General features: G+C 52.5%; 1 protein-coding gene and 5 long non-coding RNA genes across 8 annotated transcripts; 3 read left to right on the top strand and 3 right to left on the bottom strand.

The window, feature by feature from the left end:
- Positions 1-2,359: 2,359 nt before the first annotated feature.
- On the bottom strand, positions 2,360-4,461 carry DIO3 (iodothyronine deiodinase 3). The gene has a single exon (XM_058740285.1). It carries the CDS (start codon positions 4,341-4,343, stop codon positions 3,417-3,419), a length of 927 nt encoding a protein of 308 aa, XP_058596268.1. The 5' UTR covers positions 4,344-4,461; the 3' UTR covers positions 2,360-3,416.
- A 26,458-nt stretch (positions 4,462-30,919) lies between these two features.
- Positions 30,920-32,521, bottom strand: LOC131518279 (uncharacterized). The gene is made up of 2 exons (XR_009264992.1): positions 32,360-32,521; positions 30,920-32,033 (listed from the first exon to the last, which is right to left on the bottom strand). It is a non-coding gene; the product is annotated as an uncharacterized LOC131518279 (long non-coding RNA).
- Positions 32,522-63,897: 31,376 nt separating this feature from the next.
- Positions 63,898-95,281, bottom strand: LOC131517745 (uncharacterized). Of its 3 annotated transcripts, none has more exons than XR_009264788.1 (4): positions 95,091-95,281; positions 82,990-83,100; positions 81,793-82,009; positions 63,898-64,144 (listed from the first exon to the last, which is right to left on the bottom strand). It is a non-coding gene; the product is annotated as an uncharacterized LOC131517745 (long non-coding RNA). The 3 variants fall into 3 exon arrangements; XR_009264790.1 differs by lacking the exon at positions 95,091-95,281 and adding an exon at positions 91,274-91,372; XR_009264789.1 differs by lacking the exon at positions 95,091-95,281 and having other exon boundaries at positions 81,793-82,006; positions 82,990-83,141.
- Positions 83,251-88,919, top strand: LOC131517746 (uncharacterized). Its single transcript, XR_009264791.1, has 2 exons — positions 83,251-83,355; positions 88,702-88,919. It is a non-coding gene; the product is annotated as an uncharacterized LOC131517746 (long non-coding RNA).
- A 12,321-nt stretch (positions 95,282-107,602) lies between the features above and the next one.
- Positions 107,603-176,320, top strand: LOC131517744 (uncharacterized). The gene is made up of 2 exons (XR_009264787.1): positions 107,603-108,468; positions 175,651-176,320. It is a non-coding gene; the product is annotated as an uncharacterized LOC131517744 (long non-coding RNA).
- Positions 176,321-177,860: 1,540 nt separating this feature from the next.
- Positions 177,861-179,314, top strand: LOC131517743 (uncharacterized). Its single transcript, XR_009264786.1, has 2 exons — positions 177,861-178,685; positions 178,877-179,314. It is a non-coding gene; the product is annotated as an uncharacterized LOC131517743 (long non-coding RNA).
- The last annotated feature ends 105,168 nt before the right edge of the window (positions 179,315-284,482 follow it).

The raw sequence follows: 284,482 nt of genomic DNA, 5'->3' as shown, positions 1-284,482 counted from the left end.
CATTTTTGCTTATGATAATGAAACCTCCCTCACACATGAAGGGCCCTGGAGCCATCCCTGGCTGTCCATCTGATGATGTGGCAGTGGGCGCCGTTCAAGGCTTATTTATTGGCATGGAAAGAGGGGTGCCTGGAAAGAGGGGTACCGGGAGTCCAAAGTTAACGTCAGGCTACAAAAGGATAATCAGGCTCTTGTGATTAACATACATATTTACAAATGCGGAGGCGGGGGGGGGGGGGGGGGGGGGGGGGGGAGAGGGGGGTGGTGAGCGGTGGGGGTAGCCGGAGGCATGTTTCAAAGTGCTCACGCCCTGAGGTTACCTTGGGTTGGTGTTATTTTCTCCGAAATGTTCTGTGTTTTCCTCGATGAGCACGCACTCACATTTTATAAGAAGGAGAGATTTTTAAGGGCAGAGAGAGAAGAAAAGAAGAAAGGAAAGGAAGAAACGACGGAAAAGGAAAAGAGAAGGGGAAAGATGCAGGGGAGGGAGAGTGGGAGGGAGAAGAGAACGCAGAAAAGTGGGGGGAGGGGTGCCGGAATCCCCCCTGAAGCCGGGAGCCAGCCGGCCGCGCGTGGGCAGGTCCGAGCGCCCAGGGCTGGGGATTTCGGTCCGGGAAGCCGGAGGAGGCCCGGGGGGCGCAGGCACCACGGGGAAGGGGGGTCGCACAGCGCCCCCAGCTAGACAGACCCCCAAGCGGCGGGCCGGGACCAGGAGCGGCCCCGCGGTCCCTGGCCGCCCTCCGCTGCCTCCAGGCCACTAGACCCGGGCCGGCGCGGGCCGGAGCTCTGGGCCGGCCCCCCCCCCCCCCCCCCCCCCCCCCCCGGTCCCTGCGGCTTGCTCCGGATTCTTGCTGGGGGTTTTGGGGTGAGAAGAAGCGCGCGGGAGGAGGGGGAGGGGAGGAGATACAGAAATTCCATCTGTGCCAATTTTTCCCTTAAAAGTTATTTTTTTCAATTTAAATACTTTTAAAGCAAAAAAAAAAAAAAAATCCCAGCTCAGGGTGTCAGTTCCAAAAACTTTTCACAGAGGAGCAGCGTGGGGGCTGGGCGCGGAATCCGAGGCGGCGTTGGTGGAGCAGGGGCCTCCCTCTTCCATCCCGCCTGCTGCAACCCCCCCCTCCCGCCGGTGTAGACCTCCCCCCCCCCCCCCCCCCCCCCCCAACGGGCGCGCCTCTCGCGCCCAGGCACTCACTAACACTCCCTCCTTCCCATCCCGCGACCCGGACGGTCCTGGCCTCCCGGGCCCGGGGAAGTTCGGCTGCCCCGCTGCCCCCACTCCCGGTCTGCACTCTCGCCTCAGCGCCCTTTCTTCCGCACCCGCCCCCCCGCCCCCCGTTCCGCTCCAGGTGTCGCTAGCAGAGGGAGGTGGGAGCCGCGCTAATCCCGTGCTCCCAGCGTCGCCCTCCCCCCAGGGAGCCGCAGGGGACACCGCGAGCGCCGAGACTGGGCGGGAGCGCCTGGCCGCGACTGTGCACGGAGATCGGTGCCGAGCGCCCCGGCCCCCTCCCCACCAACCCCCGTCCGGGCAACTGCCACCCTCCTCTTTCCGGAGCCTCTCGGCTCCTGCGTCTCGCTCCGCGTCTCCACTTCCCAGCCCCGAGCGCGTCGCGGGCGGTGGCGGTGAGGTCTGGCTCGAACTTGGCGAAGCGGAGGAGGAGGGGATGTCCTGGCAGGGGGCGCACCCCGCTCGGCTCCCGCCCCGCAGTAGGTGCTGCTGCTGGTGTGATGGCGTTGCTCGCCCGCCGTCCCTCCCGTCCTCCCTCCCTCCGCCAACCTACGCTTCGCTAGTAGCACCTCCCGCGGACCCCAGCAGCCGGGCGGGGATTGGAGGGTAGGGGGAGACGATGCTGCAGGTGCAGGAGGGGGGCTAGGGTGGAGCCAGGTGTGCAGAGGCGCCCAAGGTGGCCAGGAGCCAAGTCCTACCTGCTCCATAGCCCCCTTTGTCCCCCGCACCGCCCCCTCCCCCACACCGTCGGACGCTCGGAGAAGTTAGACGGGCGGCTGCAGGGGCAGCAGCAACTGCGCTTGTGCGGGCGCGCGCGCGGTGGCAAATAAGGACCCCTTTGCCTCTCCCGCCTCCCTCCAGGACCCCGCCCCGCTCCGCTTCTCGGTTTTTCTTCCGACCCCACCTCCCCCACCGTGGGCGTGTGCGTGCGTGCGTGCGTACACCCCTGGGCACCGCCGCAGACCCTCTTTCTCATTCCTTGCCCTCCCGCGCCCCTGCCAGCGTCGGCTCCTTCCAGCCACCCTTCCCCCCAGGGTCACTATGGGGACGCGAGGGAGATATTTGTGTTTAATTCCTGTCGCTATTCAGAGGAAAGAAAAAAAAAAATAATAAAGGGACCAGAGGCAACCCGAAAGCAGTTTACTTCAAGCTTTTATTACTGTAGCGTAAAAGAAGTTTATATACAGGGAGTATTTCCAGCAAAACACTCACAAACGGCCTTGGAACCAGGGGCCTCCCACCTCCTGGCCCCACAGTCAGCAGCTCTGCCTACGGACGAGGCCCTCACTCGGGGTCCCTAGGCTCTCCCCTCATCTCTCTCGCCCTGGACTCCTCCACCCACACCCCGTTTCCCAGGCGCCCCAGCTTCTTGCTTCTTCCTGGGGCGCTGCGAACCTCGCCGGTGCCTGTCAAGCTGGCTTCCTCTGGCCCCGAAACCGTCCCCCACACGCCCTCTGTCTCCCCTTTATGGTGGCTTCCTCCCGGAAACCCGGAGTACTTTCCCTCTCTCGTATTCGGCGCTGCTGCAAGCCCCCTGCGGTTCAGAACCAGCTCGTGGTCAAGACCAGTTAGAGATAGCTCGTCATCAGCAGTGGGGCTCGTGAGCACCCCAAATGAGGGGGGGGGACGACCCTGCCCACCCTTCCCCATCCCAAGCCCCTACCCCCAGCCCAGGGACAAGAAATAGTCACAAAAGCAGCAGGGCACCCCCTCCCTGGGAGCGACAGGTGTGGGTGCCAGGCAACTAGGGTAAGCCGCGGGCGCTGCTGGAACCCAGCTGTGCGCGAGGGTGCGCGGGCGCGGCCGAAGTCTCTGTGTAGGGGCTGTGCTCCCGGCTGAAGGCACGCTGGCTCTTATCTCTGGGGCGGGGGCGTGAGAGACGCAGGGGCCTCCGGGGGCGGGGGGACGACAAGTGGGGTGGGGGTGGGGACACAGGCAAGGGTGGCGTCACGTTAGAGGCGGCCAGGCAGGTACAGGGCAGGGGCGGTCACAGCCGCAGAGTCCAGGGAGGCGGGAGAGGCTTTTCGGGCAGCTTGGCTGAGGACCCGGGCTCAGCCGGCCCTCCGAGGCTCGGCACGGCTGTGTCGTGTTGCGCCCTCGGCAAAGCTGACTCGGTTTGGGGCGTCTGCACGCGGGCCTCGAAGGCTCGAAGGCACCGCCCGCCAAGTTCAGCCAACGGCCCGCTGATGGTTTATACTCGACGCGGCTGGCCGCCTCGCAGCTGCGCATCGTAGCGCTCCAGCCAGGTGCGCAGCTCGGACACCTGGTAGCCGTCGGGGCCGCGGCCGCCCTGGTACACGACGGTGCCATTCTGGACTACGTAGAGGCGCTCGAAGTAGGCCCCGTAGGCCGAGCTGCTGGAGTTGGCCATGGTGTCGAGGACGAGAGAGCAGCCGGGCGTACCTTGCTGCAGGACCTGCGCCGCGCTGACCCGGTCCTCCAGGCTTCGGTGCTGCGGGATGCTGTAGGGCGAGTCTGTGGTGACCCAGCCGTCCGACGGGTGAGCCTCCTCGATGTAGACGATGAGGAAGTCGACGTCGCGCTGGTACTTGGTGACCAGGCGCTGGAAGGCGCTCATGCGCGCCATGAACGGTGGTCAGGTGCAGCTGCCGAAATTGAGAACCAGCGGGCGGTTTCCCCTCGCGTAGTCAAGGATGTGCTGGTTCTGGAAGCCGTTGGGCCGCACCACCTCCGAGTTGGGCGCCGGGCCGCCCTCGTGAGCCTGCTTGAAGAAGTCCAACTTCTGGCCGTGCCACACGGCCTTCAGCGACGCCAGGGTGCACAGGCGGTTGTCATCGGACACGCAGACCGGCGGGTCGTCGGGGGGCACCTCCTCGCCGTCGCTGTCAAGCTCAGCGGCGGGCTCGGGCTGACCCCGGCGGCGGCGGCGGCGGCGGCGGCCCAGGAAATGCTTGCGGATGCACAGGAAGTCGAGGAGCCAGAGCATGAAGGCCGTGCCTAGGAAGCGCGGGAAGAGCACGAGGCACGAGGCCGTCTGGGCGCACAGCCGCAGGGAGTGAAGCAGCAGGGAGCGGAGCATGGTGGCTGCCGCCCCCGAAGCCCCCTGGGACCCGCGGCCCTCCCCCGCCAGCGACCGCGGGGCGGCCCGGCGAGGCATCTGGGCCTCGGCCGTGCGGGGAGCTCGATTTATAGCCGAGGCTTCAATTGGCGGGAGACTCCACCTCCGGCCGGGGCCCGCCCCCTTGCAACTTGAGCCCGGAGGGATCACCCCGCGGCGCGGCCTCGGGCTCGGAAATCGAGGGCCGAGGGCGGGGCCGCCGGGCGGGGGGCCGGCGGGGGGCGGGGCCGGGCCCCGAGGCCAGCTCTCCGGGGGCGTGGGGGGAGGGTGGTGGTGGTGGTGGCGGTGGCGGTGGCGGCGGGGGACCCCGGTCGCGGCTGCCACCCGGGACGGGGAGCTGGACCGGGGACCCAGGCGTCCGCCGGGGAGATCCTCCGGCCAGCGCGCTAGCGCTGCGTGCGGCCTCGGTCCTGGCGGCCCGGCCCCGGCCCCGCGCCCCCGTCGCCGCGCACCTGAGCCGAGCTCCCCGGCGGCCGCCGCGCCGCGCCGGAGCTCCGGTTCGCTTCCCGCGCGCCGCCGCCAACGCCGCCCCCGCCGCTGCTGCTCGTGCGGGGCCGCTGCCCAGGTGCCGCGGGAGCCCGGGGCCGCGGCCGCCGCGCTGCCGGCCCCGGCTCCCGCCCCGCCGGGGGACGCGGGCCCGCGAGGAGGCAACTTCGGGCCCCCGCCGCCTTCCCCGTTCGCCCGCGGGCGCCGCTCGCCTCCCGGAGCCCGCTCGCCCGCCCGCTCGCCTCCCGCGCGCGCTCACACTCGCGCCTCGCACACGGCCGCCCCCCGCACCGCCCCGCCACGCACACCGCGCTCGGCGCCCCCCGCCGCTGCCCGAGGCCGCCGCGCGCCGTCCCGGCCGCGCCCGCCCCGTCCCATCTCGTCCCCGTTCGGCGCCGCCGTTCTAGGGTCAGCGGCCTCCGGGGCGCAGCGGGGAGGTGCGGAGGCCAGGGCCCGCGGGCCGGTTAGCGCCTGGCGCCGGAGACGGGAAGGGCTGGGGACAGCGGCGCCCGTGCCTGCGCCCCAGCCGACCCGGGAGCGCTTCGGGCGCGGGGCGCCGCGGGCGCGGGGCGCGGGGCAGCGGGCGCGGGGCGGCGGCGGCCCCGGCGGCTCTCCCACTAGGGGTAGCTGTTGCCTGAACGCCGAAGCGCTCCCCTCTCGCCGCTCTCCTCGCCCGGCGCGGCCCCGGCCGCCGGGCGCACCCGTCCCGTGCGTCCCCGGACGTTGCTCTCTGCCCCGGGAACGTCGAGACTGGAGCGCCCGAGCTGAGCCACCTTCGCCGACCCCGAGCGCCGCAGCTCCACTCACCGCGGAGGCGCCTGGACGCGTAAAGTGCGTACTTTCAACCGCGAATGAATGTTGAGGCTTTTGGGGGTGCGGGGCGACTCCCCAACTCCACGGGGGCCCTGGTCGGCCCCGCCGCCGAGTCGGAGACCATCCGGTTCCTCGCTTGCGCTCGGCGCGGGGCCGGAGACTTGGGCTCAGGGGCGGCGGGGCGGGGAAGTGCCTTGACCTGGGGTCCCCGAAGCCCGGAGCGAGCCCCGCTTCGCCTTGGCTCGCCTCGCCCTCCGGGGTGAGGTCTGGGCCCGGTCGCAAGCGATTTGTACCCGGTCCCGGGGAGTCGAGCCTCCAGATACGCCCTCGCGGCAGCGGGGACTTTTCTGGGGCGGCGGTGGCGGAGTCCGGGGCCACTGCTGCCACAGTCCCGTGCGCTGCGCGTCCCGGGGACCAGCCGCCTAACTTCTATCCGGGACGGAGACGGCGCTCGCGCCCCGGGCGGAGGTGGGAGCTCGCTGGGCTGGGTAGGGAAGAGGGCGAATCGTTCCCAGCGGCGGCGGCGGCGGTGGCGGCGGCGGCGGCGGCGGCGGCGGCGACGACGACGAGGGAACAAGTCTGGAGAAGTCAACTGCAGGGCAAGGAGCCCCCACCCAGGACCCAGCGGGACCCCGCGGGCGCGAGGGCACACACCCCGCTTTGGGCGGAGGTCCTTCGCTCCGGTTTTCGCGGCCCTGGCGGGATCCTCGGCCGCGTAAGCTCCCCGATGGACCCCGTGGCTCCAGCAGTCAAGACCCAGAGTGGAAGGCGGGGTGCGCTCGAATGTAGCCCCCTTTCTGTATCTCCCGCCGGGGGTGATTTCTCTGCTGTCTGGAGCAGGGGTTTGAGGCTGCACAGCCCCGGGAGCTCTCTGCCTAGAGGAAAGCCAGCCTGGTCCTCACTGTCCCTCACCGCCCTGGGTAGGGGGCGTTCAGGTGGGTTAGGGAATTCTCCCTGAGCCAAACCTGGCTGGGGCGGTGGGGGGGGGTCCCACTGGGCTGCACCCCTCTTCCCGCAGGGCACCCCCTGAGCTAGCAAATTGTTTTCTTCCTGTTTCTTGCTCCCCCTTTTGGGTGGTGTGTGTGGTGAGTGAAGCCTCCTGCTTGGCAAGTCTCCGAGGAGATGGTTGGGGGTCTGGGTTGCCGCTCCCCCGCAGGGGCAAGGGGAGCCCCAACTTTTGTTGGAGAAACCTTCAAGCCCTGATTCCTTGATTTTGGGGGGCAGGGGAGGATGCCAGTCTAGGACCTGTGCCCTGCCCCCACCCACACAGAAGCTGGGACAGGGCCATGGGGCAGCCCTCCCCACCTTACCATGTTTAGTCTCAGAAAATGAAAAAGCCACTTGGGGCCGGGGAGAGCCTTCGTGCCCCGGGATCTGGTGGTGGTGCTGGTGGGCGTGTGGAAGCAGTAGTCTGGGGCACAAGTGAGACTGGTCCAAGCTGGCCTGCCCAGCCGGCAGCCCCCAGGCCCCATGCCCTCCATTCCCAGGGAGGCTCGGGGGGAGCAGTGCTTGGCCTTCGGGCTGTCGCTGCTCTGGGGGTTCTGCTTGTTTCTTGGGCTGACAGGCTACACTCTATACCTCAGGATTCCAGAACATTGGGCGCGGTGCTCAGGCCCTTCTGGCTCCCACGGCCGCTTGTGCAGGGGAGGACAGACCTAAGATCCAGGTGCTCCCTGGCCTTTGGAAGCCAGGCCCAGGCTTGGCGACTCCCTCTCCATCCCTGGCTTCTCCCTCTCCGAAACCCTGTCTGGTCCCCAAGCGTCCCTGTTGCACCCTCCTCCCCTCTTCCCAGGGCAGAATACCAGCTCCACCTGGATCTGGCCCTTCCTGCCAGCTGCCCATCCTGTCCTGACCTGTCCTGGGGGTCAGCAGTGAGAGTCTTGGTCCAAGGCCCAGAGGCCTGGCCCCAGTGGGCCTGGCAGGCTCTGAACTGCAGAGTTGAAGCTGGGGCTGTTCCCCATGCTTCTGGGTCTGGCTCGGCCCGCCCCACCCCCCCTGCCCGCCTGCCCTCTCGCGGCTCCAGCAGGGGGCGGGCAGGGGAAAGAAAAGGAAGGACAAGTTGAACTGGGTCCATCTGGTGTCCAGGAGCAACTTGAAAGGGGCTGGGGGGGGGGAGGGGACAGGCGTTGGGGGCCTGGCTCAGCCAACGGGAGGTTGGGTGGCCTCCTGGCTTCCCAGGCCATTCTCATGGGGCTGTCTCCCTGTGCAAGGGAGGCCTTGGGGGGTTTGCCCAGGCTTTGACCCTTCCCCCGCAGCGTCCTGTGCAGGGCTTGGTGGGTGGGCGTATGGTGGGCCCGGTGAGCAACTCCCGCTGACCAGGGATGTTGCTGTGGAGACTTCCCATGGGGACGGGTTGGGCCACCCTTCAGGCCTCCTAGAGCTTCTGGGGGAGACGAACCAGCCTGCACACCTGGCCAAAAGTGGGGGAGAACTTTGCGTGTCCTGGCTGAGCCCTGGGTCACAGCCGTCCTTGGCCACTGACCCTTGGTCTCCCCTTCCATTGGCCTCTTGGTACTCTGGAAATTCCTGGGTGCTGTCCCGCCTCTGAGCCTCCACTCATGTCCTCTCCTGGCAGCTCTCTTCCTCCTCCCCCGCTGCCTTCCCCTCGGCCTGCACCCAGCCTGCCCTGCCACCCGGAGGGAGCTGAGACTTCCCTTGCCCTCGTCCTTCCTCCTTTGCGCCGCCTCGGCAGGCGTGTGTCTCACCAGGGTTTTCCGTAGCTGCTGCTGCTCAGGCCTTGCTTCTCCCCGGTTGGCCCAGTCGGGATCCTTGGCAGTGACCCGATCCCGGCACCCAGGACAAGCCCAATAAACCTTTGTGAAGCGAGTGAGTGAGCGTGGCGTGGAGTTCCTGGAAACTCGTTGCAGGAGAATTCCAAGGTATTTCATTCGGCTCTCTTGCCTGCTGGTAGCCGCGATCGAGGTGGAGGGTGGAGGCAGCTGGGCCCAGTGAGGTCCCCCAGGGCCCGTGCCAAGAGCAGGCAGCCCCTGGGAAGTCCCCCTTGGGTTTGGTGTCAGGTGAGTCCTGCCATCCCCTGGCCAATCTGTTTCCCTTCCTGGGAGAAGCAGGTCCTCCCACGGGCACCCGGGCCCTCCCGTCAGTGTGCTCATTTGCTTCGAGAATGACTTCTTTCCAAACTTCCTTCTGCCTCCCTGGACTCCAGCTTCGCTGGGCTGGACTGGACACCCTGCAGGGGGGGCGGTGGCTGAGGTCTCACTGGTCTGGTCTTAGAGGGTCCTCAAGACATCAGGTCTCCCTACCGCCTCCCACGACGGGCCCCAGCTGGCACTTTCCACGCAGTTCCAGGCAGGAGCAGGGCAGATGGTGGTGGGGCAGGTTGCGAGCCGGGCCACGAGAGCTTGTGAGGGTCCCAGGGCCTGGATGCCGCAGGGGTTTGGGCGGCATTCCAGGGTTAGAGGCCTGGGGCTCCTGGCCACCTGCCGTGTGACCTGGGCCTGCCCCTTCTCTCCTTCGGGCCTCGGCCTCATCGACACTGCAAGGAGATTGGGTGGCTACTCTCCAGTGCTTTCCCTATGTTGTCCCTCCACCACTCCAGAAGGTTCTAGGATGTTTTATAAGACTTACGTGCTGCTTTGGGGCTGGTGGCACCCCCACTGGAGGACGGAAGGCACTGTGGCCTCGTGGCCCTGTGACTCACTCCCGCCCGGCCTTTCCTTCGCCTGCCCTGCCCCGCCACGGCTCTGGCCCCCCACATTCTGGCCCGCCCCTGCCCTCAGAGCCTGGGCGCTGGCGTTCCTGCCCCGAGTGCAGACACAGCTCTTGGTGCCCAGCCAGGCCCCTCTGGACGGTGAGCCGGCACCTGCCAGAGGCCCTGTATGGTGGCCTGGGGCCTTCCTGGGGCTGGAGGGGTTCTGGGGTGCTGGGCCACTTGTGTGTGAGGGGCAGACCCTCTCTGAAGCCTGAGGCCGGCTGCAGGGCCGCCTTTGAGTCGATCTGCTACATCTGTTTCTCACCCTCCCTTGAAAAACGTGGGGTGCAGACAGCCAGCAGAGAGATGCCCCAAGTCGCTTTGCTTCCTTGGGCCTCAGTTTTCTGAGCTGAGAGGTGAGCCTGAGGTCGTGGATGTGTTGTGTGTGCAGGGCGACGCCAGGTGGATGCGCGCGCGCGCGCGCGTGCGTGTGTGTGTGTGCGCGCGTGTGCTGGCAGGGAGAGCTCAGAGAGGAGAGTGACCCTGGTGAGGCCATGGAGGGTGTGCCTGCTGGTGATGCTTCACCTCAGCCCCGGGCTGTTTTGAGCTGAGGGGGTCCTCCTGAGCCCTTTGCTCCTTTGGGACCCCCACCCTGAAGCCCTGCTCCACGCCGGGCTCCCACGGCAGTCCTGGGCACACAGAGTGGGCCAGGCACGCTGTCTGTCCTCCAGGAGCCCCCCAACCTGGCTGGGGCCCCGGGAGGGGTAGGCTTGCTCAGGGAGGGAGCGCTCTGGGCCTCCCTCCACGCGTGTGCATGGAAGGTTCCTCGTCTTCCGTAGGACCTTCTGGAGCAGGTGGCGGACGCAGAAAGGCAGGAAAGGCTCTGTCGCGGTGGCTCTGTCTGCGCACTCCCTCTGCCACGGCCAAGGTGTGTGATCTCGGGCAAGTTGCCCGAAGTCTCTGTGCCTCCACCTGGGTTATCTGTAAAATGGGCAGAACTTTCAGCCCTAACTCGAGGAGTTATTGTGAGAAGAGTTTTGGTCGTGTGTACACAGCCCCTGGGATAGAGCCTAGTGCTTGGGAATGCTGTGGAGAGGACAGCGACCGCCGGCCCTGAGCCCCAGCTCACGCGAGGCGCCGCGCACTCGTGTTCCAACTGCGCTTGGGCGCTTCGGGAGCCTGCGTCCTGGTGCCTGCCAGCGTGTTTCACTCCTCCCCCCAGCTCCTTCCCCCCACTCCTGGGGGAAGCCCCCAGGAAAGGTCCTGCTGGAACGCCGCCCGGACACCGCCAGGTCAGGAAGTTGGGGCTTCCTCCTCCTAGAGGCCCATCTCTGTGAAGTCTTTTGGCCCCCGGACACCTCCCTGTCCCCAGTAATTGTGTTTTGACAGGGCCCTTTAGGATCGCACATGGCAGAAGCTCCATCCAAACGAACTTGAGCTAAGGAGGAATTTACCGGCTCTGAAGGGTGAAAACAAGTCCAGGAGAAGCCCCGCCTCCAGGCCCAGCTGTGTCTCAGCGAGGCCGCCAGGGCCCCGCCTCCCCCGGGCCGGACAGCCCGTGTCCCCGGTGCACCAGCCGCACCCTCAGGTGGGTTCGCTTTGCTCTCAGGTGGCCCGGAGGGGCTGGGGAGGCAGCAGCTGTGTGTGACTGCTTTTCCTCTGCGGGCGTCTGATCCGGGCGGAAGGCGGTGGCAGGTGGTCCCATTCTAGCAAGGCCGGGGTCAGGCTGTCCCGGGCCGCGAGTGGGGGCTGGTGGCGGTGACCGCGTGGCCACCACCGAGAAGGCCCTCATGCGTCCTCATTCTCCACTGCAGAGCTTGGCCTCATCCCTCAGGGCTCGGGGCACCTGTCCTCTCGTCCTTACTTTCCAAAATGCCTGAATCGGTCCGCGTTCTCTGGTCACCCGTATCTCCCTTACTGACCGTGGGCTCCTGGAGGGCAGGCTGGGATGGGCTCGCCTGTCTGCCAGGCCAGCACACTGAGGGGGCGGGCCCCAGGAGAGCTTCGGGATCCGAAGCCGCCCCCAGTGTGACCTCGAACGAGCCCTCGGCCTCTCCGAACCTCCGTTCCTCGAGGGGGCCTGCCGGCCGTCTCCGAGCAGGTGATCTTACCCCGTGCGTTAGGGACTGCGGTCCGTCTGGTGCCACGGTAACGCTGGGTAACAACCACACGGCGGTGATACCTGCTCGTGTGTCACGTGCTGCGGGACTCAGCCGGACCGGGTTTGGCACCCTGCTGACCTTGCCAGGCTGCCTGGTGTCGGCCACCTGAGCGTGGCCCCAGCTGGGACAGCGGTGGCTCTGCTCGTCCTCTGGCAGGCTTGCCCAGGCCTGGTCTCGTGGGGAAGGCAGGGGCACGGAGAGAGAGAAGCCCCCGTGCACGGACCTGTGTGAAGTCACTGACCGCTGCGTGTCTGCTCACGTCCCACTGGCTCGGGGAGGCCGTGGGTGAGCACCTCGTGGGGCTGAGGGCCCCGCAGAGCTACCCGGCGGCAGATGGGGCGCAGGGCGGAGGGCCCTGTGCCCCGGGGATGGAGCAGGACGGGAACCCGGGCTTCTGGCGGTGGTTGCATCCCTGCCCCCACCCTCCTGGTGGCCGTGCCCTTGCTGGACCGGAGCCAGGCCTGTCGGACTCAGAAGCCCGATCTTGAGGGGTGACGCGTTCGGGTAGGTAGTGTCTCGTGTTCCCCTTCGCCCCTCCCCTCCCACAGCCCAAAGCTGGAGGACAGTCAGCTCCAGGGACAGGGAGGGAGGTCCATCTCCTGTGGTCCAGAGGGCATTGGGGCTAACTGATGCACTTGACAAGTCCTTAGGGGAGCATTCCTGCCCTTCCGGGCCTCTGTCCTCACCTGTGTGATGGGGATGCACTTGGTGAGTTGTAAAGGGACTTCCGGTTCAGGACTTGGTGTCAGACAGAGAGAGACGGAAGAGTCTGGGAGGCAGGCTTAGTCCCTGCCACTAACTATTTGCCTCTTTCCGGAAGCTTCTACAGGCTCCCTTTAGTGGGGGTGGTGGGTGCAGGGGTGCAGGAGTTGGGTGTGTGATCTCCTTCTGTGACTCTGATGACCTTGCCGTTCACCTGTCAGCTGGCCTGCTGGGCAAGTCCTTGGGAAGAGGGGGCAGGCAGGGGTGGGGGTCCTTCTGGGCCAGGGCCCATCATCTTGCCCCCCTTCCCTGCCCAGGGGGTTATTTCCTGGGGGGCGGGGGTGGTTTATCTGGAACCGGAGCCTGTTATGGTTAATCCTCTGGGCTGAGGGGTGGAGGGGGACGGATAGAATCACGACCTGTCTGCCCTGCGGGAGGCTCCCATGGGGCCAGTCCGTGAGCGTCCTCAGCTGATGTCCTGGGGTATCCCTAGTGGAGCCTGCTTCCTGTCCTCAAGGTGTATGACTGAGACCCAGAACAGCTCCTGGGGTGCTATGGGGGCCTGGGGGTGGGCCATGGGTAGCTTGACCTTGCTGGACCCTTCCAGGCTTAAGCCCGGGAGTCGACGAGTCCCTGATTCTGGGACGTAGGCTCTAGGAACTGTTCCCCAAGCCCCCAGGCCTGCCATGGGTCCCCACAGGGCGTGGCCAGTCAGCAGGTGGGGCCTCCTAGCAGATCCCGGTAGCGTGGGGGGACTGGAAGCCTAGGTGAGTCCAGTCCGGCCCTAGGAAGCTGTGGTCAGTGGCAGCTGGGGAGTGGGCAGTGACCAGGATGGAGAGCGAGAGGCCAGACCTGGGGCCAGGCCAGATTTTGGAAGGGGCAGGCTGGGGGGTATTGGGGCAGGTGCCATGGGAGTGTGCTGGGACAAAAGCCCGAAGGAGAAAGGTGTGCACGTGTGAGGAAGCCAGGTCCACCCCACCTGTCTTCTTCCCTTCCCCACCCCCACCCTCCCCCTCTCTCTCCCCTCCTCCCCCTCACCCCCTTCACACCTGCCCTCTCCTTCCGTTCTCCACTCTGCAAGTGACCCCCTGTGCCCACAACTATGCTCCCCCGGGGCTGGCTCTGTGGGTCATCAGATGCTCACAGCAATGCCTGTGCCCTTTCCAGCGTGAGAATTCTGTGACCATCCTGGGCCCAGTTGTCACTGAGAGAGGGACAGTCCGGTGGAGGCAGCATGGAATTGCCCCGGGCACCTCTGCCGGGCGGGTGGGGACACCGACTGCCTTGCTCTGGGGAGGCACGAGTGCCCCTGTAAGCAGGCGGGCTAGAGGGCAGAGGAGTGTCTTCTGAGGTTGGGGCTGGAGGTCACAGGCATGTCCTGAGCTCCTGGAGCAGCCCAGCTGCCCACTGTGCCAGGATGGATGAGGTCACCTCCCGGAGACCCTGTTTGGCGCCCACTGTGGGGGCTGTGCCCTCCTCCATGGGCAGCCCCAGGCTCTAGCCTGGCTGGTGGTGGCCTCAGAGGGATTCTCGGGGCACCTCTGTCCTCAAGAAGGGCTCTTTGGAGAGGAAAAAAGAACACATTTCAACACCTCCAGATTCTGAAAATGGATTTCTCCCAGGGAAACAGAGACTCAGAGCATATTCTCTTCCGTGAGAGAGAGCCAGGAAAGCAGCGGGGGAGGGGGCGGGGGAGGGGAGAGAGGTCTGGGGGGGGGAGGAGGAGGAGGAGGATCGTGGGAAACAGGGCCAGTCACAGACCTGGATGCAAATCCTGCCGATCACCCCTGGCAGTGTGACCTGGGGACACGACTTCACCTCTCTGGCCTCAGTTTGTCTCTCTGTTCAATGGGGTAACTCTTCCTGCTTCATAACGGGGGCCTCGAGGATAGAAAATGGGTAAAGCAGTTCTTGGTCTTATCCTTTTTCAGGATGAACAGGCTTCCCGAGTCCAGGATGATGATATATTTCTGAAGGACATCTCAAAGCCCTAGAAGGACCCACAGTGCTGGGTACTTTGGGTCTGACTGTGGAGCCCAAGTCCTTGCCATGTGGCCTTAGGGATCGGCCTTCCCTGGGCTCCAGCTTCCTCTCTGTAAATTGGGATCTCCACCTTGGAGTGTGCTGGGGGGTCGGCAGGGATGTGGTGGTGCACTCCGGGGGCGCCCTGGGTGCTTGGGGTGGGGGCATCTCCAGGCGGAGGGAGGCTCTGTCTGCCCTGGGCATCACCTGGTTTCAGCTCATCCCTCCTTCCCTTGCTGGTCCTCTGGGGCAAGCCCTGCTTGCTGCCGTGTTTGGCTGGCATAACCTTGGGGCTGCCTCCTCCGGGCGGTCTTCCCAGATGCCTGCTCAGATCTCGCGGCTTGCGGGCTTCGGCTGCTCCTCGCCACGGAGTCCCTCTGGGGACCTTGGGGCCGCCTCCTCCTGGGCCCCTGCGCCTCTGACCTTACTTCCTCGTCTCCATCTTCCAGAGTCATGTTTGCAGAGCTGCTCTCTGTTCAGGATACCGCCCTGCCGTGTAACTGCCCACAGCTTCTGAACAACGTCAAACCACCTGGCCTGGCCTCCGGGGCGGGGTGGGGGGGGGGGTGGTCCCCTGCTTCCCTTTGCAGCTCTATCGCCTGCCCCTGCCCACACCGACCTGACACCCCACCACGGAAGCATCCTGACTGCACCGAGCACCAGGCACTTCCCAGCACCTGCCTCCGCACGGGCCCGTGAGAAGGTGTGAAGGAGGCCATCAGCCTTTCAATGGGGAGCCAACCGAGGCTCAGGGAGACTGGGCACCTCGCTACGCTGACTCCGCATCTGGACTCGAACCCAGGACTTCCGCCTCCAAGTTCACGGTGGTCACACTGAACCACTGTTTCTCCACCCGTGCTCTGTCCGCTGGTTCCACCGCCTTCTCCCGGAACTCCTCTCCCTCCCAAACCTGAATTGTTTTCCAAGGCTTGGCCTAGATGTTGCCTCCCCCAGGCAGCCTCCTCAGATTCCTCCTCAGATCTCCTGTCCCCTCCCCCTGCAGTCTCCTGTTGCCTTTTACTCATGACCTTGGTTCACCATGGTCCCGGGAGGGAGGAGAGATTGTGTTCTAGTGGCCGAGATTGCGAGTTGCCCCCCAACATCCATTCTCCTTCCTTCTGGAAGTAAAAGAAACCCTGAATCCGAGCTGGGCATACAGCTGCCCATTCAAGTTCTCAGCCCCCCTGCAGCTGCATGTAGCTATTGGCCAGATCCTTGCCAATGACATGTGAGACGTGACCTGTGGAGCTGCTGGGTCCTGTCTCAAGAGAAAAGAGAGGTGGCTTCTCCTTCCTCCTTCTCCCTGTACCTACTGCTGGATGTCAGCCACGATGGCAGGAGCCGCAGCAGCCACACTGACTATGGGATAGAAGTGGGACCACAGAGCGACAAGGTAGAAAGCACCTGGGTCACCAGCACATCGGCCGGCACTGCTGATGCTCAGACTGTGTCATGAGTGAGGGAAAAACCCTGCTATCTTGTTTAACCCAGTGTTTGGGGGCGGGGGTGGCATTTGTTAAAGCAGCCAAAATGTATCCTAATTAGTACCGATCCAGAGAGAGAGCGGTCGGTTAACAGTTTGCAGAATGACTAAGTGATTACTAGCCAGAGGTCAGCGAGCCATAGCCTGGGGACTGTGTTTCTCGGAGCATGAGGTGCTCTGAGGTCACAGAAGGGCGTGTCCGTGGACTTGAGCTGCCACGCTGGAGTTGTGGCTCCCTGGGCAAGCTCTGTAAGGGGTCGGTGGCTCAGATGCCTCTTCTGTGACATGTGGGTGACAGTCCACCTCCACAAGGCTCAGATGAGATGATGCACTTCAAGGGCCTTATTTTGAGGGTGCTCATAGAGCTGAAGCGTCTTCTTGTCTGCCCCCCCTCCCCCTTCCTATTCTAGGGGCCTTCCCTTCCTCCTCTCTCCTCCCCCTGCATGGCCCTGCCTTTCCCTGGGGCAGGGGGACCTGATGGGTTTAATGAGCCCCTGCCCCCTCCCCAAATACGCTCAGCTTCCAACAGTGACCACCATTTCCCCCAGGACTTTTCCTGCACTTGAATTAACAATCTCGGAATCTTTGGAAACGTCTGCAGAACTGTAGCCCATGTGCCCCTCCTAGCCCCATCTGCCCCGTAGGAAGCAGTCCTGACTTGACCTTCGGAGGAGGCCCGCCCTCCCGGGAGCCCTCTGCCCACGCCGGGCTACCCTGCACCCCACAGGCCATACCTCGTCCCTCAGGGACCTCCAGGTGGAAACAAGGGGTCCCGGCAGCTCTGGCGGGCCCTGCCCCCACCTGTGGAGCCCTGGACTCCAAGCCCCGCCCTCCCCCAGCCTGGGAGGGGAGTGCTGAGCTCTGGGGGTCCCCCCAGGGGTGGTGCTGAGGGAGGGGGTGCTGCGAAAGTGGCTGTGGGGTCTCACTCCCCACCTCAAGCTGGGCAGCCCTGCTCTCCCAGCTTTAGGAACAAGGTGTCCTTTGGACATGACACAGAGGGTTTCGTGGCTGCACAAAACCGGCTGGGGTAGATGGTGCAGTTCGCAGTCCCCTCCTTTTAAACGTTTTTAATTCTGGTAAGATATATATAACACGAAAGTTACCCCCTTCACCATTAAATTTTTTTTTAATGTTTATTTATTTTGAGAGAGAGAGAGGAAGCAGGGGAGGGGAAGAGAGAGGAGAGAGAGAATCCCAAGCAGGCTCCGCACTGTCAGTGCGGAGCCTGACGTGGGGCTCGAACTCACAAACCACAAGATCACCACCTGAGCCGAAGCCGAGAGTCGGGCGCTTAACCAGCTGAGCCCCCCAGGCACCCCTAACTTCACCATTTTTCAGTAAATTCACACCGTCCTGCACCCATCACCACCATCCATCTCCAGAACGGTTTTCATCTCCCCCACCTGAAACTCTGTGCCCACGAAACACTAAGCCTCACCCCCTCCCCCAGCCCCTGCCCCCCACTCACCTTCCACTCTCTGCGTCTATGAATCTGAAGACCCTACGTACCTGGGGCAAGTGGGATCATACAGTGTTTGTCCTCCCGTGACTGGCTTATGTCACTCACGGACCTCAGGGTGCATGCACGTCACAGCGGGGGTCAGCCCCCTTCACGCTCGCGGGTGAGCGATGCTCCGTGCGCGGACAGACTGCGTTTTCTCTCCTCTCTAGGCTCCTCTGATTGCCCTGCAGGGCTGTGTCCTCCTGTGGGGAGGCCGATGCCCGTCCCCATCCCTAGGGCCCTCAGCCTCTGGGCTCCCCGCGGCTGCAGGCAGGATTCCTGGCACGCCTTCTCTCCAGTGCCCGCATCCGCTTGCTTCCGCAGCCACCTGCTCAGGAAGGCAGGGCAGACCACCCAAGGAGGGGTCGCAAGCGGGGGTCAGCACTCAGCTATCTGTCCTTAGGGGACGCATGGCGGGATTAGGGACGATGGGGCTGCCAGGGTGAAATGTACCCTGGTGGGGGTGACAGCCCTGGGGGGTGGCCCAGGAGGGGCAGGGGACACCTGTTGATTGTATGTTTCTGAAATCCCATCCTTTTCTGGGGCCTCAGATCAGGGCAGAACCGCCAGTTAAGGTGTCTCCCCTCATCTTGACCCTGGCCGGGTGTGTAGCCAGAACTTGGGTCTTGAGTGGTAGAACCAAAGCGCAGGGGACGGTCACTACCAAGCCCACCGGGAGTGGCCCTCCGGGGGCTGTGCTTTCATTCTTGAGGCTCAGCGCTTTTGGAAACGCCAGGCCTGTCCTTTTCAAGGTCTGGAGGCCACGGACTACTCCTTTACCTTCCAACAAATTCCTCATTTGCTTAGAGAATCCTGGAGATCTAGAAGGCTCCATCGAGGGACACTGGGAGGAGATCTAGGTGGGGGAAGAGTCGCTGGCCACATCCTGGAAGAAGCAGGTCAGGCAGAAGGGATAGCAGGAGTGAAGGCCACAGGAGCAGGGGGCTCAGGGCATTGGGGGAGGGGAGAGGCTCCTTCAAGCCTGGAAGGAAGGCAGGCCTTGGGGGACTCGGGGAAGGGGCCGGGGTAGTATTGATTTCCTATTGCTGCCATAACAGCAAATTACCACAAGTGTAGTGGCTTGAAACAACACAAATTTATCAGCTCTGGAGGTCCGAAGTCCACACAGATGGCAGCTTCAGGGGAGAATCTGTTTCCTTGCCTTTTCTAGCTTCTAGAGGCTTCACGACCCCTTCTACATTTAAAGGCCCCTCATGATGACCCTGGACCCATGCAGATAATCCACGAACGTCTCCCTAACTTAATCACCTCTGCAAAATCCCTTCTGCCGGGGAGAGAACGTGTCCACGGGTTCCAGAAGACAGACCAACTTTGGGGGCCGGTATTCTCCCAACCACAGGGTCTAGCCTTGTCCGGAGGGCGATGGGGAGCCGCTGAAGGTGTTAAAACAGAGGAAGGGGCCCTGGTCAGATGTGGGTTTGAGCAGCATCCCTCGTGGCAGCTCGTGGGATCCGACGGCTTTTGCAGATGTCCCTCCGTGGTGGGTAGGGGTCCACCCCCTTCACAGCTGAAACCCCAGCCCCCTTGCAGCGCCTGGCGCATGCCAGGGGCTCGATAAATGCACACAGAACGAAGCCACCGCATGGATTCGGGGACAGGGGACTGGAGTGGGGAGGGGTGGGGAGTGGCGAGGGGCAGGAGGGGGAAGGGCTGCCAGGGAGGAGGCAGGGGCGGGGCATGAGGTTGTGCTGAGACTCAGGAATGCTCTGCAACGGAGCAGAGGAATGGAAAGGTGTCCCACACGCTTCCCCGATTTCTGCCCACCCCCCACCCCCCACCCCCGACCCCCCAACCCCTGCCAGATGCATCACACTGAAAAAAAAAATCACGATTAGCGCGCCAGCCCAGCTCAGCACGCCCCCCGCGTCCTTACCTGCCCCAGCGCTGGTCTCCAGCTAAGCCCTAAGCCACGGGAGGCCTCTGATTGGATGAGGGTGGGCACCTGACCCGAGGGCTGGGCAGCCATAGGTTGGATCTGTGCCCGGGGGGCTGGCCCTCAGCGCTCTGTCCAATAGGGCATCGGACGAAGCTAAGCCAATCAGACAGCTCTAGAAGATCGGGAGCAGGGACAGGTGTGTCCGCAGTGGGAAGGTTGCCTGTGGAGCGGAGCCCAGAGGCGGTGAGCGCTGGAGCCCAGGGCAGCACAGTGCCCTCACAGGACTGCTGGTTTCTGCCCTCTGTACGTGGGGCGCCTGCGGCCCAGCCTCCCCGGGGCCAGGAGTTTCCCAACACAAAGCGTCTCCTGAGATTCCTTTCCCCCCCTCTTCCCCATTTCTCCTCCAGGAAAACCGAGGCTCCTCCTTGCCTGCGCTGTAGCGTGGTCTAAAGCACGAGGCTCTGGTCCCAGTGCTGTGAGCCCCTGGGAGCGGGGCCTGGCCCCACACTGCCCTGACAACTGTCGGCGATCCAGGGTCCTCGGAGAGGATTGGGGGGCAGGGATGGGCGGGAGGCCCCCCCAGAGGCCCCACCAGGGGTCTGCTTGAATCCGTTGGCCGTGGGAGGTCCAGCTGGCATCCGGAAGCCTTGCCCGGCAATTTTCCTAGAGTCAGTAGTAGAGAGCGTGGACAGGACAGGCCTGGGTGGGGCGGTGGGGTGCCACGAGGAGAGCTGGGGCCCAGGCTTGGCAAGGAAGTGTCCTCCCTTCATACCCAGCTGTGGAGTTTGCCCCCGGACGGACCAGCGTGTGGCCCCACAGGCCCTGGCGGCTGAGGAGGCAGAGACAGTGAGATCTTCTCTTCCCACTCAGGCGATAATGTAGCACCTTTGTCCCGGCCTCACCCTGGGGCCCCTCCCCCCTCACTCCGTCCTTCCTCGGTCTCCCAGTGCTGGCACTCACTGCCCCGAGCCTCCCAGTCCTGCCCCTGCCCTACCCCCTCTAGGAACGGAGAGCCCAGTGCCACCCTGGCCTCCTTCTCCTGACCCTGTCCTCTGGTGGCTGCTTCTCTGCCCGCCCGGTGTCTGCATGCAGAGGTCACAGGTCAACAGAGCCCCTCCTTTGTTTATTAGCGACATCCAGGGAGACTTCTCTTCTGCCAGGTGGGGGCTGGGTCCTGGGACACACAGATAACACAGGCTTTACCCTCGGGGGACCCCTGCCTCTGCAGCACAGTTCCCCACCATGAGGAACTGCTTCGGTGGGGCCACAGGGAGAGGGTGGGCCAGGCTGCTGGGCTCCGGAGCCTCTGCCCCAGTCTTGCTCATCCAGACCGCTGTGCTCTGAGGTGTTTTACTCATTGTACCTCAAGGGAGCAGTGTGGGCGAGCGCAAGGCCCCTGGAGCCTTGAGGTAGGAACCAATTTAGTCCCCGCCCCAGGGCCTTGGCACCTGCTATTCTCTCTACCTTGGACAACTTTCCTTAGCTGCGTGGCTCCTCGCGTGAGTGAGGGTGCAGGGTTGGCTGCCATGAAAAGATACAAGATAACAGTAGCCGAGACATAGGAGGAGTTACTCCTTCGTCAAGAAATAGGAGTCCGCAGAATCTCGCAACGTGATTTAGGTCATATCCTTGTACCATCGGTTTTGTCATTTGCTTAATGTTTTTATTGAAATCAACTTTTAAAGCTTTAATGCTTATGGTCTAAGCAATAGGCTCTGGAACTCGGGGTTTGATATGCTAGTTGTGTACTTATTTTCCCAATACATTTGGACCCAAATAACTGTGGAAATAGAAGCATTTTGGGGGATACTCGTTAAAATCACTTGCTAGCTCCCTTTGAGAAACTCTGAACTACCTGTTTGGAGAAACTGAGGCTCTGTGAGGGGAAGTGATGTGCTGAGCTTCTGAGAGTCAGCTGGCGGGGTCCAGGCCACCTGCCCTCCAGGTAGCTGTGTCACTGCCTCTGGGGGTGAGCATTTCAGGGGCAGAGTGAATTGCTGGGAAATGCACCCGATACCCCTGTTCTCCTGCCTCGAGCCTGCACCGGCCAGTCCGTCCCGCACCCTGAGGCTCTGTGGAGCCCGTTTGTGGCGACTGTGGCCTTGGGGTGCTGCTGGGTCTGGTGTTTGCAGCCGGCCGGGTCTGGACCCCCAACCGCCCTACTTCTGCTTTTGTCCCCAGCCTTGGGGCCCGGCACCCCACAAGGCCAGGCCTGGAGGAGGCGCTCAGGGGTGGAGGGTTGGAAGGCCAGTGGAAGAAAAAGCATTTGGTGTGGAGACGCAGGCGAGTCGACGAGGGTGTGTGAGGAAGGGAAGGCGAGATCCCACCGGGGGGTTGGGGAGGGCTTCCTGGAGGAGTCGGCCTTGCAGCACAATCTCCGTGTTATTTGCTGTGCTGGGCGCTTGAGCCGCATCACGTTATTTGTCCTTCATGGGGCCCTGTGGGGAGGGATGTTGGCATGTCTGGGTAACCGGGGAGGGCACTGCTCAGTGACGCTAAGGTCACAGGACAGCGTGAAGGTCACAAAGCCAGCACGCGACCCTGCCTTGTCCCACACCACCTGTATCGGTTACCTGTGTCACAAAGTGCCCCCAGACTTAGTGGCTTAAAACAGTAGCCTTCATGATCTCAGTTTCTGTGGGTCAGGACTTGGGATGTCACTTAACTGGGTCTCCTGCTCAGGGTCTGTCCCGGGCTGCAGCTGAGGTATCGTTCAGGGTGGTGTCGGTCTCGAGATCCAGCTGGGGAAGGATCAACTTTCAAGTTCCGTCAGGTGGCAGTTGGCAGGGTTCATTGCCGGCAGAGGGCAGGGCCTGCCCTGGGTTCCTGGGCACACGGGCTCCTCCAACATGGCGGCTTCCTTGGAGCGAACCAGTCTACAGCGTCCATCGAGACCGGAGTCCCAGCCTTCCGTAGTCTGTTCGTGGGAACGCCAGCTCGTCACTTGTTGGAAGTGAGTCCCAGGGTCCAGCTAGAATCAAGGGGAGGGGATTCCACAGAGGGGAACACTGGGGTGGGGCCATCCTGGAAAGCCGCCCCCCCCCACCCCCCCCGCCACCCCATGGGGCAAAGGGAAGTGGTTGTCCTGGCTCCTGCCCTTTAATGCTGGGCTGTGGCTGGGCTGCGACTTGGGGGGTGGGGAGGTGCGCTGTGAGGGGATGGTGACAGGCAGACAGTAGGAAAAAGCTCTGGGGAGCAGCTGCTAAGGGGTTCTGGAATCTCACAGCCCTGCAGCTGCCCGTCTCCTTGGAGGTGCCCCACCTCCGGGGCCCCAGCTGCCTCCTCCCTTGGCCCGCCCTGACCACTTGGCCAGCCTTGCCCCTCCAAACCTATCTGGGGATGGGCTTGGTTGGGGGACCAGGAAGCCCCCCCCTCCCACCCCTCACCGCTCCCAAATGCTTCTTTTCAGGACAATGGGGAAGAATTATGAGGAACTGACCATTTGTTCTTCACATGTTTTGCAATTTTCCTGGAAATGTGAGGGATTCCGGAGGGACCCGGGGCTGCTGGGCTGACCTCTGCCTGGTCTGCTCCTGTGGCCTTTCCAGGAACTGACAGTTGGTGGCTGGCCGGGTCCCCAGAGTTGCCGGGCAGCTAAGGTTACGGAGTCGTTGGCAGGAGAGGAGGGGAGAGGCGGGGTGGGAAGGAGACGGGCAAGGTACCACCTGCCCAGTTCTGAGGGTGGATCCGCACAGGGTTTTCAGACCCGCTGGGCCTTCCTGGGGCTCCTGCACCCCCGGGGCCCCCCTTCCATCCAGGCTTCTCTGTTCTCCCGGTCACCGAGTGGCAGGCACACTGCACAAGGACAGGGCCCTCTCTGGGAGACGGGTGGCCTGGGAGGTGGCCCAGCACTGGCACAGAACCGACCTATTGCTGGGTGACCTTGGGAGACGTTAGCGTCTCTGGGCCTCTGCTCTCTGGTCTTTAAAAAAGGAACGGGGGTGCTCCTGGTGGGGCTCAGTCGGTTAAGCATCCGACTTCGGCTCAGGTCATGATCTTGGGGTTCGTGAGTTCGAGCCCCACGTCGGGCTCTGTGCTGACAGGTCAGCCTGGAGCCTGGTTCAGATTCTGGGTCTTCCCCTCTCTCTCTGCCCCTCCTCCACTCATGCTCTGTCTCTCTCTGTCTCTCAAAAATAAATAAATGTTAAAAAAATAATAATAAAAAAAAAGGAATGGGAACATTTGTCTTGCACTGTCCACCCGGCAGATGCTCCCCTGCATCCTATCTTCAGCGACCTTCACCCCTCGGGGGTCCTGCAGGGTTAAGTAAGATCACCAAGAGAGAATCTGTTGTACAGGATCCTGCTTGGAGTGAGCGTCCCCCTTCCCGACGGGAACACCACCGGGGCTGAGAAAGAAAAAGCAGGTCTGGAGCCCTTCCCCCCGCTCAGGTGGCCTGGACGGGGGCTGGGGCTGGGAGGCATGGGGAGGGGCTTAGGTGTCCCCAGGCCACCCCTTACCCGCTGGGGGGTGAGGGCTGGCTGCCCTCAGGGCTGGCTGGATCAGGCCCTGAGCCCGCGCGTCTGCCCCTCTGCCCTCCCCTCTTCTGTCTACACTCTGCTTGATCATCCCTGCCTGCTCAGTCCTCAGGCCCCTCCGGTCTGCCCCCCTCCCTGGAACCACCTTACGGGAGACGGTCTCCCTGGGACCCTGCGGGGCGCCTGTCTGCCTGGGGCTCGTCAGCAGCCGCTGCCCCTGGTTGCTCCTTCTCTCCCTTTGGGCCGCGGGTTGCTGCCCCTTGTCCTTGCCCCCGTCCCCACTGTGCTGCTGCCCCTGGGTCCTGTCTGGGGCCCCCCATCTCATGTCCCCTCCTGTCCCAGTCACCACGCAGCACTGCCCTCTCCGCGCCTCTGTGTCCCACCTGCAGCGTCCCCGAGGCTACCCCAGGCAACGCCCCCCCCCCTCCCCCCCCCCCCGCCACAGCTGCTGCTCTAATGGACCTTCTCTCTCGGTGCCACCTCCTTGGCCAGAAGTGACACACGGGCTGCTTCCCAGTCAGGGTCCACGGTGGAGCCTGCCAGCCTTCCCCCCGACGGCCACTGTCCTGGAGTGCTGGCTGTCCCCGAAGCCCACACTTCCCGGCTCCCCTCCCAGCTACGTGTGGCCATGTGACCGTGTCTGGCCAGTGCCATCTGTGCGATTCACTCCTTCAGGGTTGTGCCCGGTGGCCAGGCACCGGCCACGCCCCCGGGAAGTCACAGCGGAAGGAGAGGCGGCCAGGCCCCAAGGGCCTCGTGGAGCGGGGCTCCTGTTTTAGCTTCTGAGTGAGGGGTGAGCTTTTATTTGTTGAAACCACTGTCATTTTGGGGTCTGTCACACACAGTCTCACCTGTGACGTGCCTGCATGGGTGTCCCTGTCCCAGCCCTGGTACGTCTCCCACATGGCAGAAAGGTGGACCTGACCCCCCACTGCCAGAGTCTCCCTGCACCCTGGATGGGGTCCCCGTCACTTCACTTAGTCCACCTGTGCCTTTAGGGTTGGGCCCTGCTCCTTGCTGGCCACCTCTCTGTGCCCTCATTTCCCTGCGGACCTCTACTATAGCACTTAGTCATTCGACAAACCTTTGCTGAGCACCTAATACGTGCCAGGCCCTGTGCTGGGTGTTGAGGGGCACAGGGGTGAACAAGACTGCTCTTGGCACTCTGGACAGTGATTGTCTCTTTCTGGATGTGTCTGCCTATGGGCTGGGGCGCCCTGGAGGGCAGGGTTGTCCCTAGACGACCTCTGTACCCATTGCCCGCAAGAGGGGGTGGGGCGTCCTTGTTGAATGACTGACCGAGAGATAAATACCTGAGTTATAAGGGAGCTGAGGGGCCTTCAGATCTGGCTCCGAGCTGGGGTTTGAGCGGCCACTGTGTTCCTGACTCACAGGGCAGGGTTGCACCCCCCTTGAGATAGGGCAGCCCTCCTCCTCTCTCTCCAGCTACAGGGGGTCTCCAGCCCCCTTCCCTGTGGGCCTGGGCCCCTCTGGGCCCCAGGGAGAAAGGGCTGCTTCCTCAGGGTCAGGGCTGAGTCCCTGCCACCCCAGGAAGGAGGTGCCCACACGACTGGTGCTGCAGCCCGGCCTGGCCGTGTGACCAGGAGCGCCCGGTGCCGGCCGCGGGGATGGTGTGGGCACAGACGAGTAATTCTTTTGTGAAATTATTGCCTGCTAAACTATGAGTTGAGCTGGTTGCTCCAAGCCCCTGAGGGGGTCAAAATCTGCCTCCCCAAACCTGCCACTTTGGCATATTGATTATTTTGAATTAAAGTTCCTTAAGACACAGCTGGGGCAGGAAGGATGCTCTGATCTCCTCCGTGTCCCTGAAAGCAGGAAATAAATCCCTCCCGCCCTGTGAAAGGAGCCCTCCCTGCACCAGGCGGCAGATCTCCTGTATCCAGAGATGGGGAACTGGGGGTCGAGCAGGCGGTACAGACAACCCTTGTTTCTTTTCACTATTTAGCTACCAAACCCCTTGGTTTGGTCAATTCATCACAGATTTCTTATACCTTTTTCTAAAAGGTATAAAACCTGCTTCCTTTGGCCACTTCTTTGAGCCTCGTTTCTTTGGGCTTCCTGTGCACACGAAATTGTATTTTTTTTCCCTCCTGTTAGTCTGTTTTGTGTTAATTAATTATTAGACCAGCCAAAGAACCTGGAAGGGAGAAGTTTTCCTCCTCGAGGCCCTGCAGCCAGTTGGAGGGAAGGGGGCGGGGCAAGGCTGGACCACGTCCACTGGCTCGACAGGTACAGGATCTGCCCTTCTGTAGGGGGGCCCAGACCCCAGGCTGGAGTCAGAGCCTGAGTCCTGAGCCTGGGGACAGCCCCCTGACGGATGACCCAGTGACCCTGCCGGGGGAGTGGTTGCTGTGCTCCAGGCCGCGAGGGAGAGATAAAGACACCATCCCAACTCTGAGGGGTTCTCTGTTTAGTGGGGTGACAAATACATCCGTACTTCTGCAGTGACATGCAGTGTGTGCTCGGAGCATCGCAGAGGCTTGAAGGAGGGTGGCACACAGGCTCTGGGATCGGAGGGGAAAGGTTGCCTGGGGAGCCAGGAAAAGACTTTGGAGAGGAGGGGCCTTGAGGGATGGATAGGAGTTTGCTGTGTGGGAAAGTGGAAAGAGGGTTTTCCAGGCAGAGGGAAGGGTATGGCGTAGGTAGGGAGTTGCAGTGTGATCGGTGTCGTTGGAGTGGAGAGCGGAGGGCACGAAGGCGGGCCTGGTCCTGCGTGCTCCGCCCTGGCCCCCACCCCCTCCCGGCCCAGGCAGGTGGAGATTCTGGAGCACTGTTCCTGGACAGAGTCTCTGCGGGGGGTGGGGGGGTGGGGGGGGTGGGGGGGGTCGAGGGGCCAGATCCGGAGAGTAGGAAGGGCAGCAGCAGGGGGCGGGGCCGAGGAGGAGCTGTCGCCGAGGGTGACTCTGGGGTTTCTGATGTAGCTGATGGTGGGGCCGCTGTCAGGAGAGGGACTCGTGGAAAGGACCCCCGCGGGCCACGGGTTTGGCGTGTCCCTCCTTGGGGAGGGTGGCCTGTGCCGTGGCCTGTGCGAGGGCTGCCCACCTGGGCTCCGGGACCCCCGCGGGGGCTCCTGGGCTGTCCTCAGCCCCAGAGCTGCTGAGCGCCGGGGCCCTGGCCAAGCCCCGGTGGGTTTAGTCGCCATCGGGAGTCTGTGGCTCCTGCCTCGCCAACCAAACTCGGACCTTCTGGTGTTTACGATTGGCAGAGTGTAACTTCCTGTTTTTAAGAGAAAAGGATTAGAAACGCTTATTAAAAAGCTCTTTGAAGGCTTCAAAAGACTTCCTGAGCATCAAGTGACTCTTACAAAAGAGCCGTTTAATGGTTTAAGCAACAAGAATGGGAAACATACCGGCTGGACCTCCTTGAAAGTTCACCAATTCTCACCAAGCCAGGAGGGGCTTGGTGGCCACGTGCGGAGGGGACCGAGGGGACGTGGGCAGTGGGCGGACGGGGCTGTCGAAGGAGTGCCCGGGGCGGCCCCTGTGTGCGTCTGACCTCCCTCCCCAAGCTCTCTCCTGACTCCAGCACCTGAACCCCTCCGGGCCTTCTGGACACCCCAAAGTGCCCCCACGCTGCTCCTGGGCTGACACCCCTTCCCGGCCCCAGCTGCTCTCTGCCGGCCTCAAACCTGGCTGCCCTGCGCCCTGTGTCCAGACTGTCCGCCTCCAGGTGGCCTAGCCTCCGCCTGTGAGTCCCTTCTGTATGTCCCTTGTCCCCAGACTCCAGGCCACGCTGTCGCTTGGCCGTGGCAGTGGCCTCCTCACTGACCTCTAGCCGCCCTCCCTGCTGTCGGTTCATTCCCTGCCTCCTCCTGCTGCCTTGGGGTCCCCGTGCAGGACACAGAAGAGACACGGACCCTGCCCTTCTCTTGCTGCCCCTGCACACGAGGTGCCCTCTGGTTTGGCCACTGAGAAGGTACGGAAGGGGCCGGTGCCTTTCCACCTCACCGGGCCCTGGGGCAGCCCTGGGAAGGAAGCCAGAGGCCCGACTGCATCCTCCGCCCAGGCTCCCCGGTGTTTTAGAAGTGACCCTGCCCGGTGAGCCGGAGGCCCTGAAACTCTGCCGCGTTCGGCCCCCTGGGGCCGGCCAGGTGCCCCTCACTCTGCTCTGGGGCCCGCTGACCTCACGTGTCCTCCCGGGATAACCCCCGGGTGCCACTATGTGCTCCTGGGTTTCGCTCCAAACAGGATACGTTGTTACTTAGGCAGCTATTAAACACTTCAGTGGCTCCCAGAAAATGCCAAGGAATTCTTGGAATAAAAATAACAATGAATAAAGTTGCCTGGAAATGAGGCTATGGGGCTGGATTTCATTATGCCCCATTTAGCAGAGAAAGTTTATTACAGTGGAGGCGAGGTGATGTTTCCATTTCCTTCAGTAAAAAAGATGTGTTTCACCCCCCCTTCCCCCCCCCCGCCCCCCGCCCAAGACCAGGGGTTGGGGGTGGCAGCGGGGCGGGGAGGGGTGCAGCCACAGAGTCATGAGCTTGGCCGAGCTGAGGTCATTCCCGCAGGGTCGCGTTCCCCGCGTAGGGCCGGGACCTAGTCCCCTGCGGGCCCCGCTAGAGCATCCTGACAAGGGGTGTCAGTGCGGACGACGCAGAGGTGGCGAGCGCTGTGACACCTCGGTCACCCCTTGCTAAGTGGAGCCTGGGATTCCACTGTTCCCCGTCTGCTGTCCCCTCCGTTTTCCTGTCCTGCCCGCCTGGACCTGCTCATTCCCTTCCAGGTACAACTCACTCTCTGCATCCCTGCAGCCATGCCTGGGCCTCCTCCCGGGTCTCCCCTTCCAGTCACCACCTAGGGTCTTTGTCACATATAATCAGACCCTGATGCTTCCCTGCTCAATACTCTTCTGTAGCTCCCTACTGCCCTCGGGACAAAGAGGGAGCTCCTTGCCCTGGCACGTGAGCCGTGTATTAGTTTCCCATGGCAGCTGTGATGCCTAATTTCTTGTCTTAAGTTTATTTCGAGAGAGAGAGAGAGAGAGAGAGAGAGAGAGAGAGAAAGCAAGCGGGGGAGGGGCAGAGAGCGAGGAAGAGAGACTCCTCAGCAGGCGCCTCACCGTCAGCGCAGAGCCTGATGCGAGGGTCAAACTCACGAACTGTGAAATCATGACCTGAGCCGAAGCCAAGTCGGAGGCTTAACCGACTGAGCCCCCCTGGTGCCCCTGTGTTGCCTAAGTTTATGCGTCGACTGAGCCTTGGGGTGCCCAGATGTTTGGTCAAACATCGTTTTGGGTGTTTCTGAGGGTGCCTGGATGAGATTAACGTTTAAACTGGTCGAGTGAGTAACGCAGAGTGCCCTCCCTGCTGAGGGTGGGCCTCATCCAGCCAGTCACAGGCCTGCGTAGAACAAAAGCCGACCTCCCCCAGGTAGGAGAGAATTCTTCCTGCCTGCCTGCCTTTGAACTGGGACATTACCTTTTTCCTGCCTTTGGACTCAAACTGGCACATCAGTTTTTCCTGGGCCTTGACTCTACTGGCTGCTGGACGGGAGCTACACCCTCAGCTCGCCCGGGCCTCCGGCCTTTGGAGGACAGTGCTGGGGTCTGGATGTGCGTCCCCGAAATTCAAATGCTGAAACCTAACCCCCAAGGGGACGCGGTTACCACGCGAGGACCCGGAAAGAAGTCCCCACCTGCCCGTGCCGGCTCTCTGCTCTCAGCTTTCCAGTCTCCAGAGCTGTGAGAAGGCCGTTCCTGTGTTTATGAGCCCCCGGCCTGTGCTGTTCTGTCACAGCAGCCCCAAAAGACTGCGGGGGCTGTAGCTAAACCGGCTTGCGCTCCCCCTGCAGACCTCGGGGCTGGCCTGCCTCGAAGTCCCAGGCTTATCTCTCTCCCCGCCGGCTCCCGCTGGCCCCGCTTTTCCAAAAATCCCCAACCGCACAGCTGTCGTACCCAGTCACCACGAACATGGCTTTAAGACAACCAAATGTCCTCTCTTACGCTTGTGGAGACCCGAGATCTGATCACCTTGTGGTCGGCGCTCCGCTCCCCACGGAGGCTCCAGAGGGGGGCCTGTCCCCCTACCTCGTGAAGTTTCTGGTGGCACCAGGACCTTGGCTTGAGGCCGTTTCTCTCCAGTCTCTGCCTCTGCCTTCACATCGGTTTCTCCTTCGTAAGTCTGACCTCCCTGTGCCCCCTTACAGGGACCCTTGTGATGGCACTGGGGCCCCACCCGAATGACCCAGGGTCAGCTCATCTCAAGACTGTTGACTGAATTTTGTCCGCAAGCACTTGGCCTATGGGAGGGAGCGCTCCCAGGTTCCAGGGATCAGTGCCCAGCTTCTAGGGGGCCACGATTCCTGTCCCCCAGGCTTTCCCAGCCCGGCCTCAGTGGACCTCCCCGGGCCCTGCACACTGGGGTTGGAACAGGTGAATGAACCAGGACCGGAGGTGCGTTCCATCTTCCGAGTGGCCTGCGTGCACCCCTCTGGCGTCTGTGTGAGGCGAGGAAAGCAGGGGCCTGTGCGGCCCGTTCACTCGGATGCCAGCACCAAGGGCCACGTCTCGGCAGCCCGTGGTTTTGCCGGAGGAGTTCACAGAAGACTTGAGCCCCCTCACCTTTTCCCTTCATTTCCCCAAACTTCCTGTGGTGTTACAACGTGCATGGGACTTAATAATCGGAAGAAAGTTAATTGTTCAAGTTCTCTACTGACCGCCGCCCTGGGGGAGCCAGGCCCTGCCTGTGACCAGCCTCTACTGACCCCCTACTGAATGTTGCCAGAAGCATCCCGGCTGGTTTAGCTCCTAAGGCCGGGCCGTGGTAGGACTTCGCAAATTGTGCTCGGGCTTGGAGCATGTCTTAAAACCCCCGATGCCCGCCCCACTCCGGGGTCTCTGTTCTAGACTCGTCACCGGAACCCAGTGCTGAGACTGGGCGGGGTTGTGGGAGCTCGTTTGTGTCTGGGCCCTCGGCCACCCGTTGCCCACACCTTTTCTAGGGCAAAGCTTGGCTGCCCACCACCAGCAGGGGCCTGGGTGGCTGAGAGCACGGGCTTTGGAATCAGAAAGCTGAGTTCAGATCCCAGTGCTTCCACTCTGCAGCTCTGTGGCCTTGGATGCATTATCGGGCCTCAGTTACCCCAGCTGTAACAGGGGGATGCCAGTGGGGGTGCCCTCCGTGGTGAGGTTTGAATGGGTCATGCATGCAAAGCACGTGGCACAGCTTGGCATGAAGCGGACCCAATCAGCGTTAGCTTCCGTTCTCTCTTAGCCTCTCCATGCCTCACCTATAAAATGGGTACCGCAGTGCCACTGTGGGGTGACTGGGTGATGGCGAGGCGCAAGTAGAGGGCTTAGAACAGGGTCTGGCCCGAGGGCCACAGGTGTGAGGGCGACTGTCGGAGACGGGGTGTTACTACTGTGGGAAACAGGGAGAAAGGAGGAGGAGTCTCTGGGAGGATGTGACGTTTCCTCTTTATTGTGCATGGATATGGCCGGGGTTCTTGGGCTGGGGCAGGGCGGGATCAGCCTGCCACTGAAGGTGGTTGTGGGACCGCTCGCTCTTCGTGGATCCCGCCTGTGTTCTCCTGACCCTGGAGCTGGGGCCCCCTGTCCACCCAGAGAGCAGGCCTGGGTGCAGCAGGAAAGGGCACATAGTCTCGAGCCGGCAGCAAGTGAGGAGGGCCGGGGAAGGAAGTTGGGCTGGGGGCGGGGGTTGGCCTTTCCCAGACTTAGGAAGGGGCTGAGGTCCTTGATTTTGACAACGAGCAAGTGGGGGGGGAGGGTGGATGGGTAAGTAGACAGGTGGATGGATAGCGGGACCGATCGGTCCTGGTCCGACGGTGGGCAGGTCGGTGGCTGGCTGGCTGGCTGAGTGCACTGTGTGGGGATGGTGGGTGGTGGTGAATCGACGGGAAGATGAATCCGTAGACGACTGGATGCATCGTCAGGTGGCCAGAGGGACTAATGGTTGGGCCGCTGGCTGGATCCGTGGACGGGCTGAGAGATACATGAACAGGTTGGTCGATACAGTTGGATACGTCCATGGAATGGACGCTTACGGGCTGGCTTTCCGGGTCAATGAGTGGATGGACCGAGGTATGTCGGGATGGGCGGGCAGGTGGAAGATGATGGATGAACGGGTGGAGAGACGTCGGGAGGGGCCTCTTAGCTTCTCGCGTTGGCCGTGGAGTTGCTAGCCGTCAAGTAAGGGGGAATCCAAAAGGAATAGAGGCGTGCTGGGCGCAGGCGGCCCTTCCCAGGTCCCAACATGACCTCTGGGCCTCTCTAGGCCATGGGGCCTGCTCTAGGACAATGGGGGGCCGGGGCCAGGGCAAGGACAAGCCCCGCTTTCATTCCCTGTTAGCCTGTAGAGCTGGGGCCCGTTTCCCGCGGGCAGTGAGTTGAGCACCTGGCCGTCTGGGTGAGTTCTGCCTGCCTTTCTTAAAACTCCTTGTTCGCTCTGTTCTGCGTGTCTGGTGGGCCTGGGAGTTCAGAGGTGGGGCTGGCTTTTGGGATCGATGGGAGGGGCTGCAGAAGTGCCTATCACTGGGATCAAGGGCAGGATCGCCTGGAGGAAGAGAGCACAGCTGCTGCCCCAGGCTGGCCCAGGAGCTTGGAAAACCCAGAGGGGCCCGAGCCAGGGTCTGGATGGGTAGGGGTGGGGGTGGGGGGCGGCGGCTGGAGAGCTGGCTCTGTTCCCTCCTGCTCCGGGAGTTGGGAGAGTGGCTCCCCTCCCCTGAACCTGGGCTGCTTACCCTGACCTTCACAGGCTGGGTGGGGAGGCCCTCCTGCCCCCCACAGGAGCCAGGGTGGGGTGGGAACCTCAGATGGGAAACGGAAGCTACTCTTCCCTGCCCTGAGCGAGGGCCTTCTGCGCTCACCCCCTGCTCTGACCTGGTTGACTCGGCGTGCGACTGCCCTGGCCATTCCTGGCGGGCACCTGGGGGCTTCTGGGGCAGATGGGGAGCCACAGTAAGACAGAGGGGGGGACTGGTGCGGGCTGAAATGAGGCTGCCAGACACGGGCTCCCGTCCAGGCTCTGCATGGAGACCAGGCTCCTGCTAATGAGCTCCCACCCACCCACACCCTCCCCTCCTCCCACACACAGGCTCACGTGCACGCTGCCGGTGCACCCCCATATCGCCCGGTACCCCCAGATCCACCCTCTGCAGACAGCCCCCCCCCAGCAGCCCACCCCTTGGGCCCCCGCAACTCCTACTCTGTATCCGCCCACGCTGCCTGGAGACACAGTCGCATTGTCTCCTCCCTGTAGGCACCTGTCACCCCTGTGGTCATAATTACCCACATGGTGAGCACATCCACTGCTTCCACAAAAATGCGCCCCCCCCCAGACACCCCCCCCCGCCCCCCCCCCGTTTCCCAGCCCCCGTATGTGGACTGGGCGGAGCCGGGGCTGGGGGTTCCGTGGGTCTTGGTGGATCACCTGCCCCGACACCCACCTGTGCCACCCCCAACATGAGCACAACGGACCTACATTGGGAAGCACAAAATAGAGCTCGGAGAGGCACGTCTGAGTCCTGCAGGCCTTGGGGTGTGGCGCCCCATTTTTTGCCACACGGGGTCTTGGTCTCCCCCTCTATAATAGGCTGCTGGTGTCCAGGGAGCCCAGGGGTCCCCGCCACACGGCCCTACATCCTCTTCTGGCCGAGGCTGACCTGGCTCTTCCTCTCCCACCCCAGGCAAACTGCTTGAGCCCCCCACCCCCGCCCTTCAACCTACTCCACCCCCAGCCCTTGCCTGCCTCTCCCACCGGGTTCCACGTCAGCGCCCACATCCCTGTGGGTGACCCATCACCACCTGGGTCCCTCATCCTTGCCCCTGTGGATCGGCACCCCCCCCCCCCCCCAAGTCCTTCCCTGCCCTGCCGTGGTGCACACGGACTCCATCAATACCCAGCTGGCTCTGCCTCGGGGAGCTGTCTCCGAACTACTCCCCAGCCATGTTCCCCCAGAGTCCTCAGCTTGCTCACTCGGCCCCCCTGGCCAGACCCAGACCCCGAGCCCAAGGCCCCCCCACGCGTGAGCAAGACGCTCCTCCGACGCGCAGACTGTCCCTGCGTCCCCAGCGTCTGTGCAAGGGGCAGCCCCCCTTCCCACCTGCCTGGGCCCTCCCCAGCCTTGGGATCAGGCCCAGCTGCTCTTGCCCTCGATGTCCACCCTGTCAGTTACGTCGCCTTCTGCCCCTTCTACCGCATCCCCGCTCTCCGGGCCCCTCGCTCCCTGGCACCCCCTCCCTCGGCCGCGTCCTCAGCTCTCCTAAGGCCTTCCCTCTTCTGTATCCTGTCTCTCTTGCGTCCTGTCTGTCCGGCATCCTCTCTCTCCTGCACTACAGGGTCCATGGCTCCGCTTGGGGCTCTTACTGAACAGGAGCAAACCTGCCTTAATGCTTGGCCTCCTCTAGCCTCTCTTCCAGCTCTTCCTCTTTGTTTGTTTTTTTAATGTTTTGTTTATTTTTGAGAGAGAGAGAGAGAGAGAGACAGAGCGTGAGTGGGGGAGGGGCAGAGAGAGGGGGAGACACAGAATCGGAAGCAGGCTCCAGGCTCCGAGCCGTCAGCACAGAGCCCGATGTGGGGCTCGAACCCACGAACCGTGAGATCGTGACCTGAGCCGAAGTCAGACGCTTGACCGACAGAGCCCCCCCCAGGCGCCCCCAGCTCCTCCTCTTTGTAGAGCCGTCCGTGGAAGAACGTGTGCATTGCCCTCAGATCCCCACTCAGGGCTCCGGGGCACAGCAGGCTGCCAATCCCTTTCTTCTCTGCGGCTGCCTCCTTAGGTAGGCTGCACTCTTGGGCACGCTTTCTGCTTGCTGTGTGTCCCAGGGTGTGAATCTGGGCGGGCCACACGGGGGAGGCCCACTGGCTTCCCCCCGGGCTCGCCCCTGGAATGGACCACCAGGCAGTGGAGTGTAGGAGAGCCAGGCGGTGTATTGGGTTTTGGGTTTTCTCCCCGCGAGATGGCTGTGGGGGCCTGCGCCCCTGCACAAAGGCCCTCCTCACCCCCCTCTACCCTCCAGCTCCAGGCTCTAGTAACTGAGTCCCCCCCCCTTGCTCCTCTAGGGGCCACGCCTCACCCTTCCAGGGCCATCTTGCCCACAGCTAAGTTCAACAGATGCTGACCGTTGCTGTCCGCCCCCTGGACCCAGCTGCCCTCGGACACCTGTGCCGGGGCGTCTCCGGGAAACAGGCCCCCAAACACCTGCTGACCCGCTCGTCCCACCTCTGACGGAAGCACCATCCACCTGCAAACGAGGCGTCTCTGTGGCCACCACTTCCTCTGTTGCCAGCTCCCGCTGCCCGCACCCCCGTTTCTGCCCCCATTGCCACAGTCCAGGCCCCTGCCCTCCCCCTTCTATGGTGGCTCCCCTCCCACCCCACCCCTCCCCTGCAGCTCCAGGCTGAAGCCACTCCCAGCTGCTTTCTCTTCTGGCCAAGTTCAAGGGTGGCTTTGACCCTGAGACCTTTCACATGCGGTTCCCCGCCCTCTTGGCTTGCTGGGTCCACTGCCTAGCGCCTCCAAGTAGGGGACACATCCACAGCAGCAGCGTGACCGTTGTCCCTCAGGCGCCGCGTGGGTCCGGATGCAGGAGTGGGGGGACGGGGTGGTGCAGCCCGGGCAGAGCGCTTGCCCCGTTGCTCGTGTTGGGACCAGGACTCCGGCGTGCGGTCTGGAAGGCCTGCCTGTGCCGGTGATCGAGGAGGTCCCCCCTGTGATGCTGGAATTGTCCCTGGGGCTCCTGTCAGGGGACCTGGGTGCTCTCCTCCCTCCCCGACACCATCCAGCGAGGGAGGCCCGCAGGATGAGCCCAGGCCTTCCCCGGTCGGGCCTGGCTCACCCAGCCTGACCCCTGCCGGGCCGTCAGCTGTGGGACCACTCCAGGTCCTAGTAGGCTCCCCTGGTGGCCGCGTGTGCCCGCAGGGTGGGCGTGAACTGGAGTCTTGATTCTAGACGCTGCTCCAGAACGAAGGTGGCTGCTGTTCTCCAGCCCCTCCCCGCGGGGTAGCGGGTTGTTGTTTTCACGCCTTGCTCGAGAGAGCAGGCGACACGGAGGGACACCAGGGCACACGGGCGAGGGCTCAGGTCCAGATCTCTGGTGACCGTGGGGCCCGGGCTCTGCCCAGCAGCGCCCACCCTGAGCCTGTCGTGGGGGCCGCCCGTGGCCCGAGATAACCCCCCTCAGCCTCCCGGCAGGAGCGCCGCGGTGGGGGGAGCGGAGCTCGTTGGCTCGGCGATGTGGAGTGTTTGTCATGTTCTGCGATGTGGCTGTGGACGCCTGCCATCATTTATCATCATAATTAAGTGCAGTTTGGCAGGGGGATGGGTGGGGGAGCTGACAGTCCCACTCACCGCGCCTGTCAGCGACAGTGAGCCCCGGCAGCCCAGGTGGAGAGGGCCGGGTGATGTCCCATCTGCCACTGTGGGCCGCCGACGCCTGGTCCGAGTGGACCCTGCGACCTGTCACCCCCTCTCCTGCCCACCCTTCCCGGCTGAGCTGAAGTCGCCCCTCTACTAGGAGGCCTGGGACTGGCTTGCAGCCCCAGGGCTGTCGGCTTCCCGCGGGTGACCTGGCCGGGCTGGATGCTGGCCGCTTCCCTCCTTGGGGTGCGTGGGAACGAGCGCAGGAGCAGCTGGGTGCGGGGCTCTACCCCTGCCTCCTGGCTGGGCTGGCATCGCTGTGCGGGGCTCCAGCTGACGTCTGCGGGTGGTGGCTGGGAAGACGGACAAGGCGAGGCAGGGGAGGCAGCCTCAGGGACCCCGTGCCTGCCCAGCCTCTGCCCACCTCTCGGGGCTCCGTTCACACGTCAGACCCTCCTGAGCACCCAGGGCCCCCGCCTGCAAGGCCCCCTTCGTTGTTTTAATTAAATTTTGTTAATGTTTATTTATTTTTGACAGAGAGAGAGAGAGAGCGTGCGCATGAGTGGGGGAGGGGCAGAGAGAGAGGGAGACACAATCCGAAGCAGGTTCCAGGCTCCGAGCTGTTGGCGCAGAGCCCGACGTGGGGCTCGAACCCATGAGCTGTGAGATCATGACCTGAGCCGAAGTCAGACACTCAACCGACTGAGCCCCCCAGGCGCCCCCTGCGAGGCCCCCTTCTTAAAGAGTGTCCTCCTTATTGCCATTTAATTGTATGTAGAACTGTCTTTCGAGTGTCTGTCTTTTCCAGCAGGGGGGTAGCTCCGGAGGGCATGGACGGTGCCCGCCCTGCACCGTGGCACAGGATGCCCGACGAACCAGCAAACGGATGAATGCTGTGTGCTCTGTGAGGTGAGTGGCGCCTTTGCTCGTGGCGGGCTCGCTTGCCTGGGCTCTGTCCCCGGCGCGGGGCCTGGAAGCAGGGCCTCAGCTTTACACACGCAGACAAATGCGACACGTACGTTTGCTGAGTGACTAAAGGACCGTGTGTAACCAGCAGAGGCACCGCAGGGAACCTGGCCTCAAATGGGAGGCAAAGTTGGAAGGGGGGCTTTTTGGAGGTGGTGGGCTCCGAGTCGGGACTCAAGGAGCTGTCACGAGACAAACTCAGAAATAGGGATCATCGCAGAGACCGCCGCCGGGCAAACCCTTCCGACCCTGACCGGGCCTGACCCCTGGCCCGGGTCAGGCCGGGTCAGGGAGCCGTCGTTCTGGAGGTGGAGGCCGCCAAGGACACAAGGCCTTCTGATGCTTCCTCATCAGCGGGGTCGGAGGCCTTCCTGCAGAAAGGCAAGAACTGTCAGTAGCATGAGGCTCGCACCTTAGGGCTTGCTCCCGGGTCCACCTTCTCCTTACACCAGGGAGAGTAAAGAGTTTTATCTCACTTGTCAATTGGTTGCCTTGTCTCCTGTGTTGACAAGGTTTCTGATGTTCAATACGGACTCGGTGGGAAAGATCGATGGGTAATTGATGAGTGATGTCTGCCACGAGTGCAGAAATCGCAGGCTGGGGCACGTGTGCAGCGGATTTGGCCTTCCTGCTCTGGACGGTGCGTCACGGACCATCAGAAAGGAAAGGCTCTTGGACATCATGGAAGTGGAGATTCGGGGAAGAGCAGGGCCTTTGCAAGCCAACGGCAGAACCAGGCTTGAGCCCCAGCCGGTCAGCAATTTCCCCAATCCATGCGGCCTCTCTTTCCTGCTGGCCGGGGGGCTGCCCCAGTCCGGAGATGGACCCAGAGGCTGGGTCACCGCGTGTGGGGGGTGGCGGATGGTTCAGGTTGCCTGAAGCAGGTGGGGCCGTGGAGGCAGCGGTGAAGGCTCTGGTGGGGGGTGATTCCTACTGACCCCCGCTTCTAGCTGTGTGAAATGCAGTCAATCAGGTTGTTTTAGGGTTGAGAGAGAACCTTCATTCTGCAAATATTTGTTGAGCATTTATTAAAGAGGCGGGTTTGGTGCTAGCGGGCAAAACGGACACAGTCCTGCCCCCACGTCGCTTACTGTTCTGCTGGGGAGACAAACTTTGCTCAAATAGCCGCCCTTGAAAAAGTAGAATCAAACACGTAGGTGGGCTCTGTAGGGACCACGTCAAGGTCTTGCCCCACAGTGAACATCAAAACATGACGGCCAAAGTGACTGTGTTATTCCTGGGGGTGGTTGTGCAAAGCCAAAGTCTGGGCTGAGGACAAGGGTGCTGGGATGCACCTGCCTGGAGGGGTGCCTTCCTTTGTCCCATGGAAGCACTATGCAGGCTCTGTGGCCTGGCTTCCTTGGTGGCCTTAGAGAAATGCTCTGTCTCCTAAGCCTAAGTATGTCCTTTTTTTTTAAATTTTTTTAAAATTTTTTTAATGTTTATTTATTTCTGAGAGAGAGAGAGAGAGAGAGGGAGAGAGAGAGAGAGCAGGGGAGGGGCAGAGAGAGAGGGAGACACAGAATCCGAAGCAGGCTCCGGGCTCCGAGCTGTCGGCACAGAGCCTGACGTGGGGCCCGACCCCGCAAACCATGAGACCATGACCTGAGCCAAAGTCAGATGCTTACCTGACTGAGCCCTCCAGGCACCCCTAAGTATTTCTTTCTGTAAAATGCGTGGGCCTTGTTCCAGCCCCTGGCAGGGAGGATGCCCTTCTTCCCAGCTGTGCCTCCAAGGTGAGCCCTTCTCATTGACACAAGTATCCCGGATCTCTCCGGGCTCAGGGTGCTGGGACGCCACCCCGGCCTCTGCTGTCCATGTCATCACCCGTCACATGCCAGGCACACAGGCCTGTCGCCGGTCCTGGCTTCACCTTACTGTGCCGTCCACCTGAAAGGCAAGCCCCGCCCCTTGACCTTGCCGTCCTTGAGGCCCTGCTCGAATGCCACGACCTCCAGGAAGCCAGGCTTTCCCTCCCGAGCCTGGCGGTGGCCTGGGGACAGACGTGAGGAACTTGCGGTCTGGAGGCCCCGCCCGTGTGGCCGCTGCCCACGCGTGGACGGGTGTTCAGGCCCCACTCGGGGTGGACTGAGTCCAGGGCACCTGGCCTCCTTCCCCAGAGGCTCAGAGTGGAGCTCGGATGTTTAGACCACGTTGCAGGGGCTGTGGCTGGCAGGATGCCAGCCGCGGTGGGTGCCTGAGGCTGCATTCTGGGTCCCCTGCACCCAACGGGGAGCTCGCCTGGAACAGGTGCGTCCCGTTGGGAGCTGGTGGAGCCCCCCACACCAGAACCCGGCCTCCTCCTTTACTTCCTCTCCCGAGTCCTCTCTGTGGAGGGCTGCGGGCGTCGGGCACGCGGGGGGTGGGGAGGGAGGCTGTGGCGGAGCGGGGCCCACGGGCAGCCCACGTGAGTCGAGGGTGCCACGCCGTCCCGGCTACCTCCCTCCCCCCGGGGGAACCCGTGCTTCCTCACCGGGCACTCGCCTTGTGCTCCCCTCAGTGCTCCCAGCCCGGCACGCCGTCGGTGGGCAGCAAACACCGCGAGAGCCACTTTCGATCCCACAACCACGGTCGAGACCCCCGAGAGCCGGTGGGGCGGCGGGGCGGGAACCGCCAGGGCTCTCAGAGCCGGACCGCCTGGGGACGAGGTGTAGACGGGAAAGTGGATTCACGGATCCGGGAAATGGGGCTGGCTTGGCAACACAGTCCGCGCGGCTCAGGGGGTGTCAGGGACGTCCTGCGGCAGGGGGCGGGGGTGGCTGTCGGAGTGGGGCATGATGCAGGGGTGTAGGGGGCAGGGAGACGTGGGTCCCTTTCTCAGGAACGCGGTGACCGGCTCTCTTCCTCCCCCTTTGCGGCGGCGAGCTGGGGCCCCACCCCTGCTCGTTTCTGCAGGTTCCTTACCCACGGCTCTGGGCCCTGGGACCCAATGCTCAGGCGAGAGCTGCCCCCAACCCATCCGCAACACGTCCAACCCCCTCCCCACTCCTGATTCTAGCACCTTCCCCACAAAGGCTCACTTTGCAAACCGTGAGGTACCGTGACTGGGTTGCGTCTCTCCCTGTCCCAGAGCAGGGCACGGACGTCCAGGGCGAGGGGTCTAGGTTCCCGGCCTTTGAGGCCAGGCGGGCACCCGGGAAGATGCCCCGAGCCGTGGCTCTGCAGGGCTTGGCATGAGCAGACGGTTCCCCAGGGCCGTTGTTTTGCAATCCTTCTTGGCCACCGACCCCCGTTTCTCTGGCAATTACAGGTTTTCTCTGCTGTGATTTGGAGGATGTTTTTTTCCCTTCTAAACAACCACTCTGGAAAAAGGGACTCTAACTTTGAACGAGCTGGCTTCCACTGTTCCACTTGTCTGCACAAACAGCACCCTCTCCCACCGTGTCCCCCAGCTGCCCCATCCAACGGTCACCCTGAAGCAGGGTCGTGGGCAGGGGCGGGGGGCAGTGACTGCCGACCTCCCGGGTGGAGTCTCAGCCTTTGGGGCCACATTGTCCAGTGACTTCAGAGTCCTCCCTGCCTGCGTGCAGGCTCGCGAGGGACGCTTCCTGAGCCCCTGCTGTGCTGGGTTCCCCTCGGTCTCAGTCTGTTCTCTCACCGGCCCTCTCCGGGAGGTCTTCAAGGAGGAGACGGTTGGCAGATGGCAGGACTGGGCTTCGAAGCTGAGTCTATGCACCCCCCAAACCTGCCTTTCTGCCGCTGAGCACTTGGAGAAGAGCCCCGCTGGTGATTGTCGTGATGCCCCCCAAGGGCACACGGTTCCTCACGGTTTCAGTGTCCTTCAGAGCCATGTCACCTCGGTGCCGTCTCAGACTTCCCGTCTGTCACCTCGAGGACTCAGGCTCAGAGAGGTCAGGAAACTTGCCTGAAGTCACACAGCTACAAGCGGTAGGGCGGGGACTGGACACCAGGGCCGCGTGAACACTGGCGAAGGAGGCCAAAAGAACTCAGTTTTTGTGCGTGCCTGTGGGCTGGGGTTCAGGGGTGACATTTGTGGACACGAAGGGCCCGGCTCTAAGGACGAGCTCTTCCACCACCTATACTCGCCCCACCGTGGTGGGTGATGGAACACCCGAGGGGTCCTTGGGGGTCAACTCTGGTTTCAGTGAAGGGGAAACTGAGCCCATGGTTGAACAGGACCTCAGAGGTGGAGACAGGGCTGGGGATGTGATCTCCTGGGCCCGCCCAGCTCTGCACCCCAGTGACCTCAGGGCAGGGCAGGACGGCACCTGGCCGGGGGCAGAGACCTTCCCCTTGGCATCTCGGGTGCTACTCAAGGCCAGCTGAAGACCACAGGTGGCACAGGAGAGTTGGTCCGTGTTACCCTGTGGGGAATGCTGAACCGACATCTCCCCTCTATGACTCTGCTGTCACCTCTGTAGCTTCTGGGAAGAAGGAGTCATGGAGAGGCCGGCTGCACACAGGTGCTCCAGGTAGTGCTCCCAGGCTCCGCGTGCATCTGGAGCCTGGAAACTTCCAGGCCGTGCCTGGGGAGCATCTCGTCCTGAGCCCCGTCTATCCCTGTGGGACTGGCCCCTGCTTCCGCACGGCTCCATTCCCTGTGTGGTCCTCCCGGGGAGGGGGGGGAAGGGGGCCTCTCCCCAGCCCAGCCCCAGTCGCTACCCCTCTCTTTCCTGCATCTATCCACTCGTCTGTGCTCCCAGAGCCCGCCCAGTGCTGGCGGATGCTTCTTGAACAAAGGAACAGACCCTCTAAGATAGACGTCCCTGTGCAGAAAGTATACCAGCATCCACATTTTTTGCCAACAGTGACATGGCCTGGGGTTCATTTACACACAGAAAACTGGATTACTTGTAATTGAAAAAAGCAACACCCTTCACTTTGCCAGGCACGGCCACGGCCTCAGAGGGTGCTTATGGAAGGCCACATTTGAAGTGCTTTTACAAGCCGGCCCCTGTGTGCCAAGATTTCCGGAGCGAGGAGCTGGGCTTATGACCTCCTGGAGCCCCTCCCAGCCAGCCGCAGGCTCCTGGCTCTGCTTACCAGGCAGTCCCTGAGATGTACTCAGACTCTGAGTGGTGACAGGGTCCCAGCCAAAGTCCAAGCCCCAGATAATGTCAGGGAGGCCCAGGAATGTGGATGCGTCCGCCTTTAACCAGGTAGAGCTGGGCATGCGAGCCCTGGCCCCCGGTCCCCGCCGTCAGGCAGCCTCTCAGGCCAGCTCTGGGGGTCACCCAGCCGTGCTTCCTACGGGCAGGTCACGCCCTCCAGCCCCCCCGACAGGACCCGCTTTGTGCAAGGCCCAGCCCTGAGCCCATCTGAGGTCCCTGATGCACCCAGAGGCCTCGAACTGTCCCCGAGGACCCTCTGCTCCCTCTGACTGCCTCTTTGCTGGGAGTTCAGGGGTGACACCAGGGGAGGCCGAGGAGGCCAGCTTAGCCGTCCCGCCTTCTGTTCTAACCCTCGGAGTAAACAGGAACATTAAATCACTACTTGGGGGTCAGGAAACTGGAAATAATCAAAACATAGTGTCCTGTCCTCGGCCTGGGCGCTGGGCCGTCTGTCACCGACCCAGCCCTGCCGCCTGGGGCTTTCCCGGCCTCGCCTCCACCCGAGTCACTGCTCCCACCATCTGCTTCGTGGGCTCCAGTGCCCACAGTGGGCCACACCCCAGGACACAATTAGTGAGACACCGGAGAGCTGGCACCCACCCCACCCCCACACACGGGCACCACCCGGCCAGGGACGTCGCCACGGGACTGGACCCCCATCAGCCCTTGGACCCCAGGGAACGGGGACAGGCACGAGGGGAGGGCCTCAGGAGGTGGCGAGGGTCCTGGGAGCTCATGCCCGCCACCCTGTCTCTGCTTCAAGGGCGGGCCCCACCTGCCTGCTTGTCAGCAGAGGCCAGAGGCCAGTTAGGTGGCTTGGAGCAGAAGGGGGTGGGGGAGGTGGGGGTCTTCCGTCCCATCTCAGGGCACTCGGGCCACAAGCGCCCTTTCTGACTGACCTTCCTCCCCAGCGGGCACTGCAGGAGCCCGTAGGTGTCCCAAGGATCCCTCAATGGCCACTTTCTGAGGGGGAAACTGAGGCTCGGCCCCTAGCTCCCGGCCCCTTCCCATAGCCCAGGGAAGTTTTCAAAGGCTGGTTCTGCTCGCCAGGTGAACGAAGGAGGGGGTGAGAAACCCTCCTGGGCTGGGAGGCACGAGGCCCAGGCTCTGAGCTCGCTGTGCTACTGTGAGCACATCTGCGCCTTCTCTGGGCCTCCCCCTTCCCACCTCCAGATGGCCTCTAAGGGAAATCCCAGTTGGATCCACTCTGCAGTGACAGGAGAAGGAGTTCGAGGAACGCCCTCAAAGGACGAATTGCAAAGCCCCAGCCTGCGAGCTTGTAGCCACCGCCCCCCCAGTGCTCCCTCCACCCCCCCCCCCAGCACTCCCCCGCCCCTCCGGTCCCTGCTGCCTGACCCAGGGCTGCAGCCTGGGTGCTCCGTGGCCCTGGCCCTGCCCCGTGCCTCGACTGTGAGCTGAGGCTGCCGGCAGGCTGAGGCCTGAGAGAGGAGCCCCAGCGCCCGGATGGGGAGCAAACAGGGGCGGCCAGGACGCCAGGGAGGAGGGAGCCTCTGGTGGCTCTGGGGAGGCCCGGGCCCGCCTGGTGGAGCTGCCGGTCTGGCGGGGTGACCGGCGAGGACACAGACCCCGGCGGCCCTGGGCCTCGGCCGCGTGGGACGGAGGGACTGGTCTGGCTCTTGGTAGAGATGGCCTTTGGGCTGGGCCTCCCGGGGTGAGAAGGGAGACAGAGCAGCCAGGCGTGGCCTTGGCTTTCTGAGTGTGCGTGTATCACGTGGCTTCCTCGAAGCCGGTCTGTGACGTAGGTGTGATGGTGCCCGTCCTCCTGATGGGGAGACTGAGGCCCGCAGAGCCGGAGAGCTTGTCCAGATTGCAGCGACGGAGGGTGTGGCCTCGTCCTGGCGGCTCTGAAGACTGGCTCCTTCCTTGTCATTGTTTTGTGTCCTGCGGCCAAGGGCTGGGCTGGGTTCTCCTTCTCCTTCTGACCTCTGACCTCTGACCTCCCGCGGCGGTAGGTGGACAACCCTGGGGTCCCAGCTCTGCTACCCACGGGGCAGCGGTGTTTTCTGGCTTGGTGCTCCCTCTGCCCTCCTGCCTCCCCTCTTAGGGGTCAGGGAAGGGCCTGAGGCCTGGAGCCCCAGCCCCCTTGGGGTGGGGGATTAAGACTAACCCACTGTTCAAGCCGGGACTGGGCTGGGGCCGGGGAGAAGGATGGGTTCCCCTTGGGGAAGGATTGAGATCTTAGTCCCGTGGTAGGAGTGAGGCTGGCCGGGCCGGGCTGGGTGCTGAGGTGGGTGAGCGGGAGGGAGAGGAGCACCAAAAAGGCATGCTGGGGGGCCTGAGGCAGGAACTGAGGGGGCAGAGAGATGGAGAGCAAGCAGGGAAGGGGCAGAGAGAGAGGGAGACACAGAATCGGAAGCAGGCCGAGGGGACGGGATTCTTGAAAGGAGACAGGTGTGCTGGGGTGTTGGGAGGGAGCCCGCTGCCCGCTGCCCACTCCCACTCTGGCCTCCCATGTGGCCCAGGCCTGACGTCCACCCCCAGAGCCTGTACTGCTTTGCAGGAGGGAGCGGTTCAGCCCACAAGTTCCAGAGGATTGACGCCCACCTGTCCACCCCAAGAGCAGGCCTCCACGCTGGCTCCTTGCCCCGCGGATGGGACACTGGAGTTCCTGGTCTCTTCCCTCAGCGGTAACCTTCCACGGGCTCCTCCCCCCCAACCCCCGCTGCTGACCCTCCTCACCCCTCCTGGTGTCCTGGGATCCCTGCCCACCGAAAGAAACAACGCGCGCTCGATCCCTGGCCAGCATCCGTCTGGGGACTCCTCAGTAAGCCCGTGGGTCATTGGCAAATGGTGGGGTGTAAGCTTAGAAAGAGCCAGGGTTGGGTCCGGCAGTCTTGGGGGATACATGAAGGAGCTTGAGCATTTCCTAGAGGGGTCAGGAGTCATGGAAAGGTTTGAATTTTTAAAGATCACTCTGCTTGTTCCGTGGGGCCAGGACAAGGCAAGTGCGGGAGGCTGGTGTGGAGCAGGGAGGGATGGGTGGGAGGCGGGTGGTGAGGCGGGGTGCAGGGCTGGGGGGAGGCGGGGTGGCAGAGAGAGGAGTCCAGGGTTCAGCCCGGTGATTGGATGTCTCGCGGCTGTAGCAAACTGCCCTCCCGGGCTCCCCCTGAGGAGCCAGGTCTGTGCAGCCAGATGCAGGGGGTGCTTTCTGGAGGCTTCTGGGAAAGGTTTTGTCCTCCCTGATGAGAGCAGGTATGTGAAGAGGGTTGTCCTCCCTGTACCTCCTCCTGCTTCTGGCCTCTGAGCATCATTTGAAAGGTTGGAGCCACGGCAGCCTTTTTGCGACAATGGGGTCACCGTGAAGAGAAATCATCAGGGGCCGGCCTGGGCTGCAACCGCTGACCCCAGGCCCCTCGGTACGCCAGCAAGACGAGCTTCTCTTCGGCCAAGTCACCATTTGCTGTGGCTTCTATTGTTTGTAGCCAGAGGCATTCCCGCCCAGTACAGGATTCCGTGCCAAGAGCGCGGTTGGAAAGGATTTTCCAGCACTCAACCAGCAGAGTCCGCTGGGACAGGAGGAGGCAGGGGATGTGGTGGAAATGCTGGTTCTCAGGCCCCGAGGGGCCTCCAGGTGGACGTGCCCACGTGGCAGCATAGAGCCCAGCAGAGCAGCCCCTGGAGACCGGTGCAGGTCGTGGCTAAGGCCTTGGGAGGGTGGCATTGCTCAGGGAGGGTGGAGACAGGGGGACCAGCAGGTGCACGCAGAGCTCTGGGCAAGACCCGCCCTCGTGGGGCAGGTGGAAGAGAGGAGTTGCCCCCAGCGACAGGGAAGCTCAATAACAATGACAATAACGCCCGCACCGTTTATGGAGCAGTTACTATGTGTGAGTGGCTGGGCCGCAGACCCGTCTCGTTGACTCAGTCCTCACCGCCACCTGGTGAGCCAGGTCCTATTACTGTGCCTGTTTTACAGATGGAAACACCGAGGCTCTGACAGAGGGCCGTGGGGACTCAGAGCATGAAGAGAAGTCCTGGGCGGCACCAGGAGGGCATCGGGGAGGAGGCGGTGTCCCCGGAGTGGGCACTGGGCCGGGTGGGAAGTGAGTCACCGCAGGCAGCGGGAACAGCACGGGCAGGGGAAAGGATGGGATCTGGCTGACTTCAGGATGCATGGGGCGGGGGGGCGTGGAAATCGGGTGGGAGGGACGTGCGGGGCCTCGGATGCCAACCCGCGGAGTTTGGAGTTTATTGGGCAAGCCTGGAGGGAGGGCGGCGCCACCGGGGGCAGCTCATCCTGCGGGCGGTGAGAGCTGAGGAGGCGGCTGCCCAGGAGGGGCTGGTGCAGCCACGCCCCCTTTCCAGATGGCTCTCCAGGCAGGCGAGGCAGACCACAGTCGGAGCCCTTGGCCCGTGGCCACGGAAAACAACTTGTCCTCATTGCCATTGAGTAACTGCACTTGGGCCCTGTGGTCCGAGCCATTTCAGGACAGCGGGCTGCCGGCGGCCCAGGCCGGGTGGCCTGGGACCCCCTGCCTTACCCGCCCGGGCCAAGCCCCCATGTCTGTGAGCCTGAGCCTGGTTCTGGGAGGAGGCTCAAAGGCCGGCGGGGCCCGGGAGCCCGGGGCATCTAGCTGGCTGGGAGAAGGTGGGAGCGGGGCTTCCCAGGCTCAGCACTGGGGAAGAAGGGGCCCCGGGGAGGGACGGGCCAACTCTGATCCGTGGCCGGCGTCAGGCCTGAGGTGGGACCCCTTCTTCCGCGGCGGGCGGGATGGGAGCACGGAAGAGGTCGGGGAGGGAGGCGGGCCGGCCAGCGGGGCTCGAGCCCCGCCCCGGCCTCCAGGCTGAGACCTTGGGCCGGTCCTCTCCCACCGGTCCCTCATCCGTAAAATGGGCATGACGAACCCCGTTCCACGGGGATGTTGTAAGAATCAGACAAGAGGCTCCCGCAAAGTCCTGGGCCTGTGGATTTCGCAAACAATTAAAATTTCAAAAATCAACTTCGGTTCCTGTCATAGGGTGCCAACTTCAGATCTGCCAAGTAAGAACGTTGAAAACAAAAACAAAACACCAGCTACTGTCTACTGTTAGCATCAGTTCGCAAAAGAAGCCGTATGTATGTGGACCCAGTAAGGGCTGGAGGTGAGGAGAGGGTAGCCACCCCCGTCAGCAAAAGCAGGCAGCTGGGTCGAGAGCGGTGGGCCGCCTCCTCATTTCTTCCCTTGGCCTCTGACCCGACGTGAACGGCCCGAGCGGGGGGGTGGGTGGTCCGCGGGTGGGGCGGGCACCAGCCCTCACTCCTCACTGGGAGCTGCCGCCTCAGAGCTGGGGAACTCACTGCCCTTCAGAGGGGGGTTCTCGAAGGGGCTCCTTGCCCCATGTGATGAGTGCCAGTTGCCACCCCAGACTTGCGTCCTCTCCGGGCCTGTCTGATGCACCCGGCAAACGGGATGCTGTCTGGAAGAAGATTCTGTCCACGCGGGGCACCTATTGATGCTTTAGCTCTCGGGGGCCCTGGTGACCCTCCAGGGACGGGACGCTGAGGCTCAGAGAGCGGAAGGCCCCTGCTCAGGACCGCTGGGGCTCTGGGTGATGCAGCTGGGGTCCCCGTACCGTCTGCCGGGTGGGGTTCCTGAGGCGGACGGAGGAAACTCAGGGTTTAGAGTCTTTTCCCAGAGCCAAAGCCGCGGACAGAGAGAGGGCAGGGGGCCTTTGCTTCATTTCAAGGTCGTGGGCTCCCGGGGCTCCCGGAGGAAGGGGCTCCGGTATCCCAGCACGGAGCTGCAGGGAGGGAACCTGGACGCCAGCCAGACCTGGCCCCGCCCTGGGTGCTGAGGACCCCCAGCTGCTTCTGCCGCGAGCCCTGCCCCCGAGGGCTCCCACTCTGGTGGGAGACACGGACCCCAGACCCACAGGGCCCCTGAACTGTTCTCAGGTGGGTGGGCGGCCTGCATCGGCTCCCTTCGTGGGTGGGTGGGCCAGACGCCCAGAGGGGAGGGTCTCGCACGGCAGGCGTTGGGGGGAGGCGGTGGCCAGCTCGCCCCTCGCTCCCCACAAACCTGTTCCAGCTGCCGGCTGCCAGCAAGGGCTGAGGATGCACCGCCGGGACGTACGGGGCCGGCCAGAGGCCACCGGGGCAGAGGGGACCCCGCTCTTGACCTGAGCGGGGTGCGGTACGCCCCCCCCTGCTTTTCCAGACACGAGCTGTCCACGGCATTCATCCACTCGCTGGGTCGGTCTGCCGTCCCCCAGAGAGGAGGCAGGGGAGCTCACTGTCGCCACAACCGACTCGTAGTTCAGTCGCTCGACACCACCCAGGTCTCTCCTCGCTCGCGTCGGAGGCCACGCGGGTGTGCGGGGCCTGGGGCTGGGGACACTCTGACGGGTCTGGAACGGGCTCGGGACCACCTGTGGGAGGGAGGCAGGACGCTGAGCCGTAATCAAGTCTCAGCCAGGCCTCCGCCAGCGCAACAGGGAGCTGAGAGCGGCGGGCCTCCTCCTCTCACACTGACCGGTCACGGGGCGGGACCCGCCGAGGCCTCACGGCCCACACGTCCCCACGGCCGAGGGCCGAAGGCCGCGGGGTGAAGACATCCCGTCCCGCAGGGGTGTCTGGGCAGCGCACGGTGGCCTCCTCTGCACGCGGGCCTGTGCTGCTCAGCTCTGCCCCGCACGGAGCCTCTGGGAACCCTTCTGCAGGATTCTGGCGGGGCCGCCCTCCCTAACAGACACTCGGAAGAGATGGACCCTGGCCCGGCCTCAGGCTGCATGCGGAACTCGTCCCCTGCTCTGTTCTAGACCCCTCCCCCCTAGCTAGCGCTCGGCGGGGTCCCCTGCGGGCTCTCCGGACTGTCAGCCCTGAAATGCCTGGGGTCCTGGTCTCCGTGTCCCTTCCAGGCCGCTCTTGCCGCATCACCGTCACAACCGGGCAGGTGTGTTCTGAGAGGTGGCGGCCCGGGCCGCCTGCGTGCCGTGCCGACCTCGCCACCTCCTCCTGACCAGGAGGGTCAGCCAGCCCCGCCGGGACAGTGACGCCTCTGCTTCCTGGCCGCTCCTTTGGCCCAAGAAGCCAAAGTGTGGCATCCGCTGTAGCTTCCGGTTCAGTGACACCCTTACCGTGTCCCCCGGTGGCCGCTCTAACAGGGCCCCGAATCGCAGGGGCGGGAGGCCCACATTCCCCAAATCTGTCACCGGGAGTGACAGTCGACATGGCCGCTCCAGCTCCTGCCTCTTCGTTCTCGGACGCGTATGTTCCACCCGGTGGGGACATAAATCGCTGTCAAGGTCACTGGCGGAGAGCGTATGCCACGGCCCGAGGGCAGCGCCCCATCCTTGCAAGTACCGCCTTGAGCACGGGCTTCAACCCCGCCCGTACGATTTCTCCATTCCTGTCAAAATTCATCGTCACCTCTTCCAGGATGGAAAAAGCCCAGCGTGGTTTACCTGCTTCTGAGGGGCCGATAGGTTCCCCCCGGGAATGGCTCCACCTTACGGACTCACCGGTGCCCCCTCCCGCTGGCAGGCTGGACATTCCGCAGTGGCACTGGCTGGACCGGCCTTGGAAAGTGGGGACCCACGCTGCGGGGCTCCCTCGCGGACGTTATACTCCCGTGATGGATGCAGCAGGCCCGGGAGTTTCCAAAGGGCTTCTATCTCACCCCCCCCCCCCCCCCCCCCGGGAAGAAGGCCTCATTCATGCAGTTGATTTGCAGGGTATTTCAAATTTTTTTTTTTTTTTTACCGTGTATTTATTTTTGAGACAGAGAGAGACGGAGCGTGAGCGGGGGAGGAGCAGAGAGAGAGGGAGACACAGAATCCGAAGCCAGCTCTGGGCTCTGAGCTGTCGGCACAGAGCCCGACGCGGGGCTGGAACCCACGAGCCACGAGGTCATGACCTGAACCGAAGTCGGACGCTTAACCGACGGAGCCCCCCAGGCGCCCCTGATTTGCGTGGTGCCGCTGTGACAGTGGCCCAACATCGTGTTCTGGGGGGTGTGCAGCCAGAAAGTAATATGACAGACTCGAGGCCAGAAGGAGACAGAGAAGGGAGAGCACGGGCCGTGGTGCAGGACTGTGTATTATTGTTCATCGCAAGTCAGGACAATCCGTGTCAGATCCTCTCTTCTTCCCGGATGAGAACGCGATGGGCCCTACCAAGAACCCGAGGCCGCGTCCATCTGGGCTGACAAAGACCATATTTGGCACAGAGGTTGTGGCCGGGGTAGCCACTCTGCTGAGCTGGTACTAATCCACTGACACCGTCCAGGACCCGTCCCCCGACTCTCCTGGGTCCGACAGGCAAATTAAACGGAGATACAGGGACGCCTGGGTGGCTCAGTCAGTTAAGCGTCCGACTTCGGCTCAGGTCACGATCTCGCGGTCCGTGAGTTTGAGCCCCATGTCGGGCTCCGTGCTGACAGCTCAGAGGCTGGAGCCTGTTTCAGACTCTGTGTCTCCCTCTCTCTCTGCCCCTCCCCTGTTCATACTCTCTCTCTGTCTCAAAAATAAATAAACATTAAAAAAAATTTAATAAACGGAGATACACGGGGGACCGCTCCCGCATCCGTTAGGCGTTAAAAGGTTTTTTTTAAGTTTCATTCATTGTGAGAGAGAGAGAGATACAGCATGAGTGGGGGAGGGGCAGGGAGCGAGGGAGAGAGAGAGAATCCCAAGCAGGCTCCGCCCTGTCAGCGCAGAGCTCGACTCGGGGCTCGAACTCACGAACCGCGAGATCACGACCTGAGCCGACACCAAGAGTCGGACGCTTGACCGACTGAGTCCCCCAGGCGCCCCAAGCTTTGAAAGGTGGTGTTCATTCGTGCCATTCTCCTGTGTGTGACACTGTGTTTGGTTTACTTTTTTGGCCCAGGTGAGGGTGGTCCCAACCACCGAATAGGTCTGTTTGAATTATTCACTGAAGATCCAGGGAAATAATCACTGGGGAGACTGGGGAGGCCCACAGACCCCGGAGCCACACTTGGATCCGGACGCACCTACCCCCTGGTCCCCATCCCCCCAACCCCCATCGGGGACGACATCGGGAGTGTCACCTGGAACCCTGAGTCCAACAGCCTTCAACGCGACTGGGTATTCTCCGTTTCCCTTGCCAGAGACTCTGTCAGCACGCTTACACCTCTCTGGGGAGGAACGGGCTGTTGGGACGTGTATACTTGGGGTGGCCCGACGTCCTTCTTCGCGGAGACTGGCCCGCCTTCTATCAGTTGACTCCTGGTCTGATTGGAAACCGAGCAAGGAATCCTGGCTTTGCATTGTGGTGTCGTCCGTAGCATCCCGATCACTCATTCTTAATGTATAGAATATATACGTTAACGTATATAATGTATATATTTTAACATTTATTTCTCTTTGAGAGACAGAGAGAGACAGAGTGCGGGTGGAGGGGGAACACACACACACACACACAGAGCCTGAAGCAGGCTCCAGGGTTCACGCGGTCAGCACAGAGCCCCACAGGGGGCTCGACCCTGCGAACCGTGAGATCGTGACCTGAGCCGAAGTCAGACGCTTAACCGACTGAGGCTCCCCCCCCCCCCGGCGCCCCATCATTCTTAATATTTTTTAATTGTGCAGATTGTGCTTTACCCTTACAGGCTACCCGGCTATCGGCCCCCTGTTTTTTTTTTTTTTTTTTTTTTTTTTTTTTTTTTTTTTTTTTTTTTCAACGTTTTTTATTTATTTTTGGGACAGAGAGAGACAGAGCATGAACGGGGGAGGGGCAGAGAGAGAGGGAGACACAGAATCGGAAACAGGCTCCAGGCTCCGAGCCATCAGCCCAGAGCCTGACGCGGGGCTCGAACTCACGGACCGTGAGATCGTGACCTGGCTGAAGTCGGACGCTTAACCGACTGCGCCACCCAGGCGCCCCTCGGCCCCCTGTTTTATTAGCCACACACACCACTGCCAGAGACCACCGGCTGCCGCTCGCGTGCTGATGCTCATTGCTGCCATCGTTTCCACCTGCTGCGGACGGCTGGCCGCTGCCACCTCACTCCTGTTTTTCGGGGCCCTGTTGTCCTCATTGCCACCAGCGAGCCCGGTTCTGAAGCATCACGTCCTACCATCAGCCCCTGGGCTTCTCGCAGGCGCCGGTGCATTCCTTGCTTTGCTAAGGGGTGTCTCTTCCAGGTCCTTCCATGGAGTGCAGTCCTCCGGTGGCCGTGCGGGCCGTCCGTGTTCTATCCATCCAGCACGCCTACGCCTCTGCCCCTTTGCTCGCCTGCCACGGCGCCCCCGGCATCTCCACTGCCCTCGGCGGACGCCGTCGCTGCCCCGTGCGGCTGGGTGCCATCGGTTCCGTGTGCTGGCACCGTCATCCGTGGCACCTGCCACACCCCGAAAACCTGTTCCCAAAGAGATAAGCCCTCCCGGATCCACCTGTGTGTCCCACCCCCTGTTCGGGCACCTTTGGACCCCAGTCCCGTGCTGGCTAGGTCCTCAGTCCCCTCCTCTTTCTCCCATGACCCTGGATGAGTTGTGTTGTGACTTAGCCTGAGTCATTGCCCTGTTGGCCGGGAGGGGAGGTGGGGTGAATTCTGGGGGGTGCCTGCTGTCCTGTGGTGAGGAGGTTCCTGACATCTTCAAGGAAATGGGAGCACTTGCCCTTAGTAGGAACAGACAGACCACCTTTTTTTTTTTTTTTTTTTTTTTTTTTGCCAGCTTGGAGAGTTCAGGGGATGCGAGGGGCTCAAGGTTTTGGGTGCCTCGACTCAGAAGTCACCACCCCGTTTGTTAAAGATCTTAGTATTTTCCAATTCTGGCCTTGACCTTGTCATAGCAGACCTGCCTGTGTTGGGAGCTTAACCTTTGGAGCCTGATTACTCATTTCGCTAAATCCTGGGATTTATAGCCGCCGAGGAGGCCTTGCGGTTTCCCCACATACAGTGTTATCTTTCCCCAAAGCATCAGGCGAGCGTTGCAACAGCCATCCCGGTCCCCCCTCCCTACATGGCGGGCGGTCTCCCCATCCCTCGGGAGCCTGAGGCACCACACCCACCACCCACGTCTGCCCGCCGGAAGACCAGCCCGGTCCGCTCTGGTGACCATCTGGACAAGTTCTCCCGCCTTTAACTCCTGGCACCGGCCAGGGGTCCTCGCAGGCAGCCAGCGGTCGGTGAGCCCGCTCCTCGGCCCCATTTTCACGTGAGAACTGAGGCCGTGAACCAGGAAGCAGACCCGGAGGTGGAGGAGGGCATGTGGGGGGGGGGGGGGTCCTGGGTCGGTACCTGGGGACAGGAAGGACAGGAAGCCCACCGGGCAGAGGGAGCTGCTGTCCCAGCGGGGCCCGCAGACGAGCCCCGAGGAGTCTAAGACTGGGATAGCCGTTCCGAGTTATCTCGGGTTGGGATGAATGGCTTGGCCTCGCATAGCCCCGTGGTGACCGGTCACTGGATACGGGCCACCCTAGGAAGGGATCCTGGGCAAGGGAGCCCTATCGAGCTGAGTCACTCTCCAGAGGGCTGACATCAACTGCTGGCCTCTCGAGCAGCACATCCAGAGGCCAGGGAGAGAGTTCTCCTTCCGGCCGGGAAGCTAGGTGGCATCTCACGGTTTCTGGCCAACATGGGACTGAACTGCTCCGGGGTGAGCTAGAGCTGAGGTCGCGGGACTCAAGGGGACCTCAGAACCAGGTGTCCCGGGACAGCCTGCCAGCCTTTTAAGCCTTCCCAGAGGGCCCACCCCACGCGTGCCCTCCCCTGCTTGAGGGTTCAGGATCCAAAGGCACATCTCGGCCCTCAAAAGGCTTCTAGTCTGGTGGGGAGGCCGCCTCCTGACCAGAGGATTGCCACACCTGGGGCGTGGCCAGGTCTCTGCTGGAACCTTCTAAACGAGGAACAAATTCTTCCCAGAAGAGGAGTGGGCGGGGAGGCCCAGCAGGGCGGGCACTCTGGCTGCCCATGTGCATAGGTTCTGCAGGTAGATGGCAAAGAAGGACACAGCAGGCAGAGGGAACAGCACTTGCAAAGGCTCAGAGGTAGGGCGATCATGGTGAGTCTGAAGGATTGTGAGACTGGAGAAGGGGCCAGGTGGGAAGGGCTCGGGATAAGCGGCTGTGGATCCAGAAAGGAGATTCTCATCCCCCCCCGCCCCCCCCCCCCCGCCCCGGTCCCCACGGCTGGCCTCCCTCTGTGCTGTGCTCTCCTGGCAGCCAGAAGGGTAGACTTTCCGAGACATAAACCCAGGCTGGGTCGTCGCCAGCTTAAAGGCCTGCATGGCTCCCCACTGCTCTCCAAATAAAGCCCATACTCCTTCACGTGGCACCGAGGCCCCTTCTGGACTGGCTCTGGCGTCCCCCCAGCGCACCTCTCCACTGGGTGCCCGCACGCTCTCTGTCCTCACCGTTGCACAGGCTACTTCTGCTTCCACCCGGGGTCTTTGCACGTCTGCTTCCGTCCCCTGGGGTGCCCTTTCCCCACTTGTTTTCTGGTTAACTCCGACTTGGTCCTCGGGAGCCGCCTCCTCCAGGAAGCCTTCCCTGACCTCTTCCCTCCTTCAAGCCTGGGACACAGTGCACGACCCCCAGTTACCCCGCGTGATTGCCGCCGTCTCCTGTCAGGACCGTCTCCTGCTCTGGGCGGAGGCTCCTCCAGCAAGGTGGGGGGGGGGGTGGTGGCGGTGGCTGGGCTGGATTCCTCCGTGGGGCCCCAGCCTCCAGCCCGAGGCACAGGGCTCTGCAACCTGCAGCCTGAATGAGAGGGAATCGAGGAGATGACGCCCTTAAGCTCTGAAAAGACATTTTCCCAAGCAGCTGGCAAGGCCCCACCCGCTCCGGGGGATTTTCCAATCTGCTCCTGAAAGGCCCAGCTCCCAGCGTATCGGGATCATTCCGGGACACGGCGTAGGCCCACTTCCCTGGCCCCGGCCCCGAGCCCCTGAGCAGAGCACATCCGAAGGTCCCTCCTGCTGCCTTTCCCGTCAGTGATCTGCAACAGGGGGCTGGAGATGAGGAGAGAGGGGCCCCCCCCCTCCCCGGAGCCCTCCTCTCCTTCGCAACCTCAGGCCGCCGAGGTACAAGACCTAGCTCCAGAATGTTCAGCGCCCTCGTGCGACATGGAAATAAGTCCTGGCTTGTGTTGCCCAGAGCCCAAGGGCCTGCAGTGATGGTAATGGGAAGGGGGTGGCTGTGCCTTAGAGGGTGTGCCCCGGGGAGCCCCAGCTGGCTACGGCGCCCCTCTCTGTCTGGACTTTCTGGACCCGTGCGTTGACGGTCCAGGGTGCTCAGTGTTGGCTGGTGGCAGCTGGGGGACTCCTTCTGGTCCTTCTAGGAGCTGAGGAGGAAGGCAGAGATGGCCGGGGTTAGGGGGGGAAGCAGGGGGGGGGGTCAGGGGGTGGGCGGGGGCACCAGGTAGAGGGCACCGGCTCAGCTATGGATGTGGCCAGGGCCAACACGATGTGCACCTCCTGGGATTTCTCGAACGGAGCGGAAACTCTCTGCAAAAGGGGCTTGTTCCTTGCTCTGCTTGGCACAGCTGAGATCTTCTGGGAGTTGTTTTGCTCTTGGTAATTGGTGAGAGGTTTGCTTCTAAAAGTCTGCCCAGAACCCCAAAGTGGAAGCAGGCAGAGGGCCAGCATGAGTAGAGAATGTTCTTTTTCAAACACATTTTTATAGAAGTATGTTTGGGTCTGCTCTTTGGACCCTGCGAGTTTAGAATTGGAAGTAATTGAAACAGAGCTGGGCAGGGGCTCACCTTTGCCCCACAGGCCTAGAGAGGCCCTAGAGGGCAGAGGGGTGTCCCCGGCTCTGGACAGCCAGGTGTCCTGGGGCAAATGACCTCACGCTAATCACAGACACTCCTTATCTGTGCAGAGAGCCGGCCTCTCGGGGAGCCACTGGCTTGGTAAGGCCCTGATGCTGAGGGTGCGGGAGGCGGTCAGAGCGCGGCACCCTTTGCCAAGGGCTCAGTCAGGGTAGAAAGGCGTGGGTCGGCCCAGCACGGTCCCGGTGCTGACCCCGGACTCAGCTGGCCTCTGCTCTGCACAGACAGCCGCCACCCAGCCAGAGTGCCCGGCTTCTGTGGAACGAGTTGCTAACTTTGCAGAGAAGAGAGAGAAGAGAGGCCTGCGGTATCCCCTTTTGCATGGTGACGGGGTATTACCTGGGGAGGAGAGCCCCCCCAGGACGGTGGTTTCCTGAGCCTGTGGCAATGAGACAGGCCGCTGACCTCTTGGAGTCCCCCCGCCCCCCTGCCCTGCCCCTGCTGGGCCTCGCTTTCCACAGGCAGGGGCAGAGGCGGGACCGGTTGTTCTCGAGAGTTCTGTCCGGTTCTAAAAGGTCACTCCTTCTGCCTCAGTTTCCCGTCTGTAAAAGGACAGCGTGTAAGAGGCAGCTCCAGAAAAGTAGCATGAGGTTTGTATTTGCAGATCCTGGGAGCTCAGAGAGAACCACATTTAAAAATGGTGGAAATGGGCAGGATGGTGTGCTTCCAGCCCATGTGCCTGTCTGCGGTCGTGAGCGGCTCTCCCCGGTAGGGTCTTCGGAGAAGCCGATGTCACTCGGGGGGGGGGGGGGGGGGGGAGGGACGGTCACAGCCTGGCACACACAGAGGTCCCTCCTCTGCTCATGTTTGCTCCCTGGGGTGTAATGCATTCCAGAGCCTTGCTGGGATATGTTACAACATTCCAGGTCCCGGCCAGAGTGAGGCGGGCCGGGCGCCGGCACCAGGAGGTCCCGTGGGCTCTCCGCTCACCTGAACCTTCGTGAACGGTCCCGGGGCCCATCCTGCCGTGCCGGGCGCTCCTCGCCTAAACCGAGTGCCAGCTCTCCGCTAAGGACTCCCTGTGGATCCTTTCTCTTACGCCCACTCTTGAGATAGACTGTTGTCTCCAGTTTATGGAGGTGGAGCCCAGAGGGCTTACATAACTTGCCTGAGGTCGCCCTGCCGGGGAGAGGTGAGGCAGAGCTGGGCCTGGGTCACCTGACACCAGGGACTGGCCGGTGGTCCTCCTCCCAAGTCAGTTCCAAAAGCGAGGGAGACGGGGTGGGTCCCAAGACCACTGCGGCGGCCTGCGGATGGAGCCTTTTACATAACTGTGTATTTGGTGTCATGTGTATTAGGAGGAAAGTCAACCCATCAAATCTGTGATTTCACTGAGGATATTGCCTAGAAAAAAAAAAAGCAAATTTTGAAGAACAAAACTATTAAGGATTTTGCATTTGAGAAAAACATTCAGTAAGAATCGGTCTAGATGGCAAGAAACCAGGGACTTGGAAAAACACCAAGCACGGTGCCAGCCCCCTCGTCCTGCACCCTGGGCTCCGCGGGGCTCCGCAGGGACCTCCCCGGGGACCTGCCCTTGCCAGCCGTCCACACCCGTTCTGTGTCGGGGAAAACCTGCAGAGAAGGACCCCGCTGCAGCCTGTCTCCCGGATCCTCCGCTGTCTGTGTCTTGTTCCTTCCTTCCCCCGTGACCACCGTGTCAGTGGCCACTTTCCCCTGAGGCCATCTTTCCCCGTGGCCATCTTCCCCCAGGGCCACCTTCCCCTGTGGCCATCTTCCCCCAGGGCCACCTTCCCCCATGGCCACCTTCCCCCGTGGCCACCTTCTCCCGTGGCCACCTTCCCCCAAGGCCATCTTTCCCCAAGGCCACCATGTCAGTGGCCACCTTCCCCCATGGCCACCTTCTCCCGTGGCCACCTTCCCCCAAGGCCATCTTTCCCCATGGCCACCATGTCAGCGGCCACCTTCCCCCATGGCCACCTTCTCCTGTGGCCACCTTCCCCCAAGGCCATCTTTCCCCATGGCCACCATGTCAGTGGCCACCTTCCCCCATGGCCACCTTCTCCCGTGGCCACCTTCCCCCAAGGCCATCTTTCCCCATGGCCACCATGTCAGCGGCCACCTTCCCCATGGCCACTGTGTCAGGGGGTCTGGTGGTCACTCTGTGGGGAGGTGCACGGTCGGCCTCCTCTGGGACGGCCCATTGGCTGCACTGACGCAGGTGGCCGTGCCCCCTCTGGGCTGCTTTCCCCCAGTCTTCTCTGAGGATCCCCCTCGCTCACCCCCAAAGCTGGTGCTCCTCAGCCCCTCCTCCTGTGACCTTCGGGCCCCCTTCTCAGCGGACCTCATGTCCTCCCTGTGTTTACTACTAACTTGAAGCTGGTGAGCCCCCCACGTAATGCCTCCACGCCACCTTCTGAAATCCCGACCCGCCTGCTGGCCTCACGGGGACCTTGGACTTCACCGCCTGAGCTGAGTCCCGGAGCGGCCCTGAGTGCCGGTGCCCCAGGCCTCCTCCCCACGTGTGTCCCCCCTCCTCTGGGATGCGTCCTGGTCCTACCCACCTCTCTCTCTCTCCGCCACCGCCCCAGGCTGAGCACCGCCCCCTCTCACACGTCAGAGGCCGTGCTGCCCGCCGCGATCCCCGTGGACACAACAGGCAGTGGGACATTTAAAAGACAGGAGTGGGATCGGATCACCGCCCTGCCTGGAACCTCCTCTGCTCTGGCTCCTCACCCAGGGCTCACAACGAGGCTGCTCTGGTTGGTCCCCGGATACAGAACCACAGGAAGAGCTCGGACAGCAACCCTCGGTGGCCAGGTGCTTAAGTGTCCCTCCTCAAGAGCCTGATGAGTGAGCGGACGTGGCCCAGGCTCCCATGGCAGCTCCCCGGTGTGGGCATCCCAGGCTCCTTCTGTCTCGTGGCTCTGCTATCCTCGAGGGTCCAAAGTGGCTGCCTGAGCTCCTGCCATCCCAGAGGGGAGGGGGAGCGCAGCCAGGATGTTGGACACAGTCCTTCTGCTCACACCGCTTGATCAGGCTTCCTTATGTGGCCACACCTGGCTGCCAAGGGGGCTGGGAACCGTTTCTGGCTGGGCGGTGTGTGGCCGGCTCCCTCTTCTATTACTGCAGACTCGGAGAACAGCCGGCATTCCTTCCCAGGAGAGGGTGGCTCGCCCCCGACCCGAGTGCCATCCCTGTGCGCCGGTGCCCTCGTGGAAAATGGGGCGGCCTCTCCACAAGGCGGTTGTGAGAAGCCAGTGGGATGGGCAGCAGCGTGCGCCCTGCGCATCATCAGGTATTTTCCAGAGTCGCCTTTCCCCTTCCTGCCCTGCCTCTGTCACCTCAGATTTGGCGTCTGTGGCTCGTGAATCCCGGGGCCGGTTTTGGAACCGGCACTTAGTAGGGGCAGACAAAGGTGCCCCGGCCGCCTCTTCTGCGCCGAGGTTTTGGCACGCGGGGGCCTCGGGGGCCTCGGGAGACAAGGCTGGCAGGGGCAGGCACAGTTGGTGCGTGGCAAACCGCACCTGTCAATTCCAGAAGCTTTTGGCACATTGTTGAAGCGACTAGATGACTTTGAGAAGTGTCTGCGTGTTTTTTCCCCAAGTGTAGTTATTTTTGCCGCTGTGAAATGTTCTGAAATCTGACAGTTTTGTTTTGAGTCTTAGCCCGATGTGAAGACAGAAAGGAACACTGCCTCCCAGTTCTGTGGCACTCGCTTCTTGGGGTCCCCTGAGGACACCCTGATCCTGGCAGAGGTGGGCGAGGGGACGCCAGGTGACCGAGGTCTCCCAGGTGTGAGCGCACAGTGGGTCGGGCCTGGGAGCCTCCAGACCCACTCGGGGCCCGAGACCAAGGGCTGATTCGGCCAAAGTTAAAGCACCTACTGTGCGCCGGGCCCTCGCAGCATTTATTGAGCGCCCGCGATGTTCATCCTCAGACACAGACTAGGCACCTACTGTGTGTCAGGCCTCCGTCCACCCAACGTTTACCAGGCACCTGCCATGTGGTGTAGAGACACTGGAGGGCTCTCGGCACGGGGCTGCCAAGCTCCCCTTGCCGCACTGCTGGCAGGAGGCAGGTGAGGGGGCTGCCGAAGGGGCGAAGACCCCGGAGGAGGGAGAGATGACTCGGATGCCGTCCCGGCTCCTCCAAAGCCCGCAGCCCAGCCGGGACCCTGCTGGGGAGCGGCCCAGGGCGGGAGGATCCGCGTGCAACGACGGGACTGGACACCGTCCCCATCCCTTCTGCCACCCTCTTCCCACCCTCTAGCTGACCCCACGCAGCCCACGTTGTCCCCGCCACGGGTGCCATGTGCCCGGGCCGCTCCGGGCGTCCCACACCGCGTCTCTCGCCGGCAAACCTCTCACGGGCCTCCTCAGCGACGTGGGCCGCGCCTGGGTCTCCTGGGCGGGCAGCGTCGTGCCTGCCTTCTCCTCGGGGTCCCGGACTCCGAGCACAGGGTCAGAAGGCCGTAAGGTGACGTCGCTGAGAGCCGGCGGAGCGCCCGGCCTTACCTGCGTCGTCTCACCGGACCCCAGCGCCCCGGGGAGGCAGCGGGGACCGCAGTCCCCATTTTCACAGACGACGGCACAGAGACACAATGACTAAGTCACCCGAGGACACACAGCGAGTCCAGTGCCTCCCGGACAAAGCATATCGTCAGGAGCTACAGCAGCGGCAACTTCGGGTGTGCGCGGCCGCGGGTTGTGCACCTGCTGCACTGTTGCCGCAGTGACCAACCACGCGGCCCTTTCCGGAGGGGCGACCGAGGCCGGCACTGCAGCATGAAGACGTGGCGAGGCCTCCCTCCCCCTCCCCAGCCCGCACGCAGGCCCGCGGCTGTGTCAGCCGGACCACAGGGTCGGCAGCCGTGACAAAGGTCCCCGCGGCCCAGTGAGCGGAACCTCTCCTGCGTCACAAGCCACGCAGGGCTCACGTGGCAGCTCCCGGTGGCCGGGGCACCGGCTGCTCCTATTCCCATCCCGCTGTCCTCCCGTACCTTCTACCTTGCCACTCAGGAAGCTGGTGCCCGGAGCCGCAGATCCGCCGGGCAGCCAGGGGAAGACAGTAGATGAGAGCGGGCCGTGGGGCCCTTTCCGCAGGAAGCCACACATGCGCGTTTTGCTCACGGCCCATTGGTCACACGGCCACGGGCTGCAGTGAGGGAGGCAGGGGGCATCCCCTTCGGTGGGCTGCCCTATGCAGAGCTTGAACTTGAAGGGCTCTGCCCGGACAGAAAGAAAGGGCAGGTGGACTGGGGGACCCCTAACAATCTAGGCCACAGGCCGGCCCTTTGGGGCCCGTGATTCCCGCACAGACTCTCCCTTCTGTGCTCTGAGCGCACTCGGCCCCTTCCAGTGGGCGTGGCCCTGAGGTCCCTTCCAGGCTCTGTGTCCAGCCACATCCAGGATCCGTGTGTGATGCACTTCGAGGCTGCTGTGACCCCTCAATGAACGGGGAACCATGGAGTGTCATGAAAAGGGCAAGTTCACGGCGGTGCAGGGACAGACTGCCATAAAGACTTGTCTTGGCGGAGAGGAGGGTGGACTGTGGGGCAGCCGCTCGCCCAGGACCAGCATCGCCGCGGCCCTGCTCAGCCAGCCCTTTGGGCCCCCCTGAGTCTGTCTGCTCGCTTGGATCACCTCGCCTGCTGTCCCCGCCGTCCTGGCTCTGTCCTCCCGGAGCGGGCACCTGCCCCACCGTCCGCCCTCAGCCCACACCCGAAGAAGCACGGCACGTGCTCAGCCTTCCTAACTCATTTCTGGTTCTGTCCACATTCCTGGGGCGTCCAGGAATTTCTTTGGGGGTGGGTTACAAAAAACAACAGGCTTTTGAAAGCCAGGCTTTGGGTTTATTTGGAAATACAATTCCTTCTAAAACTAGTCGACTGCTGGTCTATTTACAACCGGTTCGTGCCATGTTGCATGTAACCCCACCTAGAGATCTTGTCCAGACCTGGCTTTTTATTCTCATAAAGTTGGTCTCTTCTTTCCAGGCCCATCTTGCTCTTCACTTATCTTGCTCATTCAAGAGCGACTGCCTTGCTGTCCCCGGAATCAACAGGCTTGGCCAGGGGGACAGCACTCCATTCAGATAGCGGCCCCAGGGCCGGCCCCCCTGTCCTGCTGGGGATGCCTCCTGGGACCAACCTCTTCTCTTCCACCGAGACTGTGTCTCCAAAGCCATCTGGTGACTCTCCCAGATCAGTTCCCAAAGTCAGGAAGCACCCCCCCACCACCCCAACATTATGAGTCTTTCAAACCAGTCCTAGAGTTCCAGGGGCCATCGGGATGTGGTCTGCCTTCTATGCGTCCGAGGGAGCACTTTTAGGGCAAGATCACAGCACGGCGGGGTGGGGGTGGGGGGCTGGCGACAGCTTTCCAGCTCACAACACCTGTGTCCTGGACCACGGAGGCCAGACCGAGGGGGATTTAGCTACAAGAGCAGCGCCCATCCCTTCTGTGTGCCTGAATCTGTATCAGTCGGGATGCTGTTCATGCTTGCTGCTAGAACAAAGATGCCCCCAGAGAGTGGCTTAAACATGATGGACGTTTCTTTCTTTCTCCCCCTTCAGTCCAAACACAGGCGGTTCTGGATGTGGGGCCACCGGGACGTCGGAAGCCTAGACGCCGGGGAGCCCGCTGCTATGTCCTCCACAAGAAACTCTGAGCTCACGGTCTCAGATGGCTGCGGCAGCTCCCTCCACCCCGTCTGCATTCCAGCCAGGGCCAAGCAGAGGAGTCATGCTCTGCCCCCTTCTCCGAGGCCCAGGGCTTGGAACGTGCACACGTCAATCCGCTCATAGTCCATAGTGAGGTGGGATCTGAGGCTCGGGATGTTCAGCCGCCCACGTGCGTGTGCGCACGCGTGCATTGCCCGGGTCTGTCTGCCCCTTCGTCCTGTGCTCTTCCCTCGGGCAGCCCCATGGGGAAGAGGTGAGTCTGGGGGGAGAAGCGAGACCCTCCATTCCAAACCCCAAAGTGCCGGCGCCGTGGACCCGTACCGCGGGAGGAATTCCCGACCCGCCCTCGCGTACTTGTGGCCGTTTGCCTGGAGGCGCAGATGCCCGCTGTGTGCCGCAGGTTCACTACCAGGGGCTGCAGGCCCAGCAGGGTCCCTGTGCACCCCTTCCCTGCTGCACACGCCTCAGCTTTCCACCTGTGACCTGGGGCGGATACTTCTGTCCTGCGACTTCATACGTCGCTTTGGGAAGTCCGGCGGGACCCGGGAGCCAACGGCCTGTGAGCTGTGAGCAGGTGCGTGCCCTGTGCTCGGCTGAGTACAGGCCCTGGGGCGACTCGGAGGAGACAGGGATGGATTGCCCGGGTGGACCATCGTGACCTCGAGGGTGCTCATAAGGGAAGGAGGGAGGTAGGTGAGGAGGGGCTCAGAGCCAGGGAAAAGGAGATGTGATGAGGAGGGAAGGGGAGGGCGTAATGCTGCGACTCAAAGACGGAGAATGGTGTCGGGAGCGAGGGATGCGGGCGCCTCCAGAAGCTGGCCGTGGCCGGGAAACGGATGTTCCCGCTAGAGCCTCCAGAAGGAGCTGGCTCCTCGACATCTTGGTTCTAGCCCAGCGAGGCCGCTTTGGACGCCTGACTTCCAGCACCGTCTAGTCATAAATTTGTGCTGTGTGGAGCCATGAAGTTTGTGTGATTTGTTACCGCAACATAGGAGACTCAGGCACGAGGGCAGGGGTGTGGGGGCGGTGGGGGGGGGGGGGAACCGCAGCAGGCGGGGACATGGGCAGAGCGAGGGCCACGAGGGGGATGTGGGCTGTTTGCTAGATGGTCAGCGGCCCCTCAGACCAGCATGTGGGGGGCTGTAAGGTGAGGCCGGCTGGGAGGGCTGGGGGCCCGAGCACCCTGTGTGGGGGCTGTACTTAGTCTGGAGGGAGAGACACCCAAGGGGGGCAGGGTGCGGACCCCTGGTGGTGCCTCTGGGCCAGGAAACGACCGGGTGTCGGGAGACAACGGGGAGACACGGCCTCACATATCCTGAGTGCTTGTGGTCACAGTGTTGTGCAAAGTTCTGGAACCCGGTGCCTGTCAGGATGTACCCGTGTGTGCAAGGCCGCGGAACAAATCTTGGGTCTGCAAGCCTAGGGCTCCGAGCAGCAAGGGGAAACCAGAGGCAAAACCATGAAACTTTTACTGAAAAAATAAATGCTTTCAGAGACGTGCTTCACGCCCCTGGCCAGTGCCCTCTGGTTTTCTTTTTTCTCAGGGCGGGGTGGGTGAGGGCTGGGAGGAGTGGGGTGGGGGGGGTGGCAGGGGTTGGGGGGGGGGTCAAAGGTGCAAAAACACTTTGAAAACCGACCTGGAAACAGTTGCTGGGGATCTTAAATCATGGATCAGCCAAGATGCACAACGAAAAAAATGTGTGACCGTGAAAGAGACACATTCAAGATCGCGTGTTTCCCGTCTTCAGTGCTCGCAGAAACAGGCCCGTTCGCAGGGGTGGGAGGCGGCGGGGGAGGGGCCCGGAGCGGCAAAGGGCTCTTGGAAGATGCCACTCGGGAGAGCCATGTGTAGACAGCGCGTCCAACTGCCCTATGGATGGTTTCAGAGCCTGCGGGGAAGAGAAAAAACAACCTTGTGAGTATTGCCAGAATGGTATCTGAATAAACAGCGTGGACAGCTGCTCCTTGCCAGAGAGCCAAAGAAATTCTGCTGTTGTCCGTGAAGAAAATGCATCTGACGAGGGACCGGTTCAGCAGGAGCTGGGCGGCCCTGAAGCATAGGCGCCCTGCCCCCGCCCCCGCCAGAGGCCCCCAAGGACCTCCGAGCCCCACCTTGAGAGCCCCTCCTTTCAGCTGATGGGACTCTTTCTGAATTTGGGGTTCTGCATTCCCCCTCTAAGAGAAAGTGCTAATTGCATATGGAAGCGGAAAGCGGTCCCCCTGGGAGCTGCAGTCTGGCTCCATGAGAGAGCCCCCCAGGGGGGCCTGATGCCCCCTGTGTGGGCAGGTCGGGGCTGGGGGGGGCGGGAAGCCTCAGGACGTGAATCCCCGGAAGCCTGGGGTGGGGGGCGGGCTAGAGCCTGGGGTCTCCGGGTTGCTGACCGGCCCAAAGGTCAGAGCCACACGATATGAGAGCCCGCTTGCTCCCTCTGGAGCAAGAGCCTGGTCTCTCGGTCGGCAAGATGCCTAGGGATTAATTAGTTTAATTGGTCCCTGCTTTGGGCCAAATAGTCAATGTCAAAAGAGAAAAGTAAAAGATACTTTCCCATTTGGGAAGACAAAAACTGTCCCTGCTAATGGCGGAGGGTGGTAATAACAACAAAAAGCCTTTGCTGGAGTTGACTTGAATGGCCTGGGAAGGCAGCGGGACCCTGGCAGGGACCCCTGTCGCATACCAAGCAGAGACGCGGGGCCTTGTGGGAAAGGAGGGCCGACACTGCGAAGGCCGGGCCCAGGAATGCGCGTTGGCCCCGGCGCCACCCCAGGCTCGGCACGGGCATCTCGGGCCACGCAAGCCTCCTTATCGGGGGGTTCTGCCCCGCCGGGAGGGCCCCAGCCTCAGGTGCAGGAGGAGCCAGGCCCCGAGAGCCCAGGCCCGCCTGCACCGGCTGAGGGCCTGGCCTCCTGCTTGTGTGCATTGGTGGTCGCGGTGCTGGGGAGCCTTGCGGGGAGATGGGCTTGAACTAGATCCGAGGCTGTTGTTAAGAGGCACAAGGACTTGGGGCCCCCGGGGGGCTCAGCCGATTGGGCGTCCGGCTTCGGCTCGGGTCAGGATCTCCCGATCTGCGGGTTTGAGCCCCACGTCGGGCTCTGTGCTGACAGCTGGAACCTGCTTCGGATTCGGCGTCTCCCTCTCTCTCCACCCCTCCCCCGCTCACGCTCTGTCTCTCAAAAATGAATAAACATGAAGAAAATTAAAAAAAAAAAAAGATGCACAAGGACATGTCTGGTGGGTGGAGGGGTGGGAGGGGAGGGGCCAGAGCCCAAAGCCAAAGTTCCGGCCAGCCGTGTGTCCTCGGGCAAAGTCACCTGGACGCTCTGGGCTCGTGCAGCGTTGCTCAGCTGTGTGACTTAGGCACATTCAGCCCCGAGACTGCGCCTGCATCGTGAGGACGGCGAGCAGGAAGCTCCCTGTCACAGCAGGCCCGAGGCGGGCGGCTCTCATTCCCGGCCGATTGGTGACCAGGGCGTGTCACGGAGGAGGCTTGGGGAGTGGTCCCCTGTGTGCCTTCTGGATTAAGGAGCATTGACAATATAAAGGTTAGGAAACGCGTTCGGGGAACAAAACTCTAAAAATCGAACTGGATCTCTTCTGTTTCTACTCTACCGAGTCAAGGTAGAAAATATTTACCTTTGTTGTTTTACAAGCAGTGGCCCGTGGCCAGATGAAATGGGGACTTTGGTCCACGGAGCTGAGAGGGCAGAGGAGGAGGAAGCCCCTCCTGGATGCTCGTCCCGCGCGGCTACCGCGGAGAGCCAGGAACCCAGAGCGCAGGCCGTCGGTGTGTTTGTTTGTTACTTTGTTTTTAATTGTGGTAAAATATATTAATATTTCCTTCAAGAAATTTTAATGATTATTTATTTACTTTTGTTTGAGCGAGAGAAAGAGCACAAGTGGAGGAGGGGCGGAGAGAGGGGGAGACACAGAATCTGAAACAGGCTCCAGGCTCCGAGCTGTCAGCACAGAGCCTGACACGGGGCTCGAAACCACGAGCCATGAGATCATGACCTGAGCCGAAGTCGGACGCTCACTCGACTGAGCCGCCCAGGCGCCCCTAATGTTTATTTATTTTTGAGAGAGAGAGAGAGAGAGAGAGAGAGAGAAACAGAGTGAGCAGGAAAGGGGCGGAGAGAGAGAGGGACACAGAATCAGAAGCAGGCTCCAGGCTCCGAGCTGTCGGCACAGAGCCCGACGCGGGGCTCGAACCCACGAACTGCGAGATCATGACCTGAGCCGGAGTCGGATGCTCAACCGACTGAGCCACCCCGGCGCCCCAAGTACATTTGCAGTGTTTTACAACCACTACCACCATCCATCCCCAGAACTTTTACATTTTTCAAAACACTAACTCCCCTTTGCCCCTCCCCGGATCCTGGCCCCCACATGCTGCTTTCCGTCTTCACGAATTTGCATACTCTAGACACCTTGTGTGAATGGAGTCACACGATGTTCTTTTGTGACTGCCCGTGTCACTCAGCATAACATCCTCCAGGCTCATCCATGTGTAGCAGGTGTCGGAACTCCCTCCTTTTTATGACTGAATAATATTCCATCTTGTGTATCCATTCATCTGCTTGAGGGAAGCTTGGGTTGATTTGCACTTTGTCTCTTGTGAATAGTGCTGCTGTGAATATGGGCATTTAAGGTTGCTTCCCCCCCCCCCTCAATTATTTTGAGTATATCCTCAGAAGTGGAACTCCTGGATTATAGGACAATTCTATGTTTAATTATTTTTAAAAAATTACTTATTTTGAGAGAGAGAGAGAGAGAGAGAGAGAGAGAGAGAGGGACAGAGAGCATGAGTGGGGGAGGGCCAGAGACAGAGGGAGAGAGAGAGAATTCCACCTCGGGACTCGATCCCATGAACCACGAGATCATGACCTGTGCTGAAACCAAGAGTCAGGCGCTCACTGGCTCAACCACGCAGGCGCCCCTTTATGTTTAGTTTTTAAAGGAACCACCGTTTTGCACCATTTTGCATGCCCACCGGTGGTGTAGTGGCTTCCGGTTTCTCCACACCCTCGCCAACATTTGCTATTCTCCATTTTTAAGTGACTGTTTTCTTCTATCCATCCCAGTGGTTGTGCAGTGGTATCTTACTGACTTTGCTTTGCACTTTCCCTGACGACTAATGAGGCTGAGCATCTTTTCAGGGGCTGTTCGGTCATTTCTGTAACTTCTTTGCAGCACTGTCTGTTCAAGTCCTTTGCCCGTTTTTGAATCGGGCGGCTTATTGTTTGGTGGTTGGGTTGTATTTGCGTCACGTTCGACTTTAAAAATATCACACGAAAGGTGGCTTGTCTTCATCACAGAATTTTTGGTGCCTCCTTTAATTCTGCACCTGGGGGGAGTACCTCTTTGCTCACCTGCCTTCCAGCTCTGTGTCTTTGGGGAAGAAAATTCTTGGGTAAGTCCCTTGGAGGGGAGGGTGACCCTCAAGGCGGGGGAACTCCAGGCAAGGAAGAGTGCGGGGTTCCGGGGGTCTGGCAGGAAAGGGGACGGGAAGGGCCAAGGAAGGTCTGAGTCCTGGTGTCCTCATGGCCATGATGGAAGAACCCCTCCCCTCCAACCTTCGGTAGAGACTGCGCTCAGACACAGGCCGTCCATATGTGGTTTCTTATGGAAAGACAAGGGGTTGAGTTCCACATTTGGGCCAACGCTTGGGAGAGGGAAACGGGCAGCAGCAAATGTAGTGTTGGGAATGGACACCGAGGTGACCAGGAGAAGCCAAGTGCTTGGCAATGCTAGCTTGTCAGGGAGGCGCTTGTGTGCACCAACAGATCTAGCTTCCATGGGGAGGGAGACCCCAGAGACAACGCAGACTCTTCCTCCTACGTGCTGAGCTTTCTCCTGCCCGTGTGGCCGTGGTATGTCCACAGCATCCAGGGAAGATGGGTCTGATTGAGACGCCCATTCCCCAAGCTCAAACCGCACCTCTTTTCCAAAGGACTCATGTTGCTTCCTGCGTCCGGGCCACCGTGTGGCATAGCCATCACCACAACTGTGCCCAGAGGCAGTGGCAATGCTGTCCTAACCCTCCAAGTAATGGAGAAGACCTCACAGAGTCTCACCCGACTCCATCCCAACCACAGCACCATTAACACTGAGCCTTATCCACCTGTTCAGGCTCCTGGACAGCATTCTGAGCAGCGTGGTTATCCAGCTCGGTAAAACATATCGGTTGGCTCTTCTACTCAATGACAGAAGTGCTCTTTCCAGGAGGCCCAGCTGAGACACCATGTCCAAATTTGACGGGAACTCTAACTTTGCAAATCCGACAAGTTCAATAAGTCCCAAGTAGGATAAATACAAAGAGAGCCACACCAACACACGTCACGGTGAAGTTTCAGAAAGCAGAGTTAGAGAGAAAATCCCAAAAGCAGCCAGAGAAGAATGAGACATGCAGAGGGGACAATACAAAAATGACAGCGGTATTCTTTTTGGAAACAATGCAAGCCAGGAGTCAACGGGGTGACGTCTTTTTTTTTTTTTTAATTTTTTTTCAACGTTTTTTATTTATTTTTGGGACAGAGAGAGACAGAGCATGAACAGGGGAGGTGCAGAGAGAGGGAGACACAGAATCGGAAACAGGCTCCAGGCTCCGAGCCATCAGCCCGGAGCCTGACGCGGGGCTCAAACTCACGGACCGCGAGATCGTGACCTGGCTGAAGTCGGACGCTTAACCGACTGAGCCACCCAGGCGCCCCCAATTAATTAGCATTTAAAATAAGGGAAGCCATTTTTATCACATCTAAAGTATTACTGTTCAAACTGTTCAAACAATTTTTTTTTTTTTAAATTTTTTTTTTTTCAACATTTTTTATTTATTTTTGGGACAGAGAGAGACAGAGCATGAATGGGGAGGGGCAGAGAGAGAGGGAGACACAGAATCGGAAACAGGCTCCAGGCTCCGAGCCATCAGCCCAGAGCCTGACGCGGGGCTCAAACTCACGGACCGCGAGATCGTGACCTGGCTGAAGTCGGACGCTTAACCGACTGTGCCACCCAGGCGCCCCCGGGGTGACGTCTTTAAAATAGTGAAAGAAGCCGTTAATCTAGACTTCTATTACTCTGCAAAAATATCTTTCAAACATGAAGGCAATATCGTTTTTAAGACACCAACAGAATGGCACTACAAGAAATGTGAAAGAAAGTTCTTCAAGAAGAAAGAAAATGATGTCAGGTGGAAAGCTGGATTTACCAAAAGTGGTGAAGAGTATTGGAAATGGACTTGGAACATACATAGGTAAATGTAAAAAAACAATTTTTTTAACAAACAAAAGCCCACTTTAAGAGTAATTGTTTGCAGTTATGTTTGTGGCATTCTGGTGGCTCATAAGTGTTATTAAAAATAAAATAAAAACTTGATTAAATATAGTGACATTATAGGTGTCATATAGTCTCATTCCATCCAAATACAAATAGAACCTTAATAAAAACAAACCCTTCTGACCTGTTCCCCAAAGGAAATAATGTTTGGTGCGGATCCTTCTACACATTTTGTGTATTAAACATAAACATATGAAAACATATATGGGGCATAAATTGCTATTGTCCATGAAATCTTTCACATTATTCTGCTATATGTATTTAAAAAACTCATTAAAATAGTTTTCAACTTTTAATTTCCTTAAGAGACCATTGCCTACTGAATACCAAATATCAACAAGGTAACATTTTGCATATTGAGACGTAGAAGTGGGACGCCTGGGTGGCTCAGTCGGTTAAACATCCAACTTCGGCTCAGGTCATGATCTCAAGGTTTGTGGGTTCGAGCCCCATGTCGGGCTCTGTGCTGACAGCTGGGAGCCTGGAGCCTGCTTTGGATTCTGTCTCCCTCTCTCTTCCCTTCCCCGCTCATGCTCTGTCTCTCTTTCTCTCTCAAAGATAAATAAACATTTAAAAAAAAGAGAGAAAAGTGTAATCTATGGCAACCATAGCACAATGGACAGGAGAGTTGGAATGAAGCATGTTGCTTCAGGATACTTGTGTCACACGTGACCTTATGTAACATTTGGAACTAGACTCTGAGAAGTTAAATATGCGTATTTTGAATCCCAGAGCAACTCCTAAAAATTAGAACAAAGAGATATAGTTTATTAGATATTAGTGGGGGAGATAGAATGAAAATTAATCCCAAAGAAGGAAAAGAAGGGGAAAAAGGAACCGATGGGACAAATAGAAAACAGATACAAATATGCTAGAATTAGACCCAGCGATGCTGATAATTGTATTAGGTAAACGTCTAAACCATAAAGGTCTAAATACTCCAATAAAAGGCAGAGGTTGTGACACTGGATACAAAAACAAGGCCCAACTATATGTTGCCTACAAGAAACCGATTTTAGGGGCACCTGGGTGGCTCAGTTGATCAAGTGCCCCACTCTTGGTTTCGGCCCAGGTCATGATCTCAGGGTTGTGGGATCAAGCTCTGTGCTGGGAGTGGGGACTGCTTGGGATTCTCTCTTTTCTTCCCTCTGCCCCACTTGAGCATGTGCTCTCTCTCTCCTTCTCTCTCTCTCTCTCTCTCAAAAAATAAAAGAAACCCATTTTTAATATACAAAAGTCAATTGCATATTTATATGTAGCATATATATATGAATATGTATAGTATACAGACTATATATATACTATAAACTAGCAAAGAACATTGGGTAATCAGAATTAAAAAGTACTTTACTACAAATGAATCATATAATCAAATGCCAATCATATGAATGGCATCATATGATGACATTATATAATCATGTAGAAAGCGAAAGGATGGGGGAATGTTGAAAAGCTATTGGAGCCAATCTGAGAGAGCTTCCAACGGCCAAAGCTAGAACAATTTGAGCAGCGGAATAAACAATGGCGATTCTGAAGTATAACTCAAAGAATAAAGTAAATGTCTGTTAGTCCATGCTGATAAAATTAATAATGGGATAAATGCATACATGGGAGAGAGGGAGCAACAGCTTAGAGAATTCCAGCTAACTGTCAAAGGAATGAGGGTAACAGGAAAATCACCGTTATAATTCCACAGAAGTAATGGAGGCAAGATGCACTAGTGGATGTTAAAATTAGCAGGCAAAAGTTTAAGGAGAAACAGAGTATTTGCTTAGTCTCTAAGTGTCTCCCACCCCAAACTTACTACTGAAAAGAAAAAATAGGATAATACCATGCAGGGATCTCCAAGTGATTATGAACTACCCACTATGATGCCTATCACCCCAGTGATGTTCTTCTTGATAATGCTTAACCTCAAATAATCATGGGGAAACATCAGACAAAGCTAGCTTGAGGGGCAGTCTACAGAACACCTAACCATTACTCTTCAAAAGTGTCAAGTGACGAAAGACAGGAATACTGAACGACTGTCACAGACTGTAGGAGACTAAGGAGCTGTGTCAACTAAATATGATGGGGGATCTTGGAGTCAAAAAGAACACTAGTGGACAAATTGGTAAAATCTAAACAAAGTCTGCAGTTCAGTAAAGAGCATCATACCAACGTTAATGTCTCGGTTTTCCAAACTGTACCACGATTTAGGTATTGACGTTAAGGGAAGGTGAGTGAAGGTTATATGGCAACTCGCTGTACTCTTCTGGCAAGTCTTCTGATATTTTAAAATTATCTCAAAATAAAAAAGCTTACAAATAATACCATTTACAATAGCATAGAATGTATGAAACGCCTAGGGATTTACTTCACAAAATATATACAAGACCGTATGCCAAAATTTATAAAGCAATCCTGGGAGAGATTAAACGTGGCACAAGGAAATAAAGAGATTTACCATGTTCATGCATCCAAAGACTCAATATTATTAGATTTCAATTCTGTCTTTTTTTTTGTTTTTTAATTTGAGCGAGAGAGAGCAGGGAAGAGGGGCAGAGGTGGGGGAAAGGGAGAGAATCCTAAGTAGGCTTCATGCTCAGCACAGAGCCCAATGCAGGGCTTCATCCCATGACCCTGGGATCATGACCCGAGCTGAAATCAAGAGTCTGACACTCAACTGACTGAGCCACCCAGGTGCCCCTCAATCCTGTCTTCAATGAGCTATAGATTCAACATAATCCCAATTACAATTACAGCCCGTCTTTTTTTGTACAAATTGACAAGGTGATCCTAAAATTTAAATGGAAATGCAAAAGACCTAGAATAGCCAAAGCAATTTTCAAAAAAGAACCAAGTGGGAGGATTTAGACTATTGAATTTTAAGACCTATTTTTTTTTTAATTTTTTTTCAACGTTTTTAATTTATTTTTGGGACAGAGAGAGACAGAGCATGAACGGGGGAGGGGCAGAGAGAGAGGGAGACACAGAATCGGAAACAGGCTCCAGGCTCCGAGCCATCAGCCCAGAGCCTGACGCGGGGCTCGAACTCACGGACCGCGAGATCGTGACCTGGCTGAAGTCGGACGCTTAACCGACTGCGCCACCCAGGCGCCCCTTAAGACCTATTTTAACGCAATAGTATGATATTCACCTAAGGATAGATATCTAGATCAATAGAATAGAATAGAGAACCCAGAAATGGATCCATGTATATATGACCAATTGATTTTTTAAAGAAGGGCCAAGGTAAATCATTGGGAAAAGCAAAACCTTTAAAACAAATGGTGCAACAGTGGGATATCCATATATAAAAAATACAAACCTCCACCCCTACCTCACATCATACACAAAAATTAACTTGAAAGGGATCACAGTCCTAAACATAAAGGCCAAAAAATATAAAACTTCTAGAAAATATAGAAAAAATATTTGTGACCTTGGGGTAGGCGAAGGTTTCTTAATAAGACCCAAACAACCAAAACCATAAAAGTAAAACTTGGCCAAATGGAGGTCATCAAAATGAACAGCATCTGTATTTCAAGGGACCTGTTAAGAAAATGAACAGATGAACCACAGCCTGTGAGCACAGGTTTGCAATACACCCACATGGTAAAGGACTTTATCAGAAGAAATAAGAACATTTTTGCAACTCTAGGATAGGACAAACAGTGCCTCATCAGAAAAAGCTTTGAGCAGCTACTCCACGGAAGAAGATACGCAAATGACTAATCTGCTAGTTGTTCCCCCTGCCTGGCTTGCTCTCCCTCCATACTCCGTTCCGCTCGCTCCCCCCCTTACTTCAAGTCTTTGCCCAGCTTTCACCTTCTCAGTGAGACCTTCCCTCACATTTTAGTAGCTACTACACTCTGCCCCAACCTCTCCCACCACGCACGTACCTAAGATCTTCTTTCTGCATGCTCTTCTTTTTCTTTTCTTTAATACTTTTTAAAAAAAACATTGATTTAGTTTTGAGAGACAGGGAGAGACAGAGCACAAGTGGGGGAAGGGTAGAAAGGGAAGGAGACACAGAATCCGAAGCAGGCTCCAGGCTCCGAGCTGTCAGCACGGAGCCTGACGTGGGGCCCGAACCCATGAACCGCGAGATCGTGACCTGAGCCGAAATCAGACACTTAACTGACTAAGCCACCCAGGCGCCCTGAGGGCTTAATATTATTAACAAGATTTTCATAGCCAGTTGTTTTGGTTCTTTTTCAAGTTTATTTGGTCTTTTTTGAAAGTACTTTGCTAACTGCCCATTGTTCGGTTTCTTGATTTCCGTTCTTGAAACACTAAGAAAAAGTTTATTTAAGTTTCCTACTCAGTAATTGCATTTATTTGTTGAATTTGGGGGTTCTAACTTGGGATTGTGATTTCCTGTTCAGTGGGTCTGTATTTGTGGGAATCCTATGAGGTCAGGTTGAGGGGGATTTGAGTTTGTTTCCACTAACCGGACCTTATCAGAAATATCTTTAAGTTGATTTTACAGTTTGGGATTTTCTGGATCACAAAGATGGTGTAAATCCAACCCGCCTCCCCCCCCCCCCCACCAACTCTTGGGAAGTAAGGACTGTGGATATGAATTCTCAGAAGAGATTAGTTTTCTCCGCCTAGGCCCCAATAGTGATGAACAAGTTACCTTGTTACCCTGCTTGCTATCTCTTTTTGCCAGGTGTATTAGTCGGGGTAGCCTATGTTCTGCTTCAGTAACAAATAGTCCCTCTTACTGGTTCAACCTAACAGAGACTTATTTCTTCTTCTTGAAGCTCTTACAAAGTTTGCAGGGAATCTGAGCAACTCTCCAGGCAACTGTCTGCCACAGAGTAACTCAATGATCCAGGTTTCCTCAATCTCAACACAGCTCTGCTATCTGGGTGCACGGCATCCATGGGCACCGAGGGACTGGGAGGAGAGAAGGCCCTGGAGAGTCTGGCATGGGCTGTTGATTGCTTTAGTCTAGAAGCGGCTCACATCTCTCTTTCTCAGCACCTTTTGGCCAGAACCAGTCACAAGGACAGGCTAATTAGAAGGGGCAGGGAACGTGTTCATCTGTGCCTGAAGGGAGGAACACTGAATCGGGGAGGGGGGGAACTAGCTCTGAGCTGTCAGCGCAGAGCCCGACGCGGGGCTCGAACTCACGAACGGTGAGATCACGACCTGAGCTGAAGTTGGGGGCTTAACGGACTGAGCCACCCAGGCGCCCGACTCCTCTTCTTTCCACAAGCTAAGTTGCATTTTGCAAACGATGTTTACTGCCTTTTATGTAGCATCCCCAGGCATTCATTGTAGGAGGTAAGTATTCATATTACGTTATAGATGAGGAAAGAGGCAGAAAGCTTCAGTAACCTGCCCGGGGACACACATGGGGGGGTCCTGGAGCCTTGCTTCTCAGCCGGCCCGTCTGACCCCACGGCCAGCTCCTTCCGCTGACCTTCCTTGGGACAGAGAGGGATGGTGTCTGGCAAAGAGTCCCGGCGCGGGCTTCCCGGAGGGGGCAACCTTTGACCGGCTCTGTAAGGATGTGAGGTTGGGGTGTGAGTGGACCCAGAGACACATGTTGGCCGCTCCATAAATATTTGCCGAATAAATGAATACGTGAATAGCCCGCTAGAGGAAAGAGGATGAATAATGCTGTTGGTAAAGCGTGAGTCAGTTTCTTGCAACGGCTCGTGTTTGACCCAGAGTATTTCTACCTGCTCTTGCCCAACTTCCCAAGCTAAACAAACCGGGAAAACACTCGCAGGAGCGCCAGGGATGGAGTCTCTCCTGCAGGCTCAGCCCTGGCAGTTACCTAACATGACAAGCCTGTCTGAGCCCTCAGCAGAAGCGGCCCGGAGGACTGGGAGGTCAGCCCTGACGCCCACACCGAGACTGTCATCGCGATGGCTCGAGTCCCCGGGCCGTCCCGCCAGTGCACCCAGGAGAAGCAAAAGCAAACAGGGAAATTCTGGGTTGAGCCTGGACTTGGGTCAGATCCCGTTCATAAACACCCTCCCTTGTGTTTAGTGCAGCGAGGGAATCTGAGCCCCCGGCTAGGAGAATGAGATCCAGAAAGGGCCGGGAGACGGCCGTCCGGGGACACCCAGCGTGCACGCCTCGGGTGGCAAGTGGGGGGCCAGGGGGTGCAGAGCGCTCAGGGCGAGGTGGTGGGGGCCGGATGCCTTTCAAGTACTTCCAGTCTCAGGTAACGAGAGCACTTGCTGAGGGTAATCAAGAGGTCATGTTGGCAGACTCCCGCCGAGGCTCTCTTGGGAACGTTTAGGAGATGGAAATACTGTTGTCTTGCTCAGACGGCTAGGATGTTTCACAGAAGCCGGCTTTTCCTTATCGATCTCCTGCTGGGGGCCGGGCTCGCGTTAGCGCTGTCACACCGATGAACTCAGGCCGTCCTCATCAAAGCCCGCACAGCAGCCCTCATGACCCCCGGTGCCCATACGAGGGATCGAAGGTGCTCTGGTTAAGTGAGTTGTTCCAGGTCACTTAGCTGGGGAAGTGTGGCCTGGGGACCCTGCTTCTCAATTAGGTGCGGCGGGCACGGCGCGAGAATGTCTGTCCCAACACTGTTCTCTTAGGGGCTCGTGCACATCTATTGGATTTTGCTTAAAGCAGAAACGTGGCAAAGCATTCGAAGGTTTATAAAAGAAAAAAATTTTATATTATTTTTATTTATTATTTTTTTTAAATGTTTATTTTTGAGAGAGACAGAGACAGAGAGGCAGAACGTGAGTGGGGGAGGGGCAGAGAAAAAGGGAGACACAGAATCCAAAGAAGCAGTCTCCAGGCTCCGAGCTGTCAGCACAGAGCCCGACGTGGGGCCCGAACTCACGGACCATGAGATCGTGACCTGAGCTGAATTCGGACGCTGAGCCACCCAGGCGCCCCAAAGAAAATTTTAAATATAGATATTATTATGGTGTGGCCACGAAAGTCACAACGCAGCTCGGAGGGATTTTAACTTGGCCTGGCTCCCCCAGAGCCCGCCCAGGTCCTCGGGAGGTCTAGGAAGGGCGTGTGACTGGTGCGTCTGGGGCACCTGACATCAAACACAACTCCATTGAAGGGCGCTCCCCTTTTCCTAGCCCCCACGCATGACGTAACATTGCTGTTCCTGCCTGTAGTTGGGGGTGGGGGGGCGCCCAAGACAGGCTTCTAAAGATGGGAAGTACTGAGCAGTAGTGATCCGCCCTTCCGCTTATGCAGTCGGTCCCACCGCGGTCTTGGTTTTTTTGAATAAACTGTCCATCGTAGAACAATTTCAGATTTATGAAGAAGTTGCAGAGACAGTACGGAGTTCCCGTGCACCCCCCGGCCAGTTTCCCTGTGGCTAACACTGTGTGTTACTGCAGCATGGTACCATTACCAACCAGCCGACATCGGTCCATTGTTAACTTGACTCCAGACTGGATTTGGATTTCCCTGGTTTTCCCACCGATGTTCTCTCTCCGTTCCAGCATCCGAGCTGGGCAACGAACTCTGCATGGTTGTCTTGTCTGGTCCATACCGTTTTTCGATAACCTGCTCTGCCGGGCGGAGCTTCAGCCGCGGTCCAGGTCGTGGTCCAGGGGGTGACGTAGACGGGGGGGCCAATGCCCGCGTCGTGGTGAAACGCTCGAAGGACGACGCGGCCTGGACACCGGCAGCTTCCCCTGGGAAGATTAGCAAAGGCAGGCCTGCAGCGCTTTGGGCTTTGAAAGGAGGGCGCTTGATGGAAAAGCCAGCTTGAATAATAACACCGAGCACTGTATTTTGATGGGATAATTGTTTTATATTTATAAAGATTCTTAATTATCTCCAGCAAATGCATTTAGCTCACTTGGTAATTGAATTAAGGAAAATGTCTTTTCAAGCGTTGTGAGTCGTTGCCATAATAAAAAAGAATAACTTAAAAGCGCTTCCCCACATGACCTAGACGGGCTCGTTATTACCGAAGGCTGAGTAATTCCATTAAGGACCCAGCCGGCTCTAATATAGTAGGTATTCTAGAGATGCCGAGTTAAAATGACAAGAGACAATGGAAATTTCCTTCCTTTGGGGACCCCTCGATGATCCCCCATTTATAGCCGGTCTTTCCGTCCTGGGCCTGGGGCACACTGCCATTTTTGTGCCGTGTCCCAGTCGCACCGCACGGTGACCGTCTCAGGGTCTGTCCCCTACCCCTTTTCCCGCCCACATGTGTGTCTCGAGAGCTGGGACTGCATCCAGCCCACTTATGTAGCGCAAAAAAGAAGCCTGTTTGGCACCTCCCGAACCGAGTTCTTCCACAGCGTCGAACATTTCTTCAGAAAGCACCCTCTCGACGTTTTATCTTTGGCTGGACACGCTTTTTAGCTTATGGGGTTGCAAACGCCCAGGTCACCGGAATGCTGGCCGAGAGGGCCTGGGCTGGGGGGGCGGTCCACAGCATCAAGGACACGGTGTCTTGATGGCCCGAATCCCTGGGTTTGGCAGGCAGCTTGTGGGGTGGGGGGTGGGACGTGGGGAGAGCCCCGGAGGAACCCAGACAGATTGGCCCCGAACTTGGAAGAAGACCAATGTTCATCCTGGAGTTTATTGCATCATAAACGTGTCTCGACTTTCACGGCCGCTTCCTGGCCCTTGCACAGCCCAGGTGAGCGTTCTGCTGATTAGGGAGTCACCTCCCCACCCCCATATTGCCTGTCTGAGGTCACGGAAGGAGCGAAGCCGCTCTTGTGTCTGGTTGGACTTCTCGAAGGGGTGAAACCGTCCCATGGGGGTGCGGTGGAGGAGGCCGGCTCCCCGGTTCTCTCAGAGGTGCGTGAATTCAACAAGTGATTATGAAGTGCCCGCTATGCCCAGACACTGGGCTGGGCTCTGCTGATATGGCGGGGAGCCAGCCAGACAGGCCACTTAAGGCACGGAGTCTACAGTCCAGCGCGGAGACCGACACGGAACGGGGGAACGAAACGAGAAGCGGGGTAACCGTAGGCTGATAAGCGTTATCCTCTAGGGCAATAAATTGGGGCTGCGAGGGAGGTGCTGGTGGGGCTGGGAGGCACTGCCCACGCTCTGAGCACCGAGCTGAGCCCGTCATCACGGGGGCAGCCCTGGGCCCACTCCTTACGGAGCCTGTCACGGCAGGCAGCCTCTCCCTCACCGTTCTTGACTTTTCTCCTCTCTTCCTCCTCTCCCCGTCACCTTCCCACGCCAAAGCCAGCGTGCCCCATGGTCCCAGATGGGCAGGAAGATCACGTTGTCCCAGTGCCAACTGCCCTACCGCCGTTTCACGTCCTAGTTCGGATGCTCGGACAGAGAGCCGCCCGTCCAGCCTAGGCGCGGACTGTCCCGGGTGGGGACCGGTCTGGTGCAATCAGCTGAGCTGGGTGCAGAGTGAGGGAGCCGGGACGTGGGAGCAGGGGCTGTGGGTGTGACGGGCACAGCGTGGGTGTGGGTGGCCCAGGCTGCAGAGGGGCGTGAGGCCGGGATGGAGTCCTGCTCGGCGAGACTTGACATCTCGGCAGCTCAGCTAAGCGGTGGCCCACACCCTACTTACCTGCGTGCGCTCCTGCCCGTGGAGGGACCCCGATCCTCCACTCCGGGCTTCTCTGCTCTCCCTGCTCGGACCACCCCCCGGAAGTGCCCTGCCCTGCCAGGGGCAGGAAACGCGAAGTGATTTTGTAACTTCTGTAACGACGGACAGATGTAAGGGCTGTTCCGCTGCCTGTAGTGATGGTTCCAAAGGGCGGCTCTGGGAGGGTTCTCGTTCTCCATTTTTATAGAATTCCACATCCCTTTGGAATCTTGGGATTACAAAACAGCCACCAAGAAATCATGCACCCCATTAACATCGAGACTTTTATGTATTTACAAGTCAGCTTAAATTTTTACCAAGAGAGGTTTTCAAAATGTAACATGTGTTAGTCACTGCGTGAATTGCGAAACCAAGGGAATATCTCCAAAGTGCTGGCCTTGACAATGTAATCTGGCAAGGCTTGGGGACGAATAAAAATAACACTTCTCAGCATCGCTGTCTCAAAGGCTAGGAGGGATCTGGAGCCCTCCCCAAGCCCATAGGTAGTCGGTTTGCATGAGCAGGACGGTGGCCGGTCAGCCGGGGGTAGCGGGAAGAGAGTGTGTCTGGGGAGTCGGGGGTCCTGGCGTGAGTTCTAAGTCTGCCACTCACTGGCCAGGTGACCTCAGACCTTTGCCAGACCCCGCTGAGCACGGAGAGGTGCCCAAGGTGGTGCCCGCAGTGACAGGACCCTCCCCCTCTGCTCCACTGACTCCCAGGCGACTTAAAAGCCAGAGGCATGGGTGCCCATCCCCACGCCGACGTCCAGGTGGCCTCAAGGGCCGTGTCTGGGAGGACGGAGGGAGGTGGCGCCCGCAGCTGTACCCCTAGCTTGGTTTCTAAACACAACAACCCTGCACCTCCCCGCTGAGCCGCAAGCCCACAGGTGGCCCGATGAACACGTGGTTTCTGGATGTGACATGAAAGTTAGTATTTGTGCTCGTTGTCTGGGTTCCCCGGGTTTGTTTTTCTTGCTGTCGCGGTCCTGAAATGTTCCCAACCGTGTTTACGTCGAGGCGGGATGCAGGGAAGCGGGGCGCTGCTGTTCCGGGATCTGCGGGGCCCTGCCCGCCCCAGCCTCCCGCAAAGTGCCAGCGGCCGCCGCAGCTGGGGTCCAGAGTCAGCCGGGTGCACAGCCCACAGAGGCGTCTGGGGCACCTGGTTCCCACCCGCCTCACCTCTGCTGGCGTCCATCGACAGTGCCAGCCACATCACACCTTCTCCGTGGAGTGCCCCCGTCCGTCGGGCACGCCAGCTTTCAGGGGAACACACAGGAATGATATCTGATCCTCACTGCCACCGGGGAGTGGGGGCCGGGATTGTTCCCATTCCACAGATGACAAAACAGAGGCTTGGGAGTGGCTTGCTGGCCCCAGGTCACGCAGAGCTGGGGTCACAAGTGGTCATCATTTCTAGTCTGAACACCCCTCTCCTGCTGTCCTTGCTTGGAGGATGTTGTCCTCAGTTCCTCACCACAATACGGGATGGCCTGGAGCCTGCCTGACGATGCTGGCTGGGGCCCAGGGAGGGCCACCTGGGCCTCCCTTTTGGCTCGGACCGTGTGCCACCTAGCCACACCCACCCTGCTCTCCGGCACTGCTTTGGAAATCGCTGGCGTCTTGCTTGCCCGTCACTGTGAACTCCGGGAGGACGGGAGGCCCAGGCTGGTGGCCTCGGGCCCGGTCGGGGCTTGCCACGCACTGGACTCTCAACCTTGCCTGTTGACCGGTGGCTCGTTGTTATCCCTGGAGGCTGGGTTCCACGTGTCTGGCCACAGGAGGCCAGCCACCCGCCCCCACCCCGACTGCCCCCAGGTCCTTGGCTGGCCAGCATTTCAAATGATATTGTTTCATATTAAATTATTTTAAATTCCACGGACACTGGTTTCACAATCAAATAATTCGATCTTGTTTACAAATGGAATTTTTACTTTTTGACGGTTTCTAGCTTTGCTGGGCTGGATGGTCAGTGAAAGCCTGTCCTCCCATGCCCTCCCGCCCACCTCTGCTGCCTTCCCTGGGACACCGTGGCACCCGGGAACGGCCCTGGACGCTGTGGACGAAGCTGCCCCTTCACTGCATGAGGGGAACAGAGTGGGGGGCTCTCTGGGCCTCCCCGGCCTCTCCCACCCTCCAGCTTCCTCCATGAGAAAACCCACAAACAACAGAACTGGAGGGGCCTTTGGTACCTGCCATCCCCACGCCTCTTTTTATAGATCAGGAAACTGAGGTGCAAAACCCCAGCCCTGCGGCCGGCCCAGGACTCAGAGGCAAGGGCGGGGGTGCTGTTGCAAACATCCCTCTTCGTCCTCCTGAATCCCTGCCAGCTTGCACGACGACTTGGGGCTACAGAGACACAGAAATGGAAAGACATGACCAGTGACCTCTAGAGGCTCGCAATCTGGGTGCTGGGGTGGGGACGAGGAGACAAAAGGTGGGGCACGACGGGGCCCGTGGCTCGGTGACCATAGGAGGGAGCACAGGGCCCCAGAGGGCCAGGTGGGATGGAGACAGCAGGAAGAGCACAGGGAACAGCGTCTGCAAAGCCACGGACATGGCTGAGCTTGGTGGTTGTGGCCCGAACCCTTTCAGGCAGATGATGAGACCAGGCACGTGAATGTCCTCAGCAGTGTGCTGAATGTCCGTCTTTCCCAGCGAGTTACCTTGTCCCCCTGGAGGCTGTCTCCTCACCCGGCGGTGCCACTTTCGCTGGAAACAGGTTTGCAGCCTCTCTTCTGGAACCTTCTCTAGGCCAGTAATGGTGCAGGGGAAGATGGGCTTCGTTGTTTTGTGGTCACTCGGATGGATGACCTGGGTTGGCCCGGCAGCAGCCCCGCTGGGCTTGGCTCAGAATGGCATCTGGCTGTTTCCACGAGTTGCCGGCTCTCTGAGGTCAGAGCCGGACCTGCTGAGGAGGCCACACAACGGGCTGTCTCCGCGGGCACCCCCTCCCCCGAAAGGGGCCGAGGCGGGCGTCCCAGCCAGCCCCGGGGCTGCAGAGGGAAAAGCTGGCTGATAATGTCCCGGCCAAAAGGCCGGCATTCATTCTATCAAATGTCCTGGGAGACGAATACCAGGCAGGGCCTGAGAGTCACCGAGGAACCGGCTGCCGCTGTGTCTCCTGCCCCTCCCCCCGGGGTCCCTGAGACGTCCCTCAGCCCTGGAGCCCACTCCCCGTCTCTGTGTCTGTGCCGCATCACTGTGGCTCTGTGGTCCCGCGATGCCTCGCCAGGCTGTCCCCGAGGTGGCGACCTCGGGCCAGACTGGAAACTGCCCAGACCACGGCGGTCCCAGGGCTAGCGGGTTTTCGGAGATGGGACATGCATCCTCGTCGATGGAAGTGTAAATCCGGCCAAACCGAAAATGCGTACACAGCTTGGGCCGGAATCGACACTTCTAGGCCTCTAACTCCCCTGTGCCATGGTATCGGTGACCGGGGGAGGGTGGGCCCGTGCATCCGAAGGCTCCTAATGAAGAGGGAGGAGGTATGTCTGCCCACATGCGCTGGGATGGACGGAGCTCTAAAATAAACAAGGCAAAGAAAGCGAGACGCCAAAGTCTGATACATCTTGCGTTAAAAAAAGGGTTAGAAATAGACAGCGATGCGCTCCGTGGGCGAATTCGCCAGAACTGCTGGTACCTGTCGGGAGCCTTCCTCCGGGTGCGCGTGTGCCCATAACTCGCCGGGTCCTTCGAAGGCCCGGGAGGTGGGTATTACCTTTTGGCCCCCTTTGCGGATGAAGACACCAAGGCCTGGCGGGGGGAGGTGAAGGGCCTGTTCGGGGGTGTGGGGTGCGGGCCGCAAGCCCGAGCCCCTGCGTGTTCTGTGGCTGGCGGTGAGGATTCGGGTGGGGAGGGGGCCGGGGGCTGTTGGCTTTCACCGCTTACCTCTTCCTCTGCAGGTTCTTTCCGGCTGCGGGCGTGACTTCATTTTGGAAAATGTCAACAGGGGCATTCTGGAAGGGTAATCATCGCTTTGAATTCCTTTACTGTGTCTTCCTGTGTTAAAGAGAGAAACACGGTCGTGTCGTTTAAAAAGCCCAACCCACACCCCCCCCCCCCCCCCCCGCCAAAGAGAATACCGAGTCTCTAGGAAGAGAACTGAAGACAGCAATGGGATTCCAGAAGGGGAAGCCGGGTCTCCGGGGGGCCCACTGGTGCTTGCTTACAGGCCAGTTCTATCTCCCGTGGTTTCCAGAACACGGGAGGTAGAAGGCCCCTGAGCAAGGTCTATTCCAATGCCTCATTTTATGGGTGAGCAAAGTGAGGCCAAGAGAGGGACTGCCTTGTTCTAGGTGTCCCCTGGGCCCGTGTGGCTCCCATGCCAGTTCCAGGCCCACTGGGGGGCTTCCTACATCCTTGGTGTCTGTCCACTTGCAGAGGGGGGGTCTTCTCTTCTACCCACGGCCCACCCTGATGCTCTGGAGCAGAAGCTGGGGAGGCGGACACCAATTATTTCTGTGCCGTAGCTGCTCGGTAGCCGAGTCAAAGCCCCCAAGGAGCTATGTTGAGTCCCAGACGGAATGTGAAGAGTACCGGGTCTCCTGTAGGCCTGGCCCCCCCCCCCCCCCAGCTGCCTCGCTTGTACCACCCCGGCTCCAATCCAGCATATGCGTGAGCCGGGAGTCGCTTCCCTGCACCTCGCGTGGCTGTTGAGAGGGTGACGTTGCCCTCGGTGACACAGGTGTCCCGGCAGCCTGGAGCGGAAGGGCCACTTCAGGCTCTCCCGAGGGCCGAGTTGCTGTGGGCAGCGGTGGAATGGGAGGCGACCGGCTCTGCCCTCGACGAGCTCCGCGCCCTTGCCAGGGGACTCCTCCTCCCCCTCGGTTTCCCCATCTGTAGAACAACAGGGGTGGTGTGGATGACATCAGGCCTTTACAATGGTCTTGTTCCTGGGCTCGCTCCCGCTTCAGGTTAGGGGGAGGACAGACCAGTGCGTCTCGGGGACCCTGGTCCTGTCTCTGTGAAGACCAGCTCACCCGATCTCTGGCCAGTCTCCTGACGGTCACCTGGGAAACGGAAGGGCTCTGGCCCCAGGCCTCCTACTGGTTGGTGACCTTGGCTTTTAGACCCTTGGAGAAACTCAGTCATGGAGGGTACTCGTAAAGACAAAGGTCTTCATTTTGCAGAGAGGAAATCAGACCGTGAAGGGCCGTGAAGGCAGCAGAATCTGTCCAGCAGCCCCCCTGCAAGTCCTGGTTCGCATCCCATGTGCTTCCCTCACAAGGCAGACCCCTCACCCCCGGGGGCTGGACTTAGGGCAGCGATATTGCCCCGTCCCCACTGGAACCTTCCTTCATTTTTGATGCCCGTCCACTTGCAAAGGGGGTCTTCTCTTCTATGTGGGTCCCCAAGCTCGATCCCTCATTTCCCCGAAACAGTCCTTCTAGCCGCTGCCTAACAAGGGAGGGCACAGGTGCAGGGGCTGGGGTGACCAAGGAGCCTAGACTCCTTGGGAAGTGTGTGCATAGCCCGGTTCTTCCACAGCGATGGTGGGACGGACCCGGTGGCCCAGGGTCTAGAACACAGACGTGGTCTTGGCCATCTGTATGGGGCACCTGGCCCCTAGCTCCTCCTGGTCTCATTTGGGACCTCGTCTCTGGCCTCCGCCCCGCGCACAGCCGTGACCCCTGGGGACTGAGTGTGGACAGGGCTTTGGGTATAGACCCGGTACTGAGTCGGACACACCTCCTGGGAAACTTTGTCCTGCCCGTGGCCAGGGCTGGTGGGGGGCGCAGGCGTGGCCGGTCAGCGTAAGAGTGCCACTCAGGCTGGCTTATAGGTGAATGCGCTGGCTCTTGAGACTAAGGTGTCCAAAGTTCATCTGGACCCAATGGCTCAAATGGCCACCACATGCGTCTGTCTTTCTGCACTCAGCTTTCCTCCAGCCCTTTCACTGTGCGGTGGGGCTTCCCCCACAAGGTGGCAAGGTCACTCCACAGGTCATTCTGCCATTCAGCAATCTCAGTGCCCACGCAGCGCCCGATCTGACTCTGATTTGGCCCAACCCTGCCCTTGGGTCCACTCCTGAGTGGACAACCAGTGTGCAGAGAAGTGGCAGGTGACATTGGGCCAGCCCCGCTCAGCCAGAAGGACCACAGTGGGGAAGGGAAACCTGGGGTTTGGGGCCAACAGAAGCACAGATGTCTATACAGCACGCAAACCAGCACCAGTGAAGAGAGGGCTCTGGAGGGATAGCCAGTCTGTGGGGAGGCCACACATCACGGGGACAGGAAGACAGGGTGGCAGCCGCTCTCTCCAAGGCCCCACCCCCGCTCCGTGCTCCTGCCCATTGCCTTTCCCCACAGAACCTCCCCCTCCTGTTTCCCTGCAGACGCTGGCTTGCCCCGCAGCATCGCTGCCCCGACTTGAGACAACAGAAGGCAGTGTGGACACCCCTGGCCTGGCTCGTCAGGAAGTCCCCGGCCGCTCTGTTGAGGCCATCTCAGTCATGAAGCAAACTTTGTCTTCGCACACCAGGGCCACTCAAGTTGCACAGGGCCCTTCTTTCTTCAGAGCGTGTGGGGGTTGTCCTGGGTCGAGTCGTGTCCCCTCCCAAATTTACATCCACCCAGAACCTCAGAATGTGCACTTATTTGGAAGTAGGGCCTTTGCAGAAGGAATGAGGTCATGTAAGCCCTAAACCCAATGGTGGTGTCCTCGTGAGGAGCAGAGAAGGGACACGGAGGCTCTGGGCGTGTGTGTGTGTGTGTGTGACAATGGAGGCAGAGTTTGGAGCCATGCAGCTACAAGCCAACGACACCCAGGGCCACCAGAAGCTGGAAGAGGCCAGGAAGGATCCTCCCCTGAAGATTTCAGAGGAAGCGTGTCCCTGCAGACACCTTGGTTTCAGACTCGTGGCCTCCAGAAATGTGACAGAGTGTCTACTGTATTAAGTCCTCCAGCTTGTGGTCACTCGTTATGGGAACGCTAGGAAGTGAATACAGGTGTCTGGGGGGATCTGGGTGGGGCGACAGGCCAGTGTGTCTGGGCTGGAGGGCGGTACCAGGGCCGGGGTCCTCACCCTATGCCATCTTGACATTCAGTGTCAGTCCCTTCCCGGTGCTGCTGAGGCCCCTGTCACCTTTTTAAGGACGTGGGACCCTGCATCCCATCGTCTGGAGCCTAGCCTGCCTCCCACGTACCCACCTCTTCACCAGCCCTGGTCTCGTCCAGCCCCTGAAACCCCAGGGCCTCCTTTCAGTGTGGGCTGATGAAGGGACAATGAGAGGCCCCTGGGGGCACAGAGGATTACTGTAGGGCGGGGGATGTGACCGAAAACCTGCGGTTTAATGCATGGAGACATCCCCTCATCTGCATCTGTGGGATCTCGGGGCCCCAGGCTCAGGTCCGTCTGATTGATTCAGTTGCTGTGCTTAGTTCAACTTCTTGAAAGACTCCGACGGCTGGGGCTGGGCTGGAGGGTGGAGCCCTGTGCACGGGGCGTGGCCTGGAAGGCATCCTTGCTGGGTACCCACTGAGCCAACTGGGCTGGGGAAGGGGGCTTCTTCAGACAAAGTGAGGCATGATGGTACTAACACACAGCAAATGCTTAGCTCAGATTGCTGTGCTCCGCTGGATGCTCAGAATGGCGTGTAAATCACACTCTTCGTGACCATCTGGGTTACATTCTCCGGTTTGCAGCCAAAGACTCGGGCTTGCGTTAAACGCTTGCCATGCTTAACCAGCCAGAGCAGAAGCCAAGAACCCTTCCGCCAGGTCTTACCAGGCTTATCAACTGGCTGTGTGACCTTGGGCCAGTCCTGTCCCTCTCTGAACCACTATGGTCTTCTCTTAAAACAAGGGGCTCAGGCCAGATGCTCTCCGAGGGATTTCCTGCTTCCGTAGGTCCATGACTATAGCAGACTCCAAACTAGGTGTGCTTTGAACTAAAGTTCAGGGGCACCCTTTGAGCGTCTCGCTCGGAGTTGTAATTCAGCAAGCTCTGGGCAGGGTGGACAGGCAGACCTGGCCACAGGGTCCCAATTTCCCCCCACACCTGCCGCTGTTGGGCGTTCTTTGGCTTTGGGGTTTTTGTGTCCCTAAGAATACGCATATTAACACACACTAAAGTAGAACATTGGAGGTTTACACTGGCAGAAAACTTCAGACGAAAATATATTGGGGGAGGTGCTGGGTAGAGGGCAGTGACCAGGGTGACAGGTTGGCAAGAAGGGAAAAAAAATAAAATGCATCCAAAGTCCAGTGAGCAAGGGGGCAGAAAGCAAGAGGGAAGGGAGCACGAGGTGAGCGGGGCATGTGTGACAGCAAAGCGGGCCAGCAGGAGGATGGGAGGGCGGGGTCCCCACCCCTCCGAGGAACCTGCTCACCTCTGTGCAACCTGTCTGTCTGCCTTGCAAGGCCAGCCTCATCATCTCTGATTACCCAGGGCCCGACGGCCAATGGAGCTCAAAGAACTTTCTAGAATGCTTGCACACCTAGTGAAGAGCTGTCCAGCAGAAGCAATGCCCGGATGAGGCAGGTGGACAGATGGGAGCGCTCACTCATGGATGCTGAAGGGGAAGCACACACCTAAGCCGACCATCACGGGGGACCAGAAGCCCGGGTCTGTGGCACCTGCTTTCCAGCGCCCAGGTCCCCGGGGTCAGAACGAGCCTCAGAAGGCGTCTTGCACTGGCCCAAAGGGTGGCTTGGAGGGCGACGCTGGGTCAGCCGGTGCCGGGAAGCTCACTCCTGTATGTGGACAGCTTTCTTCACGGGACAACAGGCGTATGTGTGTGTGTGCACCTGCATGCATGGGGAGTGGGGGTGCAGGCGCCTCCCCACTGTGCGGTTCGAAGCCTCTGGCTGGAGCAAGCTTGGAGAACGACTCTGAGCCCCGTCAGCGCTTTACGTTTCAGCTCCAGGGCCCCGGGGCTCTGCCGCGCAGGCAGATGGGCCGTGGAGGCCACAAGGAAGCAGTGGTGGGGTGTCCACCGCTCTCAGTCTCCCCTGTGAGGCCCGAGAGGGAGGAAAACAGCAGGCCAGAACAGCTGGATCATACAAGAGCAGCTTCAAAGCGATAAAAAGCTGTCAGATGAACCAAACAAGTAAAAGGGAAAATCCTTACAAGGGAAAGTTGACTCCGAAGGACAGATTGCAAAAGCCAGAGACGGGGCTGGCCCCGCAGAGCAGCCATGGACGTGCGGGTCCCTCGGACACTCTGAACTGCCGCGACCTGCTGCAGCCCTGAGAGGCGGGGCGGAGGGGGCCGGGGTGGGAGAGGGGCCCCGCAGCGCCCGTGGACTCCTGGGTAGACAAGGCTGCAGGGCCAGAGACACCCCACCATTCCTTTTCGGTTCGTCTGCCACCTGCCCCTTGCTGTAGCCAGACCAGCTCCTTCCTGCTCCCCTGTACTGCACCGGGTCCTGGATCAGGCCTCTGCATGCACAGGTGCCAGAACATTCCTCCAGAGTTTTGCTGCCACCTTTGACACCACCTTCCCTGGCCACCTGGTCCACAGCTGCCTGCTCCCAGACGGCCCACCCTGCCACAGCCCCCACACTGCCTGTCTGTCTCCTGCTAGATCACTGGCTGTGGGCAGGGACCTGGGTGTCTGGAGAAGGGCTCGGTCCCACAGGAGGTCTCTGTCTGTTTCAGGGGACAGGGAGCTTCCCTGCACGGCATCCTCCCACCTTAAGGCCATGGAAGATTCAGAAAGCCTGAAAAAAACTTGAGGGGAAGAGCCTTTCACAGACAACTTCCAACAGTTTGCAGTCTCTGTGTTTCCAGAAAATTCTATTACCTGGCCCAAGAGTAAGGGAGCCATCTGTTTCCTGATGTCCGTATACTGATTACAGGAAGGCTGCAGCGGTTAACGTATGTGAAAGTAATTTGCAAGTGTGTGTGTGTATGCATGAGCGTGTGTAAGTGTGTGCACGCATGAGGGTGTGTGTGTGTGCATGTGTGCGTATGGGCAGAGGACGTAAGGGCAGCTACTCCTGGTCTCACGTCTGACTTCATCACTGAAGCGGCGAGCGGCCCGGTGGGGGGGGTGCGGGAAGACTGTGGTTCTGCCCCCAAGGAGGTGGCTGTTCAAGGGAAAATGAAGTCAGCCCTCCCAGGACTGAGGAGGTGAAGGCGGGCCAGGGAATGATCGTGCTCCCTGCTGCCTGGGGGCCATGGAAGACAGGAGGTCCGTGTCCCTCCCCCAGGGAGCAAGCCCCACACCCCAGGAGAGGAGCCATCCCTCGAGGGTGGTTGGGGAGAGAGCATGAGGCCAGGGTCATCTCTGCCTGGCTGCAGGGAGGACGCTGGGCATGGACCCAGGGGCTGCGCATCAGGGGGAGTGTGACAGTGTTCCAAGGCCAGGAGAGCTGGCCTAACCCCAGCTCTACCCTTACTAATTGTGTGACGCCCCTCTGGGCCCCAGATACTCGATCAGCAACATGAGAAGAGCAGCACCCCCATCCCACAACGTACTCTTGTTGGGGTCAGTGCCAAAGCAACCAGCAGCCAGCGGAAGGTCCACGGGGGTGTGACCTATGACTTAATCAGGGCTCCGTCAGGGGCACCTGGGGGGGTTCAGTCGGCTGAGTGTCCGACTTCAGCTCAGGTCATGATCTCATGGTGTGTGAATTCAAGCCCCACGTTGGGCTCTGTGCTGACAGCTCAGAGCCTGGAGCCTGCTTTGGATTCTGTGTCTCCCTCTCTCAGCCCCTCCCCTGCTCATGCAATGCCCCCCTCTCTCTCTCTCTCAAAAATAAATAAACATTGTCAGGCTCTGGGCTGACGGCTCGGAGCCTGGAGCCTGCTTCCGATTCTGTGTCTCCCTCTCTCTCTGCCCCTCCCCCGTTCATGCTCTGTCTCTCTCTGTCCCAAAAATAAATAAAAAACGTTGAAAAAAAAAAAATTAAAAAAAAAAATAAATAAACATTAAAATTTTTTTTTTTAAATCAGGGCTCGGTGGACACAGAGCTGGACTATACAGATCTGTGAGCCCTGAAGCCTGCAGTGGGGACCACAGAGGTGGCCCAAAGGGAAGCCAGCAGGGGGAGAATCCTACTGGGAGGCAGACTGGGGCCGGCATCCTGGCAGACAAACGGAAGAGACGGATGCTTGGGCACTTGGAGTCAGGCCCTCATTTTGTGCACCATCTCATTTGATTGTCCCCAGGAGCCTTGGAGGTGGGCACTGTCACCCCCATTCTAAGAGAAGGAAACTCAGTGAGGTGGGGGGAGGGGATTTCCCCAGTGTCATGGCTCTGGGAGTCCCAGCAAGACAGTCTGACTCCAGGGCTGGAATAGGGGAAGCAAAAGTAGCAGGCGGGGGCTGTGGGTGCCCCAGATCGAGTCCCACGCTCCTGCACCCCGCACACCCTCAGCTCTGAAGACAGTGGTTTGCAAACTCCGAGCTGCTGCCCTCTGGGAGCATGGGACCATTTTAGCAGGTGGCTGCCGTCACCGGGAAGAAACAAAACAGGATAACAAACGTCAGGGCTCACGATGCACGGAAAGAGAAGTATTCTTTTGCGAAAACGTTCGGTTACGCGTGCACGAAAAGTTCATCACTTATTTCATACGTAGCCATTATGCGTGCACCGAGTTGAGACGCACGATGCATTTCTTACCCCGGCCACGGTCAGCAAACTTTGAAAGCCACTGCTTTCAGCCTCTCTCTGTTCTGCAGGGGCCTCCGGGCCTTTGTTCTCCGAACAAGAACGCCAGTGCTGGGCGCAGGACAGGAGCCAGGATGTGCTAGAGGACTTCCGCAATGTGCCTCTGCCCGCACACCAATGTGGCTGGCTCGGCAGGGTGGCGGCACCACCGTGTGGGGTCTGACAGGTTGGGGTGTTGGTATTTGACTGCGATCCCACGGGGTTCCTCACCTGCAGGCTAGAGATGCTGCTGAGCTCCCCAAAGCTAGGCCTTCGAGGGCCCTCACCAGGCTGGCCGGCTCTGAGAGGCGCTGTACCCCATGCGGTCACGGGGAACAGGCAGAGTGAGAGCCTCTCCTGTCGCTGAGCCATGTTGGTGGCAGAGGAGACTGTCTTGGGGGGGGGGGTGGTGGCAAAGGAATGTCAGGGTAATGATGCTGGCAGGGGCCAAGAAAGGCCAGGCTGGTTGGGATGCCTGCTGGGGAAGGAAGGAGTCTGTGTTCCCTCCTGCTGGCGGTGGGCACGTGGAGGAAAGCTTTGGGGTTGTCAGATTTGTTTTTCAATCAGGTAACTCACCCTGGCTGGGGGGTGGGCTGGCCCCACGTATCTGTTAGGCCTTGTCTGAATGGGTCTATTCCCACCACAGAGACTCGGACACGGGGCATAAACCCCAGCTGGCCGGCCCCAGTGCTGCAAAAGGGACCGTAGTTTCCCTGCAAACACAGAACAAAACGAGGATGGAAACAATAAAAAAAAAAAAAAAAAACTCCAACATGCTCACACACCTAAATGCAGCTGCGTCTGGAACCAGGCGTGAGGTTGCACGCGCGGTCGCCTGGCCTTTGTGGGGTGTGAATAAAGATGTCCCATGGTTGGCCTGTTCTCTGGGCTGTTGAGGTGACAAAGGAGCCTGGCGGGGGCAGGGGGGAGGCTTCTCTGGCCCAGACTTTGGTTAACTTTTGGCTTTGTGAGCGAAAATGACAAATGGGTCCCCGGTAATGCTGCTGAGTGGACCAGCAGGGTGTGTTTAAAGGAGAGAAAACATCCTAAAAAGGGAGAGGGTCCTCCAGATGGGACCGAAATGTGGACATGGGGGCGGCAGGATGGGAGCTGGCCAGGCTGCAGGGGGCAAGGGGGTGATGGTGGAGGGGGGCTAGGTCCTGTCTGCACAATTGACCTGTCTGCTTCATTACCTCACCGCACCTGTCACAACTGTCAGGGGGGCACTGTGTCTTCACAGGCGACCAAGCACCTGAAGCCTCACCTTCAGATTCACCCTCCTGTGGAGCGGCACCTGCCCTAACAGAGCAAAGCTGACTGCACCTCGACTATCCTCCAGTTTTCCAAGGATCAATGAAACTGTATTTCCTGCACCACCCCCTCCCGTCCAGTTTACAAGGTATTCCTAAAAAGCAACAGGCAACGTGTTTTTGATTTTTTGAAGCTCAAAAAATTATTTGCCAGGAACACACAAATCATTTGTTTTACTCTCTGGTACTTGCTTATCGACACAAGATCGCTGGAAAAGAACAAGGGCAAGATTAGTTTAAACACTGATTTTTTTTTTTCTTTTTTACGGCCATGGGGTTCCTGACCTCAGAACTTGTAGTTGGTTACATACTAGTTAAATATTACCATTTTGAACAAAACAAAACAAAAAGACCCAGATATTCCTTCCGCTAAAAAACCTGGTGACTCTTCCTGAGCGACGTTTATGTCAAGTGGAAGACGGTTCTAATTTTATCTGCGTTCAATAAGCAGATTAAAACAAATCATGAGGCTGAAGCTGTTTACAATTCTCTGAGCCGCTGAGGGAGAGAAAATCACCTTGAATCTAGCATTTTCTGGGCACACTGCAACAGCCAGGTCCCTCAGACCATCTGGGAAGGAATTAATTCCATCTATGTGTTAGTTTAATATGAAATTGTTTTATTTTGACTATATCTTCCTTCAGGCTATTAGGGAGGAGAAGAAAAAAACAGGAGAGCTGGAGAGAGACCACTTCCTTCCCAGCCTCTTCTTGCTTTGCGCTTTTGCCTTTTAAAGGTTTTACTTCTTCTGGTTGAAAAATGTATAAAATGTGTACTTGAAGTACCCCCCCAAATTATATATTTTGAACACGACAAAATTTTAGATCCACGGCACATTTTGACAAAAATATTATTAAAAAAAAATACCGTTTGCTTTCGCCCCACTTAAATTGAAATGTCATTCTGTTTATTTCATATCTTCTCATCAGTTCAGTCTGCCATTTGTTAGATGTGAGAAAGTTCTGCAGACTATTCCAGAAAATATTTGAAAAGAGTAAACAACCGATCTGTAAAATTTCCACGGAAGCACGCTTGCTTAGGTGACGGGCTCCCGGGGGACGGGCCGCGCGGCGGGGGCGCCCATGGCCTCTCCTGGCCCGTCCGAGGCCGGCTCCGCCCGAAGCGCCGGGCGCCCTCCCGCCGTCCCCGCCGCCCCGGCCCCGCGCGGCCTTCCAGCTGGCGAGCCGTCTCCCTCTCTGCGGCGCACGGGGGACCGTGGGGAGACCCCCGCGGGGGCCGGACGGGGGCGCGCGGCCTGCGGCGTGGGTCCGGCCGCGTCCCACCTGCTCCGCCGGGGCTCCGCGCGCCCGCAGCCGCCGCCGCCGCCGCCCGAGCGCACGGCCAGGGCCACCTGGCGGACCGTCCTGAGCTCACTCTGCCGCCGGGCTTCCGTTTGGCTTCCATCTGCCTCCCCCATCCTAACTGGTTCCAGATTTGCCACTTGAGAGGCGCGGGGACTCAGCCGAGCCTCGCTCTTGGCCTCTCGGGGACTCCAGAGCGATGAACCCGCGCGAGCGCAAGGCCGGGCCCGCTGGGGGACCGGCCGGGAGCGGGCCGTGCGGCCGGGGCTCCGAGCGCTGACTCCGCGGCCCCGGGCACTGGCCTGGCCTTCCCGGCGCGGGGCGCAGCGGAGCCGTCCGGGGGCCGCACAGCCTCCACCGGGTCGGGCAGGCTCGGGGAGGGGTCTTCAGGGCCTCCGGCCGCCATCGGGAGCCGGAGCGGCGGGCAGCGCTGCGCGCACCCTGGCTCCGAGGCCCTGCGCCCCCAGCAGCCACGACGCCCAGCCCTCCCGGGAGGGCGGACCACCCACGCCGCCGCCGCCGACGTGGGGACCCGGTTGTCGCCTAGGTCTGGGGGCGCTGCGGGTTGGGGGCTCCGCCTGGCCCCCGCAGCACCACCATCCGACGCACTGTCCTCGGTGGGGAGATCCCACGGACAACAGCTCCGAGCCTGCCAGACCCTCAGTGCCCCGCGCCCCCAGGCCTGCCTGCGCGGCTGGGCCCCGCAGGCGCCGGGCACCGGAGGGGGAGGGCCCCGAGGGCCCGGGGCGCTGTTCCAAAGGCCAGAAAATGGAAACTGTGCGAAAAGAATCCCCAAATCCGGCCGGGCCCCAAGCCCACCAGCTTACATAAAGCCCCAGGAGCCCGCCCGCGGCCTCCCCGCCTCGGGGTGAACAATCGGCGGGCGCCCGGCCAGGCTGCCCTGGGACTGGCACCACCACCGGCCCCCTGACCACGGGCCCGGCGTGACCCCGGGAGGGGGCAGGGGTCCCGGCCTCTTCCCACCATCTGCCCCGAGAAACATTTAACTGGCCTTTAATCACATTAGCAGCCGGCCCCAATTAGGGCCGCGGGAGGGGGAGGCAGGAGGAAACCGCCGCCGTGTCACTCGAGGATAAAGATCCTTTCATGCCCTGGGCCTGGCCGTGGGCAACGCGGCGGGCGCCATCCCCAGCCTTTGATTGCCGGCGCCTGGGCCTCGCCGACGCTTCCATCTCTTTACCCGCCCCCCCCCCCCCCCCCCCGAGCCCCCAGTGTGCCCTCGCCCTCGGGTGACCGCGTGGGGACGCAGGGCAGCGTCCGAGGCCCCGGCCCACGCCCGCGCGCCCACGCGCCCACGCGGCGGAAGTCTGGCCCCCTGCGCCCAGCGCCTGCGCACCGGAGCGCTCCAAGGGGGCGGCGGGGGCTCGCAGAGGGCCCCGGGGACGCCAGCGCCCGGGCCGGGACCCTGGTAAGGCCACCGCCCACGGAGTAGTTCGGAGGGAGGGTGACCCCGCCACGGGCGCCCTGGGCAGGTCACCTGTGCTCTCGTGGGCCCCCTCCCGCGAGGGCCGAGCCGGTCCCGAGGCGGCTCCGGCCTCCCGGGCCCGGAGCGAGGCGCAACGGGCTCAGCAGGCCAGGCCCAGGCCCAGGCCCAGGACCCGGGCGCCGGCCGGGCGCCGCGGTGGCTGGGCTCCTGGGGGTCCAGGCTGGGCGTCCGGTCCCAGGAGCGCGGGGACCGCGGAGCTCGGGGAGGCGGGGCCCGAGCCTGGGCCTCCCGTGCGCCCTGTCGAGGGGTGAGGGGCCCTGGCGCGCGGAGCTTACCCGAGGGTCGGAGCGGGGCGCGCTCTGGACGGGCCGGGGTCGTGCGAGGACAGCGGCCGCCCGCGCCGCCGGAATGCCGATGCCGCTGCCGGGCCGAGACGCCCGGGGGGCGGCCCGGGACCCCCGCCCCACGGCGGCAGCTGCAGCCCGGAGCCGCGTGACCCCGGCCCCGACCTCCGGCGCTCGGCTGTTTGTCCGCACACAAAGGAGAACACTCATATTTTTCTTTCCCGGGCGCAGACTTCACACCCGCCCCACCTCCCCTCCCCCGAGCCGCCCCCCACCTCACCCAAGCCTCGCTGAGAACCGCTTTCTCTCCGCAACTCCCCCCCCCCTCCGGTCCCCACTGTCGAATTCCATAGTTGTATTCGAGGATGTCAGCACAGCTTAGAAAGTTTCATAGAAAGTCAGAGAGCAATTAGGCCCTTTTATTGGAGTTTCGTTGGTGCCATGGGATCTTTTAAAGGAGCGCCTGAAGCACCGAACACAATCCCATTAAGCCGCCCAAACTCCCACAGTCCTCAACGGGGTCTCCGTACTTGGGCAGGCTTTGGCCGGCTCGCCGGGGTGAGCCGCGGGGGCTCGGTTGCGAGAGGCCTGCAAGCGGCCCTCTCCCCGGGGCGCGCGGGGGACCCGGTGGTGCAGGGCCGCCGAGCGCCAGGCAGTGTCCGCGGCGCCCCGAGGCCTCCGCTCCCCCAGCTGCACCGAGCGCGGTGAGGACCCGAGGCGCTTTGGTGCCCTGACCCCGCAGTGCGGGTGTTTGAATGTCTCGAGCTCCCCGGCCGGCTTCTAGACGTGGAAACTTTTACTTCCCTCCGCTCCCAAATGGATCCGCTAACGTTTGGAAAACCGGCCGGAGACATGAACGCGTTGCCGAGAAAAAGACCACGTATGAGCAACGTTGGGGCTTAATTGAATTTTAGTGCCAAATTATAACTCCCTGAATGACCGCCCTGGGGTGAAGGGGGTGGGGGAAAAGGCAGTGAATGAAGGCAAGGCGATTCTAATGGAAATCCTGCCTTCCAGAAATGTGGTTCTGAGGCCACCCTCGCGTAGTAAGAATTGCAGCCTCCAAAGGCAGCCTAATTCCAAAGGGGTGAGGTTATCAGGCTGCCGGCTTTCATGTGGGAAAGCGGGGTTGACCCCAGCTTGAGTTGTGGTTTTGCGTTGATGTTCTTGTGTGTCATTTCACGGAGCAGGCAGCTCTTAACATGGAGCATGGCTTTTCCTTTGTGACAGTAGAGGGTGATTTCTCTTCTTGCCAGTGAAAATTAATCTCTTCCTTTAGAAGTCAAAAAGGAAAGAAAGCAGGTGTTTTAAAGGAATAAAGCATTTTCTTCTTAAAAAAAAAAATAGGTAGTTGGTTGTCAAAGCAAAGTGCCAGTTTTAGAACAATTAGGAGTTTGCTCCTGGTGTATCATCACAGATGTTTATTCTACTAAATAGAAGTTCGTACCTGGTGGTTTCTGGATTCATTTTGGGAAGGGAGACTAGGTGACAGGCTCACAATTAAGGCATTATATAATTCGGATGGCAATGAAATGGGCCTCCGTCACAGGGAAAATGGGCCGTCCAGTGGCTCCATAAGGGGAACATTAAAAATGAGTGTGCAAAATCGAATATTTGATTTTTGAGTGGTTTGTGTTAGTCATCAATTGTTTTGAAAAATTTCTCGAAATTGCCCCTCTTTTCTCTTATTTCGTTGCCCCTCCTGGCCCTGTGGCTGCCAGCATCAGCGACGCAACCTCTGCCCTCTCGTTCTGTGCGCACACCGCACGGTGAGCCAGTCGGCTGTCTGTCCGCATTTCCATTGCGTGACCGCATCCGGGACTCTCGTGGCCTGGGCGGGAAGGAGCAGACAGCGGGCTTCAGGACCTGCGGGTCCCAGCCTCAGTCACTTCCAGCCTTGCCTTGAAAACCTTCTGCGTCGGCCACGTTGGTTTCTTCACCGACTCTTCCTCTCGTTCTTGCCTCTTGATTTCCCTTGCGCCCTCTGCTTCCCTGAAACCCTCTCCACCTGTCCAGACTGCACCTGTCAGACCTGGTTTCCATCTCAGACCCTCGCCGACCTGGCCTGCCTTGGGCTCCAGCGGGAGCCGTCTCCACCACCGGGTTCTCACGGAGGGCCTGGTGACACCATCTGTCTTTCATTGTCCTGTGCTTCTTTCTCATATTGTGGCATGGCTTTGGGAATGTTTCTGGTTGAGGAGAAAACAATGAAGGCCCCTTGAGAGCAGGTATCACTTTACACATGTCTTGGGGCTCCGTCAGGAGCCAGCGCCCAGAAAGTAGGCCACCCATCCGTCAATGGGGTGTCGATGTAGAAATCAGAATCACATTTCAGCCAGCAGGGAGGAGGAGCACAATTACAAATGCGCCCGTGCAGTTCGCCGAAGGCGCCGGAGAAAACGGACTTCTTCGTCGAACTCACAGGACCCGTCACTGGACTTTTTCAACCAACATCAAACTATTTAAATTAAATGGAATCTTGAGTTGTTTAAAAAATGAATATGACTCAGTCGGACTGCAGTAGAAAGCGGGGGAAAAACAAACAAAAGCAAATCCAGAAATCCAAACAGTTCAGTCTGCTTTGGATATTCTTTGATTTTCCCCAGAAAAGGAGCAGATTCCTGAGAAACAGGCGAGAAATTCGAAAAGTGCCTGTCATGTCTCGGCGAAGGCACACGAGAACACGACGCCTCCCGTAGGTTACCTGCAGGCTGGGCTGTACAGGAACCCCCTCTCGGAGGCGGCCCCCACACCACCGCAGGTCCTACGTACTTCTGGAAAAGAAACAAAGTGCCTTTCCGGTGCTGTCCCTGTGTCCCCGGAGGGGCTCAAGACGCACACCTTCTTCGGCGGCATCGGGGCTTAACGCCCATCGTGCTGGAACACCAGCGATGGGGCTGGCTCTGAAGAAGTTGAAAAATCCCACCCTGGTCAATAGTGCATGATGAAATTAACAAGATGAAAATGACACATGAACAAACGCACTTGTGAAACTCTTCAGGGAACAAAGAGGTTAGCATTTGCGGTGGTACAGGAAGAAATGGAAATGATGAAAATAACTCTCTCAGGGTTTTGAAGGAGGAGCATTTAGCATTTCGAGTTCAGTGAAAATGTGTTCACCGTTCTCGTATGAGCAAGGTATCACGTCTCGCCGCTTAATCAAGTTAACCGAATCAGAAGCATGAGCATTTAGGGGAGTGCTGTGGTTCTAAAGGGGGCCATCCCGAGTGCCTTCACCTTCAGCTGAGGAACTGGAAACTTCATTCCGGAGGATCAGCTTCTCGGCTCATACGTGCAAGTGCCAGTAAAACAATCCAAGGAAGAAGCAGGTGTACTGAACACAGAGCTGCATTTGGAGCGCCGCCGGGGTGAAACCTACACGTGAGATTATTTTCGAGCTGTTTTAAAACTTGAAGACCTTCCTCCCTTTCTCCCCCAGGAAAAGTTTTAACAGGTGGACGGGGTGGTCTGAGCCCTTCCCAGCCGTGAAATCATCTGACCTTCTTCTCGCTGTGTCTCTTCGACCGGGGACTTAGACTGGATGAGACACTGATCCTGTTTGTGTTATTTTCGGAGAGCGTTTTGATGTTCTGACATTACTCCCATTCAATAGTTTAAGAAAACATGTAGATGCAGGTTCGGTTTAAATTGGTTCCCTTGGTGTCTTTCTGGGGGAAAAAAGAGAAACGGAACAAAACTACCTACTTGAGACTTATGGTTCAATACAGAATTAATGCTGGGCTTTGGGCCAGTGACCTGGGGACCAGTGCTGTGTGTTTGGGTGTTTGTGAGAGACAGCTCTGGGTCAAGGCCGGGTTTCCAGTTTTAACCCCAAGTGCTGACCTCCTTTTTAAAATTAAAAAAAAAAAAAAAATTTTTTTTTTTTTTTTACCAGTTTAGGTGTTTCTCTGTCTTAATTCTATGCCGGGTCCCTTCTTACATCAGACTTTGGCAACACTGGTCCACAAAACGTTTGGGACTGGATGTTTTCCAGAATTTGGACTTTTCCCCCCCAGGTGTTAGAAAGAGAATGAGTGTGTTATGTATAATGTATATAATGGAGTGTTCCACAGCCCGGGACCAGTCCCTTATCAGAGACATGGATGTTTTCACAGCAAACATATGAATATTCACCCTAAGCGGGAACGGAGACTCTAAGCAGCTTCACGTCAGGGTCGTGTGCTAAGCGTATGAAATCAACTTTCGTTTTCGGAGCTCTTTGGAGTTTTGGACGTTTGTGTGAAGGATCATGGATTTGGATTATGGCAGGACGCCCCTGCCCCCCACTCTTTTCCTTTGAACAGAAAAGGCACCAGTTCCAGGGTCCTTCAAACCCCTCTCCCATCGGTCAGTTTTCATCGTAGCTGGTACCTCAGTGTTGTTTTAAGAATGCTTACATATTTTTAAATAGTTCACACACACACACACACACACACACACACACACACACACACAATGGACTAAGGCCCTTGATTTAGTGGATTAAAAGCTCCCTGCACTAACACCCAAGGCTAATTTTCATGTCCTGCCCTACGTAAGGACTGTCCACAGCTCCAGGGGCAGTGTGGACCCACTGATGTCCGCGTCTCACCCCTCCCCGCCAGGAAAGCCTCCCTTGCTTAAAAACACTGCACACGCCTTCATTTGCCTCTGACCCTTCGAACAAAAATAAACTGCTCATAACTAATAGGACCTAGGGTCCTAAGAGGTCCTTAAAATGATGACAGTTAGCCCTCAGCATGCGGACGGGACTCCTGCACGGGGTAGAGGGTTGGGTTACACAGCTTCTACCATCCCATTCGGTTTTGACTCAGTGAGTCTGTGTGACCTAGATCAGGGCTAATAATCAACGTCTGCTGTTTGAAGAGCCATTTTGCACAGAAATAGTGAGCATTCCCATTTAGGTGGGAATGTGATGTATATTTGAATTAGTCCTCGCTTATTTTATAAGAAAGGTCCCGAGCCGTTTGTGAATTCGAGTTGTTTGTGAATTCGCACTTGGGGCCTCTATGCGCAAATTCAACGCACATGGGGCCATGTGCCCTCGGGAAGTGTCACAGTCCTCCATCGGATGTCACACTGCTGGACACGAGGGTGCGACCTGTAGGAAGTCGAGTGGCAGTCATGGGACCGACCGAGGACCCCAGTGCCAGCGTTCTGTTTGCACTGACTCTTCAGGGTTCCATCTGGTGCTCAGAGCAAAGTGCTCCTGTTTTAGTAATGCACACTTTTGGGGTTCAGTATGTGTGGATTCCAGACGTACAGGCTTCAAGGAGCTGGCAGCTTATGCTAGTAAGAGGGGAGAGACTTTGAAGGCCAGCATCCCCTGCATCTAAAGGGCTGGGGGGGGGGTGCCCGAGGGAAGAAGCAGGTATGTTCTGAAGCCCACACCCAAGGGAGAGGCCCGGCCACAGGGAGGTTTAAACCCCCTGCAGGTGAACTTCACCTGCAGCAGGGGACAGAGGCCCGTGGCAACGCCCCATCTGAGCATTTCTCATACTTGCTCCTCTTCCCCTGGAGACCTCAGGATGTTTGCACAACTTTTCACGTGTGGAGGAGCCCTGCTTCTCCAGGACACGCCGATGGGGTGATCTCTGTCCCTAATACCTCGCCGGATTGCCGCAGATGAGTTCAAGTTCTGCGCACTTGGGTGGGCCTCCACAAAAGAGAAAGGCCGAGGGACAACTTTCCAACCTTTCCTATGCGGGGATGTTGGAAGGTTTTGCTTCACACCTCCAGGATCTCTGTGTTAGTACTGTCTTTAGCTCCTGCACTCAGTAAACGTTTACTGAGCATCCAGTAGGCCCGAAGAGCTGACCCAGGCACTGCGGTAAATGAGGGGCTGACGGGCGGGGCTTCTGCCCACCCCCCAGGGGTTTACTGTCGGGCCCGGGCAAGACTTTTAACAACAGCAGCGTGCAACCCAGGCGTCTTTTTAATGCCTGCTGCTGTGTTTGCTGCTCGGAAAGGAAAGGAGCCTTCGGCAAACGTCTCCCGGCACTCTGCTGTGTGCCGGGCACCCTGTGAGGTGCTGGGGAGTGAGGGAGGGGGTCCCCATCTCCAGCGAGTGCAGGGCCTGGTAGGGAAAGATGGCAAGGCCGTATGAGTGTTGTCACTGGTAGGAGTCTTGGCGGGGGGACGCCTGCCGGGGGCGGTCAGTGCTGTGCACGGGGGGACGCCGGGAGGAGGGAAGGCTCGCCAACAGCTGGTCTCTCCGGGGGGACAGTAAACCCTCACTGGGGTTGGGGAGTGGGTGTGATGGCAGTGGAGAGGGGCGGTGGGGAGGTGGGGGGGCGTGAGGCCGGGCCGGTTCTCCACCCCTCCCCTCCGTTGGCCTGTCCTTGCTGAGTTACCTGCTCCCGCATGACGAGAATTCGGAAGGTTGAAGGTGTCCCGTCGAAGATGTTCTACTAAATTTAATTCCTATTTTATACGCAATGTTCCGCAACATGAGGTATAATTTGACATCTCTTAAAGAACAGTCTGATTTCCCAAATGTAGCCTGGGTGGCTGCTTCGGTGTCACATTAGCTTCCTGTTGAATAAAGATTTCGAGCGTGAGGTGCCAAGAAGCGGTAGGGACACGGGTCCCTTTTCCAGGACACCAGTGATCCTAGCCTCGGATTCGCAGTGCAGCTTGAATTTCCCCAAAGGCGAGCAGTCAGACAGCTAAGCTTGGGAGCCCCTTCCCTGGCCAGTCGCAAGGGCAGACCTCCCCTCCCGCTGCTCCCGCGTCTGGTTGGGGCCGGAGGGCTGGCCTGGCCTGCTGGTGCTCTTACGTTGGATTCCATTTCTGTGATTCGGAGGGAGGGATGAGCGTGTGGACACGGCTGCTCCCTGGAGTCCGCGGGCCAGCTGTCCCCGAGGGGGATCAAGTGACTGCAGCCCCTGAAGCCGGTTTTCGGAAAGTTTCCTTATCCCCCCCCCACCCCCCCACCCCGCCTCTCGCTGGAGCTGTGGGTGCCCTTGGTGGCCGAGCAGCTGGTCAGGAGGCCGTGACCTCTGGCGGGCCTCGCGCTTGGGCCCCAGGAGATGCCTGCCTCTACAGTGACATGGATTTCTGGGCTCAGCCAAATACATTTTTCTCTTTCTGTCTGTCTGTCTGTCCTTTTTTTTTTTTTTTTTTTTTTAATAGAGCAATGAGTTAGAAATGAGCTGTTCGATTCAACTGTTTTTTTTTTTTTTTTTTTTTTGCCTTCTCTTAAATTATTATTTTTTTAAAATGTGATAGAAAAAAATTTTTTTTTCTTCTGGGCAAATTCTTAGGATTTAATTGCACTTAAAATTACGGAGCCTGTCAGAGCAAATTGCAGCTAGCACAGTTTTACCCGAGGAAACCAATCCTGTGATTGTCACCGCCGCCAGGCTTCTGAGAGAAAAGTTGTGGGAAGGATGATTTAAGTCTGCACGGTGAACCACACCTCAAATCAGTATTCAGCACCCAGCTCGTCGCGCTGAAAGGCAGGCCCAGGTTAGCAGCCATGATGTTGGAGGAACCAGGCTGGGATTTTTAAGGGAATCCAGAATTCCCCTCCTGGAAGAAGAAGGAGAGATGTCCACCCCACTGCTTTTGAAGTTAAAGCGGTGTGAGTTAATCTGTAATTTCCCCCCCCCACCCCCCCCCCCCAAAAAGAGCAGTCAGGTGGCTTATTAAAAATAGGAGAGCAGATGGGGCGCCTGGGTGGCGCAGTCGGTTAAGCGTCCGACTTCAGCCAGGTCACGATCTCGCGGTCCGTGGGTTCGAGCCCCGCGTCAGGCTCTGGGCCGATGGCTCGGAGCCTGGAGCCTGTTTCCGATTCTGTGTCTCCCTCTCTCTCTGCCCCTCCCCCGTTCATGCTCTGTCTCTCTCTGTCCCAAAAATGAATAAAAAACGTTGAAAAAAAAATTAAAAAAAAAAAATAGGAGAGCAGAAACAGTATTACCAGCTTCATGTAAAGTTGGATCTGCTCTTGGCTCAGGGGGCTCCTGCTGATTCCCGGGGAGCAGACAGAATCGCTGAGCATCACATATGAGCACAGCCTTTTCTTTGACCTTGAGATAAGGGACCACCCTCGGGGTCTGCAAAGCTCACGTGTCCTCTCCCTCCCCCGAAACACTTCCTTCTTTCCTCCATTTTTTTTTAAACATGGAGTTTTAAGATTTGATTGATTGATTGATTGATTGATTTTAAATTTTATTTTAATTCCAGTGTTGTTAACATTCAGTGTTATATTAGGTCTTCCTTCCTCCACTTTCGATGAGTGAGCGTCTAGTGCTGAACAGATTTAATCTTGTGAAAGGCAGAACTTTCTGGAAGATACAATTCACCTGACTTTGATCAGATAAAAGATAAGGTGAGACCGGACTTTGGTCTCTGGGGACAAGAGAGGACATGGTTTATATTTTTCCTTCCTTCCTTCCTTCCTTCCTTCCTTCCTTCCTTCCTTCCTTCCTTCCTCAGCACTCACACTGACCAATAATAAATCTCAACCAAATGATTATGTTTTGATTAATTAATTTTGTTTCAGAGAGAGAGAGCGAGAGCAGGTGGGGGAGGGGCAGAGGGAGAGAGAGAATCATAAGCAGGCTCCACGCTCAGCACAGAGCTCGATGAGGGGCTCGATCCCACGACCCTGGGATCGTGACCTAAACCTAGATCAAGCGTCGGACGCTCAACGGACTGAGCCGCCCACCTCAATCAAGCAACCGTTGAATCTATAAAGGATGGGATGTTGTCTCTCTGTCATTTGGAATCATTTTTAAGTGGACTGCATTGCGTCCATCAATCATTAATATAGAATTCATCCGTATTTTTTATGTAGGTCCCTATAGATCGCATGGGTGAGGAAGAGCGCCCACCTTTTGTGGAAAGTGCGGACTCATTTCTGCCCTCTGCCATCGTGGAGAAGGTTTGTTGAGCAACGGACCGCTTCCCTAAGGAGCAGGGTGCTCGCCGAGAACCTACGAAGAGCATGGATGTGGGGGCTGACCGCCTCGGGTCCAGCCTCGAGATTCAGCTTGGAGCTGGGATGCGCAGGTCACTGGGCACCTGCACCTGCGTTCCCTCATCTGCAGTGGGTGTGGGCGTCAGCGTCCTCATCAGAGCTGTTGTAGGGACGAACCCGCGGACCCAGGTAAGGTCCTTCGCGCGGCGCCTGACACGTCGTAGAGGGTGTGATGTTGTGATCAGTCGTAATGGAGAAGACGGGATTTTACAAAAACAAAATTAGAAACACTGAGGACTCTGGATATTTGTCTTGAAAGTGATATGTACTTTGCTCTGCTGCCATATTAAGAATATTAGCCTGGGGCGCCTTGGGGGCTCAGTCGGTTGAGTGTCTGACTTGGGCTCAGGTCATGATCTCGCAGTGCGTGGGTTCGAGCCCCACGTCGGGCTCTGTGCTGACAGCTCGGAGCCTGGAGCCTGTTTCGGATTCTGTGTCTCCCTCTCTCTCTACCCCTCCCCTGCACATGCGCGCTCTCTCTCTCTCTCTCTCTCTCTCTCTCTCTCTTTAAAGTGAATAAAATTTTTAAAAAATTAGAAAAAATCTTTTAAGAATTTTAGCCTGTTATCCGTTCATGTGATTATGTACAACCTCAATATGTGAGTCCTGATGACGTTTAAACGTATGTTGCCCGTGAACGCCGTTGGATCACTAGTACGTGTGTGCTCGGAGTGCATACGCCTCAGACATTCTGCAGGCTGTTGGGTGGCAACAGCAGGGCTGGTATCAGCCTCGTGTCCCTACAGCTAACGTGAGCTGTGACACGACCACATACACCGCTAGTGAGGTTGGAAGGCTGTGTGCGCTAATGGGCCTCTCCGTTGGGTCCCTGCTGCGGCCACTGTGTACTCCACAGCGGAAAATGGGGACCTCAGAGGCTTGTTCTCCTCTGGCGCCATTGGGGATGTGGGAGGAAGGCTTCCTTCCTCTTCTTCCTGGCAGAAAGGGGCATCCAGGGCCCCCGAGCTGGCCAGTCCCGCTGGTGCACCTGGCAGGCGGAGTGCCGGGGTCAGGCTGGTCCCTCGCACCGGGAGGCACGAGCAAGGTGTGAGGGAAAGGACCAGAGACGACCTCGTCCAGGGGCCTCGGGCACGCCTCAGAAGCTTCTAAAGGCCCCCGTTCCTTCTGTTGTGTGAAGGCTAGCTAATGTCACCAAGATGAGCTGCAGGGACCTGCCCTCCCTCTTCACAGGCAGGGCGGGTGACAGACGTCACTTGGTGTCATAAGAGCACGTCCCAGCTGAGAAAGGCAATTGCTTTCTGGAGCGGTTTTCTTTTATAAATGCCTCCAGCTTTTACAAAATGCAGCAGGACCTCCAATGTCAGTCGGTGATCATGTGAGCGGGCGTGTTTTGTCCAGTCCTGCCTTTCACAGATCTGTGTTTCTGGGTGTGTGGTTTTTCACAAACAGCTTCTCCCACCGTGCAGCTCTGTTCAGAGAAAGGGAAAGCCAGGTTACACCCTGAATGGTTGCCCCACATAAAGGCCCTTCCAACTTACTTTAAATAACAGCAAGAGAGAAAAAAAAAGAGGATTCCCTACCCAATTCAGTCTGGAAAACTGAGCTAGGTCATATAGTGAATGTGGTGGGTCTTTATTTGTTGAGCTTCGAATAGGCTCAGTATTAAAATATCTTGGGGCTCCTGGGTGGCTCAGTCGGTTAGGCGTCCGACTTCAGCTCAGGTCATGATCTCTCAGTCTGTGAGTTCGAGTCCCGCATCGGGCTCTGTGCTGACAGCTCGGAGCCTGGAGCCTGCTTCGGATTCTGTGTCTCCCTCTCTCTCTGCCCCTCCCCTGCTCATGCTCTGTCTCTGTCTCAAAAATAAATAAATACATTAAAAGAATAAAAAAATAATAAAAAAATAAAATCTCTTATCCCTACTATTTTAGAAAGTGCACACAATATACTCCTATATTATGCCATTGATTTACTTTCAGACTGTAAAATTAGGTTCAAATCTGTCCACTAAAAACCTTGCTGATGACCTACTTAAGGTAACCTGGTGAAAAATAGTGACGATTCAGTCCACAGAGGTAAACCGGCTTGCGTAAACTACTGTTAATGATCAGCTCTTTGATCTTGTCCTGGTATCCTTGAACGCTGGTTCGCTGATTTCATTCAGCCTATAAAACTGGTTTGTGGTGGGTACCACACATGTGAGTCTTGTTTATGAAAAGACAGCATTTTCGGTTGGGGCTCTGAGTAGGGATTGTGGAATAATACATTGTTACAGAATGCGTTTTTAAAACGGCTTATAGATTTTTTTTTTTTTTTTTTCTCCTGGAGAGAACCTCGTGCTGGCATCTTGCACGGGGCTGTGAGCGTCCTCGATTCCTTTGTCTCGAAGCCGAAGGGACTGAAGCGATAATATCTTCGTTATCTGTTGACTCTCCCCGATGCCGCTCGGAAGGCTTCCCCTGCCGACTCCCTGGTTCCCACTATCAGTCTGGAGAGTTGGGTGCCCTTCTCGTGTCCATCTTATCGGTGAGGGGACCTCCGACCCATGAGACCACATACCTCATCCAAGGTCCAGGGGGAACTCCATCAGAGTTCAGGAATGTGTGTGCTCAGTGATGGTATGGCACTGCTTCTCAGGACTGAAGAGTCTGGGAGTCCTTCATTTCCAGGGACAGCCTGTAGTGTTGCAGACTATGCAATAATAAACACGAATGGGGGTAGATTAGGACTATTGGGCTGATTTCACAACGGCAAGTGTTTTGAACTTCTGCTTGAAATACTTGTCCGTAGGGGCGCCTGGGTGGCGCAGTTGGTTAAGCGTCCGACTTCAGCCAGGTCACGATCTCGCGGTCTGTGAGTTCGAGCCCCGCGTCAAGCTCTGGGCTGATGGCTCGGAGCCTGGAGCCTGTTTCTGATTCTGTGTCTCCCTCTCTCTCTGCCCCTCCCCGTTCATGCTCTGTCTCTCTCTGTCCCAAAAAAAATAAATAAAAAACGTTGAAAAAAAAAAAAAATTTTAAGAAATACTTGTCCGTAGCAGGCGGCCTGTTCCTGCGGTGGGATTTAGGAACACTTGCCCAGTTTGGACACCGTCCCTGCGTGATGATCAGAGGGCGTTTCCGAATTGAATTCGTCCTGTGGAAATTTAAGAAAGAGCTAATGTTATAATTATAGTACGGACTCTACGTACAATGCAAACTGTTAGCTTAATAGTGAAGAGGGGAGAGCTAAAAATACAGTTTTATTTTACTTTATGAAATTAAAATTTTAAATGTTTATTCATTTTTGAGAGAGAGAGAGAGAAAGAGAGGCAGAGAGAGAGGGAGACACAGAATCTGAAGCAGGCTGAGCTGTCAGCACAGAGCCCGATGCGGGGCTTGAACCCACAAACTGCAAGATCATGATCTGAGCCAAAGTCGGATGCTTAACCGACTGAGCCACCCAAGCGCCCCCAAATATTTTTAAATTTAAAGTTTATTTATTTATTTTGAGAGTGAATGTGCATGGGGGAGGGGGAGAGAGAGAGAGAGAGAGAGAGAGAGAGAGAGAGAATGAGAATCCTAAGCACTGATATGGGGCTCGATCTCACAAACCGTGGGATCATGACCTGAGCTGAAATCAAGAGTCAGACGCTTAACCGACAGAACCACCCAGGTGCCCCTGGATCATGTGGTATTTCTGTTTTTAATTTTTTGAGAAAGCTCCGTACTGTTTTCTGCAGTGGCTGTGATCTTTGACCCAGGAGGCAGGAATATCCAGTGGGAAAAAGACAGTCTCTTCAATAAATTATCCTGGGAAAACTGAACAGCCACATGCGAAAGAATGAAACCGGACCACTTTCTTACAACGTACACAAAATTAACTCTAAGTGGATTAAAGACCTAAATGTGAGGTCTGAAACTGTAAAAATGTATAGAAGAGAGCCCAGGCAGTAATCTGACATGGACCATAGCAACACTTTTCTAGATATGTCTCCTAAAAACGTGATTTTAATTAAAAAAAATCATTCTGTGTATCGAGCGTGTCTCCCGAGCCGGCGCCTGCTCTCAGGAGCTCCCGGGCTGGTCTGGCAGGAGAGAGACCCACAGGCAGAGAGGACAAAAGCATCCTGCATGGACACGAAGAGGCTTGCCAATGTAAAAGGGATATCACGGAGGTATAAAAAGCAAATGTTTGCCAAGTACAGTCTCCGATCCTCAAGAATACCAGTAGTTTCAAAAGTAACTGTTAAACATCAACTAGGGGAATCCTAGTGCAGGGGAGTGGCGCTTAATGACACGTTGATTGGCGACTGCATTCTTTCGAAACCGGAATGGCTCCCAAGGGCTTCATTGCACAACCCGGGACCCAGGCAGACCAACAGACCGTTCAGTGACTAGCAGAGTACTGCATTTCCGACATCTGTGTATCTCAGCACGTTTGATTTATTGGGTAAGTGAGTCACGGATGATCAAATGTCCTTGAAGGGACCCCACCCCCCATTCCTCTGCACTGGAGGATCCCAGGAGCTTGTGAGGGTGGAGGGCGAAGGCTCAGTGATGTTTAGAGTCTGGGTCGGTCTCATTAGGGGACCAAATGTGTCTGTGCTTGTTTCGAAGCAGAAGAAACACACTTTTGGAGGAAGGAGAGAAACCCAGCTGTAATCCTGCCCACTGGAGCCCATGGCATAACTTCCAGATGGTGATATTCAGATTCTTTTGATATTCCTCCAGCTAGGAATATGAAATACGTACGAGAAAAAAAAAAACAAAAAAAAACACCCAAACTTATGCCCTGGAAAACACGATAAGCACGTCCTAACTCCTGATAATCTCTGGCCTGTATTTAATGAGATGGTCACCTTCCGCTGTGAACGTGGTGAAGTCAACTGTGGGTGATATTAAGGTATAAACCCTGCGGTCACTCGTGGATCTATGATTTCATCTGCCGGCTGGCTCAGCATTCCTATGCCCCGAAGAAGTTCTGGGGGGTTGTAGATGCTCGGAAATACTGATGACCCAGTGTCCTCACGGTTGCCAGGGGCAAACGTAAAGTGGAAGGCATCTGATGAAGTGCCTTTGGGGCAATAATTTAAAATACACCATTGAGAACTTCACGGTGGCGTTTGATGGTGCAATCTTCTCGAACCTTTGCCTGGTTCTCAAACAACTGAAGAAGAATAAGGGAGCCCAGGGGAGGAATAAACAAGAGTGAGACAGAATGGTGGAGAAATCCAGTAGCACTGGAGACCGCGGGGGGTGGGGAGCCTGAAAACAAATTGGAAAGTGGGCTCACTGGCGAGCACGAGCAGCATCCGTATTTCAGGAGTAATTGTCGAGAGTTAATTTTGAGAGGGAAGGAGGATTTTCCTTCACTTTTTTACACAAGACGGCTCTCCATCATGGACTGTTGTAGCAACGAAAGAATCTGTTTGGCGCTTGGCTGAAAACTCAAAGGCAAAAAAAAAAAAAAAAAAAAGCAAAGTCCCCTTAAGGATGTCAGCCCCAGACTACAGGAGTCCGTTGGAAGCATCTTAGTTTTAAGAAGGTGGCAGAATTACATAATTATTCACAACTCATAAGAAATTAAAATACCTCTTCCAAATATGAAGTTGTAAGATAACACAAACCACAAATTCTAGACTTGCGGACTGTGTGCATCTTTAACTCTCCCACACAGAAACCCACAGCAAAATGTCTGGGCTGAGAACACATGACTGCGTGTCCCTTATGTCCCTTGGAACCTCGCGCAGGAGGAGGTCTCTGGGAGCGGCTCCTTCCAGCCCCGACTTGGAGGAGTCAGGTCAGCCGCGATGCTCTGGAGAAGCAGGTGGCCCCCACGAGGTGCCGGGGACCACAGACGCACCTTCTCTCCCCCTCACAGCAAAGCTGCGCGAGGTGAGGAATGACCGAGAAGGTTCTGGAACAAAGGGGCAGCCAGATGGGAGGAACATGGGGAATATGGAGAAACGGTCCAATGGGCCCAGGCAGTGTGGGATTCTGGGCCTGAGACCCTGCACGTTCCTCCCGTTTGTGAATATCTTTGGAAAATCACGGCATTTCATTCAACCAGACTTATTTTGAAAGCAAGTGAGTGTTACCTGTTAAAAATCCAAGGGAGTTGTTTTGGTCTATACAGTAAGCATCTCTCAGTCCCGTTTTAAGGGCCTAACCTGCTCCCCACCCCGCACAAGGCCCTGGGGGTTCTCAAGCAGAGCGGGTGGCTTCCTGCCCACAGGGTATTCATCACGAGTAGGGCAGCTGAGCGCGTGAACCTGGTCGGTACGGTGCACAGTGCCAAGGAGGAGAGGAAATGCAGGTGGGGTGGGCGCCCTGGAGCAGGAGGTGGTGAGCCCCAGAGCAGGAGTGGGCGTGAGCCCAGGGCTTGAGGAAGCATCCTGAGAAGGGATGGGTGCATTCGGCGGCGGGGGGGTGATCGAGGGAGCAAGGCTGCGGAGGTTGGGGGGGGGGACCTCATGACCTGGGGGGCTTTGTGTGCCGCGTCGAGCTGGCGCTGGCCGCGGGGAGGGGCGAGGACCCAGGATGCCTCCTAGGCTCCCCTCTGGGAGCCACAGGTGCCTGGCAGCTCAGGGTGGGTCCCGCCTACTGGGGAGGGAGGGATGGGCACTTGGGAGCAAGCGTGGGCGGGAGCGGAGTCTGTGGAATTCTCTCCATCGGGAGGACCTGGGAGCCACTGCCGAAGCCGTTGGTTGGAAACACGAACTTACTGCCTTGGGCAGAGTGAGTCGGGGTGCAGGGGGTAGGTTCTCCAGGGCAGAGCTGTGACTTACGCATCTCGGGGTCCACTGTAGTGCACGCAGTCGGCACCCAGTCAATATATTTTAACTGCAAATACTTGCCCCTGTTTCTAGAGACCATCATAGGCAATGCTCTTTCCGCAAACTTCTCTTACTCAATTTTTATAAAAGCACATCATCTTGACAGAGGAAACGGGCTTAGGAACATGACACAGGATGTGCCCCAGGTGTGTCCGGTTTGTGTCTTCTCCATTTTCCTAGCTGTTCTTTGCCGAGTCACCCCCCCCACCCCCCCACCCCCCAGAGGGTAGTGTCTTTGAACCGCACGTTAGCCGCCTAGACGCTAAATTCAAGGAATGATTAATGCCGCGTTCCACCGCGTACCTACCATCTACCAAAGCACATGGACGGTGTGTGGCTGTTGCCCTTTGCGAAGTCATGGTCTAGTTTCTTGGCTTAAGGTGGTGGAAACGGGACGTGATTGACTTCTCGGGAGAGGTGAGACCCACAGAAGGGTTGGGGGCCGAGCAGCCTCAGTGGTCCTCTGTTTGAAAACCCTGTGGCAGGACCCCCACTGCCAGGAGCCCAGGAGCGCCGTCTCTGGTAGTGCGCCCCCCCCCCACCCCCCCCCCACCGCCCATGCAGAGTTCGCCAGCCTCGCCCGGAACTGACAGCGAAGGGGTTAAAATAACAAATAAATGACTTTATTTAGACTTGAGCATTTCTGGCAGTTTTTCTGGATTTTTTTTTTTTCCCCGCAGTATTTGATGTGACAGCTTTTGTTTGCTTGCGCTTGTCTCTTTCGAATTTCTCATATCAGCGGTAAAAGCTATTTCTTTTTCCTGTAACATCTTGAGCTTGGTATCCAATGAAGGGAGAAATTGCTCTTGCATTACTTGAAATTATAATATTATACCTAATTTTGGGGGGAGAAAAATTAGAGTAATTTAGATCTCCAGGCACTGAGGATTTTGCAGACAGGTCATTTGCAGCACTGTTGCTGATTATTCATCCATAAAAGTGTTTTTACCGCGGGGGAGGCTCCATCATTTCTGGTGTTCTTTAGAAACGCTGATTTTCGAGGCCCATCCAGGCAAGAGAAGGACGGTCATCATCCATTTCGAGCCAATGGTCTGGCTTTGATGGGGCTCGGGCCGGGGAGCCGCCGGGTCTGTCAGCGGGATAATTTGTTTGAGTGGCTAATGAGAAATCTTAAGTGACATGTCTCAGGGGTGGGGAGAGGATGAAGTGCAGAGGGGCCGGTCCCCGGATCTGCGTGGCTGCCAGCCGGTGTCTCCTAAACTTTTCTGTGTATATGGCGGAAAGCACAGCCTCCCCCTGCAAACAAGGACACGGAGGAGCCACATGCCAGTGGGATTCTGTAATGTGGGCTGCGGTGTGTAAACAGTGGTACGGTTGAACTGGGGGCTGTTCGTGAAAAACCCGTAAGTAATTAAGCGCTCCCTCCAGCAAGGTAAGAGCCGAGGCTGAAGTATATTAGTACAAAAAGAAAGAAAGAAAGAAAGAAAGAAAGAAAGAAAGAAAGAAAGAAAGAAAGAAAGAAAGAAAGAAAGAAAGAAAGAAAAAAGAGTGAAACCTTTGTTGGTGGTTGCACTCTCCCTTTTTTCTTTCTAAATGTAAATAAATAAGGAATTCTGGCGAGACCAAAAACCTCTCGGATCCCGTTACTGACCTAAGGAGAAGAAAACAAAGGATGCAACCATTCTTGGCTGCGTGTTTTAAATTGCCGAGGTCAGAACCAAACTTAGATTACTCAGCCTCAGCAGGCCCCACGCCGTGCTCCAGGGATAGAGGATACTTCTTGGGGAAGGGGAGGAAGATTCCACGGTGGACTCAGTTTGGGGAACCCCGCACGGCATTTCCCCTCCTCCGGAGTCCCAGCGCACCTCAGTGAGTTAACAGAATGCCGCGTTTCTTTGCATGACCCAGCGACCTGTGGTCCCGGGTGACCAGCGACCCGGCTAGCGCCTGCTCTGCCGACCACCTTCCCTGTCCTCCGAGCTCGCCCCACGGCACTTCCTCTGTGTCGCTGTCACCCCCGGCCTGCTGTGCTGTGTGTGGCCAGGTCTAGAGACGGACTCCACACTCCTCCGGTCTCACCTGTGCGTTTAGCGCCCGGTGCAAGGAGCGAGATCCCCTCGCTGTTGAGACCTCGACCCGCGGTGGACCCCTGAGGGACCTGGGCTCGCTTCGGACCTGCCGATGGTGAGGAAGGTTAGAAGTAAGAGCTTGCGGAGCGGGGAGCGGGGGCAGTGGAAGTGAGAGACGCGGAGCCTCCTACCTCGAGTTCTCCCGTTGCTTGCATCCCACTTCAGCGGATGGCAGATACCTTCGCTGGAGTCTTTGTCTACGCTGGCGCTCACGAGAATGAGAACATACAGAAGACATTTTGTTGTGCAGTTAGGAAGAGAAGTAACCTGGCGGACTGAGGACCAAGTTAACTGGCGAGGCTGGGTGCGTAACGTCAGGTTTTCCCAAAGGGCACGGGCAGAGCGCAGGGCTTAGAAGAGAAGCCTTGGGAACTTGGGTCTTCTAGGCGCAATCGGAATGGGTGACAGGAGACTGCTGTCACCCTGTGAGGAGATGCAGGGCCGTCACCAAGGGGGACGCGGCGAGACGGCGCGATGACCGTGGCTCGGCATCTCGGGAAGAGCGTGGGCTTTGTGAGCCAGCGGTCCTGGATCCAAGTACCGGCAGCTTCGCTTCCTACTCACGTGATCTTGAATCAGAGGCCCCGAGTCTTTATTTTTAAATATTTAAAAATACTTACCTTCAATTTTATTAACTGCCTATAAATGAAAGACACATGCAATATAAATTTTTAACGTTGGTAACACCCACGCCCTAAGTAGCTTGCGTAGATACTTTATGTATCTATTTGAACAAAATATACGAGGTTGTTAACACAAGTGATCTGGGGGGGGTGGCCTCCTGGTTGAGGGTCAGTGTTGGGGAGGGCCTGTGGCCAGCCTCGCCTGCGACGTTCATGCCTTGGTGCAGCCGCCGCTCACAGTGAGCAGACCTGACCCGGGTAACCAGGAGAATAGCACTTCCAAGGCGACTTCATACGAGACATTGCACCTTCCACCATGCTGTCTGCTTTTGCTGAGAGAAAAGCCAGCCGCCATGTTGTGAGGACACTAAAGCAGCTTTCTAGAAAGGCCCGTGCGGCGAGGGACACAGGACCGGCCGGCACCCTCCTGCCAACCGTGTGGGCTCTTAGAGCTCCCAGCCCCAGTCGAGCCTTCCGATGATGGCCGCCCCGCCCAACTGCGACCTGATGAGAGACCCTCCACTGAGAACCACCCAGCTGAGGGCTCCCCAACTTCTGACCTCCTGAAGCTCCAAGACGGTGAATGTGCATGGTTGTTTTCGGCTGCTGGGGTCTGAGTTATCCTGTAACGTAGCGGCGGGTGACTGAGACAAGTCAGGGAGGTGAGGAGGCAGACGAGAGGGGAAGGCTGTGCCGAAGCGCCGTGACGTGCGTGATGTGAGTTCATTCACATACGCTTTCACATAAGTGCATATAAACGAACTAGAAAAATATGTAGTCACAGACTTGTAGGAATGTCTGTGTTACAGAGTCAATTGCCAAGTGACAAATATAAATTATGGAATAATGTGTGTAGAATGATTCTATTTTGGTAAAAAGCAAGCAAGAAATCCACCCTCGTGTGTTTGTAGAAGTAAGGGGAAGGGGGTGGTGGGTTTCTTCAGGGTGTAGAAGGTGAGGGGCATGGAGGAGGTGACCACATCTGCTTTTGTGGGATCTTTTTGCCTTGTTTCACTTGTTAGCATAAGCTTACGTTATTTTTGTAATTTAGTATATGTAAATTAAAAGAAAAATTAAAAGGGGGCACTTGGATGGCTTAGACATTCCTCCCCTTCCCTAAATGAGAGTCCGGCTCTTGATTTTGGCTCAGGTCATGATCTCAGGGTTCACGATCGAGCCCCATCTTGGGCTCTGCGCTGACAGTGCAGAGCCTGCTTGGGATTCTCTCTCTCTCCCTCTCTCTCTGCCCCTCCCTGCTGATGCTCTGTCTCTCTCAAAAATAAATAAACATCTTAAAAGAAATAAAAAATTTGAAAGAAGAGAGTGATTGAAAATGAAAAGCAGTAAGAAATAAGGAAACCTGCTTGGCGTAGAGAGGCGTTCATGAAAGGTCCTCGTCTGTGCCGTGGGCCTGTCTGCTGGTCAACGTCGGTGATCTCGTGAAGCCTACAGACCTAGGTCACACTAATGAACTAATATACACAGGCTTGCAGAGGAAACCTGTTCTATGGAAATAGTTACAATATATTAAAAAGCAAACTTGTGATATAGTAATATACGTGCTTCTTTTTAATTAATTTTTAAATGTTTATTCATTTTTGAAAGAGGGAGAGAAAGAGAGAGAGCATGAATGGGGGAGGAGTGGAGAGAGAGAGGGAGACACAGAATGCGAAGCAGGTTCCAGGCTCTGAACCGTCAGCACAGAGCCGGATGCGGGGCTCTAACCCACACACTGCGAGACTGTGACCTGAGCCGAAGTCGGACGCTCAACCGACTGAGTCACCCAGGCGCCCTGTAATATGTGTGCTTCTTATTTTAAGTAAGATCTGGTGGTGAATGTAGCAACTAGCATCATTTCAAAGCAGTGATGAGCATAAGTGGTGTTTTGAGATCCCCGCAATGATGTGAATGTGGTTAAGAGCACATTTGTGATTTCTGTGGATGACAGGGTCCTAGGAACTGTTAATATTATGGAGATTTGCTGCCTCCGTTCGTAGCGGAAGGGAGCGTACTAATGTCTGAAAGAGAGTAGAGAACATAAAGATCTAATTATTTTCCCATGCAAGTTCACAGACTCCTTTGCAGTGAACTGTAGTTACAAATAAGTCAGAGTCCAGGCTGCATCATTTTGGGAACATGACTTGAAAATACGGGACATGACGTCTTTGTGGGTAATGGGGTCACGGAAAGGCAAGCCCAGAGGCACTCAGGTTTGTCGACAGGGCAGGACCCAGACGCGGGTGCAGCGGGGTGCCGGTGGGGTGGCCGGCCGGGCTGAGCAGGACAAAGGACAGCGGCCGCTGTGTGCACCCTCCTGGCGTGGTGCGTCCTTGGGGCCCGGCACACAGCTCTCATGCTGCCCTTCTGTGCTGTTTTTCTTTCTTCTTTCTTCTTTTTGAAAGAAGCTTTGAAAAGCCAGCACAGCTGGAAAAAAGCACACCGACCTTATTGTTTCATGTTTGATAGGACCCCAGTCTCCTATTTTCGCCCTGATCCAGGAGCCTGGACTTGGGAGGGATTACGCACTGGCCCAGCTAATAACAAAGGAGTTCCTTTCCCCATTGTTTTCTTTTTCTCTCTCTCTCCCTTTCTTTCTTTTCTTTCTTTCTTTCTTTCTTTCTTTCTTTCTTTCTTTCTTTCTTTCTTTCTTTCTTTCTCCCTCTCTCTCTCTCTTTTGTCTTTCTTTCTTTTCTTTCTTTCTTTCTTTCTTCCTCCCTCTTTCTTTCTTTCTCTGTCTCTTTCGTCTTTCTTTCTTTCTTTCTTTCTTTCTCCCTCCCTCCCTCCCTCCCTCTCTCTTTCTTCTTTCTTTCTTTCCTTTTTTTTTTTTTTTTTAACGTGTGTCCTTCTTCTTCAGGAATCCACAGAGAGAAAGAGTGCTCTGCAGGTTACAGCTTGGATGGCCTGACATCCTGTAGTAACCATCCAAATGCTCTTTGCTGCTTTACATTTTTATGATTTTCAATTTTTCTGCTTTCATTCTTGATTCCCATTTTATTCTTGGTAGCTTTTGGGGGGCAGTTGTTTTATGGAGGTAATACTTTGAGCTAATTTCTGGTCATTGCTGGCTTTCTTGAATTTCTTATTTAACTATTTCTAAAATTATAGGGTTTGTTTAGGAGCTTAGGGACTTGGGTCAACACACCAACAAGGGCCCTTTGGATTGATCCCCCTCGCTCCTAGGGCCCCCTTGACGGGGCCTCACCATCTGGGGAGGTAAATCATGTAACTTGCCAGCAAGCTTAACAAATTGGAAAGATCCAGAGACCCAGAGCCAAAGGTCAAGGCCTTTCCAGACTGTTAGTTGGATATTCTCATAACCAGCCAATCGCTTAATCATTCATAAAATATTTATGGAGTACTTCTTATGTGTGAGTCACTTTGCTAAGAGTTGCAGGCAGTGTTCTTCAAACTGTGTGTCACACACATTAGTGGATTAGTAAAATTAACTTAGGGAGTCGTGACCAACATTTAAAAAATGAAATAGAAAACAATAGGCTCCGTAGTAGTCAGGGTAAATATTGTATCGTGAAACGTACGTCTGAGATCTACACACATCCACATGCATGTGTGGGTATACCAGATTACAATGTATAGCATGTTAATTTCATATTTTGGGTCATTGCCAAAACACCGGGAAGTCCTAGCTAGGGATATTGAGCAGACCTCAAAGATTAGAGTTCTCCAGTCGTTGAAGTTGTGGCTCAGTGCAATAATATGTTTTTCATGGCTACATGAAAAGCCAAGAGCACAGGGCAGCCGTGTGATTCTACGGAACGCCTGGGGGAGCACCTGCCCTAGGTGAGCATGAGCCCAACCTCTGAGGTGGTCTTCCCTGGAGGCAAGGGGAGGAGTCTCTTGAATTCGGGAGTTGGCCTACCTTTGGACGGCCTCTGGGGAGAGGCATCACCTTTCGGGGGGTGTGGCTCCTGCGTGGTGGACAGAGGAGACCCTGGAGGGAAGGGGGCATCCAGGAGTACCCCACACTCACAGCTGGGGGGCTGGACACACTGAGGCGGTAGGTGAATCTGGGCGGGTCACCAGCAGGGTCTGCTGCGTGGAGCTCAGACTTCATAACGGAGGTCCAAGCTCCCTCGGAGTTTGGATGAGGCCTCATCAATCCCTAAATGAATTCCAATGGAAGATCCAAGGATTTGGAGTATGTTATCCGGGCTTACATAGTTACGTGCTGCCGGCCTTTCAGCTTTCCATAGGCCGTATGTGACATAGCGCCATACACAAGGCACCTTTTCTGTGTCATCTGACACGGAGGCATGTTTGTTGTCCGTTGTCTGACAGGATTCCAGGCTTCTTTCTTGGAATAGGTTGTGTCCTCGTTAAGCCAAACGGGGCTGTCACTTGGTGCCTCCCGGTGGCGTTGAGGAGGGCCGTCCCCGGGCCTCTGGTTGGTTGGCACACATTCTTGGCCAGCAGGTGTTGTCAGAACATCGAGGTCACTGTGGCTCATGAACTTGCCTTTGTTAAATATTTGCGGGCTCCGTGCGTTTGAAGCCGTCTTGCCTCCCCAGGACCTACGGGGAGGTGGCGGCATTCCAGGGAAGATTTCTGCTAGAAAGGGAATGTGGACAGAAATGGCTTTTGACATTTGGAGTGGTTGCAGAGGGGCTCTCCTGAATGAAAACAGCCGGATTCTCTGCGCGCCCGGCCTCTCCCCCCGAGACCCTGTGCCCTCTGAGCATACACGTCTGCTAGTTTTCACTAGGATTTGTACCCAGTCTTGCTGTGCGTAACGTAACCCGTGATTGTACGGCAAGTGTATCAGAAAAAGCAAGGCCAGCCTAGGAAACTCTGGGTCCAGACAGCCTGTCCTTTTGTAGGATTTGGGAGTTCCGTGGTGCGGAGCCCAGCACACGCCGTCCCAAACGTTCTCGGGCCAGCCTGGTCGGTCCCATCCCTTGGGTCATGTTCCGTGTTCATTGACGAGACTCTTTGGTGCCCGGGGTGCCAGTGTCTTGCCGTCTCTAATGTGGGGACACTGTCAGTTGAATGTCAGGGTCAAGTCTGTGTAGTACCCAGGGCAGCGCAAGTGTGTCCTTTGTCTGATTACTCTAATTAATTTTTCAGCCATCCAATAACGAAGACCCCTTACGTGAACATTCACTACAGGGGCTCCTGGTGGCTCAGTCAGTTAAGCATCTGACTTTGGCTCAGTTCACGATCTCACGGCTTGTGAGTTCCAGCCCCGCATTGGGCTCTGCACTGACAGTGCTGAGCCTGCTTGGGATTCTCTCTCCCTCTGTCTCTGTCCCCTCCCCACTTATGCATGCTCTCTCTCTCTCTCTCTCTCTCTCTCTCAAAATAATCAAACTTTTGAAAAAGGAAACCTCAAAAAGAAAAAGAAAAAGAAAATTCACCACAGGTTATCCGTGTTCTGGTTCCTCTCTTTCTAGAAAAACAAAGAGCAAGGAAAGGGTAATTACAAAATCCTCGTTTTACTTTACTTCTGCTGGATGGTATAAGGAGTGCCTAGGAAAGACCGCTAACCACTGCAGGCAACCACGGTCCTGTCACTTAGCAGGCTGGAGAATAGACCATCGCCATCTGTCTGTGCAGGGGAAACTCTTTTGAGTAAACAGAGGATTTTTCCTGATGAGTTCGCACGAGAAATGGAGAAAGGAAGGACACTCCTTGAGAGAGGTGACGGGTGAAAGGGAGACAATCGTGTTTACAGCAGTGGTTCTCAATCCTGTCTGACCTGATGTCCCTTTTGGTAATGTGTATTTGTGATGCTCTGTGATTAATAACAAAATATGGGTTCTGTGGGACTCCCTTCGCTGCTCCTCTCATCAAGAAGTGGCGTCTGTGTCTCTACCTCCTTGAATCCGGGCTAGCTCTCTGATTAACTGGAACCAATAAAATGGAATAGAGGTGACGTGGAGTTTCAGAGCCGAGGTCTCAGAGGGCTTTGCGGCTTCTACCGTCTCCCTCTTGGAAACAAATCACCACGTGAGGAAGCCTGAACCCACCACCTGGAGAGGCCACATGAAGGAGAACCGAGCCACTGTGGCTGGGGGTCCTAGCCACCCACCAGGCACGTGGCTCTCTGGGACTAGCCAGTCCAGGGATAACCAGCCTACTCACCCCAAGGGCAAAGTGCACTCAGCCGGCATGCGGTGGCTGAGCCTTGCCCACGTTGCCAGTTCACGGAGCCGGGAGCTAAGAAATGATGATTGCTTTAAGCCACTAAGTTTCGGGTAGTTTGTTACCCACCACCAGAAGACTGATACTGACCCTTCATTTTCTTTGAAAGTCATAGGTTACATAAGCGACCACACGTATAATGAAAGAGAAAAATGTAATACCTTAATAGCGACACAAAAGGAAAACATAGGGAAGTAATTTATGAGGAATCGCTTGCGAGTGTCAGAACACAAGGGCACAGAAGTCATAAGGAAGCAGCAGAGGTACCAGGGGTCGCACAAACCCGTCTGCTCCAGGCGCACCGCCGCGCAGGTAGGAGTCAGATACCGCGAGTGGCGTTGCCATCAGTGTTGGGACTTTTGGAAATGGTCAGTTCTTGGCTGAGTCCAGGAACACACAAAAATAACATTTCACCTCTGTTGACAACAGCCATCAGGTTCCTAGAGAATTAATTTTATATCAAAGCTGTGTCCCCAAATCCCCTTTGTGTTTATACACAAAATGAAGTTACGTTCTAGACTCAGATAAATATAAACACAATCAAAAGCTGAAAGAATTCATCGCCAATAGACCTGCACCATAAGAAAGGTCATAGGAGGTCCTTCAGGCAGAAGGACATTGACACCATCTAGAAATACGGATTACATACAGGAATGAGTGGTACTGGATATGAGAACCACATGGGCAGATATTTAAGATATAAGATATATTTTTTAAATTATTTGGATCTCTTTGAAAGATAGTTGACTATTTTAAAAAATAAGAATGTAGTGTGAGGTTTATAACAAATGTAAATGTAGAACGCATGACCACAAGAGCATAACGGTCAGTGGCAGTATACCATTTTAAGGCTCCTATCCTGAATGCAAAGTGATATAATATCTGTTGAAGGCAGACAGTGTGAAGTTAGAAATGTGTGCTATAAATCCGAAAGCCACCACTGAAATAGCAAAACAAAGACATATTGCTCATCAGCTAACAAAAAAAAAAAAAAATAGAATTATGAAAAAAAGTATACAATCAATTCAAAAGAAGAGAAAAAAGAAGAAAAAAGAACAGATGGAATGAATAGGAAACAAAGAATGAGTTTATAGATTTAAACCTACCCATACCGATAATCACATCAAATGTAAATATAAAATACCCCAATTAAAAGTTAGAGATTGTTAAGAGATAAAAAAAGCAATACTCAACTATATGCAGCCTACAAAAAATAAAGCAAAACAAAATGCACCTTAACTATGAAGACACAGAGAGATGGGAAAAGATTTACTGTGATAATAATAATCCAAAGAAAATTGGAGTGGTTGTGTTAATATCAGACAAAGAAGATACCAGAGTAAAGTTTACTACCAGGGAGAAAGAAGGTCACTTTGTAATAATGTTGAAGTCAATTCAGCAAGAGGATATGTTAACAATTTATGCACCTAATAAAAGAACTTTAAGACAAATAAAGCAAAATAGGATAGACTCCGCAAGGAGAAATGGAAAAATCCACCATTATGCGCGGGGGTTTCAATACCCTCTCTTCGTAATCGACAAGACTTGAATGACTTGATCTGATTGACATTTGGGGAACATTCCATCCAGCAACATAATGCACGTTCAATTCTACCAAAGCAGATCAGGTCCTGAGCCATAAAACGAGTCTCAGTAAAGTAAAGAGGTTTCAGGTTATGTGAAGAGTATTCTCTGACCACGGTGGAATCAAATTAGAAATCAACAACCGAGGGATATCTGGACAATCCCCAAGCGTTTGGGAACTAAACAATACACCTGTAAATAACCCACGGGTCAAAGAAGAAATCAGAAGAGAGATTTGAAAGTGTTGTGAATAGAACTAAAACCAAAATACTACACATCAGAATTTGTGGGAGCGCCTTGATGGAGAACTCCAGGGACCGAGCTGCATGCAGCTCCTATGTTAGAGGAGAAGATCGATCTCAAATCAATGACCTCAGTCTCTACTGTAAGAAGCATGAAAAGAAGGGCAGAGTAAGCCCAAATTAAGTAGAAGAAAGGAAAAAGAAAAGAGCAGAGTAGAAATCCATTAAAAAAAAAAAAAAGACGATAGAGAAAATCACTGAAACCAAAAGCTTTGAAATAGGTCAGTAATACTGATAAACCTCTATATACTGAGGCAGAAAGAGGGGAGCAACAAATAACGAGTATCAGAAACGAGCGAGGTGACATCACTATAGATCACACAGTTGTATAAAATATAATGAGGAGATAATATGAAAACTTTATACCAATAAATTTGCACCTTGGTGACAAATACTTTGAAAGACACCAATGCTCACTCATTACAAATTAAATAGCCTAGGGACGCCTGGGTGGCTCAGTCAGTTAAGCGTCTGACTCTTGGTTTCAGCTCAGGTCATGATCTCACGGTTGGTGCAATCGAGCCCCATGTCAGGCTCTATGCTGACAGCATGGAGCCTAGTTGGTCTTCTCTTTCTTCCTCTCTCCCTGCCCCTCCCTGACACATGCATGTTTTCTCCATCTCTCTCTCAAAATGAATAAATAAACATTAAAAATAAAAAAAAAATTAAATAGCCTAAATAACAAAAATTAAGTTTCTGGTGAAATATCTTTTCCCAAAGAAAATGTTAGCTTAAATGACTTTGCTGGTCAATCCTAGCAGACATTTAAAGAGGAAATAATACCAATTCTGTACAAACATTAAAAAAAATTTTTTTTAAACAATTTAAAATTTGTTTAAAAACAAGACAAAGGCATTACAAAAAAGCGTTCTAGACCAACGTCCTTCATGACCATAGGTACAAAAATTCTAAACAAGATTTTAGCAAATTGTTCAAACAATGTATAAAAAGGACTATACATCATGACCATGTGTGGTTTATCTCGGGAGTGCGTAGTTGATTTAATATTAGAAAATGAATCAATGCAGTGCATTATATTAAACAGAAAGGGGAACCACGAGGTCATTCCAATAGAGGGCCTCTTCCTCTACCTTCAAGAAGCATTGAACAAAATCCAATATCCATTCCTAACAAATAGTATTGGCAAACCAGGAATTGAAAGGATTTTCCCAATGTCCTACAGGGCATCTGCAAAACACCTTCAGCTAACATCAAAGGCTGCTATTCCTCTAAGACCAGGACAAGGACGTCCCTCACCACTTTTGTTCTTGTACTGGGAGTTCTAGCCAGGGCAATCAGGAAAGAAATAGAGATAAAAGGCAACTAGTTTGGAAAAGAAAAAGTAAAACTCACCTTATTTGCAAATGATGGGATTGTCTATAATAAAAATCTGATGGAATCTACAAAAATGTTGCCAGAACTGATAAGTTAGCTTAACAAAGTTGTAAGAGACAAAACCAATGAAGAAATAGTCATTGTATTTCTATATATTGATCCTGAAAAGAAACAACAGAATGTCATCCATAGGCGAATGGGTAAACTGTCATATATCCATTCAATGGAATAAATAAGTAAGTCATAAATAAAAAGAAATTATTGGGGCGCCCGGGTGGCTCAGTCGGTTAAGCATCCGACTTCGGCTCAGGTCACGATCTCACAGTTCGTGGGTTCAAGCCCCGCGTCGGGCTCTGTGCTGACAGCTCGGAGCCTGGAGCCTGCTTCGGGTTCTGGGTCTCCCTCTCTCTCTGACCCTCCCCTGCTCATGCTCTGTCTCGGTCTCAAAAATAAATAAAAACATTAAAAAAATTATTAACGTGTGCTACAATATGGATAAGTTTCAGATTCATTATACTGAGTGAAAGAAGCCAGACAGGTAGAGTACATATAGCATGAACTCATTTTCATGAAGCTCTAGAAAATAGAAACTAATCTGTAGTGACAGCAGCAGATTGGTAGTTGCTTAAGGAGGGTGGGGGCTGGGCGGAGAACAAAGGAACACAGGAGACTTTCAGGGATGGGTGGGGGGTGAGGAATCACTGTATTATCTTGATCTTGGTGATGCCTTCAATGGTTTGTATACCTATAAACTTATCAACTTGTGCACTTTACGCAGGTTTTTGTATTTCCTTTTTATTTCAGTAGGGTTGCTAAAATTCAGATAGCATCTCCCAAACAAAATTGTTTGCAAAGTTTGCCAGCAAAATTGTTCCCCCTGATTTTTCACAGTGCCCCTAAAACTTTCCCCGAGAACACTCGTTGAGAGTATAGAAATCATTGCTGATGGTTGACTTATTTGTTTGTCCTTTTAAAAAATTTATTTAATTTAAATCCAAGTTAACATACAGTGTAATAATAATTTCAAGATAAAATTTAGTGATTCATACTTCCATATAGCACCCAGTGCTCATCCCAACAAGTGCTCTCCTTAATGACCCATCACTCCTTTAGGCCTTCCCCCTCACCCAGCACCCTGCCAGCAACTGTCAGTTCATTCTCTTTATTTGAGAGTCTCTTATCGTTTGTCCCCTTCCCTGTTTTTATATTATTTTTGTTTCCCTTCCCTATGTTCATCTGTTTTATCTCTTAAAGTCTTCATATGAGTGAAGTCATAGGATTTTTGTCTTTCTCTGACTGACTCATTTCACTTAACGTAATACCCTCCAGTTCCATACACGTAGTTGCAATGGCAAGATTTCATTTTTTTTTTTTGACTGCCGAGTAATACTCCCTTGTATATATAGACCACATCTTCTTTGTCCATTCATCCATCGATGGACATTTGGGCTCTTTCCGTACTTTGGCTATTGTCGATAGGGCTGCTATAAACATGGGGGTGCATGTGTCCCTTCGAAACAGCGTTTTTGTATCCTTGGGATAAATACCTAGTAGTGCAATTGCTAGGTCATAGGCTAGTTCTATTTTTAATTTTTTGAGGAACCTCCATACTATTTTCCAGAGCGGCTGCACCAGTTTGCATTCCCACCAGCGGTGCAAAAGGGTTCCTCTCTCTCCACATCCTCACCAGCATCTGTTGGTGCCCGACTTGTTAATTTTAGTCATGCTGACAGGTGTGAGGTGGTATCTTATTGTGGTTTCGATTTGTATTTCCCTGATGATGAGTGATATAGCACCTTTTTTCATGTGTCTGTTAGCCCTCTGAATGTCTTCTTTGGAGAAGTGTCTATTCATGTCTTCTGCCCATTTCTTCACTGGATTATTTGTTTTTCGGGTGTGGAGTTTGGCGAGTTCTTTATAGATTTTGGATACTAACCCTTTATCCGATGTGTCATTTGCAAATATCTTCTCTCATTCCGTCGGTTGCCTTTTAGTTTTGCTGATTGTTTCCTTCACCGTGAAGAAGTTTTTTATCTTGATGAGGTCCCAATAGTTCATTTTTGCTTTTGTTTCCCTTGCCTCTGGAGACGTGTTGAGTAAGAAGTTGCTGCGGCCAAGATCAAAGAGGTTTTTGCCTGCTTTCTCCTCGAGGATTTTGATGGCTTCCTGTCTTGTGTTTAGGTCTTTCATCCATTTTGAGTTTATTTTTGTGTCTGGTGTAAGAAAGCGGTCCAGGTTCATTCTTCTGCATGTCGCTGTCCAGTTTTCCCAACACCATTTGCTAAGGAGACTGTCTTTATTCCATTGGATATTCTTTCCTGCTTTGTCAAAGATTAGTTGGCCATACGTCTGTGGGTCCATTTCTGGGTTCTCTCCTCTGTTCCATTGATCTGAGTGTCTGTTCTTGTGCCAGTACCATACTGTCTTGGTGATCACAGCTTTATAATACGGCTTGAAGTCCGGGATTGTGATGCCTCCTGCTTTGGTTTCCTTTTTCAAGATTGCTTTGGCTATTCGGGGTCTTTTCTGATTCCATACAAATTTTAGGATTGTTTGTTGTAGCTCTGTGAGGAATTCTGGTGTTACTTTGACAGGTATTTCTATTTGTCCTTTATCCTTAGTATATTTTCTGTATCCTAAGAAACATTTTCTCCCTAAAACTCCATGCTATCGGTTGAGTTTGTTCTCTATCTCGGGAGCAGTCAGATTATTGTTATCAAATAATATTGTTGTCATTACTCTTGGTTTATGCTTAAATGAAAGATGACATTTAAGGCTACGCCTTTGTTTTCCTCATGCCATTGCAAAACCAACCCATCATTAAAGGGGCTTAGCTTTGTTGCCCGTGAGTTTTTACCATCTCTGTAAACTCGTTGACTTTTCTAGTCTGTTTTAGTGTGGCCGATAGTTATCAAGGACCTCTGTCTCAGCTCTGTGCTGCTTAGCACCATGAGCTCTTTAAGGCAGGAATAATAACTTACTTTTGTGCTTCCCATGTCTAGCTTAACAAATGCTGAATTAAATTGTTAGTTATTCTAGTATGTTATATAGGTACTGCATTGTTTGCTAATGACTTCGCGTATTCACTCTCTTTTTCTCTATTCTTGCCTCTAGCACAGACTTAACACAGAGGAAATGACTAATGCTTACAGATCAAATGATTTTGCGGGGAGCATAGATAATCCACTAACAGCCAGCAAGTAGCCTTAGAACTTTCTTCCATATGTCAGAACCCACTTATTAAATGTGAATGCCTTAATAATGTGCTTGGCTGGACAGAATCATTTCCTCTTGTAAAAAAAAGAAAATGAAAAAGGTAACGTCTACTAGGCCTGTATACACCAATGACTTCACTCCCCAAACATCTGTTGTTTTTATTGGCTGTGGTATGACATGTTTTAAATAAATGCAGGCTAATTAATTTACCTACAACAGCATCACACTAATAGGCGCTCCTAGGTATGTGGCTTATGGGTCCTAAGCACTCCAGATTTACACAGTTGTTTTCACGATAGAATCTGAATCGCTAAGATTAGCCGGACTTTGATTTGTTTACCAAATTCAGAACTATTAGAATCAGAGAGGAGAACTGAGATCATTTTGGGATATGTGAAAAGAACGGCTCTGCCTTGCCCGTGGTGCTCTTCGGCAACTGTTATGCCCAAGAGATGATACGTTCTAAAAACGGGAGATTTCAGAGAGCTTAGGTGAGTTTATGAATGACCCATCTGTAGCCGGGTAGTAGGGAAGTGCAAGAATGTTCGAGATCATGTCCTGATCTCTCAGAGAATGATGCCTGGGAAGGCAGCGATGCTCTTGGAGACCAGTGCTGGGCTGGAGAGCTCTTTAGCTTGATATATTAACTGCTCTATCAATGAAACAGGATTTCTCAACTCCCCATTGTACAAAACCCATGCTTATTTCAGTAAAGTGAGAAAGTGCCAACAAGGGTAAAGAAATAGAAAAGATTCATTCTCGTTACTCGATGATTGCCACGTCTCTGCTCTTTTTAACAGGTGCACATTTATTTTTCCACTATTTTATTAAGAAAAATTTCAAACGTATAGCAAAAATTTTTGGTGAACACTCATATACCCACACTAGATTTGGCCATTGACATTTTGCTGTACTTTCTTCATCATCTATCCATTTATCCCTCTATCCTTCCCTCCCATCCCTCTATCAATACGTCTTATTTTATTGATGTTTTTCAACAATTCAGCATGCATATCTGGAGCTCGTTCTATTTCTCCTTTTGATGTCAAATGCCCAGATCTTAAGTGTTCACTCCCCGAGTGTGTTGGGTATCCACTAAGGTGACCCCGAATGATACCTGGCGTTCACACCCTGCATAATCCCCTGAAAACTTGCTTGTAAGCAACAGCTTATGGCAAAGATGTTAAGATGTCACTCCTGTGATTATGTTGTATTGTTTAAGAGTCCATCATGCTGGTAGACTGGTGCTAGACTTCTTGCGGGCTGGCTGAAGTGGGAACCCATATTGGAGGAGCTCACATCACCAGGGGCTGTGGGAGGCATCTGGGGTCCGAGGGTCGTCTCTATCAAGAGCAAACAGACGGCTTGGCCCTCAGCCATAGGGTGAGAGCAAGCTTAGAAGTGGATTCTTCTCCAGCTGGGCCTCCAGATGAGAACATGGCCTTGCAGGACCCTGAACAGAGGATCTAGAGAAGTCATAAGTCATGCCCAAGCTTCTGACCTACAGAAGCTATGAATAATGAATGTGTGTTATTTTTTTAAGTTTATTTATTTCCTTATTTTGAGAGAGAGAGAGAGCGAGAGCATGAGCCAGGGAGTGGCAGAGAGAGAGGGAGAGAGAATCCCAAGCACCCTGTACACACTGTCAGTGTGGAGTCTGATGTGGATTTGAACCCATGAACTGTGAGACCATGACCTGAACTGAGGCCAAGAGTTGGACGCTTAACCAGCTGAGCCACCCAGCTCTGTGTGTTGTTTTAAATTGCTAAGTTTAGGGGCACCTGGGTGGCTCAGTCGGTTGAGTGTCCGACTTCGGCTCAGATTATGATCTCATGGTTTGTGAGTTCGAGCCCCACGTCGGGCTCTGTGCTGATAGCTCAGTGCCTGGAGCCTGCTTTGGATTCTGTGTCTCCCTCCCTCTCTGCCCCTCCCCCACGCTTGCTGTCTCTATCTCTCATAAATAAATAAAAGCCTACAAAAAATTTAAATTGCTAAGTTGATGGGGATCTGTTATGCAGCAATATAAAACTAGGTATTGGTACCGAGAAACAGGGTGCTGTTGTAACACATACCTGAAAATGCGGAGTGGTTTTGGAGCTCACTAGTGGCCAGAGAAGCATGATAGAGAAAGCCTACATCTTCCTGAAAAGACTGTTTAATAACAGAAACCTGGAGGTTAAGCGTGCTGCTGGTGAAGCTCATAAGGAAGTGAGAAAAGTCCACTTGGAAACTTGAGGAAGGGAACCCTTGACAGGCAGTGGCGGGAAGTTAAGTGACAATGCTTCCTGAGTATGGAAAACAGGACTTGTAGATCAGGAACTCGGTCGTACCGCTAAGGAATACCAAGCAAAGTTCTGAAGGCCTCCCCTGGTTTCTTCTGGCTGCTTGCAGGAAAATGTGGGCGGAAAGAGAATTGATGGGCAAACCGTCAAACAGACAGGAAGCAGGACTGGATGATTTTTGAAAATTCTGAGCCTCTCCGGATGACAGCAGGGGCTCAGATTCAGACAGCATGGGGTGTAGAGAAATTCAAAGGTGTGACTGTACCACCACTTGCTAAAACCCAAAAGATCAAAAGGCCAGAATGTTCAGTCAAAGAGACTTTGAGAGGGTATGCCCCACAGATCCACTCAGTCAGACCGGAAAACCTCTGGAAGGTGTGAGCGCATGGACCCCTGACATCTCCCTCTTGATAGCAGATGGGACCAGGGCCTCTTTGCGTGGGCTTGTTGAAGTAAGGGGCCATGCTGCAGAGTCCCACATGACAAGGGACCCAGGGCAACCCAGGGCGGCCCGAGAACTGTGCAGGGGCTGTAGGACCTCAGGCAGTCTCCAGGTGGTAGCCAGCTAAAGCTAACCTCAGTCCGAGAGCTGCCGGGACACGAAATTCTCTCAACTTGGCGGATGGTAGAAGCAGATGCTTCCCCAGGCAACCTTCGCATGAGAACACAGCCCGGCTGTTGCTTTGTGAGACCCCAAGAAGAAAACCCCGTGAAGTTGTGGGTGGACTTCCGGCCAGCCAAAGCTACGAGGTCATACATGTGTGTGGTTTTAAGCCTCTGTGTGGTTTGTGGTAATTTGCTATGCAGTGTTACAAACCGAATACACTGGGTTTTGACAAATCCGTACCCTGCAACCCAAATTTCTGCCCAGATAGAAAACATTACCGTCACCCTAGAAAGTTTCCTGCTGCCACTTTCGGGTCACTCCTCACCCTCAAACCCCGAGAGGTGGAAACCCTTCTGACGTGTTTCTTCTACCCTATGGATTAATTTCGCCTGTTCTACAGTTTCATATAAATAGAACCACGCTGCGTGTATGCTTATGTTGTGTCTCTAATCGCACTTCGCATAATAACGTTTGCGTGCATCAGTGGTTTGTTGTTGCCGTGGAATATTATCCTGTGACGTGAATATATCACAATTTGTCCTTTTTGTTGTTGTTGTTGTTGATGAGCATAGGGGCGGTTTCTGGTTTTAGGCCATTATGAATAAACCTGCTGTAAGCATTGTTTTTGGTTTGTTTTGCAGAAGTCTTTTTGTGAATGAATATGTATTTTTATTTCCTTAGGTAAACATCCACTTGTGGAATTGCTAAGCCATAGGATAGGTATATGATCAATTTATAGGAAACTTACAGGAACTTTTCCAGAGTGGCTACATCATTATACATTCTTCCCAACAACGTGTGAACGTTCCAGCTGCATTGCCTTCTCACCAGCTTTGGTGTTTCCATCTTTTAAAATTGTAGCTGTTCTAATAGATGTGTAGTACTGTATCATTGTGATTTTTAAAATGTTTATTTATTTATTTGAGAGAGAGAGAGAGAGAGAGAGAGAGAGAGAGAGAGAGAGAGAGAATGAGGGCATGAGTGGGATAGGGGTGGAGAGATAGACACAGAATCCCAAGCAGGCTCTGTGCTGACACCCCAACAAGGGGCTCAATCCCATGAACCTGACCTGAACCAAAACCAAGAGTCAGACGCTTAGCTGACTGAGCCACCCAGGTGCCCCTGGAAAATCTTTTTTTAAAACCTTTACCTCCTGCTCCCTTTTTGAGGAGAGGTGTTGTTTTTGCTTTACTATTATTGTTGAGTTATAGGGGCTCTTTATGTATCCTGGATACCAGTCCTGGGTCACATGTTTTGAAAATCTTTTCTCTCCTATGGTGGCTTGCCTATTAATTTTCCTGATGATGTCTTTTGATTGACAGAAACATTCATTTTTCATTAATTCTGATTTTTCAGTGTTTTCTTTTATGGTATTGCTTTATGTGGCTTGTTAAAGAAAACTTTGCCTGTCCTTAAGCCATGAATGTATTCTCCTATGTTTTCTTCTTTTATTTTTTTTAAAAAAATTTAAAAATGTTTTTATTTATTTTTTAGACAGAGACAGAGCATGAGCAGGGGAGGGGCAGAGAAAGAGGGAGACACAGAATCCCAAGCAGGCTCCAGGCTCTGAGCTGTCAGCACAGAGCCTGATGCGGGGCTCCAACTCATGGACTGTGAGATCATGACCTGAGCTGAAGTCAGACGCCCAACCGTCTGAGCCACCCAGGCGCCCCATCCTATGTTTTTTTTAATGCAAATACCACAATTTCCAAATTACTGTAACTATACAGTTAGTTTTGAAGTCAGGTAGTGTAAGTCCTCTAGTTTTGTTATTTTTTTTCAAGGTTGCTTCATATATTAAGGCCATTGCTGTCCAAAAGAACTTTCTGCAGTGATAAAAATATTATATACCTGCACGGGTTAAGGAACAGCTACATGTGAATATTTTGCATTTGAAATGTGATTAGTGCAATTAAGGAACAGAATTTCTAATTGTATTTAATTTTAATTAAGTTAAAATAAATTTAAGTAGCCACATGTGGCTAGTGATTACTATAATATCCAGTGACGTTATTGGTTTTTTGAATTTCTATATACACCTTATTGTTTTATTTATTTTTAATTTTTATATTTATTAAAAAATTTTTTTTAATGTTTATTTATTATTGAGAGACAGAGCGAGACAGAGCATGAGCATGGGAGGGGCAGAGAGAGGAGGAGACACAGAATTTGAAACAGGCTCCAGGCACTGAGGTGTCAGCACAGAGCCCGACGTGGGGCTTGAACCCACCCACTGTGAGATCATGACCTGAGCCGAAGTCGGATGCCCAACTGACTGAGCCACCCAGGTGCCCCTCCATATACACTTTAGAATAAACCTGTCAATTTCTACTGCCCCAAAAAGCCATTAGCGTTATAATTGGGATCACATTGACTTTAGAGATCAATTTGGGTAGAACTGACATCTTAGCAATGGTTAGTCTTTTTATCTATTATCATGGTATATTTTTCCATCTATCCTTAGCCTTCTTTAAGTTCTCTCAATATGTTTTGCAGTTTTCAGTGTACTGGTCTAGCAGATATTTTGTAAAACATTAACTTAAATTAGCTTGTTAAATTAAACATAAATGAAGTATTTTATGTTTTTTGGTGGAATTCTAAGTAGCACTGTTTTTAAAACTTTTTTTTCAATTGTTCGCTGCCATTAACTTTTGTATATTTACCTTCTATCCTTTGACATTGCTAAATTCACTAATGCATTCTAGTAGCAGTTTTGTTGATTCTTTTGGATTCTCTGGGTAAACAATCAGGTTATCTAAAATAGAGACAGTTCTACTTCTTTCTTTCCAATCTGGATGACATTTATTTGTTTAATTCTTTATTTATTTTTATTGGCTTATTGTATTGGCTAGAGCCTCCACAATGCTGAATAAGAATGGTGAGAATAGACATTCTTGCCTTGTTCCCAACTTAGTGGGAAAAGTTTCACTCTTTCATCTTTAAATATGATATTGGTTGTATATACGATGTTATTTCTAGTTTTTATCATGAGTGAGTTTTGAGTCTTGCCAAATGCTTTCTTTTTTTTTTTTTTTTTTTGCATTTGTTGAAATGATCATATGGTTTATCTCCTTTAGTCTGTTAATACTATGAATTAAATTATTTTTAAATGTTAAGAAAACTTTAAATTTCCAGGATAACTTCTACTTGGTCATGATGTATTATTCTTTTCCTATTTTGCTGTATTCTACTTACTAATATTTTGTTAAGGACTTTTGCATTTATGTTCATGAGAGATATTGTTCATATTTTTATTTTGTAATGTCTGTCAGGCTTTGATTTTAAGGTTTCAGTAGCCTCACAAAATAAGTTGGGAAGTGTTTCCTCCTCTATTTTTAGAAAGAGTTTGTATGTTGTTGGTGCTTTTATTTCCTTAAATGCTGTGAACTAGTGAAGAAGATATCTAAGCATGCAGTTTTGTGTGTGTGTGTGTGTGTGTGTGTGTGTGCCTGTGTTTGATAGAAAAACTAATTGTTTTTGTAGATACGTGACAATTGAGATACTCTCTTATAAAGAATTTGTCCATTTCATCTAAATTGTCATATTTGTTAAAGCTGACATAGTCTGTAACATCTGTAGGATCTGTGGTGATGTCCTTATGTCATTCTTTATGTTGTTATTTGTTCCTTCTCTCTTTATTTTCCTGACCAGAATATCTAGAAGTGTATCAATCATATTAATTTTTCCAAGAACAAGCTTTTGGTTCCATTGATTTTTCCTTGCCTTTTTTTGGTCTTATATTGCATTGATTTCTGCTCTTATGTTTACTATTTCCCTCTGTGTACTTACTTTGGGGTTTCTTTGCTCCTCTTTTCCTAGTGTCATAAGTTGGAACCTTGGGTTATTGGTTTTAGATTTTTCTTACTTTCAAATACAAGTATTTTAAGCTTTGATTGCCCTCTAAGCACCGCTCTAGATCACTTCCACTAATTTGGTATATTTCCATTATCATTTGGTTAAAATATTTTATTTTTTTAAATGTTAATTTAATTTTGGGAGAGAATGAGAGCACAAGAGAGGTGCAGAGAGGAAGGGAGACAGAGGATCCAAAGCGGGCTCTGCGCTGACAGCAGAGAGCCCATGTGGGGCTCAAACTCAGGAACTGTGAGATCATGTCCTGAGCTGAAGTCAGAAGGTTAACCGACTGAGCCACCCAGGCGCCTCCAAAATATTTTCTAATTTCCTTTGTGACTTATTATTTGGCTCATGTCATTACTTAGCAGTGTGTCATTTAACTTTCAAATATTTGGGCTTTTCTAGATATTTTATTTCTAATTCTGTTGTGGTCAGGGATCATACTTTGTATGATTCTAGTGTGACTTGTTGTATGTCTTGATGAATGTATCCTGTGCATTTGAAAAGAAAGTATATTCCATAGGTTTTGGGTGTAGCATTTTATAAATATCAAAAAGGTCAAGGTAGTTGATAGCATTGTTCAAATCATCTGTATCTTCACTGATTTCGTTTGTTTGTTTAGTTGCTTTATTAATAGTTGAGTGAGGGGTGTTAAAATCTCCAACTATGATTTTGGAGTTGTCTACTTCTTTTTAACTGTGTCAGTCAATATTTGTTTTACACACTTGAGGACCTGCTATTAGATGCATACACGTTTATGGGTTGTTATGCTGTTACGATGAATTACACTTTTATCATTATGAAGTATTCCTCCTTCACCTCTGTTAATATGCCGCTCTCGAAGTCTATTTTATCTGATTCCTAAGGATGAGTTTAAAATGAAAACAAAAACAAATAAGTGTACCCAACTATTTGCTGTCTACAAGAGAGAGACATGTTAAGATATGAAGATACAGATATATTGAAAGTAAATGAGTGTAAAAATATATATCATGAAAAGAGTGAGCATAAGAAGGCTGGCAGGACTCTACTAATATCAGATAAAATAGAGTTTTTTTTTAATTAGGTATTTAGTCAATGAATATTTAATGTATTTTCTTGTATAGTTGGATTTACGTCAACCATTTTATTATTTGCTTTCTATTTGTCCCACATATTTTTTGTTCATCTTTGCATTTTTTTAAGGTATGATAATGGCTATCAAGTTTTTAAATTTATTTTATTAAAAAATGTTTTTTTAATTTTATTTTTTATTTTTTAAAATTTACATCCAAATTTGTTAGCATATAGTGCAACAATGATTTCAGGAGTAGATTCCTTAGTGTCCCTTACCCGTTTAGCCTTTCCCCCCCTCACAACCCCTCCCACAACCCCTCCCATAACCCTCAGTTTGTTCTCCATATTTATGAGTCTCTTCTGTTTTGTCCCCCTCCCTGTTTTTATATTATTTTTGTTTCCCTTCCCTTATGTTTATCCGTTTTGTCTCTTAAAGTCCTCATATGAGTGAAGTCATATGATATTTGTCTTTCTCCGATTGACTAATTTCACTTCGCTTAATACCCTCCAGGTGCATCCACGTAGTTGCAAATGGCCAGATTTCATTCTTTTTGATTGCTGAGTAATACTCCATTGTGTGTGTGTGTGTGTGTGTGTGTGTGTGTGTACACACACCACATCTTCTTTATCCATTCACCCATCGATGGACATTTGGGCTCTTGCCATACTTTGGCTATTGTCGATAGGGCTGCTATAAACATGGGGGTGCATGTGTCCCCTCGAAAACAGCACATCTGTATCCCTTGGATAAATGCCTAGTAGTGCAACTGCTGGGTCGTAGGGTAGTTCTATTTTTAGTTTTTTGAGGAACCTCCATACTGTTTTCCAGAGTGGCTGAACCAGCTTGCATTCCCACATCTTTGCATTTTTTTAGTGGTTGCTCTAAACATTGCAATATGTATCCTTAACTTATCACAGTCTACTTAGTATTAAAATTGTAGCTCATCATGTAATACATATAAACTTTACAATTGCACAAGTTCATTTACACCTCCTTTTCTTCTATATTATAGTTATTATATGTATTACACTTGCATTATAAATCCATCCAGACAATGCTATAATTTTTCACTGAAGTAGTTATAAATATTTTTAAACCCACTGAGAAAATAGAGTTTTTTTTTATAGCTATCCAGAAGTTCATATAGTTGTCATTTTCCTCAGAAGATCTGAATTTCTATATGGTATCATTTCCCTTCAGAAAAAAGAGCTTCCTTTAGCATTTCTTAGTGCAGGTCTGTTGTCAGTGAGTTCTCAGTTCTCTTTTATCTGAAATTGTTTTTATTTTGTCTTGATTCTTTTTCCCCCCCGTTTGCTTGGCCCTCTTAATTTCTTTATATGAAATTTATTGTCAAATTTGTTTCCATACAAAAGATATATTCACTGAACATAGGATTTTGAGTGAACAGATTTTTAATTTGTTTTTTTTTAAATTTAGGATTTTAAAGATGTTTTTCTAGTGTATTCTGGCCTGTAACAATAAACTGGAGGTCATTTGAATTGTTGTTCTTCTGTATGTCATGTCTAACTTTTCTCTGATTGCTTTCATAATTTTTCTATCTTCGATTTGGAACTGTAGTCTCTGGGTACCCAGGTGTGGTATTCTGTGTAGTTTTTCTTCCTGAGGGTCTCTGATCTTATCTGTAAGTGTACGTCTTTTATCAAATATGGGACATTTTTGACCATTTTTTCCAAATGTTTTTCATCCTATTCTCTCACTCTTCATTCCACCAATTATGATAGACTTGTTGGCATTGTCCCACAGATTCTTGGACTCTATTAATATTTTCTAATGTTTTTCTTTAAATTTCTCAGGTTGGATAATTTCTGTTGGCATGTCTCCAAGCCCACTGACATTCCTCTCTCATGCCATTGTGCTGTTGAGCATATACAATGAAAATCTTATTTCATATATTGTATTTTGGTGCTTTAGAATTTCCATTTGATTATTATTTTTAAAATTTGCTTAATGTTTATTTTTTAGAGAGAGGGACAGAGAGAGAGGGAGAGAGAATATGAATGAGGGAACGGCAGAAAGAGAGTGAGATACAGAATCTGAAGCGGCTTCAGGCTCTGAGCTGTCAGCACAGAGCCCAACATGGGGCTGGAACTCATGAACTGTGAGATCGTAACCTGAGTTATAGTCGGATACTTAACCGACTGAGCCACCCAGGCACCCCACCATTTTATTATATTTTATAGTTTCTTTTTTAAAAAAATGTTTATTTATTCTTGAGAGAGAGAAAGAGAGAGAGAGAGTGAGACAGAGCATGATCAGGGGAGGGACAGAGGGAGAAGGAGATACAGAATCTGAAGCAGGCTTCAGGCTCTGAGCTGTCAGCACAGAGCTCAACATGGGGCTCGAACTTATGAACTGTGAAATCACGACCTGAGCCGAAGTTGGATGTTTAACCAACTGAGCCACCCAGGCACCCCTATTATTTTTTACAGTTTCTATTTATCTGCTGGCATTTCCTATCTTTACATGCTTAAAGAACACATTTTCATTTCTGCCTTTGTTTTTAAATCATTGTCTTATAATTTTGACATTTAGATCATTTTGGAATTGGTCTCCATGTATTATGTTTTGAGAATAGGACACATTTTTTTTTGTTTGTTTCTTCTGTGTTGCATAATTTTGGGATAATAATGGACATTGTGAATACCATCTGGAGTCTGTTATATTTCTCTGAATAATGTTGATATTTTTTTTAAAGCAGACTATTAACTTGATTGGACTCAACCTGCAAAGTCTTTCTCTTGGAAGAGCTAAAATCTTAGTTCAGTTCTTTATCCTTAGCTTAGCTGCTTTGAATCCACCTGTCACATAGATGGTTCAGGTGTCACTTAGAGAATCTGGAGCCCCTCCTCTCTGGGTCCCCCTTCTCTCAGAATTACCCCCTTACTCTCCAGTGACCCTAGTTGTCCTGAACTCTGTCCTTTTGTTCTTGAGGCCAGAGAAGCAGTTGGTTTTCCTTCAGGCATTTAGCCACTTCTGTGATGACTCGTTTGAGTTGCCCTCAACCAGGCAACTGAAATAGACTGAAAGCTATTTTTAAAAACGTCATCTGATGCCATTTTTCTCCTTCCAAATGTTGACTCTCCCTAGAGTCTGCCTACCTTTTGTTCATCCTCCAGTAAACAAAAGTCTTGTTTTAGATTCTTATTCAGAACTGATAGTTGTTATCTGCAGGACAGTGGGGTCTATACTTGGCCATCCTAAGAGGAAAAAATGCCCCCCTCCTTTTACTGAAGTTAAATACATTTTACTAAAAAATTTTTTAAAATATTTATTCATTTTTTGAGAGACAGAGAGAGAGTGGGGGAGGGGCAGAGAGAGAGGGAGACACAGAATCCAAACCAGGTTCCAGGCTCTGAGCTGTCAGCACAGAGCCCAATGCGAGGCTTGAACTCACGAGCCGTGAGATCGTGACCTGATCTGAAGTCGGACCCTTAACTGACTGAGCCACCCAGGCGCCCAAATAGATTTTATTTTTAGACAACCTACCTGACGTACGTGCTTTTCTTCAGGACAATGCCTAAGCTTCAAAGAAATCAAGGTCAGAATGGAAGATGAGCTCAAGATGACATTGGTCCCATTTGTCTAATCCCTGACCCGCTTTTAAATTTATAAAAAAGGTCCTGAGTACAAATTTTACTTCAAAGCTTATAAAATGTTCTATTGTTGAGTAAATATTGAACGAATCAACATTATGATTATGTTATGAGCATTTTATATACCATAGAGTCATTTTTAAACTATCGCTTTTAATATCTATATACCATTAGATCATATATATGGTATGTAAACATGTATACGTAGCATGCATGTGTCTGTATACATGTGCACAGACATTCGTCATGTGGATATATTTTGTGTTTCTGTAGTTTGGCCTGAGTTACTATTCTAGTAAACCTCTTTGTACCTAAATAAATGCTTGCTGACATATCTGACTATAGAAGAAATCTCGTAACCACCTCTCCACTTAATTGATTGGCTGGATTAATTGGCGTTTTCCACGTGTCTATGATGCTGACTGCGCAGGAACTTTTACTTTTCTCCCGCTCCTACTGTTGGGGGTCTGTGCTTACCACCAGCTTATAGCATTTGTTCCCACGCCCATTCAATGCCTGTTGTTGTGGTTTAGCTGATTGGAAGACTAACCTAAGAAACACGAGTGCAAGAAAAGAAAGAGAGTGGTTGCTTCTACAAAAACTCTCCAAATGAACTTGGGTGCTTTGGGGAGACTCGACGAGGTGAAATAAGGAGATTGCTACCAAATAAGGTTATGGGCAAGGCCCTGTAATCAGTTTGAGAAAAAAAAAAAAAGTGAACTATTGAAGGAGTCTGTTTTCACGCTGATACCCAAATATCTTTCAATCGATGCCCCACCTCACAATTAAGAACATGAATTGTATGGGTTTGTGCAAGAACGGTATCACAGGATTCTCATCAGGGATCCGAACTCTGAGAATGGCCTTGGTCCTTAATTATAAGATTGATGAATGAATCCACATAGTAGTATAACTTATTATAATATAGTAATAATATAGTAATATAGTAATATAACTTACTGTAAAATCTCTTTGTGTATTTTTGCCATTGTTTATGATTCCCCTGCTTAACTGATTTTTTAATGAACTGACCAGATTATCTAACTGCTGAGAAAAGCAGACTTTAGTTGTATTTCCTCAGGATAGACTTTTAGAACTGTAATTACTGGGTATTTTTTAGTTCATCTGTACATATTACCTAATTGCCCTTTAGAGAGATTGTAGGGGTATGTGTTCCCATATAGGGCAGTTTCCTAGGGTTGAGACTTCAGTACAGTGAAGCTGATGTCTTTTCTCCAGCAATGGTCAGCAGTCACATGGTGGACTTGAGTGCCTGTGGCCTGAAACGCCTCAAAAAATGTCCCATGATTGTCCTTTCCTATAAGAAAACAGACTGTGATTCCTTATTAATACCAGATTTTTGTGACTCCTAACCTCAAAATGCCACAAAAGCATTGGGATCGTGTGCCAAACACACCCAAAATTCCATCCATCACTTTAGAATATTCAGACAATCACAATTTCCTTCTTTTTGGAAGGAAGGTTCCAAAGGAACCAAAGGAAGGAACTAGAAGGTTCACAAGGATCGGCTTATTAAACCCTTCCTTTGACAAATTGGGCCCTGGAACAGGCAACAGGGAAAGTGGCTGAAGCTCAGTGCTGTCTTTGCTGAGTTCGGAGCTCCGGTCTCTGGACTCCAGGTCTAATCCGGCTCTCTCAACACGCATCACTTGACTTCTGACTGGGGAGGGAACTGGTGTAGAACTCTGCCACGCAGAATTCCACGTTGTCAAGGGCGAGGCGTGTAGAGTGTCACCAGATTACGTCGGCAATACGAGCTAACCTTTACTGAATGCTCACAGTGCCAGATGCTGGCTCAAGTGCTTCAGTGGGATCAAACCATCTTATTATCCCACGCAACTTCGCAGTGACTCTCCGAGGCCCCATTTTATAGATAAGGAAACTGAGCACAGAGCAGGGCCCAGGGTTTGACAGCTCGTAACTGGTGGAGTCCGAATTTGATTGCCTATAGTCTTGTTCCGGGGTCTGGGCTTCTGTGCATCTTGCTAAATTGCCTCTCTACAGGTCAAGAGAATGGGAGGAAAGTGGCTCACCAGATGTCTGCCCCCAGCCGGGCATATTTAGATATCTTACATACTTAAAAAAACCAATCTTCTACCGTTCCGTTTTCAGTTTGAAAAAGTAAATATCGGGTACGTTACGTGACATGCCTAAGGACACAGCTAGTAGGTAGCAAATCCGGAAATCAAACCAAGACTTCACTGCCCCCGTAGCCCGTGGTTTTGTTAGACAACCATGCCGCTTAAGTACCACATAGGTCAGTGATTCCTGTGACCTTAGCTGCACCTTGGAATTACCCAGGGAGCTTCAGAAAACCCTGATGTGTTGGTCCCACATCCAGAATTTCTGATTTAATTGGGTTGGGGGACAGCTTGGGTAGGGGGATTTGTAGGAGATGGCGAGGGATTCTAATATGCAACTGAGGTAGGCCACACACCGCAGAAGATTCAGATGGTCCTGGTCATACCACACGATTTCATTTCTGTGTCCAAATATGGGAGTAGGGATAAATCACATCACTAAAAGACATGTTTCAACAGCGCGTTAGTTTCCTGGGGCTGCCGTGACAAATGACCACAAAGCGGGTGACTTACAATGAGAAGAACTTATTCTCTTATGGTTCTGGAGGCCAGAAGTCTGAAGTTAAAGGGTCAGCAGGGCTGTTCTCGCTCTGAGGGCTCCGGGGAAGCAGCCTTCCCTGCCTCTTCCAGCTTCTGCTGGTAGCAGTGACCCCTGCCATTCCTTGGTTTGGAGACACGTCGCTCCGACCTCGGCCTCCTTCCCTCCGCGGTCACATGGCTTCTCCCCTCTGTGTATCTGTGTTTCTGCATCTGTCTTCTTGTGAAATAATAGAAAATATGTACGTTGGTCTCTGCTCCTGGTTCCCGGCACAGAGCTTCTAAAACCCTTGGAATTTCCTAAGTGATAAGGGCCCTAGGAGCATCTTTTGTTCTAGTATTTGGTCTTTGACCCATCCCTGACCTAGGGCTCCTAAAACCCTTGGAATTTCCTGAGTGATAGGAAGGCATGTGTTTTGTTCTAGTGAGGCGGGTCTGTATGGGCCCTGGTTCACCAACCTGGAAGTTCTCCAAAGCCCATACTGTTGGGATCTTTATGGAGGCTCTCTCACGTAGGCACGAACACACACACACGTACTGGGAAGATGACGCACCCCAAGTCCATGGGAATAGAAGCACCTGCACTCAGGACCCTCCCAGACCTTGCCCTAAGTGACTCCACATCTGGATGTTCGCCTGCGTTCTTCATCACGTACCTTATTATTAATCGATCGGTAAACAGCCATTTCCCTGAGTTCCGAGAGCTGTTCTGGCCAACTATCGAATCCAAGGAGAGGGTCCGTGGAACCTCTGATTTGTAGCCAAGTTAGCTAGAAGTTGTGGGTGACCTTGGAGAATCACTACTTTTGATTGGCATCTGGAGTGGGGGACACTCGCGTGGGACTGTGCCTGTAAGTGGGGTCTGCTCTCTCTCTGGCTAGTGTCAGGATTGAACTGAATCTGGGACACCTAGCCGGTGCCTCAGAGAATTGCCTGGTGTGGGAAAAACCACCCACGCCCGGTGTCAGGAGTGTTACAAGTGTGGTCGTACTCTGAGGGCTCAAAGTGAGCTTTCCCAACTCACTTCTCCACTTACTAGGACCCACTTGAGTCCGTAGGACCTCATCTTAAATAATTGCATCTGCAAAGATGCTACTTCCAAGTCAGGTCACGTCCTGAAGTCCCAGATGGACATGAATTTGGTGGGACGGGACACGATTCAACCCAGTGCCCACACAAAATGAACCAGCATCACATTCGTAAGAAAATGTGTCTCTAGGATGGCAAATGAAATTCTGTGGCTTTTGGATCGAAGTTTTTTAAAGGATATTTTTTACTGTCTGGAATTTAATTTTTTAAAAACATCTTTAAATGTCTTAAATACCTCCCCTTCCCCCACCCCCCCCCCTCCAAAAAGCACCCAGTAGGTGTGTCACTAAATTATAGAAAGATCTGTATAGGCTGACACCCTTTCTGCTCCTGGGTCCACATAGCATGTTTAGGAATATAGGGACGTCAGAAGTCTACAGCTGTTTGTCCAGTTGTGGGTGAATATGCACAAAAATTTCTAGAAAAGCTTGTTCCCAGCAGGATCTTCCTTCTACTGTAAGCTGACAGAAGAAATTTACAGCACTTTGTAAGGTACCGAAGAGCTAGCCACCGCCTTTTCAAATGTTCATGACATGTTATGGACCAAAGCAACGAGACTTTGGAGTTTTGTCCTGAGACCATTATTTTATTCAAATATTTCCTTTCTTTTTCCATCACGAAAACTTGTTAACAATTAGGAAGTACCGTCATTGAAAACGGACAATCACATTCTTAAAGGACATTTATAGGTCAAAATTGTATATTAATCCCCCCCACCCCCACCGCCCCGAGCTTGGAAATACATACCTACTACCAATAACACCATTGTTTGTTTACATTTGAGAAGACCAGCTACCCAATTATTTCTGTCTTGGGTTGATCTTGTTAGCCGGGCTCTGTGACATTTTGACAAAATCATAGTTTTCATTTTAGAAGCAACAGAAGGGATTTGGTTGTAAGAAGAGGCGAATTTCCCTCTGAGGTGATGGCTGAAATCCCCCTACCCGCCCCCACCCCCCATCATGAGCACACTAAAAGCTTTTTCCAGATCCTGCTTAATTTGTGATGTTTCTCTTGACCCTGGGCAGGGCAGTGTAGACAGATATGACTCATAGATTGGTAATTTACCCAGGATAAACATAATAATTGGTGCAGAGTCCGTGGACCAGCTTTCTTCCCCCCCCCCCCCCCCCCCGCCTCTGTGAGACTTTATAAAGCCTCAATGGCAACATTAAGCCAATTTTTTTTTTTTTAATTTATTTTTGAGACAGAGAGACACAGAGCATGAGCAGGGGAGGGATAGAGAAAGAGGGAGACACAGGATCCGAAGCAGGCTCCAGGCTCCCAGCTGTCAGCACAGAGCCCGACGCGGGGCTCAAACTCACAAACCGCGAGATCATGACCTGAGCCGAAGTCAGATGCTTAGCCGCATGAGCCACACAGATGCCCCTAAGCCAATTTCTTAAACAATAAATCTCCATTTCCACTTGGAGAAAAATCCCAGCCTTTCTGTCTCAAGCTAGCCTCCCTTAAAAGGGTTATACTTGGCTCTGACTTGTTTTCGGCCGTGTCCTTAGGCAAAAATTCAAGGTAAGTCAACCACTTAGTTTTCAATAAGTGCCACACAATCAAATCCTTAAAGGCTACCGGGTGATGTTCTTGAGAACAACTCTGTTTTGTGTGCCATACTACGGGGAGGGGGACTGGCTTCTGCGTTTATGAACTGGTACCGACGATGCACTTGTTGGCTCTTTGCCCTGGGAAGGCGGAGGTGCTAGTGTCACGGACGGCGTGCCTCTTCTTGATATCGTGCCGCTCTCTATTCAGTGTACATGAATTACTTATTAAGAGGAACCATAAATACCTAAGAAGCCACAATTTATGGCAGAGTTTCAAATTGCTTACCCATTTAAAAACGGCATCGCATCAGGGTTGTGGAGCATTCTCCTTCTGTGCCTCTGAAAACTCATGAAACAAACACCCATTCATTGCGTAGAGAAATAATCAGCCAATGTAATGTGTAATAAAAAAAAAAAACACCCAGAAAAATATATTTGCGTAGTTTTTTATTTAGTGAGTTCATTAGAGACCTATGCTTGAACTGGAGAAATGAAATAGCGTTCTGTGTCTAAAATGTGACTCCTCCAATTCTCTGGGGGCTCAGCCCGTATCAAGCCCCCCTCACGCGTACGTGCACGTACACACATGCGTGCCCGCACGCACAGCGTTAGGAAAACAGACGCTGACACAAAGTGGATTGGAATCGGGCTCATTCCAGCCAACTCACGGTCATTACTGGTCAGCGGAATTGGTGAATACTAACATCCTGGCATCTACTAACGTGGTTTTGATGAAGTCCTAGGATGACCCTCAGAGGTGGTCACTTGAACACCTGCAGAACAGGCAAACACGTGAAACCGAGGCAGCTGGCATGGGCAGCCGTCCCAGGCCTGACCCGGGCAGACTTGGGGTGCTTTGAGAACACAGAGCCTGGACCCCAGAATACCGGTCTGCGTGAAAGTCTGGCTCTTTCTCCCTGACTGTGAAAAATCACGTCCTCTGGGGGCTGGGTGTCACCCAGCTAAATGGTGGCAAATGAGCCCATTTGCCGCTTGGAAAACTTGCTCTTCAAGGTGAATTGCAGTAACAGGTGTGGCCAGCTGGGGAGGCCTCGTGGGGGCTGTGGCTACAGGGCTGTCACTGTTTGCTTGTAAGCTCTTCCTTTGTCCCCAGGCTCAGTGGGACTTTTAAGAAATGCTTATTCAGGGGCGCCTGGGTGGCTCAGTTGGTTAAGCATCTGACCTCGGCTTAGGTCATGATCTCACGGTTCGTGGGTTTGAGCCCCGCGTTGGGATCTGTGCTGATGTCTCAGAGCCTGGAGCCTGCTTCAGATTCTGTGTCTCCCTCTCTTCCTGCCCCTCCCCTGCTGGCACTCTGTCTGTCTGTCTCTCTCTCAAAAATGAATAAACATTAAAAAAATTAAAAAAAAAAAAGAAATGCTTATTTGATTTGTTTTCTCTACAACTCACAGAACAGGGGCAGGGGCCACGGTAGGCACCTGTGCCACTTTGTCACACGCCCTGTCCCATCCACCTTGGCCGACTAAACCCCGGGCCTTCCCACTGGGCCCGGCCCACGGTACGGGGTTGTGAGCCCTAGGAAGGTTGCCTCCTTCCCAAGGGAACTGGCCCCCAAGAGGGGGCTCCATCACTTTGATAGAACTGGCCTTCCTAACCTTGGTTTTGGTGACACCGTGGGGTGACTTTGGTCAAGTCAGAGAGGCTTGCAAAGTTAATTTTGATTTACTTGTGAAAACACCCGCTTTTCTGAGGAAGGCTGCCTGTCCTAAAGTCAGACAGACAGCATCAGGGTGGCTTTAGGGGGTAGTGAGGGTGAATTCGAGGAACATCCGTCGCATGACAACTTCACTAAGGGCAGCTTGGGATTATGGGACGACCGGGGGCTCTGACGTGAGTTCGAACCCTGGTCCTGTCGCTGCTTGTAATGTGGGCGAGTCCCTCCACATCTCTGTGCTTCAGTTGCCTCCCTGTCAAGTGCATTACCACGCGTAGCCGGCAGAGTCTGGACGATGGAATGAAGGCTAACTAACACGGGGGTTCCCAGGCACGCGCTCCGTAAATGCCGACCTTTGTCTCTGTGGCTACCGACGAACTTTCACCGGCCCTGACGCCTGCCTGTATTTAGTCCGAAATAGCTTGTGAGGATTCTGAACATATTCTCTCCTATTCTCAACCAAGTGGATAAGAATGCGGCCAGCTGAACAAAGGAGAATCAGGCCTGCAAACATAAGGCCCACAGACTGTGTGCCCAAACGGTACAGGGGAAGTCTTCCAAGATGGCCCCGATCCCCCTCAACTTCATAACAAACAGTGCCGGCTCCGCGGGGAGGAGGGGGCCCTTCGGAGAAGGAGCAGGCCTCAGACAGAAAGTTAAGTGGATTTAAATGTAAGCAGGTCTAAAAAGAGAACAGAATTCCCTTTGAAAGACGTAGGAAAACGACTTGAAACAAACGAGGCCAGAAATCAGAGTGTATCACAAGACGATGGAGGAACCCGTCCACTTAGCGGATGCAGGAGCGAGGGCAAGGACACTTCGTGGATGCAGGTGCGAGGGCAAGGACAGAAACCCCACCAGAGTCACCCCGACGCTGCGTTCGAACCTCTCACCGACTCCACATCCTTCCTCCTGGGGGATTTTATAGTCGCCACTCCGCGGAAATGTTTGTTCGTCACGGAGCGAAAGGTCCTTTCTCTGGTGGCCAGAGTGGGCCGGGGCCACTCCCTGTCTCAGCGGCTCCGTAGGGACGCCAGGCCAGGAGGCTCCTGGCGCGCCTCCTGAGCAGGCTTCCGGCCCTTCAGGGAAATGTGTTCCTTCCCTTTAAGCAGAAAGGGTGCGTGGTGCTCTCCTCTGCAACAGGGATATCACTTTTGACTCCTGAGGGGTCTACGGCACGTTAACAATTGGGGTGCCTGTCAACCACATCACTATGGGAGCGTCACTATGGGGGCTCTGCTCTCGGGGGACACAGACATGGAAGGAAGAAGAAAGACGTGATGGAGAGTGCCTGCTTCTCTCTTTGGGGAGGCCCTGTTCTTGGTGGTGTTTGTTGGGTGGATTCAGGCCCTCTCCCTCTGGGTCCCAGGGCCCTTGACTTGGCCACTCAAGGACACGGTGGTCACGTGCTGGCCTCCCTGGAGCATCATTCTTGGTGTCAGTCATTGGAGGTTGAGCACCTCGAAGACGGGCACTATGTTTCAGGCACCGGCCCTGGCCCCGAGTAGAAGCTCAGTCATGATTCCCGCCCGAATGCTAGAGGAATCTGGCCTCTCATTTCAGGGGTTAGGAAAATGACCTTCTAGAAACTTCTGAGCAGTCTGAGAAGCAAAGGCGAGTTGGTTTCTCACCATATTCTTTTCTTGCCTTGTCCGTGTTTGTGGCTGTGGCTTTGATGGCCATGCCAAGAGTGGCCTCCGGAGGTTGGCGGAGGCCCTGGTGCCCTGGCCAGCTCCGTGTTGCTGAGCAAAGTGTGTCTTCTTCAGCCTCCCATGAGTTCCCCGAGCACCATCCATTCCATGGAGCTTGGCTCGTGGCCTCCCTGGCCGATCCCGTCCTCTGACCGTGCTGCTCCTTACCCCGTGGAGCTGAGCCGTGTCAACAAGGAGAGGGCAGGCGACTGAGACGGCCGTGCCTGCCCTCGACTGTCTGCCGTCCGGAGGTCACCCCCGGGGTCTTCCACCTGAGGGTGGCGAAGCATTCTGCAAACACGTATTGCCAACTCGACGCGACGCAGCAGAGATCACGACACAGGCAGAGGCATGGCTGCCGGGTGGGGAGCGGCCTCGCAAATAGGCCAGTGGGAAAATTGATGTCCGCGGCCCTCCGCTCGGGACTTCTGGCACCGCTCTGTGCTCCAGAGAAGGCAGCGAGCCGCACAGCACCGTTCACCAATCCAAGATGGCTTTGTGGGACTGCCGGCCCGTGACCCCTGACAAATGGATGTATTCATTACACCGAAGACTGGAAGGAACCACAAAATGGGATACATATTTGAGGAAATATGCACACCACCCGGTTTATTTTTCTTATCTGATTTTTTTTTTTTTTTCTGGTGCAATCTGAGCACTGTTGAATACTTGGCAGCTGCCTTTCCATACTTGAGTTGTTTGTCATTTCTGGGGCTGCTGATGCTGTTATGATTTCCCTTTTGGGAGGAATTTACAGGCACATGTTGACCCAGCTGAATGGGGACAGGAGCAGCGGGAATCTTATGAACAAGGACCGTCGTGGACCGGAGGCTTTTCTTGACCACGCCACGGACTCGGGCTACTCCCCGCGTGGTCGGGCTGGCCGTCCGATGAGCCACAACTCCGGTTTTTGAACACCCAGATCCTCTCCTGGCTTGGCCTTGACGTAAACCTGCTTTCCTTTCAACACTCTCTGGGAGTGGTAGGCAGTTTGCGCTTCATTGTTGGAGTATCTGGAAGGCGCCCTCCTTAGCGGCTGTTGCTAGGTGAGGCGTGGTTTCCCAGAGACCAGCACGGCGAGGTTTGCTGGCAGAAGGCCCGCCAGGGACACAGAGGCCACGCTGTGGAACAGGATGAGAGGCAGGCCTGGTGGCCGCCCCCCCCTCCCCCCCACCGCCCTACCTCCTCCTGGCTCTCCCAACTCCCCTCTGGCCTCCCTCTCCCCCCAAAACCTACAGACCATGTCTCATTCCCACAGACCCCGTGTGCACACTCACCAAGCTTTCTGGACATTTCCAACCTGCCAGGCCCTGGGAGATAGGACATAAATTGGCAGCAGTCTCTGCGTTCCGGGAGCTCGGAGTCCTGCGGACAAGGCCGGCCCCGTGGACGGTGAACCACAAACCCACCTGGGTGGCTGGTGCCTTTCTAGTCGCAGTGGATGCTGCTGGCACCTTGCCTGTGTCCCTCTGGTCGGCCGCAGGGGTCAGCTGCCGGGCGCGGTGATGGCCTCCTCTTTGGACCTGAGAATGTTTTCCAGCCACGGGAGTTAAGACCCCAGGAAGGACCTTCGACCCTTAAAGTTTAGGAGTCCATGGGACAGTTCCTGAAATCAGTAAAGACAGTAAGATGCGTGCCCTGTACATCCTACCATGGCTAAGCGTTGGGGGCGAGGGAGAGAGGAGAGGAAGGGTAACGGCTCCTGGCGGAGGCTGGGCGCACGGGCCCCGGCCCGCAGCCCGAGTTCCAGTCCTGCCTGCTGACCGCTAGCCAGCCGCTCCACCTGTCGGGCCCCCTTCCCCCCACCCCGTGAGAGAGCCCTGTGCGGTGCCCCCCTCGTGGAGCTGCCTCGCGTGGCTGGAGCTGGCGTGGCGCACGGCGCCTGTAAGCTTTGGGGAACGTGTTTGTGTTCTTAGCGGGTTCCAGACGCGTCCCTTCCTGTCCACGCTGTTGGTTCCCACGTGCACCCCCCACCCCTTGCCCCGACCTGCCCGTCGTGGCCACAGGTGTCCCCAGGCCTCTAAGCCCCTCCACGGCCAACGACCTCCGCCATCGGTGTTGCCTGGTGAGGAGGGAAGCACTCTCCGAATTTGAGCAAAGCTTTAAACGGACAGGGCAGCCGCGTGGCACAGCAGACTGCTGAGCAGTGTGGTCACAGCGCCTCTTCCTCCGGGTTCCCGTGTGCCCTGCAGATCCCCCCGCCTGCGGCCTCTTGGTCCCCTTGGATGGGCGGCTAGTTGCTCACAGCTGCTCTTGTAAGACGGTGAGGGTGATTGCTGGTATTTTGTGGTGGCTTTTCCTGAACTTTCTCCTACTCGTTTTCCCTAAATGCATTATTTTCAGGAAATCCATGTTGTAAGACAGGAGTCGACAAAGTACAGTCCTAGGGCCAAGTCCCTCCCACGGCTTGTTCTTGTAAATAAAGTTTTATTGGCACACAGCCAAGCCCATTCATTTGTGCATCGCCCCGGGGCGGCTCTGAGCTAACACAGCACAGTCCGGTAGTTGCGACAGGCGTCGTGTGACCCGCAAGGCCAAAAATATTTACTATCTGACTCTTTGCAGAAAACTTTTGCCAACATCCTGTTATAGGAGGTGCTCGAATGAAATTCTTTATTTTTTTTTAAGTTTATTTATTTTGGGAGAGGGAGAAAGAGACGGTGTTTGAAAACGAGGGAGGGCCAGAGAGAGAGAAGGAGAGAGAGGATTCCAAGCAGGCTCTGCACTGTCAGCACAGAGCCCAACTTGGACCTCGATCCCATGACCGTGAGATCGTGACCTGAGCTGAAACCAAGAGTCAGACGCTTAACTGACTGAGCCACCCAGGCGCCCCTCAAATGAAATTCTTTGAGGATTGGGGCACATAATTCATAATTCATATTTTTTTTTTTCACTCCAATGGGTTGATTTTTTTTTTTTGGTAACGTTTATTTCATGAGAGAGAGAGAGAGAGAGAGAGAGCGAGCACGCGCAGGGGAGAGGCACAGAGAGAAGGAGACACAGAATCCGAAGTGGGCTCCAGGCTCTGAGCTGTCTGCACAGAGCCTGATGCAGGGCTCGAACTCACGACCCACGAGATCATGACCTGAGCTGAAGTCAGACGCTCAACCGACTGAGCCACCCAGGCGCCCCTCACGTTAAAAGAAAGAAAATTGATTTGCTGCAAAATGCTCTGTAATAGCCATGAAATAGTCTCATGGAATATTGTCTCCTAAAGTACTTACTGGTATTTCAATGAGTACCGGTCACACTTTAGCAAAACCTAAGAGAGCATCTAGAAAGAAGGCTGTGACATATTCCATCCGATTTCTCCTGCCCTAACAGCCGGGATATAGACTAGTAGGTGAAGAAATCACATCAGAAGGCGTCTGGTGATATTATCTGTGGCCCTGAAAGTCTGTGTGTATACCCATTGGGGGAGAGGTCTTTCTGTTTGGGAATTCTCACTCGATTCAGACACACAGCTATAATTGTACGGTTTCTGCCTGAAATGACATCACGAATGTGGAGCATCGTGAGGAACGAAGAAGGCCACCGGTCCTTCCGTGCACTTACCTCCTATTGGGCATCCGGGGCGGGAGAGGATTCGATTGTACACCTCCACCCCCTGCGGTTACGTATTAAACATCTCATGTGGTTTGTGATCCACTAGACCAGGGCTCTCGTCTGCAGAACGGCTGACATGTGGGGACAATTCTTTGTCCTGGGGGCCTGTCCTGTGTATCGTAGCAAACGGAGCAGCCCCCCTGGCCTCACCCACTAGATGCCAGTAGTAAACTCTACCTCTCCCCCCTCCCCCAGTCGTGACGACCCAAACCGTCTCCAGACATTGCTAAATGTCCCCTAGGTGGCCGCATCACCCCCAGTGGGGAACCACAGAATTATTCCAGGGAGAAGCAGTGTGGGCGCTGTTTCCAGATGAGAGAAATGCTTTTGCAGGTAATTCTGAGGGAGGAGCCTGAGGAGCATCTCTGTTTGATGGCTCTGTACTTGACCCACCTGCGGGCTGCCGAGGTCTGGCTCGGGGCTCTTACCTGCTCTGAGCGAATTTCTCCCTCTGCTGGGGAAGCAGACATTCCCTTCCCCGGTTGTGGCCCCATCCACAGCTCTTGGGAATGAATGAGCATCTCCTCCGTTCAAAGCCAGTGCCCTCAAGTATTCTTTCTGTAGATGTGTGCATTACTTCCATGGCGCAGCACCCCCCTCCCCAACCAGCCCAGCACACACACGCGTGTCTAAAATCATGGATATTTAAAAAAATTTTTTTTAACGTTTATTTATTTTTGAGACAGAGACAGAGCATGAGCAGGGGAGGGTCAGAGAGAGAGGGAGACACAGAATCAGAAGCAGGCTCCAGGCTCTGAGCTGTCAGCACAGATCCTGACGCGGGGCTCAAACCCACAAACTGTGAGATCATGACCCGAGCCGAAGTCGGACGCTCACCCGACTGAGCCACCCAGGCGCCCCTAAAATCACAGATATTTTAAAGTTGGAGGGACTTTCACAAGGAAGCCGTGCATCTGCGGTACAACGTTCATCAGCTCCGGGGTAAAATATTTAACCAGACAGGTACGGCAGAAAGGCTGGAACGCCTCGCTGCCGAGGGCACTGACAAGTGGCTCCCCGCAACTTCGTCTCCCTCCGCGTGCCATTTTATGTAATTTTCTGCCACCACCACAACAGCTCTTCTCTTTGTTAAGAAGGAAGAAAGAAAAAAATCGGTCCCACCTCACAATCAACAGAAGCACGGTTTTGACTAATCTCTATAATCAGAAGCTGATGTGCCTAAAGAATAATCACAGTAAGAAGATGCCCGTTGTGAAAGAACGTGCTTTTCTCATTTTATTTGCCTGCGATTATGTAAATTCCAGATATAGGGTGAAGGAAGAGAAGCGGTGGGAGCCAGGGGGAGGTGCCGAGAAGGGCCTTCTGCTAACGAAGGGAGCCAGCTCTCACCCCCTGTGGAAGCAATGTATTTTCTGCAGATGGGCTGAAGCGTTTGAGGTTGGAGGACAGTGTGTTGGAAACAGTGCAGAGCGGAGAACATTCTCCTGCTTTCTGACTGGGGGCATCTCCGGGCTTCTCCCCAGCAGGGTGCCCGGCTGGGTCTCGGGCCTTCGGGCAGCCCCCGGCTGGTGGTTCTCGGGGACCTCGGCCTCTGCTCTCTCCGGGCCTCAGTGCGTCAGCCCCAGAGGGAGGAGATGGGGCGCTGTCCCCAAGGCCACCTCGCCCGAGTAACCTGGAGGGCGAGCCCCGGGGCCCGGCCCCTGCTCTGGCCAGGGCGCGCACCACTGCCGGGCTCTGGGAGACGCCGTGTCCATCAGCACAGACGTGCACCGTCTGTGGTCAGGACAGCGGGGCTCCGGACAGGTGAACCTTTGCGTTTTGGCTCAGTTGCTCAGGCTGTGCAGGCAAATCACTGAACACCCTTGTGCCTCCATTTGCTCTCCTGGGACATGGGAACAATTGCCCTGTTTAATGGGAGGGTTGTGGGGGAAGACCTCCATAAATGCTGGCAAATGTCACTGCACCAGGTCACGCCCAGGACCAGGGGCCTGTGCGCCTGGCTGAAGGGATCCCAGTCTCATCCACCTTCATACTGCCCAATTCTAGGCCAATAGAAGCTCTGAGATCATACTAAGGAGTGACTGGCAGCGGGATTTCACCTGAGGTTGTACGGATCCTAGGGTATAAATGAGTGTTTTCTTCACACCAGCCAGGGTTCCCCGCACTTTACAGGTATTGACTGGCTTGGTCCTTGACAAAGAGCCGGTACGATGTCATTGGCTCCATTTTACAGATGTGCAAACAGAGGTCCAGGCACGGGGAGGTTAAGTGGCTGCCCAGTGTCAACACGGTCCTTTGCGGCAGGCAGAGCCAGATTCCAAATGCAGGCCGTCTGGCTTGGGGGCCTCCCTCTCCACCCCCCCCCCCCCCCCCGGGGTGTCAGCCACAGTTGTTGTTGGGTCCGTGTTTTTAAGCCTTAGGTTAGGTAGGCAAAAAGGCTGGTTTCTTACATTTTCCATAACTCCTTTCTATTTGGAGCCACTCTTCGATCCAGTGACAGAAAATTCTGGGTTTAGTGACATCAGAACTACTTCTAACTATCCCAATGCAGCTTTTTTCCCCTCCCCAATCTGATTTTAAATCTCTTGGGCTAGGTACCCTTTCGTCCCCTTCTTCTCTGTCCTTGGTACCGCGCATGCCCGTCCTGGAGGGCTCTTATCCTTTGCCAATCTATGGCTCTGTCTCGGAAAAAAACAAAAAAAAAAAAAACAAAAAAAAAAACAAAACAAAACAAAAAAACAAGTCTCCATGCTTCCCTTTATTTGTTTGTTGGGCAATTTCCACTGGTCCCTAAAATAGCTGAAGAACCAGATCATTCCTAGGACCTAGAAGTGAGGGTCCTAGGAATTCACTCTTGGCTTGGGTGTGTTTAAGTGCAGAGCTCAGCTGGCCGACTCTCCCAGCTGCTAGGAAACATTTCATGGAAACAGTTATCTGCTGAACTGTAACATTTCACCAAAGACGGCTCCAGCTCTCAAGACAGTTTTCTTTGCTATGGCCGAAAACCAGTTTCCCAAAACAGATTCCCATGAAGGTAAACCAAAGAAGTCCCGCTTTTGTTCCAACTTGACTTTAGGGTATAATCTCGAAGTTTGGAGGAGTTTTAGAGTGTTTGAAAACATTTCTAACTACAGAAAACAGCATAGGCGCAGAGGAAAATTTGCACAAACCTGGACCGACGAGCAATTGGGTCACACCCCCAAAGCCAAAAGTTGCTCAAGGCTGCTGCGTCTCTCAGTGCGTTTTATCTCCGGGGGAGATTTTAGTTAGTTGTCAGATGGCTCACCTGGTCTCTGCCCGCTTATCTCGGCGGCCCCTCTGAAGCAGGACGCCATCTACTAAGGGGATAAAGGGTGTCCGCTGGCTGTTTGGGGGTGACCCACGATGGGAAACGCAGACACAGATTTCTCGCAGACCTCGGCGAAACGGCTGGCTTCTGACGTTTCCTCTTGCGCGTGGAGAGGCATTCGGGGACGTGGCAGGGAGATGGGAGTGCCGAGGGCCGCTCACGTTGCCTTCAAGATGCTGCCAGGCGCCGCTCCGCAGTTCTGGAGTGTTCCCGAAGCTGGGCCTGGTTGGGAGAGAGCTGGGTTGCAAAGCAACAAGATCATGAGGCACAGTTGAGTTAGCCAGAGGATAAATGTCAGCCGTGGCTGCTGCCCTCCTCACTTGAGTGCACTCGACTCTGGAAGGTCTTTGGTTCGGTTCCATGAGATCATTTCTCTGCAGCCCCAAACCGGCAAGAGGACGGTCCGAGAGTGAACGTAAGCGGGCAGCGTGAATACTCCGTTAGCTCTACCTGGAGGCTGGTTAACTGGATCAGCCCCACGCCGACACGGGCTGGTTTCCTTACGTGCAGTTCACACCCCTCGATTACGGCCTGTGCACGCGCACGTGTCCTCTTGTTCTCTGTGCCTCCGTCTGAAGTCTGATTTGGTGGAGGCGCAAAACACGAGCAGAGGAGATTGTCTGCGAAGCGTGGACGCCCGCGTCCCAGGGCCCCTTCCGGTGCTTGAGCCTCTGGTGGAGACAGGAGCCGGACTTGGAGGGGGCACGGATGTGTGACCTGTGCGCACAGGAGTGCCACATGCACGGGTGCCTGACTGAGAGGCAGACAGGGGCTGAACCCCCAGCTCCGTTACCCTCGCCAGGCCGTGGGCGGGGCCCAGGGAGGAAGGGAGGGCATGTTGTGGTCTCGGTGGCTCAAGTCAAGGACTTTGTCTGCGTGATGAGCCCTGTGTCTGGGAGCCACGTCCGCCCAAAGAGGACAGCATTTACTAATTCCCATGCAGGTGCCGCAAGGGCTCACAGGGACCCAGGGCAAGCAGCGTGATTCAGTGATCACTTGCTGAACGGGTTCCTGAGCCCAGTGGGCGGGGATTTTCAGGGGTATTCAGTCAAGATGAGGTCTCATGCTCTCTCCTCTCTCCCCTCCCTCCCTCTCCTCTTCTCCCTTCTCTCCCTTCCTTCCTCCCTTTCCTCCCTCCTTCCCTTCCTTCCTTCCTTTCTTTCCTTCCTTCCTTCCTTCCTCCCTTCCTTCCTTCCTTCCTCCCTCCCTCCCTCCCTCCCTCCCTCTCTCCCTTCCTTCCTCCCTCCCTCCTTCCCCCTTCCCTTCCCTTCCCTTCCCTTCCTCACATTCAATTCTGTTTAAGGAACATTCATCAAGGTCTTTGAACCAGGTCCTATACTGGTTGTCGGGAAATAGAGTCAGACACAACGAGGCCCAACTCTCTGGAGTCTGAAAAGCCAAGTGATGTAGAATGGGGATGTCCATGGAGACTGCAGCTTTATTTGGAAGCAGGCTCAGTAGACCCAGCAAACCAGTCTTCTTTGAGAGTCTGTGGTGAGCAGGGAGCTGTGGGCGAGACAGACCTTGTCCTGACACATCTTCCTTTGGATTTCCAGTATTATCTGGGGAGCGATCTCCGGTTTCCCTGCAGGGATTGGCGCTCCTTTGGCCTTACAAGTTTCTCAGTGACTTTGATTTTTCAATACTTACCCTTTCATGCATTGTCTGGCAGGATGATGGCCCCGCCTTTGAGGTAGGGTCGACACACGTGGCAAAACAAACAACATTAAAATGATAACACCCTCCCCCCAGGATGCCTGGTGAAATTTGAATGTGAAGTAAGCAATAGATAATTCTCTCTAATTGTTTATTTCGTAAATAAGGAGGCCCCAAGCAACATTTGGGACCCACCCCTACTAAAATTTTTTGTTGCTGTTTATCTGCTATTTAAGCTGAACTGAACATCTAGTGGATGCAGATACTCACCTCTTCTCTGAGGCACTCAGTAGACCTGACTTAAAGCCACGCGTGGATTAAGAGGTACTTAGGTCTTGGGGCACCTGGGTGGCTCAGTCGGTTGAGTGTCCGCCTCTCGATTTCAGCTCAGGTCATGGGTTCAAGCCCCACATTGGGCTCTGCGCTGACGGGTGGAGCCTGCTTGGGATTCTCTCTGTCTCCCTCTCCCTCCCTCTCTGCCCCTTCCCTGCTCCTTTTCTCTCTCAAAAGAAATAAACCAACATATGAAAAGAGATACTTAGGTTTTATGCCTCAGCCTTTTAACTTTTTTTTAAAAAAAGAGAGGCTAGAATACACCGTATTTAAACTTTTAGAATTAGAAGCAGTAACGTAACTGCAGAGTTTCTGTGTCCTAGTGGAAAGGGCACGGGCTGTGAGATCAGATACACATAGGTCTCATTTCCGGCTCTGAGACACCTGCTGTCTGATGTGGTGTCCTGGCGCTCGCTCTTTCCCTCTCGGCACACGGCGGGGTCTCCTCTGCCCACTGTTAGTTGCTTGGCTGTGCCCGGGGCGGTGGGGGCGACATCGGTCATTTCCAGGTGGCAGCAGGAAGAGCCAGGGCACCACCGGCCAGGCTTTGTCCCTGCCGCCGTGACCCCAGTGCTCCACGTGGGGGGCTGCCCTCTCTGTCCTAGGTCAGTGCTCTGGAGACAAGGTGATGCCAACCCAGAGCAGAGCTCCCAGGCCAGCTGGGGCAGCCACGTAGAGTGAAGGAAAGTGCATGTACGTTGTTGTCGTCGCTGAGGTTGGGGGTTATTCTTGTGCAGCCCGATCGAGGTTATCCTGCCCGATACACGGTGTCCGGGTACCTGGGACGAGCCCTCCACCTTCCGTGACACTTGATGTCCATATTTGCAAGGACAAGGAGAGGGCGCCTGGGTGGCACAGTCCGTTGAGCGTCCAACTTCAGCTCAGGTCATGTCCTTGCAGTTTGTGAGTTCGAGCCCCGCGTCGGGCTCTGCGCTGACCGCTCAGAACCTGGAGCCTGCTTCCGATTCGGTGTGTGCGTGTCTCTCTCTCGGCCCCTCCCCTGCTTGCATTCTCTCTCTCTCTCTCTCTCTCAAAAAATAAATAAACATTAAAAAGAAGTTTTTTTTTTTTAAAAGGTGAGGATAATGTAACCAATCCTTTTATGTACAAACCTTTCATTTTGAAGTCGTTTAAGACTCACAAGAAGTTTGCAAAAATAGTACCATGTGGGCTGAAGCTCCCGCAAAGAGCACTTAAACATAGTTCGTGGAAAATCCTGGTTTGGTCACCTGAGGCATAGATGCTCCCGGTGAGGAAGGGAGACTCTTTAAAACCACATGGCTGCAAGCAGATTCTCAGCCACATCCACATAGTGACACTGGGGTGACCGGCCCCTCTCGGCGCGGGTCACCAGCCCGCTGCCCGGCCCCACCGTCCCGCGTCCGGCCGCTTAGAGAAGGGCCCGCTCTTTGTGAGCTGCGGGCCGACAGTGAAGTTTTCTTCTTTCCTTAGGGAACTGGTCCAGAGGGTTATGTAAGCTTTCTCTCTCACACACATTCAAAAAAACATGTTAAAACAATACAAAATGCCTACTGTAACCACATGAGAGCTAAAAAAACAGGCAGGAGCTCATCTTTCCATTTATAACGCGTCCTCCACGGGCCAAGGTTTTTGGCTACATCTCTTTAGAAAGTTTTGTCCTGTTTCTGGGGCTGCCTGATGGCAACTCATCCTGTGCCGTATTTCGCCCAAATGGGATTTGCCGGTTCTCCTCCTGGTAAGAGTGCCGTTAAGAGGGGGACAGTTCAGCAGGGTCCCGGTGAGTTCGAGGACAGAGCTGTAGAGAGGGATGAGACGGTGCGTGTTTTCACCGGTACCCACATCCAGGGGACACAGTCCTTGTCACCACACATTTATGAGGCATCTCTGACTCTTTAGACTTTGAAGTGAAAGGGTGGGATGCTTTTCTTTCCAAGCTTCCTTCTAATTCAGGAGCTCTGCGTTTGCAGAAAGCCGTCCCGGTCCCTCCCACCAAACCGGGTCTCTCTGACTGCGTACAAAGCCCTGTCAGGAATTGATGGCCTGCGAAGGAGGCCCTTGGGGAAGATTCTGGCTCTCTTAGGACCTGATGATCTGATGAGTCTGACTTCACCAGCATTTAACTCACTATCACTTCAGTATCTGAGCTGTTTTTGTTATTTAAAGATTAGGCTAGACCCTGGAACAAGAAAGGTGGAGTGACACGGAGAGGAAAATCATTTTGACTGGGAGCCGTGTGCTTAAAGTGACAAACGCAGCCCGTGACAGTGCTGGTTTACCTTTTAGCCAAATTTCAACGCCTGTAATGGATGTGTCGGTTCCCAGGCTTGTGCGGTATGTAACTAGGTTCCCACGGCACGGGAGACCATAGCCCGTTTCTTGGACTAATTTCCATGTATTATATAATTTTTTTTTTCTGGATACACTTACTTAATGCCATGTCTTCATTCAGAGCTTGGTCTCTGAAGCTGCCAACGGTTGTTTCTTCTGCTCTTGGACTGATTTCAAGTTGCTGAGAGCAGGAGTCCTGAGTGCACATGAGGATTCATTCCAACACAGGTCGTGGAGAGGGAGGGCAGAACCTGTGGGGCCTGGAAACAAACCTTCTGTGTGAAACCCGCCTGGTATTTAAGGAGATCCAATTAGTAATCCGATGAGCCGGGGGCACGATAAAAGACGAGCTGATGGACGGTCACGTCGTTCCTCAGGATCTTGGAATTGTACACTTAGATGTGCTTACGCAGCCCCCACCCTCGCCTCCTGGCAACTTTTCATGGCAGCCCCACACGCCGAATGGCATTTTCTTCCTGTCTTAGTCAGCTCGGGCTGCTATAACAAAATACCGTAGACCGTGTGGCTTGAAAAAAGAAGAAAAAGAAACCACACATTTGTTTCTCAGCGTTCTGGAGGCTAGGAAGTCCACGATCAGGGTACCAGCATGGTCAGGTTCTGATGAGGGCTCTCCTCCTGGCTTGCAGGGGGCTCCTTTCTTGCCGTGTCCTCATATGATGGAGAGGGAGGGAGGGGGAGAGAGAGAGAGAGAGAGAGCGAGCGAGCTCCGGTCTTCTCATCCCCTTAGAAGGATACCAGTCCCAGCATGGGGGCTGCACCCTCACGACCTCATCTAGACCTCATCACCTTCCAAAGGGCCAGCCTGCAAACACTGTCACACTAGGGATTAGGGCTGGGACATACCTTTAGGGCCCTCCTAAGACACACGTTCTAGTAGGGACAGCTGGTAAACCAGTCTTCACGAATCAGTGCAGCAAGGGCTGGGCTGGAGGTGTGTGCTGATTGCTGGTGGTCCAACTGGTGGCATGAGGGGGGCCCTCGAGTTCTCTAGAAAGCAGAGAAGTTAAGGGGGCCTCAGCGAGACCATAGCAGTGTTCAGGGAAACACGGCGTTGGGTTACGGAGAAGTGGCAGCAGACGGACCGGGACAGGTTTGCTGGGGTTTGCTCATGGTGGACCTCGGATGGTGAACTTGGTCTGGTAGGCAAGAGGCAACCTGCTGGGTTTTTCTTTGTACGTTGTTTTGCAAATGTCGGAGGAGCACGTGTTTAGTTACATCTTAGGATGAGCGCCTCTGTGTGTTGGGCTGCTGAAAAAGGGAGGAGGTCGGCATAGCATTACCTGAGACGAGCAGGGACATGCTGTCCCCCCCCCCACCCCCGCCCCCTGCCCCCCGCCAGGAAGAGGCTGTAGTTGATTCAGCTTCTGACCAGCTTCCCAGGAGAGACGCGCTCTTTGGCTGTAGCACAAGTATCTTGGGGGGCCGTTCAAACCCATTCTTGCCCATTCTGTTACGTGAGCATCTTTGATGGGATGCTCACGCTCCCCTGTGTTATGGGAGAGGTAGATACAGTTCTGTCTTGTTTTAGCCACCGTTGGCCTGGGGTGGTGTGGAGTGGCCGACCTCGTATCCCAAAACTAACTCTCGGCTGGTTGGCTCTACCCTTCACAGCCAGCCTTCTCCCGGGGACCTTTCTGAAGCATCTGTCCACCTCCGTCCAACCAGCCTCCTCAGCTTCCCCAGGTGTGCTCTCTCTTCTCTAGCCATCCATCGTTGGCCAAGCTTACGAGGTGCAGCTCGCATCATCTCTGGGTTCGGGACGGAAATTCCATCTGTGGGGCTTGGCCAGGTTACCTGACCTGTCCAAGACTGACTTTTCCCCTTGTATAATGTGAATAACAATAATGTGATGTTTGGGCACTGGGTGAAGTGATTGGCAGGTATTAACACATTACACTTAATCCCCATAGCAACTCTATGGGTTAGATCTTATTCTTATCCCCATTTCACAGATGAGGAAACTGAAGCACAGAGAGGTGTAGTAAGGAGAACACAGCTTTACTGAGGTGTGGAGAGGAAAAAGAGGTGAAAAAGAAGAAAAAATCCTGAGATATTCGAGAGATAGCAAAAATGCCTAACGTTGGGGTAATTTTCAGCGGAGAAGGAGAAGAGAGGGGTAGAATGAGGGAACAGCGATACTTGAAGTTTTGCCAGCGACACACTTACTGACAAATGATGAAACACATCAGACTCAGGAATGACTGTGACCTCCACAAAATACACCTACAGCGAAGACTAAATCAAAGCGCGGTAAAAACAATGCCGATGAGAAAACTCCAGAGGAGGCAGGGGCATACGGCACATTCCCTTCCAAGGAGCGATGATACTATTTGAGGATTTCATAAGATTTAATAACAGAGTTATTTTCAGAATTGAGTGTGAAGGTGAGCATTCCTTGTAGACGGCAAAATGCCACATGCTTATTTATATTGTGCGTTTATACAGAAGGATACGTATCTGTGCCCCCGATGGCTCCGGACGTAATTCCGAGCACACAGAGAAAGCTCGCCTTCTGATTGAAATGACACCTTCTCTGTTTTCCTTCCCAAAGTCTAATTCACATCTTGTGTTGCTTTAAAGTTTCTGACATCAGACTTCTATCTCTGGCCGTGAGGGAGTGATGTGTCAGAGCTTAGATTCAATACATGAAACGACTTCTCCACTCATTAGACATTAGTAAGTATAGGACGATGATCCTGGGAGAATGGGGGCCCATGGAATGAACCCAGTGACTGCCCTGGCTTCCTGCCTGGAGGCAATTCGGGGTCATGGTGCAGAGAGGGAGAATCTAGACGGTGCCAGGTGGTCATACTAAGTTGAGAGAGAGAAAGATAACTGAGTGGGATCGAATCTGCAAGGAAGAGCACCAGGGAGGAGGGAGTTACACAGAGAAAGACTTCCAGAAATGGGATTGGGGCTCCCCGCATAGTTGGCTAGCTACTATTCTGCACTTACATAAGGCTAATCACTGTGAGGCTGGGCTGGGAATGGCTTCCGGGGAAAGGACAATTACTAGGGAGCAAGAAGATGAATAGTGCCCAGATCTTACCCAGGATCAGGAATGATAAAAGATTCTGTCAACCAGAGGACAGAGATGTCATTGGATACAGGTGACATTTCATAAAGAACCAGAAGGGTCTGGCTATGTCATGAAGGTAAAATGGTCCTTGAAGAAGGGGATGTTCTACACCTGCCCATCGGAATACAAACAAAGCCCAACATAATGAAGACGTAAAATTCACAGTTCTAACATCTTGTCAAAATGTACCATGCCAACAAGCAGGAAAACATGGCCCCCAAACAGGGGAAAAGTCAAGCAGTGGAGGCCGACCCAGAAGTGACAAAGATGACGACAGTATTATAGAAGGACATTAAAACGGTCATTATAAACATGGACAATGTGCTTTAGGATGTGAAAGAAAACATGAGTGTAATGGGACTGAAGAGGAAGATATATATATATATATATATATATATATATATATATATACACATACACACACACACACACACACACACACACACACACACCCAATGAAAGTTCCAGATATGGAAAATACAATAATACAGCATTGGGGATAAAAAAACTCACTGGGTAGAATTAACAGTAGATTTCACATGACAGAGGAGACAAAAAAAAAAAAAGAAAAAAAAGAAAAGATCCATATGCTTGAATTTTAGCAACAGAAGCCACCCCAAAGGAAAGACTGAAAGAAAAATAAACAGAGTATCAGTGACCTATGGAAAAGAAGCAGCTGGGTTGGCGTACCTCTAATTAACATTCTGGGAAGAGAAGAGACAGAACAGAAAAATAGTTGAGGTAAGGACCATTAAAAATTATCAGCTTCGATAAAAACTATAAACCCATAGATCCAAGGACCTCTACAAAAGATCCTGGTTTATTCAACCAGGATAAACGCATACACAAACAAAATCCATAATCAAACTGCTGATAACCAGTGTAAAGAAAACATCTTAAGAACAGCTCAAGAGTAAGGACCCTTTACTTATCAAGGAACAAGATAAGGATATTGAAGACTTCTTATCAGAAATTATGCAAGTTAGAGACAGTGGAAGGGCGTCTTTGAAGTTTCGAAAGACAGACAAGCAAGGAAAATCCCGTCCATCCAGAACCGCATCAGCCAAAGAAAACAGATCTCCAAAATGAACATGAAATCTGTACTTGAACAGAAAAACAAAACCTGTGTGAACTTGCCGTAAGCGGACCTGCTTTATAAAAAATATTATAAGAAGCTCTTCCAGCACATGGAAGATGGCACCAGATGCAATGGTAGAAGTGATAAATGTGTTTTTACACTTCTTTGTGGGCAGCTTAATTCCTGAAACGTTTGCTGTTAGTCACCAACGGGGCCACCTGAATGGGAGTTTTTGTGGGAAAGCATGGTATTATAAATTCAACTTCAGTAATAGATACAGAGCTGAGCAGTCATTCTGTTTCTTCTTCAGTCAGTTTTGTGTTTGTGTTTTTCAAAAAAAAAAAAAATGTGTCCATTTCATCCAGGTTGTAGAATGTTCGGCCTAAACTGGTTCATCGTCTTGTCTTGCTATCCTTTTAATGTCTTTAAAATTTGTAGGTAATTTCCCCTCTTTCACTTCTAATATTAGAGATGTGGGGGCGCCTGGGTGGCTCAGTCGGTTAAGCGTCTGACTCTTGATTTTGGCTCAGGTCATGATCTCACGGTTCTCAGGATTGAGCCCTGAGGTGGATTCTGTCCCGACTCTGTGGAACACGCTTGAGATTCTCTCTTCTTCCTCTCTTTCTCTGTCCCTCCCCTGCTTGTGTGCGCTTTCCCTCTCTCTCAAAATCAATCAATAAAAAGAAATCTGTACCTTTTCTTTATCAGTCTTGTCAGATGTTTATTAATTGTATTGATCTTTTCAAAGAACTAGCTTTTGGTAATATGGATTTTCTCTACTGTTTTTTTTTTTTTTTAATTCCTATTTCACTTATTTCTGCTTTGTACTTTCTTATTTTACTTTGGCTTCAATTTGCGTTTTCCCTCTAGCTCAAAGTGGTAATTGATTTAACATCTTTCTTCTTGTCCAATATGAACATTTAAAGTGGGAACATTCCCCTAGTCAGTACTTTAGCTGAGCCTCAGGTATTAGAATGCATTGGGGTTATATTTTTACTCAGTCCAAAATATTTTTTAATTGTCCCCGTGACTTTATTATTTTTTTGTATCCTATAGGTTATTTAAAACTGTGGATTATATTTAAAATTCCGACATTTTGGAGATTTTAAAAGATCTCTTTCTGTTATCGATTTATAATATAATCTCATTTTGGTCAGAAAACATATTCTGTATGTTTTCCTCCCCCCTGCCCTTTTCTTTTAATTTAATGAGATTTGCTTTATGATCCTGGATACAGTGTATCTTGCTCAATGTTCTGTGTGTGCTTCATGAGAGTATGTTCCACGGACCCAGGGTAGAATTAATAGAAATATTAATTAGGTCAAGTTGGTTGATAGTGTTCTTTTTAAAATTTTTTTTTTAATGTTTCTATTTATTTTTGAGACAGAGAGAAACAGAGCATGAGCAGGGGAGGGGGAGAGAGAAGGGGAGACACAGAATCCAAAGCAGGCTCCAGGCTCTGCTCTGTCAGCACAGGGCCCGACACGGGGCTCGAACCCACAAACCGTGAGATCATGACCCGAGCCAAAGCAGACGCTCAACCGACGGAGCCACCCCGGCGCCCCGGTTGATAGTGTTCTTCAAGTCTTCTCTATCCCTATTAATTTTCTGTATACTCCATCAATACTGACAGAAGACTGTGGAACTCTTCAACAAGTTGTGAATGTGTTTATCTTCCCAATCCTTTCAGGGTTTGCTTCATTTATGTTAAAGTTTTGTCAAGTTTTGAAGAAGGATAACTATATTGGAGGACTTGAGCTGCCGGATTTTAAGATGTTAAGGTACACAATAGGAATCGAGCGAGCGTAGCTTGAGTGGGAGGAGAGACACCCAGGTCAATAGAACAGAATGGAGAATTGGACCTGGCATATGCAGTCAGTTGAGTTTTTATAAAAGTGCCGCCGTTCGACGGGGAAAGGGACAACTTTTCAACAATTGGTGCTCAAGCAACTGGTATCCACATGGGAAAATGGGAAACTTGACTCTTGTCTCCTGCCTTATGAAAAAGGGTTAACTCCGAGTGGGGCATAGAGCTATCCCTAAAACCTGAAGGAATAAAACTTCTAGAAGAAAACGTTGGAAAGATCTTTTTGCCTTGGAGTAGGCAAAGTTTTCTTAGGACACATGTGCCCAAACCAGTAACCTGGTGTGTCAACTTTACCGGAAGCGTAAACTTGCTCTTTAGAGAATGTTTATCATACACATCTTATAAAACTCTGTACCTAGAATGTATGAAGTACTTTATTAAAAATGAGATAATATGGAGGCAAATCCCACTAATATTGGGGAAGCTTATTTGGAAAATTAGAATGGGCTTATTTTACTGTATGTAAGTTATACTTTTAACCCCCAGAGGGGACGCACATATTTTTTTTTTTTCTTGACAGTTCTGCTTCCATCTAAGATGGGGTCCTGGGGGCTGGATTTACCCACATGCCTGAAGCAGCCATAACACTGCCAAATAAAAACCATCTCTGAGACAGGAGACGTGAAATAACAGTCTTCAAGACACTGGGTACTAAGCAACAGAGGGCTTGGTTCCCTGAAAATGGGAAACGACGGAGTGAACCCTAGGCTTGCTCCGGCTTACTTATGCTTTGACAAATCTCTGGGCTGCACAAGGAAGGGAAACCCTGATGGAACCTGGCTGGCTTGCCACGTTGAGGCCACGGAGCTGAGAGTCCAGGGGGACCAACATGGCTGAGGTTAGAAGTGTGGAAGAGTGGGGAGAAGAGAGCTATACGGAGATGAGTCCAGAGAACCGCAGAAGTACCTTCTGGGCTATTCTGTACAGCACAGTCAACACATATGAGGAATTGCCTGGAGTCGGGGGACGATCCATCCAACAGGCACAGGATCAGAAATAGTGCCTGTTCACTCCTGAGAGCCTGGCCAAACTCATAACTCACAGACATTGGTGGAATTCTCAGGAGGGTCTTGCCACACTAGTGGGGAGTAAATAGACTGAGCGGTGTTCTAGACCCACCTAATAACTCGTAGAAAACCATGCCTGAAAAATCAACTTTTTCCAAGTAACTTACTGTTGTCCTTCGGTTATGCCAAGAAAGCCCCCCTCTCCCCAACTATTTACAGAATTACCAGAAATCCAGCACCCCACAAAGTAAAAGTCACAATGTTTGGTATATAACCACGAATTACCACACATGTAAAGAAGGGGGGATATATGACCCCAAAAGAGGAGAATAATCAATCAATGACAGTTGACCTAGAACTAGCACAGAGGCCATATTTAGCAAAGACACTGACGTGGTTAATATAACTATTCTGTATGTTAAAAAGTCAAGTAGAGACACGGCAGATATAAAAATGACCCAAATTAAATGTATAGAGATGGATATTGCACCATGTGAGATGAAAAATATGCTGGGTTCGATGAACAGGAGATTAGACATTGCAGAAGAAAAGATTAGGGAACTTGAAGACACGAGGTCATAACAATAGAAACTATCCCAAAAGAAGTACACAGAGACAAAAGATTAAAAAAAAAAAAAAAAAAAAAGAAGAACAGAGCCTCTCAGTAATCTGTGGGAAAACTTCACATGGCCTAACAGAAGTGCAACGGAAAACCCTGAAAATGAAGGCGGGGGAGGGGACAGGAAGGCCATACCCAGACATAGTGGCCCCCAAATTTCCAAATTCTGTGACACTACTAACGTATAGATCTAGGAAGCTCAATGAGCCTTAAAGACAAGAAAAAATGATGAGAACCGTATCAGAGTATGTCGTCATCAAGTTAGTCAAACCAGTAAAGTGTTACACGGACCTGGAAAAGAAAGACACATTCTACACAGAAAGACGATGGTCTCAACCCAGTGTTCTCTACCTAGAGAAAATATTTTTCAAACGTGAAGGAGATTCCAGACACACAAAATCCAAAAGAATGTATCGTCAGCAGGAAATGGGCCAGAAAGTCCTTTCAGCAAGTGGAAAATGATACCAGATGAAATAGGGGTCCGCACAAGGGGATGAAGAGCGTTAGAAATGCACACTACGTGGGTAAACACAGAGGGCATCTTCTCATTATTTCCACCGCTTTGGAAGAGAGCTGGCCGTTTGAACCAAAATTGTCCCAATGCTTTTTGGGGATTGTGACGTGTGTCTAAGTTAAATGTAGGAAGTGTCAAGATTCCGTTGGGAGAAATGGAAGTGATGTTCTTCTGTGTGAAGAAGCTACCTCTTGAAGGTGATAATATGACATGAGAAAGGTGTATACCACAGACCCTAAAACAACCATTAAAATAAAAGAGCAAAGACATGTAGCTAATAAGCCAGCAGCGAGGAGAACATGGAATTCCTTGCGTGAATCTCTGCAAAAGATCTAATGTAGAACGATAAATGTAAATACACTTGCTGCCTGGAGCTGTCATTGCCAGGAGAGAAGACCAGTTGGCTGAAAGCGGGTCTAAGGAAACTTATCAGGGTGATAGAATTATTCTGCACCCAGTTACTTGAGTGTATGCCTTTGTCCAGACTCATTGGGAGACTTGGAAGGAGTCCATTGTATTGTACATGATCGATCCCTTTCATCCCCAGTGTGTCACAGAAATTTCTTGTGTCATCATCGTCGCCATCATCATCATCATCATCATCATCAGCATTGCCACCATCACGACCATGGCACTAATCATGGTAACATTTATTCAGTACTCATTACAGGCCAGGAGCGGTGTTAAGTGATTTGTGCGTGTCAGGTCCTTTCCATTGTCATCGCAAAACACATGAGTCAGGTGTTTTTACTATCGTCTATTTATTGGCGAGGAGACGTGGGTGTACAGAATTTCAAGCCTGGGATTTAATTTCTGGCAGCCCAACTCAAGAGGACAGTCGATTGATATCTGTACCTCCTTGCCTTCCCCTTTCCACATCATGCTTACGTTTCTACAGGAAAGAGGGTCATGGAGCTCAACCGACTCTACACGTGCAAATTGCCGATTCTGTCGTTGTAATTCTCCCCTGCCGGTGCCAGTGACAATGTCCTGGGGGAGCTCATCTGGTTCGTACTTGACTGAGGACGGTCTCTCATCTGAAGCACTGCGATAAATTAAAGAAACGGGGACCGTCACAAAGGCCTTCACGGAGCCAACAGCACTCAAGTGCAAGCCAGGGGATAGCTGTTGTGGTCAGAGGCTCAGAAGAGAAAAGCAAAAAGCACTCTCTTTGAAATGAGAGGGAGGATCAGTGGTTTCTTTAGTCAGTCAAAAGTACTTAGGGACTGTATATACAATAAAATCTCAGTTAAGTAGAAAAATCTTAAGTACAAACACACACATCAATGCGGGCTTACATGTTTGTAGAAAAAAGGATCAGAGAGAGAGGCACCAATTGATACAGCTGTGATTTTTATGAGTGGGAACGGTGCGTGCTCTCTATTTCTTTCTTCTTTGTGCTTATCTGTGTTTTTCATATTTTCTGTGGAAACATATGTTACTTGGATAATCAGATTTTGCAAGGAAAAGAAAAGTGCTTTTCAAATGAAGGAACCGAGCGCTGTGGATACAGAATTCCAGCCCTAGATACGGGGCTTACATGGAACGAAGGCTTTGTGGGCGTATAGACCTGCACAGTGTCTGACCCAGGCTTTCCAAAATCCCTGCTGGACCCCCGCCGGGGATCCTGGTGGTCCGGGCGTGTCATCTTGTTTCCTGCTGCCAGGGCTCGGTGTTCTTCTGAAGGGACTCTTCAGGAGTTGGTGACTAAATATTTAGAGAAATCGCGACTCTCCCTACAAAGCTAACGGGCTAGTGACTCGCGTATTGCACTTTCTAGGCATCACGGGCCCTGGGACGTCTTAGGGTACCTCGTGCTTTTATTTTCTCTGTTCACTTTCCTCTTCAGCTCTGCTAGTTTGGCCTGTTGTTATTAAATGAGAAGATGCTTGTCAGCCATATAATTTCCCCTTTCTTTCCACCAAACGGCCCTTTCTCCTTTGAGAAACTCGCTAAGTGTATGGACTGGTGTGGAGGGGGGTGCGGCAGCCGGAAACCTTTGAATCCCTGCTCTGCCCCCTCTTCTGTCCGTGACCTTGAGCCATTATGTCAACTCTCTGTGCCTTGGTTTCTTTTTCATTACTTTTTTTCTTTTCTTTTTTTTTTAATATTAGATATAATTTATTGTCAAATTGCAACACCCAGTGCTCATCCCAACAGGTGCCCTCCTCCATGCCCATCCCCCAATTTCCCCTCTCCCCCACTCCCCATCAACCCTCAGTTTGTATTTTAAGAGTCTCTTATGGTTTGCCTCCCTCGCTCTCTGTAACTCCCCCCCCCCCACCACCATGGTCTTCTGTTAAGTTTCTCAGGATCCACATATGAGTGAAAACATACGGTATCTGTCTTTCTCTGCCTGACTTATTTCACTTAGCATAATACCCTCCAGTTCCATCCACGTTGCTCATTACTTTTTTCCTTATCATCCCTTAAAATACAGAAATCCTATGAAAGACTATATAGAACATATATTTAGGTCTAAAGTGTAGTGACCAACCACCCATGACCCCGTAATTTGCATCCACCTATTTTCCTCCCTGCCTCCCTCAGAGATAGCCACCACCCTAAATCAGTTCCTTATACTCTTACTTTAAAAAAAGAAAAGAAAGAAAGAAAATCTCACTCAGGGGCGCCTGGGTGGCTCTGTCAGTTAAGTGTCGGACTCCTGGTTTCGGCTCAGGTCATGATCTCACGGTTTGTGAGTTCGAGCCCTGGGTCGGTGGTTCTCCCGGGTTGGGATTCTCTCTCTCCCTGCCCCTCCCTGCCTCTCCCTCTCTCTCTCAAAATAAAGAAATACACTTAAAAAAAAACCCTCACTCATGTATTTCTGCCTAACCATATACTGTTTAATTTTATTTGCTTTTGGACTCAATAAAAATGTTATATTGCTACATGTGGCTATAGTTTATTTGTCTCCGTGGCTACATACTGTTCCATTGTATGGGATGTTTGGGTTAGGTTCTCTCATGGATATACCGAGGGGTGGGGATTGTTGGGCCATTAAATGCGTGAACGTTCAACTTCACAAAGAATGCCACATCGTTTTCCAAAGTGTTTGTGTCTATTCACACTCTGTTTATCTGTATACTCTCCAACACTTGGTGTAGCCAGACTTAATTTTTGCCAATAAACTGTAAAGTAATAGCTTATTGATGACCTTAATTTACATTTTTCTGGTTACTGAGGAAACGAGTCCACATACCTATGTATACACATTCATCCCAATACACATGTATTCTGTAGAACAGCTATTTATGTACTTTATTCATTTTTAAAATTTGATTCCTTCCCTTTTGATTTGGAGTTCCTTATATATTTTGGGTGCTAATCATTTATTTTTTACATGTGTTTCAGACATTATATCCCAGTGGTTTTTCTTTCCACTGTTTTCCGGCGGCTTTTGATGAATGTTATTAATTGAAATAAAATGGATTAATCTTTTATGTTATGTTTCACACTTTTTTTGTGTGTCGTATACCAAGATAAAAATGTATTGTCTTATATTTTCTTCTAACAGTTCTTGCTTTGTTTTCCACATTTAAGACTTTAATTCATTTAGAAGTGATTTTGTTAATGGTTTGAGACAGAGATCTAATTCTTGCTTTCCCCCATATGAGTAGCTGTTAATACTAGAACCATTTGCTAAATGGTCCCTTCTGTCTTCACTGACCTTCTGTGCAACCTCTGCCATACGTTAAAGTGTCACATATGGGTGGATTTATTTTGAGGCCCTCTGTTCTGTTCTGTTTTGGTGGCCCTCTTGCCCATCTCCAGAGCAGTATCACACTATCTTATCTGCCCTAACTTTATGAAGAAGCCTTCCCATTAGGACAAGTTTCTAACTTAACTCTTCTCTAAAAGTGCCTGAAATATTCTCGATATATAATATAAATATAAATATAAATATTTTATAATCAGTTTTCAATTCCATGAAAAACCCAGTTACAATTAAAAGAATTTTTTTTTTTTTTTTTAATTTGGGCATTTGAACTGGAGCCCTCCTTTCAGGAGAGACGGACATCTCTGTGATATTGACTGTTCCTATCCATGAACATGTGCTATCTCTCCATTTACTTAAGCAGTCTTTGATACATTTTTAATAGAGTTCAATACCTCTAGAGTTCAATGGAGCTTAAAGCATACAGACTATACCCATTTCCGATTAAATTCATTTCAGGATACCTTTGATTTTGGTCGCCATTATGAAGGGCGTCTGGCTTTTTACTAATGGACTCCCAAGTATTTGCTGATAGTGCACAAAAGTGTACAGCCAGCCCCTTGCTAAAGTTATTAGCCTAGTGATATTTGTGTAGATTCTTTTGAGACTCCATGTAAATAATCGTCTCATTTTCTTTATTGTAAAAGAGATACAGGGGTGCCTGGGTGGCTCAGTCGGTTGAGCATCTGGCTCAGGTCATGATCTCGCGGTCCGTGAGTTCAAGCCCCGCGTCGGGTTCTGTGCTGACAGCTCGGAGCCGGTAGCCTGTTTCCGATTCTGTGTCTCCCTCTCTCTCTCTCTGCCCCTTCCCCACTCATGCTCTGTCTCTCTCTCTGTCAAAAATAAACATTAAAAAAAATAAAATAGATATAATAGGAATAACAATAAAAATAATTCACCTTCTTATGACTTATAAAGGACTTATACATATAAAGTGCTTAGAAATCTGAGCTACGTTAAGTGTCATTATAATTATTATCATTTTAAAGGAATGGCTTTATCTCTTTTATAAACGTTTTACATGCCATTATAAAAACTGAAGCAATACAGAGATGTGCAAACAAAACCAACAAATTGCCCACTGCCCAGAAACAAATAGGGTTAACATTTGGTGAACGTTCTGCCAGACTCCTCTCTAGTGATAAATAAAAACGAAGAAGAATAGAGAGATAGACAAGACGAAATTATTTCTACAAAAGTAGCGTCATATTTTACGGGATTAAAAATACGAAATTGAATGGGGCGCCTGGGTGGCGCAGTCGGTTAAGCGTCCGACTTCAGCCAGGTCACGATCTCACGGTCTGTGAGTTCGAGCCCCGCGTCAGGCTCTGGGCTGATGGCTCAGAGCCTGGAGCCTGTTTCCGATTCTGTGTCTCCCTCTCTCTCTGTCCCTCCCCCGTTCATGCTCTGTCTCTCTCTGTCCCAAAAAATAAAATAAACGTTGAAAAAAAAAATTAAAAAAAAAAAATACGAAATTGAAGTTTTATTTGAGTTTAAAAACAGAAGAGGAGTAAATGCTGAACTTGGGACTAATCCCCTCACCACAATAGACATCTTTAAAGACCTGACAGAGGCCAAGGAAAACGACCTTACAAACCAGTACGCAGACGAGTCGTTAAGTTTTAAGGTTTTGTAGCCGATCTCTGCTCCCCGCCACGCGAGACGGGCGAGTGGTCAGCACCCTGCTCTGTGATTCCTCCTTTGTCCACCTGCTTTTGTTGTCGGCTTGGGCTCTTCTCGACCAGACAGCAATGCCAAAGGTGTACGTGGGACTGACACCTGACGAGGAGAAGGGCAGGGGGAGGCGTCAGTCTCTGGTGCTGACCTAGCAAACCCTCTCCCAGTCCTGAGGAGCCCCGGAGCATGGGCTTCCCTTCCAGGCCATTCTTTCCTTCTTTTAAAAAGTTTTTTTTGGGGCGCCTGGGTGGCGCAGTCGGTTAAGCGTCCGACTTCAGCCAGGTCACGATCTCGCGGTCCGTGAGTTCAAGCCCCGCGTCAGGCTCTGGGCTGATGGCTCGGAGCCTGGAGCCTGTTTCCGATTCTGTGTCTCCCTCTCTCTCTGCCCCTCCCCCGTTCATGCTCTGTCTCTCTCTGTCCCAAAAATAAATAAAAAATGTTGAAAAAAAAAAAAAAGTTTTTTTTAATGTGTATTTATTTTTGAGAAAGAGAGAGAGACAGACAGAGAGCAAATCAGGGGAGGGGCAGAGAGAGGGGGGGGGACACAGAATCGGAAGCAGGCTCCAGGCTCCCAGCTGTCAGCACAGAGCCCGACGCGGGGCTTGAACCCACAAACCGTGAGATCGTGACCTGACTTGAAGTCGGACGCTCAACCTACTAAGCCACCCGGGCGCCCCCATTCTTTCATTCTTTTTACCATGTGTGATGGGGCAGCCCAATCCAGTCTCTCTATTTGTGTGACGTGTTCTATGCGAAAACGTCGTTTTCCCCATCTTACCTGGGGCAACCTTGTCTTTCTCTTTTCTGAGCCGTACTTCGGAGGCTGCATGTTGCGGGCAGTCAGGCTACCTGTGCTCTGTGGGAGGGAGCAGGTAGCCTCGCTAGGCTGAGGACCGCTGGCCCTGGGGGCCACAGCTGTGACAGCTGAGTGTTCTGTCCCAGAGCCCAGTCAGCCCAGCTGAGGGTGCGTTCTCCCTCCCACGGGCATCAGATTGCTGTTCCCACTCAGCACGGGGCCCAGGTAGGGGTGCCAGGAAAAATACAAGATGCCCGGTTACATTTGAATTTCAGATAAACAACCAATAATTTTTTAGGATAAGTATATCCCAAACAGGACATTTTGGGCACTTTTTTTTTTTTTAAGAGAAAGAGAGAGAGCGAATGTGAGCGGCAGAGGGGGCAGAGGGAGAGGCAGAGAGGTCCTAAGCAGGCTCCAGTGCAGAGTCTGATGTGGGGCTGGATCCCACAGCTACAAGATCGTGACCTGAGCCAAAATCAAGAGTGGGACACTTGACCGACTGTGGCACCCAGATTTACGTGCTAAATCTGGTACCCTCATGCCCTGGAAAATGGCAAGCGCTTTTTTCCCTCGGCCGAGCCGCCTCTGTAACACGCAGAGACTTCTAGAGGTTTTCACTTCACTTTCGCCAGGCTGCCCATGCACACCAGGCATCGCGGGAGCTTTGTGGCAATTCTCAGTATTAATTTCTTTCCTCAGAAAATCCCCCAGGATTATTCCTGCTACTTAGTCATTCCACACCTGGGGGCCTGTACCTTCCTGTCCCCCTTCACCCGTTTTGCCCATCCCCCCATCCTCTCCCCGGCAACCATCGGTTTGTTCTCTGTTTCTGCTTTGCTCATTCATTTGTTTCGTTTCGTAGACGCCACACGTGAGTGAAATCATGCAATATTTGTCTGACGTCTTTCCCTCAGCACAGTACCCTCTAGGTCCGTCCATATCGTCACAAGTGGCAAGATCTCATCTTTTTTTATGGCTGAGTGATACCCCATTTTATGGATATGCCGCAGCATTTTTGTCCCTTCATCCATCAGGGGACACCGGGGCTGCTTCCGTATCCTGGCTGTCGTAAATAATGCCGCGGTAAGCACAGGGGGGCTTATAACTTTTCACATTAGTGTTTTTGTTTTCTTTGGGTAAATACCCAGTTGTGCAATCACTGGATCCTATGGTTTTTCGATTTTTAATTTTTTAAGGAGCCTCCGTAGTATTTTCCACAGCGGCTGCACCAATTTACCTTCCTACCGACAGTGGAAGTGTGCCTTTTACTTGCTTATTTATTGACCGGCTACTTAGTGAACACCAGCCGTGCGGTCTTGGCCGCTAAGGTCATTTTGGTTTCTCCCCCCTGGGTTCTTATCTCCCCGGTAGGCTGACGGTTCCTTCGAGGCAGGAATGGGGGGGGGGCTGGGCTTTTCCAACCCCATGCGAAGGGCTCACAGATGTTTGCTGCACGGGTGATTGAAGAATGAGATACGGAGCTGCAGGGGCTGAGGAGAAGGAGGGGTCTCCGGGTATAGTAGGGCCGGGGGGACACGGACATTAGAGCCCTGGTCCCTCCCACCGCCCACGCAGGCTGGGCACTCAAAGACAGCCACTCACTGAGGGAACAGGGCGGCACGAACCACTAACTGAACTGCAGATCTGGCTTCACCTCTGTTACCTTAGACCAATGGTAGGTAGGTTGAAGGAACCCAGAAACCAACCATCAATGCAAAGATTTAAAGGCAAGAAAAATTAACCAGGCAGCGGGGGCTCAGGGATCAGTGAGACCCCCCCCCCCCAATTCAGGGCAGTGTGGCTGAGCTCCTGAGCAGCGGGGACTGTTCCCCATGTGCTTCTGGGGTGGAACAGGGAGGAGAAGGGAGGTCAGCCATCTCTGGAACATCTTGCCCACTTATCTTGGCCACACCGTCTGTGACCTTGCTGCTGCCGTGACTCAGTGGGTAGAAGTGACTAGTCCGTTTTCAGGCGTCCGCTTTACCCTTTCGGTTCTGGCTAATCCCAGAATCATTCCCGAATCATAGCTTTCCCCTCTACTTGTAGCGAGCTGGAAATACGTTTTCAGAATCCTCTTTTTTGCATGCACATAAGGCGGCATGATTTTCTCCCAAGGGGTGCTCCGGGAGGAAAGCTTGTGGGCCTTACCCCCTCCTCTGGGCGAGCTCCACCCTGAGAAGTCACGTGGGGATATGCCAGGGTCACACGCGGGTCTAAGTGAGTGGTGTCGAAGGGTTTGGTGCACGTTTGCGGCAGGCGTCTACACCAGGTGGACAAGCAGCCGGTGAGGACCTCCCGCTCTGGGTGCCGTGCTGAGTCAGGACACAGAGGGGTCACGCGGTGTTGGGGGGGGCAGAGCCCGTGGAACAGGGCCAGCACCCTTTCTCTGTAAGGCCCAGATGGTCGGTAAGTATCTTTGGCTCTGGGGGTCTGTCTTAGCCAGACTTATGAACAGGAGAATTTGCTCCCAGTTGCGGAGGCTGGAAATCTGAGGTCAAGATCCTGGCAGATTTGGTGTCTGATGAGAGCCCGCTTTCTGGTTCATCGATGGCCATCTTTTCGCTGTGGCCTCCCCTGGCAGCAGGGGTAAAGGAACCTTCTGGGCTCTCTTTTTATAACGGCAGTAATCCCAATCATGAGGGCTCTGCCCTCATGTCCTAATCGCTTCCCAAGGGCCCACATCCAAACACCATCACTCTGGGGGGTGGGTAGGATTTCAACACACGAATGGTCGGGGGACACAACCCTTCAGACCAAGGCACTGTCACAGTCAACATGCCAACTGTACCAACGCAGCGTGAAAGCCGCCGGAGACAATATGCCAAGAAATGGATGTGGCCGCGTGTCAATAAAACTTTATTTACAAGACCAGGCATCTGGTTGGATTCGGTCCTTGGGCTGTAGCTTGTTAAGTTGTATTTTTTGGAGAAGTTTGATTTGTGAGGTTTTGGTCGTTAGGTTAAGTCACCAGGAAGACGTAATTTGCCAACTTGGGATGGACTCTTCACTGACGAACGTGTCTTCTGAAGGGCTACCCGTGTCCGCGTCCCATTCATTCCCGCGGCGCAAGTCGTTTGGCTCAGGGAGACGGGAAAGGGAAATTTAACACCAACAGCGTGTTCTTAAAGAGGCGGCCACAGTGGACTCTGGAGTCCTGCCCGCCTGGTCCTCGGTCCTCATTCCTGTGCGTATTGCCGCGTGGGGGCTGTCGGCACTTCCCTCTCTGTGCCCGGTCGAGCCCGTGGGCCCCTGTGTCTGCTCCTCACATCCAGGGTTCCCAGGGAGTCTGTGCCTCTCGGTGCCCAGTACTGTGCCTGGGCGTCTGCCCTGGAACCCAAGAGTTCAGAGCCGCTGCTGGAAGCATCCAGCCACAAGCGGAAAGTAAACTGCCCCACGGAGACCGGCACAGAAACTGACGCTCGTGAGCAACGTCTGAAAAGCCGCCCGGGGTATACACGATGCCCGGGGCAGAACATAGCACTAACCCTAGGTGAACACGCGCCCCCGTGCCCCACAGGAGCAGGACAGCCCCTTCCTTCTAATGGTGATGATGTCCAGTGTTCAGTTTCCAGAGCACCGTGGCAGCCACCGCCCTCGGTGGCCGGTCGGTATTCGTTGCCCGTGGTCCAGGAGTGTGTTGGGGGAGCAAGAGATGGTGGGGGGTGGGAAGGGGGTGGAGGAGGGAGGAGCGGCCGGACAGGGGGCGTCCCCGGAGCATTCAAGCGGCCGGCCTCTCTTTCGGCCAGCTCCCGGGACCCTCCTCTCTCCCCTCGCCCCTCCACGCCTGCCTCTGGCCATCACTTCCACCCTGCCTCTTCCCTGCAGGTGCGGGAGCGTCCTCCTGCGTCCGTCCCTCTGCCGTCAGCTGGCCCCGCGGAGGGGATGGTGCGGACGGCGGCAGGGAGGGCACGCATCGCGGCCACACGAGGCGCCCGGGTGGATAAGGAACCACTTGTGCTGCCCACGTGCCGTGCCGGTCGGGATCGTACGAACACTCAGACGCAGGAAAAGCCCAGGCTGGGAGCGCCCGGAAGGGTCTTCAACGCCACCAAGATTTTTAAATCTACATTGGAGAGAGTTTTAGCCGGATTCACGGAGGGTCGGGTCCCAGCTGTTTCCAGTTATCGGCACGGTAACGTCCATACGTGAGCCGGTGATGACCAAACAGTTGAGGAAGGAACGAGGAGGAAAAGCCAGTGCCCCCAGCACCCGCCGGCTCAGCTCAGCTCAGCTGCCTCCTGTTTCTGGGTCTTCGCCTGAGTTGCCCCTGAGCTCCAGAGACAACACACCGATTTCAGGGGTTGCTCTGCTCTGCTGACTCGTCTGCTGACGCCCGCCCGCTCCCATCTTTGCTCATTATTGTTTTTGTTGCTTTTATAACTTTAGGCAGGTTCATGCGACTCCTACCCAGTTTATAATACATCATGAACTGGATTATGTGGGCACTGTCGTATTTGTGTGTATGCTGAAAATTATACATGCCATCCTTTCTTAACTATTTCTCCTTTTCAAGTTTATGTATTTATTTTGAGACGGGGCGGGGGGTAGGGGGGCACAGAGAGAGAGAATCCCAAGCAGGCTCCACACTGTCAACACAGAGCCCGACGTGGGGCTCGAATCCACTCACCGGGAGATCACGACCCGAGCCGAAACCAAGAGTCGGACGCCCAACCGACCGAGCCCCCCCCAGGCGCCCCATTGTAACTATTTCTAAATGCCCGGTTTAGTGGTCGTGAGTAACAGCACTGCCGTCCGTCCCCAGGATGTGTCCAACTTCCCAAACTGAGACCTTGCGTCCACGTGGGACACTAACTGCCCATCCCCCTCTCGTTTTTGGGTGACCCGCTTTTTGGGTGACCTGGTGGACGGGTTGGAGTGACCCACGCGGGGACCGTTTTCTCCAAACTCCGAGGAAGCGCACACGGTGTTGTAGGAGGTCAGGTGTGCCAGCTTCCCCTCCCCCTTGGAAGGGCGTCTCAGCACACCCGCGCCGCTGGGCCCCCGGGGTGGCACTGCCCATGAACGTGTTTTTAGAAAATCGTTTTGGGGCGCCTGGGTGGCGCAGTCGGTTAAGCGTCCGACTTCAGCCAGGTCACGATCTCGCGGTCCGTGAGTTCGAGCCCCGCGTCAGGCTCTGGGCTGATGGCTCGGAGCCTGGAGCCTGTTTCCGATTCTGTGTCTCCCTCTCTCTCTGCCCCTCCCCCGTTCATGCTCTGTCTCTCTCTGTCCCAAAAATAAATAAAAAACGTTGAAAAAAAAAATTAAAAAAAAAAAGAAAATCGTTTCGTTGTGGTAAAATACCCGTGGCATAAAATTCGACATCCTAACCGTTTTTTCAGTGCACGGTTCAGGGGCTCAAAGCACGTTCCCGCCTTTGTGCGGCCGTCAGCACCGCCCACCTCCAGAACTTTCCATCTCCCCACACTGAAACTGTCCCCATCCACCCTGTCCACCCCCCCTCCCCCCCGCCCCAGCCCCTGGAGGCCTCTGTCCCTGTCTCTCCGAGTCTGACTCCTCCAGGAAGCTCTCACATAGGGGATCATACGGGATCTGCTCTTTTTTCTTTTTTTAATGTTTTTATTTATTTTTGAGACAGAGAGAGACAGGGCATGAGCGGGGGAGGGGCAGAGAGAGAGGGAGACGCAGAATCGGAAGCAGGCTCCAGGCTCCGAGCTGTCAGCACAGAGCCCGACGCGGGGCTCGAACTCACGGAGTGTGAGATCATGACCTGAGCCGAAGTCGGTTGCTCAACCGACTGAGCCACCCAGGCGCCCCCGGGATCTGCTCTTTAATTCACTGCCCGCGCTCCCTGCTACCTGAGACGACTGTGTGTGCCCCGTGTCCCCCAGCGACCAGGCCAGCGCTGGGGGTCACAGGCCGGCCGTTCTGGCTCCAGAATTCCTCTGCCCTTCCATTGTCCTTGGCTGTCTGGGCGTGAACAGGGCTGAGACCTAAGAGATAGGTGCCGTCGGGGGAGTCCCCGTCTTACAGAGAGACACGTGGCTTGCAGGGCGTGTCACAGGGGGCGGCTCCGTCCCGCCTGTCCCCTGTGGCCTCCGTGAGGAGGGTGCTGTCGGAACAGGCCCCCAGGTCCCGGCCTTCCCTCCCGGCGGCTTCAGAGGCCAGGGACGCAGGCAGAACAACTCGAGGATCTGGTAGCTCAGGCCTGTGTTTGCAGGAAGTCTCCTTGTTTATATGCCACTTTCACCATTTCTCCTGGCAGGGACTTTCGCCAGCCAAGGCCAGAGTCATTCTGGGACAGCTGGCCCCCGAGCCCTGCTGAGGAGCCTGGACGCAGCCCTCTGCTCCGAGGAGCCGTATTCCTGGCCGGACATGAAAGGAAAGATTATAACAGCCCGTTCTCTGCCGGCTGCTTATCCCAAGCGGGAACCCAGCGAAATCCACGCCGCGAGCCCTCATCCTTCTCGTCTCGTCCCGCCAACCGCCGCATCCCGACGGGGTCTGATGAGGCCTGGGGGGTCTCGGGGTACACAGAGCCTGCGCCGCACCCCGTGGGCCGCTCGTGCCCATTCTGCGGAGGCGGCCGCTGGGGCTGAGGGAGGTGGCCGGTCCTCGAGTGACGGGTGATGAGTGACCGAGGTCGGGCTGCGATGGGATCCGCCCGTTGCAGCGCCCGGGTCCCTTCCTCCTTCCTATTTGTCTTCTGCAGGCCGAGGGGCTGGGCCTCGCCTGTACAGGGTGTTCCCTGCAGCTTCGGGATGGTGTTGTGTAATCCTGTGGCTGCGTGTGGTGTGTGGGACGCTGAGCGTGGGGGCCTCTGCGGGGTCAGGCAAGGTTAAGCCGAGGCCCGAGCCCGTGGCGTCGGATGGGAGCGGCCGACAGCACCCCCTCGCCCTGGGGTGAGCGGGAGCGGGAAACTCCCGGTCAGGACGCCAGGGCCCGGGGCGATTTATGGAGGGGGGAGCCTTCGGGGATGCCACCGGTACAGTGCTGTGAGACTCCTGCTCCCAGGGCTGCGGGACCTCGGGCTGGCCCTCCTGCCCTCGAGCCAAAACCACACCTATGCTGAGCGCTTTTAATATTTTCCTAGGGACCGTGGGGGCAGATGATTTACGGCCGTCTCCTCCCTTGGTGCCACGGCAGATGCATCCGGAGACGACGTGAGGACACACAGATGGGCGAGAAGAGTCTCCCATGAGGCGGCCCCGTCCCACTCGCCTGAATCAGAGGGTCCGGCCGCGCCCGGCGGGGGCCCCGGGTGGGAGCCGGGCTTCCTTGGCTTTCTGTGACTTTACAAAAGCATCGTGTTGTTAGCGCAGAGCTTTGGCACACCTGGGCCCGGCGTGCGAGGCTGCGCTGGAACAGAAGTGGTTCAAAGGGCAGGGCCGTTTGGCTGGCGCGTGGGCCACCCCAGCGCTCTCCGGCCTCTCCGTGTGAGAGCAGTAACTCTCCAGTGAGACGGAAACGGTTCTGAGATAACCGGAGAACACTGGCTTTCCACGCACACAAACAAAGCAGTTCAAATTTTTTTATTAGTTTATTATTTATTTATTTTTAGAGAGAGAGAGAGAGAGAGAGAGTGAGAGAGCAGGGGAAGGGCGGGGGGGGGGGGGGACAGAGATAATCCCAAGCAGGCTCCAATCTCAGCGCAGCACCCGACTCGGGGCTCGATCCCAGGACCCAGGGATCGTGACCCGAGCCGAAATCAAGTGTCGGACGCTCAACCGACTGAGCCTCCCGGGCGCCCCAGCAAGGCAATTTTTGAAGGCGAGGTTGTCCTGGGCCTGGAACCAGCCGCAGCAGCACGCTCGGCTGGCACACGGAGACCCAGGCTGAGCCTCAGCTAAGAGGGGCCCTCGGGTGTGGTCGTGTCCTGGTGTGGCATGGGGGGGAAAGACACGCCGGGGATCGAGACGCATGCACGTTCTAGAAAGGCCAGCAGATACAGACTGTGGACCTCGACCTAACCACCGCGGCCGTGGGCCTGGCTCGGCCAAGGCTGGCGGGGACCCTTGTGGGAGCAAGGGCGGGGGAGGGCCCTTCCACGGAGGTCGGCAAAGCTGCCGGAGAGAAGGGACCCCTGGGGGGTGAGGGATGACGGGACAGTGACAGGGGAGGCGAGGGCGGATGTAAGGGGCAGAAGGAGCTGTATGAACACAGCCTGGAAGCAGAGAGTGGTGCTCGAAGTTAAGAGTCCGGGGTGGCTGAGACACATAGGGTCTGGGCCGAGGACTGGTCGGGGGGACAGCTGCCAGGTTACCGACAGCTTCTGAAGCCACACGGATGACCACATCCTCAGGGCAACGGAGGAGCCGTGGCGTCTAAGAGGAGGAAGGGCTACGATCCACTCAGCAGATGCGCCCACGTGGTCCATACTGACCACGCGCTGCGCTCTGACCCCGTGCTAGGGGATGCCGAGAAAGCATTCGAGAAGGACCGCTCGGCACTGGTGTGCGGGGTCTCTTGGGGGATTGGAAGACCAGAGGCTCTGCGGTCCTCCTGATGGGAGAGTGGGGGGTGGAAGGGGGGATCCCCCTGGGTGATGGAAAGGGCGAGGTGGCCTGGGAATTACAGGAGCAGAGGGAGCTGGCCTGGCGGCCGCGTGGATGGGGCTGCGATGGGTGAGATGAGGTGGGGAGGGAGGGTGGATGGAGAGGCTGCTACTCTTGGGCTTAGGTGGTCATCACCGAGCCGGCTGCGGTGCTCGTGGGCTGTGGGAGGGACGGTGCTCCTCAGACCTCGGTGGTTTCAGCTCCTCCCGGGCGCGCTGTGCTTTTAGCCTCAAAAGGGGTACGACAAACACAGGCAAGCAGAACAAATTCTACGCTTTTGTGAGTCCTCTCCACGCGCGTGAGCACACTGCTGTTGGGGCAGGGACAGGAGACTCTCAGGGCCCCTGGGAGGGGGCGGGGTGCCCTACTGGTGAGAATGGACTTTGTGAGCCGGAAGATCAGATCCCTGCTTAAAAATGTGTGTCGAACGCTCAGGAGATTTGGGAGGGATTCACCAACGGGAGGGCTAGCTGAGGTTGATGTGGGAGGACTTCCTGGGGAGCACAGGGCCAGACACTTGGAGAGACAGTAAGGCTTAGTGCGGAGCCGGCACAGAGAGCGAGGGCGCCACGGGCCCGCCATCAGGCCAGCACGTGGATTCAAATACACGGGGAGCTCAGGAGCCGGGAGCGTCCGCTCCGTGTCCCTGTGACAGAAGTTCGTGGCCCCAGGGTGGAATTCTGCGGTGCCATGGGAACACTTGGAAGGGCAGATGGGCGGGAAGGAACAGTACAGAATGCTGCATTGACCTGGCCGGAGATGAGCTCACGTCGTGCCAAAGTCTGGTCATTTGTGGTGGTTGACAGCCTCGGGGCTGGCAGAGTGTGGGGACTCAAGTTCCTCAGTGTCTCCCAGGGGCTCGGGAGGGCAGCAGAAGTGTCCACAGACCACCCACCGTGTGTGTAAAGGACTGGAAAGTCGGACGACGGCCGGTCCGGCGCCCCATTTTATAGACAAGGAGAATGAGCCACCGTGACGAGAGTCACAGCTTCGTTTCATGCTCTTCTCAAACTGGCATCTGCCGTGCAAGGTTTCCAGGAACGTCCTCTTTCCAGAGGGATGTGGGAACTCAGGTCTGGATCGCTCAAGGTTTGTCAGAGAATTCTAGGCCCCCTCGGTAGATGGCAGCGGGGCAGCCTTACCTGGTTAGGTGTCTCGTCAGCATCTTCCTTACCGACTACCGTTAGAAGCTTTATCTCTGATTCCCAAACATGAAGCTTCCATTAGCCAGGTGGCCGTCGGGCCGGCTTTGGCAGTAGGATTCCATTTCTTCTCTGGCCTTTACTTTCATGGTGATAGTGTGTGTGTGTGTGTGTGTGTGTGTGTGTGTGTTTCTCCAGTACTGTGAGCTTTTCCAAGGCCGGCCACTTTTGTAACAGGTGAGCCTGAGCTGCTGACCCAAGTGGCCTGGCCCGGGGACCCAGCCCTGCCCCACACCGTTGCTGCCCTGCGCAGGGCTGCAAACGGCCTGGGCTCCAGAGATCCAGCCACGAGCCAGCTCCATTCCCCAGGCCCCCAAGTAACTTCTGACCTTAATCCACCTCCGTGGTAAGATTTGTTAATTACCGCGCTCCAGACCGCTTTGTGCCAAGAAGTTCAAAGCGTCTTCCGGTATTAACCCGTCTGTCCCATTGGCATCCCAGGGAGAGCCGAAGGGCCCGCCGTCCTGCGACTGCCATTCATCCGTAGGCTACCGGGCACGTCAGGAGGGGGCTGGGCCGACCCTAGAGCAGGGCTTGGCCTCAGAGCCCTGCTGAGTCAACGGCAGGCCTGGAAAAGAAGCTGAGTTTCCCAGCCTGGGCCTGGGGCCACGTTGCCAGTTCAGGCTTCCTTCCTTACAAAACGGCCATTGTCCACAGCTCCAAAGGCGCACCCCCCTCCCAGCACGCCGCGTAAGTCGTTGTCACAAGCTAGGTGCCAGCAGCACCAGGGCGGTGTGCGTGGAGCTCGGAAGACGGGCGCTTGGTCATCGGGGGCAGCAAAACATGGCCCTCGCCCTCCGTGAGCATCCGTTCAGAGCCCGCCCTCCCCCACACAAGGGTTTGGCCTCAGAGAGGAGCCGGCCACCTGTGTGGGGAGCACCGCAGCTGCGTGCTCCCCAGGGCTACCTACCAGGGCGGGGCTTCTCCCCGGGGGCGCTCGGGAGGGGGCCGGGGTCCGAGGCAGCTGGACGAGGAAGAAACAAGATGTTCTTTCTCCTGCCTGTATTGCCTCCGTGCTCCCAAGGTTCCACATTGTTTTTCATGATCAGCCTAATTTTCGTCCAAGAACTTGGTAAAACTGGAGAAGACTCTTAAACCTTTTTTTTTTTTTCGTAAACAAGTGCGCTTTTCTGGCCAGATGTTTCTTTTTTCCTGGTTCTTACGGGGCTGTGCCATTGAGCTGTCCGGCTGAAACTGAATAAATCTTTGTTTTACGTCTTCTTTGGTCCTTTACAACTAAGGACCTCAGGAAGGAGTCAGATCTTTTAATCCTTCTGGTCTTTGCCTTGAATGACCTCGCAAATGCACCATTAGCTAAAAAATCTTAAGAGATATTTTTGTCACTGACCTGAGAGCACATTCCCAAAGCCCAGGACCCTAATACTGGAAGGGGTAAATCGTGCCCGGAATGTAATAACCGGGCATGGCGTGCCCCAGCAGGTGCCATTAAGAAGAGAAAGCATTTCTTTTTCACGAACGGTGGGTCTTGCGTGGTTAGGCGCACTTCAGCAGCGACCAAGACGGCGATGGCCTGTGTCCAGCTGAACCCCCCCCCCCCCCCGCCATTTAAAGCTGAGCCCTAAGTTGCACGGGGGTCCCACAGCCTGGTGTCACAGGAGTGAGTCTGCTAATGGGGGTATAGGATGATGCGGCAGTAGGTGAAAGCTTGAGGTATGGTGAAATGTTTTCACGGTTCCGGGAGAGCAGGCTTATTTCAGCTATTTTTACTTCTAAAAGGACCCTGGCAGGAGGCCAGCCTTGTAAAATCTGTTGTGAGTGAGGCAGCTGCAGCCAACCGCCGAGCACTCCAAGTGTAGGAGAGAGCAGGGAAGGATCTGGGCCTGGGTTTTGGACAGGTTTTCATCTGGGAGGAGAAAAAGCTATTGCTCAATCTTGGAAGTCGGGTTTTAGACCCCAGCGGCACATCAGACCGCAGGGCTGGCCTCGGGCCGGCCGCGGGCGAGATTGCAAAGCGGGGCAGCGCCCCTGGCTCCCCCGCGCCCCTCTGCCCGCGGGCCCGCCCCGCCAGCCTAGCCCCCCTGCCCATGGCAGGAGCACCCCATGCTCTGGGTGTCTCCTTGAAACATTCAGCAGAACTTACCCGACCCCGTTTCCTGCTCTCTGGAAATGCCCCGTGCCTTCTCCTGTCCCCCTTTCCATGTGTGCGGCGCCCCTGCCCTCCCTGTCATCCAGCCCTCCCCTCTCCACTCCTTCCCGTCCTCCCGCATTGAAGCTGTTGTCAGATCATGTCAGCTGTACCTCCATGGCGTCTCCATCACCCAGACGCTGTCAGCAGCCTCCTCCTGGCTGGTGCGTCCCACCTGGGAGCTCTTGGAACATCATGTGTCTGCACATGCTGCAGACGGCTTTTCCTAAACCCGGCCCTGACCGTGGCACTCCACGCTCGTCAGTGGCTCCCTATTACCACAGACAGGAAGTCTGACGGGAAGTCCAGTCACCTCCCTCATGGCACTTAACTCACCATTCTGGACAAGAAGTCTGCCTCGTACGCCCTGGGCCCAGGCGACACGGGACAGAGGCTCCTCCTGTCCCCAGCCCTGTCTTCGCTCAGTCTATTGCTTCCACCTGGAGGGGACCCCCGCCCCACCCCGCTGAACGTCTAGAGGCCTCGAGAGCTGCTGAGAGAGAGGAGTTTCTGCACACAGATGGAAGAAAGTGGATGACAGGCCCATGTAGTTCTATAGCCAAAAGAATTATAGTCGTAAGAAAAACCCAGGAAGATATTTTGATACGGCCCCTCTAATGCATGTGTCCGGTGTAAGGGCCACGAGCCCTGGGCTGCAAGCCGTTACATTTCAGCTCGTTATTTAAGTGACACACAAGGGGAACACCCTGACCTCCTGTCTGAGCCATGCCCTCTCTAGCCCACCTAGAGGAGGAAGCACGGTGTCCGCGGGGATCGCCTGGACCTGGGTGCCGTCCGGGAAACGCGCGGCAGAAACCGGGCACCCGGGGTCTTCGTTTCAGGAGCGCGGTGCCGGGGCCGAGAGCCACAGCTTCTCAGCAGCTCCTCTTACCGGAAACCGGGGTCTATTCCCCCCTCACCCCCCTACGCCTGGATCTGGGCGACCTGACCTGGTCTGACCAGTAGGGTGTGGCTGAAGGGAGGCTGTGTACTCGGAGCCCTGTCCTCCAGAGACGTGTGCACCTGCCCCCGGCATCCCCCCAGCATCCCCTTCACCCCTGCGCTGGGGACGAGAGACCGCGTGGAGCAGAGACCAGCCCTTCCGGCTGAGACTCCCCAGCCAGCAGGTTCCCAATATCCATGCGAGGGGGTGAGGCCCCAGGAGATCCTGCAGCCTCCAGCGGCTGACCATGGGCAGGTGAGGGAGCCCGGACCAGAAGCGCACAGCCGGCCCACACATTGGCGAGCTTAGTTGTTTCAAGCCACTAAATGCCGAAGTGGTTTGTTAACTAGCAAAGCTGATGGTACAAGCAAAGCGCGTGCCCGTGATCTGCATTGTGAACAGTCTCGTGCCACCCTCGGTGTTCCAGGGACCCTCAGGGGATGGACCTCTGTACCTTCTTTTTAGATGACAAAGTACTTGAGGGTAGGTAAAAAAAAACAAACAAAAAAACAACCTGAAACTTTACCGTTTTAACTATTTTAGAATGTACAGTTTAGTGGCATTAAGCACGTTCACGATGTACAGCGATCGCTCTTTGTTCCAGACCTTTTTCATCGTCCACAGAGGAGACCCCAGACTCACCGAGCACTCCCCACCAATGTTTGCTGTTTCCTTCACCCTCCAGCCCCTGGCAACTGCTCATCTACTTTCTGTGTCTATACATCTGCCTCTTCTGGAATTTCGTAGGCACGGAATCGTGCAACACGTGGTCTTTTGTGACTGGCGGCTTTCACTGAACACGATTTCAAGGCTCGTCCGTGTTGTAGCATGAATCAATACTTTATTCCTTTTTATGACTAAAGGGTCACTGTTCCCGGGCACCTGAGGAGCTCAGGCTCATTTTTGTTTTAGCTTCATTCATTTACTTTTGAGAGAGAGAGAGGGAGCAGGGGAGGGGGAGAGAGAGGGAGAACAAGAATCCCAAGCAGGCTCCAAGCTGCCAGCACAGAGCCTGATGTGGTGCTCAAACTCACAAACCATGAGATCACGACCCGAGCTGAAATCAAGAGTCGGGTGCTTAACCGATGGAGCCACCCAGGTGGTCCTAGCCCAGGCTCGTTCTTGTCTGCACTTGACCAAACACATGGCATCTGAGAGACGGAGATGTTAGCTACCTGACCAAAGTCACACAGCTGGCAAAAGGCGGCTCTGAGGTTCTAATGGAAGGAGTCTCATTCCCACACTGGGGCCATCCCGCTCACAAGTTTGCAGATCATGGAGGGTGTTGGGTGACAGGACACCTCTCGTTCTTAGTCTCCCACCATGCAGAACAATCTCCACTGAACTCCCAAAAACCCATTATGCATTTGCAGCAACACAGTTGTCTTATTTATTTTGGTATCTTTTCTGATTATAAAAATATTACCCGAGATCCAGCAATTGCACTGCTAGGTATTTACCCAAAGAGTACAAAAATTCAAAGGGATACATGCACCCCGATGTTTATAGCAGCATTATGTACGATAGCCAGATTATGGAAGCAGTCCAAGTGTCAATATTAAGTGATGAATGGATAAAGAAGATGTGGTATATATACACATACACAATGGAATATTACTCAGCCATAAAAAAGAATGAAATCTTGCCATTCGCAAGGACATGCGTGGAGCTAGGGAATGTTATGCCAAGCAAAATAAGTCTGAGAAAGACAGATACCACGTGATTTCACTCATATGTAGAATTTCAGAAACAAAACAAACAAGCAAAGAGGAAAAAAGAAGGAGAAACAAACTAAGAAACAGACTCTTCCTAACTATAGAGAACGCACTGGTGGTTACCAGAGGAGAGGAGGGTGGGCGATGGGGGAAATAGGTGATGGGGATTAAGGAGTGCACCTGTCATGATGGGCACCAGGTGATGTATGGAACTGCTGGATCACCAAATTGTACATCTGGAACTAATATTACACCATATGTGAACTACAGGAACTTAGGTAAAAACTAAAAAAAACCAAAAAAACAAAAAAAAAACACCCCCAAAACCCCCATGGTAGCACTCATAAGAATTCAGACAAACCAAATGTAAAGAAAGTGAGCACTTCTGATGGAAAGAAGGGGTGTAAGAGGCGGCATTGGATGCCAAAGGGGCAAATTTCTCATGATGGAATTGGAAGGGGTGATGGGATAGCATAAGGGTCCGGAGATCCGTTGTGAATATTATTCAATAAAAAAAGGAGCAACTTAAAATAATTGACAAGTCCATTCTTTAAAAAAAATTTTTTTTAACGTTTTATTTATTTTTGAGACAGGGAGAGACAGAGCATGAACAGGAGAGGGTCAGAGAGAGAGAGAGGGAGACACAGAATCTGAAACAGGCTCCAGGCTCTGAGCTGTCAGCACAGAGCCCGACGCGGGGCTCGAACTCACGGACCACGAGATCGTGACCTGAGCCGAAGTTGGCCACCCAGGCGCTGAGCCTGACTGAGCCACCCAGGCGCCCCGGCAAGTCCATTCTGATGTCAGTGGCTTCACAGCAGCCTTATAAGAGCCACTGGGTTGGAATGACCACACCAGATGGGCCCGTAGCAGGGAAGGAAGACCCAAACAGCGAGAGCCGTCCTCCAGCTCCTGCAGGGCTCAGAAAGAGGAAAATGAACCAAATGGTACTTTCAGTTTCTAGGGTCTAGGTGCCTTGCTCGATGCTTTTACGGGGAGCATCTCATGGAATCTTCCCAGCCATTGTCTGAGGTGGCCGTTTCCAGCGGCAGCAGGTGGGTGAGGGTTAGCGGTAAGATGCTCTCCATCGTCATGAAGGCTGGGGTCGCACCCAGTTTGCTGACGCTCCGACCTTTGCTGTTCTGGCAGCTCTTCAGCGTGCTCCCCAGTGAACCCCCTCTTGGCCGGAGCAAAAGGCTGCATACAGATTGGTCCTCATCACTCATGAGAAGTAGAAAACCTGCTCGGAGATCATGCCCTGCTCATGGTGTCTGCAACATTAGCTTTACTTGATGCTCAGTGAACATGAGCATCTTGTTGTCACTGTCTGATATTCAGTGGTCTTAAAATAATATCCAGTCCAGGGGCGCCTGGGGGGCTCAGTCGGTTAAGCGTCCGACTTCGGCTCAGGTCATGATCTCGCGGTTCGTGGGTTCGAGCCCCGCGTCGGGGTCTGTGCTGACAGCTCAGAGCCTGGAGCCTGCTTTGGATTCTGTGTCTCCTTCTCTCTCTGCCCCTACCCCACTCGTGCTCTGTCTCATTCTGTCTCTCAAAAAGAAATAAATGTAATTTTTTAAAAAATTAAAAAAAAAAGATATCCAGTCTTGGGGCTCCTGGGTGGCTCAGTTGGTTAAGCGTCTGACTTCAGCTCAGGTCGCGATCTCACAGTTCATGAGTTCCAGCCCTGTGTTGGGCTCTGTGCTGATGTCTTGGAGCGTCCTTGGGATTCTGTTTCTCCCTCTCTCTGCCCCTCCTCTGCTCACATGTGCGCATGTACTCTCTCTCTCAACATAAATAAAGTTGAAACAAAAGAGAAACATTTCTAGAAATAAAAGGAAGACCCGAGTCTACAGAATGAAAGGAAATATTATGTCTCAAGGGAAATATATACACTTGTCAACAGTAAGGCATTCCTGATTAAAGTCACTAAATTTCAAAAACAAAACAGGAATCAAGGAAAGGTGATCAGGTTAGGTGAAAAACCTAGAAGGGGAAAGACATCCATGCAGTGTGCTCAAGAAGGTCATTTTATACCTAACAAAACTGTCCCGCAAGTATAAAGGCAATAGACACTGCTGAATAGGTGAGGACCCAGGAAGTATGGCTCACATAAGCCTTTCTTGAAGAAGCTACTAGAGCTAAAATACTAGCTAGCCAAGGGAAGAAAGGAAAGAATTGGCTCTGGGTGTTGAATTCACTTACCTCTAGGGTTAAGTCATAAGAAGGTGATGAAAATACTCCAGTGGAGAGAGAAGGTGGGTAGTGTGGGAGAGGAACTGAGAATGTCTGGAGCAGTGGCCTTCAGGGGATGTAGAGAGATGGTTCTGGAACACAGGTGGACTTGCCTTCAGGTTGGGGCATGAAAAGTTCATCACTAGGAGTAGGGATGGAGACTGAGTGTGTGGGTGCGGTGCCAGCACGCGGTGGAGGTGAGCATGGCTGGGGTGGAAGATTTCTTCTGGCTGCCGCTGCTCAGCCAGCATTGTCCGTGGAGCTGGAGGGAGAAGGGAGTGGGGCTGGCATTGGAGGAAAGAAAGGGGAAGACCTGAGACCATCATTTCGGGTTGTGGTGTCTAATTTCTTGTTTGATCCATCCACTGAGTTACTTATTTCCAAATTTATCTCTTTCATTTCCAGAAGTTCCATTTGGTTCTTTTTAAGCTCTGCATGGTCATTCCTCACACAGGCCCTTGTTTGCTTATCTTTAGGAATTGGTCCTTGTTTTCTTTCAACGTGCCCTACATACCTCTCCTGTATTCTGTTTCTGCAAATTCTAGTGACCACAGGCCTCAGCATCTACACCATTTTGCCAGCCCACTGACTCTCTCACATGCCTTCAGGGCAACTTCTCCCCCATTTGCCCTTGGTTCTCAACTGTCCTGGGTTCACTGCATGCTGGTTCCCTTTTTAGTGTGTGTGTGTGTGTGTGTGTGTGTGTGTATGCGTGTGTGTGTTTGGGGGTGGGCATTGGTCTTTAGAGATTTCACTCACTTCCTGTGAGTCCAACAATGCATCAAAAAGGGTTTCTCCCTCTTTCTTCTGCAGATCCAGGATCTGCGTGTTTCACGGTGTTCCCCAGAGTCTTACAGAAATGAAAGAAGAAAGCCAGTTTTCACGTTCTACCCTGTGAACCTTGTACCATGGCTGTGTACCACCTACCGAGGCAGATGAATAGGATATGCTATTCAGAAAGGTGCATCTCAGCAATTGTGCAGTCGGTTGACAGAATACTAAATCCTTCGTCTAGGCTGTGGGGTACTTGAACCCACAGCCCCCTCCCCCCATCACACCACACTGTTTACATTTTTTTTAAGTTTATTTATTTATTTTGAGAAAGAGACAGAGACAGCGTGAGTGGGGGACGGGTAGAGGGAGAGAGAGAATCCCAAGCATGCCTCTCGCTGTCAGTGCAGAGCCCGGTGCGGGGCTCGAACTCACACATCGTGAGACCGTGACCTGAGACGAAACCGAGAGTCGGACGCTTAACCGACTGAGCCACCCAGGCGCCCCCACACCACACTGTTTACATGTACACCTTGTTCCTCTGCGTCTGTGCCTTCACCTGCCCTGATGTTTTCCTGAAACAGGCTTTCTGTGGTCCGGCCTTGTCTAGGGTAGCCCGCTTCTTAAAACCTCGCCTTAGCTCACCTCCTCCGGAAGCTTTCCTGACCCCCTCCCCTCTTTGCCCTCATCTCGTCTCTGCTCTCCATGGTCTCCTCCACCCGCTGTGGGCTCCCGGAGGCGGGGAGGGGGCAGGATGGGGCTGCCTCTCCTCGTTCATCCTCGGGCCGTGGAGGACTCCACGCAGGGCACACACGCATCTTTCTGGGATGAATGAATTGGAGTGTCTAAAGGGCCTCCGGTTCCTGTTCGGTTTTGCCCACCTAAGATCCTCTCTGGCATTTATGAAACATCAGCCTGTAAGAGCAAAGCGCTGAATCCAGAGAGGCATGCATTCTGGAACATGCCCGGCCCGGGGAGCCTGGGTTCCTGGCATCGAGAAGGGTGTTGGCAGGTGGTGTGAGCCAGATTCCCACGAGGGTTCCTTTGGCGATGCTGATCTGGGGACTGATGGGAATGTGGGGGAGAGAAAGGAATGCTCGCTTAGGACTGACTTGTGGTTACTGGGGGCAGGGTCAGACGGGGCTGTGCTCAGCCTTTCTGGAACCTACTGAGGGACCCCATCCAAAAGAGGAGATACTGCATGAGTCAGCTCAGTTCTGGTCAAAAGCTTGGACCCATTGACGTGGACTTTTATCCCCTGTTTGGCATCTCAGGGAGCAAACAAGAGGTTATTACAATCGCATCTGCCTCTCCTTGTAGATGTTCCTTACCGTGAAGGCTGATGCTGGCCTAGCCTGTTCTGCACCCTCTCCCTGTGGGTCCTTGGAAGGCCAGAGATGGCCATGGCTACCCCAGAAGACATCTTCTTGGGCCCCAGTTCACTCCTGAGCCAGAAGGAGGAAGCGGGACCAGGGTTCACTTGGAGACACTAGCTGTCCACTGCTCTGTTCCCTTTTCCGAGCAGCCGGAGAGGTGACATCTGGAAGAGATGGGGGTCATGCTCTCATGCTCCTGAATCTTTAACGTCAGCTGTTTCTGCCTCTTTCCAGAAGAAAGCCTTGTTCCTGCCCTTGTTTCAGACCTATGCCTACCCCTGTGCCTGTTATTTCTTCTCCAAGTGTGTTTCCGGGGCCAGGGATTATGCTGTGAACAGAGGCTGTGGGATGAGTTGTCCTCAGTGTCCTGGGAGTGACCCACATGACGCGGTTTAGACTAGTCTGATCACGAGTGTCGATCAGAGCGCAGGCAGGCATCCCAGATCCTGCCCTGTGTCCCAGGAAGGTGTCTAGGAGGAGCTGACTTTTTCCTTGTTTAGTTTTTTATGTTCATTTATATTGGAGAGAGAGAGACAGACACACACACACACACACACACACACACACAGAGAGAGAGAGAGAGAGAGAGAGAGAGAGAGAGAGAGAGAGAGTGTGCACGAGCAACGAAAGGGCAGAGAGAGAGAGGGAGACACAGAACCTGAAGCAGGCTCCAGGCTCTGAGCTGTCAGCACAGAGCCTGACGTGGGGCTCGAACTCAAGAACCGCGAGATCACGACCTGAGCCGAAGTCGGAGGCTCAACCGACTGAGCCACCCAGGCGCCCCTGGTTTAACTTTTTACGAAACTGTCAAACTGTTTTCCAAAGTGGCTTATTTATTTTACAATCCCACCAGCTGCGTAGAGTTCCAGGCGCTTCCCATGCTCCCCAGCACTTGGTGTGGTCAGTCTTCTCTTGTCTTTCCTTTCTCTCTCTCCCTTTCTCTCCCTTTCTCTCTCTTTCTCTCAGCATGTGGCACACTTGTTTATTTTAATTAGCCACTGCATTTTTTCTCTTCTTTTTTTTAATTGAAGTAAAATTAACATACAGTGTTATATTAGTTTCAGGTGTACATGTAGTGATTCAACAATTCTGTACATTACTTCGTTCCCTGCAGTAAATGTAGTCACCATCTGTCACCAAACAACGTGATTATAATATTATCGACTATATTCCCTACGCTGTACTTTTCACCTCCGTGACTTATTTATTTTATAAATGAAAGTTTGTACCTCTTAATCCCCTTCACCTATGTCACCCATCCCCCACCCACCCTCCCATCTGGCTACAACTAGTTTGTTCCCTGTATTTATGAGTCTGTTTTTTTTTTTTTTTTGATTTCACACGTAAGTGAAATCATACGGTATTTGTCTTTCCCCGTCTGACTCATTTCACTTAGCATTATACCTTCGAGGTCCACGTATGAGGAAATGCCAATCAAAACCACAATGAGATATTGTCACACCTGTCAGAATGGCTACTAGCAAAATGACAAAAAGTAGCACGTAATGGTTTGCATGTGGAGGAAAGGAACCCCTCGTGCACTGCTGGTGGGAATGCAAACTGGTGCAGCCACTGTGGGAAAGAGTATGGAGGTCCCTCAAAAACTAAAAAGCGGAATTATCAGGTGATTCAGTGGTTCCACTACTGGGTATTTACCCAAAGAAAACAAAAATGCTAGTTTGAAGGATTCATGCTTCCCTATGTTTACTGCAGCATTATTTACGCTAGCCAAGATACAGAAGCAACCCAGTGTCGATCTATGGCTGAGTGGATAAAGAAGATGTCACACACACACACACACACACACACACACACACACACACACACCTTGATGGAATATTATTCAGCCACAAAAAAAAGGAATGAACTCTTGCCATTGGCGAAAGTATAGTAAGTTTTTAAAATTTAGTCCTTCTAGTGGGTATGCAGTGGTATGGTTTTCTGGTTTTATTTTTGCATTTCCATAGTAACCAGTAACGATGAGCATCTTTCCATGTGCTTATTTGCTCTCTATACATCTTCTTTTGATGAAGTGTGTAATCAAATCTTCTCCTTATTTGTTTATTGGCTTGTTTATCTTATGATTGAACTATAAGAGGTCTTCATACATTCTAGGTTTGAGTCCATTCATGGATCTATGCTTTCCAGATGGCTTCTCCCAGTCTGTGGCTATTAACTAATACCTATTCATTTCATAACACTCTTTTTGGAAGAGCAAATTGTTTTATTTCAATAGTCCAATTTGTTTTTTTCTTTTACATTTCACACTTTATGTAGTATTGAAGAAATCTTTGCCAAACACAAGATCACTAGGATTCCCTCTTATATTTTCTTCCAGAAGGGTTATCGTTTTAGCTTTCACATTTAGGACCATGATCCATTTTGAGTTAATTTTTCATATGGTATGAAATACCAGAGTTCACTTATTTTTTTAACTTTGTATATGGTCATCTAATTTTTCCAGCACCAATTATTTTAAAAATTGTAATTTCTAGGGGCGCCTGGGTGGCGCAGTCGGTTAAGCGTCCGACTTCAGCCAGGTCACGATCTCGCGGTCCGTGAGTTCGAGCCCCGCGTCAGGCTCTGGGCTGATGGCTCGGAGCCTGGAGCCTGTTTCCGATTCTGTGTCTCCCTCTCTCTCTGCCCCTCCCCCATTCATACTCTGTCTCTCTCTGTCCCAAAAATAAATAAAAAAGCGTTGAAAAAAAAATTAAAAAAAAAATTGTAATTTCTTCGCAGTCTTACTTTGGAACTTTTGTTGAAAGTCAATCAGTCGATTTCTGACAACTTTTTTTCTGTTGCACTGACCTGTATGTCTCTATATATGCTAACATGATACTGTCTTGATTACAGTAACTTTGTAATAAATCTTAAAATGTATCAGTTTAGGTTAATCCCTATGACTTTATTCTTTTTTTTTTTTTCAAAGTTGTTGTTTTGTGTGTATGTGGCTATTCTTTGTTTTTACATGTTTTTTTAGTTTTGAGACAGAAAGAGACAGAGTGTGAGTGAGGAAGGGGCAGAGAGGGAGGCAGATACAGAATCCAAAGCAGGCTTCAGGCTCTGAGCCATCAGCATTGAGCCCGATGCGGGGCTTGAACCCACAAATGGTGGGATCATGACATGGGCTGAAGTAGGATGCTCAACTGACTGAGCCACCCAGGTGCCCCATGTATGTGGCTGTTCTTAGGTGTTGTGTATTTCAATATAAAATTTTAAATTAGCTAATCAGTTTCTACAGTAAACCTGATGAACTTTTGATTAGGATAATGTTGAGTCCTTACATTAATTTGGGGATGGTTGACATCTTAACAACGTTGGGTCTTCTGATCCCTGAATGTCGTACCCCTGCCAATTCAATAGGTGTTTATTTCTCTCAGAGATGTTTTATTGTTTTCAGTGGTATTTGCACATCTTTTGTCAAATCTAACCCCATGCATTATTTCACCTGTCTTGATAATATGGTAGATGATTTTATTTTTTAATTTCAATTTCTTTTTGTTTTCTTGCTAATATGTAGAAACGCAATATATATTTTATTGACCTGTATCTCGCAAACTTGGCAAACTCACTTATTAGTTCTAGTGGCTTTTTCCCCCTTCTGGTAGATTCCTTAGAATTTTCTATGTAGATGATCATGTCATGAGCAAATATGGCAATTTTGCTTCAACTTTCGCAATACATATGCCTTTTGTGTCTTCCCTTTGCCATATTGCTTTAGCTAGATTTCCAATACAACACCGAATCCAAGTGATGAGAACAGACATCCTCGCCTTGTTCTTGAACTTAGGGGAGAACATTCAGGATTCCGCCGTTAGTGACATTCCTTGTGGCTTTCCCGCAGGTGTTCTTTCACAGGTTGAGGAATTTCTTCTAATTCTGATCTACTGAGAATATTTGCAAGGAATGAGGTGTTAGATTTTGTGAAATGAGTCTCCTGCATTTATTTATGTGATCATATGTCTTTTCTCCTCTATTCTGCCAATATGGTAAATTACATTATTTGATTTTCAAATGTTAAATCAACTTTGCATTCCTTCATAAACCCCATTTAGCCATGATGTATTATCCTTTCTGCATATTGTTGGATCAGATATGCTTAATTCTTTTTAAAAGAAAATTTGCATCTATGTTCATGAGGGATAATACTTTGTAGTTATCTTATAATATCATTTTCTGATTTTGGTATCAGGGTAATGCTGGCTTCATAGAATGAGTTGGAAAATGTTCCCTCCTCTTTTGTTTTTTTGGAAGGGTTTCTGTAGAATTAATTTTGCTTCTGTCTTCGATGCTTGGTGGAATTCTCCAGTTAGGCCATATGGGCCTGGGATTTTCTCTGTGAGAAAGTTTTTAATTACAAATTCAGTTTCTTGAGCAGATAGAAGGCTGGGCCATTCAGATTATCTATTTATTTTTGAGTGAACTCTGAAAATTTGTGTCTTCTAAGTAATTTCCTCACTTTATCTAAGTTATTGAATTTAGTCGTATAAAGTCCTTCATAACAGTCTCTCATTATTACTTTTTGCCTGTAGGATTTGTAGTGATGTCTCTCCTCTCTCTTATTTATGATGTTGGTCATTTGTTTCTTCTATCTTTTTTTCCAGATCTATCTGGCTAGAGACCTGGCAACTTGATACATCTTTTGATGATACCTAACTTTTGATTTCATTCATCTTCTCTATCATTTTTCTTATCGCTATTTCATTTATTTGTCATTATCTTTATTATTTCTTGTCTCGATTAGTTTGAGATAAATTTTCTTTTTCTCATTTCTTAAGGTGGAAGCTAAGGTCATTGTTTCAAGAACATTCTTATTTTCTAATTAGGTGGTTGGTGCTATAACTTTCATGGTAAGCACTATTTTCACTGTGTTTACACACTTGGATATGTCATGTTTTAATTTTTCTTCATTTTGAAATACATTCTAAATTTTTTTTAATGTTTATTTATTTTTGAGAGAGACAGAGACAGAATGCAAGTGGGTTAGGGGCAGAGAGAGAGGGAGACACAGAATCTGAAGCAGGCTCTAGGCTCCGAGCCATCAGCACAGAGCCCAATGCAGGGCTCAAACTCACGAACCACGAGATCATGACCTCAGCCGAAGTCGGACACTCAACCGACTGAGCCACCCAGGAGCCCCAAAATACATTCTAATATTCTTTGTGATTTCTTCTTTGGCGTGAGTTATTTAGAAGTGCATTATTTAGTTTCCAAATATTTAGGGGATTTTTTCAGATCTCTTTCTGGTATTGATTTCTGATTTAATTTCATTGTGGCCAGAGAATATTCCTTGTATGATTTGAATTTTTGTACATTTATTCCTGTTTTTGGTCCCAGAATAAGATCTACCTTGGTAAATATTTGTATGCGCTCAAAAAGAATGTATATTCTTCTGCAGTTAGGTCGCATATTCTAAAGACCTCAAATCAGGTCAACTTGGCTTATTGTTCAGGATTTCTTTATCTTAATGATTTTCTGTGTACTTGGTCTGTCAGTTATTAAGAGAAGTTTCTGAGATCTCCAGCTGTAATCATTATGTTGTGTCTTCTTAATGAATAGACTTTTTTATCATTATTAAATGATCCTCTTAATCCTTGTTAATACTCTTTGCTTTGATACCAACTTTGTCTGATATTAATATAGCCATTCCAGCTTCCTTCTGATGATTCTTAGGGTGTATTCTTAGTACATCTTAGGATGTACTCTGTTTCCATCCTTTATTCTTAATTTCTCTATGTCTGTTTAATAAAGTGGGTTTATTTTAGACAATATGTAGTTTGTTCTTGCTCTTTTATGCTATCAATCTATGCCTTTTATTTGAGGTATTTAGAACATTTACATTTAATGTGGTTATTGATATAACTGAGTTTAAATCTATTATTTTGCTATTTTTTCTATGTGACCATTTGTTCTTTGTTCTTTTCTTCCTGACTTCCTTTGGATAAATTGCGTAATTTTTATTATTTCAGTTTATATTCTCTGTTGGCATATTCACTACCTCTCTTTTTTAAAACAGAAGTTGCTCTAGGGACTATAGGAGAGATGTTTTTAACTATAAGGAAACTACAGTCAATTAAATTCCAGTTGCTTTCATTTTAAAGTTTATTCCCATTTTTGGATTATACATTGTATTTTTTATGTAATGAATGACACGCTGTCTCAAAATCTTGAAATATATGCATCTCACACTTTAAACGACTAATGGATTTTTTGAAAATTCACTTTTTAAAAGTATAAATATACATGTTAAAGTTATCACAGTCTATCTTCAAGTAATAATAGAACACTTCACATATAGTGTAACAATCTTATGAGGCTGTACTTCTGTTTCTTCTTTTCCAGCCTTTCTGCTATTGGTGTCATGCCTTTATATTTACTTGTGTCTTATTTTATTTATTTATTTTTTAATATTTTAATTTTTTAATGTTTGTTTATTTTTGAGAGAGACAGAGAGAGAGAGAGAGAGAGCGAGAGAGAGAGTGCAAGTGGGGGAGGGGCAGAGAGGGAGGGAGACACAGAATCTGAAGCAGGCTCCAGGCTCTGAGCTGTCAGCACAGAGCCCGACATGGGGCTCGAACCCACGAACCGTGAGATCATGACCTGAGCCGAAGTTGGAAGCTTAATTGACTGAGCCACTGAAACACCCCTATATTTACTTGTGTTTTAAACCCCATAATATATTGTTGCTCTGTTTGCTTGAAATAGTAATTTATTTTTTAAACGAATTTTTGGAGGTGGGAGAAAATGTCTTTTATATTAACAAAATAATTGTCATTCCTGATGCGCATCATTTTTTTTTGGTATACAACCCAATTTTTTTTATCATTTGTTTTACGCTCACAGGACTTACTTTATCATTTCTTATAGTAAAGGTCTGCTGGTGATGAATTTCTTCAGCTTTTGTATGTCTGAAAAAGCTCTTTTTTTTTTTTTTACCTTTATTTTTGAATGGCAGTTTTTAAGCTTTCAGATGTTGCTGTACTGTCCCCTGGCATGCATTGTTTCTAAGGAAAAATTGGCTCTCATATTTACATTTGTTTCCCTGTTCATAATGTGCCCTCCTTCTTCACTCCAGATGCTTTTAACGTTTTCTCTTTTTTGTGGGGCACCTGAGTGGCTCAGTTGGGTAAGCATCTGGCTTCCACTCAGGTCACGATCTCACTGCTCATGGGTTTGAGCCCCATGTCAGGCTCTGTGCCGACAGCCTGGAGACTGCTTTGGATTCTGTGTCTCCCTCTCTCTCTCTCTGCCCCTCCCCCACTCACACTCTGTCTCTCTCTCTGTCTCTCAAAAAATAAAATGAAAACATTAAAAATTTAAAAAAATAAAGTTTTCCCTTTTTAAATTTAAATTTAAATTTAATTTATTTGTATTTTAGAGAGAGAGAGAGAGCGAGAGTAGGATGGGGGAGAGGGGAAGAAGGAGGGAGAGAGAGATTCCCAAGCAGGCTCCATGCTCAGAGCAGAGGCCGACGTGGGGCTCGATCCCACAACACTGGGATCATGACCTGAGCTGAAATCAAGAGTCGGATGCTCAACCAACTGAGTCACCCAGGGGTCTCTGAAGTTTCCTCTTTATCACTGGTTCTGGGCAATTTTATGATGTACTTTGCTCTAGTTTTATTTATACTTCTTGTGTTTGGGGTTAATTTAGCTTCTTTTCTTTGTGGGTTTATAGTTTTCACCAAATTTGGAAAATTTTCAACCATTATTTCTTCACATATTTTTCTTCTCCACCTGCCTCTCCTTCAGGGGCTCCAATTAACATACATTAGACTGTTTGAATTTCCCCCCATGTTCACTAATGCTCTTTGGTTTTTTCACATCTGTTTTGTTTTGTGTGGCTTCTATTGCCATTTAGTCTTCAAGTGAACTACATTTTTGTTCTGTACTGTGTGACCCTAGACGTCATTTATTTTATTTTTGCCAATTCCATTTGTGTCTTTGTACTATATTCCACATATCTTTTCAACATGTTTATGTCCTCCTCTACCCTCCTAACCTACAAAATCTGGTTACAATAACTCTTTAACACCTTTTCTACCAACTCTATTTTCTGTGTTATTTCTGGGTATGTTTCTGTTGATTGTTTTTCCCCCTGATTATGAGTCAGGTTTTCCTGTTCCTTTGTATTCTTAATAATTTTTGATTGGAGGATGGGGTGCCCGGGTGGCTCAGTTGGTTAAGCATCCGACTCTTGATTTCAGCTCGGGTCACGATCTCATGGTTCATGAGATCGAGCCCCACGTTGGGCTCTGTGCTGACAGCATGGAAAAATGGAGCCTGCTTGGGATTCTGTCTCTCTCTCCCTCTCTCCCTGCTCCTCTCCCGCTCATGTGCGCATACACGCACACACACACTCTCTCTCAAAATAAATAAACTTAAAAAAAAATAATTTTAGGTTGGATGAGAGAATTCTACATTTCTTTTGTTGAGCGTTGGCTATTTTTACATTCCTTTACACACTCTTGAACATCGTTCTTGGAAGCCATCGTGTTTCTTGAAAGCGGCGCAATCCTTTTGAGCCTTACTTTTAAGTTTGGTTGGACAGACACAAGGCCAGAAGGGCCATTAGCATGGGGCTAACTTTCTTGAGGCGGTGTCCTTCTGAGTCTTCCTCCCGATGCCCCGTGTATTACAGGGTTCCTCTCCTTTGGTGAGAACATTAGCTGTTTCTAGCCCTGTGTGAGCCTCAGAAATGGTTCTGCACGTTCTTTCCGGTGACTCCCTCCTGGCCTCCCATGCGCATGCTGACGGCACCCAGCTCCAGTCTCCAGGGGGCCCCTCTGAAGAACTCCAAGTCTCTCTCTTCCCATCGCACGCTCCTCTTCAGCGCTCCTTCCTCTCTGAGGTGCCGCCCTGAAGTTCTGGCCCCCTTGGCTCCTCTGGATCCTCAGCTCCATCTGCTCCCGTGACGGAGAACCCCAGGCTTTCTTTGGGCTGCCCCTCCTGCAGCGTGGCCTGGAAATGCAGGGAACGAGGGCGACCAGCGGGCACACCTCCTCTGTTCCCGTCGCACAAGGATCCCCGTCCCGCACTACCTGTTGTCCTGCATCTAAAAACTCATCGTGTCATCTTTGCGTGAAGTTGTGTTGTCTGGTTGTGTAAGGTGGGAGGGTCCGTCTGGGCCCTATGACCGTGTCACGGTCAGAAGCAGAAACTCCACATATTCGTTAGTTTCATCGTGGGAAGACATGTGTAAAATCTACCGCCGTAACCATTTTGGGTGCCCGGTTCAGTGGCACGGAGCGCATTCACACTGTCGTGCGTCTGTCCCCGCCATCCGTCCCCAGAACTTTTTCATCTTCGCGAACGGAACTCTGTCCCCGCTAAACCCTGACTCCCCACTTACCCCCCTCCCCAGCCCCTGGCGCCCACCATGCTCCTTTCTGCCTGTGAATTTGACTGTTCGACCTCATGTAAGTGGAATCATAAAATGTTTGTCCTTCTGTGACTGGGTCATTTCAGTCAGCCTAACGTCCTCTAGGTTCATCCATGTTGTATGGCATGAATCTCCTTCCTTTTTAAGTTCAAGCTAAATAATACTCGGTTGTATGACTAGACCACGGTTTACTTATCCGTTCATCTGCTGAGGGACATTGGGTTGTTTCCGTCTCTTGGCTGTTGTGAATATGGTGCACGAATATCTATTTGAGGCCCAGAGAGCGAGGGAGACACAGAATCGGAAGCAGGCTCCAGGCTCTGAGCTGCCAGCACAGAGCCCGGTGCGGGGCTCGAACTCGTCAGCCGCGAGATCATGACCTGAGCTGAAGTCGGACGCTCAACCGACTGAGGCGCCCCTCGGGTCTTTTGGGTGTAGACCCAGAAATGGACTTGCTGGACGACGTGCTAATTCTGGTTAATTTTTTGATGAAGCACCAGGCACGTTCTCAGCAGACGGCAGCTGCGCCATTTTAATTCCCCACGTGCCGTGCACGAAGGTTCTAGCTTCTTCTGCACGCCCTTGCCAGCACGTTATTTTATGTGTGGTTTTTTATAGTAACTATCACAACGGGCGTGAGGTGCATCACACACTCACGTGGTCTGTAACCTTTCCCCTGCAAACACGAAGGAACGGCCTGTCGGTCAGGCAGGGCAGGAGGATGACGGTCCAGGTGCTCCCCCGGGGTCAGGGTGACAGGAGTGGAGTCCAGCACCCCCCATGGCTTTCGACTTAGTGACCCGCAAACTCTCTGTGGCTCCCGTCACGGTGCCCAGCAAACCCTAAGTACTCTGTACCTGTTGCTTGGTGGCAGGAGTGACAGCGAAAACAGCAGGCAGCTTTGAGGACTGTGTCCTTGGTGCGTGGCCACAGCAGAGTGGGTGGACGGGGAAGGGGTGGCATGTCTCCGGAGGCCGTGCTTCCTGGGGCCTTCAGCACGAAGCTCAGGAGTTTGGTCTTTCCTCCAGGAACCAATGGAGGCTTTTAAGTAGGGGGCCATCCAGCCAGACTCGTGGGGCACAGAAGTCACCCTGGCCTCAGCAGTTCGGAGGGCACCCGAGGAGAGACTCAGGAGATCAGTGAGCACACAGGACACAGAGAATCAGGTTGGCTCCGTGGCGATGAGGCGGAAGCCAGGAGAGCCTCTCGTACGTGGTGGCCAGGCCTTGGCCCCGGAGACCCCGTCTCTTCCTCACGCGCAGCAGGTGCGGGAAATGCAGTCTGTGTTTGGACACACACAGGTTATGCAAAAACAGACTAACACACGAGAGGGGAGAGGAGCCCGTCTCAGCCTGGGCAGAGAGCTCTGGTTTCTAGAATCTGTGAAGATGTTAAAAGGAATTTCTCGGGAAGTACCGTTGCTCATGTTGGGAGCTCAGCAAATGAGGAGGACGAGTTGATCTCCGCCGCTGCAAATGTGCTCCCCGGGGTTTCGGGCTTCCCTGTGTCCTTTCCCTCTATATGAAGATGACAGCTTGACTCCGTAGCAAATGTGAGGTCAAAAGACAGAAGACGTGCACTTGTCTTTCATTGTGATGCTAATGCGTTCTTCGGTTCTCAGACTTGCGGCTGCCTCTGGGTAACTGGCAGAGAGGGATGTGCCGCGTATCATAAAAAATCGAAAACATTCAAAGTAAATGTGAGTCATGAGTATGTAATTATTATTTAAATGAAATAAGCCTTCAGATTTCAGAAACTGATAATTCTGTCTCCATTAAGCGACGCCTAACACATATAGCTTCAGGTTGGCGGAATTTTTTTTTTTTTTTTTTTTAACAGGATAGTCAAGTTCAAAGAGGAGCACTAGAAAAGACGGGAAAATTTGCTGTCCCCACTCTATTGGTTTCAGTTTCAGGGCATTTTACATAATTAAATGGAGCCCTGTGACAAATTGTACCGCACAGTACATCCGAGACAGACATCTCTAAACTGCCCCGGGGGTGAGTCGGCTCCTCAGTGATGCGTACACGGCCCTGTTCCCTCCTTGTAGTTTTCCCTCCCTCCCGTCCAGTCCCTGCCTCCCACCCTTCCTCTCCCCCGTGACCCCCTTAAAAACCCACTCACCGATTGCTTAATTCTTCTAGAATTATCGCTACCACTTCTGAGGACTGGTAGTCATGTTCCGGTAGCAATGACAGATGTCTCAACCATTTCCTCCTTGGAGAATTCCTCTGGTTTCGAGGCAAGGCCTCTGGGTATTTGAAGAAGGTTTCCAGGACTCTGCACACAACACCTTGGTACCTCCTGATGTTTTCATGACGTTCCCACCGGGAGGTGTGGAATTCTGAGAAGAAAAGAAAAGGCTTAAAGCAGTGCTGTTAATGTGGATGGAACCTTGAACGAGCAGTCCTAATTTTATAAAATACAGTCATTAGAAACTCAGATCTGGAATCTCCTGTGTAATTGTGAAGCCTGGCTAATTAACCCCTCCCAAACAGGCAGAGGCCAGAAATTTCCGTGCAAAACATTTACTGGGGGGGAAAAAATTGAATATCGGGAAATGAGAATCAGCAGCATCGCCTTAGAGAAGGGAGCTCACTGGATTTGCAGGGGCAGCGTTAAGAGGGCACCCGTGATTCCCATGTAGGAACCAAGGGCTGAGCCCTGGGCGTCTCCGGTGTGGGGACACGTACGTCTCTTAGGGAGCAGGCGTGGGACGGACGAGGGGGCTGGTGCCATGTCCTGGAACCAAGGACCCAGAAATGGGAAATTCTGGTTGTGGAGAGAAGGCACAACCACATGACAGGACGTCAAATGTCTCCGCGTGTGGGGCTTTTAACCCATAACATCTGCCAGCCACCAACCCCGCCTTTTGTGTGGTCGTTTCTTTGAACCAAAACGATGGATGAACTGTTTCTTTTAGTAAATTCTTTTAAATATATATATATATATTTTTAAGTTTACTTGAAGAGAGACAGAGACAGTGCGAGGGCGGGGGGTGGGGTGCAGAGAGAGGGAGAGAGAGAGAATCCCAAGCAGGCTCCACATTGTGAGCACAGAGCCCGACACGGGGCTCGAACTCACGAAACCGGGAGATCGTGACCTGAGACGAAATCAAGAGGGGGACACTTAACCGACTGAGCCACCCGGGCGCCCCACTTATTTCAGTAATTTGCCAAGTGTTTCCGGATGCTGCGTTAGCCTTGCCAGTAGCCTCGAGCAGGAGAGTGTGAGCGTGTCACGTGATGGGGTAACCTTCCAGTGGTAGAAACGCCCGGAGCGCAACCCAGTAACAATGACTGACTGTCTCGGTTGTCAGTGGCCACCTGCGGAGAGGGCTGGGGAGGCCTGGATTGAGGGACTTGATGCCAGATGAGGGTCCGGGAAGGTAGCCTTCCCTGGGGAGTCCGCGTTTGGATTGGATGTGTGCCTGAGTACGGGGCGGGGGGGGGGGGGGTATGTTCCCGGCAGGTGGCAGGGCCCGTAGGGACCCTGATGCAAGGAGGGCGGGGGGAATGGCCGTGGCCGGGAAAGGAGGGCAGTACGGGGAGCCGGTGCCCCACGGTGGCAGCTGCCTTATTGTGCGGGCACAGCCCCTCCGATGGTTTTGTTGGAGGACTTGAGCGGTTTGCCTACAGGGTCAGGAAACACCTTGGAATAGGATCGCGTGGCCGAGGGGCACAGGACCCTCCCGCCAGCAGCAGCACCCCGGGGCACCTGTCCCCTGGCCGCTGCTTGCTCAGCTCTCTGCACGCTGGAGGTCTGTCTCCGCGAGGAGACACGGCAGCCGGCCAAGAGTCGGAGTGTCTTCTTCGTCCGCGGCATCTGTTCCCAAGGCGCCATCTGCCCTACGCAGCAAGCCCACGCCTTTCTTCTTGTTCCTCATTCTCCACTTCTTGTTTGGACCGCGCGTGGAGGAGGTCACGGCTAGCCGGGGGTTGAGCAGAGCAAAGGGGACTCGGGGTGCCCCTCCCTGCGCTCTTGTGTCTCCTCTCCCGGGCACTCTGCACTCCAGATGCTCGTCTTTGCTTTCCGGACCCAGCTCTCCAGATGGCCAGAATGATGCATGAAGTCTGTCCTTCCCGACACACGGAGCGGGGAGGGGGCTCAGCGACACTCCTTTCTGCACAGGTGAACTCTGCCCCTGTAGGCTGGAAATGTGGGTGAGATTTTACACAGACCCTGGGAATCACCTGACTTTACCTGATATATAAAAAAATACATCCTACAAGCAAACTGGACAGAGATGCCGAGAAAACCTGTTTTCTTCTCAAAGCATTATCAGTGACACGCCATATGGTTTTTGCCAAATCATTTGGCTGCTGTAAGACTTTCTATTCCCAGTTGTAAAACTGAGCTAATAGAAATTTGCCACCCCACCGGGATATCACAAGCACTAATCAGAATATCTATAAATGCCTTTGAACTCCTTGGGAAAAACACTCATCCAGAATACCGAGTGAAATTTATATAAATGTCATCGTAAGCCCGGACCTTCGTTTTGAAAGCGGGAATGTAGGGCTTACGTGGACACATCTGACACAAGACTGGGTTACCTGAGTTTTAATTTTTTCTTTACACAAGAGCATGAAATGTTCTAGGCTGAGGCTCAGAACGTTTTCAAACATAAGCCCAGTTACAAAACCCAGTTTGCACGTAGGAGGCTTTCCGTGAGCGCCGGGGTCCGGCCCGCGTGCCGCAGCCACCGCGGTCCTGCCGTGGTCCTGGTTCCCTTGAGCCAAAGTCAAGACCACCTTGGTCGTCATCCCTGCACCTTTGGGGTGTGCTGGAACGTATCCTCTTAATGCTCGGGCATTCCTTTTTCCTCTCCGTGGGGAGAATCAAGGAAAAATTTCTACCGACAGATCTGCAACAGTTCACCCTTTCGGAAAACCCGGGGCTGTTTATTTGAGTCCCTGATACAGCTTAATTATACTTAAGTCCATGTGTTTACTTCGGAGATCTCCAAAAAAGAGTAGAAGCGATCTAGCAACCCCAAATTAGTTTAGGAACCAGCATGTCCCTTGCTTTAAGGAACACAGTAAACATTTCAAAAGAGCATGCCAGCTCGTTATCCAACTCTCTCTCTCCAGTGACTTCAGAGAAAACAGCAGTAGTTAAGCAACGTTTGCCAAAAGCAAATCTGGGGACGGGTGTTGATTTTAAAAGAGAAGGAAAGAAGGGTTCGCTGCTGCCCTGAAGGCCTGCCCGGCTCGGCGGCCTGGAGGCGAAGGCCGTGTCTGCAGACTTCACGAGGGGCCGCGGCCCCCTCCTTTCGCCCTCCCTGCTGTTGGGGGTCCCTGGTGGTCAAACAAGCTGAGCCGTGATGTGTTAGGATCTTCCCTGAGAGATGAGACACAGCTCCCCAAGTCTGGACACGGACGGGGGGATGAAGTGGGTTCTTACCCTAGAACCTGGACTGCTGGCCCCGCGCTCAGGAGTTCAGGCCCCGTAAGGAGGGAGCATGGCTGTGAGTTTCCCCACGGCATCCCCCTGCCCCACAACAGACCCTCTTTAATATTCTGGCAGAACATAATTAACACATCCTATGGCTGTTGGAGATTCTGGTTCGTTTGCCAAGAAATAACTTGCTGGCACGCTAGAGTCCAACGGCAAAGAAAATCTATTTTGTGATAGGCACCTGGAGATCCAGTGGGAAAAAAAAAAGAGAATTAGCATCCCTCCCCCCCCCCCCCCAAATAAAAGACCCTACGACCAAAATATTGTACAAAGGCTGTTCGAAGTCTGCCCCGTTTCTTTCTAGGGCTTCAGGTTTTTGTTCTTACTTCCACCCTGGGGAGTCAGAAGACTGGAACGGCCGGCCGGCCACCTCTCTCCCCACCTCCTGGTGATGTTTGAAAATCTTCACTTTGTTTTGTAGGTCACAGGTCAGCCCATCCATGTGGATTCTTGTAATTCCGCAGGACGTGCTTTGTGTGGGCAGATTCCATCTTTTCTTTCAGACCCAAAGGGAGCCGTTCATTAGTACAGCGCTTGAGCCTAAAGCTGACCCGAGCCGTCTGAAGGCAGATTGCCCGTGAAGGCCCCCGGCGTTACTTTATTCCTGGAATCTTAATTACAAGGCACGGCCAGGGCGGATGTATTAAGTAGCCTCAGCTCACCCCAGCCTGCCGCCCGATGCCATGGGCCTGGAAGGCTTTATGGCGGACAGCCATTGATGCGGCAGTGGGGGCGGAAGCCCATCCCTTGCCTCGAGACCTTTGAGATCTGCCTCCTGGGTCCCGTTTTCCTTTTCCGCCAAAGGTCAAAGGGACGGGAGGTCTGAGGTGTGCCCTGGACCCAGGTGCATCGCACCTCCCCCACGTGCCGGACGACAAGGCCCTCCCGGTCACCGGGCCTCGGTTTCCCCAGTGGGAGGGCCGGGTGGGGTGGGGAACGCGTGGGGCTGTGACCTGGAGGGGCAGCCCAGGACCGTAAGGAGGGAAGCGGCCCACGTCTCTTCAGTGACCTCTTCCACACAGACGGTCACCTCGGAACAGGCGTTCTTGGTGTTGGCCTTTCGCTTTTGCCGAGTTCTTCAGTGTGTTAGCCAGACCCCCGCTGCCTTGGGGGGAGCGACTCGGGGCCCCCCTGGTGTTCCGGAGGCCGCCCTCCTTTTTCCATGCTGGCTCGCAGAGAAAGTTCCGGGGGCAGGTGGGCACAGTCACACGGGAGCCCGGGCATCTGCCAGTTGGAACAGGGGTCGAGATGAGACCTTCCCCTCTGCTGCTCAGTGATGGACAGGCGGGCACGGTGCCCCCTGGGGCTGCTGACAGGCACAGGCCCCGGCCCCGGCGATGCCCATGGAGAGGACTCAGGGACAATGCCTGGGGCTCCGCTGGGGTGGGTGGCCCCGGCAGCATGTGCGGGACTGGGGGGGCGGGGCACTGGCCACCGCGCAGGGCAGACCAAAGGAGCTGCAATCTAGGAACCCGCTGAGGGAGCATTGGTGTGACGACCCTGCAAGGGTGTCCTCGTTCTTTGGGCGGGTGCCCATCAGAGCAGGCAGAGCACGGGTGGTGCTCCCTTCGCCAGACGGCAGGCACGCTCCTGACATGGCTTCAGCGTGTGCGATTTTCTCCCCTTTCTCTGGGTCACCAGGGGGCTTAAGTGTGACTAGTTCTGGCTGGGATGTTGTGCCCAGGTTGGCCGGGGCAGTGCTGGCGTGGAGGGGCTGGGTGTGCCACGGAGACAGGGTGCCAAGCAAGCAGCCACCCCACACCCTCTCCTGGAGTGCTTGGCTGGGCACCGTGTACCATCCTGGGCCAACCAGGGCGCCCTGGGGGATGGTGCAGGATCGGAGCCTGCCAGCTCGCTCGCCGTGGGCGACACTGTGTTTAATGTGGCAAAAGAGTCACCAGAAGCCAAATTTCCAGATCAGCAGAGCCAGGTCCCGAGAGCCGGGCCCAGACGTGGCTTTCCGGAGGTGACTGGCTAACACCACCCACCTCTGACCCCCGGACGGTGCTCCAAGGTTAAGCTGAAATTTTGAGGAGTCAGAGGGAAGTCTCCTGGGGATTTCATTTGCGTTTAGGAAAGACACGGCATTGGGCATGGGGATTCTCTGACACCGTCCGTCTCCCGTCCAGCCTTCCCTTTCTCCCTTGGTGCTGGTCTGGAGGAACTGCTTTAACATGCTGGTGACCCGCGTCCTCAGGCACCCCACCCTCATTACACCTTAACACGCTGAGCCTCACCGTTTAAAAAGCACGCCTTGCGGGCGCCGGGGTGGCTCAGCCGGTTGAGTGCCCAACCTCAGCTCAGGCCATGATCTCTCGGTTCGTGGGTTTGAGCCCCGCGTCGGGCTCTGTGCTGACAGCTCGGAGCCTGGAGCCTGCTTTGGATTCTGTGTCTCCCTCTCTCTCTGCCCCTCCCCCGCTCATGCTCTGTCTCTCAATAATAAATAAATGGTAAAATAAAATAAAATAAAATAAAATAAAATAAAATAAAATACACGCCTTGGCAAAGAGGTGCGTCTGGTCTGAGATGCCGGCTGTGAGATCGAATGGGAGCTGGGGATTATTTGTATTTTCCGATTACTCTGGCCTCTAACGGTGGGTCAGATCCCACTTAACCAAAATGGATTTTAATCACTGTCCACCCCCTCAAATCTTTCTGGAACAAGAACGAATCAAGGGAATAAATCTCCAGCGCGGGCAGACATCCCTGCAAACGCCTTCTTTCTTGACAACATCTGGAGCCCAGATCCACTGAGGATGCTCCAAAGAGGAGTGCGGGCTCAGGGGAAAGGGCTGTGAGACAGCAGCCTACTGAGCCCCTCGACTTACGGTGTTTCAATGCGTAGCTTGCCTCTCAATGGCTTGCCAGTCACGGCTGCTGGCGGGGAGTGCGGGAAGGGCTGTTTACACCTGCTGGGGAGAGGCACCACCTTCCAGCCTGAGCTCAAGGAAACGCTGCCTGCCGGTGTTGGGGGCCACGCTCTCCATGCCTCCGGAGCCCACGCTGAGCCTCGCGGTGGAGGGCACACAACAGGGGCTGTGAGGCAGGTGAAGGAGGCATGCTGTGGGCTGGTGCCGTGATGGTCTGTGCCCAGGGCAGGGAGGTGATGGAGTGGGGAGCTGGTCTTGTGTTCAGCAATTTTTCTTCCTCAACGTTTTCAAATTTTATTTTTGAGAGACGGAGAGAGACAGAGCACGAGCAGGGGAGGGACGGAGAGAGAGGGAGACACAGAATCCCAAGCAGGCTCCAGGCCCTGAGCTGTCAGCACAGAGCCCAATGCAGGGCTTGAACCCACAAACCATGAGATCATGACCTGAGCCAAAGTCGGACGCTCAACCGACTGAGCCACTCAGGCGCCCCTTGCCTCCTCATTTTTTTTACAATGCTTATTTATTTTTGAGAGAGAGAGAAAGAAAGAGAGAGCTTGCAAGCTGGGGAGGAGCAGAGAGGAGACACAGAATCCGAAGCAGGGTCCAGGCTCCAAGCTGTCAGCACAGAGCCCGACGCGGGGCTCGAACCCACAAGCCGCGAGATCATGACCTGAGCTGAAGTCAGACATTTAACCGACTGAGCCACCCAGGTGCCCCCTGTGTTCAGCATTTTTATTAGTTGAATTGGGTCGCCCTGCAAATTCATACATTGAAATCCTACCCCTCTCCCACTGCCTCAGAATGGGACCTTATTCAGAAATGGGGTCACAGCAGATGTAATGGGTCACAACGAAGTCATAGAGGAGTTGGGTGGGACCTGAATCCAACGTGACTGCGTCCTTATCATAAGGGGAAGAAGCTTGGACACACGTAGGCACAAGGTGGAGATCGGGGGGTGGGGGGAGACTCTGCCACCAGCTGAGGAACGACAGAGGTCACGGGCAAACCCTGGAAGCTGGGGAGAGGCCCAGACAGACCCTCCCCCAGCCCCGAGAAGGATCCAACCCACCGGCACCTTGATCTCAGACCTGCAGCCTCCAGATCCCTGGCGGGTACACTTCTGCTGTGTAAGCGGCCCTAATAGGCTGGCACAGGTGTCAGACCTGGGCGCTCTGCACCCCGTCTCCCTGAGCCTCAGCCAGGTGACACGGAGACGTCTCGGGGGTGCCTTTACAATTTCCGGGGCTGGCGGGAGAAAGGGAGCAGGTCTGCCGTGTGGGGCCCTGGCTGCAGGAACAGACTCCTGATTGCCCCCCACCCCTACCCCCGTCCCCTCTGGCTGCTCCCCGAGGAAGCTGTTTCTGCCCCTGCACTTGGGTTGAGTTTCTTCAAGAGGGGCCCTCCCTGGGGGCTGCCGACCATGACCCTAGGCCGGGATGGGGACAGACAGCGGCCACACGTGGTGGGAAGTCCTGCACGAGTCGTTTCAGCACACCCACCACGGGGCTCTGGAAAATAATGGGGGGTTTTTCCTCCACTCATCTCTTACTAGAACCAAGTCGACGAGACCTCCCCTTGGACTCCGGAGCCCTGGGTGGGCCTGGAGGCTTGGGTGGGGCAGCGGGTGTGCAGGACGGGGTCTGCTGGGCTGCAGGTGGCCCTGCGGATCGAGGGCATGGGGGTCACACAGGGAGCTTCTCAGAGACGGGTTTGGGTTCGGGCAAGCCGCCGATTTTCAGAGGAGAGGGCTGGCGTCATGGGCAGTGCCCACAAGGGCTTCGGGAGCCGAGGGGCTAAACTTGGACTCGCGCTCGACCCCCTACCCGGCAAACCCTCCCGTGTCACAGCCGCCCGACCTGTGCATGGAGGCAGGCGTGCCTGTCCTGGTTTCCGGGGAGCTGGGCGGGAAGCCGCAGGACCAGGACCCTGCCGTGAACGTGAACGCTGTAATTTCCTCTCCCTTTGTCTCCCAGGTGGCCGTGGAACGGGCTGGGGGGTGGGGAGTGGGGGATGGGCCCAGGCCCAGGTTCCATCCTTGCCCTGGTGGGCTTCTCTCTGAGCCCTTGGACAAATTGCTTGCCTCTCTGGTCTTGATCCCCACCTTGCTGTGCAGTGACATCTGAGGTCCCTTTGGCTGGTCAGCTGGGAAATTATAGAGGTGCCCTCTGGAGGGGCAGCTGGCTCAGGGAAGTCGGGTCCGGGTGCGTCTGGATTTGAATGGAATCTCTGCTCGTAAGGATAGCAGCCCCCCTGGAAAGAGACAGCGGCTCCCCGGCCAGGCTGGCCCTTGTGCGCTTGTGGGCGTGTGCATACGCGTGCGTGCACGTGCACCCGTGTGTCTGTGTGTGCGGACAACCCTGAGCCCCTTCAAGCCACGGATGAGGACAGTGGTCACGCCCTCAGGTTGTTTATGACGCGGCTAGCGTGTCGGGACACTGTTAGTGTTTTCTTAGCTCAACTTAGTGGTGTCAGGACTTCTGGCTGCTTCAGCCCGACGGACCGCTCACTTACAGATAGGGCAAGAGTCCAGGAGACGTCAGAAGCGCCCAAGTCACTGTCCTCCACCTGGAGTGGTGGGTCTGGGCTTTACCAGCAGTAGTGTTGGGTATGTTCTTCTGCGGCAATAATGGGAATCTTTATGAAAACAACTAAATATTATTTAACATCATGATTCAAAGGTGAGTCGTGGCGCAACTCTAAGTTTATTTCTTTATTTTGAGAGAGAGAGAGAGAGAGAGCATGAGCAGGGGAGGGGCAGAGAGGGAGAAAGAGACAGAGTCCCCAGCAGGCTCCGCATGGCAGTGTGGTGCCCAACGCGGGGCTCCAATCCACGAACCGCGAGATCGTGACCTGAGCCGAAGCCAAGAGTCAGACGCTCAAGAGCCACCTGCGTGCTTGGGACATATGTGGGAGTCCAGAGGTTGGGACGCACGAGTTTTCTCTACCCCCAGTCTCGGCTGATCGTATCAGAAGATCCAGCCCCGGCCGTCCAGTGTCCCCACTTCGGGCCCCCAGAACTTGGGGAAAGAGAGAGACAGAGGCAGAGACGCATTGAGAGAAGGGGCAGAAAAGCCACTTCTGGCCACAGGGTGTTTCTGTGCCTTTAAGAATGCATATCCCTGCGGCTTTGCCCTGAGAGGACAGAGCAATTTGCCACTCTCAGAAAGAAGAAATAAGATTCCCCGCTCCCAGCAGGAGCTCGCGGGGGCTCAGTGCTGCTCTGGAAATTGCATGAAATGTCAGTGCTATAGACAGGCATATACGTTCAACGCTTCCAGCTCATTCCCTGACAACCACCCTGGGGTCCACAGCCTGCCTTAGCGACACACGGCTCTAACAGCACAGCCCAGGATGACGGTTTCCATAAGAGCTGCGTGCTCATGGCACAGGCCGGCTCCTGAGGACACGATGGGGGAATCTTGGTGGAATCCCTGGGACCACCTGACCTGAGCTTTACCACGCGGACGCAATTGCCCGGTCCCTTGCACGGCTCAGCCTGGAGGGTGTGTCGGCCACAGGGTCCTCTTTCTTCAGCAAGACTCGGGGCTCAGGAGGGCATGGCCTGAGCTGGGCTTCACCCTGAGCATCCTCCACACCCCTGGAACCTGGAACTTAGGATGTATGGGGACTCCCCACTAGTGGCTTTGCTGTCATGTGTGTGGCTGTGGGGCGGGCAGGCAGGGTGACCCCCATCTGCAGAAATGGGGTGCTTTGACTCCTTTCTCTCTTTTCCTAAACTCCCCCCCACCACCTTTTTTTAAAGTTTATTTATTATCTTGAGAGACAGAGCGAGTGCAAGTGGGAGAGAGGCAGAGAGAAGCCCAAGCGGCCCCCGCGCTGTCAGCACAGAGCCCGACGCGGGGCTCGAACCCACAAACCGTGAGATCACGCCCTGAGCCGCAATCAAGAGTCAGACGCTTAACCGACCGAGCCACCCGGGTGCCCCTCGTTTCCTAAACTCATATTGGAAGTGTGGTACACACACAGAGAGGTGCAAACGAGAGCCATGGAACAGCTGCTCAAAATTGCACCAACTGGGCACATCCGTGTGACCAGCTCAAGCGAGGGAGCGTCACAGAACCTCAGGCTCCCCCAGCTCCCGCCAAGGAAAGCCACTGGCCCGGCTTCTCAAGTGCAGAGGAGTTTCGCGTGTTCTCGTACTTTACATAAGTGAAATTACACAGTATGTCCCCTTCTGTCTTCCTTCTTCAGTCCCAGCATTTATGTTTGTGAGATTTGGCCGCGATCTGGCGCGTCGTGCTGGAGACCCCGTCCTCATTTCCATACCGCGAGCCATCCCGCGGATGTGCCCCCAGCCTGTCTCTTCTGCCAACGACGAGCAGCCAGTAGGTTCTGCTTTGGGGCCATGTGAATAGTGCTGCCGGGAACGTTCTAATTCGTGCCTTTGGGCAAACGTCTGTGAGCATTTCTGCTTGAGAACACAGTGGGGAGCGGTCGAGGACTTCTTTCATCTGGGAAAGATGGATTCGGCCAAAGAGGTCGGACCCACCGCACGCTGCCCGCGGGGAATGACAGGGTCTTGTGGGTGTCACGGCTTCGGCGACATTTGGCATTTTCGTTTTAGATATTTCCATCGTGTTTGCCTTTTCTCTTCCTTCCCCCCTCTCTCCTCCTCTTGCTTTACCCCCACAAATAGGCCCATTTTGTTTTTGACAAAGGTGTAAGGGCGATTCAGCGAAGGAAGAATAGTCTGCTCCACAGACGGTGTCTGAACGATCGGGCGTCGATATGTGAGGAAATGAATCTTGACCTTAACCTTCCTCCTTGCATGCTACCTGTGTGTATGCGTCCTTTTCAAACACCCTGGGATCATTATAAAAATTGTGTTAGCAACAAAACCTCAGCAGGGTCCCCAAAGCTACTTTCTCTGATTTTAGTGAAAAACAATCAGAAATTAGAAACTCGTCTAAAAAGAATGTGAGCTCCAAGAGGCAGAGGGTCTCTTTGATGCTGTTCAGAGCTGTGTCCCCAGAGCTTAGAATAGCTCTTGAGACCTGGTTTTGAATTAATGAAAACTATGAGCAAGCATATCAGTTAGAAAGCATTCAATGAGGGGCACCGGGGTGGCTCAGTCGATAAAACGTCCGACTTTGGCTCAGGGCATGATCTCGTGGTTCGTGGGTTTGAGCCCCGTGTCGGACTCTATGCTGACAGCCGGAAGCCTGGAGCTGGCTTCGGATTTTGTGTCTCCCTCCCTCTCTGGCCCTCTCCCACTGGCACTCTCTCTCTCTCTCTCTCAAAAATAAATAAAATATGGGGCACCTGGGTGGCTCAGTCGGTTAAGCATCTGACTTCAGCTCAGGTCATGATCTTACGGTTCGTGGGTTCAAGCCCCGTGTCCGGCTCTGTGCTGACAGCTCAGAGGCTAGAGCCTGTTTCAGATTCTGTGTCTCCTTCTCTCTCTGCCCCTCCCCCACTTATGCTGTCAATCTCAAAAATAAATAAACATTAAAAAAACAAAAAGGATGCATTCAATGAAAATTAGCAGAGGACTTAAGGAAGGACGTTTCTTGTTCCCTGAATGTCTACAGGTGGTTTCTCCAGGCTCTGTTCAACATCCTCATCAACGGTCCAAGCCCTTTCTTTCTTTCTTTCTGCTCTGTGTTCTCTTTCCGTTGGCTATTTAGCCTCGTGGGCCCAGGATGACAGCAATGATTATTTTAATACTGATAGCGTTAATCATAATAATGGTTATATTGATGTAATATATATCATATATTATAAATAATAATTGTTCTAATGATAACGGTACTTTGTAGGACTTGGTGGCAACCATTGTTCTAATCCCCTTGTATATTTTCACTCATTAAATGGTTGTATCCAGCCATAAGGTAGGTACTGCTATTCCTCACTTAAATATGGGAAACTGAGGCAGAGAGAGATTCGGTAACTTGTCCAAAGTTGTAGAGCCAATAATCGATAGCACCGGGAGCTGAGCCCAGGCTTAGCACATAGTCTGGGCTCACCTTCTAACCTGTGCTGTGGCTCCGGCTGCTTACTGTCACAGCCAATGCAGGAGGACGAGGGCTGGATGGGGTCTTGTGGCTACCCTGGTGGCAAAGCAGGCTGGGAAAGTGGGAAACAAGAGTTCCAGGATTGCTCTAGACAAGCCATGGTTCCTGCCTCAGAGGTGAGCATATTGCCACCCTGAACCAGACGTGGGTTCCCAAAGCGAGGGACAAGTAGGGAACTGCAGTCGGCACTGGAGAATAATATTTCTGTCACCTTAAGAAAGACTCCATCCACCTGCAAATTACAAAACAATTTCCCAGATAACTTTGGTTAAAGAGAAAATCAAAACCAAATTAAAAATTATTTAGGAATAACCGAGAACGGACGCACTGAAGTAGAACGCCAGCAAGGAAAAACCTGAAGCGAACAATAACCCACAGAAAACACGGAGGACGTAATCCAAAGACTTCCCGTGTAAACAAGATAACAACAACAACAACGGAAAACAGACCCAGGCCGCTTTGCAGGAGTGCTCCAAATTTTCCAGGACTAGGTGACACCTGTAATGTACTTACCCTGCTCCACCGGATAGAAAAGGACGATTTCCAACTTGTTCGATGAAGTTGGCATAACGCTGACTCCGAATCCAGACAAGACCAGTACAAAAAAATATTTTGGCCACCCCAGTCACAAAAAATTCCAACTGAAACCCGTAAGAGACAAAATGCAGCCATGAAAGATGGCAGGGATGAAAGATGGTTCCAGTCTGGGGAATCCGTTCTTGTAACCCCCTATCGTAACAGGCAGAAGAGGAACACGATGTGACCATCCCTCTCCCTGACCTTCCGAGGTCTTCCCTACAGCGCAGCGGCTGGAAGTCTGGAAGCTGTATTTCCCAGACTTCCTTGCAGCAGGGTCCAGGTTTAATTTCTGCCAAGTCCCTAGTTTGGCAAAGAGAAGAAGCGGCCGGCGGGGCAGGGCCAGTGAGCGCTGTCGAGCAGGTCACAGACTGCCTGACCCCAGTGCCACACCGCTGCGGGGAGACTGCGATGTGGGTGGACGCCTGGCTCTGTGTGACACAGAGACCCTGCTCCGGGTGTGACGCAGCATAGAGCGGAATCCAAATTCCTGGGTGCTGAGGGTTCCCTCCAAAAGATATACCTCCCTTCTGTCAACCGAAATAACCGAGAAGTGTAGGAAGTCCCCTTTCAAAGAATTCTAATTTAGATACTGTTTGTATTTGTGTGTGTGTGTGCATGCTAAACAGGGCTCATGTTTTTCTGTGCATTGTTACAATAAATTCACATTTTCATATTTTTGTTTGCCTTTTGACTTTATAATGATTCCCCCCCACACAAGGATGATTTACATTTTCAAGGAATCAAAGTTATTTTTTCCTTCATGGTACTAGATTTTGTGTTTTATTTAGAAAGTTCTTTCTCGTAATAGGTTTACATGCTATTTAGTTGTATAGTTTTCTAGCACCATTATGGCTTTGTTTCGTCTACTTACATCCACCTAGGACCTTTGTGGCCTTATTGCTTCCGTTCAGATCCATCTAGGATCTGGGGTCAGAGTAAGAAAGATGTCTGTCTACCTTTCTCCCCCTAAATGGCTAGCCACCATGATTTACTGAAAACCTGTCTTCTCCCTCACTGATTTGAAATACCACCCACATCATGTTTTAAATTCTCATTTGCATATGGGATAAACTCAGATTTTCTTGGAGCTTACGGATAACATTTTGGGAGAGGCGCCTCATTTACTTGAACAGGTTAGTGACCTGTGGGAGCCTCTAGCTCTGTTTTGAATGCTTCTGTGTGAAGCACTTGGAATAGAAAGGAGACAGACACACACGCTTCAGGTCTCTAGGTAACAATAGACACTATCACTCATTGATATTGAACATCTTTCCACTATGCCGGTTGCTTTACAAACATCATTTAATTTAGTCTTCCCTGTTAATGGATTTATTCAGTGAATTTTATTTTATTTTATTTTTTAAATGTTTATTTATTTTTGAGAGACAGAGCATGAGCGGGGGAGCAGCAGAGGAGACACAGAATCCGAAGCAGGCTCCGGGCTCCGGGCTGTCAGCACAGAGCCCGACGTGGGGCTCCAACTCGTGAACCTCGAGATCGTGACCTGAGCCGAAGTCGGACGCTCGACTGACTGAGCCACCCAGGCGCCTCTATTCAGTGAATTTTAGAGGAGGAGGGGCCACATGAAAAACACTGAGCCCAGGCAGGGGTCGGGGGGAGCGATTAATAAGCTAGCCCCAGCCTCTGCCCTCATGGAACCCGCGGTGTGCCAGGGAACACAACTGGGGCCCAGACGGAGCAAGCACGCGCCAGTCTGTCCCCCATTGATGGATGCTGAATCCCTGGAAGGATGCGTGCATCAGCTCTCTGAGGACCCCTCAAAGAAATGGCAGCAGGCTGATTGGGAAAGCCCCCCACCGGCCAATGCCAAGCCCCCCCACCTTCTTCCTTTCAGTTCCAGCATACCCTCCTTTGAACTCAGAGGCAGCTGGGACCTCGGAACTACGCACTGAGTGTGAAGAGGAAAAGTCCCAAGGGAAGCCCTCTGTTCCTGGCCCCAGGGACGGCAGCGTCAGAGTGACGGAAATCCTCCCCTCCTGTTTGTGGCTCTTGGTTGGCCAGCTTGAGAACTGCAGCTCGATGACTGCAGACCATTGCCACAGAAACCATGAAGGTCAAGGGTGGTGGAACGTCTTTAAATTGCTGAGAAAAAAAGGAACATAGAATTCCACATCCGCTGAACATATCCTTGAGGCATGAACACGAAATAAAGGCATTCTTCGGTAAAGGAAAGCCGAGAGAAGCTCCTCCCAGCACACCTCTTGTTTATTCGATCCCCATACCTCCTGCTGATGCTCGTAGATGAAATCAATAATGACCACATCATGGCAGCTGTTGGTTTCATCCTTGTGTGTGAGAGCAGCATCGCGTCTTTCAGACCCAGAAGGCTGCATCCGACGAGCCGGCATTAACCCACTGGCATGATGCTACACATCCAGCTGGCGACAGAGGGAGATTCGGACTTTGAGTTTCGAACGTGTTCACCCAGTGACGTTGCCATATGGCAGCGTGACCTGGCCAGCACCACAGCTGCAAACAGTGCAGTCAGGGTCCCATTTTCTTAGACAGGCATTTGTCATTCATTGATTACTTTTTACGATCAACTTGAGGCTTTTATGTTTAATTTTTATGCTTTTGGTTGATCCTCTACTTTGGCTCTATTGCAGTAGATGCCGTAGCGAAGGGTCTAATGGCAAGCGTAATTATTTGTAAACAGTAAGGAACAGAGTTTATTAACTCACTTTGGAGATACCCTATCCCTTTCGAAAGTAAACCATGTATTATATATGTGTCTGAGGTTTTTATTATTTTTTAAGTGTGAAATTTAAAGCCTTATTTACTTTGTTTGTTTGTTTAAATTTATTTATTTGTATTCAAGTTAGTTAACATACAGTGTAGACTTGGCTTCAGGAATAGAACCCAGTGATTCATCTCTTGCCTATAACACCCAGTGCTCATCCTGAAAAGCGCCCTTCTTAATACCCATCACCCGTTTAACCCACTTCCCCATGCACACCCCCTTCTAGTAACCCTCAGTTTGTTCTCTGCATCTAAGAACCTCTTATGGTTTGCCTCCCTCTCTGTTTTTATCTTATTTTTCTTTCCCTTCCTCTATGTTCATCTGTTGAGTTTCTCAAATTCCAGGTATGAGTGAAATCATACGATATTTGTCTTTCTCTGCCTGACTTATTTCTCTCAGCATAATACCCTCCAGTTCCATCCACGTTGCTGCAAATGGCAGGATTTCATTCTTTCTCATTGCCAAGTAGTATTCCATGGTATGTATAAACCACATATTCTCAATCCATTCATCAGTTGATGGACACTTGGGCTCTTTCCATAATTTGGTTATTGTTGGTAGTGCTGCTATAAACATTGGGGTGCATATGCCCCTTCGAATCAGCATCTTTGCATCCTTTGGATAAATTCCTAGTGGTGCAATTGCTGGGTTCTAGGATAATTCTGTTTTTAATTTTCTGAGGAACCTCCATACCCTTTTCACAGTGGCGGCACCAGTTTGCATTCCCACCAACAGTGTAAAGAGATCCTCTTTCTCCGCATCCTTGCCAACATCTGTTGTTTCCTGAGTTGTTCATTTTAGCCACTCTGACCGGTGTGAGGTGATATCTCAGTGTGGCTTTGATTTGTATTTCCCTGATGATGAATGACGTTAAGCATCTTTTCATGTGTCTATTAGCCTGTCTTCTTTGGAAAAGTGTCTATTCATGTCTTCTGCCCATTTCTTCACTGGATTATTTGTTTTTTTGGGTGTTGAGTTTGGTAACTTCTTTATAGATTTTCTGTACTAACTCTTTATCTGATGTGTCATTTGCAAATATCTTCTCCAAATCCGTTGGTTGCCTTTTAGTTTTGTCGATTGTTTCCTTTGCTGTGCAGAAGCTTTTTATTTTGATGAGGTCCCAATAGTTCATTTTTGCTTTTATTTCCCTTGCCTCCAAGACATGTCAAGTAAGAAATTGCTGTGACTGAGGTCAAAGAGGTTGTTGCCTGTTTTCTCCTGTAGGATTTTGATGTTTTTTTGGTCTCACATTTAGGTCTTTCATCCATTTTGAATTTATTTTTGTGTATGGTATAAGAAAATGGTCCAGCTTCATTCTTCTGCATGTTGCTGTCCAGTTCTCCCAGCACGATTTGCTGAAGCGACTGTCTTTTTTCCATTGGATGCTCTTTCCTGATTTGTCAGAGATGAGTTGGCCGTGCATATATTTGTGGGTCCATTTCTGGGTTCTCTAATCTATTCCATTGATCTGTGCGTCTCTTTTTGTGCTGATGTTATTAATCAATATTTTTTAAGGTACAGTTCCATGAGGCTTGACAAATGTGACCTGTGGTAGCCACCACCACAATCAAGGTAGAATATTTTCCCTCCATAGGTCTCTCGTGTCCCCTCCACCTCTCACCGTAATAGTCACTCACCTGCTTTTTTGTGAAAAGATGGACTCACAGGTCATATACTCTTTCAGGTAGCTTATCACATTGAGCATAGTATTTTTGGTATGTACCTACTTGTTTTTTGTTTTATTGCTAAGTGTATTCCAGGCATAGATATGCCACAACTTGTTTATTCATCTGCGAACAGACATTGGGGTTGTTTTGAGTTTAGGGTTATTGTGAATGAACGTGCTTCCAATCTTTGTGTCTAAGTTATTTTGTGGACGTGTATTTCCCTTTCTCTTGGGTAAATATCTATACGTGGAATTTCTAGGTCATAGGCTAAGTGTGTATTTAACTATGAAGAAATGGTCAAAGTGCCTTCTGAACTGCTTGTGCCATTTTACATGTGCAACAGCGTGGACACGGTTTTTTCATTTTGTTTTGTTTTTGGTGGTTTTGGCTTGTCCACATCCTCTCCAACACATGGTGTTCTGTAGTAGTGTCTCCTTGGGGTTTTCACCTGCATTTCACCTAGGACTCAGGATGTTGAGTGTCTTTTTTTTTTTTTAATTTTAGAGACAGAGTGCACCTGAGTGAGAGCAGGAGGAAGGGGCAGAGGGAAAGACAGAGAGAATCTTAAGGAAGCTCCATGCCCAGTGCCGAATCTGATGAACAGCTTGATCCCATAACCCTTGGATCATGACCTGAACTGAAATCACGAGTAGGATGCTTGGACACTCAACCAACTGAACTACCCAGGGGCCCCTATTGAGTGCCTTTTCACTTCCTCATTAGCCACAGGTGTATCTTCTTTTGTTAATGGTCTGTTAAAATCTTTCATCCATCTATAAAATTAGCTTGCTTGTTTTAAATTTTTAAAAGCAACAAGAATAGAGCTGACACCAAGCTTAAGAGGCCACTGACAGACAGACCCACGGACAGGCACACCCAAGGTGAGAGGCGAGACACCACACGGCACTTTGACCCTCACAGGGAGCGCGTGTGCACATGTGGACACGCAGGGACACAGAGGTTCACGCTGTGGGTACAGACGGCACGGCCCCACGTGCAGATGCACACGCTCGCACGTGGACGTGGCCAGGGGTCCCCTCGTGACGACGTGAGACCGCCTCCCGTGCTTTTGCCACCCGCGCGGGGAGAAGAGGGGGGCAGGTGTGCAGGTGGGGGAGGACGGGGCAAGACTTCTCACTCTCCCGACCCGCAGACCAGCAGCCCCAGAGCCCTTTGCGCGGGCCTCCAGCGGGCAAGCAGGAACGCGGTAACAGGAGCAACAGAGGAGGAACCGCAGAGACGCGGAAACACCTCCTTCTGGAAGCGAGAAGCCAGCCTGGAAGAGAGGGGGTGGAAAGGGGGGTGTTCCAGGGGGTGGGGCCCAGAGAGAACCGGGTGGGGGCAGCCACCTCCAGCCTGCCACCTGCCACCACTCCCTGGACACCCCCAGGGCCAGGGCCGGTGGGGACCATCCTTCGGGAACAGCATAGACAATGTCATGCACACGGGGCAGTCTCTCTGGCACTGTGGGTACCACACAGCTGGAGTCAGGCTGGGCTGAGGTTGTGAGGGGCCTTATTGCCAGGCCCTGGGCTGGGGCTGAAACTTTGAGGCTTTTGTTTCTTTAATTAGTAGACTGTATGTATTTTAGAACAGTTTTGAATTTACGGATACATAAATTACGGATACTGGAAAGTACAGTTACTACACACTCCCTCTATCTGGCTCACGGCTTCCCTATGATTTCCATCTTTCATGAGTTACAGCTGACGAGCCAGTCTTAGTACCTCGTGATTAAGCAAAGCCCATAGTTTACGCGAAGGTTCCCTCTTGCCGTTGTACATTCTATGGGTTTTGACAAGTGCGTAATGTCACGTAGCCACCATCACGGTGTCATATACAGAATAGTCTCGGTGTCCTGGACATGCTGTGCTTCTCCTCTTCATCCCCACAGACCCCAGCAACAGCTGATCCCTTTACTGTCTCCATATTTTTGCCTTTTCCAGAATGTCATATAGTTGGAATCCTACCGTATGGAGCCTTTCCAGACTGGCTTCTCTCACTTAGCAATACTCATTTCAGGTTCCTCCGTGTCTTTTTATGGCTTGATAGCTCATTTCTTTTTTTTTTTCTTTTCAGTTTTATTGAGGAATAATTGGCATGCGCCACTCAGTAAGTTCAAGGCATACGGCACGATGGTCTGATTTATCTACATGGTGAAATGATTACCACAGTACGTTGCACTAACACCATCGTCTCAGAGATACAATAAAAAGAAAAGAATACAGGGGAAAATTCTCTTTGTGATGAGGACTGTCAGGATTTACTCTTTTACTTATTTCTTTAAAAAAATTCTTTTTTTAATATTTATTTATCTTTGAGAGAGAGAGAGAGAGAGAGAGAGAGAGAGAGCATGAGCTTGGGAGGGGCAGAGAGAGAGGGAGACGCAGAATCCGAAGCAGGCTTCAGCCTCTGAGCTGTCAGCACAGAGCCCGACCCGGGGCTCAAACTCATGAACTGGAAGATCATGACCTGAGCCATAGTCCAATGCTTAACCAACTGAGCCACTCAGGTGCCCTGACTTACTTCCTTTTAATTGGTGAATAATATCACATTGTCTGGATATACTACAGTTTATTTATCTGTATCATCTTTGTGTATCTTCTTTGGCGAGGTGTCTGTTCAGATCTCTTGCCCATTTTTAATTGAATTTTTTTAAGGTTGATTTTAGGAGTTCTATGTATATTTTGGATACAAGTTCTTTATCAGATGTCCATTTTGCAAATATTTCCTCCCAGTCTGTAGGTCATCTTTTTACCTTTTAATGGTGTCTCTTTCACACACCAGAAATGTTTAATTTTAGTTAAGTCCACCTTATGGTTTTGTTTTGTTTTGTTTTGTTTTCCTTTTATGGCTTGTGCTTTTGGTATCGTATCAAAAAAATCATCACCTTACCCAAGGATATATGTGTTATCTCCTGTGTTCTCTTCTGGAAGTCGTATGGTTTCGTTGTTTACGTTTGGGTCTGTGATTCATCTTCAGTTCATTTTAGCGAGGGGTGTAAGTCTGTATATACATTTATTTTCTTATTTATTTATTTATTTAGTTATTTAGTTATTTATGTTTATTAATTAATTAATTAATTAATTATTTTTGCATGAAGATGCCCAGTTTTCTAGCACTGTTTGTTGAAAAGACAGTCTTCCTTCCTTGATTTATCTTTGCTCCTTTGTCAGAAATCAGTTAACTGCATTTGTGGGGTCTGTTTCTGGGCTCTCTGTTATGTTCCCTTGGTCTATTTGTCTGTTCTTTCACCCATGCTGTACCGTCTTGAATACTGTAGCTTTATAATAGGTGTTGAAGTCCTCTGACTTTGCTCTCCTTGAATGTTGAGTTGGCTAGTCTGAGTCCATTGTCTCTACAGATAAACTTTAGAATTAAATCGTCAGTATTCACACAATAACCTGCTGGGGGTTGTGTTGCATCTGTAGACCAAGTTGTGAAGAATTGACAGTTTAATTGTCTTCCTATCCACGAACATGCAATCGTTCTCCACTTATTTAGATCTTTTGTTTCTTTCATTAGAGTTTTGCTGCCTTTCCCCATATAGATCTTCAAAATATTTGATTGGGTTTATACCTAAGTGTTCCCACCCCCCACACCCCGGTGCTACTGTAAATGGTTTTGGGTTTTTAATATCACATTCCAATTGTTCATTGCTGGTATCTAAGAAAGCGATAACTTTTGTATATTAACTCTGCGTCCTGTATACTTGCTATGGTTGTTTATTAGTTCCGAAAGGCTTTTGTTGATTCTTTCGGATTTTCTACATAGACAGTCATGTCATCTTCAACTAAAGTTTCATTTCTTCCTTCCTCCTCTATGACCCTTGTATTTCCTTTTCTTGTCTTACTATGTTACTAGGACTCCTGGCACAATGTTGGAAGCGAGTGGTGAGGGGAGATACCCTTGTCGGATGCCTCATCTTAGGGAAACTTCTAGTCTCTCACCAGTAAGTCTGATGTTATCTCTTCATTTTTGGTGCTTGTTCTTTATCAAGTTACAGCAGTTCCCGTGTATTCCTAGCCCACTGAGAACTTGTATCATGAATGGGGGTTGGATTTTTCCCAATGGTTTTTCTGCATCTACTGATGTAATCATAAGATTTGTCTTCCTTAACCTGTTGATGTGATGGCATCCCATTAATTGATTTCCAAATACTGAAACAGCACTGCATTCTGGAATGAATCCCAGTGGGTCATGCTGTGTACGTCTTTTTCCTGGTTGGATTTGATGTGCTAACATTTTGTTGAGGATTTTCCTATCTATGGTCATGATTTATATTAGTCTGTCGTTTTCTTTTTCGGGAGTGTCTCTGTCTAGTTTTGGCATCAGGGTAACACTGGCCTCATAGAATGAGTTAGCAAGTATTCTTTCTTCTTCTGTTTTCTGGAAGACACTGCCGAGAAGTGGTCTTATTTCTTCCTTAATTGTTTGGGAGAATTCATCAGTGAACCCATCCGGATCTGGCACTTCTGTTTTGAAGATTATTATTGAGTGCATAGATACACAGATACTTGTGTCAATGAAAGAAAACTCTTGTATGAATTTTGGTGAAGGGTGGAGTCATCAAGTTTATCGAATTTGTGGGAACAGAGTTGTTCATAATATTTAATATCTTTTTCAGTGTTCACGGAATCAACAGTGATGGCCTGCCTCTATTTCATTTCTGATGTTAGTAATTTGTATCTTCTTTCTTTTTCTTAATTAGCTTAGCTGGAGTTTAATAAGTGCGATGGATCTTTTCAAAGAAGCAGATTTTGGTTTTGTTGACTTTCTCTACTGATTTCCTGTTTTAAATTGTATTGATTTCTGCCCTAGTTTTTATTAGTTCTTTTCTTCTGTTTACTTTGGATTTGACTTGTTCTTTTTCTGGTTTCTAAGGTGAAAACTGAGATTACTGATTTTAGATCTTCTTTTCTTTTTTTTAAAGTTTATTTATTTTGAGAGAGAGAGAGAGAGCGAGCAGGGGGAAAGCAGAGAGAGAGGGAGAGAGGATCCCAAGCAGGCTCCGTGCTGACAGCACAGAGCCCGACACAGGGCTCAGTCCCTCGAACCGTGAGACCATGACCTGAGCCAAAAGCAAGACTCCAACGTTCAACCGACTGAGCCACCAGTTGTCCCGATCTTCTTTTTTCATTTATACATTCATTACTAAAAAGTTCCCTCTAATCACTGCCTTTGCTACACCCCATAAATTTTGATAAGTTGTATTTTTATTTTCATTTAGTTCAAAATATTCATTAATATCTCTTGAGACTTCTTCTTTGGTTCATGTGTTATTCAGAAGTGTGTTGTTTAATCTCCAGGTATTTTGGGGTTTTCTAGTGTCTTGCTCTTATGGTTTCTTATTTAATCCCACTATGGTTTGGGAGCATACTTTATTATTCATTTCTTTTCTTTTATTATTAAAAAATTTTTAATGATTTATTTATTTATTTATTTATTTATTTATTTATTTATTTATAATATGAAATTTATTGTCATATTGTTTTCCATACAACACCCAGTGCTCATCCCAACAGGTGACCTCCTCAATACCCATCACCCACTTTCCCCTCCCTCCCACCCCCCCTCAACCCTCAGTTTGTTCTCAGTTTTTAAGAGTCTCTTATGGTTTGGCTCCCTCCCTCTCTAACCTTTTTTTTTCCTTCCCCTCCCTCATGGTCTTCTGTTAAGTTTCTCGGGATCCACATAAGAGTGAAAACATATGGTATCTGTCTTTCTCTGTATGACTTATTTCACTTAGCATAACACTCTCCAGTTCCATCCACGTTGCTACAAAAGGCCATATTTCATTCTTTCTCATTGCCACGTAGTATTCCATTGTGTTTTATTTATTTTTGAGAGAGACAGAGACAGAATATGAGTGGGTTAGGGGCAGAGAGGGAAACACAGAATCCGAAGCAGCCTCCAGGCTCCAAGCTGTCAGCACAGAGCCCGATGTGGGGCTTGAACCCATGAACTGGGAGATCATGACCTAAGCTGAAGTCGGATGCTCAACCGACTGAGCCACCCAGGCGCCCAAGATACTTTTCTTTCTTCCTTCCTCCCTCCCTCCCTTCCTTCCTTCCTTCCTTCCTTCCTTCCTTCCTTCCTTCCTTCCTTCCTTTTTCTTTCTTTCTTTCTTTCTTTCTTTCTTTCTTTCTTTCTTTCTTTCTTTCTTTCTCTTTCTTTTGAGACAGAGCAAAGTGGGGGATGGGCAGAGGGAGGAGACACAGAATCCGAAGCAGCCTCCAGGCTCTGAGCTGTCAGCACAGTGCCCGACACGGGGCTCGAACTCATGAACCACAAGATCATGACCTGAGCTGAAGTCAGACGCTCAACCGACTGAGCCACCCAGGCGCCCCTATTATTCAATTCTTTTAAACTTGTTGAGGCACGTTTTATGACATGGAGTTTGATCTATCTTGGTGAGCATTCCGTGAAAAGATTGTGGGATGAAGTATTCTCTAGATATCAATTAGATCCACTTGGTTGATGGCACTTTGAATTCAACCATGTCCTTGCTGATTTCTTGCCTGCTGCGTCTGTCCATTACGAACAGAATGGTGTTAAAGGCTCCACCTGTTAATCTGTTTCTTCTTGCAGTCCTAGCAGAGTCTGCTTTATGCATTTTGACACTCTGTTTTTAAGCGTACACACCTCAAGAATTGCTACGTATTCTTGGAGAATTGACCTGGTTATCATTATCCAATGCCCTTTCAAAAAAAAAAAACAAAACAACTTTGATCATTTCCTCGCTCTGAAGTCTGCTGTGTCTGACTTCAGTACAGTCCTTCAGCTTTCCTTTGATGTGTTAGCGTTGTGCAATTTTCTCCCTCCCTTTACTTTTAATCTAGCTGAGTCTTTATATGTAAAGCACGTTCCTTGTAGACAGTTTATAGTGGGACCCGTGTTTAACCACTCTATCATGTCTTTTAATTGGTCTAATTGTATCGAGGCCATCGGTGTATAAAGCGATTATCGATGCAGTTGGAGTTTTAGTCTGCATGGGCTGCTATGACAGAAGACCGCACACTGGGTGAGTTAGAAACAACAGAAATTTGTTGCTCTCGGTTCTTGAGGCTGGAAGCCTGAGATAGGGGTGCCAGCCTGGTCGGGTTCTGGCAGAGGGCCCTCTTCCTGGTTCGTAGCCAGCCGCCTTATCACTAAGCCCGCGCATGATGAAAACGGCTAGAAATCCCCCTGGAGCCTGTCTCGTAAGAGCACTAACCCCGCTCATGGAGCCTCGTCCTCATGATCTGAGCATTTCCCACAGGCCCATCTCTTAACGCCGTCATCTTTGGGGCTTAGGAAGGATTTCAACATAAGAATTTTAGAGGGACACAAACATGCAGACCATCGCGGTTGGATTAATATCACGTGGGGTCCTGTTTTCTTGCCCTCTCTTTTTTGTAGATTCAAGTTTCTCCTCCACGTCCTTTCCTTCCCTGAAGTACTTCTTCTTAGCATTTCTTTCAGGGCGAGTCTGTCGGCAAGAAATTCTCTCAATTTTTGTCGGTCAGGGAAGGTATTTCTACTTCACTTTGGAAGGGTAATTCTAGATCGGTGGATTTCTTTCTTTCCACACGTTCAATATTTCACTTCACTCTCTCCTTGCTTCCGTAGTTCCTGAAGAGCAATCCAATGTGATGCGTATCCTCGCTACTTGGTGATTTTCTGTGTATGTTTTTCCCTTGGTTACCAAGAGAGAGAAATGTGGAAATAGAACATTGTGCCTTTTCCTGTCTCCTTTTGGTTTCCCCAGTGTTTTGCCCCCTTGTTTTGATGCTCTGTTATTAGAAATGTACATGGTTTTGTTTCATTATGTCATGTTGACGAACCGAGCGTTTCACCGTCACCGAATTCCCTCCTTGCTCTGGGGAGAGCTCCTTGTCCCGAAGTGTATGTAGTCTTCTATCGACATCGACACCCAGTTTTCTTGTTCGCAGCGTTTTCATGACATCTCTGTTTCCATCCATTGTGTCTTCATACTTAAGCTGGGTTTCTTGCAGACAGCATGTAGTTTGGTCTTATTTTTTTCTTTCCTTTTAGACTGCCTTATAATTATTTGGCTGAAAGCCCAACATGATGTATCTGGTAATAATAACTGAGGTGCACAGGCTTGAAGGGTGCGGTTTTCCGTGCATCTGGCCAGGAGCTGGGCTGCATTCATTTGCTGTCGATGTAAGTCCCAAAGCCTTCAAATTCCTCTAGTGTCCTTTTTGTCTTTCGTGTGGTCTTTGGTTTTCTCTAAGCACCGCTTCCTAAATACATTTTGTGCTTACCGCTCTTTGGGCTGGAATTCACTGGCATGGTATTGGGGCCCTGTTGATGGAGTAGTCAGGTGTAGAGGAGGGGAGAGCACTCTGTAATCTCACGATTAAATTTTAGTGGCCCTGTGGCCCTGGCCTGTGACCTGCACAGGTGTTTCTTGGTTTTCTCCCCTTCTCCCTGGACGTAGGTGAGGCAGGAAGACTAGAGGGGGCTATGGCCCTTCCTCTGAGCTGAGACACCGCTCTGATAAGGTCCTTCCTCCTGCTGAGTATACCTTTGTTATGGAGATGCCCTGAGAGTATTTCAGAGGGTTCATTATCCCCTCTCCCAGCCTGAGACAAGAGAAAATTTTTCTTGGCTTTTGAAGGTGAGCACCTGGTGGGACTGGAGATAAAATCCACTCAATTGTGCCTCCCCCACGATTCCCATTCTTATGCTTGTCCACACTCAATCTCTGGCAATTTGTCACAATTACCATTTAAGTTTTCCTACCAGTTTATGGCTCCTGCGGCTCCCTCGCTGCGACCGCGTGTCCTGTCTCCCCCATTTTCAGGTGGCAGTTTGCCCTGTGACCTCAATTCTCTGATGCAGCCAACAAAAGACATTGATTTTCACTTTGTTCTTCTTTCTTTCCTCTTTTTTCTTTTTCTTTTTTCTTTTTTTTTAGTAAGGACGGGAGTGATTACTCGGAAGCACGTACATGTCAGAGCTGAAATTGGAAGTCTCGGGCCTTGCTTTTTCATCCAGTCTGACAATCTTCGCTTTGAATCAGTGCATGTAGACCATTTTCGTTTTAAATTTAATTATATCGCATTGCGAATTGTTGCCCTCCTGGATATTCTTTGTTCCCCTTTCCACTTTCCTGCATTTTGGGGGGGTTGAGTAATCTCAGCATCTCATTTCATCTCATCGATAGGCTTATGATTAGCTGCACCTCTTTGTTTTTCAAGGTTCATCAGGAATTTATGATGCGCATGGTAAACTTATTGCCGTCTCTCTTAAAAGAACGTATCAATTCACATATTCGGCAAAAAGTATAAATGTTTTCATTTCCTCCTCTTGTGTTTTGTGCTATTATTATCCTACCTATTCCTACAAAATGTTAGAGCCTCCACAAAAGCATTGTCAATTTTGCCTTAAGCAGCCGATTATCTTTTTTTTTTTTTTTGCTTTGCTTTTTAAAAATTTTTGTAAGTGTTTATTCATTTTTGAGAGGTGGGGAGAGGCAGAGCATGCGTGGGGGAGGGGCAGAGAGAGAGAGGGAGACACAGGATCCCAGCTGTCACCACAGAGCCCGACATGGGGCTCGAACCCATGGACTCCGATACAATGACCTGAGTCAAAGTCGGACTCGGTTGAGCCATCCAGGCGCCCCTTTTTTGCTTTGTTTTTTAGAGACGTTTTAGGCTTACAGCAAAATTAAGAGGAAAGCACGGAGATCTTCTCACACATGCGTAGCATCTCCCGTTATCAACGTCACCCACCGGAGCGGCATATTTGTTACAGCTGATGAACCCACACTGGCACATCATGGCCACCCAAAGGGCATAGTTTACCACGGGGTTCACTCTTGTTGTATAATCGATGGCTCAAGACAAGTGTATGACACGAACCCATTATCATAGTATCGTAAAGAGTATCTGCGCCATCCCCAAATCCTCCGCATTCCTCCTATCCCTGCCCCAAACCCTGCAACCACTAGCATCTTTCTGTCTCCATACTTGCCTTTTCCAGAATGTCATAGAGGTGGAATCACACAAGACGTAGCCTTTTCGCATCGGCTTCTTTCACTGGGCAATATGCATGTAAATTTCCTCTGCATCTTCTCATGGCTTATTTGCCCCCCGCCTTTCTTTTAATTGCCCAGGACTCCATTATCTGGATGGACCCAGTTTATTTATCCATTCACCTACTGAAGGACATCTTGGTTGCTTCAAAGTTTTGGAATTATGAATAAAGCTGCTATAAACTTCTGTGTGCAGATTTTTGCGTAGATACAAGTTTTTAACTCCTTTGGGTAAGTACCAAGAAGCGTGATTGCTGGATCGTACGGCTAAAATTATATTTAGTTTTGTAAGAAGCCTCCAACTGTCTTCCAAAGTGGCTGCACCATTTTGCATTTTCATCGGCAATGAATGAGAGTTCTCACTGCCCCACATCTACTCCAGTGTTTGCTGTTGTCACTGTTCTGGATCCTGGCCACTCTGATAGGTGAGTGGTGGCAAAATCGACGTGGCGAAATTTCCACGTGTTTATTTCACCTCCTTGTGGCTTCTGGTGAGGAGTCTGTTAGGTCTTTGGCCCATCGTGTAAGTTCACTGTTTGTTCTCTTCTTTTGCTGGGCTTTGAGAGTTCTTTTTTTATTTCGGATACAAGCCCTTTATCAGACACATGTTTTGCGAATATTTTCTCCAAGTCTGTGGCTTGTCTTCTCATCCTCTTGACAGTGTCTTTAGCAGAACAGAAGTTTTTAATTTTAATGCATCCAGCTCGTCAATGATTCCTTTCAAGGATCGGGCTGGATTAGGCTTTTGCTGTTGTATCTAAAACTCAGTGCTGTAACTAAGGTCATCGAGTCTTTTCCTGGGTTATCTTCTAGAAATTTTATAGTTTTGGGGCACCTGGGTGGCTCAGTCGGTTAAGTGTCCGACTTCGGCTCAGGTCATGATCTCATGGTTTGTGAGTTTGAGCCCTGCATGAGGCTCTGTGCTGACAGCTCAGAGCCCGGAGCCTGCTTCGGATTCTGTGTCTCCCTCTCTCTCTGCCCCTTCCCCGCTCATGCTCTGTGTCTCTCTCAAAAATAAATAAACATTAAAAAAATTTTTTTAAAAATTTATAGTTTCGTGTTTACATTGAGGCCTGTGATCCATTTCGAGTTAATTTTTGTGAAGTATGCAAGGTCTGTGTCCACACTGACTGTTTTGCTTGTCGATGTTGGGCTGTTCCAGCCACGATTTCCCAAGGACACCGTCCCCGGTGCATTATATTGCCTTTGCTTCTTTGTCAAAGATCACTTGGCATCATTCACGTGGGTCTATTTCTGGGCTCTCTGTTCTGTTTTGTTGATAGAATAAACAATGCACAGGAGAAAAATAAAAAATGTTAAAGGCACATACGTTTAGCCTTCCTAAGGATCAGATGAATATGATCTAAAACCAACAAGGGGACGTTTCACACTAATCAGATTGACGAAAACTTGAAAAGCCTGACAGTGTCAAGAGTTAGTGGATATAAGGTGTGAAAGGAATTCTCCCACACTGCTGGCAGGAGTGTTGATGAATCCACCCACTTTGGAAAGCGATTTGTCAATATCCAGATCCGGAATTCACCCACCCAATGCAGCTCGCCAATGGGGAGATGATACCCAAGAAGGCAGCCCTATCTAATCTAATGTTCCTTGTATAAAAGCGTCAAACAGTTGTGGCCAAGTGTTAACATTCACCAATCCTGGGAAGCGGCCGCACAGTGTTTGTTATACTGTTCTCCTCCTCCTTTACAGGTACCCTTCATTTCCTGTAAAAGAAGGGAACAGAGAGACCCTTCCTGGCCTTTACATAAAGTACAGTGAAAGTCAAATGACCATCAGGACCAGCGTCTCATGGCTTGACTCGCACCCCCCGTGGCTCTCGGCTCTCTGTCCAGTTGGGATACGCTGTTTCCCCGCTCAGTGCCTCAGTCTCCCCAACCGGAAAGAGGGGCGTGCAGTCATCAAAATGTGGACTGCTATCTGAGTCCTGAGCAGCACTTGTTTACGGCAATAAGCTGGAAGAGATTAGGAAACAGAGACGTGCCTCACATAGCCAGGGCCCGTGGGTAGGTCGGGGCGGGGACGGGGGGGGGGGGGGGGGGGGTGGCGAGGAGGAGCGGCTGGAGAGTTAGTTCCAGAAATAGATAACGGTGATGGTAGCGCAGCCGCGTGGGTGTACTTCGTGCCCCTGAACTGCAGCCTTAAAGGGGGGCTAAGATGCTAAATGTTAGGTCACGGGGAGTTCAGCACAATAAAAAAGCAGTAAGTACATCACAGAAAGCCAGGTGAGTATTGAGCTGCGTGGACTTCTGCCTTTCATGTCCTTGAGCGACTGGGAACAACACCGGCCAGGGTGGGGGCAGGGGGCTTTCCGAAGGCAGAGCACACAACCCCCTAAACTTTTGTCACGCTTCTCTCCCCACCCCCCTCCTCTGCCGCTGTGACGCTCCCGCCGCCACCTGCAGCCGCCTGGAGCCGCCTCCTCCGCGCGCGGCTTGGAGGTGGGGGCGCAGCCACTCTCTCGCCCACTTAGCGAGGCAGCGGGACTTCAACCTCCCTTCTCCGGAGGAAGAGAGCAGCGCCCGTCACCGCGGAAGGCTCATCACCATGATTAGGGCCATTAGTTCCCCCCCACCCCCACCCCCGCCTCCCCCTCCACCGGGAGCAGGAGGCGCGGGGAGGGGACCCGGGCTGCAGGGACATCGGGGCGCACGGAACGCGGAGCGCGCGCCGCCGCTTTGTCAGGGTCCATCAAATAGAAAAATCAGCCTGGGGCTTTTTAATGTGCAGTTTGGAGAATTAGTTTCAATTAGCAGAGACGTTTGAAATCTCGAGGAATACTCAGCCTTCATGGACTCCGTTTAGCGTTGAAAGCGGTGTTCATAGAATCCTGGACCCTCCAAGCGGAGGGACCTCCGGAATGCCTGCACGGGTGGGGGGGGGGGGTGGGCACCGGGGCCTCGGGGCACAGGGGCACCGGGAGATTCCTTTCCATGTGGCAAAGCTGCTGGGAGGCAGAGGCTGGCTTAGGAGTCAGCTGCGATTCCAGAGCCCGGCCTCTCCTCCTCATTTGGGGACGGGGGTGCCTGGGGGGGCCACCCATGGTACCTCCAGCCTTGCGCACAGCCCTGTGTGCACCGGCAGGAAGTAAGTGGCCAATGACCGCCCCCGCCCGGACGCGATCCCACCCAGAATCTACCCCTCACCGTAGGGACCTGTGGGCACCTGATAAATCAGCCCATGCCCGGTCGGGGGAGGGAGAGCCCGTGAGCTGCACCAGGCAGGAACTTTTCTCGGCTGAGAGCTGTGGTTCCTACCCAAGGGGGCCTGAGGGCTCATCCCCCTCGACCTCTCCAAGGGAGGGAAACTGGCTCTCAGAATCTGCTCCTGGAGCTGCAGAAAAACGGGGTCCACACTCCCTGCCTCACGGGGCACTTTTAAAACGGGGAACGGGGCGCGAACGTCAAGTGCATCGTGGGGCCTTGGGAAGTAATGATTGCTGTTTATGTCCCGGTGAGGACCCTCTGAAGGCAGCCTCATGACAAGACGTGGCCTCAGCTCCATCCCACGGCATCCGGAAACAAAAGCAGATCCCTTAGCTCACTGCCCCCTTTTGCTTAATGGGCTTCCTTTTTTCTGTTCTGCTTCTCTTTGCCCAGAGGCAGTAACGCTTGTCTTTAATCAGTGGAAGGTAATTGAGTACCCTCACATCAGTCTGCCAGGAAAAATGAGCCATTAATTTCCTGAAGGTTCCAAGAAAATGCTTTCATTTGTTATACTGCAAACATACCGAGGCCGCTGGTCTGGAAGGAAAAATACAACTCTGTTTCCTCCCCCTTTTCCCCGGAGCGGCTTGGTAAAAAATTAACTGCGGCGGCGAAGCTACCTTTTCTCTTGGTGACACGCTGATGAACTTGGTCGTAATTGGGAGAGCAAAGTGCAAACCTGTTTACGACCGACGTTTCTGTCAGGGAACCTGTTAACACTGTGCACGGGTGGGATTTGGCTGTGCAATTTTCAGCCCAGGAATCGGGCAGGTAAATAAAACGCAGGACTCGCTGTGGGGTTTGGGTTTTATTTTTCCCTGCTGTTGGCCCTGGCCCTGGCCCTGGGCCCGGCCCCGCCTTCACCGTCTGACCAGCTGTGTGCTGCTTCCGCTAGAAGCTTCTGGATAAAGCCGCCAGTCATTTGCGCAGCCTTTCGGGGACACTTTCGCCTCTCCCTGACGGGCAGACAGCCCGTTCTGATGACTGGTCCTCATGGGCCGTCTACACCCGTTAGTCAGAGTCATGCTGTCCCGCTGGCTGCCCGCTCGGTCTGTAATGCTAGTGCCAGAAAGTTCCGTGGCTCCTTGGGAAGAATTCCCACGTCCCGCCCTTCACCTTCTCTGTCCGTCCAGCCTCCCTGGAGAGTCCTTTGAGGACCTGCTCGCGTCAGGGGCTGGAGGCTGGGACGAGGGGGAAAGGAGGTGACATCACTGCCCCATTTTTGGGCTGCCTCCTGGGTCTGAAAGTGAATGGTCCAAGGCTGACACGGGCAGGGAGGGCAGAGGCACGGAGGCCGTGTCTCCAGCATGAATGAATGAGGCTGGGCTCGCAATCAGGGTTGGGTAATCACCGACACTCCTCCCTGATACTGGGGGAAGCCCGCAGCCTGGGAGCTTCTGTCAGGGACTCCGTGACAGTCCCAGAGGCCTGGGGAAGGGTCTGGGAACAAGCCAGCCTCCGTTGTTTTGCAGTTATTGACCAGACTTTGACGTTAAGCGGTGGGGTTTTCAGGGAGCTCATTGCACTCAGTTCTGGAGCCTGTTCTGCATGAAGCGGCCCGTCTCGCCACGGGACGGAGTGGCGCTCGAGCCTTCTTTTACGACGTAGCAGGAAGACGGGTCATTCTTGCAAAATCGCTGAGACCCCCGCCTCCTCTCCGCTCAGGGCAGGCCACCCATCCACGTGGGGAGACCCAGAGAATTGGGAGCCCCCCCAAGGATCCACACTACGGGCCCCTGACTTCTGCTTCCTGTCCCCACCGCTGACTCCTGGGGATGCAGTGTCCACTTTCAATCCAGCCCGGCTCTGAGGAGGGAGCCACGTTAACAGAATCTCATTACACTGCAGTCAGCGTCCTCGGGGGAAAGCTAAGAGGAAATGAGGACAAATATGATAGCATGGCAAGTGCCCCATTACCAGGGCCCATCGGCAGAGCGCGGGTCTATTCCCTGCCTCCGAAAACCCCGCCTGGGAACCCGCCTGCTGGCCTTCCCTCTGGAGCTGGATGCTGGGGACGCAGAGGACCAGGAATCGGGGACAGCCCCGAAGCAGGCGTGCTGGGGTCTGCCCAGGATGCGGGGGGCAGGTGAGGGCACGCCTGCAGGGGTGCCTGGGTTCACGGGTAGGGAAGGCTGGTTCAGAAGCCAGGAGAGGGGGCGAGTATGAGATGGAAATGCGTTTCTGAGAGCCTGGCTTAGATGGGAGGCCAGCTTGGAAGTGGCCTCCTGAAGGAGAATGCGGTGCTGGAGATGCAAAATGCCTTGGGCAACCGCTTTTTGGTTTTGCTAAATTTGTATTGATTCGGTCCTTCACTCGTTCGTTCGTTCCCTGAGCCCCTGTTGTGTGTCACCTCCAGCTGTGCCCCACCTTTTACCCGAGAGACCGCAAAACAAACAGTTCCAGATGGTGACACGGTGCCACCAGAGGGCTGTGCTCCAGGCGGGACACTCTGACCACAGCCGTTTCATCACCAAGCGATGCAAGCGGCCGCCTCCAGGAGACCTCCCCACCCCAGCTCAGGTCCTCGTGGACTTCTGCGTGCAGGGCTTGGTGGCAGCCCTTGGCCTTTTTCGCCTCCACCGCATCTGTCTTCAGGGAGGAAGCTGGCCCGGTTACACTTTGGCGTGGCCCTGAGATGTGAGGGGGCCAAGGACAGAGTGAGGGCAGAGGAAGGGTGACGGCTGTCATTCTGCCCGACTTGTCTTAAAAGCTGTGCGTTTATTGACCTGTTCTTCCTGCCGTTACATAATGTCCCAAGTGAAAACAGCAACATCAAGAAACCTGCTCTAAAATATATGCAACCCACAGAGGGATGGCCCTCCTGGTCCTGGGGGAGAAGGCTTTTGTCCAGGCTTCCTGTGGCCGCCAACAAATCACCACGGACATAGAGGCTGCGTTACCTTACGGTCTAGAGGCCGGCACTCTGAGATGGGTCTCACCAGGCTAACATCGAGGGGTTGGTGGGGCCGAGTTCCTTCTGGAAGCTCCAGGAGAGATTCTGTTCCCTTGCTGTTTCCAGCTTCTGGAGACCACATGTGCCCCTTGGCTCGCGGCTCTTCCTCCATCTTCAAAGCCAGCAGAGGCAGGCTGGATCCTGCTGGGCCTCTTGTCCTGCCTCCCTCGTTCACATTTATAAGGACCCCTGGGATGACGCTGAGTCCCACTTGAAGAATCCTGGATCATCCCCTCCTTCGAGGTCAGTTAATTAGCAACCTTGATTCCACCTGCAACCTCAGTTTCCACCTTGACATGTGAAAACGTATTCAGAAGTTCAGGGGGTTAGGACGGAGGCACCTTGCGGGGGCACTTAGCACACCGCGGCTTCCTGGCGGGGTGGCATTTAAATTGACTCTTTTTTTTTTTTAATTAAAAAAATTTTTTTTAATGTTTACTTATTTTTGAGAGAGAGAGAGAGAGTATGAGTGAGGGAGGGGCAGAGAGAGAGGGAGACACAGAATCGGAAGCAGGCTCCAGGCTCTGAGCCATCAGCACAGAGCCCGACGCGGGGCTCGAACTTGGGAACGGTGAGATCATGACCTGAGCCGAAGTCGGACGCCCAACCGTCTGAGCCACCCAGGCGCCCCTTAAATTGACTCTTGAAGGCGGAGCAGACCTCGCTGGAGGACCGACCAGGCCGAGTTAGGCCTCCCAACCCTAACAGAGCAGATCTCCCCGGTGTCTCCTTGGAAGGCCGGAAAGGCAGGGGAGGGGGAGGAGGTTGGAGATGGGACAGGTTATGTGAAAAGCAGCGGAGACCCTACAGAGATCCGCCTGGGGACAAGAGTGAAGGAAAATTGTGCTGACCAGGGCAGCAGAGGGCCTGGCGGGGCTGCGGCCTGCCCCGATTCTGTATCTGGGAGCAGGAAAGGGTGCAGGGAAGCCTGTCAGATGACGCTTATGCTGACGGAGTCTATGCACGTAATAAAACCAGCCGGGTTGCGTCCAAAGGCACGCACTGTACTCAAGCCGTTTTATATTCTGCCAGAACCCCAGAGTTCAAGCCAGAAAGAAGACCTCTAGTTAGAGCCGGGGGTGGGGGGTGGGACCAGGGCGGTGGGCACTGCTGTAATCGTTTCATAACACACTAAATTAATTTATCTGTTTTGACTTGCGCCTATTAAGTAGGGTTTCATCATTGGTGTGCTTTCCATCTTATCCTGTTACACGGGGAGGAGACCTTGTCTTTGTTTACTTGTGGGGTGCTTCCCTTCCCCCCAGTCCCATTGAATCAGCTGGACAGGGAGATAGTATTTTTATAGCCTGTGCTCTCGGGTGCCCCGCTTTTTCTCCATTTCCACTGCCCTCGTTGACTTGAATAACCGCCAGGATACCCAGGGCAAATTCCACGCGAGAGCATGTGCCCCGTCTCCTCCGTCCTGCGGCCACCTCGCCTTGCCCTCTCCTGGGCCCGCAGCAGCCAAATGGCCAGCACCCCTGTGGGCACCAGGCATGGAAGGTGTGGAGGCAGAGGCACCCAGACGCCAGCATGGGAGGCAGTGAGATGTGGGGAGGATCCTGGAGCGGGAGGCGGGAGGCCTAGGGGTGCAGGCCTGGCTGGGCTCCTCCCAGGCTGCAGAACCACAGTGTCCAGCCCAAGGCTCACTGTGACCCCTCTCAGAGCTTGACAGGCCCATCAACCCCCATCTCCCTTGTGTGGTGTCTCCAGGGGTTGGTTCAGGGGCCAGCCACCCGTGATAGCTCCCCATCCTGCCGCCATCTTGGGAGAACCACAAGTCGCTCCCCGCCACGTTTGTAGATGGGGAGATTGAGACTCAAACAGTGGTTCACTCCTTGCTCCTGCCACTCCATAAGCACCGATGTCCACCCTGTGCCAAAATGGCAGAGGGCAAGACCAGGGCCGCCTCACAGCCCCCCCCCCCCCCCCCACCCACCCATGTGCACGAGCTCACTTTCAGAGATACCCTCATGGTCTGAGCGCGTCTTCCCTGTACCGTGGGCCCCTGCCGCCTGAAGGTTCAAGCCCCTTCACCATCTGGCTCCCTACCTGCCCAGGTGCCTCTCCCCGTGCCCTGTAATTACTCTCAAACTCTAGCGAAGGGGCGCTTCCCGTTGTCAGGCACACACCACTCTGCCTTCTGCAGGCCCTCACCTCTGCCGGGAGGGCCCCTCTCCCCTCGGGGCCACTCGTCACCCTTCGACACTCCAGAGAGCTGTCACCTCACCCTCTCTGAGTATCCTCCGCTCCCCGTGTCAGCTGGCCCTCTTCTGCGCTTGTCCTCACCTCATGACAGCCCTGTCATGTCCTGTTATTACTGTTACCCCTTGTTTTCGTTCTATTATTTGGACTTTTAATTTGTTCCAGCTTTACTGAGCTAGAATTGGCAAATGAAAGCTGCACATACTGAAAGCGTACAACGTGATAATTTCGTAGGTGTAGGCATCGTGAAATGATGTCCACAGTCCAGTTAAGTTACACGTTCATCCCCTCGCCATTTCTGTGCGTGTGGCAAGGACACGTCTGATCTACTCTTCTGGCCACTGTCAAGTTTATGGCACATTACCATCAACTATGCTCGCCGTGCTGGACATTAGATCCCAGAACTTGGTCTTCTAACTGCAAGTGCATAACCCTTTGACCGTCTCCCCGTCTCCCCACTCCCAGCCCCTGGTACTACCAGTCTGTTCTCTGGTCTTATGAGTTCAACTCTTTTAGATTTCACATGTAAGTGAGATCATACAGTATTTGTCTTTCTGGGTCTGGCTTATTTCATTCAGTGTAATGTCCTCCAGGTTCATCTATGTTATCCCAAATAGTAGGATTTCTTTTTTTTTTTATGGCTGAACAAGATTTCATACATATATGTGTGTATATATACACACACACACACATATACGTGTGTGTATATATATATATATATATATATATATATATATATATATATACACACACACACACACACACACACATATATGAGGGTGATGAGGACATAGTTTTTAATTAATTAATAAATTATAATGGAAGGGGCATCTGGGTGGTGCAGTTGGTTAAGCGTCCAACTCTTGATCTCGGCTCAGGTCATGATCTCACAGTTTGTGAGTTCGGGCCCCACATCAGGCTCTGCACTGATGGTGTGGAGCCTGCTTGGGATTCTGTCTTTCCTTCTCTCTGACCCTCCCCTGTTTGTGCTCTCTCTCTCTCAAAATGAATAAATAAACTTAAAAAAAATTTAAAAATTATAATGGAAATATAATTCATGTACTATTAGAATCTATCCTTTTTAGTTGTATAGTTTCATGATTTTTTCATATATTCACAAGGTTATAAAACAATTGTCATTATCAAACTTCAGAACATTTTCATCGTCCCCCCGAAATTCTGAACTCATAATAGTCACTCTTTTTTTATATAATTAATTAATTAATTAATTAATTTTTAAATTTACATCCAAGTTAGCACATAGTGCAACAAGGATTTCAGGAGTAGATTTCTTAATGCCCTTTACCCATTTAGCCCATCCGCCCTCCCATAACCCTTCCAGTAACCCTCTGTTTGCTCTCCACATTTAAGAGTTTCTTATGTTTTGCCCTCCTCCCTGTTTTTATATTATTTTTGCTTCCCTTCCTTATGTTCATCTTCTTTGTATCTTAAATCCCTCATATGAGTGAAGTCATAGGATATTTGTCTTTCTCTGACTGATTAATTTCGCTTAGCATAATACCCTCCAGTTCCATCCATGTAGTTGCAAATGGCAAGATTTCACTCTTTTTTGATTGCTGAGTAATACTCCATTGTGTGTGTGTATATGTATATATATATATATATATACATATACACACACATACTCCACTATACACACACACACACACACACACACACACACCCCACATCTTTCTTACCCATTCATCCGTTGATGGACACTTAAGCTCTTTCCATACTTCGGCTATTGTTGCCTCGATAGTGCTGCTATAAACATTGGGGTGCATGTGCCCCTTCAAAACAGCACACCTGTATCCCTTGGATAAATACCCATTAGTGCAATTGCTGGGTCATAGGGTAGTTCTATTTTTAGTTTTTTGAGGAACCTCCTTACTGTTTTCCAGAGTGGCTGCACCAGTTTGCATTCCCACCAGCAATGCAAAGGAGATCCTCTTTCTCCGCATCCTCGCCAACATCTGTTGTTGCCTGAGTTGTTCATGTGAGCCATTCTGACAGGTGTGAGGTGGTATCTCATTGTGGTTTTGATTTGTATTTCCCTGATGATGAGTGATGTTGAACATCTTTTTGTCCGTTGGCCATCTGGATGTCTTCTTTGGAGAAGTGTCTATTCATGTCTTTTGCCCATTTCTTCACTGGATGATTTGTTTTTTGGGTGTTGAGTTTGAGAAGTTCTTTATAGATTTTGGATACTAAGCCTTTATCTGATATGTCATTTGCAAATATCTTCTCCCATTCCATCAGTTGCCTTTTAGTTTTGCTGATTGTTTTCTTTGTTGTGCAGGAGCTTTTTATTTTGATGAGGTCCCAATAGTTCATTTTTGCTTTTGTCTCCCTTTCCCCTGGAGATGTGTTGAATAAGAAGTTGCTGCGGCTGAGGTCAAAGAGGTTTTTACCTGCTTTCTCCTCTAGGATTTTGATGGCTTCCTGTCTTATGTTTAGGTCTTTCATCCATTTTGAGTTTATTTTTGTGTCTGGTGTAAGAAAGTGGTCCAGGTTCATTCTTCTGCATGTCGCTGTCCAGTTTTCCCAGCACCGCTTGCTGAAGAGATTGTCTTTATTCCACTGGATATTCTTTCCTGCTTTGTCAAAGATTAGTTGGCCGTATGTTTGTGACTCCATTTCTGGGTTCTCTATTCTGTTCCATTGATCTGAGTGTCTGCTTTTGTGCCAGTACCATACTGTCTTGATGATTACAGCTTTGTAATACAGTCTAAGGTATGGAATTGTGATGCTTCCAGCTTTGGTTTTCTTTTTCAAGATTTCTTTGGCTATTCGGGGGCTTTTCTGGTTCCATACAAATTTTAGAATGTTTGTTCTAGCTCTTTGAAGAATGCTGGTGTTATTTTTTTGATAGGGATTGTTCATGTATATTTTTATATGGTAGTATATATTATCTGTTTTCATTGATTTATTGATGGTCATTTAGATTGTGTCCATATCTTGACTATTTCATCTGTACATGGGAGTACAGACATCTCTTTGAGATCCTGATTTCATTGCCTTTGGATATATACCCAGAAGTGGGATCGCTGGATCATATAGTAGTGCTGTTTTTAATTTTTGAGGAAACTGCATACTGTTTTCCATAATGGCTGCACCAGTTTACCCACTAGCAGTACACAAGGGTTCCAGTTGCTTCACATCCTCATCAACACTAGTTATCCCTTTTTTTCGATACTAGTCATCCTAACAGATGTGGGGTGCTATCTCATTTGGGTTTGATTTGCATTTCCCTGATTATTAGTGATGTTGAGCACCTTTTCATGTGACTGTTGGCCATTTGTATGTCTTTGGGAAGATGTCTATTCAGATCCTTTGCCCATTTTTAATTGAATTGTTTTTAGTCTTATTTATTTATTTATTTATTTATTTATTTATTTTTGCTATTGAGTTGTATGAGTTCCTTATAAACTTGGATATTAATCCCTTATCTGATATATGTTTTGTAAATATTTTCTCCAATTCTGAAGGTTGTTTTTTTTATTTTCTTGAGTTTTCCCTTTCCTATACAGAAGCTTTTTAGTTTGATGCTGTCACACCTGTTTATTTTTTCCTTTGCTGCCTCTGTTTTTGGTGTCTTTAAGAATTTTTTTTTTCTTAATATTTATATATTTTTGAGAGAGAGAGAGAGAGAGCACAAGAGGGGGAGAGGCAAAGAGAGAGAGGCAGACAAAGAATCTGAAGCAGGCTCCAGGCTCTGAGCTGTCAGCACAGAGCCAGACATGGGGCTTGAACCCATGAAGTGTGAGATCATGACCTGGGCTGAAGTTGGACCTAAGCCACCCAGGCGCCCCTGTTTTGGTGTCTTATCCAAAAAAATCATTGTCAAGACCAATGCCGTGATTTTCCCCCCTCTGTTTTCTTCTTGGAGTTTTACAATTTCAGGTTTTACATTTAAGACTCTAATCCTTTTTGAGTCAATTTTTGTGTGTAGTGTAAGATAAGGGTCTAATTAAATTCTTTTGCATGCAGCTATCCAGTTTTCTCAACACCATTTATTGAAGAGACTATCCTTTCCCAATTGTGTATTCTTCGGGCCTTTGTCAAAGGTGAATTGACCATATACACATAGGTTTATTTCTGGGCTCTCTATTCTGTTCTATTGGTCTGTGTTTTGTTTTATGCCAGTATTATACTCTTTTGATTAGGATAGCTTTGTAATATAGTTTAAAATCAGGAAGAGTAATGTCTCCCACTTTGTCCTTCTTTCTCAGGTTTGCTTTGGCTCTTTGGAGTCTTTTGTGGTTTTTAGGATTTGTCTTTCAAACAAATTTTAGGATTGTTTACCTAGAGTCACCAAGAATAGAAGAGACTTACAAAAATAAAATTGTAAATGAAATAGGAGGCATTACAGACAATACTACAGAAGCACAAAGGGCCACAGAAGAATAATATGAATGACTATTGCCAACAAATTAGATAATCTAGGAGAAGTGGATAAATGCCTAGAAACATAAAACCTACAAAATTTGAATCATGACTGGCACCTGGATGGCTCAGTCACTTGAGCATATGACTCTTGATTTTGACTCCGGTCATGATCCCAAGGTCATGGGTTTGAGCCCCATGTCAGAGCTCCATGCTCAGCGTGCTTAAGACTCTCTCTCTCTCTCTCTCTCTCTCTCTCTCTCTCTCTCTCTCTTCCCCTCCCTCTGCCCCCTCCCCTGCTTGTGCATTCTCTCTCCTTCTCTCCCTCTCTCTCAGAATAAATTAAAAAAACCCTACCAAGTTTGAATCATGAAGAAATAGAAAATCGTAACAGACCAAGAATGAATAAGGAAATTGAAACAGTAATCAAAAACCTCCCATTAAAGAAAGTCTAGGATCAGATGGCTTCATGAGTGAATTCCACCAAACATTTAAGAAGGAATTAATGCCAATCCTACTCAAATTCTTCCAAATAGTTGAAGATAACACTTTCATACTCATTTTACAAGGCTAGCATTACTCTCATAACCGAAGCTGGATAAGAACACTACAAGAAAATAAAATTATAAGACAATATCTCTGATAAACTAAAAAATCCTCAACGAAATACTAGAAAACCAAATTCAACAGCTAATTAAAAGGATCATCCACTATGATCAAGTAGGATTTATCGTTGGGATGTGAGGATGGCTCAACATACACATACCATTTTAACAGAATGAAGGATAAAAATTATATGATTATCTCAATCAATGAAGAAAAAACATTTGACAAAATTCAATATATGTTCATGATAGAAACTCCCAAGAAATTAGGTATAGGAAGAATGTACTTAAAATAATAAGACCATGCATAACATGTTCACAGCCAACATACTCAACAGTGAAAAATTGAAAGCAACAATTCCCATCTTAAGAATATTGTCTTCCAGTCCATGGACATGGTATATCTCTCTGTTCAGTTTAGGTCTACTTTGATTTCTCTTATGAATGTTTTATAGTTTTTAGTGTAAAGGTTTTGCCTTTCCCTTGTTAAATTTATTCCTAAATATTTTTTGATGCTTTTGTCAGTTGAATTGTTTTCTTAATTTTATCTTAAGGTTTTCCACTGATGGTGTGTAGAGATACAATTGATATTTTTGTAGATTGACTTTGTATCCTGTGACCTTGTTAAACTTGCTTATTAGTTCTCATAGTAAGTTTATAGATTCCTTAGTATTTTCTGTATGAAAGATCATGTCATTTGAGAATAAAGACAGTTTTGCTTCTTCTTTTCCAAATTGCATGCCTTAAATTTCCTTTACTTCCTTTATTGCTCTGGCTAAAACCTCTAGCACAATATTAACTGTAAGTGGTAGGAGCAGGTATTCATGTCTTCTTCCCAACCTTAGAGAGAAAACATTCATTTTTTTCACACGTAAGCAGATGTACTTTATGAGGTTGAGAAAGATCTCATCTATTCCTAGTTTTTTGAGAACCTTTACCATGAGTTGGGTATTATATTTTGTCAAATGATTTTATTGAATTACTGATATGACCATTTTCCCCCTTTATTGTCTTAATATGGTATATTACATCAATTGGTTTTTGGATCTCAACCAACCTAGAATTTCTGGGATAAACCCCACTGCTTATCATTGTAAAATCACCCTCATTCGTTACTTGGACTGATTTGCTAATATTTTGCTGAGGATCGTGGCATCAGTTTTCATGAGGGATATTGGTCTGTAGCTTTATTTTCTTGTGATTTTTTTTGGTCAGTCTTTGGTATCAGGGGAATATCGCTTCATAAAATGAATTGTGAAGTAATTTCTAGTCCTCTGTTTTTTGAAAGATTTATTAAAAAGTTGGCATGATTTTTTTCTTAAATGTTTGGTAGAACTCACCAGTTAAGCCATCCTGGCTTGGGCTTTATTTTTGGACAGTTTAAAGATGACTAATTCAATGACTTTGCTTAGAAATTTTCCTTTTTCTTTTTCTTCTTTTCTGAGTTTTGATATTTTATGTTTTTCTAGGAGCTGTTTTATTTCTCATTTAAGTTAAGTTTTTGGTGTAAAGTTGTTCATAATTTTCCCTTGTAATACTTTTACTTCAGAATTCTATAGTTATGTCCCCTCTTTCATTCTTGATTTTGTTAAATTTTTCTTCCTTTCCAATATAAGATTTTAATTTAAAAATTTCCCGTAAACATTGATTTAATTACATCACATAAATTTTAATGTCATGTTTTCATTTTGTTTTATACTTTTTAAGTTCATCTTTAAATTTTTTCTTTGGCCCATGCATTATTTAGAAGTGTGATGCTTGATTTCCAAGTATATCAGTATTTCTCTGAATTCTTTCTGTTGTTGATTTCTAATTTAACTCTAGTGCAGTCAGAGAAGATACTTTAGATTATTTCAATTATTTAAAAAAACTTTATGTTTATTTTTGAGAAAAGAAAAAAGAGAGACAGAGTGTGAGTCAGGGAGGAGCAGAGAGAGAGGGAAACACAGAATCCAAATCAAGCTCCAGGCTCTGAGCTGTCAGTACAGAGCCCAACACAGGGCTCGAACCCACGGACTATGAGATCATGACCTGAGCCAAAGTCAGATGCTTAACCAACTGAGCCACCCAGGTGCCCCCAATTATTTTAAATTTATTGAGAATTTTGTTATACCTATCTATCCTGGAGAATGTTGCAGGTGTGCTTGGAAAAACTGTATTTTTCTGCTCTTGGGTGAATTTTTCCATATTTGTTGCTTAGGTCCAATGGTGATAAACTACCTCAGCTTTTGTTTGCTGGGAAAGACTATTTCTCCTTCATTTCTGAAGGACAGCCTTGCCAAGTCTTCTTGGGTGGCAGTTGTTGTCTCTCTCTATATATATCATTCCATTCTTTTCTGGCTGGTAAGGTTTCTGCTGAGAAATTTACTGATAGTGTTGTGTTGCCCCTTTGTATGTGATGAGTCACTTTTCTCTTGCTCCTTTCAAAATTCAAGCTCAGAGGAGGGGAAATGAAGAGTGTTGTTCAACTGGTGTGAAGTTTTAGTTTTGCAAGATGAATTAGTTCAAGAGATCTGCTGTACAGCATAGAGCTTATAGTAGACAATATTGTATATGCACTCAAAAATTTGTTTAGAGAGTAGATGTCGTGTTAAGAGTTCTTACCACACACACACAGAGGGACACAAAAGGATACTTTTGGAGGTGATTGATGTATCTATTTATTTGATTGAGATAATGGTTTCACAGGTGTATCATGTGTCCAAACTCATTAAATATGTATATTAAATATGTGTAGTTTATTGTATATCAATTTTACCTCAGTAAAGTTGATTAAAAGAAAAGCAAAAGTATAAAAGAGTCCTGAAGTAAAAAGGTGTAAAAAAAAAGAAGAAAAGAAATTCTAAAGGAAGTTCTAGATAGAAAAAGACCCACAGGAAGGAGTGAAGAACACTGAAGATGATAAATACTTAGTAAATAAAGAGACTGTTTTTCTTAATTTCTTTAAAACTAGTGGTCGCTTTTATAACAATGTGATGTGTTTATTACATGTAAAAATGAAATATACATATTGACACATGGATGGGAAAGGGTCATGTAAAATGTACTGTTGTAAGATTCTTATATATAAAGTAGTATAATACTAATTCAAGGTGAATGTGATTACATGTAATTCTCATAGTAACCATGAAAAGTATGATGCAGAGATATGCCCCAAACCCAAAATGGGAGATAGAATGAATTGCTAAATATATTTGGTCGAGGCCAGGAAGGGGGGAACAGAGGGACAAATAGAAAACAAATAGCAAGGTGGTTTCTTTACACCTTACCACATCCATGGCTGCCTTTGATGAAAAGAGATTTTACCAGAGATTAAGAGGGACACTTCATACTAGAAGTGTCAGTTAATTAAGAAGACACAAACTCTGAAGTGCATTTGCACCTTACAACAGAGCTTCAAAATACGTGAAGCGGAAATTGACAAGGAATAAGCATATCGAAACCCAGAGTTGGAAACTTTAACGTTCCTCTTTCACAGATTTTTAGAACAAGTACATCAAAAATCTTTAAGTTATAGAACATTTGAATAATACCCTCAATCATATTGATAAAATTGACGTCTGTAGACTGCTATATCCAACAAATGCAGAATACACATTCTTTTCAGTTGCTCCTGAAATGTCACCTAGACAGAATATATGTTGTGTCGTAAAACAAATCTCAGTGTATTTCAAAAGGTAGGATTAATGGAGGTAAGCTCTCTGACAGAAACCAACACCAAGAAGGTAACTAGAAGTCTTCCAACATGAGAAAATTAAACAATATACTTCTAAGTAACCAGTGGGTAGAAAAAATGATGACAGAAATTTGAAAAACTCTTACATTCGATGGGAATGAAGACACAACATATCCAAATGTATGGGGCACACACAGTTACAAAATACCTGACCAGTGATCCCCAAAACTGTCAAGATCATCAAAAACCAGGAAAACCTGAAAGCCGTTCACAGTTTAGAGGAGTCTTAAGAGATGTGATGATCAAATATTATGTGTCTCCTTGATGGGACCCTGGGACAGAAGGAGGACATTAGGCAAAAACCAAGGACATCCACATAAAATACGGACTTTGGTCAATAATGATGTATCAGTGTCAGTTTATTAGTTTTGACAAATCTATCACAGATGTGTACGTACATTTACATCATACACGTACGATATTAACAGGGACACTGGGAATTGGGTATACGGGAGCTCTTCGTACTGTCTTTGCAACTTATAAATCTAAAAGTATTCTTGAAATTTACAGGTTTATTTCAAAAGACATGTGGGATTCAGCTAAAGAAATTTTAGAGAAGCATTATAACTGAACGTGCTTATGTTAGAAAAGAATAAAGATTTGAAATCAATGACCATATCTTCTGTCTCAAGATAGCATGAGAATGAATAAATAGAATATGGCCAAGCAACACAGAAAACCAACAAACCCAAGGGTGTTTCTTTAAAAGTATTTTAAAAACCCGGGGCACCTGGGTGGCTCAGACGGTTAAGAGTCCTACTTCAGCTCAGGTCATTATCTCATGACTCATGAGTTCAAGCCCCCTGTCAGGCTCTGGGCTGACAGCTGAGAGCATGGAATCTGCTTTGGATTCTGTCTCTCTCTCTCTCTCTCTCTCTCTCTCTCTCTCAATCTCTCTCTCTGCCCCTCCCCGTTTATGGTCTGTCTCTCTCCTTCAAAAATAGCAGTAACATTTTTTTTTAATTAATAAAACTCATAAAAACCCAGCAAGATTAATTTTTTAAAAGATAGAGAAAAACATCACCAATATCAGGCATGAAAGACAAAACATCACTCTTGGTTTACAGACACTGCTAAAATAAAAGGGAATATTATGAGCAAATTTATGCAAATCAATTTAACAACCTGTACAAAATGGAAAATTCCCTTGAAAAATGCAACTTATTAAAGTTAAGACAAGCAGACACAGAAAATCTGAGAATCCCTATATTTATTTATTATGGAACATGAATTTATAACTTAAAGCTCACAAAACTCCAGGCCCAGATGGCTTCATTTTTTATCTCCATCACACCCTTAAGGAAGAAATAATACCAATGCTGCACAAACTTTTTCAGAAAATAGGCATAAAAATTTTCCAACTCTTATGTATGTATGTACGTATGCATGTATTTGTTTGGCTTTGTATCCAGCATGGAGCGCTGTATGGGGCTTGAACTCACGACCCTGAGATCAAGAGTCGGACACTCAACCAACTGAGCCACCCGGGTGCCCCTCCCAACTCATTTTATGAGGCCCAATGTACAACTGATAGCAAAACTGAATAGGGGATTAAAGAAAAAGAAAATCGCAGACCCAGATTGCTCAGGAACTGGAAGCAAAATTATTCAACAAAATATCAGCAAATCAAAGCCAACGGTGTATAAAAAGGATAATAAATAATGGCCAGGTTATGTTTATTTCAGGAATGCACGTTCGGTGGGGTGTTTTTCTTAATTGAAGTTGACATGCAGTGTTATGTTAGTTTCAGGTGTGCAACATCGTGATTTGACAGCTCTATACATTACAGGCAGTAAGTGTCACCAACTACCACTACACAGTTGTGATAACATTATTGACTGTATCCCCTATGCTGTACTTTTCAGCCCTGTGACTTATTTATTTTATGACTAGAAGTTTGTAGCTCTCAATCCCCTTCACCTATGTTGCCCCAGCTCCCCTCTGGCAATCAGCAGTTTGTTCTTTGTATTTATCAGTCTGTTTCTGGTTGCTGTGTTCTTCTTTATTTGTTGGCGTGTTTGTTTCTTTGTTTCGTGTTTTAGATTTCATGTGGAAGTGAAATCACACGATATCTGTGTTTCTTTGACTTACTTCACTCAGCGTTATACTCTCTAGGTCCATCCATGTTGTTGCAAATGTCAGGATTTCATTCTTTTTTATGGCTGAGTAATATTCCTATATATATATATATATATATATATATATATATATATATATATCTCTCACATCTTTTTTATCCAATTGTCTGTCAGTGAACACTTAGGTTCCTTCCAAATCTTGGTTATTGTCTATAATGCTGCAATAGACATGGGGTGCATGTATCTTTTCAAATCAGAATTTTTGTTTTCTTTGGGGAAATAGCCAGAGTGGAATTACTGAATCATACGGTAGTTCTATTTTTACTTTTTTGAGGAACCGCCATAGTGTTTCCCCGAGTGGCTGCGCTAATTTACATTCCCACCCACGGGTTCCCTTTTCTCCACATCCTCACCAACACTTGGTATTTCTTGTGTTTTTGATAATACCCGTTCTGGAGGTCATAGCCGTGGCAATAAAGCAACGAAAAAATAAAAGACAAAGATTAGAAAGGAAGAAGTACCTTTTTTTTTTTTTTTAAATTTTTTTTTCAACATTTTTTATTTATTTTTGGGACAGAGAGAGACAGAGCATGAACGGGGGAGGGGCAGAGAGAGAGGGAGACACAGAATCGGAAACAGGCTCCAGGCTCCGAGCCATCAGCCCAGAGCCTGACGCGGGGCTCGAACTCACGGACCGTGAGATCGTGACCTGGCTGAAGTCGGACGTTTAACCGACTGCGCCACCCAGGCGCCCCAGAAGTACCTTTTTTTATTCTCAGATGACATGACTGTGTATATGACAGTCTCTAAAGAATTTACCAAAAGCCACGAAACCTGCCTGGAAGTGATAAGTTAGTATAGCAAGGTTTCAGGAAACGCGGTGTCTGAGGTCAGTATAAGAAAATAAATTTTATGTCTGGACGCTAGCAAGAAACAGTGTAAAAATGAAAGGCCAACGATAATGTCATTTAAAAGAACATGAAACATTAACTTTTCAGGAATAGATTAAACAAAATGAAAAATTAAAAATATTGTGTTCCTAAATTAAAGAAGACTGGAATAAACGGGGAGCTATGGCATGTTCAGAGACGGGGGGTATTCGGTGTCCTGAAGATGACAGTTTTCTCCATATTGATCTACAGGTTCAACACAACTTCAGTCAATATCCCAGTGGGTTTTCTTACAGAAATTTATCAATTGATTCTGAAATTTGATTCTGAAATTTGCATAGAAATAGACTTCTATTTCCAGCTAAGATAGACTAACAAGAATCAAATTTACTGTTTCTTCTGAAATAATGGCACTAACAGCAACAACTACACAAGAGAACATGAAAAAATGTTTTTCAAGACCTTAGACATCAGGCAAAAAAGGACAGTGATCCCTGAGAGACACGACACAAGTGAGGTGATTCCCACGTGGTCCCAGCTTATCGCCGTGAGACCATTTGTAGGCTGTGGTGCAGTTTGGGGGAGCCCAGGCAGAGCTGGGCAGACTCCCCAAGTCGAGGAGGTCAAGATGAGAGCCCAGGTAGACCAAGGTGCCTAGTTCACAGGGCACAGTATCAGAAAGGAGAAGGCAGTATAAAGAACCCCAGATGTCTGCAGAGGGTCCCCCTCAGTGCAATCAGCATATGTATGTGAGGAAACTACCCAAGGCTGGGGACAGTGCCTGGTGCTCACACCGAACTGGGAATATGGCCTCTAACAGCCAGGCTGAACATTTCATGATTCGTGGAGCTTTGGTTAAAGTACTTAGAAAGATCTTGCCTGAGTAGCAGAACATGATTAGTCCTAATCAGGGCTAGGACGAGAGTGATACCCCTACAGCCCAGCATTTAAGGAGGTCCCACACAGGCATGACCCTGAGAACAAGTGTCTCCTTAAATTCTGCACCCCAGGCACCTTGCTTTCTTCACCTTTGACCCAGCCTTGACCCTAGCTTAAACACAGCTCTGGTCTCACCTAACAAACCATTAGGCAAAACCCAAAGGATCAAATAGTTTGCAAGTGATTTAACTGCACCTCAGAGCACAGCTCAAGAATATTTCTAGAAATCCAGCACCCAACACGGTAAGACTCCCAAGCTCTGGAATCCAATCAAAGATGATCAGGCAAGCAAAGAAGTGGAAAAGTCCCATAGTGAGAAGAATAATCAGTCAGTCGAAACCAACCCGGAACTGTCTGGGATGTTAGAATGAACAGATAAGGGCAGTCTTCATAACTGTATTCTATATGTTTAAAAGTTAAGCGGAGTCGCGGAGAATATAAGAGACCCAAATGTAATACCTAGAGATAAAAACTACAATGTCTATGATGAAAAATACACTGGATGGAATTAACAGCATAAAGGCAGTGCAGAAGAAAAGACTAAACTTCCAGATATAGCAATAAAAAATACCCCAAATGAAACACAGAGAGGAAAACTTTAAGTGGAAAGGCATCAATATACTATACCTTCAAGTAGTCTAACATTACATGAGACTGGAGCCCCTGGAGGAGAGGGGGTCCCTTGTTCATGGATTGGAAAATTCAACAAAGTTCAAATTCCAATTCATCCCCAATTCATCTATGGATTCACTGCAGTCACCATGAAAATCCCAACGAGTTGTGTTTTTTGGTCTTGTTCGTTTTGTAGAAATGAAAAAGCTGATTTTAAAATTTACATGGAAATGCAGAGGGGCTAAAATAGCCAAAAATAACTTTGAAAAAGAACAATAAATTCGAGGGGCTAACTCTACCTGATTTCAAGAGCTATTTAAAAACTATAGTGTGATATTGACCACAAGATAGACAAATGGGTTCACAGGCCAGGATAGCGAGTTTAGAATTAGACCCACAAATGCATAGAAAATTGATTTTTGACAGAGGTTTAAAAGTGGGGAAATGGATGGTCTTTTCAACAAATGGTGCAGGATCAATTGGACCTTCATATCTCATAAATTGAACTTTGATCCATAACTGGCACTACGTACAAAAAATGGACTCAAAATGGGTCTTAGACCTAAATGCAAAAACTTAAGCCGTAAATCTTCTGGGGAAAATCTTTGTGACCTTGAGTTCGACAAAGATTTCTTGGATGTGGCATTAAAAGCATGGTCTATTAAAGAACAAATTGATAAATTGTACTTCATCAAAGTAAAAAACAGCTCTTCAGAAGACACTGTTAAGAGCATAAAAGGACAAGTTGCAGAAAGAGAAAAACACTTTCAAAGCATAGATCCACAAAAGAACTTGTTATCTAGAATATATAAAACTCTCAGAACTGAATAATAAGAAAACACAACCTAATTTGCCAAATGGGCAAAACATTTGAATACACACTTCAGCCAATGAGACGTATAGACGGTAGATGAGCTCTTGAAACTATGCTCAACGTCAGTAGTCCTTGGTGAACTGAAAAATTAAAGCCACAATGAAATACCACTGGATACCTGCTAGTGGGGCTAAAATTTGAAAGACTGACCTTGGCAACCGTGGGAGAGCATCAGAAACTCTTACGGCCAGAGGGACCACTTTGAAACACCATTTGTCACTTCTTCAAAAAGGTAAACGTACTGGGGCACCTGGGTGGCTCAGTCCGTTGGGCGTCCGATTTCAGCTCAGCTCATGATCTCATGGTTCATGAGTTCGAGCCCCGTGTCAGGCTCTGGGCTGACAGCTCAGAGCCTGGAGCCTGCTTCCGATTCTGTGTCTCCCTCCCTTTCTCTGCCCCTCTCCCACTGGTGCGTGCGTTCTCTCGCTCTGTCTCTGTCTCTCTCTCTGTCTCTGTCTCTGTCTCTCTCTCTCAAAAATAAATAAATAAAAAAGTTACACATACCTCTGCCATATGTTCTGGCCACTCCATGTTCAGATATTTACACATCTGGAAAGAAAGTGTATGTCAACACAAACTCTTATACATGAATGCTCTATTGGCAATACCCCCAAAGCAACACAATTCTCCAGCAAAAGGGGAATGGATAGATTCTAGTACATTCACACAACGGAATACTACTGAGTAATAAAAGAACTATTGATGCCCTTAACAATATGTATACATATTTTAGAAATTGAGTGAAAGCTCTCAAAGTTGACATACAGCATGATTCTAGAAAATACGTAGCAATGGTAGTGCAGAAAGCAGGTCAGTGGTAGCCTGGGGGGAGGGTAGAGAAGAATACAGAGATCACAAAGGGGCAGGACAAGACTTTTAGGGGTGATGGATGTGCTCATTTTCCTCCTAGTGGTGATGGTTTCACATATATCAGATCCTATCAAATTGTACACTTAAAATCTACCCAGTTAATTGTATGTAAATCATTATATCTCAATTATGTTGTTAACGAATTTACACGGCAATATAAAGGACCCACAATAGCCAGCACAAACAGGCAAAAGATAAATAGTGTGGGGTGCCTGGGTGGCTCAGCCGGTTAAGCATCCAACTTTGGCTCAGGTTATGACCTTGCGGTCGTAGGTTTGAAACCCGAATTTGGGCCCCGTGCTGACAGCGTGGAGCCTGCTTGGGATTCTCTCTCCCTTGCTCTCTCTGCCCCTCTCCCACTTGTGCTCGCCCTCTCAAAAGAAATAAATAAGCTGAAACAAAAGAAAGAGATTTATCTGATTAAAAAAAAGATAAACAGTATCGTTGGACCCACACCACTTGATTTCAAGAATCGTAGAGCGCTACAGTAATTATTTCAGGATGGTATTGGCATGTGGATAGACAAATAGATCCGCGTAACAGCATATAGAGTCTAGGAACAGATTCACGTATATATGCCAACTGAAATGTGATGCAAGTTCCAATGTAATTCTGCGGGGAGAGGAAATGCTTTCCAGCAAATGATTCTGGAACAACTTGATATTCATAGGGGAAAAAAATGAATCTCGATTCCAATGTCATACCATACAGAAATTATTTTGATGTGGATCACAGATCAGAACGTAAAAGATAAACCATTGAAAAATATCTCTGAGACCTTGGTGTACGCACAAATTCTTAGGTGCCAGAAATGGTAACCGTAAAAGAGAAAAACAGATTAAAGTGGCTTTCATAACAATGAAAGAGTTCTGCTCTGCTCATGAAAAGACTCCTTTGGTAAGTGAAAATGCAAGCAGCAGATTGGGAGAAAATATTTACAACACATATATTTGAAAAAGGACTTATATTCAGAATGTATACAGAGCTCCTACAAAAGTAAAAAGATAGCCGTATAAAATAGGGGCAAAAGATTTGTAGATTCTTCACCATAATATATATATATATATATATATATATATATATATATTCACACACACATACATATATATATACATACATATATATATACACATACATATACATACACACACACACACACACACACACACACACAAATGGCCAATATGTTCCTGAAAAGGTACTCCGCATTTTTAGTGATCAGAGAAATGCAGTTTAACACCACCATGAACTTAATCCCTTTCATACCCACAGAATGACTAAAATTAAAAACTGACAATATCAAGTGTTGATGAGGATATAGAACAACCGAGCTTCCCATAAATTTCTGTGAAGTCTCAAAGGATGCAACTACCGTGGAAAATTCTTTGACAATTTCTTATAAAAGTAATATACACTTACCGGGGCTCCTGGGTGGCTCAGCCAGTTCAGCATCTGACCCTTGATTTCAGCTCAGGTTACGATCTCATGGTTTGTGAGACTGAGCCCTGCATCAGGCTCTGCACTGACAGCACAGAGTCTGCTTTCTCTCCATCTCTCTCTGTCCCTCCCCTGCTCGTGCGCTCGCACTCTCTCTCTCTCTCAAAAATAAATACACTTTTTTTTTTTTTTTAAAGTAATACGTACTTACCAATGATCAAGCAATTCCACTGTTAGGTCCTTAGCTAAGAGGTATACAAACATGAAACCATAAAATATTTGTATAGAATTATTCATAGGAGTTCTATTCATAATCGCTAAGAACTGGAAACAGCCCAAATACCCATCAACAGAAGAATGGATAAATGAATAGTGGTTTATTCACGTGGTGGGAAACTTGTCTGCAGTGAAAAGGAATGTGTGATTGGTACGTGCAACACCAGTGACTAGCCAACGCATTATGTTGGGCGAATAAATATAAAAAGAAATGAGTATATACCACACAATTCCATCCACATGACATTTTGCAGCACACACACCAGCCATGGTGGTAAAGTTAGGACAGCAGCTGGAATGGGGCACACGGCAGCTCTCCGGGGTGACCACAGTGTTCTAGATCTTGGTTTGGGAGTGAGGTACCTGGTGTGCACATTTGTCTGAGCTCCTTGAGCTGCATTCTTACAATGTGTGCATTTAACCACATGCAAATCAGGTCTCCGTGAAAAGAATATGTTGGGGAAAATATAACAATCACAAGGCATATGTTCTCCTAAAAAGATAACATTAGAACACAACCAATGAAGCTGTGGAGAAAAAAGATAAATTAAATTTAATTTAATTTTTGCCACGGGCAAAAAAAAAAAAGTTTTAATTGAATTAATTTAATTCAATTAAAACTGTCATTAAAAATGTCCCTCTTAGAACTAATAGATCAAGGAGTCACAAACGTAAAGCAAAGATATGGGAGGTTCTAATAACGTAATAAACCTGAGCCCTTAAGAAATTGAAATGGCAAAGACTTTCCCCTTAAGAAGTCCTCAAGTCCACAGAGAGCTCTACATGAAGCTCTGTGAAACAGTTATCAGATAAACATTCTTAGAGAACTTGTTCCAGAAAAAAGGACAACAGAAAAAAAAAAAAGGAAATCTGCCCAACTTGTTTTATGAGGCAAAAATAACATTTATTCCAAGTTCAGATATGGCCAATAGAAGAAAAAACCTAGGTCTATTTCACTTATAAAAATAGAGGCACAATCCCAAAGAAGCCGCTCGCTAATTAACCCTCCAGTGCATTTTGAAAAGTGACATCACTGAGTTTATTCTAGGGGTGCCTTGGTGGCTCAGTCGGTTGAGCGTCCGACTTCGGCTCAGGTCACGATCTCGCGGTCCGTGAGTTCGAGCCCCGCGTCGGGCTCTGGGCTGATGGCTCAGAGCCTGGAGCCTGCTTCCGATTCTGTGTCTCCCTCTCTCTCTGCCCCTCCCCCGTTCATGCTCTGTCTCTCTCTGTCTCAAAAATAAATAAAACGTTAAAAACAAAAATGAAAAGTGACATCACTGAGTTTATTCTAGAAGTGTAAGAACGATTCAGCTCCAGAAGTTCTGTCAATGTCGTTCTATGGAACCCAATTTGACAATAAATTTCATATATTAAAAAAAAAAAAGAAATTCTGTCAATGTTATTTATGACCATATTATTGGAATAAAGGAATAAAATAACTCTCAAGAGATGCAGCACTTATTTGATGAAGTTCAACATCTTTTTGTGATTTTTAATGATTCTCAGGAAACTCTGAGAAGAAATGAACGTTCTTTTTTTTTAAATTTTTTAACGTTTATTCGGTTTTGAGAGACAGAGACAGAGCATGAGCAGGGGGAGGGGCAGAGAGAGAGGGAGAGCCAGAATCCGAAGCAGGTTCCAGGCTCCAAGCTGTCAGCACAGAGCCCAACGCGGGGCTCGAACTCACAGAACGTGGGATCGCGACCTGAGCCGAAGTCGGATGCTTAACCTACTGAGCCACCCAGGTGCCCCTGGACATTCTTAATATGATAAAGATGTCGTACGTTAAAAGTTTACAGAAAATCTGATACTCTGTAGATAAACTTTAGATTTATTTCAAGTAATGTCGGGAACAAACAAGTAGAAACACCCCAGCCAGTCCGACTAACACGGAGGCTCTGGCTTGTGTTGTAAGAGGAGAAAATGGACGTGGTTTGTGAGTTCGAGCCCCGCGTCGGGCTCTGTGCCGACAGCTCAGAGCCTGGAGCCTGCTTCGGATTCTGGGTCTCTCTCTCTGCCCTTCCTCCACTCACACTCTGTGTCTCTCTCCTTCAAAAATAATTGAACATTAAATAAAAATAAGAGAGGAGAAAATGGAGGGTCTGGAGGGCAAGAGACACAGGGTTGTTCTGCACAGACCATCTATCATCTACACAGAAACCCACCAGAGTGAACAGGAAACTGGTTGGAACTAATAATAGAGTTGAGCGAGATTGCTGAATACGCGATCAACTTACTAAAATTAGTGGCTTTCTACACCAGTATTAACCAATTAGAAATATAATAGAAAAAGAGATACATTCACAAGAGGAACAGAAAACTGAAGTATCTGAAACTTAAGCCAGAAATAAATGTAGAAAACCTCTAGAGAGGAAAACATTAAGATTTAAGAAATGGAAAGGACACGAAGAAGACACGAAAAAGCGGAGACAGAACTGAGAGCATTCGAAAGGCCGTGTCAAAGCGGTGCCGGTTCAAAATCTGCCTGGGCTGCGGCCGCCGACTCCCAAAGCCTGGAGGAGGAGGGAGTCCCAAGCGGCAGAAACGTTTATCTGGCTGCTCTGGAGGCTGGAATCCAAGATGAGGCGTCCACACTGCCGGGTTCTGGGGAGCACACCCTCCTGGCCTGCAGACCTCTGTCCTCTCACTGGTCCTCACCTGGTGGGGAGAGAGCCCTCGGGTGTCTCTTCTTTTTTTTTTTAATGTTTATTTTTGGAAGAGAGAGAGAGAATGAGCAGGGGAAGGGCAGAGAGAGAAGGGGACAGAGGATCCAAAGCAGGCTCTGCTCTGCACCGACAGCCCATTTCGGGGCTCGAACTCACGAACTGTGAGATCATGACCTGAGACGAAGGTCATGACCGACCGAGCCACCCAGGCGCCCCTGGAATCGGTCTTACAGGCAGGGCCTGGCCCTTTTCAAGGGGCTCACCTGGTTTCATCAGGCTCCTAGGGATAACCTCCTTTCTTGTTAACTCAAGGGCAACTGATTAGTAACCTGATTTCAGAAGTGATACCCCACCACAGGATTCTGGGGGAGGGGATTACGCCCAGCAGATGCACCGGGATGGGCTCTTGGTGCCATCTTAAAATTCCTTCTACCACACCACCGTGATAAAACCAGAAGAGACAGCTTAAAACAATAAGTGAAGGTGTCGGTGGACGGGAAGCAGACTCGGGGTTAACGGACAGGTGACACGCCGTGACGTGACGTTTACAACGTTGCAACTGATCAGAAGCTGCTATGTACAGCATAGAAGGGACTCTGACAAATCAGTGAGAAAAAGATGACTAACAAGGGACAATTCGAAGAAGGAAGAGCCTGAGAGGCTCACAAGCGTACGGAGGGATAGTGCCTCGCACTAGGAATCTGGGTGGGGGTGGGGGTGCGAAAATAATACCAAGACATCAACGTCGTGAACCCATCAGTTGGGTTCATGGGGCAATGCGGATGTTGATGGAGACGTGCGGAGCTGGGGCCCCAGCGCACCGCCACGGAGGAGACAGGTGGCCGTGGGGGCTGGGGGGACCGGCTGGCGCCTCGCTTTGCACGGTGTTGTGTGGCTCGTCCCCACGCACCGGTCCCCCTCCTGGGTCCACGCAGGGGCCCGAGGACCGGGGTACGTGTAGAGGGGCCCGTGCTGCAGCCCGGTTTTGGAGAAGGCGGCCCGCGTCCACAGCAGGGGACGGAGGGAGTAGAGAGGCAGGTGCGCAAAACAGAATCCCGTAGCCACGAAAACCACTGACTGAACTCGTGGCGAACACGGCAACAGGCAGCACAGACAGATTTTCAGGGCATATTGTTGAATGAAAAAAGTAGGAAACAGGAGCTTTATAGTTCAACAGAATGTACTCACAACCGAAACAATACTTAAAACACCCAAAAGTTACATGGTTTTTGGTTAAACATGCAGTCAGGAACGGATTTCAGACTTGCCAGTGAGCGCCTCCGGGGCTGAGGGGGGAGCTGGGCGTGCGGATTGGGAACAAGATGAAAATTGATGGCATGAAATGACACGGACAGCTGACCTGTGTGCCATGAAGCAAGAAGCAAGGTGAAATCAACTGTCTGGACCTAGCGTGCACATTAAAATTTTTTTTAACGTTTATTCATTTTGGTTTTTTTTTTTTTTTTTTTTTTTTTTTTAATTTTTTTTTTCAACGCTTTTTATTTATTTTTGGGACAGAGAGAGACAGAGCATGAACGGGGGAGGGGCAGAGAGAGAGGGAGACACAGAATCGGAAACAGGCTCCAGGCTCCGAGCCATCAGCCCAGAGCCCGACGCGGGGCTGGAACTCACGGACCGCGAGATCGTGACCTGGCTGAAGTCGGACGCTTAACCGACTGCGCCACCCAGGCGCCCCCGTTTATTCATTTTTGAGAGACAGAGCATGAACAGGGGAGGGGCAGAGAGAGAGGGAGACACGGGATCCCGAGCAGGCTCCAGGCTCCGAGCTGTCAGCAGAGAGCCCGACGAGGGGCTCGAACCCACGGACCGTGACCTGAGCCGAAGTCGGATGCCCAACTGGTTGAGCCCCCCAGGTGCCCCCAGCATGCACATTTAAACATAAATACGGGGTGCCCGGGGGGCTCAGTTGGTGAAGCGTCTGACTCCAGCTCAGGTCATGATCTCACGGTTTGTGAGTTCGAGCCCCGCACCGGGCTCTGTGCTGACAGCTCGGAGCCTGGAGGCTGCTTCGGATCCTGTGTCTCTCCCTCTCCCTCTCCCTCTCTGCCCCTCCCCTGCTCACACTCTGCCTGTCGCTCTCTCTCTCTCTCTCTCTCTCTCTCTCTCAAAAATAAATAAATATTTTTAAAAAATTGAAAAAAACCCATAAATAGGTAAGTGAGATGCAGGGGCTGCTTTCCAAAGATGGTCCCAACTGCAAGGGTCTCGATGACCCCCTCCCTGTCCCCCCAGAAAGCCATCTGTTTCCTGCCCTGGGTGCTCTCCTGTGCCTTGTACAGCCCTTTCAGGGAGCAGATTTGAGGACAGTGGGTGTTCCTCTATGACCCCAAAGCCAGCATCAGTGCCTGGGAGGAGGGCTGTACTGACTGCCCGGGTCCTGGAGCAGAGACAGCTCGGAGAGGGCGAAGCCCAAAGACGGGATGTGTGGGTCGAGCACCACATAAATGTGTGATCGGAAGCCACTGAAATGTGTGGGGGGGTGCTTATTACCGGAGCTAACCTCGCTGAGCCTCTGCTAGGGGCCCCAGCCCTAGTTGTCCTGTCTCTGTAACCCTGCAAGTTCTGAGTTGACCAGAGTTGGACAGTAGAGAAGGTCCTGGCCGCCTTTCCAACTCCCCACCCCTGCTCTGCGGGAAGGGGTCATTGTTACAGACACTCAGGAGGCTCCTTCCTGTCCGGAGAATGTGGAATCGTGACAGCCGCCCGGCAGCCCTCAGGAAGGAGCCGCCAGGATCCTGCCGTGTCCGGACGTGAGCAACAGCTTTCTCGAGTGTCCGTACCGGGGGCTGGAGGCGAGGAGCTGACTGAGAGCCCTTGAGGATGGCACTCAGGGCAGGAACATGAGGGGGCGACTCCTCTCCACCCACCTAGGCTGCGACGGATGATTTAATTTGCCTGGAAAATCAGCACGTCATCGTGATGAATACTTGGCTGATTTCAGGGCAGATTCGTGCACTTGATACGAAGTATGTTCCCACGTATCACTCATCACGCCTTGCTGAAAGCTTAGGCTGATTAACTGGCCAGGTCGGTTAACCCTCGTCGTGTGGGCTCGCCCACAGCCTCCAGCCCAAACCAAAGGAGCTGGGGTGGGGGGTGGGGGACGGGGAGGGCGGTAAACTTTCTTCTTCGTTTTCAGATTCTGGAGCCACAATTGTTATGCCCTGTTACGGCTGAATTGTATCCCCGCTGAATTCATATGTTGAAGGCTTAGCCTCCAGTACATACAATCACTAGAGACAGGGTCTTTAAAGAGGTAACAAAATGAGCACATTAGGGTCGGGTCCTAATCTGACATGACTGGTGTCCTTGTAAGAAGGAGAGATGAGGACACGGAGAGGAGAGGGCAGTGTCCACACGCCAGGGAGGGAGGCCTGGGAGACGCCAGTCCTTCTGGTACCTTGACCTTGGACTTCCAGCCTCCCCCCGCCCCCCGCCTGTGATGGAGCCCCTGCTCAGTTCTGCACCCTCCAGTCAGCCACTGCTGGCCTTTTGGGGGGATGTTGTGTCTCCCCCATCCTGCCCCCTGACTTTCATATCTCCTCGGGTAACTGTCCATTTTCTAACTGCAGGTCCCAGGATGTGGGGAGCTCTTTTCTCCCAGAGGTAGCCTGTCCCCACTCGGCACACCGATGACTATCCGGTTACCCGTGTGCTTGACATAGGGTGTTCTCAGGCACGTGTCACACGTCTTCGCTGTGTCCCCTCGGCAGAGAAGGTGAACGTGATGGGGGCCACTCGAAATGGGAGTTCGAGGGGAAAGGGTACAGGAAGTAATGGCGGGGGTCTCCGTAGAACAGCCTGGCAACGCGTTCTCTGGCCCACGGTGACCTTGGAGGCTGGCGGGTTGTCTCTCCTTGCCTTGGGGAATTTCCTGCATCCAGGCCCCGGAGGTGGGTGCTCTGGAGCCAAGTTCACCAAAGCAGGTGCCAAGGTGCCAATGCTCAGGGAGAAACACAGCCTGTCACACGGCCCGGACCTGTTCGGGCACGACCGGTGCGTTCTCTCTCTGCCGCTGATGTCCGTGGAAGGCAAATCAGGACCAAGTGGCAAGCTGGCCTGGAGTCAGGACAGAGGTGGCAAGTTGGACGGGGCCATTCTTTACAGAGATAAGCTCCACGGGCCGTTTCGCAACATCCCGCCCGCCAGCAGGCTGGGGGTTATCCGGAGACCGTTTTGTGTCGAGCTCGCCCCCTGGACGTCGCCAGCCTGCCCCTCCCATCTGCTACCTCCGGGACCTTCCCAGACCACCAGGCTCTCTTTGATGACATGATCTTCCTCCAGTCTGACTGGAGCCAAGTTTTGACCCCTGGGGAGACAACCACATCCCCAAAGCGGCCTGCGCCTCTGTCCTCCAAGCCTTCCTGCACGGATTCACAGGACACTGGCTTGGGATTTAGGAGTCAGGAGCTCAGTGCCCTCAGTGCCAGTACTGGGAACAGATGACCAAATATTAGAACGAGAGATGCTCCCACGGCTCTTATCACTGAGGAAATTCCAAGGGTTTTAGGGGCTCTGTGCCGGGAGCCAGGGGCAGAGACCAATGCACATATTTTGTACGACCTCCCAGTGGCTCTCGCTGTCCAGATGCGAAGCCCTGAGTCCCCGTCTTTTCCTGCCTCTCTTGAGGCCTGCGCCCTCCACCCGGGCTCTGAAGTCGACTCCCTCAGGCTCTGGCCTGGGCCCTTCCCCCATACCCCTGCACCCCCAGGGTGGTCTCCCCACTCCGCCACCACCCGAACGCCGAGCACTCCCGTCCAGACCAGATCTCCTCGCTGGCAAACTAAATGGGAGACTCCAGCACCGGTTGGAACCTTCCAGCTCGCTCTTATAAGTGTCACTCGGTAAGCCGGCACCCGTGACAGCCGGAGCCTGGCTTTGCCTGAGCCTGTCTTCTCGACACACGGGGCAACCAGGGTGGGCATAGGTTTGAACCCCTGTCCGCTCTGTTCCCCGGGTCATTTGTTTCGCCAGAACCTACCGCTTGTGGGGCGGGCCTCGTAGTAGCCCCTGGACGCCCCCGGACTCATGGCCCCCCAGCCCTGCATGAGAAGCCCTAAAGGCCCTCTGCCCCTCCCCCCTCCGTCTGCCTTCCCGGCTCCCAGCTCAGGCCGGCTCAGTCTTCGGCGCCTCCTTCAAAATGCCGCCTGCAGCCTTCTCAGCCCTTGGGTGGCGGTGAGCCTCCTCCATGTGCTTCAAAGCCACCCGGGCACCTCACCGGCCCTCGCCGTGCAGCACCACAAGCACCCTGGCGGTGGGCCAGGGGCCCCCTGTCCGTGTGCCCGGCACTGGCACAGGGCATGTGCTCGGCAGAGGCTGACTTTCCCTGCTGTGTGTCAAGGTGAAGCCCCAGGTATGGTGCAGCCTTGCCCCGCGGAGAAGGTGAAGGCCAGCCTCTCCCCAGCTAACGCCCGTCGGCCATAGGAGCCTGTGCCTCTGTCTCACTCCTGGCTCCCGGCCTTCGTGGCCCTGAACTTGGAGCCTCCCCCGCTGTGGGAAGAGCCCCCCACGCACGCGCGGCCGGGCCGTCCTAGACCAAGGGGGTGGCTGGGGCACCTCTGGTCCCGCCTCTCTGCCTTGTTTTGTGGTTGAGCAAAGCAGTGCTTTAAAGGAAATTTATTTTTCCAAATTGCAGAACAAAGGACACAATGTTTGGGAAGAAAACACATTGCTTACATTTGAGAAAAATTAGTATAATGAAAGACGCTTGAAGGAACTGACTCACCCTAGGCTGACATACATCTTTGAGTAGTTTGTGAGATACTCGTAAAATTACATCCTGTTAATTTAAGGCTTCTTATGCTAATTTTCAGTCGATTTTATTTGCCTACGAAATTTATTGGTGGCCTCCAGGGTAACAGCCGGGGCTTGGTCCAAGTATGTGGGATCCTCGTTAAAAACACCACGTGAGGAAAGTAAAACAGCATTTGGTGTGAGGGCCAGGAGGACGCGAGGACAGTGTCCAGACGTTCCAGGGTCCGCGCGGCCCCCGCGAGGCCCTGCCTCAGAACTGAGCCAGGGGGACGCTGAGGGACACACTGGCCTGTCCCAGAGAGCAGAGCGGCCCTGTTGGGTCCTGTCCCCCAGCTTCACAGATGGGAAAGCCACGGCCCTGAGCTGTTGACATTTCCCCCGAGTGGAAATCCACAGAAAGATCTACAGGGTCCAGCTGCTTGACGCATTCCACAGCCCACCATCAGCAGCAGGGGGTTGTTCTAGATGGAGAATGTTGGGTGATGTGGGAACCGATAAAACAGCAAGGGGTGGGGGGGGACGCGGTTTAAGGAGTCGGCAGCCGTCCCTTTAGGCCCGGAGGCAAACCCAGACTGGGGCTTCCGTGCAGGGTCCGCTTTGTGGATGTGCCGCAGGGCCCCGTTCATAGGAGGGCCCCGCGCTGTCACCGCCTTAAAAATCCCCAACAGGGCCCCACAAATTGAGCAGGCCCTGCCCCCGGGCCCAGGGTCGCAGAGCAGAGGAGAGCCAGGGGTCCAGGGTCGCGCCTCCCCCAGCTCTTCCAACAACGTCCTCCTAACCTCCTCCTGGTCTTGGCCAGGCCCACCTTCCCTCCGAAGGGCGGACCAGACCCCCGTGGAAGCCAGCCCCTGGGAGGACAGACACGGCCGCGATGGACAGTGAGGGGCCCCTGCTGTGAGGTCCTCCCCTGGCCACTGAAGCAAGATTCAGGTGGGTGGTTCCTGCCCACGCCACCTCCCAGTGTGAAAATTGACCCCAGTCCGCTACGGCAGAGCCACGGTGACCGCTGCCCCGTGCCAGGCCCCTGCTGGGCTGCAAGCCTTGCGCCGGGAAGGACACACCCTCCCTGCGGTGTGCCGCAGAGGGCCTGGGCAGGTGACACCCGTGCCTGTGGTCTAGCTCTCAGGCCGTCCTTCCTGCCCACAGGCGCCCTGGGTGCCCTTGGCCCCATGACTGTGTCTGGCATGGCCGGAGGGAAGACAGTTCTGAGAGAAGGGTCAGGTCAGGGAACACAGGTAGGTGACACCTTGGACCCCTGGAGGGAGCCCGGGCAGGCTTTCAGCCGGGGTGGGAGTGGGGCGGTCGGCGGGGGGGGGGGGGGGGATCCTGTGGGTCACAGTGGGCCCTCTCACGGGGCTGTGGTTTCCCAGCTTCCTCTACCAGGGCGGCCAGTGTGGTCCTTCCCTGGGCCCCAGGCTTCGCACCTGGTCTCCAGCTGGGCTTGTCTGCACTGAGCTGTCTTGTGTCTGTGCTCTTTCTCCTGTTATTTCTGTCTTGCATTTCTCTCCCTGGGTTTCTCCCTTCCCCATAACACGGTCCCCGAGCACCTTCTCCATCCCTCCCCGCCCCGCAAGGGGACAGTGATGTGAAGTTCAGACCTGGACCCCCACGGGCACACGGTTCTTTGGCGTCCTGGAGTTCAGTCGTTTCCACTTGCAGATAAGGAAACTGAGGCACATTACACTCCAGGCCAAGAGACAGAGTTAATGAGCAGTTATCATTTCTTCGTGTTTATTTATTTATTTCGAGAGAGAGTGGGAGAGCAGGAGAACGAGGGAGTGGCAGAGCCCAATGTGGGGCTTGAACTCACCAACCATGACATTGTGGCCTGAACCGAAATCAAGGGTCGGACATTTAACTGACTGAGCCACCCCGGCGCCCCGATGAGCAGTTATTGATGGGGACACAGAGTCTCCTGGGGCAAGATAGGCGCACAGAGCAGAGGAGTCAGGAAAACCTTTCCAGAAAACACCACACTTCAGTGCAGACCTAGAAACCGGGTAAGAATGGGCCGATGGAAAGGGTGGAAGGGCATGCTGAGGCAAGGAACAGAATGGGCAAAGACCCGGAAACAAGAGCTCAGGAATGCACTGAGGCAGAGGAGGGTGACAAGTCTCCAGGAATGGGGGGACTTGACCAGATGAGGCTGGGAAGGCTACAGGAGCAGCTGATCAGAGTGCACCTCCCGCTGCCATGTGGAGCATGGGTCAGAGGACAGCGGACAGTGGTGTCTGAGCTGGAAGTGCAGGAAGAGGCCAAGGGGTGCAGCAGAAGGCGTAGAGACAGAAGCAACTCGAGGGGGCCGGCCCATTGGACGTCCAGAGCCAGGAGCAGAGAGACTCAGGATGTGTCCCTCCGGGTGGCAGGGTGGCCAACATTGCTGCCCGGGGGGGTGAGGGGTGGGAGGAGAGGAGGTGATGCGGACCTGCCTGGGAAGTGCCCACCAGGCAGCCGGAACCTTGTGCAGGTCAGGGGACAGGTTTTCATGCCACCCTCCTACGATGGTGGGATCTGCAGGAAGATGGGGGACGAGCGGCCACGGCAGCTCGGAGGGAGCAGAGGGAGAGAGCTGGAAGGCTGGAAGCTGGGCCTGCAGGCCGGGGAGAGGCTCGGAGGTGAGCTATGCAGGGGTGAAGGGTGCAGGTGGGGAGCGGGAGTGAGGTGTCAAGGAGAGAGAGCCACGAGGCACATGCGCCCCCTCCCGCAGGCAGGCTCCCTGAGAGGGGGGGAGCAGAGAGGCAGGTGGTGTCTGTGGGGAGTCCCTGGAGGAATGAGGACGAGGCAGGGTTCCCAGCAGGGAGCACGGAGGACGAAATCCGTGTGTCAGAACTGGAGGAGATATCAGCACGGGCTGCCACAGGCTGAAATATGAACCTCACTCTAAACCTCACAGCTTGACAAAATCCAACTTAGAATGGATCAAAGATTACATGCAAACATGTGAAAATGTATACCTTTTAGAAAAAAGGAGAAAATCTTTGGGATCTAAGGGCTCAGGTGAAGAAGGGTCATCAGAAGCTCGGTTCACGAAAGAGAAAATGGTCCATCGGACTCTGTCAAAGTTAAGGACTTGTGAGTGGTGAGGGACCCTGTTCGGAGAGAGAAAGAGCAAACTACAGACTTGGTAGCTTCCATCTGACAAAGCACTTGTGTCTAGAATACATACAGATCTCTCAAAACTCAACAGTATAGAAATAAGCAGTCCAACTCGAAAATGGGCAAAACCCAGGAACAGACATTTCACCCAAGAGGATGTATAGACAGCAATGGGCTTGTGGGAAAATGTTCAATATTGTCAGCCGCTAGGGAAATGCAAAGTAAAACCACAGTGAGACATCACTGCATGCCTCTCCGAACAGCTAAAATTAAAAAAAAAAAAAAAAATAGTGGCTGCCGTGAGAAAAATGTCTGTATCCCCCAGCTGGGGAACATTCTACAAAATATGCCTAAAAAAATAAACAGCAATAGCACCAATTGTCAGTGGAGATGCAGATAAAGGGAGTCTCTCCCTGTTAGCCAGGAACATAAAATGCTACTCTGGGAAAGTCTGGTGGTGTCTTCAAAAACCAAAATACACTTACCTATGACCCAGAGATTGCACTCTTGGGCATTTATCCGAGAGAAATGAGAACTTCTATGCACACACAAACCTGTGCATGGTGCTCAGAGAAGTTTCATTGGCGGTAGCCCCAAACTGGAGACCCAAAAGCCCTTCAGGTGGATGGTGAAACAGACCGTGGTCCATCCAGGCCAGGGACACTGCCTGGCACTCAAAAGGGACAAACTACAGATACATGCTACAGCATGGATGGATCTCACGGGCCTCGTGCTGAGTGAGAAAAGCTGACCTCGCAGGTTACGTATAATATCGCAAATGGCAAAACGAGGGGCGCCTGGATGGCTCAGTTGGTTGAGTGTCTGACTTTGGCTCAGGTCATGATCTCACGGCTTGTGGGTTGGAGCCCCGTATCGGGCTCTGTGCTGACAGCTCGGAGCCTGCTGTCCTCCTCTCTCGGCCCCTCCCCTGCTCTCTCTCAAAAATAAATACACACTAAAAGTTTTCTCTTTTAATTCAAAAAATGCGAATCGCAAAATGAGAGGAGAGATTAGCAGCTGCCAGGGGTTAGAGACGGGGAGAGGGGAGAAAGAGGGAGGTGGCCAGTGGCAGGGCCCTCATGGCGATGGACGGTTCTGTGTCGTGAAGGTGGTGGCGGTTTCGAGAATCTGCTCATGCGATAAAGTCCTGCAGAAGTAAACAAACACGCGCGCAACAAACACACGCGCAACGAACGCACGCACAACAAACACACGCGCAACGAACACACGCACAACAAACACATGTGCAACGAACGCATGTGCCGTGGACCATCTGTCCACCCCAGACTCATATGTTGGAGCCCTAATCCCCAAGCTGATGGCATCGGGGGGGGGGGGGCTTTGGGAGTGATAAGGTCACGAGGGGGGAGTCCTCATCCACCTCTTATGAAAGAGACCCCGCAGACACCATCTCTGTCCCACGTGTGAGGACACGGTGAGAAGGCAGCCATCCTCAAAACCAGGAAGGGGGTCCTCACCGGGGACGGAATCTGCCAGCATCTCGAGCTCGGACTTCACAGCTTCCAGAACCGTGAGCAATAGTGTCTCTTCTGCTCAAGCCCCCGAGGCTGCGGTATTTTGTATTTTGTATTTTGTTAGAGCAGCGGCCTGGGCCCACTAAGACCGCACGCGGATCGGGTGCCGTCGGAATAAGGTCTGTGGGTTTTCCCGAGGCCCCGCTTCCCTCCTGCACTAATGTGCCTTAGCCGTGCGAGAAGTTACCACCGGGGAAAACCAGGTGAAGGGTGCACGGGACTTCTCACTGCTAGTTTGGCAACTTCCTGTGGATCTATAACTATTTCCAAAAAAAGGGAAAGGAAAACAAAAACAGGGAAGGGAAAGGATGGATACCTGGAGGGCTGACTTCATGGGCCAAGGCCAAGCGTAGCAGAGACTCGAGGCGTTCCAGGGGTCCAGGCAGACCTGCCAGGTCAGACGTCTGGGGAGGTTAACTCAGGTAAGGGGGGGGGTGGGCCCCCCAGGAACGGTCCTGCCGGGCAGGATGTGATCTCTAAGCCCTGAGCAGAGGGTACATCCCTGGTCTGCTTTGCTCTCTGCTGTGTGGGGCAGGCCAGCGGGGGGGCAGGCAGGGACTGTCACCTCATGCCCCAACAGGGAGACCGGCCCGGTCACGGCTGGAGCACAGGGTAGCCCTGTGAGTGATGCTCCTCCGGGAGAGGGGCTTTCCGGGGCTTCTGGAAGCACGCGCCGTAGCCCGGGCTCCCCAGCAGAAATAAGAAACTATACAGTCTTGCTTTGCACATTAGGAGCTATCTGCTTCCCACTCTCCTGAGTTATGTGAGGACACAATTTATCTTTAGCCCGAAGCCACCTGCTTGGTAATCTGTTTCTGTGTACCCGATTGATCCCATCATCCTTACATGAGCTGGAGAAACGGCTGACTTTATTTAAAGCAATCAGCTCACACGGAGAAACTGGCCAGGGCGGTCTGGTGCACCTGTCTTCAGGTGACCCTGCCCTCCTCTGAATGGTGGGGCGGGGAGGGTCTGCCCCGGGCCAGGCTGGCCAGGGACACCGTGCCACCATAGGCAATGCCCAGAAGCCCAGCGGGAGGGTGTTTCGTGCAGACCACCCTGGAATGACTTTCCCCCATGGGTCACGAAGGCCGTTTCTTTATTTTCACACCCAGTCCCCTCTTCCAGACCCATGTTTACTTGGGGAACGAAAATCTGGAAGTGTTTATACCCAACCTTGCGCAGTGTTGGGTAGATTGGGAAATACATATTGTCTTAAGTGTTCATGGTCCCTCGGGAGTCTGAGCCCCAGGAGAACAGAGTTGCCCTGTGTCCTGTGTTTGCTGGATGGTTCTCCAGGCCTTCTCCCCTGGCTTCCCAATGACTGAGCAGCCACACATGTGCACAGACACTCACTACCCCCACCCGCCCCCCCCCCACCGGAATTCTCCTTCTTCCAGGTCTGTTACACACTCGGATCTGCCAGCTCCCCCACAGAAGTCAGGATGTGCCCCCAGGACACGTCCCTGCATGGGCTGAATTAGAAAGACAAACAAACACGAGTGATAATCTGGTAATGTGAAGCGGGCAGGCAGCGGAATATCAGTGAAGGGCTTGGTGGGCTTCCCAGGTGACCCTGGGAGGACGTGGGGACAGGGCACCGGCTCTCGGCAGGCTGCCCCGCACACTTGATGACCCTCGAGATACAGGTGCCGTCTCTACCTTGCAGGTGAGATGTGAGGGGGCCTGACAAGTAGATATGTGTGCACCTGCCACTGAACCCCGGGGCTCCCCAGGGCCCCCTCGATGCACTTAGGACAGAAGGAAGCAAATGCCTTGACCAACGGGTGTGCCTTGTTTCGCTGGCTTTTTCTCTTATTGTGGTAACTACACGTAACATAGAATTGACCGTTTTAGCTATTTTCGATGGTGCAATTCAGTGCATTAAACACATTCACATTGTTGTGCAGCCATCGGCACTGTCTGGCTCCAAAACGTTTTCAGCACTCCAAACGAAAAGTCCTGTGACACTTAATTTTATGTGTCAGTGTGGCTGGGTCACAGGATGCCCAGAGAGCCAGGAAGACATTGCCTTGGGGCGTGTCTGTGACAGGGCCTCTGGAAGAGAGTAGCATTTTAAAAAATGTTTCTTTATTTATTCTTTTGAGAGAGAGAAAGCGTGAGTGGGACAGAGGCAGAGAGAGCGAAAGAGAGAGAGAGAGAATCCCAAGCAGGCTCCGCACTGTCAGCACAGGGCCCAACGAGGAGCTTGAACTCATGACCGTGAGATCATGACCTGACCTGAAATCACGAGTCGGACACCCAGGTGCCCTCAAGAGATTGGCATTCGGATCGGTAGACGGAGGCAGGAAGATGCCCGCATCAGCGGCAGGTGGGTATGTCCCGTCCGGGGAGGCACGAGTGGAACAAAAAGCCAGAAGAAGGAGGAATCTCTCTGCTGAGCATGAGACCTCTGCTCGCTCCTGCCCTCGGACAGGTGATCGTTGTTTCCAGACCTTCGCAGGGGAACCTCACCGCCAGTTTTCCTGGTTCCCCAGGGGGCACACGGCAGACCGTGGCACCTGTTCGCCTCCATCATCATGGGAGCCAGCTCCTCGTGGCCCTTCTCTTTCTAGACTTCTGGGTACATGCTACTGGGTCTCTGAGGAACCCCGACCAGTACCGCCCGCACCTGTTACCGGTCACTCTCCACCCCCCTGCCCCCAGCCCTAGCGGCCACTTATCTTTCTGTCTCTATGGATTTGCCCCTTCCACACATTTCAAATAAATGGAAGCACACAGTATGTGGCTTTTTGTGTCTGGGTGCTTTCGCAGAGCATCGTGTTGTCAAAGTTCACCTTCACCCCATGTGGTGGTGTCCCCCCTCCTTTTTCACCACCATGTAGTATTCCACAGTGTGAGAGGCCACATTTTTGTCCGTTCATCCTTTAAGGCTGCATCTGGGGCATCTGGGCTCCGGGGGGCATCACGGCATCCTCAGAGGACTTCATGAGTGGGGGCTGCAGGGGCAGGACTTAGTGTGACCCCACTCCCTGCCCCCCGGCTGCACCCCAGGGCCCAGGACAGCCCTAGTGCACAGCGGGCGCTAAGTACACATTTGCTGAAGAACGAGTGAGTGAGCCTGGGTGTTGGGGGCAACAATGAGAGTGTTTGTGCTCTGGACTCCCGGAGGGAAGCAGGGTCTGGCAGCTGCCCAGACCACCATATGTAGCCACCTTTTGGGAGAAAAACAAACCCCGAAGGGTTCTGGAGGACAAGCCCTGCACTGGGAGCCAGGAACTGGCTGGGGGACCCAGGCTCCACTGGCACGTGGACCTTGTCACTTTCTTAGAAAGCTGAATTTGTCTCCTGTTGCTGCTGTAACAGATCGACACACACTCAGTGGCTGAAAACGGGACCCCTTTGTTACCCCCTCAGCGCTGGAGGTCAGAAGTCCGAGAAGGTTTCCCTGGGCTGATGTCAAGGTGCCGGCAGGTCTGTGTCCCTTCTTTTTTTTCTTTTTATTTTTTTAGCGTTTATTTATTTTTGGGAGAGAGCGAGCGACAGAGAGAGCGTGCACACAAGTGGGGGAGGGGCAGAGAGAGAGGGAAACACAGAACCCAAAGCAGGCTCGAGGCTCTGAGCTGTCAGCGCAGAGCTCAGTGCAGGTCTCGAACTCACAAATCATGAGATCGTGGCCTGAGCCGAAGTTGGACGCTCAACTGAGCCACCCAGGCGCCCCAGGTCTGCGTCCCTTCTGCAGGCTCTGGAGGAGAATCCATTTCCTGGCCTTTTCCAGCTCCAGGAGGCTTCCCCTGCTCTTTGGCCCACGGCCCCTTCCCTTACCTGCAAAGCTGGTGGCGTGCATTCTCTCCGACCCCGGTCCCTTCTCCACTTCTCTTTCTGAACACGCCCAAGAGAGCCTCTCCTTTCGAAGGGCTCATGTGGCTGGATCGGGACCACTGGGGTGACCCAGGATCACATCCCCTCTCAAGCCCCTCAACTTAACCACGTCTGCAAAGTTCCCTTTCCAAGTAGGGGAACGCATTCATAGATTCCCGTGATTAGGATGTGGACATCTTTGGCGGGGGGGCACCATTCTGTGGACCACAGGACCCCCCTGACCGCTCTGAAACTGGGATTCCCCGTTTACAAAGGCAGACTAGACAATCGCCAGCTCTTGGAGTCAGGTGCTCGAAGCGGGAGAGAACAGTGGTTCTACTTAATGACGATTTCCATCGTCACTGGAGCAGGTGCCCTAGAGTGCAGCGTGCCCCTGTCTGACCAGATGCCCCGGGGACGCTTTCCACCCAACTTCTTCCTGATCCCCAGTGTGGCCCCTGAGGGCATCATCCTCCCTCCTGTTTTAATGGGTGAGGGACAAGAGCTTCGGAGAGGCCAAAGGGCGTTCCTGGCGCCACGTGTCTCAGAAGTGCGGGCTTAAGCCCACTGCCAACTGTCTGACTCCGTGGCTGCCTCTGGAGCCCCCACTGTTGGCACAGGTGACTTGGGTGAAATGCAGACGCATTAGGAAGTCTACAAATCCCATACTTTTGCATGTTTTAAATCGATCCTCTGAAGGAAGCTGGAACGCACAATGAATTTAGTGTTAATTTAAACATTTTCTGAAACGGACTTTCTCTGTAAAAAAAAAAGGGGGGGGTAGCAGAGAGGGGAGAGGATCTGTTGACGGGATTTTAACGGTCCACATCCTCGCTTCCGTGAGTCCTTTCTCAGGAGGCGCCAGCTGCAGAAAGGGAAACTGCACAGAGACGCACAACGTCTGGAGCTTCTAGGGGCAACACATCTGTCTGTGTGTCCCCCCCACCCGAACCCGTGCACCCTCTTTCTGAAGCTGGCACTCACAGGTCCTGGCACGTGGCCGAGAAGACGTACACGCGTGTGTGCTATGCCTTAGTGTGGCTGTGGGCTGACACACCCTCCTGGGAGATCGGCGAGCCCATAGCAGGGGTCATGAGCTTTTAGTCCTAACTAGGTCCTCCGTCCACTTGGGGCTCCCCTGTGTCTTTCGCATCAGCCCAAAGGCCTGAACGATGGTGAGCACAACCACTCCCTTTTGCTTGGAAATCGCCCTTTCAACAGTTCAAAGGGGTGTGTTCCGGGAGCCTGAGTTCTGTGAGCACAGAGCAGGACTGTGCTCGGAGAGTCGCGAGGGCCAGGGTCTCGGGAAGCACTTCCCTCCGGCTGAGCCCTGGAGAACTGCAGGTCTGCAGAAAGCCCCGGGGAAGCACCCAGTGGGGCTTCCTGTCACGATTGCAGAGTCAGGTTGCCTGCATGGGTCCCCTCGTGAGCGCTTTGCACGTGTCACTCGGGATCTTGATGACTTAATCCACAGAATAGGGTGCGTCTATTTCTAGACGCGTGTCTTCATTCACTCCTTCATTCAAGAAATAGATGCTTCACATCCTGGGAGCTCCGAGTCTAAGGGAAGAGGCAGGCTGGCAGGCAGACTGCTCCGCGGTAGCCTGTGATAAGCAACCTTTGTCGGTTCATTCATTCATTCATTCATCGAGCAGCTTCTGTGCCAGACGCCGTGGGTGCTCGCCAGTGAGGAGTCCACAGACAACAGTGAAAACGTCCAGCTTCTCTTGGCGAGCGGTCGGCAGGCAAAAACCTTTCGAATAACGATGAAAATGTTTCCTTGAGAATCACTGTCGAGAAGAGACACGGCGTGTCTAAGTAGATGATGGGAAATGTTACATTTGATAGCCACGTGTCCGATACGGCGTAAAACAGACCATCTTCGTTTCTTGCTGGATTCATTGACCACTCGCTCTCCCCTGCGAGGCACCAGTAGCTGGGGCCCCCTGTGGGACGCGGGCATGAAGGAGACGCGACTCTGGCTCCCGGAAGCTCACAGATGGCTGGGGAGGAGAAAGGCTACAGCCCGGGGTGGTGATGCCATCACTTACCCACCCGGCCAGCCCGCAGCGAGTGTCCAGTCCTCTGCTCCTTCCGGTTCTGCTGTCCGCCTACCTGACGGCTGAGTGACTTCTGGTGGTCTCCACGGTCCCCTTGCCTTTCGGTGCTACAGAGGAGACTTCATCCTGCAGCATCGTGGACCTCAGTGAGACCCGGCTCTCAGGGGGCACTCCTGGAGACCTGCTTTGCCAGGCGGCACAGACCACGGGTCAAGGGAAAACCGGCCACTTTCCGCCCTTCGAACAGAATCAGCAGATTCAGCCCAGGCACTGTCTCCTTGGGTTTGGCTCTCGCTGCAAAAGTACCGTCTTCTCCATTTGGAGACGCGGTTCTTTCGGGAAGCTGGAACGTGCTATTAATTTATTCACTAATTGAAAGGTTTTTGAAACAGACTCAGTTAAAAAAAAAAAAAGTGGAGCAGGAGGGCGTTATGGGTTGAATTGTGTCTCTCTAAAAAGACAGGTTGAAGTCCTAATTCCTTACCCTCCCGAACGTGACCTTATTTGGAGATAAGGTCATTGCAGATAGAATTTGTTAAATTCAGATGAGCCCGTACTGGCATAGGGTGGACCCCTAAGGTAATATGACTGGTGTCCCTATAAGAAAAGAAAACAGAGGCAGGTGCAGAGAGAGAGTGTCACGTGAAGACAGGGACACAAGGGACAAATGCTGTGTGCAGGCAGAGGCCAGGTTGGAGCGACACAGCTGCCCAGGAAGTGGCGGCCAAGGCTTGTCATCTACCACCAGAAGCCAGAACGGGAGAGAAAGCATCCTTGCCCACGGGTCCCGGAGGGAGCACGGCCCTACCTACACCTCGATTTCAGACATCTGGCCTCCAGGACCATGCAACAAGGAATTTCTGTTGCTTTAACTCCCCAGTGTGTGGTCCTTAGTGATGGCAGTCCCAGGACACCCACACAGAGGGGCCCTGACCGTGCCTGCGCAGGACCCAGCAGACTTCAGGGGGCATAGTGCGGTTTCTGTTGGTTTTTTCTCCTTTGCACTAGGAGCTAAGAGGCGCCCCTACTCCTCCGTCTATACGGAGGTGCCCTCTGGCCTGTCTCGGACCTGGGGACTGGGGTGCACCGCTCTCCTCAAAGCCAGAGCTGGTTTCGATGATTCATTCATTCACCCACGTTCCCCCGCCCACCAGTGACAGGGCTTCTCAAGGCGCCAGGGATCCCAACAGTGACCCCGAAGTTCCTTAGCGCTCACCGCGTGTGGCATTCATGTTCCCTGTCCGTTTGCCAAAGAACAGGAGCGAAGTTGCACTCGGGCTTGCTGGGCACATGCTCAGAAGCCTCACGGCTCTGCACCTGGCCTCCCTCCTGTTCCCCTTCCTGTGCACCTGCTCCAGGTCCCGTGGTGGCCATGGATTCCGGTCCCCCTTTGCTGGCCTCGACGTGCCTCTCTCCTCTTTTTCTGACAGCGTCCGGTCCTCTTGTGCCCGAGATCAAAGCCTCACCTCGGGGACCTGCGTCCCGCGTCTCTCCCAGGTCAGACGACACCCGCTCATTTCCAGCAATGTGCCTCTTAGCTCTTTTCCCGTTGAGACACCTGGCAGCTTGGCTTGGCTTAGCAGCTGTCTCCTGCAATCCTGGGCAAAGGGGTAAGAGCGGGGAGGTGTCTGGAGTCCCTTAGGACAGGGGTTTCACAACGCAAACCCAGCCCTTCCCGGCTCCCTTGGGAGCGGCAAAGACAGCTAAACGTGACATTTATCTCCTACAAAATCTCCCAACAAAATCACAGCCTTGTCATCCAACTTTGATAGAGTAATTTTAATTAATATGCAGGCCATATTCAAATTTACCCAACTACCCTTGAAATAGCCTTTATTTTTATGTATATATTTTTACATATATATTATGCATTATCATACGGTAGGCATAATTTTAATATATTAAATTATATTATTAAGTTAGAGTTTAAATGTTACAATACATATGCTCCGCGTTATATGTGATAAAACATATCTTGTGTAATATAAAACACAAAATATTCATAAAACGTAAATAAATATATAATAGGAAAATATAATCGAATATTTGAAAATAGAGAAATCTATTTTATTCATATTCCCAAGTGCTGCCCCAGGAGGGGTCTGTGCCCAGGGTGGTGGACACCTAGAGGAGTAAACGCTGGCCCTGTCCTGTGCAATCAGGGAAGGCTTTCCAGGGGAGGTGACATTTGAGCTAAGTCTCAGAGTGTGCAGGCTCCTCCAGCGGGGGGAGCTGCCTGGGATGGGGTCTTCCTAAGCAGGGGATGGCGAGTGCTCTCTGGCTCAGTGTTTACCGCTCAGTGTCAGGCCTCATGCTGGTCACTAGAGTCACAGAGGGAACCAGATCTCGGCCCCAGGCTGCTGACCGCACAGGATGAGGAGGCCTGGATGGCCTTTGTCCTGTGGAAAATGGGCACCTCTTCAGGGTTCAAGGGCGGGGGAGTATCCAGGCCTTAGGGCCTCTTGGAGGCCGTGAGCTGCCCTTGGCTCCAGGCAGAGGCCCTGGGAGGTGGAGCTGAGTCCGGGCGGGGGCCACCCACCCTCTGAGTTTGGGAAATGGGCCAGATTTGCCAAAAAGGTATCTCATCTCTGCCTTAGAAGCTGGGGAGAGGCTGGAAGTTAGAACCTATGGTTCCTCTGGATATACTACCTGCTAGGAGTTCAGGGGGCCCAGGGGGCTGCCTTAGCACCCCCAGGAGAGGGTGTCCCAAGGACCAGGGCTGAGTCTCCCCAACCTCTTGCCCACCCCCCACCCCCACCCCCGGGGACCCTTCTTGAAGAGTGAGAAGCGCGCGGCCCAAGCCCTTACCTCTGGAGTGCTCCCTTGCTGGGGTTCTTGGTCCCCAGGGCGGCCTGTTTCCAGGCCAGGCCTCTGTCTTGAGGGCTGGCCAGGCCGGTCCCTGACCTTTCTTCTGTGGCCCAGAAAACTTAGACTTGGGGCCAAGAATATCTTTCCGTCCCGTTTTTCAGCCTTCTTGCCACTCTCCTTCTGTACTCCCTCCGGGCTGTCTGAGACCACACGGGGGCTCCTTCGCCCGGATGGACTCCACCTGTGACCCTGCAGACCCCCCCCCCCACCCCCAGGCACAGGCTTCCCTTGCCTTTTTATTCACCCATAGAAAACCACTCTTGAGGGAGAGGGGGCCCTGAGAACAGGGGCACGGTCCCCTCATGGGCTCAGTCAACCCCCCTGAGTCCTGTGACTCCCACCCTTGTGTGTCCCAGAAGCCGGCCGACGAGGTCCAGCTCCCTCACCGCCCTCCCTGCTCCCTGACCTCAGGCCGCGTGGCTCCCTCCCCAGCACTGCTGGTTTAGACCGTGGCCTGTGGGCCGGATCAATCCGCGCTCTGGTTTTATGAGGAAAGTGTGGTTCACGGCAGAGTTGAGTACTTTCAACGGTGGACCTCATGGCCCACAGCGCTTCGGATATTACTGTCTGGCTGCTCACAGAAAAAGTGTGACCTCTGATGTTCCCGGCGTCTGCCTCACCTCACCCTCGTCTCCCACCTCCCGCCCCAGGTCTGACCGGGCCCCTCCAGCTTTGCCCCGTTTTGCTGCCGCTCGGCCCGGAGGTCCCTGGTCTCCTGGGCCTGGAAGTCTCTGTCCCCCGGAGTCTGCCTCCAAGCCGGCGCTTGTGGTCCTCCCCTGCCCCGGGCGGTGTCCCTGCTGCTCTGTGCCGGTGGGCCTGGTGGCCTGGTGGCCTGGCAGGCGGGTGGCCACGGAGCCCCCACAGCCTCGGAGGGGGGCGGGCGGGCAGGGGTGGGTGGAGACGCGTGGCTCAAAGGCCATGCCCAGCCAACCTGAGGCATCTGTGCCCGTGCGACAGAGACCCTGCTCTAACCCAGGCTCTGAGCAGCCCGGGAGGCTCAGCTGATTAAGCATCCGACTCTTGATTTTGGCTCTCAGGTCACGATCACACGGCTCATGAGTTCGAGCCCTGCGTCAGGCTCTGTGCTGACAGTGCGAAAGCTACTTGGGATTCTCTCTCCCTCCCCCTCTCTCTGCCCCTACCCCCCCCCCCCAATAAATAAATAGAAACTTAAAAAAAAGAAATCAGCTATAAGACCCCTGTCTCCGCCCCGTCAGCCTGAGCTCAGAACGCCTGCGTGATGAGCCCTAAGGACTCTGGGAGCAAAACAAAGACGGTAAGATCCAAAAACAGCCACAAAGCAGGCAGGAGGGTCCTGGAACTTCTCAACAGTCCTTCTGCCCCGTGGGTACAAGTCCTTGTCGGCTCCTTAGTGTGGAGAAAGTGAGGGTTTTTGCCAGACCCCTGCGGAGAAGCTGGAGAAGGATCTAAGGAACACACATCACGCTTCGTGAGTGCGGCCGTGGTTGGCGCTGGAGCCCTTTCACCAGGCTGCCGTGTGTCAGGGCCCCCGGGGGGTTGTCTGCCACCTGAGGGGCCCCTGATGGCAGGCTCCCACTGCTCCGCCAGCTGTGGGGCTGCAGGGCGTCCTCTGTGCAGGGCGAGAGAAAAGTCACGGGAGCCCGCGGGAGGGAGTGTGATCCCGCTGCCAGATTAGCAAATAAAAACACAGGATGCCCAGTTACCTTCGAATTTCCAGCGAACAGCAAATAATGTTTCCGTAGGTCCCAAACATGGTGAGTTGATCAGAAATGCAAACGTAAGTGGGGTTTGGCATCCTGTTTGGCGACTGTGTAAGAGAGCCCGGGTTCTGACCGTGACACCAGGGCTACCGTTTGGGGGACCTTTCGAGGTGGAAGAAAACCCTAACCACGCGCCCCCCCTGCACCGACCACTGCTGACTTCCCTGCCCCGTCGCCTTGGCCCTGAGAGATCCACTTGTCCTGTCATTCACAAGCACTTTGCTCCCCCAGGCACCCTCTCGGTCCTAAAACAGCAGCTCTTGAGAATGAAGGGCCCGTCCGTGGCCCTGGGCCCAAGTCCCTGCCGGTTTTCTGGGAGCCTACGTGCCTGTTGGCCCAGGGAGGGGTCCCTTCCTCCAGTTTTCTTCCTCTGAACCAGAGGCTTGTGTGGGCTGGCTCTGGTCCCTTCACTGCTAGTTGTGGCCACAAGGTCTAAGCCTGAAGGGGCCTCAGGGAGCTCTCCATTGAGGGGTGTGGTTCGAGGGCTATATCCCCTGGTGGCTCCCAGAACCCTCCCGGCCACACCTTGAAGTCCCAGACTCCTAAGTCCGAGGTTAGAGGACCCCAGTTTGTGCTAACCCAGATGTGACAGCACAGGTCTGGGGCAAGGATGTGACCCGGCTGAGGTCACCAGGAGCCACTGGCAGGCAGGAGGCATCTCTGGGTGGGTGCGTTGAGGTCTATCCCCCGACAGTAGAGGAACAGCCTTTGGAAGGCTGGTAGAAAGCAGCAGGTACCATCTTGGTGGGTCCAGAGGTCTCGGGCCAGAAGATCTGCCATTTTCCTGGAGGGGGCCGTAGGGCACGTGCTCCCCACCCAGAGGGGGCTACGGGCCTGGCCACTCTGGGGCCTCGTCTCCCAGCTCTGTGTCCACTCCAGCCCCAGGCCCTTGGGCACCCAGGATGGCCACTGGGGGGCAGTGCGAGCCAGGACACCTGGCAGGGATCCACCCGGTGGTGCCAGGCCAGCCAGCCCAGCCAAGGAAGGAGACAGTCTCCGGTCGGAGACGGACCCCGCGTTCAGTTGACACAGGCAGCCAGGACCCCAGCTGTCCTGCCCCAGGGAGTTTGGGGCCACGCCCTGCCCGGGTGCTGGGAATTTTCCTAATGTCCAGATCGCCGCCTCTGCTCTTACGCAATCACACACACACACACACACACACACACGCTTCACATACACACCCATGCACCCCCGTCACACATGCTTTGCGCCCACACACAGGTGGGCTGCAGAGGCACCAAATGCCCTCTTGGGAAGGTGGGGACTGTGGATTTTCCTTTTGTTTCTCCCCTTCCAGGCAGCCCCAGGGGGGATCCCCGTGCAGACCCCACAGCTCGACGGGGGAGCCAGCTCCAGATCAGGGCCCAGCTGTCAGCCTCCACCTTGCTCGAGAACCCCTCCTCCAGTCCGGCCGTGTCCCCTGGGCCCCTGGGTCCCTTCCCCCTCGTGGCCTGGAGCCAGGCCAGCATGCCCTTTCCCAGGTGGCACCCCACCATCCAGCAGCCACCCTCAAGGGCTTTCTGCTTCCTCCCAGGGCTCCCATCCGTAGGCCGGCCCCAGCGTGGACTGCACTCGATTTTCATTTTCTGTTTTGTAGTTCATCCCAGTAGTGGACTGGGATCCGGGAAAGCTGGTCACATGCACCAGAGCTGGAGGGCACAGCAGAGGTCGGAGGTCGTGGTTCCAGCGCTGGCGACCGGTACCGGCCTCCCCCTCCCTCCTCTCTCCCTTGCTCTACCCTCCTTCCTGGCCCTTAGCCATTCCCTCCCAACTCCCCCCTCCCCTAGGCTTACAGATGGCAAAACTGAGCCCAGAGAGGGGGAGCCACTTGCCCAGGGCCACACAGCAAGTAAGGCAGCACCTTCCTCTCACACGCGTCTGCAGACCTGCGGGCGGGGGTAGAGGGAGCTGCTTCCTGCTCAGGAACCTTGTGGAGCACCTTTCAGGGTGAGGTTGAGCAGGTGGGTGGGTAGGAACAGATGTCCCTGAGCCCCTTCCCTTGCAGACTTCAGCTCACTCCGTTTCATCGGGGTTCTCTGAATATTCACATAAACCCATCCTCCCCAGCTCCCCATTCTTCCTCTGTCTAAACTAGCTTCTCCTCCAACAGCGTCTGTGTGCCGCACCCACGTGAGCGGCCGAGGTGCGGGGACTGCCCCATGCTGTCCCGGGACGGTGGGCCCCCTACCCTCCTGGAGGCAGAGGGCCAGCCCCTTCTTGCTGGGCTTTCTGCTGGATTTGGAGAAGCTTGTCTGGTCTTCCACCCCAAGAGGGGAAGACGGGAGGCCCCAGCACAGGGGTGCACCTGTGGTAGGGGCCCGGGCCCGGCCTGCGTTTTCACCCCTTTCCTCTTAGATCCACTGAACGGTTCCATTGACCCAAGGGCCTTTATTCGTGAGACTCTGGGTCCAAGCCCCCAGTCGCCCCAGGTGCCGGGCATCCGCAGATAAGCCATCACGATCCAATGTAAGATGTTCAGCTTTGGGTCCAGACAAACGCACTCACGGCTTCCACACACACAAGTGTGCCTCGTGGGCCCTCATTTGGGGCCGGGGCCAAGGGGGTGCGTGGAGGAGGTTGGTGGAGGTTGCTCCGTTCTCTCCAGGTGAGTGGCCACAGGGAGTCCCGGCTCCTTCTCTCGTGTACGGGGGGCAGGGGGGGGGATGTGTTACCCACCTAGCATGGGGTCACCATTCATTTCCGGTGGCCCCGTGTCACAGAGCACCCGGGGAAAGGGGAGGCAAGGTCCCAGGGACGCCTACGGCGATCACAGCATACAGTCTCCTCTCCCCCGTCATCCCACGGGCCCGGAGTTATTAATGCGCCAACCCAGGCTGAGGTTTTCTTTCAAGATGCCACTCTGAGCTCCTCCGTCCTGAGACACTGTCGATGTGATGTTTTCAATTTCCCCAGGCCTCCGCCTGGCGGGAGCCTCCCCAGGGCTCTGATCCTTGGCCATCAATCTTTCTCACCAAGATTCAGTCCCAGTTCTGGGTGGGCTCAGAGAGGAGGGGTGCCCCATGGCTTGGCACAGGGAGGGGGTAGGGGTGGGACCTGCAGGAGGCCCCGGAGCCTCTCCTGGGCAAATGCCCCCCGCCCCCCCCCCCCCACCCAGCACCCTTCACAATCAGCACAGAAGGTGCCGGAAGGAGCACTGTGAGGTGGGGAGGGGCTAACAGGAGGTCTCTGTGGGGGCTGGGGTCCTCGATCCCCTTGGGAGGGCGGGTTCGCAGGAAGAGTTGGGGACTCGAGGACAGGGACGCATTGCAGCTGTCGTTCTGCGCAGCTCTGAAAAGCACTGCAGCTGTCCTGTGCTTTGCAACTTCTGCTCTCCAGCTGCCAATGTTTTTTGACAGTGAGGCACAGCTTTTCCCAGGCTCCGGCTACCGGGGCTGCGGATGCTGCTTTCCACAGGCTTCGAGCAGCCCCCGGCAGTGGAGAGCACACCCATTACGGCATCCACATTAATCACTGCCGACGGTCCGGGCAGGGCCCGAGGCTACCACCAAAGAGCGCTCGTGCGCTCCGGGGGTGGGGGCCCGTGTCCGTGTGTGCGTGTGTGTAAATGCGTGCGGGCACGTGGTTGCACGTATGTTTCTGTGGGCGCGCACGCACGTACTCGTGGGAGCGTGTGTGCGTGTGTGTGCGGCGTGGGCACCCGTGTACGGGAGTGTGTGCGTGCGAGTGTGGGCACACACACGTGATCTGAGCACACAGGTCTGTGTGTGTATGTGCATTCCGCACCACCTGGAGCACCCGGGGGGAAGAGGGCCAGCGGGTTCCAACCAGCGCTGCTTTGGAAGCTTCTTTTCCTTTCCTTCTCACAGACCGAGCTGCGCCTCTCTGAGGACTCGGCCATTTCTGCTCCCCGGTGGCCCTGGCGGTGGCGTTTACCAGCCCCGTGGTGAGGCGCTGGCTGGTTTTGGGGCTGTGTTTCCCACAGTGCTGAAAGGTTCGGTGGACAGAAGCGTCCAGCTGTCTCCAGCTTTCCTCCTGGTCCCCAAACCTCTGGCCAAGGCAACCGATGCTTAATCATAGCGCTAAATCAATCTCATGTCTACGCAGAGTCGCCACCCGAGGAAAGCTGGGGGTGGACGAGCCGGTGCACGTCCCGTGTGAGTGAATGCCAGGAGGGTCACCGTCACGTGACCTAGGACCTGCCACCCAGCTTCTCTCGGCTTCCCTGTCACCTAGCATGAAGGACCAGGGCCAGGCATCCCTTTGGACTCAAAGTTCCACGAGTCAGAAATTTCCCCTGGGTTATGGAGGGCGATGATGTCCAAAGACAGCATCCAACACAGGCTCTGAGCATGCACGGCCTCAGGGAGGGAAAGTCAGGAATGGAAGGAGTAGGGTCCCCTCCTGGAAGCCGTGGGCCCCGTGGGGTTTTGGATTGCATGCCTGACACATGTGGGTATTTATGCAAACCCTGCCTTACTTCACGAAGGATCGCCTCAGGCTACAGGCAAGATATAGCAAAAATGAGTGAAAAGCAAAACACAAAAGCTTCCAGGCTACAGCAAACGCACACGACTGTAAGAATCGAACACCGAGGAGAAAAGCGCAGCAAATATGCAGACCAATAGGCCCTGTGCAGTGGCTTTGATTGGATTCTTGAATCTGGCTGTGAGATTCCTGGCAGCCAAAGCGAAAAGGAAAATGGGATCAGTTCAATTGTCCTCACTGTCCCTTAGGATAGGGCTTCCCAGCTCTCTTCCCATCAGGGCACACAGGAAATGTGTAAGACCTCTGGGGATGGCAGACGAGTCTGCTCCCTTCAACCTGGAAATGGCTGTCCCAAGGGCTGAAATGGAGCAGTGTCCCTGCACACCTGTGCTGGGAAAAGACTCCACGAAAGGCAGCGGTCATCCAGTGCTCCGGAAAGCACAAAGACTTTTCCAGCCTGGGCTCTGAAACATGCTTTTCCTGTGAAGCTCCATCGAGGAGGCCCTGAAATGAAAAATGGATAGTGTCCCCAACAGCCTCTAGACAGCAAACGCTGTGACAGGTTTCATAAAACTGCTTCTTGTGACCACCCCCGGTGACAGCTCAGGGCACGTTTCCAAACCACCGGGCCGGCCAGGGGAGGGTGAGCTCTAGACGGCCACGCCGGTAAATCTAGCAGGAAGGTGGTGCAGGCCGGGGGAGCTTTATGTCCATCGTCCCCTCCCATCGGCCCACTTTAAAGATGGGACCCCTGGGGCGCCTGGGTGGCTCAGTCGGTTAAGCGTCCGACTTCGGCTCAGGTCACGATCTCGCGGTCCGTGAGTTCGAGCCCCGCGTCGGGCTCTGGGCTGACCGCTCGGAGCCCGGAGCCTGTTTCGGATTCTGTGTCTCCCTCTCTCTCTGCCCCTCCCCCGTTCATGCTCTGTCTCTCTCTGTCTCAAAAATAAATAAATGTTAAAAAAAAAATTAAAAAAAAAAAATTAAATAAACTAAAATGAAGATGGGACCCCGAGCGCTCAGCACATCACCGTGTCGTGAGTGGCAGGATAGGGCCTCGTCGGGGCTCTGTCTGTCTGCTCGCCCCCACCCGGTCCCCCTCCCCCCGACTTGGGGGTCATCCTGGGGTGTGCCACCCACACTGTGGTTCCAGGGGCTCCCTGACTTGCCGAAGACAGCGGGGAGGCACCGCTTGCCCCTCCTGTCACCCGTCAGTGCCTCCACACCCCAGGCCGAGGTGAGGCTTTACCAGCAAGGGAGGCAGCTCCCACCTGGGCCTGTCATGGAGGGGGGGTGGTTCTCGTGGTGGATCTGGGGGTGACAGAGCTCCGCTGGCCAGCCCGGCCTCAGAAAGGGGAGGACAAAAGCCACTAGACTGCAGCGAAGTGTGCCCAGGACAGCTGCCCAGGGTGGCCACCTCGCTCCTCCGTGCCCTCGGGTTAGGGCCGAGCAGGGGCCACGGACGGCTGACGGCAGAAAACCAGAGCAAGAAAGAGGGAGAGAACATTCTGGACTGAAAAGCACTGGGTACAAAGGGCAGCCTGAGGGGGTCTGCGGGGAGCTCCCGGTGGTGAGGAAAGCACAGCAGAGTGAGTGAGGGGTAGGGGGGCAGCCGCCGTAGGAGGTGGGGCCTTGGGGTCTGGCTCAGCGGCTCCCCAGGCTCCAGTCCTTGAACACGGGGCCCACGCATGTGTCCCTGGAGGCCTGTGAGTCTCCAAGGGAGAAAAGCAGTCCCAACTTCATGTCAACAACAGCTGACCGAGTCACTTGGAAGAAGGTGGGTAATTTCATTTACCAGAAATTCTGCCCAGAGAGGAGTGGACGAGGGCTCCTGTGGGGGGGCGAGGGGCCCGGACACCGTCC

The sequence above is a fragment of the Neofelis nebulosa genome, chromosome 7 (assembly GCF_028018385.1).
Source record: "Neofelis nebulosa isolate mNeoNeb1 chromosome 7, mNeoNeb1.pri, whole genome shotgun sequence".
NCBI lineage: Eukaryota > Metazoa > Chordata > Mammalia > Carnivora > Felidae > Neofelis > Neofelis nebulosa.
This window is presented reverse-complemented; position numbering and strand designations above follow the sequence as displayed.